The sequence below is a fragment of the Rhynchophorus ferrugineus genome, unplaced genomic scaffold, assembly GCF_030347505.1.
Source record: "Rhynchophorus ferrugineus isolate W39M unplaced genomic scaffold, kcgeb_rfMv2 rfM2, whole genome shotgun sequence".
Classification (NCBI taxonomy): domain Eukaryota; kingdom Metazoa; phylum Arthropoda; class Insecta; order Coleoptera; family Curculionidae; genus Rhynchophorus; species Rhynchophorus ferrugineus.
This window is the reverse complement of record NW_027472581.1, coordinates 74,396,539-74,664,004: the sequence shown is the minus strand read 5'-3', so window position 1 is coordinate 74,664,004 and position 267,466 is coordinate 74,396,539. Positions and strand designations below refer to the sequence as shown.

At 30.8% G+C, this 267,466-nt stretch overlaps 2 protein-coding genes across 5 annotated transcripts; both read left to right on the top strand.

The window, feature by feature from the left end:
• Positions 1-62,873: 62,873 nt before the first annotated feature.
• On the top strand, positions 62,874-257,609 carry LOC143190406 (uncharacterized). 3 transcript variants are annotated; one of them, XM_076394666.1, is made up of 7 exons: positions 62,874-63,024; positions 146,351-146,416; positions 208,879-208,984; positions 243,172-243,215; positions 252,237-252,353; positions 254,058-254,245; positions 256,319-257,609. In XM_076394666.1, exons 5-7 carry the CDS (start codon positions 252,240-252,242, stop codon positions 257,208-257,210), a joined length of 1,194 nt encoding a protein of 397 aa, XP_076250781.1. In that variant the 5' UTR covers positions 62,874-63,024; positions 146,351-146,416; positions 208,879-208,984; positions 243,172-243,215; positions 252,237-252,239; the 3' UTR covers positions 257,211-257,609. The 3 variants fall into 3 exon arrangements, with proteins under 3 accessions (XP_076250781.1, XP_076250779.1, XP_076250780.1); XM_076394664.1 differs by lacking the exon at positions 243,172-243,215; XM_076394665.1 differs by lacking the exons at positions 62,874-63,024; positions 243,172-243,215 and adding an exon at positions 132,890-133,043.
• On the top strand, positions 95,310-97,277 carry LOC143190389 (uncharacterized). Of its 2 annotated transcripts, XM_076394629.1 has the most exons (4): positions 95,310-95,776; positions 95,837-95,955; positions 96,240-96,734; positions 96,837-97,277. In XM_076394629.1, the coding sequence occupies exons 1-3, from the start codon at positions 95,455-95,457 to the stop codon at positions 96,630-96,632; spliced, it is 834 nt and encodes a 277-aa protein (XP_076250744.1). In that variant the 5' UTR covers positions 95,310-95,454; the 3' UTR covers positions 96,633-96,734; positions 96,837-97,277. The 2 variants fall into 2 exon arrangements, with proteins under 2 accessions (XP_076250744.1, XP_076250743.1); XM_076394628.1 differs by lacking the exon at positions 96,837-97,277 and having other exon boundaries at positions 95,310-95,955; positions 96,240-96,768.
• Positions 257,610-267,466: the final 9,857 nt, after the last annotated feature.

Sequence of the window (267,466 nt, the reverse complement as noted above, 5' to 3'; positions counted from 1 at the left end):
TATTTCTCTATGCTTCTAATTAAGTCAAAAGTAGGATATTCCTTATAATTACGAAATATTCCCATGCTTATGCAAAATTAATATACATATTTTGCACTAATATACTTGAACCTGATGCAAAATGTATTGTGTAATTCTGGATAATTATAATTTTCTAAATTACTAGTTCTATTTTTTGTCTATTTATACGGATTTTGAATCTATTTGTAAAAAAATATTATCTATATCAAAATCGAATCTAAAATAAACACATTACCATTACAATTCCGATGACGATATCTGATAGTATGTTTCATTAGAGTTATATTGTTTGGTTTGGTTTGTGTCACTATTGTGTGTCGCATCGGTGTTTTCTCTATGTAATGGTACATATACATAAACTTGTTGTTGTTAACGTAGTTACTTTAGTTAACTAGGGACACAACAAAGAACATATTGCACTAATTTGGAGATTCGGAGAATACATTAATCGACTGATTCTGTGATAATAAAACAATGAAAATAAATAAATTATTAAGATGACCTAAAGTTAGAAAATAAAAAATTTGCAAATCTTTTGTGAATGAATTAATTATCCAAGACAAATTTATTAAAAATAATATTAGTGTAATAATATAAAGTATTAAATGTAGATATTTTCAATTTCAAGTCCTACTAAATATATCAAAGTTAAGTATTAGAGGCTTATATGCCGCAAATATTTTGAAAATTTCAGTGTAGCACAATAAAAAATTACAAATGTGATCAAGAATAACCGTTGGTTTATTAACAAACTTTCTAATATTAGTTATTTCAATAAGGTATCGCCATGTTGACTAATGATGGACAATATTTTGTTTAACAGATATTGTACGAAAATTACAGTAATGTTAATTCAAATTTTTTGATGGATGTAATACAAGTTCAATTGAATTTGAGTATTATGGAGCTGCCGCTGTATAAATCTTTGAACCTATAGGACAAATATTCAATAATTTGAATTATTTAAACCTAACCTTAAAAATGCAGTTATTGTGTAACTTCAATTAATATAACATATCAATGTTTAAGAGTATATGTTTTGGCTGTATACCATGTAACAATAAATAAAATAATATTACCTACAAATTTAAAACAAAACTTTTAACTATACAAATATATTTTTGCCCATCCGTGTACAAATATTTACGATTATCTTAATTACGAACTATTTGAATTAAACAAATGCATTTGCGTTAATAAAATTACGTCAATTACATTATATCCAATGCTAATACAGTTTGAATAAATATAAATATAATATTATGCTTAGAGTAATATTAATATAACGTTTTAAAACATATGAATATTTTATCATATTTTAATAATTTAATTCATTGCATATAACTATAATATTTTAAATAAATAATATAAAGTAATTGATATGAAAATAATCCAGTTTAAATATTATTTGTAGATCATATAGGACAGAAAATATATTAAATAAAAACTAGGGATTGATATGGTTTATTTTTGACATAAAAATGTACAGGTTTTTATCAAGTTAAAACTAGAATGATTTACAACCAAAGCAGTAATAAATCACTTTAATACTAACTTAAATTATTGTCTAATTCAACCAGCATATCAGCCTACAGGTAAAACAAATCTTACTCAACAGTAATAAAGATTTCAGAAGCACATTATAATAGCTTTTTAATTGACAGCGGTATGTTATAGAGGGGAAAGTTGTTTCATTGTAACCAAGTGTAAGTGTTACCAATACCAATACTTTCTTCTCTCCCAATATTTTGTCTCATTTTCGAACTAAAAGCCGTCTGGATGTTAGCTTGATGTATTTATATTTTATGCTTCCTGTTCCGTATTATAAAATATATATATTTCCATATTCATAGTACATATCATATTCCTCTTTTTTAGGTCTGTTTCTTAAATATTTAGTATTCTATATAAGTGCAACTTGTGTTTCTAACTTAAGTTATTAATTAATAATAATCAAAAGAGTTTCCATTATTTTCTATATACTTCTTTTTCCTAAATTTCTTGTAATATGTCCATACCGTGTTGAAAGAAGGATGTTCGTTTGATTGATTTGACCAATCGTTGATCTATTTTCCCACTTCTTCAGTATTTGGAAAATATGTGCCTACCAAGGAGATGTATCAAAATGAAAAGTGATGATTCGGAGGCGTTATGTGTGGTGAGAATGCTGAATGTGGCAGAAATGGCAACAGGTGGCCGAGCACTGCAGTGATTTTGCGTCTACTACTCGCTGTAGGGCTTTAGTATGACATACTGCCTTTGAGATTGTGGTAGTAGATCCTCTTTTTAGCGCCAGTCACAATACGTCACAGAAAATTATTCATTTTTGTGAAAATGTATACACTATAGGTTTCAGTAATCAAAATACTTGTAAGGGGCTAATATCCAATAATATATATAATCGGTAATATAAACCTAATCGGTCTATAAAATTCGATTTGTGTTAGTACTGGTCGACACCGTTGTCATATGTTTACAAAATTATTCAAAATATTAATAATAATAAACAGAGGCTATAAATCGGTAAACGTTTTTTGGTGCTTGTTTTGATAAATTTCTAACTGTTTAATTAATGTAAAGATTGAGAGCGAGTGAATGGAAGCAGCGAGACAATACAAAGAATGTGTCAAATCAAGATCACGTTGTTGTTAGCTCTGCCAGAGATCAAATTTATGGAATGTATTATAATGAGTATTTTTTCTATATATATACACTGTGCGTGAAATAAAACAGTGAACTCACGACATCTGAATTGATGACGTCAAAACGTCGCAGTATCTCATCAACTCTTATTTTTAGTTCATTTTGGCTTCAACATACAACAACAAAGATACTACCATCCAATATGATGTACTTTAAAATTATAGTACATTTATTGCATACATTATTATCGAATGACTTTAAACTGCAATTAATTATACAGTTACTCATGGAACTCTTCCATACCACCTATGGGATAAAGGTCTAGGCGCGTTTTCTTAAGTAAGTATGTTTTAAGAATAATATAGGTTTTATAACTTATAATGGTTTTTAATAATTCATTGCAGATATGTTATAGTTCATGATGAAAACAGGCATGGAGTTGAGTTAGTGTTTTGTCCCTCATTAAATATAAATTATATGTTTTTCTGAGTAATTTACTTTTTTTAGTCATATTCCTGATAGAATATACACTGTACAAATAAGCATTGCACGTAATAACATATTCTTGGATAAACTCCATTAGACAGACAGAAAAATAAATTCGTAAATGTTGGAATCGATAAATTAGAAATTACCAATTTCGTAATTAACATGAATAGTTATTTAGGTGAAAAAGACAGTAAGAAACTTTTTTGCTAATGACCTGTATTGGCTGTTTTATTGGAAATACTATAATTTACAATACAACAAAATAACACAAAGGTTTCTGAGTGAGTCTAATGACGCTTTTAAATGAATAAAGGTACAGAACTTATCGATTATTTTTTTTTAGTCCGGTAAGAATTATTTCCATTTGCGTAGGTAGCATTTACAAACCTCTCAAAAAGCATTTTATTTTTTTTATTGGTATATTATATTATTTTAAATAAATGAAATTATTTCAGAAATACATAAATATGTTATATATCTCGTTGATCCAGTTAATACTCAACTAGTTCATACTATTGCTGACCGAACATCAAAGTTTATAGTATTTACTATAATGTTAAATTTCTATAAATATCATCCGTTATTGGTCTATTGACTACAAATAATTGCATATATAATATTTATGATACGAAATGCTATTAATATTCAAAATAATGGATCATCAAGTTTTGTTGTTATACCTTCTTCCTCACGACCGTAAAATAAACCATAAAAGTTCCCTAGATTTCGAATAAAAATATATGACGTATGAGCTCGATATCTGATGTATAAATAGCAATTTTACAGGGATTAGTTCTTATTAATATTAATGTTTCTCAAGCTAAAAAAAATTAATGAACAATCTGTGGAATTTAAAAAAAATATTACCATTCTTTAATATATTAAACTACCCGTATTAAATTATTTGGACTAATAGAGGTAGCTGAGATATAATGGAACAATGCCAAAAGAATCATAAATTTATTTTATATAATTTTTCTATTTATATAAAATTTTGTGAAGTTTTTTTACATATCTCATGTTCTCATATCTCATGTTTGTATCTAAATTGAATCCAAACTAATCTGAAACTTTATTAAATATTTTGTTCATAAAAATTTATGAGCAATTTCAGGTTCTAATGTGGTAATTTCTAGTTAATTTCAAGCCGCTCGACTAAACTGATTTAAAGAAACCTGTCAAATGAAGCTTAAATTGAACGCCTCTAGCCCCTTCTACCTAAGTAAATTAGCATCAGTCTTAAAAAAATAGGGTTGAATTACGAAAGTGAAATGTACAATATCTCAGATGTTACTTTCATAAGAAAAATAATTAATTGAAATGGTTGATTCTAAGCAATCCACGCCTCTAGCCCCTTATACCTAAGTAAATTAGCATCAGTCTTAAAAAATTAGGATTGAATTAGTAAAGTGAAATGTACAATATCTCAGATGTTACTTTCATAAGAAAAATAATTAATTGAAATGGTTGATTCTAAGCAATCCACGCCTCTAGCCCCTTCTACCTAAGTGAATTAGTATCAGTCTTAAAAAAATAGGGTTGAATTACGAAAGTGAAATGTACAATATCTCAGATGTTACTTTCATAAGAAAAATAATTAATTGAAATGGTTGATTCTAAGCAATCCACGCCTCTAGCCCCTTATACCTAAGTAAATTAGCATCAGTCTTAAAAAAATAGGGTTGAATTACGAAAGTGAAATGTACAATATCTCAGATGTTACTTTCATAAGAAAAATAATTAATTGAAATGGTTGATTCTAAGCAATCCACGCCTCTAGCCCCTTCTACCTAAGTAAATTAGCATCAGTCTTAAAAAAATAGGGTTGAATTACGAAAGTGAAATATACAATATCTCAGATGGTACTTTCATAAGAAAAATAATTAATTGAAATGGTTGATTCTAAGCAATCCACGCCTCTAGCCCCTTATACCTAAGTAAATTAGCATCAGTCTTAAAAAAAATAGGGTTGAATTACGAAAGTGAAATGTACAATATCTCAGATGTTACTTTCATAAGAAAAATAATTAATTGAAATGGTTGATTCTAAGCAATCCACGCCTCTAGCCCCTTCTACCTAAGTAAATTAGCATCAGTCTTAAAAAAATAGGGTTGTATTACGAAAGTGAAATGTACAATATCTCAGATGGTACTTTCATAAGAAAAATAATTAATTGAAATGGTTGATTCTAAGCAATCCACGCCTCTAGCCCCTTCTACCTAAGTAAATTAGCATCAGTCTTAAAAAAATAGGGTTGAATTACGAAAGTGAAATGTACAATATCTCAGATGTTACTTTCATAAGAAAAATAATTAATTGAAATGGTTGATTCTAAGCAATCCACGCCTCTAGCCCCTTATACCTATGTAAATTAGCATCAGTCTTAAAAAAAAATTAGGGTTAAATTGGTAAAGTGAAATGTATAATATCTCTGATGTTACTTTAATAAGAAAAATAATTAATTGATATAATTGATTCTAAGAAATCCACGCCTCTAGCCCCCGTATTCCTACCTAATCTAGTTTCAGCCTTAAAAAAAATAGGATTGAATTAGTAAAGTGAAATGTATAATATCTTAGAGGTTACTTTCATAAGAAAAATAATAAATTGAAATGGTTGATTCTAAGCAATCCACGCCTCTAGCTTCTTTATACTTATAACTTAAAACTAGCATCAAAATAACTTTAAACTAGCATCAGTATTAAAAAAATTAGGGTTGAATAAGTAAAGTGAAATGTATAATATATCAGATGTTACTTAAGGTTTTACGGGAGACAGTATCCATGGTAATGAAAGAATACATAAAACATGGAAAACTTTATAGACCAAATAGAATAATGGGCGAAACCCAAAACTAAATGACAGAGACCGACGAATATTAAAAAGGATTGTGGCCAGAGGACATAAAACTACCGCGGCAAATGTGATACTCACTTGAGTAATACTTCGACAAAAACAACATGATGGAAGCTCCAGAAGCTACGGAGAAACTATTTATAATGAAAGCCATCGCCAAGCTGCTACATTATTTCATGATCGAGTTTATGTATGGCATGGTGATCCCCAAACGAAGCTTGTGATCTGGACTGCCTGCTTCCTTCAATCGAGCACAGGGGAGAATTCGTTATCATTAGAGCGGTAATATCGTGATATTCAGAAGGTCCGCTCATCAATGATAGACATCATACTACGATGATAAATCGCTCATGCACACAGGCAAAAAGGTTCATTCTTGACTTGAGGGGCATCATAATATCTTGGTTCTGGCTGGTACAATTACCTGGTAACATAATTGAGTCGCTATAAGGAGTTTCAAGCAGGTAGTGAGAAGTAGATTTCCATCATTAACATAATTTAATTAATTGGCGGTTATTTTGATACAAGAATGAACACTAGTCTGTCGACAATTACTCGAATAACCACATATCTTGTATATGACAGCTGTTCATATTAGTTTGTGCATTTCCTGTATCTCTTCGATAATAAATGCTCAATTTTTTATTTCAAAAATTGAGATATAAGTATACTGTATCGTTCGCGTTTTTGGATGGGCCCCGTATAGCACGAAATTTAGAAAATATCTAGAATGTAATCAAAAATTCGTGTTATCAGATCGACCGAGGTGAATCGCAAAGGAGTAATCGAGAAGAACACGGCTTGAGGAGAGCAATTGCGAAAATTGACAAACGGCTGAAAAAAAAAGGATTAATAAAAACATATATTAGTTATGATATAATAGAAATTAGTCTTAGAAAACTCTCGGTAGAGATAATCCCTTTTTATTCCAGTAAGTAGACTAAAACATCGTTCGTCAACAGGATTTTCATAGGTTTATTGTAGGACATTTGGTAGTAGGCCATTTTATGATAGGATATCATTTTATAATGAGAGATTATTTTGTGAAGCGAGAATATTATTTTATATGAGGATATCTTGGTCAGAATAATTATAATCTAGGACATTATATTGTTGTTTTGCGGTCTATTTGTATCGGCCTGAGCGTTCACTTTTGAGTGATCCCGTATGGAATGAGTACGTCTGGAATCCGCTTCATGGTTTGAGATATCGGAGAGAGCCAAGAACCACGTGGCGCCCATTGCAAATTCCCTAAGGAATCGTTAAATCGGTTCGACCCACATTCTAGAATGTCCCGACGAGGAATGCCATTCGCATGGCTTCCTTATCCTGTATTGAGATTTGAAATTGAAGAAGAAAAAGTTGTGCTAATAACAATAAGAAATATTGCTAATAACACTTTTTCTTATTACTATAACCACAATAATTAAACAATAAATGAGTTCTGAACCTAAATGTATTATGTTATCTTGGTCTGATCATTTCAGCTTTAGTTTTTGATATTCTACATTTTCAGTTCTTGGTTTAATTTTGAAATATGTTCGAACAAACACACAATTTAGGATCATATCATTTCATTGAATAATAACAGTCAGAGTTTAAATATTGCTTGAAAATGTTGTTTCAAACGCATATGTAAATAATTTCCATTTGATTTAAAATAAAGAACTTATTTACTGCACATCACAAAACCTGATAATATTATTTTCTATTTTCTAAGATTTTATTTATTTTATTATATTGATTTGCTTACCTCAAAATAGCAGTAATCGATAGCATGAAGCAATATATTAAAATTATTTAAATTTTACTGGAACATTTACAAGGGCCTTTCTAATAAAACAGCCAATGCGTCTCATATTGCTCATAATGTTCTCTCATCGAATTTTATTGACAAATTTTGTATGTAAAAACGTAAAATTCTGGGATTGATCTATAAAATTCGATTTGTGTTGGTACTGGTCGACACAGTTGTTATTTGTCTTCCCGATGCCATTAAAGAGTCGGGAAACGATTGCGCCTATAATCAGTTACTTCGAACAAGAAACAAGTAATGCAACCTCCCCTCCTCCTAAATTCCGTTAGAGAGGTAATTATTGATGATATTATATAATATAAGTCCCTACAACTTTATTGAAATTGTTTTTTAGCGCCATGCACCTTACAGGGTTTAAATAGTGTAAAGAAAACCCTCGGCGAGGTTTAATGGAATTTCCAGACATTATCTTAAAAAAAATTCAATTAAAGACTAAATAATATAAGAGACTTGAATATTTCAAAATGGTTCATTGTGACACTCTTGGCAAGACAGTAACAAAAAAAGAGTAATGAGAGTGGAAACAACTAAAGCTATGCACATAATTAATTGAATATAGCCGTAGAAAATGGTATTGCAGGGCGTGAAACATTTGTGTGCACAGATATGTTTGTAATTGTTCAAAATTAAACATAGGCATTACATTCGAACGTATGAGGAGAGAACGAATGCTGCTTTGTAGATATGGTAAATACATTAAACAGATTTCAGTAATTAATTTTATCAAGAATCATGTATACAGATAGTAGCAGAATAAATAAAAGTACAATGATACCAAGCTGACTTGCCAAGTAAACACACCATAGAAGGAAACAATAACTAAACGTAAAAAGTAAATATGCTCTTGAATGAAAGTAAAAGAAATACGTTTCTCAAATACACAATTGTTAATTAGATAGATTAGGCTCCTCCAACTATTATACCTGTGTTCTTAATTGTAGTTTTAAGTCCTTCGATAATATATATATTAAATGTACTATAATGTTAAAATAAATTATATTTCATAAGATTTTTTTTCAATTATTTTATTTAGATTAGAATTTTCTTGTATATGCACGTATGCAATATTCTTAAAAGCAATAGTGATTAAGAGATTTTAAATCTTACCTATAAACTATTTTGATTGTATAATTAACTGTAGTTTTTAGATATATAATAATGAAATAAAATATATAATATATATGTATATATATATATATATATATATATAATAAGTTATATTTGATAACATTTTTGTTTAATTATTTTATTTATATTGGAATTTTTTTGTATGTCAAAGCCAAACTGAACTAAAACTCAGAGATGATGCGGCAACATTGTAATGTTTCGACGTCAATACAAACAAATATCCACGACGCATTACAAAAAACCTTTGTATAGACTGTACTTTTTTCCACATCAATATTATTTAGCACAATTATTTCAGAGAAAACTGTAAGTCTGGGAAGTATCCTTAAAAAACTTAGGCAGTTCTTTGAGGCATGTAAGTTATACCAACATACACTGTTAGGAAATATAGGATTTATGTGGTGTAAATATAACTCATTAATGAAACTATATCTGTACATGTGCCGTTCACCTATGAACAGACCGTACAAGCACCAATAACTAATAAATTGCTATTTTATAAGCAAATATTGAAACCTATATGGACATACGGATTTCAATTACGAGGATGTTCTGTAAAAGGTAACATAAATAAAATACAAATTTTTCAGAACAAAGTCCTGAGAGGTATTGTGGGTGCACCCAAATACTATAGGACTGATTACCTACATTGAGACCTTCAAATAGCCACAGTCAATCAATAAATCAAGAGAATTGCAAGGGGGTATGAGGAAAGACCCCATTCTCATGAGAATATTGAAATATTGCAGCTTTTGGATACCACCAGAACAGGACACAGACTCAAAAGTATCAAACCATCCGATCTTGTATAGCGTTGTGTAGCGAGGTGCATAGAATAAAAAATACAGCAGTGATGTGTATAAACATTATTTCACCAGAGACTGAGATAAGGCCGATGGATCCTCCTTGTTATATACCTAGGTTTAAGTTATCATAAAGACAAATTGTAGGTTAGACCGAAACGACTAGTAACAATATATTAATTAATTAATAAAAAAAAATATAACTCACTAAGAGGTCGTAATATATTTACATGTCCAGATGAGACATGGATATTTAAAACTGGAACATTGGATCGCTCTTGGTAAAACGTTAATAGAGGGCGTAGAGACAAAAAAAGTTGATTAAAAATTGTTAAAGGATGAATGACATTGTTTTTTTTTAGTTATAGTGTATTTTTTAGTAATTCATAGCAGATATAATATTGTTATTGCTGAAAACAGGCATGACTTTGTTCCTAGAACTGAGTTAGTGTTTTGTCACTCGTAAAATGTAAATTAAGTTTTTGTGTTTTATGTTATTAATTTTTTTTCAGAAATATTAGTTACAATGACCTTCGCGTTAGATATACTTCATCAGTCAGACAGAAAAAGAAATTGACAGATGGTGTTATTGTTGATAAATTCAAAATTAATAATTCGGTAACTGACTCGAACAGTGATTCTGATAGTGAAAGAGCACATAAGCTAATAATACGTTTTACTATTACTGTAATAAAACGATTCAACAATAAAAGTTGTCTGAACCTAAAATGTTCTGTTCTCATGATCTCATGTTTTCAGCTTTAGTTTTAGATTCTTTTACGTTTTCAGTTTTCGAAAATTTGTTTAATGAACAAATGTACAATTTAAGATGTAAATATTTTTAAAAGAAGAATAATAACAAACTAAATGTTGCTTTAAATGCATATGTAAATACAACTTTCCTTATAATTTAAACGTTATTTACTGTATATCGTAAAAACTAATATTTTTTTCTCTGTCGTATTATCTCGATTTGCTTAACTCAAAAATAACAACAATCGATGATATGAAGGAATATATATTGGAATAACTACCAGAACGTTTATTGTATACTAAACTTTTATTTATATCGATTAAATATTCCGAACTTGCTTCAATTGAGTATAGAAAATATGCGAAAACACACGCAATATGAATTTTCCTTCGAAATACAAAAAGTGATCTCGATGACGGAAACTGTTCAGTGTTGCGCAAACAAGTGCACATGTAGCGCATTTAAACTACAAACGTATACGAACGATGGTAACGGCAATCAGCAAAACCGAGGCTTGTCGTGACGAAATGAACTTTTCTATTTACATTGACATTACAAAATACCATCCCCTATTGACTTTCCAGCCAATATTTTGTCTTCGGGCTTGTTGTTTACCGAATGGTTTTACTGTGTAGCGACCGTCAGATGTTTCGAATTTTCCCGCAATTATCAGCAGCCCACAGATCTACTCGAGGCGTTGCACATACCTGAAGTTAGCACCCACGGTGAGGTGGCAACAAGTGGTACTGACAGAGGGTACGACGTGGCAACCTCGGGTGGTGAAGCTAGGGGATGACGCGACGCCTCGATGTTTTTTTCCGTTCCCGACTCTGAGAGTGATCAGACGTGCCACTGTTCTTACATCTGAAGGTAACTCTGCCACGTGCATTTCTTTATTTTTATATTCATATAGTTTGATCTTGTTTAGTGTATAATATCTGGTTTAGTGTTTAATATCGGGTTTAATGTTTAATATCGGCTCGTCAAAAATTAATATTTCTTCCGCATATAATTATAATCCCTTTGTACTAAAATAAATCATCGAAGATATTGTCTTTATCTAACCGCACCTGTACCCTAAATTGGTGACCCCGACGTGCGACATCGTGTTATATTCCACATTTCGTATTTTTTTTCTGGTTTATTTTCGATTCTTGAAGGTTTAGTTATTTTTTTTGGTTTGCGACGCCATTTTGTTGTTTGTTTATTCGTTGTAAAGCATCATGTCGGCTTCAAACGTCAGATTGCCTGCGTTCAATCCGAACGATCCAGAGATGTGGTTCCTGCAGGTCGAGTGGACCTTGAAACACGCAGGGATAACCACGAGTGCCGAAAAGTTTGAGATCGTAGGGGCAGCACTGGACCCCATCTATACTCAGGAGGTGCGCGGCCTCTTATTTAATCCCCCACCGGAAGCTGAAGATCCATTCAGCAAATTAAAAGAGGCGCTTCGAGAATGCTTAGGGTTGTCAATCCAGAACCGGACACGGCAACTCCTCGAACGGGAAGAAATCGGTGACCGCACCCCGTCCCAGTTTCTCCGTCGGTTACAGTCATTAGCAGGGGACGCAGCGGGCCAGGATATCATTAAAGTAATATGGATGAGCCAACTAGACCCCATTACCCGAGCTAGTATCGCGACGGTACACCATATAAACACGACTCCCGGACCTTCAGTAGCTGCGAAACCACGACGCCTGGCTCCAGACCGACTAAGAGACGCCAAGAGGGAATTCGAGACCATGTTGAAACTAGGATTATGCCGCCCGTCACAGAGTAGCTGGTCTTCTCCGTTACACATGGTCCCCAAAAAAGGCGACGAATGGCGTCCTTGCGGCGATTACAGAGCGCTCAACGCACGCACCATCCCAGACCGATACCCTGTTAAGCACATTGAAGACTTTACACAGACACTCCACGGGAAAAAGGTATTTTCAACCATCGACCTAGTCAGAGCATACCATCAAATACCCGTGGCGCCCGAAGATGTCCCGAAAACCGCCATTACAACTCCTTTCGGGTTGTATGAATTTACCGTCATGGGTTTCGGTCTTCGAAATGCAGCACAGACCTTTCAACGGTTCATCGACGAGGTACTTTTGGGACTTGATTTTTGCTATGCCTACATCGACGACATCCTGGTGGCATCAACAACAGAGGAGGAACATCGGCAACATCTTCAAACTCTGTTCGAGCGTCTGCAGCAATATGGCATGGTGATCAATCCCAGTAAATGCTGTTTTGGACTAGCCGAAGTTCACTTCCTCGGATATCGGGTCTCAGAAAAAGGGACCGAGCCGCTCCCAGACAAGGTGGTTGCTATACGGGAGTTTGGACGGCCAGAAACGGCTAGAGGGTTAAGACAATTTCTGGGTATGATTAATTTTTATCGGAGATTTATACCCAGAGCAGCCAGAACCCAAGCACCGCTCAACGAACTCCTGAAGAACAACATCAAAGGAAAGACACCGATTAAGTGGGATGATGCAACAGAAAAAGCATTCGAGGAATGCAAAGATCAGCTTTCCCGAGCAACCTTACTGGCACATCCAGAACCAGGGGCAGAAATATCACTGGTATGCGACGCTTCAGACTACTGCATTGGAGCCGCCCTACAACAACGCGCAGGAGACCATTGGAAACCGCTTGGTTTCTTTTCAAGAAAACTTAACCAAGCGGAGTGTAAATACAGTGCGTACGATCGTGAATTACTAGCGATCTACAGTGCTGTGCAGCGGTTTCGTCATATGATAGAGGGACGCCACTTCACGATACTAACGGACCACAAACCGCTGACATTCGCATTCCGTCAGAAGACCGACAAATGTTCTCCGCGCCAGTTCCGGCATCTCGATTTCATTAGTCAGTTCACCACAGACATTCAACATATCTCCGGGCAGGATAATATCGTAGCTGACGCACTTTCCCGCATCGATGAGATTACATCACCAACAGTCAATTTCGAGGCCTTAGCAGCATCCCAGGAACGAGACGAGGAGTTACGGAGTTATTTGGAAAATGATAACACGGGCTTGGACATGCGAAGAGTTCTCATCCCCGGCTCAACTACAGCGGTATACTGCGATGTCAAGACACCAACCGCTAGACCATTTCTAACAAAAGCTTTCCGCAGGGCAGCCTTCAGCGCAATTCATGGGCTGTCACATCCTGGAGTCAGAGCATCAGTACGGCTAATGAAGGAACGGTTCGTATGGCCATCCATCGATAATGATTGTCGCACCTGGGCCCGCGCTTGTATCCAGTGCCAGCAAGCTAAGATCACCAGACACGTCTCTTCTGCGATCGGCACCTTTCAAATGCCATCTCGCCGATTCGAACATGTCCACATAGATTTGGTGGTAATGCCGTATTCCCAAGGTTACAGGTATTGCCTGACGTGCGTCGACCGTTTCTCTCGGTGGCCGGAGGCGATTCCCCTACCAGACCAGGAAGCAGAGACCGTAGCAAGGGCCTTCTACAGCAACTGGGTCGCGCGGTTCGGTGTTCCACTTCGGATTACTACAGAGCAGGGCAGACAATTCGAATCTCGACTCTTCCGTTGCCTTAATCATCTCATGGGAACTATGCACCTGCGGACAACGGCCTACCACCCAGCTGCCAACGGTATGGTCGAACGCCTACACCGTCAATTAAAATCCGCGATCAAGTGCCTCCAACCTGACCGCTGGACGGAAGCCCTCCCAACCGCCTTGCTGGGCATTCGTTCTTCGTGGAAGGAGGATCTGCAATCCACTACAGCAGAGATGGTTTACGGCGAACCATTACGGCTGCCAGGCGAATTCCTGGTAACCAACACTAAGGAGGTAGACAACTCCGTCGAGTTCGTGCGCAATTTACGAAGGCAATTCGAGTTGTTGCGACCAGTGGAAGGAACAAGACACGGCGACAACAAGATTTTCGTCTTCAAAGACCTTGCCACAGCTACGCACGTCTTCGTACGTCACGACAGCCCCAAAACGCCACTGCAAATGCCCTACGATGGACCGTACGAAGTAATTTCTCGCAGTGAAAAAGTCTTCATACTTTTAATGCGAGGAAAACAAGTCCCGGTGTCGATCGATAGATTGAAACCAGCATACTGTATCAACGACAACCTCAGACCACGAGAAAGCGATCTAGATGATGACGGAATAGTGATCGTGGCGACGCAACAAAATCCAGACCCCCATTCCCCTCCACAACTGAGACGATCAGCAAGACGGGTTCGATTTCCCGATCGATATCAGGCGGGGTATCCATAATCAACCCAGGTAGAAATGTCTAATGGTACAGTTTATGGGTGTAGGGTCCTTTTGTCTAGATAATAGTTTTTTTTGTTGTTTGTTTGTTTTTTATTAATCACAAATTAGGATTACGCAATTAGAATTATCGCTAGGATGTCATTCTTTTAATATTACTTTTGTATTAGGTGACATATATCGCTCATCCGGTAGATATAGATAGATGTAAGTTAGATGTTGTTTTATTTGTATCGAGATTTTTATTAGGTTAATACAGTATTACGTAGGTAATATATGTAAGGTATTAGGGTACGTTTGTAGGTAATTGTATATTTGTATTCGTATATGTAATCTGTATAGTCATTGTCGGTAAAATTCTGGTGGGGGAGTACTGTAGCGACCGTCAGATGTTTCGAATTTTCCCGCAATTATCAGCAGCCCACAGATCTACTCGAGGCGTTGCACATACCTGAAGTTAGCACCCACGGTGAGGTGGCAACAAGTGGTACTGACAGAGGGTACGACGTGGCAACCTCGGGTGGTGAAGCTAGGGGATGACGCGACGCCTCGATGTTTTTTTCCGTTCCCGACTCTGAGAGTGATCAGACGTGCCACTGTTCTTACATCTGAAGGTAACTCTGCCACGTGCATTTCTTTATTTTTATATTCATATAGTTTGATCTTGTTTAGTGTATAATATCTGGTTTAGTGTTTAATATCTGGTTTAATGTTTAATATCGGCTCGTCAAAAATTAATATTTCTTCCGCATATAATTATAATCCCTTTGTACTAAAATAAATCATCGAAGATATTGTCTTTATCTAACCGCACCTGTACCCTAAAACTGTAATGAAAAAAAATGGATGAATTTTGGTTCATATGCGGAATAAAAGGAATAAATAGGAAGCAAGTTTTATTTGACGATATTAGACAACAGCGAAAATTTATTTTAGACTTACTTTTATATTTGCTCATTAGCAAAATTATTCATTTATTTTATGACAATATATATATATATATATATATATATATATATATATATATATATATATATATATATATATATATATATATATATATTCTATATAGTCTATGGTCTATATGCATGTGTATATAGTCTATATTTATTATACTACATTATTTCAAAATAGTAATTAACATACATTATATTAAAATACTATAAAACACTTGTGGGGTAATATTCTATTCCATACCTTTTTACAGATCGTATCTATATATATATATATATATATATATATATATATATATATATATATATATATATATATATATATATATATATATATATATATATTATACATAGTCTATAGCCGATTTCAGTCTTTATCTCCCAATACTAGTAATTATGCATCAATATACATACCTTAATATCATAACAATATAAATGCATAATTGCTAGTTTCATTTGACTGATTTTTTACGTTCTGGTTCTGTCATCCTAGTCGCGACCTTGCAAGAATATGCCGAACTTAGGCTTATATATATAGATTTATATGTAATATATATAGTTTTATGATTTTTTTGGTGATTTGCTTGTAAATAAGAATAGATTGTATATTAATATAGCAGCATTTTGGAACCATATTTTTCAAGATTATTAATGTAATAGGGTAAAAATATTAAAATTGTGAATGATAAATAGTAAAATATTTTTGCCTGTTTTTATGGAAATAATAGGTAATCGATTACTTTCTCGATTTTTGTTAAAAAATATTTCCGTTCAATTATAAAAAAATCACTCACTTTATTTAGTATAGCTCCAGTAGTTATTTTGCCATCATCTTTAATTATGACATGAATTAGTAGTTTTCTTTGATTGGGTAAATGTTTAATTTTCATTTAGTATTTATAGTTATTGTGCATCTTTAGTTCTTAGGTTTTGTTTAATTTCTATTGTTTTGTCTATATTAATTATATTATATTATTTCAAAATAGCAATTAACATTTTAAAATACTATAAAACTTTTGTGGGGTATTATTCTATTCCATTTTACAGATCTTAAAATAATAATTACTATTTTCAGTCGCTAGTTTTTTGACTACCGACTGTTTCGACTGTTTTCAGTCGGTAGTTCCCAACACCAATTATGCTAATTACACCTTTTATATCATTACTAATTACCTCTCGTCTGTAAATGCTGCTAATTTGGTCAATTTGCTTCAGGAATACCGTATTGCATTAAACTTTGATATCAGTGAGCTGTTATTATAGAACAATTTCACAATCATTATTATCGTGGAAATATAGAATACTAAGAGACAATTTTCGTTTCTGATCTGCCTTTTAAATATATTAACTAATTCTTTTAAAAATAGTATGTTCTTAAAAATATTAGAAATTAAATTACTATGCAGAAATTGTTAAAAACCGAATCGATATTGCTTACCTAAAACAAAATCAAAATTACTCTGTTCGTGACGAAAAAAGAAATAAAATTATGCATCATTTTATCAAGCCATTGAAAATCACGTCTGTATAAATATTTTTCTGATTACAAGAAAGCTTTGTATTCCATTGGAATTCTTATTTTATTTGATTCGGTGCCTTGGGAATACGAGAAAAACAGAGCTAAGCCAAAATATACTCGAAAAGGCGGCGTCCTTATTGAAATCTAATGATATTTTTCCTTTTATATTGAAATATAAGTCTGATTTAATAATATAGGTGCCAATATATTTATTGAAATTTTATAAATATGGCTGACGACTTTAAGGAACAGCACAATGTTATTCATTCGGTATACGTAAGATGTTTTATTACGGATCTCGAGAGATGTATCTGCAATTTAAAAACATTTTCTTGAAAGTAATAATAATTTTTAAAATTAAAAACAGTTTTTTGTTTAAGAGATATTACAATTTTTTTAAGCGAAATTTGATCTCGAAATAGATCTAGTCTATTCAAAGTTTCTTTAGTAATGCGTCATGGATAATTGTGACGTCGAAACATCGCAATGTTGTCGCATCAACTATGAGTTTTAGTTCAGTTTGGCTTTGACATACAAAAAAATTCTAATATAAATAAAATAATTGAACAAAAATGTTATCAAATACAATTTATTTTAACATTATAGTATATCTAAAAACTACAATTAATTATACAAACACAAAAGTTTATAGTAAGAGTTAAAACCTTTTATCACTATTGCTTTCAAGAATATTGCATACGCCTGACAGCTGGTTACCGTCCACTTGTCAGATGTAATATATCATATTACTTTGCTTGAAAATGCTGAAAACAGTAGATATTCAGAGACGCAAATTGATTGCGGCTTTAATAAGTTATTTCGAAAAGCAACGAGATCATGGGGGCCGCCTTTTGCCCGTAAATTCGGTTAGAGAGGTAACTATTGGTGATATTAAATAATATAAATCCCCACAGTTTTATTGAAAATGTTTTTAGCGGGTTGTTGCCGTACTAAATATTAGTGTGGATCCTGTGAATAACATCGCTTTCAAAGTGAAGAATAATATGTTAGATTCACCCAAGAAAACCCGTCTACATACAAAGTGTGTAACGAATCTTGACCATTTTGATATTGGCTCTATTCGAGACCAAGTATACGAAATGTATAAGAACAGTAAATAAACAAACTATTTTATCGATATAAACATAGTTTAATAAAATTATTTTAGAGAAAATTGTCTGTCTGGAAAGTATACGTGAAAGAATTAGGGATGTGCAGCTTTTTGGGGGATGTAAGACATCCTTTCATAAACTCTTACAGGACATAGGGTTTAAATGGTGTAAAGATAACCCTCGGAAAGGTTTAGTAGAACTTCCAGACATTACCTTTAAAAGAAATCAGTTTTTGAAGGCATAAAATAGGACCAAGGAATATAAACTATTTGAATATATATACCTTGATGAAACCTAAATATTTCAAAATGGTTCATTGTGGCACTCTTGGCAAGGCAGTAAAAAAAAGCGTAAAGACAATAAAAATTTGTGGAAAAAAATAAAGTTACAATAGCATTTGATTAGGTTTTGTTGGTCATTATATTCATTAATAGTTAATTGCAGATATATTGCTGGTCGAAAAGGATATTCCGTCAAAAACTGTTTGGATATGTGGAAGGAAGCATTGTCAACCATAATAACTTCGGTTTGGATGAACTCGATAAGACGTACAGAGGAAGTAATTGATAAATTAACAATTTAGTGATTGAATTGGACAGTGAGTGGGAACTATATGTCTGCAATGAATTATTAATAAATATTATGACTAAGAAAACCTAATTGATAGTAATATTGTCATGAGCGAACCAATGTACCATTCTAAAAATATCACTATGGCTACATTTGCTGGTGATACTGCAATAATTGCTGTAATATAAATAAATAATATAAATAAGTATACCCCGACATGGAGAATAAAAATCAACGAAAGCAAATTCAATTCACCTACAACCAAACTAGTTATATGCCAATAAATATGAATAACACTATTAGAAAAGAAAATAATTGAAATATTAGAATACAAAATTATGTATTGGTTAATGGAAGAAAATATAAATTATCCGAACATAATAATTTGCTAATATACAAGTACAATGTACAAATACTAAATTCTACTAACCTATTAAGCTGCTAATACAAAATATGGCATACCTATGCAATTATGTTATAGGGATGTTCTGCAAGAAGTAATATTACCACAATACAAGTACTTCGGAACAAAGTAATGAGAGGAATTGAAGTTTCATCCAGATTCTACAGAAAAAATTACTTACACCTAGACTTTCGGATTCCAACTGTTATCGAGAAAATTAAGAAATTCGAAAGAAGACTTGAGGAAAGGCTGAACTCCCGTGTTAATAGCGAAGTGCTGTAATTCTTGGATAATCCTAAACAAGGTCGGCGACTCGAGAGAATCAGTGTGTGACTTTTAGTAGATGTATAGTGTGGAAGTGTACTAAATGATAAAAAAAAGTGTTACTTTTATGTTATTTTATTAGAGATTAATTAAGTGCCAATGAGATATTCACCTAATTTTAATTTCCTGCAGAAACAAATTGTAAGTTTGTTGTTCTTACGATGCATAATAGTGTTTCAGTTTATTATAGTTAATGTAGCTACATCTATGAATAAACTCGGAACTGTAAAAGCAAACATATTCTTTAATGAAATATAAGCCAATATATTACATTATAATGAGCATACTTATCCATATGGTTTCCTTTGTCAGTGATATTTCATTCTTTTACACGCACTTAAAAGCGTTAGAATAGACAAATCTGATATATACTCGAAACTGAGTTTTCTATATCTAGTTATGAATTATTCAGAAGACGCCGAGAACAAAGCGCCTATAAAAAGAGCTAAAAGAAAATTTTATCAACCTTTCCATGTTATTTCACCCTGACTAGATTATGTTTTATGGAATTTAGCGATAGATTTCTCTTTTTTTCTTTCCTGCAATTACAATTTCTCAGGCTTTGATATGGTATTCCTCTATATATTTTTAGCGTTAATAATTAAAACTATATTATTCGATTATGTTTAATTATTCACGCTCCAGTATTTTTGGTGGACACAGTCAATACGATTTTAAATTTCACTTTATATTTGCCGGTTGTTTCGTACGTCATTCAATACTAATACTCGATAACAATTGAAATGAATATATTGAAATTTATTGGTTTGGTTAGTATATAAATAGTATTAATGATAATGTAATTAATATACAAGTATAATGTTTAATATTTTAATATTATAATACATTTAAAATAGATTAATATTGTAGTGTTAGCATATAGTTGTAATTATATATTATTTTTAATTATAACAGGTGGGGCTAAAGTCCCGCTACCATTTTGATTGCGCGCCATCTTGTTTATGTGACGTTTAGCTCAGTTATGTGACGTTAAGCCCCGTTTCGCTTTAACCACCAATATACGCCACAAGAACGAGCAGAAAGTGTGACAATATTTATTGAAAATAATCCTTCCATTATTTCCACTCAGCGGGTCAAAAATATCATAATAGTCCAGTGCGTCACAAAACTGTGTGGCTCTGGTGCGCGATAGCGTTGCAGAGTCGCCAGAAACATCAATTCGGAGACGTGGTTCATAGTTACATATTTCTGTACGCAGTTTCAGGCGAGTTTTGAAAACTGATTTGAAAATGGTCCCGTTCAAAAACCAATTAGTCCAAAAATTGCAAATTGCTACCGAGAGATCCTGATCAACAAACTGAGTACAGTAATGCAATCATAAGGCTCTCTGGTGAAATTGAATATTTTACGTCTAAATTGATAATGAGCGATGAAGCGCATTTTCTTCTCAGTGGCCAAGTCAATAAACAGAACAGTCGGTATTTGGGGAACACAGAATCATAAATTAATTCATGAAACATCATTGCATCCACTAAAAACAATTGTATGGCGTGGTATTCATGCTGGGAACATCATTGGTCCTTATTTTTTGAAAATTATCAAGATGTTGCAGTTCCTATTATTGCTGAACGAAAAAAAAACATGATTCGAAATTTTCTTGTGCCTGAAATGGATGAGCAAGTACTAGAGAACAGGTGGTTTCAGCAAGATGGGCCACATCACACAGCTCGTTCAATAATACAATTAGAAAACAACGTTCTCCCATAAAAACTAATTTCACGAAGTTGCGATTTAGTATGGCCTGCCAGATCTCCAGATTTAACAGCACCAGAGATTTTCTTATGGGATTTTTTAAATCACAAGTTTATGTGAATGAGCCCAAACGATTAAATGTCTTAAAGACAATGTTGATACAGATGTTGCAAGATATCATGAAAAATGCCTCAAAAAGAGTCTAAAGCTACATAGTGAACCGCGGTCAATATTTAGCCGATATAATTTTTCAATTATAACGGAAAAAAATGTAAAGACAAAATAAACGTTTTATGAGAACCAAACCTAATTAACTATTCTTTGAGCAAAGTTATAGGCAATCAAAATGGTAGCGGGACTTTTGGCACACCTGTCATTCAAATTTAAAATAGACTAATAATTTAGTGTTAGGATATAGTTGTAATTATATATCATTTAAAATTATTTTTAAAATATTATAATTATATATTTTGTTATATAATTATTTATTTATTCCTCTTAAAACCGATTATATTCATAATGTAAATTGAGCTTATGTCTTAAGAGTAGTCACCCAACTATTTTAAAAATAGTCAATATTGTTGTCTAACACATACTAACAGAGATATAGCTACAAGAAATCAAAATTTAACTATTTTCCTATTAACTATTTCCATTAAATCATTTTCAACAAATTTTTCCCATCTTTCTATATATACAAAATATGTAATATATAGAAATTAAGCTTAAGAAATTAAAATTAAGCTTGTTTATTCTTTCGCTAGGTTCTGAGAAGTTGAAAGTGCTGGATAAGTTACCGGATTGCTTGAGAAATACTGTTTCTTCTGGACAATTTTGGTAATTAGATGCTTGTAGTATTTACTAGAGTTTAAATATTCTTTCTAGCATTTATTAGAATGTTGTTTTTTCAAGGAATCTTTATATCAGAAGTTGTATTACCAAATTAAAATTAAAATATAAATACAAGTTTAATATTGACATCAGTACAAATCGTTTGGTCTTCAAGTTAAGGATCTGTAAAATTAACATGTAAATAAAAACAAGTTTTTTTTTAATCCAGTTAATGGATACAGTCTCAAAAATGATCTAAAATACATAACATGTAATTAATTACAGCATTTTTCAAAATATTCAATTCAGGTGGATAGGAATCTGGCGTTTCGACGTCAGCGACAGACGATACCGAATTCATTCAAACCCAAATTCATACTAGAATCATGTAATTAACATTTCCTTAACACTTAATATAATAATACATCTTTAACATTTTATCTCAGTTTCCAAAATGTTGTTGGGCTTTGGTAGCAGATTTCTTCTAATCAAACAACAAAAGTAATAAATCTCGAAAATTCAATATCTTTATCTATATCTATATTGATTTTTCCATATTAACGTCTCTCTATACTGAATAACTCGACAATATTAAAAATAAATTGCTATTTTATGAAGATATATATCAAAAGCACATAATTTAATAGTTAGGATAGATTGATAGATACAAATTGATAGGTAACAGTTGATTACATTGATACTTCGCATTTTGATCAATAGATATCGCTCAATAAAATACATGCAAGCACCTGAACCAATGACTTGATTTAAAATTAGATTAGATGAGATGAGCTTTTAAGATAATAATAAATACACATTTAAAATACTAATGTAGTGATATAATAATACATGTAATATTTAAGAATATTGTTAACACACCTTTATACAGGATTTACAAAGATACTGAAACAACCGCCCTATTAGCATGTAAATATTGTATGCCACTTTAGCCAATGGGTTACGTAACACTAAGTCCCAAGAAATGTCTAGAAGCTAGCTATTATGTAGTGTTGAATTAGTTAAACAATAATAATTTTTTACGGTATATCTACAGGTATTGTTATACCGATTAGTTAAATTATAACAATGCAAAAGTTTCCATTCTTTCATGGCTTTTCTCTCAATAACTGCGTGATTTAGAGGAGCCAAGATATACTATTAAGTATAGAATCAGCTAGTTCTCCACGTAAAAATAATGGTTCTTTATAAAAGATGTACACTTTAATGATTAATTGTGAAAATCGGGTAAATTTGAAAAACAAGTTATTGGATAGGCGTCTGGGATCGCAATAATAGAATTTCCTTGAGGAATCTGGGATAATGGTATATTATTAAGAAGTTGAAAAGACGCTGATCCTTTATTAATGGGCTTAACTTCGAGAATATTGGCATAATGAAGATGATATATGTCATGTCATCGGTTATACTGTAGAGCTTATAACGTAATAATTAAAAATTGATAGTGTCTGTTGTAATAATATAATTAATTAAAACTTATTATATATTTGTATATTTATTAAAACCAAATAATTTCTGCAATTTTGCAAATTAGATAATATTCATATGAATCCAAAAACTCTCCAATCTCAAATTGTGTTTTTATGTCTATAGAAAAAGTGAATACACAGTAGAATAAAATAATATACCGAAAACCTCAGACGGATTTATATTTAACGCTTTATGAGAATATTTAAAATATAATATTTAAATATGAAAATTTTGTATACAAGACAGAAAAAATGCATGTGATGCGGATGAAATGAGAGACGCTAAATTCTGAACATTCCATAGACTCTTGTTTTGATAGTTTTCATTATGTACAAAATTATCTCGATCCTTTATGTCACACTCAAATGTCTTTTTATTAGCTTTTTATAGCGTTGGGAACAACCGACTGAAAACAGCCGAAACAGGTGATAGTCACAAAAGAGTCGAAACAGTCGATAGTCAAAAAACTAGCGATTGAAAATAGTAATTACTATTTTAAGTTTTGAATGCACGGTTCGTCTGTCTTTCTTTCAATTCGTGATGTCAGACGAATATGTACGAACTTTCCTGTATAAACTGAGAGAGAGGAAAGGACGGAGATAATTGCTTGGAGCTAATTTTATTTGTGCTCATATTTTCGAACGGTAGTATAAGCGAGACGGAGATGTATATATTCCTTCACTACTAATTTTAATAAAGTAAAGGAAAAAAACAATTACTGAATACTAATAACATTCAGTTAATAATTTCATTTTTGAGTAAGTAGAATTAATTTTATATTTGAACGTTCTCTGGATCTGTAAAAAGGAATTGAATTTTTCTATGAAATGTAATAATACCCCACAAATGTTTTAAGGTATTTAAATATGTTAGTTGCTATTTTTATATAATATACTATAATAAATATAGACAATACAATAGAACTTAAACAAAACCTAAAAACTAAAATCAAAAAAACAAAAAACGAGAGAGCAATCGAAATATTACCTATTATTGCCATAAAAACAATCAAAAGTATTTTATTAATTATCATTCACATTTTTAATCATTTACCCTATTACATTAACAATCTTGATAAATATCGTTCCAAAATGGTGCCATATTAATATACAATATATGGTTATTTACAAACTATCAAAAATATCATAAAACTATATATATAACATATAAATCTATATAAGCGTAAATTGGGTACATTAGTAGAGCCAGAGCGTTAAAAATCAGTCGAACGAAACTAGTAGAACCAAAAATAGTAACTAAAAGTACACGACTGAAACAGTCGGTAGTAAAAAGTAGTCATTTACTTAACAGTCGATAGTTATTTTCAGTCGATAGTTCCCAACGCTAGCTTTTTAGCTTATTTTGACATATTCGACATATTTACAATCGATCATCATCAATATCACGGCATCAACATTTTTGTTCTACTATTGTCAAAGAATTGACGCAGGGCGTACTTAAGAAGTATTAATAACAATTGTCACTGTAATACACTTTAATTAAACTAAGTAAACTAAACGTACTATTTATATTTTTAAATTATTAAAACATAAGATATAAATATATTTTATAGAATATGCAAATACTAACATTAAAAGTCAAATAAAATTAAATCCCATCATTATTCTCAAACAATTTTGTGCATCAAATATTATCACTAAAACAAGATCTTCATTTGAAATTCATGGAACATTGTTATTAAGAATAGGTTGTTGAATGAAATTTCAGATACACAAAGGCCGAAATTGTAATTGTTTGTTGGTTTTCGTCAGAAATATTAGCAAAGAGTTTGACTGTTGAATTAAAGAGCAAACCGAAACTCTATTCCCTATATGGATTTATGCATCAAGGATCAAATGTAAAAATGCAAACGTCATAATTTGCGTGGATTAATCTTTTTACGATGACATGGACAGAATTCCATTGTAATTTATTTACTATTCTGATTAAATAACATCCCCGCATATTTATTTAAAGTTTTTTTATATAGTTTTCTTGTATATTTGTTACATAGATTAGTGCTTCCTCTTAAATACTACTATTAAATTTTACCACGAAGTATTTTTACTGTTTTACTACTTTTGTAGTCAATCATACTTTATATCTTCTAACTACATACAGGAATATGTTTGAACATGTTTGTGAGAATCGTTTCTGTTAATGCTATTAATGCCCTATGTAATAAAATAACATGCAATAAATCTAACAGCCGACTTGGTGGCATAGTGATTAAGGCGACAGGATGGTCCTCCTACTGTTGCGATAGTCACGAGTTCGAATCCTGCTGTGGCATGGATGTAATTTATTTTTGTTATAATTTTTGCAAATATGATATGATAATAATAATATGATATGATAATTGCAAATGTCTTTATGGGCAACAATAGAAAATCCGATAAGAAATAAACATCTCAGTCACGCCAGTAACCAGGTTGGATAAGACTGGATGTCTTCTGGGATGGTCGGTAGGCTTAGTGTCGAGGACCGTGGTTCGGTGTCCGATTAGACAATACTTTCAATCCAAATGAATCCTCCTTGGTAAAAAAGAAGATTTTAAAATATAACAAAAATAACATAACATTGTGTTTCCAAACTTGACATAGATCATAAAACAATTTTGGCCCACATACATAATATTTGCCATCAAAAGAAACTCTACACTTCGATTCTATGTGATTGAACAATTATTTTGCAATATGAAAATAAAGATAATAATGCGAAATGCGAAAGATTCACAAGCGATTTCAAAGCACGGATTGAGGCCAAAGAAGGTGATGTGTTTGTTGGGATTTTCAAAGAAATTATTCATCACCAGTTGGTTGAAACTGTCTAAACCATTAAATCTCTATAGTCAATAATTAATGCTGTTGAAGAGGCGATTCAGAAATGACCAAAATTGATTAATAGGAAGAAAAGTCGTTATCACATCAACGTCTTTAGCGACTTTGTTAAAGCGGAAGGTATGTTTTCGAACAAAATAGTCTTGATTCAAATATTTACATGAAAAATATATAATAGATAAGTATTTGCGATAATAAATTCTATATAATAAAGTTAGATTTTAGTTGTCTTTCGTTGCTTTTGTGTCGTAGATTTTGTCAACAAGTCCAAGTTTTTGGACCACTGTTAGATCTACACGAAGTATAACAATGTCAGCCATTGGGTCGTGTTTTTTCGAAAATTATATTGATCAAGTCATCATCGTCAACGGCGAGCACTACAACCAATCTATTTTAGATTAAACTGAATGGTATGGCCCTGGACGATGTGGAGGCGGGACTATGCCACTAGGTGCTACACAGCAAATGGAACGAGAGACATTCTACACTCTGAAATTATTACACTCTTCATTTTTTAACATTTCAGAAAATTTTTACCGTATAGGCACTAAAAATATTCTTGACATACACTAACTATAAACTGTGATTATGAGTAATCGTAATTGTTTGTTGGTGTTCGTCAGAAATATTAGCAGTGAGTTTAATTGTTGAATTAAACAGCAAACCGAAACTCTATTCCCTAAACGATTTTATGCATCAAGGATTAAATATAAAAATGCATAACGGCGTAACTTGCATGGATTAACCTTTTTAGGATGATGTAAATAGAATTCCATTATAATTTATTTACTATTCTGATTAAAAAACATCCCCGCCATATTTATTTAAAGTTTTTTATATTGTTTTCTTGTATATTTGTTACATAGATTAGTGCTTGCTCTTAAATACTACTATTAAATTTTACAACCAAATATTTTTATTAATTTATTAGTTAATAAACTATATTTTGTCATACTTTATATCTCCTTACTACAAACAACAACCGAAAAAATACAGGAACATGTTTGAACATAGTTGGAAGAATCGTTTCTGTTAATACTATTAATGCCCTGTGTCATAAATTAACATGAAATAAAGCAAAGATCCGACTTTGTGGCGCATTTTTAAAGGCGACAGGGCGGTCTTCCTACTGTTGCGAGAGTCGGGGTTTCGAATCTCCCTAAAATGTAAATTCTATATAATAAAGTTAGACTCCAGCTGTCTCTTGTTGCTTTTGTTTAAGTCCAAGTTTTTGGACCACTGTTGGATCCACACGAAGTATAACAATGTTTTTTCGAGCCATTTTTCGAAAATTATATTGACCAAGTCATCATCGTTAACGGCGAGCACTACAACCAATCTAATCCAACCAATATTTGAGATTAAACTGAGCGATATGGCCCTAGACGGTGTTGAGGCAGGGCTATGTCACTAGGTGATACGCAGTAAACGGAACTATAGACATCCTGCACTCTGAAATTATTCTACTCTGATAAAAAAATTATATACTAAAGTAACAGCACGGCATTTGATTTTGTAACGTTTCAGAATAATACTCAACTGGTATTGCTAACGATTACTTGATATTTTTTAGTTAAAAATTTCTACCGTTTAGGGACTAAAAATATTTGTAATATACACTAGATATAAACTATTTAATTTTTTTTATATAAAACTGGTATCATCATTTATTTATAGCCGCGGGTTCGAATCCTGCTGGAGCATGGTCGTAAATTTATGCTTGTGATCGTTTAAAAATTTATGATTGTTCTAGACAAGAGTGTAAAATCCGACAAGGAAAATGATCCCAGTCACGCCAGTAACCAGGCTGGGTAAGACCGGGTGTCTTCTGGGATGATTTCTAAAGTTGGTCACTCGCCAGTCGGTGGGCTTAATGCTGGGGACCGTGGTTCGGATCCCACGTTAAACTTCAGATACAGTCCAGATAATAGCACATTCTTTAAGTTATCAAGTGTCAATGTTTTATGACCGTTGGACTACTTATTTCGCAGCTTAGCACTTGTTGCCATTATAAAGTGTTTCGCAATCACAGCTCTTCCATGAATATTATCTTTCTGGAGTTTAGTGTTAGCTCCGTATGGCCTTTATCGATACAATGTTTTTCAAGTGAGTATTGAGTTCTACTGTGACTTTTTCCACAGTAGCTGTATGTTGTATATTGTTCGTGGGTCTTGGATTTCGATGATGTTTTACCATTTTTTGTGTGTGCTGTCATTACCGTGGATACAGTTGCTCATGAAACGTTAAACAAATCAACAGGTTTCGTCACAGATGCTCTTTCTAAGCGAGCACCAACGATTTTCCTTCTTTCGATAACTAAGAGATTATACATTTCACCGATCGCTTTTTTAAACATCCCAGAACAAAGCGTATAAAACACCAACATAACACAGGACTTGGCATGTCAACTGACCAATATGTATGTGTCGCCCTATATACATCGAAACAATGTTACCAACAGGCATCAGGTTGTGCTATATTGCATGGTGTTCATACTTGTTTGACTATTCCCTGTATAAATATATTATTTAATGTGAATATTAAATTGTATGTACTTCTTCACTAAATTTAAAGTCTATATGTAACTCATACTACGAATTTCAGACATTTTTGATATCATCAATAAAGTCCTGTATATTCACAAAATTATATATTAAACATTTATTATTGAAATCATGTCGTATGTGATTGATATATCTGGATCGAAGACAATAATAATAATTATATTCAATATATTTTCTGTCTAAGAAACATATAAACAAATATGGAGATGTATCTGGAAAGCTTGTTAAAATTCATTACCTTCCATTGTCAAAGAATGGCCAACTTTATGATAATAGATTATCGAACTAATTACTTAACCGTAAATTTAATTCAAACGTTCCAAACTTGAAATGTAATGCGAAATAATTCATAGTTAGGGATGACAGGCAAATAGATACTTAATTAAGAATCGTCCTATCGATCCATTTGGATAATAAATGGGATTATAAAAGGATACTTATCCCCAAACATCTAACTAATAATAATTCATAGTTTGGGATGTAAATTAATATTCATCTGATTTTTATTCATTTAGTTGTTCCATAAAACAAAATATTGTAGTCTTTCACGACAGTAGTTTAAAGGTTTTTGACTACAACATAGAGACATTAAACAGTCATGATTATATAAGTTTTCTCTTATTAACTTGGGATTTATTGTGAAAACATGGGAAGCTCACTTAGACTCCTTTTTAAGGATATATAAAGCAGTTGACTAATATACTAAGGCGTTGACTAAAATGGAATATATATATATATATATATATATATATATATATATATATATATATATATATATATATATATATATATATAGATATAGATAGATAGATACGATTCATAACTTATAATAGCACTTAGAGCAGCACTTCGAATCGTCCTGCCTGGGACTCCCACTCTAGCCCGATCGACAGTATATATTGTGAAGCTCTTGCCTCAAGGCGTGAAATGCTTTTAATAAAATACGCAAGAACATTAATATTCCAGGCAGTGTTAACTCAGTACAGGTTTTTTGCAGACATACCAATTCAATTCAATTCTCAATTTCTTCATGGACCAGCACAAAAGTTCATGTCATATATTTCATGCAGTGTGTGATCGCCCAGCAATTCCAGCTGTCTACATACTTTCGATAGATTACCTACCTGGCAACTATTAACTGTAACTGTCTATCTCTCCATGAGAAGAGAAGAGAAGAGAAGAAAAATTATCCATTCCTAAGAGAAATTATAGCTTGCAAAGTACAGGCTCCCTGCCGACTTGGTGGCGCAGTGAAATCCTGCTGGGGCATAGTCGTAAATTTATGATTGTGATTGTTTAAAATTTGTGAATGTTCTAGGCAAGAGTGTAAAATCCGACAAGGAAAATGATCCCAGTCACGCCAGTAAACAGGCTGCGTAAGACCGGATGTCTTCTGGGATGATTTCTAAAGTTGGTCACTCGCCAGTCGGTAGGCTTAATGCTGAGGACGTTGGACGTGGTTCGGAGCCCACGATATACTTTAGGCCTAGTCCAGATGAACCCATAGTTGGTAAAAGGAGACTTATAGAAATATATTTAAAAAAAAGTACAAGCTGATGATTAGCTGAAATGATTAGGTGGGCGCTGCTTTTAAAACAGCTGTAGCGACCTTGAGGTATGTCGAATTTTACATCGTGGAATGACTGTCTACAAAATACCCAGAAATATAATCCCAGATGTTGAACACGGGTAGGGCGCCAGTAGCGTCCACTAGGAACTAGGACACGATAACGAATAGCTGGCAAAGAAACGTTTATCTGGGAGATTATTGAATGGTACTTTGGACCATTTAGTAACCGACCATCGTTTGATTTAGACTTGCAACCATCGATTGCCCAAGCCTCGACAACGGTTAAACCCAGCGCCAATCCTTTTTATCACTAGTATTTTCCACATTTTATTTTATATCGTCTATAAATAACGGTCACATAATGTAAACACCACTGTTTCATTTCGTTTTACCTCCATTCACCGAGCCATACAACGTACCCTAAACAGCGTTATCGGAAAACAACTTGAAGCTTCTTTCTTCATCAGGCACTTTAACAGCTAAATAATTAACTATCTATAAAGCTCTAAAGTTTGTACAGAATATAGCAATAAATCTTGTTGAGCTCCCTGGAAAGCTTTAATTGTGTACAATCCCATTACCTATTTGGATTACTCATCCGCGAATTAACTGCACATTTTAAAAGCAGTGATAAAATAGTAATCTATGGCTTCTGTCTCATACTGGAATCGAGGACAATGAGTGGGCAGATTATCCGGCGGGGAAGAGAGAGGGATACTTATCGGAAAACTTCCTTTGCTGAACTACCTTTTCTACTCTTTAGTCAACTGGATCAGCTAATGGAGGACAATAAACTATGGAAGGTAGAGAGAGAGTTCTACCAGGGCATTAATACTACCAACATTAGTAGATGAACTCATTAATTTCTCCTGAAGAGGGAGCCTTCACCGTCATGCAATGGGTGCGGAACGTCTTCGACCGTTTTTTTTTGTTGCATGTTATTGTCATTTCATATGTATATGTATTATTTTTACTTATATATACTTCATATTTAAAATTTTCTTTTGTCCTTTTTATTCTATGTCTTGTTTTTCATCACATATATTTTATTTGAATTCTATACTATTTTATAAAACTGGGAATAGATTCGAAGTATTTGGAGCTAAGAATTTCGTTCATATTAAAATATAATTGAATTAGCAGTATTGTCTCTACAGCCTTTCCAAGAAGTCTCCACTTCATTCCCTTAAAATAAAATAGAGACTAAGTTTTTTGTTTGTTGTCAGCGCTACACATAACTAGTATATCTGATTGAATTCCGGTGTGATTATAAGATTTTGATTTGATTCATACAATTAACGGTAACCAGATCACTTATCAAGAAAATAAGAAGCAAGATGGAGGTTGGTATTGGTTGACATCCGCAAATATTTAAGCCGGTGCTTCATAAGTTTTTGACGAAAATATAGCAAATCAAGCTATAGCTAATAAAAGAGGATTGAAGATGTTCAAAAGCTAGCTAGCCCTAGCTAAGAACTATTAGAATTAATAAATATCTATGCTTTGCAAAATTCTCCTAGTTCATGGATTCCTTGTACAAGCATCGCAGTTCAATATGCAAAGCTACCATGAGCGGACTGAAGTTGCTATGAATTAACGTAGTCTGCTGAAATTTGCAGTAGCTCATTGCTCAATCGTACACTATTTGAATTTGTGGGCACTAAAATTTGAAAAACAATTCCAAATTTCATACATAATGATGCATAACGATGTTTTTATTTTTCGTTTCACTGATAACAATCTCAACAATCGTTCATCAATTCTTGAGCGAGTCATCTTAATTTCCACATAGTTTAGAGTGAATTATTAGCAATCTTAGCATTCATTTAATAATGTAATATTATATGTTCTATTAACCCACTTCGTTAGAAAATGTTCTATGCATATCCCAAGGTACACAGAAACAATAAGATGTTTTTACTTTTAGTTAACTATGTCAATTATGCGCTCACTATAATAAATACGAAATATCGTGATACCAGATCAGAATTTTTCCATAATTATTTTTTCGTTTCAATATCTGGAGTGATCGCTCCAATTGGTCATATAATTACATATCAACTGTTACAATTTTGATAAATAATAACTAATGTCTCTGTCACAAAAGGAATTCTGAATGTATATAGACGTCTTCATTAAGATATGTATTTCTTTCCACTAAGAGATCCATATTATACATGGCTCAAAATATATATTACTTGCATTGTGTTTTCTAAGCCTCAAACGTAAATACACAAACTTAAAGTTAAATAAAAATTCTTTATAAAAAGTTTATAATACGTTCAAAATATTTCAAAGCTATGTTATAGTCAATTACTACTTTTTACAAAAATAGATCATTTTAAAATACAGAACGTTCGTAATATTAGATTGCAAAATTAATGATGGAACTGTAAATTGAACGCTATAGAAGTAAATTATAGTTAGAAGTGTCAAGGAACTAGATACTTAATTAAAGTTCCTAACACTAACCCATTTTCGTTAAATAAATGGACCTATAAAACCATACTTATTCATGATCATTCGTTATAATAACGTTGCGCAATACCACATACACCACAATATGTTTTAGGATGAGATATTTTTTATTCATGGTTAACAGTTAGAATTTAGAATTCTAAAGCATATTTCAAAAGAATATTTTTGCAAGAATGGTTATAACGAACGAACGAATTATAACGAAAGAATATAATAACCTTATAATAAAACTTAATGAAGTATGACTTTTAAAAATTCAGAAAGAAAAATACCTTTTAAAACTTATTTCAAGTACCCCTCTGAGGATATATTGGCTGACTAATGATACGTAAATAGATTTTATCAATAAAATTGTCAAATATCTACTTTCTTTTTCATCAATTAGTTAGATAGTTTATACTTCTCCAGTTTGGGGGGTAACTGATACAAATTTGATTGAACAATCCAATTTTAACAAGTTTTTATAGCCTGGTATGTGTGTGTTTTAATAAACAGAAGTTTTAAACATTTCGAGCATTACTTACGTACAGGGGATGTACGAACACAAATGATGTAAGATGTTAAAGCATGTCTAAACACAAATTTTGTACATATTAAGTACTTGATGAAGTATTGCAGTTATACGTCCTTGTACATATGTAAGAATATTGTTAAAATTAAACAAAAAATTACAAATTGTGCATTTTATTTATCCAAATATTACAAGGTAATTTGATAGAATATACAGATCTGCCAAAAGTTTAAAAAAATCAGTCATCTATCATTAAATGGACTTAAACCTTCTCTGTTGTAGTTACAATCAGCTATATAAATTAATATTTTGGTAGCGCTGTCAAATACATTTACACCTGCATCATTTTTTATTATTTTCAGTAGGTTTTCCCATCGATACAATTTTGATTTCTTTTAGCAAATATAGTGACTTGTTAATAATACCTTTCTCATCGTTCCCAACTGGCGACTATGCTGTTATTGGGTATTCCAGATATGTTGACGATGATGCTATAGTGATAGTATTTTTACCTAATATTCTGTGTGTGGAATGATCACTTACTTTAATTATATAAAAGTTCTAACATTCTATATTATTTCGGTTACAAATGTGTAATTATACTGTACAGTCACTATCGACGAATCGATTATGGGCAAATTTAGGTTATTTGCATTGATAAATCCCAGATCAATTTTTTCGTTTATCTTTTCCTTCCGTTGTTAGTACGACACCAAAAAAACCACGCTAAACATTTCAAACGCTCAATTGCTGAAAGGGTGGTTAGGAAACAGTAAGCGACGTCAATGGAAAATTTTGAAATATTTTGCTATTAATTCGGGTAAAATCTTAGTAATTTCACTTTTCATTTTGGAATAAATGTATTTTTAAAATCTCTATAGTATATTATCATTACGAATCAATATTTTTGTGATTTATTTTTTAACTTATTGTTAATCATCAACATCTAGCTGTCTGGAATTTCTTTGATTTTGAGCTGGGTTTTAGTCCAATAAGTCTTACAAAAAAATATTTTTGAACTCATTTGGACCTCTAGGTCAACTGATACAATCATTGAAAGTAATATCAAAATCATCATTAGCTCCTTGAAAACAAAACCAACAATTCCTAATATTGTTTGACGGGTTTCATCAGTATATTTATTCAAACCAAACAACAAAGTTAATTAATGCGAAATAAATATCATATATATTAACTAAATAATTGGGTAATAACAAATACAAAACTCTTCTTTTATATAGAGACATGCCAGAACCTTCATTGAGTTGCAGAAAACTATCTGCATTTATTCATCCGATAACTTACTTTCGTTTAAATCCAACGAAAGCAACTTCTCCTACCAGTCCATAGAAGTCCAAATCCCAGAGTTAAATCTAACGAGGAAAATACAATTTTCTTTTGAATTTATGGTATATGATTAGAATGCATATAATAGAAGAAATAGTTCCCAAGAGAAGAGTGCCAAGTTTGTATAAAGTATTTTGTAAATTTTGATTGAAAATACTAAATATTTATAATTGAAAATAAAATTATAAATTTGTTAATTTATTTTTGTGCTTGTTCTTTATTAAACGTACGAGCATAAAATTTAGCAGGAGAAAACAATTTTCACTCAGGCCAGTAACCAAGGTAAAACATGTTTTGTGAAATTTTGGTTACTGGTCAGCCGATAGGTAGAATTATTGTCGCAGACTGTTGTTTGATGCCTGCGCTCAGCACTAGTTCCATTTCAATAAACTGTCGGTTGAAAGGACACTGAAATATAATTTAGATGTTAAAAACTAAATCTATGTTAATATTTCCCTAGCTTTATTATATTTTCATAACAAAAAAACTTTTATAAAGAACTATAATTTTTTTTCAGTGAAAAACGTGCACTAATATGATTAGAAATATTAGTCAGAAACTATCTGAAAGATATATTAAAATGGAAGCAAAATCTATACGACTAATAGAAAATATAAAGTGGAAAACTTTTATTACGGTAGTGGTCTAGAAAAATTCTAAAATATAATGAAAAAGTTTGCATGTAGTGAAGCTGCATAAGATTTTAGTTCCCTGCGGATAGGGAAATGGTTTCTTCCCTAAAATATTTTCATAAACTTTTGTTAGTTAAAAGTACGATAATATTTTAAGATACATTATGCACAAGAGATACAACAAAGTTGAAACAGTTTAACAATAAAAACGAAAACATTTTCTGATGATTTATGTACTAGACTCTATTAAATTGAAACAAGTAATTTAATTATATAAATTTTAGCTGTTATATTAATCTTTCCTGTGGTTTCTTTCGAAACAAAGACTTAATTCAATCGTAATTATAAATACAGGCTATTAGTATCATTAATATATTGAATATAGTAAATCTTTTGAAGATACTTTTCAAAGACGCATTGTGGTGTAGGTTCCAATTTCCTATTTTTAAACTTTAACACTAGATAAGAGTCTACGTAATCAATTGCATGTTTTCCACTAATTTTGAAACCTCGATGTTAACAGTGTTTTGTTGGTTCGTAATATTTTTGAAACCAAGGAAAACATGCTCTTCATACTTCATGAATATGATCCCAGATACAAACGGAACTTAATGACAAAGCTTATATAGTTACAGAACTGCCAGATGCCATATAATCTAAGTTCCGTCATGCCTTGTAACAATGGACTTTATACAAAAACGTCTTCTAATCGATGCAATAGAAACTGACATTGATGGGTTTTATGGAAACCACAAAGACAATTTTTTTACTGAATAATTTTTTAAATTAGTTTATCAATGGAAGTTCTTTTACTAGGTCTCTCTGGAAATATTTTTGTTTGCTTACACACATTAATTTTTTTTTAATTAAAATTTTTAATAACGAATTTCTTTTAATTGCATGAATAAATTTACTTTATGAAGTATCAAAACTGCACACATATATGACATACATAAAAACAATTTATTCAACAATTTTTCTTCAGCTATAATATTTTTTCTGCGTCGTTCTATTTGGTCCAGATATCAAATTAATAAAATTTCTTAAAGCTCAAATTGGACTACTTAATATTTATATTATGAATCTTAAAATATATCTTCGAATCTCGTGGGCAAAAAGTACCGATGATACTTGTCGAAATTCAAGCAAGAGTGATATAAGACGCAAACAAATATAAGAAATTTTCATGGGCTATTCAATTTTTGATATCTCATAATTTATTAATATGTTCTCTTCTATAGTATCATTATTTATAGAATTAATTTTCAACTATTTATAATTTATTAACTTGTTATTACTTATTTCCCCTTCAATTGTTATATTAGCAGAATTTTCTTTTTGAGGAATATTTTTAAATTTTAATAATTTAATAGCCTGATCATAACAGGCAAATTTCAGAATGGTTGAAAATAGAAGATGACTGTTGACACTATATGCTGAGTTATATCTTAATATTATTTTGTTACTGCAGTATTCGAACAAAGAATTCTTCTGTAGAGTTTTCCTCTTATAGACCGCAATAGCTTTTTTAACAATATATATGTAACAAGCAAATAAATTATTATGTTTATTTATTAAACTAGATGATCTATTGAAAATCTTATTATCTACATATATCAGCCAATTTTTTTCGGAAAATAACAATAGCCACTTGTGTAGCCACCAGATGTTTGCCAGGTCAGGTGACGATATCATGGCTGTTAGACAGCATGCTATCCAATGCCATTTCAAACATTTTAACTAAATCGTTGATTTAATAAAGAAATGGTTGTATTTCTTGGAGAACAGTTCGCTTGACTTTTGGATTGCGAGTACCACGTCTATCCAGATTTTCGCATCCCGATTGTCTGTAAAATCAATTTGTAAGAATGTTCGACCTGCATATCTTGGTGGCAGTTTCTTAAGATTTTGCTAACTTATTTCTGATACAAATTTTACCATCAAAATTGTAATTGATTTGTTGGCACCATCATCTTAATGCGGATCCAAGTGGAATACTTCCTGGGTTTCTAGGTTACAGGAGCACTGTTGTTGTAATTGATGTGCACGAATTCGTTGTAGTCACTTCGTTTCCAGCAGTTCTCGAAAGCAGTTTTGACATACCTATACAACTATTATCATTTTCTGTCTCTAGCTAGTCATTAGTGCAGTTAGGACATGAGGTAACTCGTCGCACATTTGCTACACATAAGGAAAGAAATTTCTCGCGCATTAGATTTTTGAATAGATGATAACAAATGTGAAAACATTTACAAAGTATGCTTTACCAAAAACAATCATTACATATCCCAGCTCTATTCTGCGCAACTGTTTACTCGATCGCAATGCATCATTATTTGATGTTCGATTTTTAGTTACCGAATGGGAGTGATCGATAAATCATAGTATATATAGCATTAATACATTATATATTCTAATTGTGGTTTGATAAAAATGGTCGCTAGTTTTACTCAATATTTTTGAAAATCCGTTCATATATATTTAATGATGATGGTGTTGAGAGTGACACTTGTGACACCTTCCCTGAATGTCTATTAATACTTGAAAACTAAAGTTAGCCAAATCGATCCAGTTATTCTAGAGGAACAGGAAATAGTCACTGAGGGCCAGATCTGGAGAATACGGTGGATGAGGAAGCAATTCGAAGCACAATTCATGGATTTTTGCCATCGTTTTCACTGACTTGTGACACGGTGCATTGTCTTGGTGAAGGAGCACTTTCTTTTTCCTCAAATGAGGTCATTTTTCGGCGATTTCGTCTTTCAAACGGTCAAGTAACTCTATGTAACAGTCGCTGTTGATGGTCCTCCCTTTTTCAAGGTAGTCAATGAAAATTATTCCATGCGCATCCCAAAATACAGACGCCATAACCTTGCGAGCCGACTGTTGCGTTTTCCCACGCTTTGGAGTGGGTTCATCGTATACAGTCCACTCGGATGACTGTCGATTGGACTTCGGAGTGAAATGATGGAACAATGTTTCATCCGTTGTCACATATCAACGCAAAAACTCGAGTTTATCACGCTTTATCATTTTCAAACACTGCTTTGAATCATCAACTCGTCGTTTTTTTTGGTCAAAAGTGAATTCGCGCAGCAACCAGTTTGCATAGAGCTTTTTCATATCTTAATATTCCTGAATGATATGATGTATAGGTTCAGTTGATATCTTTAGAGTCCCTGCCATTTCATTTAATTTCAATTTACGATCATTCAAAATAATTTTGTGCATTTTGTTAATGTTTTCGTCGGTAACAACCTCTTTTGGGTGTCCACTGCGTTCACCGTCTTTGGTGATAATTTCACCTCGACGAAACTTAGGATACCAATTCTTGATGGTTGACTTTCCTGGGACAGTGTCCAGAAGCTCGGCATTAATCCAAGTTTTTGCTTCAACTGTATTTTATCCCTTCAAAAAGCAATATTTTTTTCGCAACACGCGAAATTCCTTTTATCCATTTTTTCACATTAACAAAAGTTGCTTCAGTCAAAATGCTATAATTCACAAACTAATAATCCGATAGCTATCACATTTATACACGCATCTTTTGAGGATTAGAGCTAACCAAAAAACTTATGGATTTAATTCTAGTACCGCTATCCAGGTGTCAGGCCGCGGACTGTTCAATGGACCTGTTAACTTTCGCTGTCGTACACAGAATTTACGAAACGTTCATTAGTAATGGTTTAGCAGTTTAGGAGAGCGTTGAAGGCAAACATTTATTTATATATATATATATATATATATATATATTAAGTTCATATTCGGTTATTTAATTACCAACATTATCAAAAATAATTTAATAAACTTGTTTAACATAATTGTCTTTATATTTTTCTACATAAGGGTTCGTGTATCAAAACAGTTGAAACAATTTAACTCTAGCGCAAATATACGCCCTGTTTATGGTCTGATATAGATAAGAAAACCTTAATTAACATTTTCAAGAACATACTGCGGAAACATTAACCTCCCCGCATTTTAGGCCAACTAACAAGCCTTTGGTGAGGCAAACTGCTTTCTGGCATAATAAGACCAGATCACGTAGGGTGTAGGTAAGTCAATTTTCCAGCCGCCCCATTTCGGTTTTCATTGAGTGAAAGGGGATTTTCTGGGGTCGTAGCTATTCTATACTTAACACTGTTCGTTCTTATATGTTCGAAATTATTTGATATTACAGCTATAAAAGAGTTTTTTAGCGATGACTCTTATTTGAGAAAATCTTTAAAAATAATTATAAAGCATAAGCTATTGATGAATGAATGCATAGAATATATTGTATTGTAATAACAGAGTGGAAAGATTGTAAAAAATTATTAGTTTTTAGTGTCCTTATCTGCATTATGGTAAAGATTTTTAGAAATCAGTTGGAGCTATCTGACATAATTTTTAATATATGTATTTTATATTTTGAAGGTAATTCTTATGGTTATTTCTTAACATTTTGGAACAGAAAGTATTATTATTATTTTTTGTTTATTTTTGATCTTTGCGACCATCATCATTTAGTTGTTGCGTAAGATATCTTACGGCAATAATCCAAGAAAAATCTAAGAGCTGTCATGTGACGTAATCTTTATGTCTCTGGGTATGCTGAATGTGAAAATAGCATTCTTTTTGTCACATGATGACGCCTTTCCTGATAATTTGTTTAACTATGTTAAAAAAATTATGGCCTCAAAAGAGAAGGTAATTGACTTGAAAAATATAATTTTATTTATAAACCATTAAAGATTCATATATTTTTAACATAATTTACGTTCAGTAGCAGACTCTAAAATCTTTTCTTTTTCCAAATGAAGCTCCCTTTTATACATTTTCGCCTATGAGAAAAATCAGGACCGTCCATTTACCTTGGTATCTTTTTTCCAAACTGTTTAATGTCCTAATAATACAGTTACGCTTGTCCGTCACTCACATCTCCCAAATTTTCCAGAAAGTAGTCGAGGTAGGAATGTATCTTAGACTCATTAGGCAACCTAATGTTCTAAATGCTTTTAACATTCTTTTGACTAGTTGTTCATAGTTAGGGTCTTTATGATTTCCTTAAGCAATTCAACCTTCTTTTTGAAGAGAAGCCTTGGTTCACCTTTGCTTTATAGAGTCCTGGAAACTTTGAAACTATGTATTTGAAGCAATGTCCATCTTGGTGAAGCGATTTTACAAATTGCTTTGTCAACCACAAGTTTATATGTGGCTGTTGTAATAGGACTTTATGTAGATGTACTAATGTTTTTTAGCGTACGATCTTTGCACTAACTTTAAGCTCATCGTCCAACTGTTTTTTGGTTCAGTGATTTGCTTGGTCTCTGGTACCCATAGACATAAAAAGTAAGGAAATTTGGTTAACCCAACTTGTTGCTCGAGCAACATGCGCGCAATTTTAGTAGCACACCTGCTAACCATGGTATTCATATATTAATTTATGAAGGGCCAATTCCAGATTCTTGTAGGTTTCCTTGATGTTCGCGGAATGATCTGGAGGAATGGTAACATAAAAAGTGCAGTTGTAGAACAATTTTAACACTTCTTTTTGATGAACTGTATTAATAAAATTCTAACGTCCCGGAACTTTTTTCGTATTATTTCCATTTTCAGCATACGTAAATAGAAAGAAAAGTTGAAATATTCAATAATTTTGGTTGCGGACCTATGTGATGGGAGAGACAATTCCATAAGTACCTTTATTAATGATATATGTTAGAATATTAAAGAATTAAGTACAAAATACTATCAGCATTACTCCTGATAAAACAATTGATAGGTGGGGGATCACATTGTTAAATTGTTATCAAATTCATGTCAATGAAAACAAATTTTAATAAAATTTCAACATTTGTATACAAATTGAAACGTATTCCTCAGTACAATTATATATGTTATAGTAACTACTCTAATGTTAACTATTAATATATAAATAGGTATTTGCATGTATCTTTTAAGTAAAATATATTTGTGAAAATGCAAAATATCTATATAAATATTTTGGCTTCAACTGTTTAAAAATAATTTTTTTAATATTGACCAAAAAATTTGCAGATAATGAATCACAAGATTGGACGAAGATATAATAAGAATTCTCGAAAAAGTTCCAGGCAGCTTAGCAGCTGATGAATCAACTTTTTTAAACGTTTAAAATGCGATGATATGTTTCCCATCGAAGGGGCGAAATGCCAGAAAATGGGAAAGAGTTATAGAAAATGATGAATATATTTTTACTAATATGTATTTTTTATATATATTCTTGTTTTTACCAAAGCGGGTTTATCTGGAGGGGACCTACAGTTTAACGTGGGCTTCGAACCACGGTCCTCGGTATTAAGCCTACCGACTGGAAAGTGACCAACTTGGAGATAATCCCAGAAGACATCCAGTCTTACCCAGCCTGGTTACTGAAGTGACCAGAATCATTTTCCATGGCGGATTTTGCACTCTTGCCTAAGGAGGACAATCACAAATGCTAAATAATCACAAATTTATGACCATGCCCCAGCAGGACTCGAACGCGCGACTGTCGCAGCAGCAGCAGGACCGTCCTGTCGCTTTAGTATGTATTTTAGCAATTTTCTCCATAAACGTCATTTTTAAGTGAAAAAAAGTATATAACTCAATTGATGACACATGTAAATTCTTTTAACAAAATTTTGGATTGATTAAGCGCCTATATATTATTGTAATATTTAAGTTTGTAAATAAAATAAAATTATAATTTGCTGGTTTTATTTTATCAAGAGCATTTTTAATATATTATTTTGATAAAGTTATTTCAAATGTCCGAATAAGTCTAACTGTTAATTATATAATAATTCTTTTACATAACCCTGATACGTCCGATTGCTAATAATAATTAAGCAAATTTAACTGAAAATTAGAGATCATTGAACAGATCCTACAGAATTGCTTAATTTGGATTTATTTATTCGGGATCCAATGAACTGTTACGTGGCCTGGGAAAGTGGGTCACGTAGAATGCAGACAATTTAATTTACAATGCGTACTTTTTAGCATTTCCTGGCTGAATGAACCGAACTTTTTCAGGCTCGGCGTGTCCCTGGAGACAACGGTTGTACACCATATTCTCCCAAGAATTCAGCACTCTTAATTCGATATCCGCTATAAGAAAATAATGGATTCAGGGCTTGCATTCTACAATAATACTTTTTGTGTTTAAATTGGCTTTAAGTTGATTCAATTTATGATAATTAATCAGTTCGCGGAAACAGTATTTTTAAATTACCGAAATAAAATTAATAGATATGTTAGTACTACTGGATAAAAATAAGTAATATAAATTGATATAAATAAAAAAAATAATCTGCAGAATTTTTAATTAAAGTACAGTTTGATAAGTAAGGCAAGCAAATTACATGTGGTAGTAATATAATATTCAACTTCTTTACCTAATCTGTATCTTTATTTGTATCTGTATCTTTTAGTTTTTAAATGATTTTACAAGGCTCCATTATCTCTTTCAAGCTTAGTTAATTAGAGATTCAATTAACTCTTTTACGCCAGCAAGACATAAAATTTTAATCATCATTTTCAAAATTTAACGAGCATTTTCGTTATCAAAAAGTAGTTTGTCCTCTCTAGGAGTATTTCCGTTGTTTATTTTTTTGCTGACACCTGCGTATCGATTATATGCCCAATTATGGTTTCATTTAGTTATTTAGAATAGTACGTTGTAGATACTCTTCTGATAATATCAATGATAGAGAATCATGTAACCAATATGAATCAATCATTCAGACACATATGTTAGCATCATGTATTTGGAATAATTGTAATATAATTAAAAAATCCTTTCCACTCAAAGATCACCTCTGTAGAATCCTTGAACACATATTCCTCAAATCCTGGTTTCTTGCAATTTACACCTTAATCTCCCTCTTTCAGTGCATGTTTCTTCATTGCCGTTCCCATTTACCCACCACGTAGACTTTTTTGCTCTCTTTTATAGCATAGACTTCTTAGTCTTATCACTGGACCAACAAAATATTTTTGACAAAATGAATAGAAATATGATCATCAATATTCATGCATTCTGATGTCAACAACCTTCCTACATTAAACAAGCCGATAACAAAACACATCATTTACGTTCATTCATCTCTTTAAATGGTGTCCGTCAAGGTTTGGTCCTTAATACTACTCTGTTCATAACAGTCGTAAATATAATTCTAAAGAAATTTTACTACTCTATCAAATATCCTGAAACTACTAGGAAAAACTCTATGGAAGCTTCGGCCATCTCTTATCGTGGCCCTCTACTATATACTGGATACAGTATATTGTGCTCTAAATCCTTATTTCTTCATTTCTGTCGATCTATTGGCTTATGGATTGAAACTAATCAACAAAAACCTAACTACTGGAGATCCATTGCAACCCGCGGGCTATAGAACTCCCTAAAACCAAAAAATTACATTTTCCACTCCTTGTCCACAATTGTTAGTAATATCAAAGATCCAACCTACAATCTTGTTGAATGCCTAACCATACTTCTCAGGAACTAAAAAGGGATAACAGCTCGTATCAAATTAAAAACTCTTCTATTTTTTTGAGCAAGATAGGCACTAACCTCAAGAATCCACTATCCATAATAAGTTTTTGCTGGTTTTAACGTATTCTACCTTTGTATTAAGATCGCCATTAATGAGACATTGGAAATAATCAAAAACCCATAAAAAATGCAAAGCAAACTCAGGTTTACAGTATGTAGTATTGGCGGGGTACTAGCGAAGTTAAAGGTAACCTGTAAACGTGGGAGAAGTAGACATAGGAGAAACAGCGAGAAGATAATTGGATTTAGTCTTGGATATAACATCTTAAATATGTGTATGCATCAATTACTCTGGCCATTCGAATCATTACATACTAATTACCGAATTCCCAAGAACTTTTTGTATGCTTTTTTGGAGATCTATCAATGAGACGCTTTCGTTCTCCAAATCGCTATTTCAAAATTTGTCTGGAAACATGGAATGAGTATAGTAAAATTCCTATTAGGCTTGTGGGATGTAATTTACAAACTGAGTTCGCTAGATCTACTTTTATTTCCCACTCTACTACTCATTCTACTTTTATTTATTTTGTTTTTAATTTAATCAGGGTAGAACTTGAAAAGTAACTATTATTACTCTTCTTCTGGTACTTTTATACGTTTTTTAGTAACAGATATCTTATATTGGTTTCTCTCTTATATCTGTAATGTTTAACTGCTGATATCGGAGAATTGGGCATAAAGATTTCTGATTTCCCATCAACTATCTCAGAGACCACTGAAGAAAACATGTAGCCTTATTGAGTCTAGTTACCGGCCTGACTGACATCGTTATTCCCCGTTACACATATTAATTAAAAACAATCAAGCCCTGAATAGTATTCAAACTCGAGCCTGTCGCAGCATGAATACAATTTAATAAATTATCTGTGTTTGAAAACATACCTGGTTAATTTTTCTTTATTTAAAATCAATTTGCACACATATCACAATTAGTTAATAACTAGAAGAGTCTAGTAAGTTTTTCTTCAAGTTGCTCTTAAAGATCTAAAGAAATCTAAAATTTCAGACCAAAATTTAATGAATATTTGATAGATTTATATTTTTAAAAAATTATCTGGAAAAATAACATTGCCCGAGGCCCGAACCGTTGCCGCCGATCGCTAACTGTGGTAAGATTTAGTGAAGCATGTTCGAAGTTCCACAGTACCTATAGCGGCATATAGGTTGATAATGATGATGATGTACCTATAGCGGCATATAGGTTGATAATGATGATGATGATGTATACTAAAAATAGCATATTATAAAATGAATTCCATCCAATTTTATTGATCATCGGAAATATTAGTTCTTGTTGAATCATCCTCGTAAAATATATATAAATTGTATGAAATCAATATTAAAATATCCATTCAAGCCATATTAAATTAAAGAAAATATATCTTATATATTTATAAGGAAAAGTCGAGCATCTAATACCATTTTGAAAAACTAACGTTTTTTTAGCTGAAGGGATGAATCCGAAAAACCATTCGGAAAAAGTGACATGCCAAACTTTCTACGTAAAATTACATTTTTTATATAATTCCGAAAGACCATTACCTGGTAACAACCTGTCAAAACGTGAAATGGATAAGACTATTATCAACTTTTTCTCTCCGCTATAATACATAATTTGTCCGCCAAGATGCCATGTAGGTTTTCTTATCTTTTCGTTCTGTTGACGAAAAAAGCCACGACGGATAGAACTGTCTAAATCCACAGATTATACGTAGATATGAAAACCTTTATTTTGTTAGATTTAATCTAATATGTTCGCCATAGTTACGTAACATGTAGGTGTGCAATCTCATTAACTCTTTTATTTATCATATGGCTTTTATTAGTCGTTGTAATTGAATAACTACGACATTAAGTAGAGATATGCGACAAAACCATCTATTAAAACCCGAAATGACTTTTTCCCCAATAAAACCATAATAGCGCTCTTGTGGATATAAGTATAAATTTGCTTGTTTGCTCAGTGGAAAGCTGAAGAAGTAGACCTGTTTCAAAATATTGAAAATAGCGACACACATATGTTATCTCAGGATAGCATCAACTGTACATAAGACTGAATGTCAAGTTCGATACTTGTATTCCACATTATGTATCAGAATATCAGACACAATTTCCGATTGCGAATCGTTACTGAATGACTATAGATTATGAAAAGTGTTCAAGATGTCATTATCAAAACTCAGAGAAGCTTTACAGACTGTTAGAGCCAGCGTTGGTGCTAAAAATTGTGAAAGTGTTTGATAGGATTAGGAAGCAATAGAATTTAATAAGCTGTTTGAATCTAGCCAAACCATTAATTCGATTTTCTACAATTAATAGCTAATGCGATTGAAGCAGACAATTACAGACCAAAAAAACAGAACTATTTAATTGGAAAGGCATCCATATTTCCTCACGATAACGTTAAACGTCTCACATCTTTAATAATTATGAAAGAATTGAAAGAGATCTTAATCTTACCATTACTGCACTATATAAATTATACTACAATTCGTTCCATTCTCTTGAAAAATCTATTGATGGTGTAAAGTTCACTTAAAAAAGTAAGTATGAAAATCTTTTAGTTCTAGTTTTCGCCCAAAATCTCAGATCTACGGCGACGAAATTGTGGTTTCACTAAAGTAATGGCATAATATCATCTATCAAAACGGTATATTAACGGTACAATATAGTACTCATTGATTGGTTGTTTGTTGTTAACTCATTGTTTATTGTATTGGATGGGCAATTTTTTGTTACCAATTTGTTAATCGGAAAACCATTTATTTATTTATTCTTTATGTGACCTACGATAGAGTGACCTACTTAAAGCAAACTGTAGTTCTCTACAAACTTATAGAAATATAAAAACCAGAACAGAATACCATGTATTAGCTATTGCCAAATTAATCCATTTTATGGTCTCTAGTGTAATGCAAGAACTGCTTCAACTTGCTTAAATTTATTCATCCGGTATTTCGGCCTTTTGTTGAGATATTTGGACATAGCAATTTATATGTCATGCCATCATAGCGAATATGCTCAAAACGCGGTACATAATAAATATGCCTTCTAGGCCGTTACCCGGCCTTAACTTAGTTTATGTCAAGAGGAACTTCATTAAAAATAATTTCTTATTTCTTTCTCAACTGTTACAGTTTTTACAGAAAAGTTTCTCTGTACTATCGCTTGTGCTTCAATATTATGTATATATAGATAACATGGCCATAACATTTGACTACAAAAATAGTTTATCGACTAACTGATATTTAATCGACTAATAATTGTTGAGTTTTCTTTTCTTTCTTTCATCAATTTTATCATATATTGAACTAATGGAAACAGTTAATGGTTACCATTAGCTCATTCTATAGCCATATATTTTAAATTATCCTGTCTTGTTGTATAGAAAATAACTACTTATGCTGACCCTCATAAGAATGCTATGTTGCCTCCTTTTACAACATGACATTGTAGTAATTTAACTGATTCATTCACTATTAAAATTACACCTTCAAATTTTGTATAGGACGTTCAGACTGTGTTTGATGTTTCAGAAAGATTTTAGTTTTATGCTGAACATAGCATGCATCGTCGATTAGAGGATCTCAAAACGAATAAACCACCATGTAAGTATCTATTATAGTTGGTAAAAACAATAGTTATGTAATGACACCTTTGCTATTACATAGACTATGAACAAGCATATTTATTTTGGGGGTTTTGAGCTCTTATATTCTATTCTAACATACTTACATTTCTCCAGAATCATTAAATGAATTATTCTGTCAAATTATAGCAAATCTATTCTGTCCTGAGGGTTAATGCTGTTCTTACCTTCTCTTAGGTTAAATTGTCGATGTGGAAATATAGAGTAAATATGTTTCTTTTTTAATTTAGTAAGCTCTCAAACATAATATGTATTGTAATTTTCCTGTCCAAGTTTTTTTTTTGAAAGAACTTTTTCCGTCTTATTGAGGCAACATTTCAATTTCACATTTTCTCGCGTAAATATGATTTCAGAATATAACAGGTCAATTGAAAAGTTTCCGGCCTACAGTAGTAAAACACATTATTCATTAACATAATTCATTTCAAGGGTGGTACACTGATTATAGCGACCCTCCTACTTCTCGATAACATTTTTGTAGTACGATTTGTCCTTTGCTTCAAAATATGCCTCAGTTTCGGCGATCACCTCCTCATTCGACAAAAATTTCTTCCCAGCGAGCATTCTTTTGAGATCTGAGAACAGGAAATAGTTACAAATATTCGTGAATGATATGATGTACACGTTCAGTTGATATCTTTAGAGTGTCTGTTATTTAATTCAATTTCAATTTACGCCCATTCAACATCATTTTGTGGATTTTATTAATATTTTCGTCGGTAACAAACTTTTTTGAGCCTCCTCTGCGTTCACCGTCATCGGTGCTCATTTCACCACATCTAAACTTAGCATACTAATCCTTGATGGTTGATTTTCCTAGGGAAGTATCCGGGAACTCGGCATTAAGCTGAGTTTTGCCCTTCAAAAAGCAATATTTTATCAACACGCGAAATTCATTTTTACTCATTTTTTTCACAATTGCAAAAGTTGCACACGCCAAATTTATACTAGCATCTTTTAAGGGTTAGGGTTAATTAAAAACTATATGGATTTAATTCTAGTAGCGCCATCTATGTGTCAGACCGGGGACTTTTCAATTAACCTGTTATAATGTATTCAACTTCATCCTTTAAAAATATGTTTGCAATTGTTTCAACTCAGATATTTTCGCTAAAATAGACAATTTTCTTAAAATCTAAACATTTACCAATCAAATGTAAACAAATACCGATAACTGCAATGCTACTTTTGACTGATGATACTTCCGTCTCTAGTAATCTAGTTGTAAAATATATTAGTTAAAAATTATTTGATTTTCAAGGATAGATATCATTTAATACGAGACACATATGTCAGCGATTTTTTCAATCGAATTTATTCAATGTCGTAGGAACACTTTTTATGGACGTCTCTCGGTATAACACGCAGCCCCACAAAAGTTGTTTTATGGCTTCAATCGGCCCAAAGCGTATACTCCTGGGCCACAAATTTAATTTGAGGGACAAAAAGAAATCACACGGGATGATTACGGTAGTTGTTTAATACCTAATACCCTAAACCTTACCTCCGAATTATTGCGGCAGTTGATCGATGGAATTTGTAACGTTTTCAGCTTTAAATTTTAACGCAATTTTATTGTTTTACGCAATGATATATCAATTGCGTGGAATCCACGAATTACTGTTCAATAAATCTGGCAATTTATTGGGGATTATGTACTCAAAAACCTTTCAGCATGGCTAGTAATACTGCTTATTGATTTTTATTATTGCTAGTTAATTTGTCTTAAAATATAGAAAAATATCCTCATGTTCTAAATATTCAACACAATTTAACAAAAGTGGGATATTTTAAAATCTCTAATTACATTTTTATTATATATATTTTAAAGTCTCCTTTCACCAATTATGGGTTTATCTGGACTAGGCTTAAAGTTTAACGTGGGCTCCGAACCATGATCCTCAGCATTAAGCCTACTGACTGGCGAGCGACCAACTTTAGAAATCATCCCAGAAGTTATCCGGTATTACCCAGCCTGGTTACTGGCGTGACTGGGATCATTTTCCTTGTAGGATTTTACACTCTTGCCTAGAACATTCACAAATTTTAAACAATCACAAACATAAATTTACGACCATGCTCCAGCGCGAACCCGCGGCTATCGCAACAGTAGGAAAACCGTCCCATCGGACTTTACAACTGCGCCACCAAGCCGACTAAAATCTCTAATATTTATCTTATAACAGATTGTTAACGATTTTAGTGAAGTGGAATACACTCAGAAGGTGCTGTCGGTAAGTTTATTAGGGTTAGTCATACTGATACATTTCAATTAACAGATCTATTAACAGGTTAATATTTTTGTTGCATTCAAAAAAATCGAATACAAAAAATAATATAACTTATATTTGTATTACCAACATTTCTGATCTTATAATATTGGAATTTTGATTCGTCACATATTTCGAAAACTGCTCTGCTCTTACTAAATTGTATATTATTACAATGTGAGAAAATTTATGGTTTATGAAACATGTTTTAAATGAAACATACGGTATTTGTGTTCGCTTTTTGTAATGACTGATCTATATGTTAAATGGATAAAACCCTTCAGCGTGACTAATAATACCGCTTATAGATGTTTATTATTTCTAATAGAACAGAATAGAAAGTTTCTCATGTTCTAAATATTCAACAAAATTCAAAAAGACAGGTCAACTCACTAAAATTTGATCCCGTTACGACGATTCTGTAGGGTATGGTTGAAGACTAGTCCTTTTATTGCAGACTAATCACTTTATTAAATAATCGTCTTAACTATATTTTTGTCTTTTTCTAAGATGGCAAGCAAAATGAGAATGGTCTTTGGCTGATATTGCTTTTTGTTCGGAGTCAAAAATGTATGAGTGATAAAGATCCTGAATAAGAACCGTATCATATGTCGATAAAAACGATTCTCGAATGTTTGGCTGTTTGCAGTGACTGAATATGTTCCTAAATGAAGTCTCTTGATTGATACCATTTGAAATTGATTGCAAATAATTTAAATTCATATTTTTTGCAGCACATTGTTATTGGTTTAAGAATGTATTGCAGGAATAGATCTAGAGGTTTTTTTCATTAATTATCTTTTGTAAATTATGTGTTAACCCATGTCCTTGGTTACTTACTCTAAGTTGTCAACATATCCCCATAAACATAATTGAACAGTGACATATAGCTGCCTGTTTACTAATAAAGGTATCCGATGCGACTGATAACGGCGCTATTATTAAGAGCTATTATAAACATGGTGTTATCATGTATTATTACGGATTTCGTTTAGACCGACGCTGACTTTCTTCTTGAAAAAAACAGTAGTCAATGATGTTATAATTCCAAAACATTTATGGAGTGTAGGAGTTCTGAGTGTAATTTTGAAACGTCATTCAGAGAAATTGGAGTAATGTAATCCATTCAAGATATCACTGATCGTCATTAGAGACTATTCCATTTTTCAGGCAGTATTTGTGCCAAATGCAACACCAAATTCCCTTCGCTTATACTTTTTCCTGAATGTATAGAATGTGTGTTCTGTGCAGATATATTGTACTATAGTTAAAAGTATATATTTATATAAAGTTATCTTAGTCTTAGTAAAGTAGTTTAGTTAAAGTATAAAGTTATTTTGAAGCAAATACAAAATATTAAAAATAAGTCTGACTACTACTGACTACTTTTTAACTTACAGTGGACACTCGATAACGTAGAAATGCAATAGTAAAACATTACGGTAACGTATGAAAATGTATGATAACGTATGTAACAATTACAGAAATATTGTTAAATATATTTATAAAATTCTTATATTTATTTTTCTTGCTTTATGACGGTATTTTGTGTCTTTCCGGCAGAACATTTTATTTCCTCTGACTGGCCTCTAGCTTACTTGGGAAAGGAAATAACCTTATAGCTGGACTATTGGTGCCAAGAAAAGGTGATTGTCAGATACCGCATAGTTTCAAAGTGACACACACAAAACACACATACACTTAAATGGGGCGAACCAAGAGTAAGCAAGGCAATAGCGTGCACAGTCTACTCCTCCCACTCCTCTGCATAAACAATATAATTTCCAATTCCCCAGAAAGCGACTCTGTGTAAAATGTTAGTCCGTCCAATCTGCCTCTTCGGAGCACAAGTGTTGTACAGGTACGTCTCTGAGGGACAACTTGAACTAGTCCAAGTGTTCCATTCCAAGAAAACTCCGCACGTTATTCAATGCCCCATGGTTTATGAGGAACGTTAACACTCACCTCGAATCAGACATCTGGTTTGTGAAGAGTTTCACGAACACGCTCAGTGTCAGGTTCTCCATAGGCACTTAGAATACGACAACACCTAGTTATCAGTCAAATTTGTAAACAAAAAATCGATCCTATTTTATAGTGTTGCATTGTATTGCAACTGTAAATAAGTTTAATATAAGTAATTAAGAAATATTTTCCTTTTATTTAAAGAAAGATAACCAATACCTAGGAACTAATTGATGTCAGCTTCGTGAATCACTGACATCTCTAAGAACAACTTATTTTTGAGCTAATTGAAGCAGTGCTCCTGAAATTATATATAAATTAAACAAGTAATTTAACAATTATAACTATTATATTTTATTGTTAGCATTAAATAAAATATTTAATAATTTTAATTTGTCCAGTTATTATTTGTAGAAAATTCTACAAATTCATCGTACATAAACGTTACTGGTTAGATGGACAACTGGGGTCTAAAAACGGGATTTAAACTTGTAAATATAAGAGCAAAAAGTTAGAGTAATCAAAACAGTAAATTAACCCCAACTTGTGTCCCGATCTGCATAAAACGGCAGAGCAAATGGGAAAGTCCGAAACTGCCACTGGCTCGTGATTAATTATACACCGAAGCAGAAATATTTATCCCTCCTTTCCAGCTCACGACTGCAGCCATACTGATATCTAGGCTGATCTGTAGGTAAACACTTTCGAAATTAGTTTAATTAGTATTTTTATACTATTCTTAACTACAAACTACCGCGTAAAAATATTATTTTTTAACAGACTTCGAAAAAGGAGGGAGTTCTATGTTCGGCTGTATATATGTATGTATCTATGTTCGTATGTATATATATATGTAGGTTCGCCGATTTTTCCGACAATTATGGACCGATTTTCAGAATTCTTCTTTTATTCGAAATAGTACACTTACGCAGTGGTCCCATTGGAATCAAATCAGCATCTATTGGGGGGAAGGGGGCGGTAATCTAGGGAAACGTGGATCTAGGATTACCAACAAAACAAATCTAAATTAATATAAATGTTTATATTAAGTTTGATTATTTTTTAATTTTTAATCAGTTCCTTAATTATTTTTTGAAGTCGTTTTTTTTTATTAAAAATATTTTATTATTTAAAAAGATTTCTTAATATTTTTGGAATTATTGGTTGATATGTTTTTTAACCTATCTTTGATTGTTCCTCATCAGAGAAATTTAATAGAAGGCGACATGATGCTCCTCCTACTTTTGCGAGAGCCGCAAGCGTAAATTCTGCTACGGCATGGTTGTAAATGTATGTTTGTGATTGTTTATAATTGCCTTCGTCCAACAGGCAAGAGTGTAAAATTCGACAAGGAAAATCATCCCAGTCACGCCAGTAACCAGGACCGGATGTCCTCTGGGATGTTTTCCAAGTTTGTTACTTGCCAGTTGTCTACTTAATACCGAGGACCATGGTTCGGATCTTAGGGATACACAGTAAGCAGAAGGTAATTTAGGTTTAGCACATGCGCATTTTCATATATTTCAATTAAATGTCCGAGTGAACAAGCGCTTTTCTGGCAAGCGCATATACTTTGTTTTGTAACTGATGTTGAACATTTCAATCTAATATATTTTACTTTGTATATCGTTCCGCACGGAGAACTTTTAGTCCCATGAAATTAAAAAACAATAATCCAACATAAATTGTTTAGAGACTAGCAAAGATGGTAATATGAAAATTATCAATATAATGTCCAATGTTAATCATGTTATGTTAAATGTTATCAATCAAGTCCATGCACCATATTTACAAAGACATCGTATAGAAAAATATTTACAGAAAGTCCATGAACTATTTGTATATGTCATTCATGTATCTTATTTAGCTTTCTTCAACTTTTGCTAAACAAATTCCAGCAGCACTTTACCTATAAAAGAAAAATTAAATCGCTACAAATATATATAAAAATATATCATGATTAAAGTAAATGTCTAAGCTTTATCAGTTACTGATATATTTGCTACCACTTTTGTTGGAGAAACCCCTGTAATGAATTGACTACTAAACTATCTAGCTTTTGGCTGGCGTATTGTATATTTACTAACCTGAAATGAATGAATGGTTAATTACAACAAAATGTGAATAAAAGTTATAATTAACTTTAATATTTCCTCTAGAACAATTGCATATTATTTCTTTCGTTCCCTTTTTTAACACAAAGTTTTTATTTGAACAAAAAGAACAAATTTCTTTCTTGGCTTCTCGTTATAGTTTTGAAATCTGTAGCTAACATATATTGGGGCAAAATGTGGGAACATTGGCATGATGACTTCTATCTGATATCCTTGAAAATGCTTTGTTACAAATTTGGTAGTTAATATTCCCTCTATAAACAAAATTGATGCTCCTTGGATATTTTAACTTTATAAAATTTAAACTTACGTTCTGTACTTACCGTTGTTCTTCCATATTTTAAAAGCAATATGTTACAGCACTAAGAATAACACAACAATTAAATTATTATTGTTAGAAATTTGTTAATGCATTAAAAAATCTAAATATTCTAGATTATCTGTTTTCAATCGATCAACATAAAGTTTAAGTAGAAAAAGACAGAGCGCAATATAACTGACAATACGCATGCACCAGTTGCAACATTCCCTTCCGTTTATCGTATTCTCGAAGCTTACGTTAAGCAGTATAAACCCTAATTGTTAAGAAGGAGACTCTAAAATATAACAAAAGAAATAACAGTGGTAATTTAATATAATTTTTCAACTAACGCATAGCTATATATTTATTTAGTAATTTCTCAGAAACGAATGGGAAATCTCCTAAAAGAGAAACGAATAAGCAGAATTATAGCTGCTAAAGGAACGTCTAATTTCTCTTCACTTGAACGGATTGATTCCAGTGACCTCCTAGTTTATTATCCTCATTATTGTAGTGTATTGTAGTGGTTGCCGCAGGTATTGCTCTTATTTGTGCAGTATAAAAAGAACCAAAAGTCAAAGGGAGATTTAAAACTAGCAAATAGGATTAATTAGTAGTTATTAGATTTTAGAGGTATTTATCTTCATGAAAAATAATTTTATTTCTCTCTAAACAACCAGGTCTTAGCTAAAATCTAATTAGTATCTTGTATCTTGGCTAAAAATAATTTAATTTTACAAAATAATCCAAATAATTAATAAAATTAAGTTCAAAATAATTAGGTGGCAATAATAAATTGTGTTTATTATCTTATCAACATGAACACGTTTAGGAGTTGAAGAAGTGAGCCACCCTTACTATAACGGTAAACGCAAGTCATTATAACGATGATACCATCTATAAAATCATGTAAATCTTTTTTAATTCATAATAACGCGGCATCCATTATGCACCCACATTGCTGTATCTTTGAAATTCCCAATTTATATATAGCTTCAGCCATGAATTTTATTATGAAAGATAAGCTAATAAAATACTGCCATATTTTTAGTTTCACTCTTAACGAACTGGTCAATCTCCGGAAAATTATTAAACAACCTAGTGGTTCAATATTGGATGCATCCTCATGTAGTTCTAATTATAAATCCAAACTCTCTGAATATGACTCGTAGATTTTAGTGCTTTCTCCTGGAAATTTATTTTGTTCTATTATTCATAATGATGAATCCAATTTGAGAATATCACATAAATGCATGAATGATTTTTTTTTAGAAAGTTATAAATCAGTCAAGTTATGAAATGTTTACTTCCGCCGCATCAAATATGAATTTTAGTTCAGTTTGCCTTTCGCCTACTACAAAATTCGATTTTAAGTAAAATAATTGAACGAAAAAGTTATCAAAAATAGTTTATTTTAACATAATACATCTAAAAACTTTAGGTAATTATACAACCACAATAGTTTATAGGTTATAAACTCTTATCATTTTGCTTTCAAGAATTTTACATACTTCTGACAACCGGACGACTTTAACAGGCTCAATTGTTTACGTGTTCGAACTAATCAGACAGCATCGTCTTTTTAACTAGAATAAAATATAAGGATTATATTTTAATAAATAAAGAAAATACTGTCTGATTCTAAAAATAATTTACAAACTGCGACAAGCAATACATTAAAAATCTTGACGACGTATGTACTAAAAAACTTTGGATTTATAGTGGATAATTTATTCGAATATATTAAGACATATAAATAACAGTAAAACAATATTAGTTTATTTATATATATTCGTAAGGAAATAAAATATTCATATAAAATGAATCTAAATAAAATATTCAGAAGGGTAGCAACTCTGTGACATCAAAGGTTTCGCAAAAAAAGATCTTTCCAAGAATAAAAAACAGTAACATCTGATTCCTTGCGATTTCGGTATTTGATAAACAAACATACACGGAAAGGTTACCGGATATATATAACAATAGAGCTAAGACTAAGAATGTCAAACGTTACCGTAAGCAAATTGTGTTTCTTTACATAACAAACTAACCATTGCGATGCTATAACGAATATCAATATTTATTTTATATAATCAATATTTATTTTCTGCAAATATATATAATTGGGCCTATTAATAGATATTAATTAACAAATTTATTTATAGAGCATAGATCTCTAAGTTTATTCTGTTGTAACGAATATAATTATGGTATAATAATCGGTGTAATTTCATGGATTTTGAAATTTAATGCATTGAGCCACTTTATTACTCTTTTATGATTTTATAATAAAATAAATATTAATAAAAATGTTTATGGATATAAAGTAGTATCTTATGATATAAATAATATTGTAGAATTATTTTAAAGCCTTAAAGAGAAAAGAACTCTTGAAATGAAAAGATCCGAAAATCATCTTTGAGATACTCAAAGAAATGAATAATAATTTCAATTAGATTGTAATATACAGAAATCGTGTTCAAGTATAATAACGAATATATAATGTACATAAAAGAGTATAATCGTAGTCACAGTTCGTACAGGAACCAAAGTCGTCCAAAATCAGTATCAATAAGATATAATATGAACATATAGCCCTTTATATTATTTTGAGAATGTAAACTATGTAAAATTGGAAGAATTGATTGAAGCAATGATTATAGTAGTGATGGTTTTTCAATAAAATTTTCTTTAAATATTTGTTCAAAGTAGATGGTCAATTTTTTTGATATATAAATTATATACTTTTTCTCTGTCTCGTTAAAAAAATTATTTTATATTATTACAAAATTTAATTATAAACCAGTTACTTCTTTTTCTCCTTTTAAGTTCACAATGACAGCAAATATTTTAGAATATCGGATTTATAGCCTGTTGAAAGTTATTTTATACATACGTCATCTACATTTGTGACGTCAAAACGTCGCAATTTTGCTGCATCAACTCTTAGTTTTAATTCAGTTTGGATTTGACATACAACAAAATTCCAATCTAAATAAAATAATTGAACAAAAATGTTATCAAATGTAATTTATTTTAACATTATAGTGCATCTAAAAACTATAGTTAATTATACAACCGCAATAGTTTATAGGTTAGAGTTATAACCTCTTATCACTATTGCTTTCAAAAATTTCGCATATGTCTGACAACCGGACGACTTTGACATCCTCATTTGTTTACTTGTTCGAACTAATCAGACAGCATTGTGTCTCTTTTTAACTAGAATAAAATGAGAAAGTCTGATATTGTTTGTCTATGAATATCTTAATATTGTCTGATTTTAAAACGAATTTACAAATTGCGGCGACAATACATTAAACATCTTGATGACGTACGTACAAAAAAAATTTGAATAAAATATGCATTTAATACCCAAATATAAAATATAAAATATTTCATAACCAATTAAAATTTTTCCAAAATTAAATGTATATAATGTATATATCATTATTCACATATAAATAATTAATATATAATATTAAATATGTTTTCGTGCAGCAGAACAATTGTAAAACAATATTGTATATATATTCGTAGGGAAATGAAATATTCATATTAAATGAATCTAAATAAAATATTCAGAAGTGTAGCAACTCTGTGACATCAAAGGTTTCGCAAAAAAAGATTTTGCTATTTCGGTATTTGATAAACAAATATACATGGAAATGTTAATTAGAAATAATAATCCTGTGTTCTCCAATTCCGATAAAAGTGATTCATGTGCCAAACCTATCCATGAGTCATGCTTCGTACAAGTCTGATTTACCTCTAAATGATATTCATTTAGAACTCATATCAAGAATAAATTTCATGGCCAAGGTTTTTTGATGTCTGAAGAAGCCTTTGATATATTCAAAAACCATGTATTGGAGATACCGCAATCAGAGTGGAAAACGAACTAAAAAAGATTAGTTCAACTGCATGCAAAAACGTAATAATGATCATTGAGTATACATAGAAAAACAATTAAAGAAACCTATAATATATATAGCAGCTCTCGTACTATAGTAGGTGCAAAAAAAGTTTCATAATGATTATATCTATTTACATTTAGTTCTAAAAAAATATAGGTAATCTATTATAACACGTATTATATGAAGTATAGTAATTTCAGGAATAATATAAGTAGTAGTTTTTGATTATGAATAAAATTCCAAATAATATCATATAGTGACAATAACTTTTACTAACGACTAAAGTTGAGAATAAAAACCCAGCAGTAAAATTACGAAAACTGAGAGATATAAAATGTAGTAAAATTTGTGTTAAATCTAAATGTTAACAAGCTACATTAAGAGAATTATAAAATACTGAGTTAACATTAAATTTACTATGATATAACAGTAACAGATTTTCTAAATAGGGACTCATAAAAACGATAATTCGAGAAAGAAAAAGAACTCGTAGAAAGAACAAGACACAACGGAATATCATAAAAAATAAATGTAAATTTCCTTCTAACCGGTATTTCAGAAGTAGTAATGTTCGATTATGGAATAAAATAAAATTCAACGAATGGATATAATTTCATTTGTAATCCAATAAAATATAAAATACAACCTACTTTAACAGCCATAACTAGTGAAATTTAACTGGTATTTGATGACGATAGTTCAAGAATATCGGGCATGATGTAAAAGAAAACTACCGTAAACTCACAAAAGTTTGTAAAATTAACAGTTAGCGAAGTTAAAATACAACAACCAATTTGCCAACAACCAATCTCGGTACTATATTACCCGAATTTACTTCTAATTTGGCTTTTGTTGCTATCGAAAAATATTTAAGGAAATATACGTATATATATATATATATATATATATATATATATATATATATATATATATATATATATATATATATATATATATATATATATATATATATATATATATATATATATATGCTGGCCAATTTCATCTTCTAAACATTCTCATATCATTAAAAATTAAAAACATGTACATATATCGATGGTCTATGCTGATTCTTTACATCCGTTATAATGTCAGTAATCTTCAAAAGACTGTCCATTACTTCAAATTGAATTTTTGTGAAAGTAACATTATATGTTTATATATGTTATTGTTATTTATAAATGTTGGTTGTTATTCATTTCGTGAATTATTGAAATAATGTATTTGTAATAATAATACTATAAAATTGACCTTTACAGCAATAAAAGTAGAATTAATACATTTAAATTTAATCTTATAGTCTTGTAACTAATTTTCATCGTTTGGATTAGAATTTTAATGAAGAAATGATTATATTGTTTCGACAAATGTAACTCGATATTATTCAGGAATATCCATAGTAAGAAGAATTATCATTTATAATATATATTTAGTAGATAGATTTCTACTAAAAATGAAGTTGTGCAATAGAAGAATAAACTATATATCAAATATTAATATTTTATATAATATAATATATAACAATTAAAAGTTGTATGACTGTCACTGTGGGAACACGAACAACAATGCTTTTAAAAAATAAAATATTCCAGCAGCTTTTAAAACACCCACTTTCACTCATTCTTAACACTGTACTTTAATCCATTGCCATAAAGTCGTTGTTTAGACTTTTTTATTCTACGTTTTTGAAAAGAATGGCAATAAAAAGTTTTTTGTAGCAATATAAATCTTACTTACGGAAAAATAGCCGATGCAAATTAATATATATTCTTTAATAAAAATTTGTTCTCAATGAGGATATTTATTACGTTTGTTTAAGAAGAATGCTTAATAAAATTCATATAATTTGCTTGGATAAAAGTGTATACATAATGGTTTCTATACTAAATTATTATTATAAGTTATTGTTAATATATATCATCACTATCGTCTCTTGTGTTGAGGTGTTTGGAGTTTTTTAAATATTTATTTCCTCCGTTATAACTCTTCTATTCTCGATATTAAATGGTTCAAAGGTGTTATAGAAGAAATTATGTGTTTTCGTTGTCATCAACGGCTTTCCAATGCTACGCCTTTCAAATACTTATTATTCTATTAGTTTGGAAAGGAATTTTGTATCAATAACAAATTAGTCATAACAATAAAAATACTACTTTGCTAAAGCAAAACTTTTCCAAAATTCTATCTAGATTCCTCCTTTCCATATTCCACTTTCTATATGTTTTGTGCAGAGTTTCTAGATATTCCTTACTTGTCCGAGAGAGCACCTAGAAATATTTATTTATTACTTCTCCTCAACGGTTATATCTAAAATGACCATTATATATCAGATGATGAGGTGAATAGACCATCAATTCGAGACATGGACTAAATAATTTTTCTTATAAGAGTGTTCAACTACTAATAATAATAATGAAATCATATGTGTCTTTATTTATTCTGTTTATGAATAAAAATGCATGTAATGTTATAAACTTTTCTTATAATATTTTTTTATAAAATCGTATATTAAAATCAAGGATTTAAATTAATTAAACACTTATTTCACAATTTTAACACTTATAGCCAAAATAATGCATTTAGTGCTAAAGACACAGACAATTGTTACAGCTTGTATTATAATTTATTATAATTAATTTATAATTTAATTGGTTATCTATAAATTGAAACAGATGTAAAAGTTGAAATATTTATAGGTTACACTTCTTTAGAGTGTTATATTTATAGACCTTTTATCATCATTTATATAAATAAAATGTCTAGCAATAATTTATTTTTGTAAATAAATAGTAATCACAATAATAATAAGATATCATAAAAATACTTATAAGTAGAACAATATTATTATATATTATTATAAATTAATTGAGCTAATTTGTAACCTTTCTTTTAAAAAAATAGCTTGTTTAAAATGACATAAAAAATATAAAAAATATCTTTCATCCCTAGTTATTGCCTTTTAACATCTTTCGGGCAAGAGATAAAACTCGTCTCGGAAGAACTTTTTATCTTAAGATGAAATCCATGTAAAACCAATTTTTTAGAATCTTCATTTAATTGTTGACCAAACAGTCCATTGATCGTAACAAATTGTAGTCCGACCTTTCACTCAAATATTTTCAGAATTATTTATAGATTTTGTAACACGTGTACGAGTGTAATGGTGAAAAATTATTGTATTTAGCCTTTGAAGTGATTCAAATTCTGGTTGAATAATTCTAAATAAATTAATTACAGTTGACATTAATAACATAATAATTTTGTACTATATAATTTTACAGTTATTTGGCTTTGTTTTTTTCTAGTAGATCACATTAGTTTGATGACAGCAAAGTTACAGATTTGAAATGAAACTGATGTTTATGATCCACGAGTTATATACTGGAAATTGTTATTACGCTCCATCACTACTGGTGATCTTTTTTGTCGTGATTTTCATTTTTGTATATAATTCTCAAGACTTTTAGGTGTTTGTGCATATATGGGGTTTCACTAAAATATCAAACCTACTAATACCAGGCTGTCAAAACAAAGTTCTTCTATTAATAATAATTGTTATCGCTAAGATTTCGCTTTAATATAGGTATTTGTGCCTCTAGGTATTTGTGCATATACGGGGTTTCACTAAAACATCAAACCTGCTAATCCCAGGTTGTCAAAAGAATGTTCTTCTATTAATAATTATTGCTATCGCTAAGTAAGTTGGCCTCGAAATAAAATGGAGTTATCCAAGATTTCGCCTTAAAACAAGAGAGAAGGTGACTAAATCACAGCAAAGTAGTACGAATACAGTTACCGGACAATGTACAGGAAATCAGAAGTTTGAAACAAACCAGGCAACACGAATTAGCATAATGTATGTCTGAATTAGCTTAAGTGATCAAATTTTATTTAATTTATAATTTAGAATTTAGAACATATATACTGACGCATTTATTCCACAGGTATCTCACTTGTGTATTGATACAAGTACAATAGAACAGTAGTAATATATCAATTTATAAATTAAGATTGGACCAAGCATATAGAAGATGTAATAAAGAAATGGGCATAGTAGTGTTTTCATGGAGCAATTTCTGCAATTTCTCATTACTAAACTTACAAAAGCTATTGTTATTCATATTTTAATTTAATATGACTGATAAAATTACTAATATTGACAATAAAAAATACAATAGTTTGTATTATATAAATTATGAACTAAAGATAGATTTCAAACAGGTGTTCAATATACAATTCAAAAAAATATTTCTCACCTTATTTCGGCTTTATTTTATATAGCGGTCACCAAATAACACTAACGATTTGAACAGCTCCAACTAAAAGATTTATAAATTACACTATATATATAAAAATAGCAGTTACCCCCTTACCGAATTCCGGACTAAGGCAGCGCGCGCGCGCAGAATTCCCCAACGTGATCCCCAACGTAGGTCGCCCCCGCCAGTATTTGGCGGGAACTCGTTGGTTAGTCTGTCCGTGTTACGTACAACTAGCATCCCTTACGTACAACTTCGACGCGTTAAAACATTTCATTAATTTTCAATAATCGATCGCAGTGGCTCTATGTGTTATGTGCGAATAATTTAGTGGAATTTAATGAACAATGGAATAGCGGTAAGTAATTTTCCTTTGCTGTGTCAATCAATATTAATTTATAAGGAATATAACTCTATTGGTAGGTCTATCACAACGGCCACCTAGTTTCAAATTATACAGTACATCTCCAGAATAATAATTTATAACAAAGTTTATACATGTTATAGTTGATATTTCTTTAATGTTTAAAAAGTCGAAAATGTAAAGGCATATCACTGGATAATATTATTTAATAGGTTGTAATTAGTTACTGCCATTTTTTCAGTTCAGTAACAACACTTAATTAAGAAATCTTTTAAGCAATTGTTAATTTATGATTTTAAATAATTAAAAGGTTATTTCCGAGACATGCAATCATGCTATTAATCAGTTAATACAATGGTAATTTATATCTTTATTGCTATCTTATAATAGAAATGCAAGTAAATAATTAACGGAAATCGAGAAAAGTTGAAGAAGTTCAATCGAATAAAATAGGACTTAAATATTATTCCGCTTGGTTACAAGTTATTGTTAATTATAGGATAAAGATAATTAACACTTGAACTTAAAAAATATATGACAGTTTGATTGATAGATATAGTATATTAAACGTCTAATAAAGCCTCTAATTAGAAGTTAATTAATTATATTTTAAGATTGATTAATGCTACTAAAAATTACTAACTAGGTTATTTATTTGGAAAATATTATATATTTTTTCAACATACCGCGATCTGGTATAATTTTTTTTTATTTAATCCTTATTATTGAATATTTGAGCCCATAATCTTACTCTAGCCAGTATTTAAGGTAGATTTACTCTAGTCAGTATTTAATATTTTTAGTAGACAGACCATGAGACACTGATCGAGGAAAATTATAATCAGAAAGGGAAGCGTCTGGTGAATACGACGGGTTGATCATTTCAACATTTCAAAGTAAATTTTTCTTACACAAATATGAAACCAAGTGTTATAGTATGGGAAAAATACTTTGTTGCGTTTTCTTGATGTATTGTTCCACAACTAAAGTTGCAACCATTACCAGCGTACAATAATTGCTTCTATTGCATTCATATTTATTCCAGTACGTTCACACTTGATATCATTAAAGTATAAATGTCACAAAATAGTGCTTTTTAACTTAACTCAATAGAAAATAGATAGTCTACTGCTGTTGCTATAGTAGCGTATTCAAATCTTTCTTTGGGATGAACGTACCCTTATGGTTGTGTATAAAGAAAACTGAAGAATAAAAAACATGATTGATAATAATTCAGAAAACAGGTACTCTGTGCAACTATTCAAATATAGAAGTTTCCTCTGCAATATTTTAGAAAATCAAGATAGAAACGAACTAGTTTATATAATATTTAATTAAAATATGGCTGAGTAAAAAGTATGTTCCGCTTTTCTTCCTACTAAGGCTTAAAATCGCTTATATCCAGTGGTACTATTCAGTGAAGCTATATGATATGCTGTTTGTCATATCTAGTCTATAGAAAATTATAGGGATATAGATAACATTAAATCATTAATAGTTAAAAGAAAATCTATAGCTTTTTGAGAAAGGAGACTTTTCAGAAGATCAATGTTGTCATATTTTTCCTATTTAATTACGAAAAAAAAAAAACAGACAGCAGAAGCTCATCAAAAATGATGTAATGTTTATTGCTATGAGTGGTTGGAGGTGCTCGATCCCAACGAAACCATTAATATGACTCAAATCGGTCACTATCAAAAAGTAACGGCTCCGATGCCGCAGATAATTAAAAAAAATTACAAGAGTTGGTAAATAGGAAAGTGTTATCTTCGTTTAAGACAATAGCAGACCACATTTACCTTATGCACATACTGTGAGACAGCAAAAAATTTAAACAGATTGGCTGAGATGTTTTAATGCATCCACCGTATACCCCGGACCTTTCCTCTAGCAACTATAATTTGTTCTTTGCCTTGTTGTTACTAAACAAGGCACATACATCTTTAATTAATAGCATCTATATGAATAAATTGACTTTGAAAAGAGTGAGAAAAAAGCAAAATTTTAATAATTTAATTCAATTTAATTTAATTATAGATTAATAAAAAAATGGATTTCTTAATTTTGGCTATTACAGGCGAACTTAATATTGATTTTGCTAACATATATATAACTAAATATATCCTGATTCATTAATTCTTAGAGTGAGTTATTAAATTTGTTCTATCCTTATTTAGATCTATATATCGTGAAAAATTTAACATTTATTTACAATTGTACTTTATATTAACGCGATCAAAATGGAATTATTGAAGTATGTAATGGAAATACATTAATTCTATATATGGTTTTATGTTTTTGTTAGATATATTTATTCATTCAAATAAGACAATTGAAATTTTATCAGTCAATTATTTATCATTATTAATTATTTATTAATTATTTAATGTTGTTTTGCCTGCATGTTAAAAATCCGTTGTATAAATTATTTATTTTTATCGAGTTTTCGTAAACGCCTTACAGCAAATTATACATGTTGTTATCATTCATAAACAATTTCCGATTATAATATAGAATATGTAAAATTTTAAATACAATATTAGAAGTTTACTTTATATAAAAATAAAATTATATAACTAGTGAGCGAATGAATTCCACGTTAACTTGCATTACCCTAAGCAAATTGTAGCAGGATGAAAAGTAATATGGTAAATAATCTGCTTAAGGAAAACTTCAAACTTCACGTTCAGGCAGAATTGAACCACCAGATGCAGATCATGACTTTGTTTAAGCCGTGCTTGACACCAAAGCTGAATGTTAACAGCTTTGGTTTCGATATATTGGGATGTTCAATATCTAGTATATATTTTGACGTCATAAAAACAGACTTTCCATCACAATATATTAGACAACCAATGATCTTTTCAACTATGTCAATTCTTCAATGTTTTAAATTCGTTCCTACTTGAATCAAACGAGAATGTTTTGAGGTAGCTGTTTGGGCGATGTCTGGCTGAGCTACAGACCCTTGAGCATTTGCTTTGAGTATTGATCCAGTAGATCGAACAACCTGGCACCTTCATATTTTTGAAGCGCGTTTGGTCACAAAGGTCAAACGAAATTACCACATTGAATAGGTTTATGCTAATAATTACACGTTTCATTAGACGTAAGTTCAGTATCAATAAAACTACAAAATGATTCCAGGCTATAGAGACAATTTTTCCCTATGTCCATTTATTGTATACTGTTCAGAAGCCTTACCTCCATCTTTCCAGAACCACAAATGTTAGGCAAATAGATTAACTGAAAATACACTTTGAAAATCTGTAAAAGCTAGGTTCCATGAGTAATATTATTTCATACATTATATTGCACTGGTTCTTTTCTATGCAAATGGTAGTACATAGCTTAGAATTTGCGCGCTTTTACATACCTTAAGTTCTCGAATAACAAAAAGCATTATAAAAATACTGGCGAATTTCTAAGTAATAGATTATATATAATGTGAAAACAATAAGGTAACATTTTATAACTCATTCATCTCGGAGAATTATTTTAAGGATATTTATATTAATTTACATGAGTTCAGTTTATTGAAGGTTACTGCGAGTACTTTTTTAATAATAATAATCTCTTCGATAATCTTAGTTATTCAGTACATTTTTCATTTCATACGGACCAAATGAAGTTCAAGTTTTGTAATCTAATGATAATTTAGTTAATATACTCACAACTTAAAGTATTTAATAACAAATACGCTTAGTAGTTACAGTAATATTTAACATAATTAGTACCATTAATATTTTAAAACTATATCGCAAAACTCAGATTTATCCAGTTTTCTGTCCATTCCAATGTATCCAATTCTTTTGATCCATCCCGTATTAGTAATAGAGAACTGCTTCTTTAGAAGCAAGCGGGAATCTGTGGCTACCCAATCAATAAGAGACCTCAAAAGTAATACCAAAAAGGTAAAAAATCGTCTATTTCAGTTGTACAATGGCAATAAGGAACGAGAAAAAAACTTTACCCTTACTATAAAGAAGTTTATTGACTACTTATTGCATTGGGTTTTATATACATATATAATAGTATATATAACAGTACGAATGATAGTCTATATAACAATCTTTTTTACAAATAACTTACATAACGAAAAGAAAAACGAAATTAATTTTAAATGAAAATATTTATTTAAGAATTATTATTATTCACATGAGGTTATACAACAATCACTTGTTTAATCAGACAATCCCTACAGTTTCGCTAAACTGAAATAAGTATAACTTGACCTTTTTGTCCTATCCATATTACAGACTTAGAAAAAGGCAAGACCTTCAGACCATCCGTTAGTAATATTAGTTAAATAACCCGCAGAAAAACAATAGTAATTGAACGTCGTTAAATAAATGTACATGTACTGACAATATTAAATGTGTATAGATATTGGTTAGGTATTATTATTGGAAATAATACATTATATATGATGATATATAATGAGATTATATATGAGAATATATCAACGTGTAAACAGCAGTCTTATTTTTCTAAATATGTTTAATTACATTCTTTGTTTTAAAATAGCATCAACATTTATATAAAAATTGTATTTGGTTTGATATATATATATATATATATATATATATATATATATATATATATATATATATATATATATATATATAATATGTTCACTACCATACGTTTATAAAATATTATATTTGTAAATTATTTTATTGCATATAATGGGACTTTCCATCAAAAGACAAAATCCATATATGAAACAATGTTCTATAATAAAATTAGAATTATCGGGAAAACAATTTTCGAGTTTCAACACAATTGAATTCGTACTTTCTTGTCTAAACAGATAATATGTAAACGTATCACGTCCTGCATAGCTTGGACATTTTCTTCAGTAACAGTGTGAACATTTATTCCAGTGTAACTGCTCTGGATATAGCACGTAAAAGCACACGTCTTAAATGTAAGTACAAAATAAAGCTGTTAATAAAAGTAAAGCAATACAGCACATTAGTTAACTGTATTTAGGTACCTATTTTGTTGGTAACAATTGAAAAGAATTTTAAGGTCTTCCATTTGGTTTTTTACATAGAACAATATTCTTGTTTTTCCTATTGTGTTTTCAACCAAGGCCAGCAATATAATTTTGTTTATGCTTTTCTTTGGCGAAATAAAATCCTTTCAGAATAACCTACATTTCATCAAATTTAATTTGCTCTCAGTTTACTGTTTTTATTTAAATCTTTTAACTCCAGCAGTTATATTAAATATTATTTTATACTAAATTTAGATATAATTTAAATTGTAACTCAAATTATTTATAGATATAAATAATAATACAAATAATTAATATATTAAGGAGAAATGTCAAAACCACCATCGAATTTAACAATTTAACAACTCACATTTTCACTTATGGATATGGCTGACAAAAATACATGCAAGTATCTAATAAAGACGGAAGTTAACGAAGGAAACATTCATATTAACAAAGAGCAAATATTTACTTTAGAAACTGAGAGGAAATTAAACAAACAAGTATACAAAGAATACAAATTTAAATCAGAACAACAGGACATTTCATTATAATTCTTTAAACAATATTTTAATTATTCAAAAATGTACAAAGAATTTCAGAATCACATACAATAAAAAGAACGAAAACAAAAGCTTTGAAAAGTTTAATCAAACCCCCATTGTTCTTACCGTAACACCTGGGTGCAATTAAAATATTAGACAATGCTGGAAACATGGTTTTGTCATTGTTGTTGATTGTCAAATGGAATTGGAGAATTAGTTTATTTTTAATCAGAAATATCAATAACTGCGAGTAAATATGTTGACTTATTAACGTATCTACTGAAAAGTTCGGTCTTCAGAGAGGTTAATTGAACATAATTGTTGAGTATTAAGGAAAGAAAACAATGTCGTAAGCAAAATACAACTTATTTTTTCTCTTTTTGCATAAATTAATGCACAAAGGCGAGTTAATTTACGATTAATACGATTAATATTATAACAAGTGTATAAGAGAAAAGAACTTGAAAATTTTATCTCAGTGAATATTTTGAGATAATTCGTAAACATTTTTGTGCGATGATTCTTTAGAACCTTCCTCGTGGGTTATCAAAAGAGAGCCTCATCCTTGATCCAGTGAGAAGCGTCAGGGACATCAAAAACACCTGTTGTGCCACAAAATATTGACAAAATCTCAAAAACATGCTCCTGTCAATTGGTGCAAATGAATGGTCAAGAAATACAATCGCAGTGTACTGTGTATAACATTTACACAATCTTGGATATATCGATATGAGCCCCTCAAAGATAACTAAAATCCACCGTCTGAGTCTTATAATAGATTCCAAATCCGACAAAATATATTCGTGTGCTATTTTCCACTTCCAACAAATGTTCGCCTATATTTTCGGAATAATTGGATATGTGGTAATTGTGCCGTGCCACTAGATAAGTGTAAAATGGTACGCCACCATTGTTTTACCAAAAGTGTTTTGTGAAATACACATAAAGAAGCGACAGCACATCGACTAAAACAATCGACTATTTAACTAACCAAAAAATCGAATCCATGGGTCAACCTGCGTACAGCCTTGATATAACCACAATTGATCTTTCACTGCCTAAAGAAACTGTTAAAGCATTCAAAAACCATGTTTCAGTTTAGCTTGGTAGCGCCTGCAAAATTGTATTGGTCATCATGGAGAATTCTTGTAAGAATAATAAAGCAATTTTTGATCAAATATTACCATATTTTTATTATGAGGCTCAAAATATAAATATCAACCCTCGTAGTATATTTTTTAAAAGCTTTAAATACTTTTGAGAGGCATCTAATTTATCAACATATTTCTCTACATTAGAGGTTAAATTACACATGTTTTTAGCTTACATGGTTATATACATTTATTAGCTGAAATTTGTTGAAATAATATGTTGTTAAAATATTTTGGCTAAAATTAATAGCGACATCAATATTTTAATTTTGGCATACATAGTCAATAGTATAGAATAAATTATGGCTACCAGTTCTAGTTTTTTAGCGTTGCCCAGGGTACACCCCACGGAAGTGAACTAAATTTGCATCCCACATTGATCTGAGTTTTCCAAGTTTCTTGTGTAGAACTGCAGAGAAATTAAGCTGAGATTGTTATAAAAGCTGCAATAATTTTATTTTTCAGTATAATCTTTATAGACTTTAATATACGTCTTCCAAGCATTCTTCAATGTACATACAACATATAAAGACACATATTATTCAAGTAAATCATAAATGGTTCCGAATATCTATGGTACTTAAAATTCCATTTGCATTTTTCATTTTTGGATCGTTTTTATTTAAAAAGATTTCCATGGTAATGTGAAATTAAATAGGCGTTATGGTCCCTTCTTTCTATTTGTGGTATTTTTCGTCTATCCATCTATATCGGAGGATGTGTAGTTGCTAAAACACTACAAGAGATGAGAAATAGAATACCTCAGGTTAAACCTCAAAGAACAATGAGTGAAAAGAAACAAGCAAAAAAATATAACAACGTTAATGGTGAAATGACTTATGCCCAAAGTATCAGTCAATTGTTACTTAAACTAATAGGAAAGCTGGACAAACAAGAAAAAATGATCAAATATTTTTCTGAAAGGATTGAAAAACTAGAAATGAAAAACATTAGGCCTGTGGCATTTGGAATGCTAATGGAATCCAGCAACGCTACCCTACAAGTATTCCTAGATAGGCAAAAATAGATATTTGCCTAATATCAGAAATCTATTTAACAAAAGAATCCTTTATAAAATTTAGAAGATATACATTTTATCATACCATACATCCAGCTAACTCCGCAAGAGGAGAAAGTGCAATAATAATAAAAAAGAACATTTCCCACCCTCAAGAACCCGGGCTTAGTACAGCAGAAAATCAGGTAGCAGCAGTAACTATTAAATCAGTCAGATACAAGGTTACAATAGCCGCAATTTATTGTCCTCCAAGATACAATCAAAAAAAGGAAAATTATTTGAATGTCCTAAGCAGCCTGGGAGAAAAATTTTGTAATTGGAGGTGATTTTAATGCAAGAAATACTAGATGGGGATCCAGAATGACAACAACTAAAGGCAACGAACTGTATAAAGCAGCTGCTGAACTAAGATGTAGTTACATGTCAACTGGAAAACCAACTTATTGGCCGACTGATCAAGAGAAAACCCCATATCTGTTAGATTTCTTCATAGTAAGAAACATAACATCCAACTATGTAAAGGTCGAAGAAAATTTTGAGCTAAGTTCAGATCAGACGCCAGTGATTGTGACGTTGAGCGAAAATATAATAAGACAAGAAAGAAATCCAACGTTAACAAACAAGAGAACAGTCTGAGAAGGATTGGCTGAAGAAATGAACAAACGAATTCGACTAAATGTACTCCTCAAGACAACTGAACAATTAAATTTTGAAGCAGATAAATTCGTAGTTGATATTCAACAAGCTGCTTGGAATAATACTCCAGAAATTAACAGTACAACTAAAGGAATTAATTATCCAAAAGAAGTGAAGGAAATGGTAGCTGAAAAACGTAAATTACGAAAATAGTGGCAACAAAACAGAACACCTGAAAATAAAAATAGTTTAAACAATATAACCCTAAGACTGAAAAGGGAAATACTGCAAATTAAAAACAAAACCATAAATGACTATCTGAGAAATTTAACAGATGATAAAGAAACTGATTACTCACTCTGGAAAGCCACAAAATATCTGAAGCGCTCATGTCTAACATAGTTTACCTATAAGAGACCTATGTGGGAATTGGGCAGGTGACAATGTGTCTGCAAACAGTAACATAAATCAAATACAAATTTTTCAGAACAAAGTCCTGAGAGGTAATTTGGGCGCACCCAAATACTATAGGACTGATTACCTACATCGAGACCTTCAGATACCCATAGTAAGTCAAGAAATCAAGAGAATTGCAAGGGGGCATGAGGAAAGACTCCATTCTCACACGAATATTGAAACATTACAACTATTGGATACCACCAGAACAGGACACAGACTCAAAAGAATCAAACCATCTGATCTTGTGTAGTATTGTGTAGTGAGGTGCATATATTAAAAAATTCAGCAGTGACATGTATAAACATTATTTCACCAGAGACTGAGATAGGGCCGATGGATCCTCCTAGTTATATAACTAGATTTAAGTTATTATAAAGACAAATTGTAGGTTAGACGGTAACTACTAGTAACAATATATTAATGAAATAATAAAATAAAATAATAATAAAAGAATGAATCAGATAATATTTTTCTCCTCATTTTATTCTACTTAAAATAAGACACAATGCTGTCTGATAACTTCGATTATGTAACCGAAGCAGTCCGTCAAAGTCTTCTAGTTGTTAAACGTATGCATAATTCTTCCAAACAATAGTGATAGGAGGTTATAAACCGGCAAACATTGGTTTAACGCGTTGCTTATTTTAATAAATTTCAAATCGCTGCTTAATATTACTCTGATTGAAAATGCCGAAGCCAGACAGAACAGATTGCGTCTATAATCAGATACTTCGGACAGGAACGAGAATATGGAGGCTCCTTCTTATTTTTATTGAAAATATTTTATGTGTACGTGTTGTAACTGCACTGAATACTAGTTTTTACTTACTGAATATTATTATTAGAGAAAAAACGGTCCTCATACGAAGCGGGTCACGAAACAAGATCAGCTTGTTGTTAGCTCTATCAGGGATCAAATATATGAAACGCACAAAAACACTGAGTGTGACTAGTTTATTCAATATTAACATAATTTAATAAAATTATGCCACAGGACACCGTGTGGACAGTATCCATAGATTGCTTAGAGCTGCGTGATATGGTCTTTGAGGCATGAGGCTTGTACACTGTTAGGTAATATAGGATATAAATGGTATAAAGATAACCCACGAAGAGGACTAATTGAACTTTCAGAAAATGCTTTTAAAATAATACAATTTTAAAAGCATATAATTAAATCAAGGACTACTTATTATTTCGATTTGTGTATTTAGATGAGGCTTGAATATTTCATAATAGGATATTGGGTCACTCATGGCAAGTTAATAATAAAAACACTGTTAAGACAACTAAAGTTGATAGAAAAAGGTAAACGTTGGAATAAAAGTTGATTAGGCTTTATTAGTCATAACAAATATTGTTCTGGAAACTGCAATGTTTAATACACCTTCGGTTTGGATGAACTCATACAGATTGAAGAAGATATTGACAAAACTAAAACTTGACTAACTGTTTTGTAGGTATGGTGAATACATTAGGGAGAATTCAGTAATTACTTTTATTAAGTGTCGTGGACACAGGTTATAACAGAAAAAACAAAAATAACTTGACAAGGAAATACACCATTGAAAGAAACAAGAAGTTAACATAAAAAGGTAGATATGCTCTCTAATGAAAGTAATATACATTACTTGTATATACAATTGTTAATTAGGCGGATTAGGCCTCCAATGGATACCACTATATAAAAAACACGCCTAGAACTCTACCTCATGAGCGGTAAGAAAAATAATTCAATGTAAATATAATAAAGCAACTCTAAAGTTAGTTTATAAGTATAAACCATTGTGCATGTATAGTTAACTGTAGTTTAAATCATTCGATTATATATGCATTGGATGTACCATAAGGCTAAAATATATTATATTTTATAACACTTTTGTTACATAATTTTATTAAACTAGAATTTTGTTATATGTCAAGGGCAAAATGAGCCAAAACTCAGAATTGCTACAACATTGCGTATATTGCATATTTTGTCGTTATAAATTGAGATGACGTATGTTCACAACTTACTTGGATAGACCATGGCGTGTTTGCCTTGTGCGTATTGCATGCTTACAACAGTCGAAGGTAGCAGAAGTGAGTGCATAAATTTGTTTCTTGGTGTATTTCTGATTTTGGCTATACTCTAGCGAGCCTTATTAACCTTAGTGGCAGGAACTGACAGAAGGAGCCAATTTCCCTTTGTCTGTCATTGTTATTGACCACTGTTGTCTAAGATTGTTATAAGTCCTCATGGTTATTCCATCATTGTTATTGAATTCTATTTTATAAAATTATAGTAAACCTTCGTGATTATTTTATCATCGTTATAGGCCACTATTTTCTAAGATTGTTATTCTGTCATTGTTACTGTTTATTATAGGCATTTCCTGTTACTTTATCAATACATTTACAATTATTTATTGATACTATTAGTTATCAATACTATGATCTATCAGTGCTATTAAATACTCGTACTATTAGTTGCCACTAATATTAACTGGCAGTACCGTCACATTTCATTATTACCTGATATCTGAAGTATCTGTCGTGATAATTACCAATTGTTGTCATATTTTATATGCGTTTTTAATTTCACCCATGTCAGTTTGTTTTCAGAACTTTATATGGCTTATAGATATAGAATGAAATGATACTGAAGGGACATTTCTGTTGGGAATTATGACATATGAAAATGGTAACCTATTATACTAACTTTATATTCAGGCACTACAAGTCGTATCCTATTTTTTGTGGTCATCGCTTATCTCGCTTGTAGTTCTTGTATACTATATATGTAGATAAAGTAACACCTCCATGTATTTTTAAAGCACGTACACGTGTTTGGTTCGCAAAACTGTCGGCGCCTCTGACGTCAGAGAGCCGACCTCAACGCGAAATATATATGTCCTTTTGTGTCTTTGCTTTGGCGGCGTTTTTCACCAACAATTTAAGCCGTAACTTTTTACTATACTGTCATATTCAGTCCCGGCCTTTCCAACACGATTCTATTATTCTAATTCAGTCGTATTTCTGTTTCAACACTTTATGCGGTAATATTTCACCCCGGTTATTATTTAATGTTGTTGATAAAATAAATATTCAAAACCAGATGCAAGCGAAACTAATGTGATGATTTAATTCTTGTAAAATATAGTTATAATATGTGAATTACTTTTTGCGGGGGTAAATCTATAATTCCTTATAATATTGATGTTAAACGATTTTTTTTAAAAATATTTTAAAGTCTCCTTTTACCAACTATGGGTTTATCTGAACTGGACCTAAAGTTTAACGTGGCCTCCTAACCATGGTCCTCAGCATTAAGCCTACCGACTGGCGAGTGACCAACATTAGAAATCATCCCAGAAGACATCCTGTCTTATCCAGGCTGATTACTGGTGCGACTGGGATAATTTTTCTTGTCGGATTTTACACCCTTGCCTAGAACATTCACAAATTTTAAACAATCACAAACATAAATTTACGACCATGCCCCAGCAGGATTCGAACTCGCGGCTATCGCAACAGTAGGAGGACTGTCCCATCGCCTTTACCACTATGCCACCAAGCCGGCTAAATGAATATTTTTATTCCAATAAGTTCTTAATTTGTCTATCTAAAGTATGGATGCTAAAGAACCAAATTCGCTCTGGAAAGCCACCAGAAATGATAAAGAAATTAGACACGTAGCAAAAACAAAAATTGCAAGCAAAACTAATGTCTGATGTATTTCTTGGAAAATATAATTATAATCTGTGGATTACTTTTTACAGTATTAAACCTGCAATTGCTTAGAATATTGATGTTAAACAATTTTTTTTTTCAAAAAGTAAGAACTTTTGCGGGAAGAAGCCGGTTTGCACTTTGTCATCTTAAGTATGGACGATAAAGAAACGACTTCGCCCTGGAAAGCATCCAAAACATAAAGTGTGAAAAAAAATGCAGAAAAATTTGACAGTCATTTACAAATATCTTTAAATTAAACAAAAATCAATGTGAATATAATTTATCGACGAATGGGTGCGATTTCGATAATTTAACTAGTCACATCTGAAACGCCACCCAATTTATACAGATCGTTATAAACCCAAAGGAAACATCGGATAAGTTATATAAAATCTGCCAAGCCAGAAATGTATAAGTCATCAACGTGATTATTGCAGTATTCAAAGTTAAATATATCTTATGTTATTATTGCAAAACCTGGAAATCCACTAATTTGAAGTAAAATCCTGTCGACCAATTAGACTGATCGCGATAGTAGCATATTTGAAAAAATCTAATATTGAATTAAACAAATATGATCAAGTGTTCACGCGCATATAATTCATTTAAGATTTGATTGAACCAGAGATTATTGATAAAGCCCACGAATACTAAAATGTAACACAGCCATATATTTAGACGCAACCGATGCCCTTGAAAAAGTTTGGCATTAGAAACACCTCCAAAACTTGAGATTTGGAATGAGCACGTCAATTTAAATGAAAATATATTACTTAGGAGTAGGAAATTACAACAACCTGCTTTAACAAATTTTAAAATATGTACTTACCTAGAAATCTAGTTCTGCTAATAATTGTTATAACAAGCTACTGTCATAGCCTTAGGGTAATGTTCCATGTCAAATTTTGGAATGCGTGTAGTGGCAATAATTTATATTTTAAGCTTTCGTTTAGCTTAAAATTCGAATAGCTCGGCAGTATTGTTAGCCTTTCCATCATCTTATCACTTAAAATACAATTGCAAAATAAAGTAAATAGAGTGTTTCCATTTTTATAAATATCAAAACCTAATTACCTACACTGAAATATTGGTATACCATATGTCATACAAAAAAGGCAGACTCCCATATTAACCCCATTTATCCCATTTATCCCATTTATCCCATATACCGTACTTCAACTCTTCGATAAAGTTGAAGAAGGACGCAAACTCAAGAAAATGAAGCCATTAGAACCAAAATAAAACAACTATACTGGTTCGAAGTCGGAAGATACTCTCAACTTGATCTAAAATCAAAGAGAAGATTGGTTTTATAATTGTCTTATAAAATCAACATAAGACAATTATAAAGCCAATTTGGACCTATGGGGTGCAAATATGGGGTTGCACTAAAAATTCAATACAACTAGTCATCCAAGGCTGTCAAAACAATGTTCTTCGATACGTAACCAACGAAGAACTGCACGATGACCTGGACATCAAATGGATATGCGAAGTTATCCAATATTTCGCCTTCGAATATGAAAGAAGATTTCTAAATCATACTAACGTGGAAGCAATACAACTGCTGGACAGTGCGCAGGCAAACCAAACCATATGAACTTATAAAAAGTGTATTCCTTTAGTGTAGACTATAGGTATAAGATTTTATAATTGAGGAATACATTTCTCGCACTCGTCTTGCTTGAATTAATCCAAGTAGAAATGAAACGTAGTAATAAATTAATTTATAACTAAGGTTGTATTGAGCGTATCTAATAAAGATGCTATATAAAAAAATTAGTAGGTGAATATTATTATTATAGAAGCTGATTTCTCTTAGACAAATATCATAACACATAAGTTTTAAGCCAAATAGTATCTACATAATGATAAATAAACAAAATGTTATTAGGAATGGAAATGGAAAATACAATGTTAGTTAAATTGTTGCTGATGAGATGAAACTCAAAAATCTAAAAGATCAAAAATTCTATGTTCAACAATCGTCCATTAATCGTAAAAAAATGTTAGATATACGACAGCTTTTCATTTCTATAATATTCAACATACTTCTATTTTTAGACCTCTTAAAATATTTGGAAGCAAAATGATTCCAGATAAAAGAATGGTGATATGGCTGATCAAGTCGCTGTATGTAAAAAACAGCTAAAAACAGCTTTTCTTTTATAAATTAAATACATATTATCTATTTTAGCCGGCTTGGTAGCCGCAGTGATGATGAAGCGACAGGATGGTCCTACTGCTACAATAGTCTCAGATTCGAAAATTACAGCAAATAGATGCATTTTATGTTTATGATTATAATTGTAAATACTTCTAGGGAACAATGTAAAATTTAACGGTTAGTAGGGTACACTAGGTACACTAGGTCTAGTCGATGTAAATTCTAATTGGTAAACAGATACTCATACGATCGCAAGTAATTAAAATTTTAGTAGGGTATATTTTTTTTCAAACATTTGTTTTATAATGTGAAATAAACTCTAACATTTTCTGATTTAATAAAAATTATATTTATTATTTATTAATATATTGCTATTTGTTATTAATTTAATATTGAATAAAAACACATTTCCTCGGTAGAGGAACTGTGGGAATTATTGGAACTTTTATACCGAGAGTAAAAAGTTATAAAAGATACTTTGCAGATAGTTCGAAATGGACGTAGTTAGTTAAGCTCGTGTTAACTAACTGCTATAACTCTTTAAAAGCATTTCTCGAAATACTGTGGTAAAAACCTTTGCAGTTAAGTACTTAAGAGGCCTGATTTCCAGTAATATATATAGATATATAAAACTCGTTCAGTTTCTTTTATATCCTACGTTACAGTTCTGCTTTCAACCACTGAAACTATTTTCTAATATTAAACTTTTTTAATAATAATAAAATATATTTTCAAAATCAACAGATATATTTTCAAACATGCAGTTAAATATTAATGTTTTTTTTTTGACAGTATTATTTTTTAAGTCCTATTTTTGGATATAATTATGCTTGATTATAATTGTTTGTGACTGAACGTAGTACGTCTGGTTAAATATAAGTGTACTATATTAATTTGGAATAATATGAATGAATTGATTGCAGAAAGCGATGGATCGAAAGCAATATGAAAAAATATATATTGAAAAGAAATTTGCATAGAAGTTAAAATAAAAGTTCAACTCTTTGCCAAGAATTAGGAATTAAAACTGTATGAGTGTATCTGCTGAAGTTCAATTAAATTCAATTCTTGTTCTACTTTTGTTAAAAATCAAATGTCTCATATGCTGATCTGAAACACAATCTGATGGCCCATATATAGTAATAATACGCTTGGGAAAAAAGCAGATATGAAGGATAAATGAATATATAAAATTAAATTTTTCATTTAACACTTAAGTATACAACTGTCTGCTGTTTTTCTGCTTACTATTTTCCAATATGAGCTTTCCATTTTTGTTATCATCCACTGTTGGGCTAAAGTATTTTTAGCATTAAAAATTCATACTTTTTGGATGTTTCAATAACATAATAAAAACAACCAAGATAATCAACCAAGAGATTGCCCTGAAAAGGATTCTAACTCTTAATTTTAGATTCTTCTTCAATTGTTATAACGGCCCTTCTTAACGTTATCTAAATTTTAATTTTTTAAAAGACTATATAGGAGCACTAAACATACGATCGAAGTATGAGGGCGTTACGTATTGGCCCCCCTTTATAATTATTATAAAATAGAGCTGACTTACCCTGTATAATAATATTTTCGATTATATATTAAATTTAGTGCTTAAATCAGATGACAATTTTTGTTAACTTTAGTTTGTTTCTATATTTTTAAATAAAAAAAAATATTTATATCGTCAAACCTAGTAATACATATATGTCAATTAAAATCAGAATATTTGTCACTACAACGGTAAAATAAAATGAATTGTATCGAATATTTAATTTTTTAAATTTTTTTACTGACTTCATCAATCTGAATATATTTTATAGCATACAAAAATTTACTGAATATAAATTTAATTTTATTCAACATATGCAATATATAATAATTTAATATTGTATATTATACACTCATAATACATAAAATATGTCACCGTTCAATATTACACTAGCTATATTTATCAAATACACCATTTTATTATGAATGTGTTCTATGCTAATTAAGTTTTTATTATAATAAATGCATCTGAAAACACGAGGAGGTTTTATGTTCGACTACACTAAAAACTAAAAATTAAAAAATAATCAAACTTACATTTTTAACACAAAAAAAAGTTTTAAAATAAAATATGTAGATAATAATCCTTTTAATAACTTAATAAAAATAAACGTAAACCTTATTTAATCTATATACCAAACGTATTTTATATTCTACTATAACATATAAACTAAGAAATGTATGTAAAAAAAATAATTTTTTTTCGTTAATTTTCATATAGAAGAGACACCTTAAACTATTAATTTTTTTTTAAAATTGTTTCAGATTGTGTCTTCCCGACATGTATGAAAATTTACAAGGCGCGGCAGCCGATATTTTTAGTGCTTGATTTAAAAAACTTTTGAAAATTCGTTTATAAACTATTAGATACATGTATAATATGTTTCCAAAATATAAATTTATTTTTAATTGGCTGGAAAATCATAAAAGTAACCCGAAATGCGTCGTTCTACACGTATTTCTCCGTTTAAAGGGACCCAAAACGTGATTTTCACTCAAAATACGCACCAAACAGTTAATTTTTGCTGATCTGTTGTAGATGCTTGCTAGATTGAACGTCTCTTTGACATAAAGATTATGTTCACCGGATGGATTGTCTCGAATTAGGTTAGTAAACGTATAAGAGCTAACTTAGAAGTGCCACCGAATATGTCGTAAAATATTTGCAAAATTTGTATTAACGAAGATTGATTTTAGGAATAAATTTTTATTTATTATAGTACTGCCCAATAATATGATTGTTCGGCATCAAATACTGAATAACAAATTAATAGATTACCTATCTCTACCCCATGCTTCCCTATTGAGAGAATACTATACTTTTTATATTTAACTTTTATTTACAAAGGCATTTTTCAATTTTCTATTTATATGGTGCAAATTAAACGATTCTCTAATACTGATTATTAGTACAATGTTCGGTTCATTTCATTTAGATTTTAGTTGTGCCGCTATAATTTGATATCGGACTATAGAGTTTAATTAATATTTTCGTATCAGCTCAAAATAGTAACTAATCAAACATACACATTTTTTGTTCTCTTGTTTTAGTGTAATGAGTTTTATATTATGGATGGGTAATTCATATATTCCAAGGAATTAATAAAGTTAGAAATCATTTGTTTTGTGATGCTCATATACCTATATTTATTGTATCGCACCATGGTACATACATCTTATTTCCTCAAACATTAATTACAGTTAAACTAAGAAATTAATTCTTGAGACTAAATATACAACAATTAGTGTAGATATTTTCAGGATAATTAGGTTGTGACGCTAATTTGTAATTTTTTAATAAACAAATAGATTATTTAATATTAAGGTGAAAAAAAATATTATAAAAAATATTCCCCATTGGGTTGACCCATTCTATACTTTTTGGCGAGTCGTTGATCTTCATAAGAACTTACTTGGCAAGTTGACAGACCATGCACCATTATCGAGATAAATAAGTGGCAATCGATGGACCCATTGTCGTGTTCAAACATTATTTTGTTGCATCTACTAAAATCAGTAATTTTTCTTTCAATTCTCAGTCCAAGCGATCCCCAGTTGTGGCTTCGTTTGGATATAGCAGAACATAGGAAATCTGTGATTCGTATAATGTCACTTAAGATACGAATCACCTAACATAAGCTATACATTTTTAAGTTAGAATTATTGTAATAGCTAAATTTTTCATTACTGGTGATGATATAAATATCTTTCTTTCTTGCCAATGAAGCAGTAGATCATGAATGAAAAAACGGTTTGCAATGTTCCTGGGTTTGAATTCATAAAGTATTGACATAAGGTATTTATTGAGCAATTATTTATCACTGAATCCTGTTAGCTGATCAGATGATTCCTTCGATTGTTTACTTTAAAAAAATATATTACCTATTTACACTTTGCTCAACTAGTGCATAAGTTTTAAAGCAATAGTAATAGTTCAAATACTTGACAACAGACATGCGGGAGGAAAAAGAAACATCAACTGGATATCGATTTATGATAATGATAACGATTAAATACAAATTATTGTTGATTACTTTATAAGTTAATAACATATCGGAATATAAATTAATTACAAATCATGATATTATGTTGTATTAAATCGCATCCAGTACATTTGTAACTAACTTAAGAAGGTGTCATTTCGTCGCACTGTGAACAAAAATTGTTTTCACTACCTTACCGGAATTTTTTTTAATTCAACTTAAAGAAAATAGCAGCTTAAAATTCTCGAATAGTGGTTGAGGTTTACGACAACCATGTTCCATCGATTTCAGCAGGTGAATACCGGTTTCAGCTTTTTAAAATTTGTATTTTTTATACCACAGATAAGACAAAGAGCGTTTTGGATAGGCAAAAAAAATATGACGCGGATTTGAAAACATTACTTGATGAAACCATCAATGGGAAAGCTATCGACTCTAATTAATGTATTACAAAGCAAAGACACAATAATGTTATTCTTCAGCATGACAATTCGTAGATAGTTTCAAAAAATTCTAGGTCTGCCTAAAAGATGAGAAAAAGTAGCGGCTACCAATGGAGAATACTTTGAATAAAGTATATTGTACCGATTTTCCACAATAAAGCTTCAGATTAACAAAACCCTTTAAAACAAATGTATAGCCCTATATTCAAATAAATACATATTGACAATCACCAAAAAGCAGAGGCATTTGCTGAATATCTAGTAAAAACTATCAAACCAAACGAAACTAATATTGAATGTAATTTGCCGGACAGAGAACACCGAAAATTCGATGATTGAATTAGTCATGCCGAAAGAGTTAACCATAGTTATTAAAACTGACATTAAACCCAAGAAATTACCAGGCTACGATTTAATAACAGGAGAATTACTGCAAAACTACCAAGAAAGGGAATTATAAAACTCACCAACTTGATCAATACAGCATTTAGATTAGAACATGTCCCAGAACAAGTCATCAAACGAAATATAAGCCTATAGACCTATATCACTGCTGCCAGTAATCTCTAAGGTTTTTAAAAAACTCCTGTTGAAAAGAATAAAACCGATCAGAGAGGGTAAAAACCTAATACCAACACGTCAGTTTGGGTTTATTAAACAGCACTCAACAATTGACCAGGTCCACAGAAAAACAGATGTTATTGAAAAAGCCTACGAAAGTAAAAAAGTATGCTCAGCTATATTTTTAGATGTAGCACAAGCCTTCGATAAGCTTTGGCATGAAGGCTTTATTCATAAATTACAGAGAATGCTACCAAAACAACACATCGAACTATTAAAATCATACATTACAACCAGAATGTTTAGAGTCAAACAAGAAGAAGCTTACTCTACAATAAAACAAGCTAAAGCAAGTGTACCACAAGGAAGTGTACTGGGACGAATGCTTTATCTACTCTACACTTGTGATATAACAAAAATAGAAAATATTACGATGGCTACATTTGCTGATGATACTGCGTTTATAGCTGTCGGAGACAATAGTGAAGAAGCATCATGAAAATTACAATAGGCAAGTGACAATATAAATAATTCTACACAAGCTTGAAAAATAAGAATTAATGAAAGTAAATCTGTACATATGCGGTTCACCTACAAACAGACCGTAAAGCACCAATAATTTTAAATAACACTATCATTCCATACAGCAACAATTCTAAATATCTTGGAATGAATCTCGATGTAAAACTTCTCTGGAAGGAATATATAAAGAAAAAAAAACTGGAATTGAAATATAGGAAAATGTACTGGCTAATTGGAAGAAAATCACAATTATCAGTGCATAATAAATTGCTATTTTATAAGCAAATACTAAAATCTAAATGGACACACTGAGTTCAATTATGGGGATGTTCTGCAAAGAGTAACATAAATAAAATACAATTTTTTCAGAACAAAGTCCTGAGAGGTATTGTGGCTGAACCCAAATACTCTAGGACTGATTATCTACATCGGGACCTTCAGATACCCACAGTCAGTTAAGAAATCAAAATAATTGCAAGGGGGCATGTGGAAAGACCCCATTCTCATACGATTATTCAAATATTGTCACTATTGGATACCACCAGAACAGGACACATACTCAAAAGAATCAAACCATCTGATCTTGTGTAGTGTTGTGCAGTAAGGGGCATTTATTAAAAAATTCAGCAGTGACACGTATAAACATTATTTCACCAGAGACTGAGTTAGGGCCGATGGGTCCTCCTAGTTATATACCTAGATTTAAGTTATCCTAAAGACAAATTGTAGGTTAGACGGAAACGACTAGTAACAATATATTAATTAAATAATTTTTAAAAAATTAATCAAAATAACGCTTAAAACGTCCTCTGGTTTTAGTTACGTTTTATGGCAATTTTATAATGAAAAGAAAATATTGATCAACGTACCCCTAATGCAGAATTAGTATATAACTATGGATTAAATAGGACTATAGAAGAATGCCGATCCAAAATTTTTCCAATCTATTTAATTGGTGAAACCTATATCTACAACCACATCGAACAGATAACTTAAGGACCGTTCTCACAAAATCATATCCAATTAGTCCAGTTCTTCAAGAATGCTTCCAAAATTCATGTTCCAAAGTTCCTCTTTGATTAGGAAAGGACAGCCACGTCATTACAATTAAAACAGACAATGTTCCATATGGAGAGCACTTTTATATTTGGCAAAATTACCAGGAAAGTTAGTGCAACGAACTTCTACGAATACCTATTGCTGATCCATGCCAATCAAGATAATAACATTGACAATAACAAATTGAGAACTGCATACATTTTCCTGGTGCTATCATCAGTCTGGTAGTCAGCATCATTTGCAAGAATATATTCAAGGCGTCACGACTTTTATGCTTGCATACCGTGAACCATATTTATTCATCACATCTAGGTGTAAAGCAAACTGGGATGAAATCAAAAATTTGGGGGCAATAAGATTAAACATCAACGAATCGACATGATATCACTGCACGCAAATAAAAATAAAAATGGTTGATAAACTTGATTATTTGAAATCACTCGGTATCAAAAATAGGACGTTTTAATAGGACAAGAACTGTATGATATGGTGAATCTCATATTTGAAGCATGAAGATTAACACTGGACTGGATTGGATTGGCGATGCATTCAAAATATAACACCTACATTTAATTTACTTTCCTCATACATTTATATCTATAGACAAATATAGAACTACACAGATATTTTTAGACTTTCTTTTTCTCTTATTAAATTATACGCTAACTTCCAGAGACGACAATGTCGATGAGAGTGACAAATCGATTTTCCATTGCGATAATATCGGTCGTATTTCTGGTATTCATTATTCAACGAAAGTCAAAAGTTTGTCTTTATCATTCACAATGTCCCATTTAGTCCTACATTGACGTAACTTGTGAGAAAATTTAATTTGACGGCATTTATTTATTTCGTTTGAGATAATAAATATTAGTACCTAAGCAAACAAAGTTTTCATTTTATATCTAAATAATCATGCATATTATAAACATTTTTATGATTCTTTGCTTTACTTCTTTACCACGTGAAGAACTCTACAGCTCTAGTATACATCAATGTTTTCAAATGATGTATAATAAAAATGATACTGTGCAAATGATACAATCTGTCTTGACTAATTTAATGGTTTATACTTATTTCAATACAATTTAGTAACATGAAATTCCACTTTCAAGCGTTATCTTCGTTTTTGTTTCTTTTAAATGAATAAATTTTTTTTGTTAAATAATGTTCATAATGTTCTTTTGTATATAATTATACTATTAATCCCTCATTGTATCGTCTTGATATTCAAAATACTGCCTAATACAAGCTTGTATTGATACGATTTTAATAATTAATAATGTTATAATTTAAGTTTTTGTAGTTACAGGAAATTAAGTTCCTTTCAATTACATTCATCTCTATGAATCAGTAAAATTTTGCTTTGCTATAACTGTTATTCAAATAATTGTGTTTTATTTTCTGAGAATACCGCATAAATAAAGAATTTAAAGTTTTATTATTACTGTTCCCGTCATTTCCCAACTTTTTTGTTATGGTTTTTTAATTATAATTACTTATCAACTGTTATATAGTTAAAACGTTTCCAAACTTAATATAATAATTACAATACTTTCCTAAATATTACTAATTCTCTTTATTTCAACATTTTCTCTAGTTCTAACCGACGAAAGGCTAAATCCTGATATTCATAGTTGCATGTTATATATGTCTCAATAATTTTAAAAACTACTGTTTATATTCAAAATACATAGCTTTGGCATGAAATTGAATTCTCTATAAATGCAGAACCAATCTTTTATTTTAATAATATTCCTGTCTCTCAGAAAAGTGTTAATTAATCCAGGTTTATATGTGTATATTCTAAAATCATTATGATTGCAATGATATTAATATAATGTTTTGGATCCATTATAATTAAAAGTACATGCCTAGTATTCTAGCCGTCCCATTTTTCAAATTATATTTCAATAAACTTTTATCTTGTTTTTGAATCTATTTTATATATAACGAATTATTAACTAACTCTTAGTGAAGAGATCTTTTCATATTCGAAGTCACTATAAAATTTCTAATCTCGTAACACCTTCTATATAATGACAATTAAAAAAAAAACGGAACACTGATAATTGATACAATACAAAAGTGATTGTAACTACAATACAAAAAAAAAATTATATACATTTACTGATGGATGATATTCTTAAAATTTTAGCATCTCTGTGAAACAAAAAGGCGTATCTGGTATTGTGTCAAATTCCTCCCTATTACTGTATAGTCAATGAAATCTGATTGTTATGGGATATGACAAAGAACTACCGCAGTAGAGATGCAAGCCAAGAAACATATATAGGCAAGAACTGTTTGGATATGGGGAAAGCAATACACTTTCTACAATAACACCCTTCGATTTAGATAAACTCCATTAGACTCACAGAAGAAGGCATTGATAAATGGTGAATTGTGGCTCAGAATATGACATTAAATCAATAAAACCTTTTCGAGGTGTGATTGTGATTCGATTATAACAATGTACAGTGATGAGACTGGAAACAATTAAAGGTGAACTGGGTGAACTGGTGAAAGGTGAATATGTGAACATTTGGTTAAATTGTACGGAGAGAAAATGGATATTAACTCTTTTGCACATATGACAAATGCGTTGGAGAGAACACATTGATTAAATATAATTTTATCAAGAAAAATGTACACCGGTAGTAATAGAAGAAACTAAATAGAATACAGTGATATCAGAATTATTTGTGAAGAAAACACAGCAACAAAGGAAACAAGGTTAATATAAATAAATCAAATCAATAAAACAAAAGGTAAATATGTTCTGTAATAAAAATAAAATAAATTACTTGGATGTACGATTATTAGTTAGGTGGACCAACCGTCAGGGGATACCATAGGTGGTTTAGAAGAGAGTTTAGTTAAAAGAGATGTTAATAGAATATAATAGAAGAATTACTAGCTCCAACTGAATGCCGTTTAGTTGTAGAATAGCAGGCGACATATCAGCGACTATAGAGTTATCATTAATGAATATCGGTGAAGAATACTATAGCATCATATTGAACGCTATATCTCTTTTTATATATTTTTTGACTAATTGATTCCACAGTTAATCAGAATCATAATCATCTTAAAATATCTGAAGAAGGTTAATTATTCTTGCTGTGTGCTCATTTTTTTGAAGCATCATTTCTATAACTTCTCCAATAGTTTTTTCAATATTGGAAAAATTATTGCCCCTTTCAATGTTGACGGTATGCTCTCTGATAACAAAGTTTACATCAGTAAAGGTGAAGCTTTTGAAATAATGTTTCTCCACTAACCGTTGTAATTTCTGTTGTTACTTAGTCAATTACAGTGGTCTTGCCATAAGTTAATAATTCTATTGTTGTTCATAATTCAACCACTAATTGCTTCATATGGCGAAACGAAGAAGGAATATCAGTTATGGGAGGAATGACAAAACACTGTGATGGGTCTTGATTGTAGTGAATTTGATTGAACCTCATCGTGCGACTTCAACAAGTCTTCAAATACCGAGAAACAATATAATCATAATAAACATTTATTGTCCATTATCGACAATAAAATGGATCGAAGAAAACTTTGAGCGAGAATAAATTCTAGTTTAGCCACTAACTATAATGCATTTATAATATTACAAAAACATTCGGTTTATATTGTTTGTAACAAAGTTTCCACTACCCTTTAATGATCAATTTGCATATAAATTACTTATAAAATCACGAGCTAATCTAAAGTAACACTATACATATTAAATATTCCCTCAATAGCAAAGTTTTGTCTTTGGCATATTTATTTGCCGGCAAACTCAAACTCTAATTAAACTTATTAAAAACCACGCTAAATAATACCTAAAGCTACGGTTTCGTAGTCACTTTATCATTAAAGCTTTGGTAATTATTATTTAAATGAGCTTTTTTAAATCGAATTGCTTATTTTCAGGTTTTTACTTGATGTATTTCATTAATGGATACAGTTTGTATTGTGTTATACTTTTGTTAAGAATTTTCACAATAGAAAAAATAAATTAATAGTCTCAAGCTGTTCTTTTACCGTTCTCAACTCATTTAAATATAATTCACTAGAACTAGATATTACTGTTATAAACTTGAAGCATGCCTGAAAGCTGTCGAATTTTTTTCTGCTTATGTAAACTCTGCTTCTGTTAATATGTTTTTAATGAGGTTTAGTTAACGCAGTAATCAAGGTGCCAGGATGGCCCCTCTGCTGTTGCGATAGTCGTGAATTCGAATCTTGCTCGAGCATGATTTTAAATTTATGGTGATGATTATTTATAATTGCAATTCTCGATTATGCAAAATCTGACAATCATTTTGTTGGCCATTTGACAATCGTTAGCCTATACAGAGGACTAAGGTTCGGTGCCCACGTTGAGCATTAGGTCGAGTTCAGATAAAAACTAGTTAATAAAAAGGAGACTGTAAAATAAAAAACCATGTTGGTACTTGAAATGGAGAGATTTCTCCTAATATAATAATTATTTCTCCTAATAATATCCCTTGATCTGAATTATTTTACAGCCAGATGTTTTGATAACAAATTCCTCTATACAGTGAAAATAGAACGTGGTGATTATTTTAATGATTATCTGATTTGTTTCAAGATTTGCCATATCTCACTCCTTGGGTAAATTGAATTTCTCTTTATTAAGGTAATATTACTATACCGGCAACAAGATTGCAGACTTAGTAGCCTCTAGGATTAGATTTCATACTTCTCTGGATATTTCCTTAGTATTTTAAAATTTCGTCATTAAATGTATTAAACTACAACTTGATTTGAGTTCGTAAACAAATTATTTACTGTGAGGGAGAATTTTTCAGTTATTCCTTAATTCATTCCTTGAGATTAAATTTAAATAGCACCACTTGTTTGTAAACAAAAGTTAGTTTCATGAAATAATAGTTCTAAAATAGAGAAAACTATTAACTATTAATTTTTAAAAAAATTTTTGCGAGTAAATTGTTTTAGCTTATATTTTCTGAATATTTTATTTCGTGTTTTATAGCCAGAAATATCTTATCCCATGTATTGTTATAGTATCTCGTTTATATGTTTCTTTTATTGGCGAAATTGCGGTAAATATATCTTGCTTTCAATCATATTTTAGTGATGATATAATGAATACCTGAGATTTTTGACAGTTTTATTTTTAATAGCATTTTTGTCTTATTATGAACACCTTAATTATTTTGGTATCATCTTCATATATATTTTCATAATTTGTTGTCATTTAATTGTATTATACATTTATTGCTTTGTTCACAATACCTGTGTTCTATCTACTAACAGATATTTACCAATTAATGATTATTAAAAAAATATTCGGTCGCTTGATGGTTTAAGACTACCATAATTTCAATATATTTTAGTCAGCCTTACCATTTATTTCAACAAGTAATGTGATAATTTGCGAGAGGATAGTTTTTGCTCTAAAAAGTCGTGGCATGTTTGGAAATAAACTTTAAGGGAATTAACTCGAGATAATATCTTCGAAATTAATTTTGTAGTAGCGGTAATACGGTTTTTGGTTATATTCGGTCCTAAACTTGTTTGCCGCATATTATGTTGCTCAATTACAATGTTATAACAGTAAGATTTATATTAGGTACGTGAAAACGTAATAAATCTTTTTTAAGTTGTCTTTGATTGAAGTGAATATATATTATTTGTTTTATTATAATTAATAAAATAGTTGTTGATTTTATCACGTTGCTTGTTTACAGCAAGAACATCTGTAACATAATGTTAAATAAATTCTAGAAAATGAGTCCCTTGTTGGACATGGGGATTAAAAGATGATTAAAATTCATGCAATTAACTCAAAATTTTCAGAAAGCTCTGTTATTATATAATAATAATCAACTAAATATTTCCAAGCTCAAACTTTCCACCTCTATTTCTACTTAAAAATTCGAAAGTTTTTTAAGGTCGTTTTCGGACATTTCTATATGTGATTTTTAGTTCTTCATATTATCTAACATTTTGATAAATAAGTTCAAGTTCAAGTTCAAATTCAATTATCAGAAAAGGTAAAATGTCTTAAAACTAATGTTTTTATTCCTAATACCTCAAGCTTAGAGATGTCACACTGTAACAGTGTCCAAGTCTCGAAGATATACAGAAGGATTGGTAAGATAACCGTTGATAAGAGAGAAAGATGCTTCTTTCATAATTTAAGGTTTGGTTAGGATAGCAAAATTAGTGCACAGTTCACGAGAAAATTTAGAAAAGAAGAATAATATAATCTGTCGAATGAAAGGCGAACTAATTCCTCGCAGATTCCTAAGACGAAATCGACCTTCTGGATGAAAGATAAACTTGATCTTTTACTAAAAGTCCTCTTTAGTAATTCACATAAAGAACTAGTAACAAAAACATTAAGCTATTTCGATATTATTACATTCCATATAAAATAAACAATACTTTTTAAGAGAAGAATATAGTTTAAATTAATTTAGTATCCAAAGTAGTCTAATTGAAACCCTATATGGCTGAAATATCTAAGAAGCACTTTCGTCAAGTCGCACTTTAATGTTTTTACAATTTGCTTAAATATGTTCACTTTGAGTAATTAGTCATCATCATCAACATCTGTCAAATATAGCCTTTTTTAAAAATATTTCATTAATATATTGTTACTAGTCGTTTCCGTCTAAGTTATAATTTCATTTTATAATAACTTAAACCTAAGTATATCATAGATATATCATAGGACGACCTACTGGCCCTATGTTAGTCTCTGGTGAAATAATATTTATACATGTTACTGCTGATTTTTTCATATGTGCATCTCACTACACAACACTACACAAGATCAGATGGTTTGATTCTTTTGAGTCTGTGTCCTGTTCTGGTGGTATCCAATAGTTGTAATGTTTCAATATTCGTGTGAGAATGAAGTCTTTCCTCATGCCCCCTTGCAATTCTCTTGATTTCTTAACTGTCTGTGGGTCTCTCAAGGTCTCGATGTAGGTAATCGGTCCTATAGTATTTGGGTGCACCCACAATACCTCTCAGGACTTTGTTCTGAAAAAATTGTATTTTATTTATGTTACTCTTTGCAGAACATCTCCATAATTGAACTCCGTATGTCCATATAGGTTTTAGTAATTGCTTATATAATAGCAATATATTATGTACTGATAATTGTGATTTTCTTCCATTTAGCCAGTACATTTTCCTATATTTCAATTCCAGTCCTTTTCTTTTCTTCTTTATATGTTCCTTCCAGAGAAGTTTTGCATCGAGATTCATTCCGGGATATTTAGCGTTGTTGCTATATGGAATGATAGTATTATTTAATGTTATGGGTGCTTGTGCTATCTGTTTATAGGTGAACTGCACATGTACAGATTTACGTTCACTAGTTCTTATTTTCCAAGCTTGTGTCCAATTATTTATATTGTTACGTGCTTGTTGTATTTTTTGTAAGGCTTCTTCACTATTGTATCCGACAGTTATAATCGCAGTATAATCTGCAAATGTAGCCATCGGAATGTTTTCCTTTTATGGTATATCACAAGTGTAGAGTAGATAAGGCACTGGTCCCAGGACACTTCCTTGTGGTACACCTCCTTTAGCTTCTTTTATTGTAGAGTAAGCTTCTTCTTATTTGACTCTAAACATTCTGGTTGTAATGTATGATTTTAATAGTTTGGTGTAATGTTTTGGTAGCATTTTCTGTAGTTTATGAATAAGGCCTTCATGCCAAACTTTATCGAAAGTTTGTGCTACATCTAAAAATATAGCTGAGCAGACTATTTACTTTCGTAGGCTTTTTCAATAACATCTGTTATTCTGTGGACCTGGTTAATTGTTGAGTGCTTGTTAATAAACCCAAAACTGGTGTGTTGGTATTAGTTTATTTTCTCTCTATGATCGGTTTTATTCTTTTCAACAGGACTTTTTCAAAAACCTTAAATATTATTGACAGCAGTGATATAGGTCTATAGACTTTTATTTTGTTTGCTGACTTCCCATGTTTTGGGATCATTATAATTTCTACCAGCTTCCGAATCTCTGGGACATGTTCCAATCTAAATGCTGTATTGATATAGTTGGTGAGTTTATAATTCCCTTTCTTGGTCTCTTGTCTTAATAACTTGTCTATGACCGGAAAATTATGTTCAATATTAGTTTCGTTTGGTTTGAAAGTTTTTTCTAGATATTCAGCAAATGCTTCTGCTTTTTGGTGATTGTCACGGTCACAATTTCCACATAAGTATAGGTGGACTGTGTAGACATGAGCGCTTTAGATATTTTGTGGCTTTTCAGAGTGAGTAATCAGTTTCTCTATCATCTGTTAAATTTCTCACATAGTCATTTATGCTTTTGTTTCTAATTTTCAGTATTTCTCTTTTCAGTCTTTGGGTTATATTGTTTAAACTATTTTTATTTTCAGGTGTTCTATTTTGTTGCCATTTTTTTGTAATTTACGTTTTTCAGCTACTATTGCCTTCACCTCTTTTGGATAATTAATTGCTTTAATTGTACTCTTAATTTCTGGAGTATCATTTCAAGGAGCTTGTTGAATATCTACTACGAATTTTTCTGCTTCAAAATTTAATTGAATTGAATTCGTTTGTTCAATTCTTCAGCAAATCTTTCCCAGTGTCTTGTTTGTTAACGTTGGGTTTCTTTCTTTTCTTATTATATTTTCGCTCAACGTTAGAATCACTGGCGTATGATCTGAACTAAGCTTAAAATTTTCTTCGACTTTTATATAGTTTAATGTTATATAAATATAGCATGATCAGTTCTTTAAAAATATCCAGTATCGATAAATTTAGTGACTTTGCTCCTATGTTCTAACAATTCAATTATTCTGCTTTAAAAAGACAAATATACAAACATTGAAATTTATTTATAGGTTTAAGATTTAGCTTCGAAAATCGACAATAGCCATTAATTTTTAATGCTTAATGGATTTTCTTGATCAGGATATATCGAATTAGCCAACCTCATTGGCTTGATATATTATTAATCAAACTCACTAACGCCGTGCAGTGCTGTCAGAAAAAGTAGAACAATTACAAAAAATCTATTTTAGTTAATAGTATCGTTGTTACTATGTCATAACAGACTATCAGTTTGGAAATCTATTGAATAATTTTTTTCGTCAAATTAAATTACTGTTTTATTTTATTAGATTCATCAATAAGGCTCTGAATTGATGGAGCGAATCTTATATGATCATCATCATCGCATCGATATTTCCATAACTATGTTAATATTGTAACACAGTAATATAGCATTTGAGTCATATGACTGAATGTAAATAAGTAACAACAGCTGATCATACTGCTTTATCGATTGGGCCACGAGTTAACAATATTGCCTTATGAAGGAGCTTTCTAAAAATAAATATGCAGAAATTCGTTTACGGCACAAATTTCTGTCCTACGCTCCACTACTCTATTTCCACAACCAAACTGTCCATGTTTAAAAAAATTCTTTATTGAACAAGAGTTTCTGATAGTAACTTTTATATTTTGTCTTCAAACAAAAAATTATAATAGATTAGAAACGTTTTTTACCATTTAGTATAGTACTATTTAGTAGTTTAGTATAGTTCTTTCCTTTATATTTGGCAACACTGCAGGGTACTACAATCTAAGTATTTGAAAAAAAGCTTTGAAAGTAGGAAGTCACGGGACGATAAAGAAAAAAATATTATGGCTTAAAATTTCTTTCATAAAACAAGATATCAAGAAGCTTATATACCACTGTATAAGGAGTTATCATGAAGATAGTATTTTCCATAAAACTATCGATGTAATTATTATCTTACAAATGAATTTTAGGTACTTAATTACCTTAGCAAGAACAGTTACGGACAAAAAATTTATTTGAGTCTGTCTATATAAGTTTTTTTTATTAAGAAAGTTATAAGACTCAATATCGAAGCAAGTACAATTAGCCAATATGAATCCCAGAATAATATTCTACAATTGAATTTTGACAAGGTAATATAGAATTATATATTGAAGTCATTTCAATCGTCCAGTTTACAGACATTGCAGAAGTGCATAAAAATATTGCATACCATTAATCCTGAAAAGGTAGCTATTCAGGAAAGGATTGTACTTCCTATAGCTGTATGATTTGTTGATAAGGAAGAGTAATCGGTGAAAATATAAAAGAAGAAAAAAGACCTAAGGAGAAATAAAAATGTATATATACTAAAAAAAACACAAAATATTAACATCATTGGGTTTTTAGGTACTTCAGTCCTTGATTTCATTAAGTATGGTGGTGGTTTTTAGTGAAGCCCTTTTACTATAAAATATGTTAACCATGCCCTTATTTGGGAAAATGTTCTATTGCAACTTTTATTGTATTGTAATTAATTATAAATTAGTGTGAGACGTATAAAGCACTGTATCTACAAGGAAGTTGTTATAATACTGTATTTATATATAACATATTTGGAGTATTGTATATTCAAATAGGTGGTAATTTAGTAAATGGTTTATGGCATAGTTAAGGTTCATTGTTTTATATCCTTTAATTTATAATTTAAAATTAATATTAAATTTTAAAATCTTATATATAAAAATGAATCGCAAAATATGTTCCTAAGCGCATAACTCAACAACGCCTGGACCAATTTGGCCAAATCTTTTTTTAAAATGTTCGTTGAAGTTCAGGGATGGTTTTTACGGCGAGAAAAATTAGAATTATTGCTGGAAAAACCCTAAAAATAGCCCTTTTTGTTTGAATTTGTTTCGTGTATCAGTTGACAATTCATCTGTCATCTGTCAAAAGTCATCTGTAACAGACAACTTTTTTTTTTTAAATTTGATATGACTTGAACTCAAATCCTTTTAATCCGTACGAATTGTTTTATTTATTTAAAATTTTTTATTTGTTTAAAATTTAATTCAAATTTTAAATAAATAAAACAATTCGTACGGCTTAAAAGGATTTGAGTTCAAGTCATATCAAATTTAAAAAAAAAAGTTGTCTGTTACAGATGACTTTTGACAGATGACAGATGAATTGTCAAGTGATACACGAAACAAATTCGTATATCGTGTTTTGTGCAGAGTGTTTAGTTAGTTAGTGTTTGTTTAGTTCGTGATTAGTGAAAAAATAATTTATATTTGATATGCCTCCTATAAGACGAAGCAATTTAGGTAGAAGAACCAGAAATGCTATAAACCAAGCTAATTACCGATCTAATCGTACTGCACAAGAACGTGACGACGGAAATGAACGTGAAAGAATTCGGATATCACAAACGCGTGAAGCGCGAGCGCGACATTCAACTAATAATCGCGCAAGTTTGAATCCAGCTGCTTTCAGTTACGATGTGTCAATTGACTACAGTAACTACCAATGTGTTGTTATTGGTTCTATGAACTTGGTTTGCTCACACTGTAAGGCATTAAAATACAAAAACGAAGCCAATGGATTGTGTTGCGCAAATGGTAAAGTGAAATTGATACAATTGGATCCACCACCAGAACCATTGTACTCATTGGTTTCAGGAATAGGAACAGATTCTATACACTTTTTGACACATATTCAACAATATAACAATTGCTTTCAAATGACTTCATTTGGGGCAACAAATGCAGTTCGGGAAAATTTTATGCCAACTTTCAAGGTATGTATTATAGCAGTTACTCATAATTATTTTAGCGAACAAAATTTTCTGTCACCAAAGTTAAGATGTGTTACTAATCTTCAATTTCTTAATCATTACGAAATATATCACTTAGTCATCATATTATATGGTGATTCAGTTTCAGTGACACTTTTATTATATTTTATATTTGATAGATATTAGTTAAAACTAAATATATACTTTTTAAGATCAAATATTATTTAAGTTTGATCATTGACAATCCATTAATTTATACCACACTATAATATTTTTTTTATTTACAGATACAAGGGCAAATATATCACAGAGCAGGTTCACTGTTACCAGTGTCAGATAGCGACAACAAATTCCTGCAAATTTATTTTATGGGCAATTCACCACAAGAAATTGATCTGCGTTGTGCACATAACAATTTAGTAAAAAGGTCTATTGTAGAACAATTACAAACTTTATTTCATCAACACAATCAATTGATTATATTGTTTAAAACTGCCCTGGATCTGATGCCATCCGATAATCACAAAATTGTAATCAGAGCTGATAAAACACCTGCAGGTCAACATACAAGACGTTTTAATGCACCAACTATTGATGAAGTTGCTATCGTTGTAGTTGGAGAAAACTTGGAATCCCGTGATATTTTTTACATCGTCGGAATTTTCAATTACAACCTATAAAGGAAACACACCGCTCATATGATGCACTGCAATATCCCATTATATTTTGGCAAGGTGAAGATGGCTACGATTTATCAATAAAAATGATAAATCCCATTACAGGTAACTAAAATATTAGTTTAGCTATGGCGATAATATCTCAGTCACTATATTATGTATTTTAATTTTATATTTGAATGTTATTAAAACAAAATCTGTTTACAGGTTCTGAAACCAACAAAAAAGTCAGTTCAATGAACTATTATTCATACCGCCTAATGATTCGGGAAAATGCAGATAATCACATATTGAAATGTCGGCGATTATATCACAAATATGTTGATGACATGTATGTTAAAATTGAAACGGAGAGATTAACATTCATCAGGTTGAATCAAACCAAACTCCGATCTGAAGAGTATATTCACCTTCGAGATGCGATTAATACTGATGGAAATGCACAGAATGTCGGTCGGATGACTATTCTTCCAGCAACATACATCGGAAGCCCTCGGCATATGCACGAATATGCTCAAGATGCCATGTCGTATGTTCGTCATTATGGTACAGCAGATTTGTTCATCACATTTACATGCAATCCGCAATGGATACAAATTAAGCAGGAGTTATTACCTGGGAAATCATCCATTGATCGTCATGATATTACAGCCAGAGTCTTTAGACAAAAGTTGAAATCTTTAATGAATTTCATCGTAAAACATAATGTGTTTGGTGAGACACGCTGCTGGATGTATTCTGTGGAGTGGCAGAAACGAGGATTGCCACATGCACACATTTTGGTTTGGTTGGTTGAAAAGATAAGGCCAAATGAAGTTGATGCAGTGATATCAGCTGAAATCCCTAATGTACAAGTAGATCCTGGATTGCATGAGGTAGTTCACCGTGTATGATGGATGGTAAATGTTCAAAACGATATCCACGGACATTAATATCGGAAACATTACTGGTAATGACGGTTATCCATTGTATCGTCGCAGATCGACAGCAGACAATGGAAAATCAACAATTGTCAAATTAAATTAACAAGATATTGAAATAGATAATCGTTGGATTGTTCCATATTCACCCATTTTATCAAAGACATTCAAAGCACACATCAACGTTGAATCTTGCCATTCAGTGAAATCGATTAAATACATTTGCAAATATGTAACCAAAGGGAGTGATATGGCTGTGATTGGAATTGGTGCAGAGAATTCTAATGATGAAGTTACCCAATACCAAATGGGCCGCTATGTCAGTAGTAATGAAGCAGTTTGGCGAATATTTTCTTTTCCTATTCATGAGAGACACCCTTCTGTTGTTCACTTAGCTGTGCATTTAGAAAATGGACAAAGAGTGTATTTTACAGCACAGAACGCAGTACAAAGAGCTGCTCAGCCACCATCTACTACATTAACCAGTTTTTTTGAGACATGCCAAAACGATGATTTCGCACAAACATTGCTATATTCTGAAATGCCAAAATATTATACCTGGAATCAATCCTCAAGGAGATTTATACGACGGAAACAAGGAAAACCAGTTCCAGGATATACAGATGTATATTCCACCGATGCGATTGGCCGGATTTATTCAGTACATCCAAGCAATGATGAATGTTTTTATTTACGACTGCTATTAGTCAATGTACGTGGCCCAACATCATTCCAACAGTTACGAACTGTTGATGGTGAATTGTGTGGATCCTACAGAGAAGCCTGTCAACGTTTGCAATTGCTTGAAAATGACGCTCATTGGGATCAAACTCTCAATGATGCTGTAATATCATCACACACTCATCAAATACGAACATTGTTTTCTATAATCATATCTACATGCTTCCCATCAAACCCAATTGATTTGTGGATGAAGTACAAATATTATATGTGTGATGATATTTTGTATCAAATACGGAATAGAATGGGAAATCCAAATATACAAATCAGTGAAGAAATTTACAATGAAGCATTGATTTCAATTGAGGACATGTGCTTGATAATGTCAAACAAACTATTAATTCAATTAGGCCTGACCGCGCCCAATCGTCCAATGCATGACGCTTTTAACCAAGAGTTGCATCGAGAAAGACTGTATGATCTCAACGCTTTGAAAGAATAAATTCAAACAAATCTTCCACTGTTAAATGAACAACAGAAGTATGTATTTGAAACTCTTATGAAAGTAACAAATGATGAAACTGGAGGGATTTATTTCTTAGATGCACCTGGTGGTACAGGAAAAACTTTTTTTATTTCATTAATATTAGCAACAATTCGCTCACAAAATAAAATTGCACTTGCACTCGCTTCGTCGGGAATCGCAGCAACTTTGCTTGAAGGTGGTCGAACAGCCCATTCAGCACTAAAATTGCCATTAAATATGCAAAGCAATGAAACTCCAACCTGCAACGTTTCGAAGAACTCTGCAATGGCAAAGGTTTTGCAGCAATGTAAATTGATTGTTTGGGATGAATGCACGATGGCACATAAAAAATCTTTGGAGGCTTTAGACAGAACCTTAAAAGATCTACGTAGCAATAATAACCGATTTGGTGGTGCAATGATTTTATTAGCAGGAGATTTTCGTCAAACATTGCCAGTGATTCCACGATCAACGCCAGCTGATGAACTCAATGCATGTCTAAAGTCCTCCAATTTGTGGAAACATGTTAAAGTACTTCATTTAAGCAAGAATATGCGTGTCGAGTTGCAAAATGACCAATCTGGAAACATATTCTCTAAACAACTCATTGACATTGGTAATGGCAAATTTCCTATAGACATGTTGACGGCTTGCTTTTGCTATGACTATAAACAAGTCCCAGGGGCAATCATTAAGTGTTTGTGGTATTAATCTAGAAAACCCATGTTTCTCACATGGTCAATTGTATGTTGCCTGTTCCCGTGTTGGAAAACCATCAGATTTGTTTATCTATGCGCCAGGTAATCAAACAAAAAACATCGTATACCACAAAGCAATATAATGATAATAATAATAATAATTATGATTCACATGATTAACAATAAAGCGATTACTTACTTTTCAATCCTTATATATGTTTTATTTAATTATTTTTTATTCACAACGCCCTATCACCAGGGTGATGGTTCTGTTCAGGAGAATTTTTTAAAATACGTAGGCACAAAAACTGCCACATTACAAATCTTTTTGACAGGACGAAGTCTGTCGGGTCAGCTAGTATATAAATAAAAATATAAAGTATACATCAATATAATACAAAAATTTAGTATTATGTTTTATTTTTCTTTTCACCTCCGCTAACAGGTTTCGTAAATCAATGTCATGTTCTTACTATTTAAGGTCATTCTTATATATATGTTAATATAAAACTTATGAACATTACCCTTTATTTTAATAACTAATGCGGAATATATTTTGCGCTTGAAGAGTAACACTATGCCGATATCAGAAGTTTGGCTATAGATAAGACACAGATCTACTTGCGATGTCACAAGCAATACTGAAAATATTCAAATATTTCTAACAATGGGGACGCGCAGTTTAGTCAATCTAATATTCAAAATAGAGTTATAAAATACGCTCATTTCCACAAATTTTCTGTCAAATAATTAACCTTTTTAACACAAACATGAATAGCAAACGCAATACAAATAGAATGCTCTAGCCTATTTCTAACTATCTAGCCATTTCCAATTCTCCCTCTCCACCACTTTCACCGGATATTAACACGACTCATTTTATTACAATAATATTAGGAGAAGAATTACAACTCTTAGTTCCTCTGGGCATATTATGACCTTATATTTAATTATCTTGTAGGCTAGGTAGCTCTTTCTATACACAATATGAGGTTTTTCCACTGAAATATTCTAACCAAATCCCTTAGATTATTGCAATTTTATGCAGTTGTAAACATCCTGTATATCTCATGTTAACATAATATGAATTGGTTAAGCCTTTTCGATAACGTGTTTAGTGCTTTCTAAATTACAAATATACTGAAAGCTCTACTAGCAATTTCATGGCCACTTTGTACTCCCTCATTCCTTGAATTCAATAAGAATCTGCCAGGGTGGATTTTTCTATTACTTATCTAATTTAAAACACATACTACGAAGGTGGTTCAAATATGATGAAGAAAAACGCTGTAGATGACGCACATGTATGTTTTGAAAGACGTGGTTGAGTATGTGATAGCTGGGTGCCTTACGAACAGTGTGGCATAGTTCTCGTCGGAAGTGTATGTTTCACGCGCGTGTTACGACCATGGGTGAACGTATTGACATTCGTTTTTTAGTGTGGGAAATATTTGTCTCGATCATATTTGAAACACCCTCGTATTTAATACTATACTAAGCCCATTCACTCATTTTCAGACGACAGTTATTACCTAGTTTCTAATATAGATCCACCAATGGTCAATCAAATTATATTAATACTAAAACTACTGGCCTTACTGAATAAAAGTATACAAAAATTAATATATGGTAAGATACACCTTGCTTAGTCCTAGCGTATTTATCGTTTAATTAAGCTTGATTAGTTCAATTGCATCTATATTATTATAACAAGTTTTGTCAGTCACGAAATGAAGATAAGTCAAACTAAAAAATTACAATCACCATATCATTACTGACATTAAATTCATAATAAAATATATAGTAATAACAAAAAACACTAAAAGAAAAATATTCAGATCTAATAAGTATATCAAAAACATTTTTCCAATTTTGGTGCTTTTATGTTGAAGCATTCGCTCAGCCAAGGGCGGAATTTTTTACAAATTATGTTTTCAAGGGCCACGGTATACTACACAATGGTTCTAACTAAATAGGGGTCCTTCTAATTTGAATACATTAGTATAAAAATTTCATGGAAACAGCGTTAAAATTACTCGGAAATATTTTCAGTTCTCGTTAGACATATTCTGTTATACTGTGTCATGCGAGCCCAATTTTAGGGGTAGTATCTTGTTATATTAACTATTATATCGATATTATATCAATAATGTATTATTAACGATCACTTTCGACAAGAAACAAAGTAATAAAATATATGTTATATCGTTGTATAAATATCGGAATGTTATAGAAAACTATATATTTTTAACTATACAATTTTTAAAATAAATATTTTTAAAATGTTGTAGTAAAGGCTTGCATGAAAAATATGTATATTATATAACGTCTTAAATAATACGATAAAAAATGCAATTTGGGATGTTTCATGCTTTTTAAAGAAAATTTCATCCCCTAAGTACAATTCACTAACACTGTAGAACTAATGAGATTTCTGGACGAAAAACTGAAGTAATAAAATTCACAATTTTAATTTGAAACCAGCTTAACACCATTAAGAAACTTGGAGAGTGACCTGAAAAAATGGTAGTTAGAGGAGAAAGACACGAGTTTTCATTTGATAAAAACCATGAGGCAATTGAATTTTGAGGCTCTTTGAATTTTAAAAGCCACTAAAGATATCTAGGTCTGGTGTTATCGCTACTTTTTACTTTTCCTATTGGTCAATTCTAGCCATTTCTTAATTGTCTGGTTCAATTGTATTAGTTTTCGGTTCTAGAGGGTCGAGTTAATTATTTAAGCAGCTCATTACCAATAATTATTTTCCAGTCCCATCAAAAACTTTAATCGATTGGAGAAACTCGATTTAATTGGCCAATTCAATTTTTGATTGTTTTTACATGTGGGATTGAAGTGTCAATTTTCTTGTGGTATTTAGTATTTCACATCTATAGAGACTTTGCTAATAGAAATGTGTCCTATTGCCTCGATTTTATTGACATTAACCAAGGCACCTTTGCTCACCTTTATTATCGATATTTTCAGAACAAGGACAAACAAACCAATTCGGACGCTAGTTTACTTAACATTGATGATCAATAGTTCGATAAGCCTGCGCTGGATCGCATCGTGTTCTGCATCGCAAAAATCTAAATTGTATCTGTAACAGATCAATTGAAAAATCCCCGGCCCGATACACAGATGGCGCTACTAGAATTAAATCCATTTATTTTTTAGTTAGCCCTAACCCTCAAAGATGCGATGTAATTAGTCTTCGAATTGCTTCCTCATCTACCGTATTTTCCAGATCAGGCCCCCAGCGACTATTTCCTGTTCTCAGATCTCAAAATAATGCTCGCTGGGAAAGCATTTTCGACGAATGAAGAGGTAATCGACCAAAATGAGGCCTATTTTGAAGCAAAGGGCAAATCATATTACAAAAATAGTATCAAAAATTTGGAGGATCGCTATAATCAGTGTATCACCCTTGAAGGGAATTATGTTTTATAAAAAAAATAATTTTTCCAAAAAAATGTGTTTTACTATGGTAGGCCGCCGGTGACTTTTCAATTGACCTGTTATTAATTTTTTATTTTGAAAATGGAATATTGTAAGCATGTTATAATGATAATCTGTCCATTTTTTGTCGAAGTATATATTTTTACATTATATTTTACCTGTTAAGATAAGAATCTTTAATTACATATGTAATTACTATATTTATATATAAATTGTGAAAAGTGTAGTGCTAAATTATTTTTTCAAACATTAATTCACAGCAATTGCAGTCTGCCTTTGGTGTCCTTACACCTTAAAGTGCAAGTCTTGTATCAGGAATTCTAGGACTCAGGTATTTTTCAACGCATGAATGTCTAGACATTATTTTGTTTTATTAAAAGTCGAACTCCAACAGAAAAAAAATTATTTAACAGCACTAATGTATAACAATATGTGGACAAGACAAGGGACTTGAACTTTCTTCTTATGGCATCACAAATTCGACTCTTTTTCTCGACTGTCGTTATTTCCAAGACGCTACGTTCTGGCGCGCCACTAGCCTCTAGAAGTTAGTCAATACAGCTTAAAGGTTTTTATTAGCTAAAATTTCTGAACACCATTTCTTTTAACTTAAACTATGATATATTTGCCTCAACTCTACTTAACCAGCTTAAGGAAAGCTTTGAGTAACTGTGCAACAATTGTCAATCTAAAGACAATCTGTTTCTTTTCCTGATGATGAACTAAATTGATTCTGGTATATTTAAAAAATGATATTTGTGTTATTTTTGGAATCCTACCGACTGCGCCAGTTATAAAACGTGTATTGAACTTAGCGAGCGACTTATTGAACCGAAAGTATAAAATACGCTAACGGTTCAATCCTCATGTTACCAAATACCAAGCCGATTTCTTAGCCTTACAGCCTGAATAATATTATAGTTGCAAGTAGGAAAGGTTTAAGTACTGTTCTGAACTGTCAACATCCCCACAGTTGTGATCCGTCTCCTTGTCACTGTTATGAAACTTATATCAATAGAACAACTCCTATTTAATTTTCTATTATGTTACACATCTGCAATGTCAAAAAAATATAGTCTGTAATATATTCGCTTTCATTTTAACCACACACACTTGATTGGATAAGGACCGCCCTTCTGTTGCTACCAATTAAAATAAAAAAGCCATTTTTTTTTCGATAAAAGGGTTCGTCCCATAACAGTATGGGTTTCTTAATATGCAAGAAAATTTTTAGAAAATCTATTGATCCGATCATCCAAATTAACGCCAGTTACCAGGCTAAATAAACTGAATGTTTTTTGTTAGTGGCAAGTATAATGATTTAGGGCTTACATTAAGTGCCAGGTGTAATCTACATAAACCCAAGTTTAACAAGAAGATCTCAAAATACAATTTTCAATAAATATTTGTTATTGTCATTTTTAAGTTGTTAAACAGGCACTCGAAGAAAATAGATACTGCCCTGCAATATTCCTGGATGTCTCACAAACTTTTAACCGGGTAAGACATTTGGGATTAATCTACAGAATGAGCAAATTGCCACCACGGAATTACTGTCGACTGCTGGAATCATATTTTTTCGAAAAAAAATTTAGAGTCTCGCAAGACGGGGAATTGTCAACACTGAAACCTATTTCGGCTGGGGTTCTATAATCTGCTCTATACACGTTTGCTGACGACACAGTCTAAAGTCTGTCTAAGGCTATAGAAAAAGTACAAGTATCGACCAACAAGATCAACAAATGTTAGTTTTTCGTTGCGGCGAATTGACAAAAACTATATTATATCAAATGAGGGATGCCCGTTTCCTTAATTAGAATCAGCTAAATCGGAATATATATCGATGGTAGGTTAAATTGGAAACATCATGTGAGAGAAAAAGCAAAGCAAATTAAAGTGAAATCCAAGCAACTGTACTGATTAATTGGAAGATTGACTTGACTTGACCTAAACTCAAGGAGATTGGTTTATTAGTCAATTTTAAAGCCTATTCGGATCTATGGGGTGCAAATATGGTGTTTCACTAAAACATCAAATCAACTAGTAATCCAACGCACCCAAAACAAAGCTCTACGATTAATTACCAATGCGTATAGCTACGTAACCAACTAAGAGCTGCACCATGATCAGGAAATCAAATGAATACACGAAGTGATCCAAGATTTCGCATTAAGACACGAAATAAGGTTGCTAGATCACAGCAACGTAGAAGCAACAGAGCTGCTGGACAACATGCAAGAAACCAGAATATTGAAGCGAACCAAATCACATCGACTGGTTTAGTGTATAAATGTATCTTTAACTTTAGATTGAGTAGATTAATTTTATGCTAATTGGGGAAATATATACTGATGTATTAATCCCGTACACTCCTTGCTTGTATATTAATAGATAGAACAGAACTGTAGTAATACATATATTTGGGAATTAAGGTTGTACTAAACATATGGAATGTAAGATATAATTAATAAAAAAAAATTTAAACACTAAATAACATTCTAGGCGCTCTTAAGTAATGTGTAATACGTAAGATTAAAATGGATTCACTTAAATATTGATATAATTGTGGAAGACGAATCAACAATAATGGACGAACATATTCAGCAATCAGCAATGAGATTTAAGTATAAAATTCAGTTACAGATAAATATATTAAAAGCGCGTCAGTAAATTAAAAAATAAAGGAATATAATCAATGTACTGCTAATAATTTTGTATATTAAGAAAATTGCATTCGTATCAGATAAAACGAGATGTTAAGTTGATCAAGTATTCCAAGGTCCAAGTATTCACACAACACTTTTAAAAATAATTTCTTATAGAAATATATAAAAAATATATAAAGATTTTCAAAATATATTTCCCCATCAAGTATGGATCTATTGAACGATCTATTTTACCAATATATTTGTTATTTCACGTTTGGTGAATAAGTAACATAATACATGTTTTATAACATTTTAACGTTACGTATCCCGTTACCAGACATGATATTTTTGAAATAGGCATGTCACTCAATATTTCATGCAACCAACAAAATGGCAATATCGTGACTTATCGCAGTGGATTTTAATAGGCAGCTCTATTGGTCTATCCGTATAGAACATTTGCAATTATATAACTTAATATTAAGAACTTCATTACTTTGTCAACGTTCTGTAATAGTCTGGTAATTATAGTTAATATTCAAGAAGATAATTTAAATAATTTTAGATAATATTTAATTAATTTATTTATTTTTAATGCTTTTCAATGAAATACTGGAATTACTTATTTATTAAAAATACACATTTTGAATAAAGATTTATTAAACGAAAACTCCCCATTATCATTTGTTTATCAAGATTTTTAAAATGCATTTTAGGGTCTACTCTTTACCAAACATGGTTTATTCGGCCCTACTATTGGACGTGGACTCCAAAGCACTGTCCACGTCATTAAGTTATTATTAAGCTCCTAGTTAATAGGATATATTTTCATTATTCATTTCATCAACTTATTCCATAAAACAGCCATTCATAATCAGTCTAGTTACTGTTATACTATTTCTTCACGGGCGAATAATCACGTTCGTTATCAAATCCGCTTATCAAGAATTAGTATATCGCTTTCAGTAGGCTCAATTTTTTAAACTTAAACTCAAATATATTTTTCGGTTTAACTTTAGGAAATATGTCTGATGAATGAGGATCGATGATGATTTTATTAATTTTTGACTTTTAGTTTAGTTACAAATTCTAGGCATTTTCTTTTTAAATTAGAAACCTAAAATAATTTATTTAAAATATATCGTTTATTTGTATCAGCCGTGAATTTATATGTAAAGTGATGAAAATGCAGCTTGTTTTAGATCATAAATGTGCCATTAAAGAACCTCTAATCTGCAGACTAAAAAGCGAAATTAATGGTCCTAAGAAGATTGGCAATTATTACTTATCACTAATGTACATTTATTGATACTCAAATGCATCCACACCATATAACATTTAGCAAAAATTAATCTAAGGCTTTTTGTTCTTAGATATATTTCAGAAATGTCTAAAAATCGTTTAGTTCATAAAAAATTTAATAAAGCTTATTGACAATAGCGGTATGATATCATTACGAAAAACAATATAACACAACATTCTTGAGCTTCAGTGTATTCTTGAAGCGCTACAGTGTTACATAAAACCGAACAAAATGATTGGTAAAAATATGTTTTATATTGTAAATTCTTAAACAAATGATTACTACTGTGCTATTGACTAAGGCTTCTGAAATATTTTATAAAACAATGAGATTAGTTTTATACACTATTATTCTTCTGCATGCAAATTACATTATACATTTATTTTACACAATTACACAATACACAATACATTTATTTTATGCTAATATTTCTTTACATTAAAATATTTATTGAATTTGATTTACCGATTGGTCTTCTATAAACCTTCTTAAATTCTATTTTAATCTCATTAACCGATTTAAAATGATGTACTCGAAGTTGTTCTCGATATTAGGTAAAAACCAGAAGTCCGGCGGAATCAATTCAGGCAAATAGGGCGATTATGGAATAATGATGTATTAATAAATTATAATTTTTAATCTAATATAATAATTTTATAATAATTTTTATATCAAATAATTTCAAAGAACCATTATCTTAATAAAAAGGAAGAATAAATAGCATCACACAAAACAATCAAATTCATAATGAACGACAATATTTTTTGTTTTAATATTTTTTGATCACGATAGTATTACAGTAATTGAAATTAATCATCAATTCAAATGATATAAATTAAAATCCAGTATTAGATGAATATAAGGTCACTCTCCAATTCGAGTATTTTATATTTTATTTCAAGAGTCAAATTAGCGTATTCTCTAACATCTGCTCGTCTAAAGCTTCAATTTTCATCACTCTTTATATCCTTGTGCATTGAATTGTATATTATCAGTATGGACATTGGTAAACCTACAGTAATAAAGAAGTAATAAGAACTCTTCAATGTCTTATATTCCCCTTCATTCATTTTCTACTGAAGGATTCTTACATTTTACATTTTATATTTTTATAAATCAAATTTAAAATATATTCACAGTTCACTTGTCCACTTTCAAATAAAAAACTTAAGTAAAGAATAAAACATACTTAGAAAACGAAAAAGTGGTTTATTAAGCGATTTGTTTATAATTCCTTCTTGTGTGTAACACTGTGGCACCTCGTAGAAAAGTGGAAAAGCGTTCAATATTTGATGCAATAGAAAATGCTGCAATAGCGTGACTGTAAACGTATTGTAGTAAGATTTTATGTGCACTTATGTCCATGTTTTTCGTGCTGAACCTTATTGGGCTCTAGCGACTATCCAAGTTAATGCAGATAGAATTAAATATGAGCCCCCAAAGTCACATAGTCTGTTTACTATCTATCCCAACCATTCAATTTTATTTTTTTTAATAATACCACAGAAACTATATAACAATACTGTTCCCTTTTTTAATTGCAGCTAGTAACAATTATTTTAATGATATCGTTTGACATTTACATGATAAAAGTGAACATATAGTAAAATTAACTACAATAGTAAAATACAACAAAGGCTCAGGAAATAAATTGATATAATTCAACAACACGAGTGTATTATGTCTTGCAATGAAAATTGTTTAATATACTTGTGTAAAATATATTGAAGTAACTTTTGAAAATAATATATATATATATATATATATATATATATATATATATATATATATATATATATATATATATATGTATATATATATATATGTATATATATATATATATATATATATATATATATATATATATATATATATATATATATATATATATATTTCCATGATGTTTTGTTGTTTTCGCTTGTCACTTGTTTGCTTCTTCTTGAGTTTCGTTTTTTAATTTAAAATTTTTGTATTTAAGAATTTAACTCATTCAGTTAACTTTGTCCAATTAAATGGAGTATATTTTTGTGTAAATATTTTAATAGAAAAGTGACATGGGTTGAAGGCATGGGTTCAATAATGTTTTGTTGTAACCTGCATAATTGTCTTTCATTGAAGCCTACTACCACTAAAACACTAAAAAATTACCTACTTCATACATTTGATATACCACAATTTATATATTTACTACTACATTAGGTCATGACACTGTCATTCTTGCTGTCGGAGACAATAGCAAAGAAACCACACGAAAGTTTCAACAGTCAAGTAACAACAGAAGTAATTGAACGTATAATCAGACCGCACAGGCTTCAATAGCAATAAATTATACTATCGTTCCATATAGCAACAACGCTAAATATCTAGTAAATGAAAGAAGTGGAGTTAAAATATGGAAAAGTGTATTAGTTAATTGGAAGAAAATCACAATTATCAACACATAAAAACTAATATAAATACAATACATGTTTTCCAGAAAGAAAATCCTGAGAAGTACTGTATTTTAGGCAGACCGAGACCTTCACATCAACTGTCACACAGGAAATCAAGAGAACTGCAAGGAGTCATAAGGACACACTCCATTTTCATATTAATATCGAAGTAATAAATAATACTCTTGGCTAAGACTAGAATAGAACACAAGCTCAAAAGAATTGAACCATTTGATCTTGTGTAGTATAGTGAAGTGCGCTTAATAGACAAACATCAGTATTAATACTTAAACATTATAACACTAAAGACTAAAATAAGGCCAATGGATCCTCCTAGAGATATAGTTAGTAGGCAATGAACATAATAAATATATTTAAATAAAATCCTTCATCTGAGATACGGGTCTACTCTTTTCTATGAAGAACCGTTTTTATTACAAAATCCACTATATATATATATATATATATATATATATATATATATATATATATATATATATATATATATATATATATATATAATATCATACGTTGTTTAATTCAACAATAGATGGGCGCTATTATTGCTATCAAATTTCTAAAAAAAAATTGAACACGTTTGACATGTCATATAGATCTGTCAACTGCTTCAGTATATTTTGATATATTCATAGCTGTTCAAAAATAGCATGTCAAAAAAAGCAAAAATGCAGTATGTAGTTTTGCGTGTTCTTTCCTAAAGAGTTTTAGCAAGAAGTCTATGCATATTCTTAGGTCCTTTGACATACGACAAAAGTTAGGTTTCAAAAGTTGTAGAAAAAAATAATAAAAGAATAAACTTATATTTTAACTGTTTTATCAGGTTTTTGGAATAAGGTTTCATAATGTCTAATAACATTTCCAATTAACAGACTATTAAGTTAAAGTCATCATACAGCCTATAGATCAGACTCAATTCCCAATGGTTTGCGTGAAATATATTTAGAACCTAGAGTTAGAGACATAGTTGCATTCTTATTATAGTTATGGAAGAGGAATAATAAAGAGCATTAAAAGTTAATTAGAAAAATAAGGTACAATTGTAAAATGTTTTAAAAATTGCTGGTAATGTTAAAAAAGTTATCGATTAAAATATGTAACAGTAATATAAATAATTCCAATTAATATTTCTCTAAATCAACAATGACAGATAGATTATAAACTACAACAGAAAAGGTTTATTATGTTTCTTGATTAATTATCAGAACTAGTTAATTTTATTTATATTATTTGCTATACTAAAAAGCCTATATATAGGCTTTTGTATAAAACAGCCGCCATTTAAGGGGTTTTTTCTTTGCGATTTAATATTGAAGTAAGTTGGTAATTAATAATTAATGAACATAAAAAATTAAAATATCATTTTATTTTGCAATATTTACTATTTTTTTTCATTAGTTCATTGATTAGTTTATTATATCATAGATTACTGTTTCGCTGATTTTATTGCGCTAATATTCTACTATGAATGAGATTGTAATAGCACTTCGACATTTAATCGTATTTTTCAAGATAAGTTTTAGCAAACTTTATTAAAGATAGTTTTCGATATCAAACGAAATACAATATTATTTGTGATAGCAATTTACAATATACCTTTTTAGGAACAGATAATTACTTTTAATATTTCATGCAACTATTGACTATAGCGTGATTAGATGAGAAGAGAAAGCTTTCGTGCTCTGCTCTACCTCTGTCTTTCGTGCTAAGCCCTATTGAGCTTTTATAATTAGATAAGTTGTTTTAAAGAACTCTCTGCGGTTACATAGTCGTTTGCTATTTTACGACCGTTTAAATTTTAATTTTATATATAGTCTGTAAAATTTTATGACAGATAAAATCTTCACCAAAATCGTTAAAACTTTAAGACCAATTATATTTAGATCATTAGATTGGGGAAATTATGTAAAATACTAACGATTATATATGTAATAAGCTTTATATGCCATGTAAGTGCATTTTTTAAAAATCAATTTTATTCACTACGATCACAGTTTAAACGCTCATTAAATAATGTTTGTCTTTGCTCTCAAAATAGGTTACAGTTCTTATTGTGTCACCTGAATTGTCACCTGACTGAGTTGAATTAAAGCTATTCCTGAAAAAAAACTATAGACACTAGAGGTCGAACATGGAATTGTATGGAAATAAAAACATTCATGTTATAGGGAAACATAATTTGTCATAATTTGTTTCTAATATGCATATTAATTGGCTATTTTAAAGTTGAAAATTCTTAATCTATATACCAACTCCAGGATACGTTCCTATATTTTCTTTTTGCTCCATTTTGTTATTTTTCCGTTTCTCTAAAACTCAATTTTTGAACTTCAATGGACAAAAATTAAATATTATCGCCATATTTTAACCATATCTATACCGCGACAATTTATATCCTAATATCCATTCATTACTATACAATGGGAAGTAATTTTAAGTAACCAGCGAGTTATAAAACATGAAAGGGTTTCAAACACAAAAACTATTATTTTACTTAAAAACTACTTTATTTTATGGGAGATAAAAGGCGTCTTATTGAACGGCGATACCAAATTATATTGAGTTTTTTTATGTATTAGAAAACTAACCAAACCTTTCTCACCTGTTATACCATCCAGTCAATAAAAAAACACATAATCCCTGTGCATGGCCGCGATAGCTATTGAGGTAATAGTTTCGTAATATAATACCTCCCTCCTAAAGAAACACTCCAAGATATGTACGTGGTCGTTCTCGCGTCTCGACGGCTTATAGTTGTTAATATTTATTTTTGTGTATCATCTGTATCTTCGACCGCCAGTTTGCCTTGGTTGATTTTCTAAATGACATTGTTTTTACCCAAATATCCATGATATCCCTGTAAACTAACATAATCTGCCTTTGCTGGCCATACACCCTAAATTGCAAGCTTCTGTCCAAATTATAGCATATTATGTTAGTTCACAGTAAACATTCAAGACCCCTGTGGTTGCCTTACACCCTGAACTGAGAAGGTCGTACCGTAGTGAACTCCATCTAACTACCACAACTACAGAACGATTGCCAATTAAAAAAATCGTCTTCTTTCTTGATAATTAATTTAATTACGTATAACTGAATGAATTCAAAAGAGAACAGCCTTATGATCTTGGAATTCTACGGATTTCATGAACTTTAAAAGGAATTCAAACAGAAAAGATTTTTTTCACTGAAAAAACTAAATTATTTTATGAAAAGATAAGGCATTTCAGCGTGAACGGACGTGGTATATAAGCAAAACTGTGTCCCGCAGAATTTTTAGCTCCACTAGTACAATGACTAAAAAGTGATTTAGTGAGAATTTGCGCGGGTTGATATTACTTTGGAAGTTCGTGTAGCAACACTGGAGACTTCAGACCAACAGAAAAAGGTTTGAGCACTTGCGTACTATTTAATATATGCTAACATTATAGTTTTACCTAGTACGTTTTGATCCAATAAGAAATTAAATAAAAAAGAAAAACCTGCGGAAAGTACCTGTCTACGAAAATTGAATTGAAAACGATGAAATATACAAGAGAGTAGAACAAGAATCAAGCGAATGTTAGAAGAGACTATTCACAATATTATAATTTACAATGTGTATGATAATAACGAACTCTACAGGATAAGCAAATGGTACTCATTGTTTCAATATATAGAAATGGAATATAAAAGAGATTGCAATAGTTACGGAGGGACAATTCTCTTGCGTACAGCTGCGAAAATATAGGAAGAAATAATAGGAAATCAGTAATAGTGTGTAGTACGTATTAATTAAAAAGCCACACAGCCAGCAGGATTAAGAAGTTATATTATTTACATTAATTCCATTATTATCTAATAATTAACTCTCGCCGAGATAAACTACACCACAACATTAAAAATGGCGTTAGACAAGCTCTCATGTTACAGATATTATCACTTTTAATAAGGATTTATTCACAGGTAACTCGACCCACCTACGCGTTAGTTGAATGGCTTAAAGGATTAGAGCGATTGGATAACTTCTCGATTGTAATCTTAGCGTTCTTTTTATAAATTATAAAGGCACGAAAGAATTTTGTAGTGAAAAAAATTGATTTACAGATTTCTGAAGCAAACAAAAAAAAAGGAAATTACAATATATTTTTTAATAAATAAAATAAAATGGGATCTTAAATTATTTATGTTATTTAATTTACTGATTTAATTATTCACTGATTCAATATTAACAGGATTAGTAGCAATATTTAATATAGTTTTACATGATACATATGTTCCATTTCGCTTGTGAAATTTAGGTATGAGCATTTTTTAAATTACTGAATGCAAAGGATGTTATAATGTGTTTCTACATAAATAATTTCTGAAATATTTCTACAGAATAAATTTAGTTTAGTTTTTTTTCTTTGTTGATAGAAGCTCTCCAAAAACTTTGCTATGTTAGAATATTCTGCTTAAATATATAAGTTAAGGGGAAAATTAATTATGAATTTTATCAATTTTTAGTTTTTCATAACATTAAAATCGCATTTCTCTAGTAATAATTACTTAGTGAAGCAATACTACAGCTAGTTTCGAAGTTAACAGATCACCGGAGATTCTAGATATAATAATAGCGTAGTAGCTAAAGTTTTTTGAAAATAGAGATATTAAAAGCTAATTTTTGTAATATTTTAATCTCTTACTTCCGAAAAGGAAAAAGAAACTGCACATACTCATCAAAAATATGTACTGTTTATGATGAATGCGTAAGTGAACGTATCAGTTTGGATTTTTCATATATATGAATGTTGGAGTAAATCTCGCCTTCTTAGAACATATAAAAAGACTGGATGCCACAAGAAGTTTAATATTTTGGCTCCACATAAACTTAAAATGAAAAAAATGATTGGCTGATTTTCCATTTATGAATTGTTACAACATTTTTCGAACGAATGGTTTCGGGTGGTGAAGATATGAGGTGATGGTAGAGGATCAGCGAAATTCAAACGGTTACCAAAGTTGGTATTGACGCTAATGAATCTTGAATCCATCAACAACATCTATTTAAGCAATCGATAATGGGAATGGCCAGAACTGATCCACAGGAAAGCAGTGACTTCTATTTCAACAACGTGATGCAACCCAAAAACTACAAATACCTTCTTTATATGAACAAATTTTCTTTGGCAGTCATGAAAAATATCTTCCCCTAACCTAATCTCGTATAAGGTATATGACTTTAGATAATATCATCTGGAGATTTAAACTGTATATACACTAAGGTGTGCTGCATTAACCGAAGAATTCCTAGTCTGATTGAACCAAGTCTGATCAATTTGCAAGGTGCGAAAGGAATTCAATTCCCGTTCATTGCCGTCCCAAATTTAAATCAGAAGATCGTCCGAGGTATCTTAACAACCTGAAGTTTAATTTTATCATGCAGAAGAAGTTTCCCGCAACCACTATTGTAAAAAAGTACCCCTTCATACTAAATCATATAGACACGAAATATTTCCTTATATATATCCTACTTTGTCATCGAAGTACTGGGTTGCATGCGATCTAATATTCTAGTTAAAATATTATCTTTGTCACCTGATACAATTTTCTACGAAAATCTCTTGTTCGCTACCGGGTAATCAGTAAATGTTACATATACATAAGTTAGCCCACATTATGCTCGGTCGCTGATGTTTTGTAGTTGGTACAAATGTTTGGAAATAGATTCTTGAATGACTTAGTTCTCATCCAAGAAAACTTATAATTTTACAAATGTGTTCATGGTGCTCCCGATACCTTAGCGAATTCTAATAACAACTTCGAAAATCTATGCGTCGATAAGATACAGTACATATAACGCTAAGAGTTGATTTAAGTGCTATAGGAGCATAATTCCTTGTTGAAATTTATATATAATGCACTGAGGAATGCACAGTTTTTTCAGTTGCCGTGGAAAACTACTATTCTTAAAGGATATGAAACTCACTTAGATCAGTGAAACAAAAAAGTCAATTACCGAATAGTAATATACCAACAGTCATTGAGTCATTGTCTTTTCCTTATTATATTCATAATGAAGACGATAAAACCATATTGGCCTGGATTGTGTTTGATTCCAATATCTTTGACAGTATTTGCCCCCTGGAAAGCATTTTTTCCTGCACTGTCTCAATGACAATGATATTATGAATGTAATCATATAGCTTCTGCTGGTAAAAATTGAAAAAAATTTTTTTATTGGTTTAATTAAGATATTAATGAAAGTTATAATCATAAGTCGTATTATATTAGATGTTTACATGCATTTTAATCAGCGAGATCTATTTATGACAGTGTGAATAATCAGGGTAAAAACTAATACTGAATATCCCTATATAAAATAACAGTTCTATTTAGTATTATTAAGTATAGGGCTAGTCATGAAATGCTCAAAACTGCAATTTCGACATTTATTACTTTTATTGTTTCATGATGACTGCTGTCAAAGCCTATCAAATACTATAAATTTATGATGATGCTGCTCCATCATATCCTGAATGTCTTTTTAATTTTAACCCTTTTAAAGTGGTGATTTTGATGTCATTGGCAAGGAATGGCTTGGACGATCGAAAAACATGGCAGCCATACAAAAATAGAATGAATTAATTATTATGTAAAAGTTTTCGTTTGCGTATTATGACTGGTGATGGAACTAGTTTTTATGGACATTCCAAAAACAAAAATCTAAGTATGGGCTGCAAAATTTTAAAAATGCCTTTACAAAAATACAAACAGACTCCTCGGATTTCTACGAGAGATTTATTTTCTCCATAGAATCTAGCTTATGCTAAGTTGAGAGTTACTGATCAAATAACTATCACCACTTCGCTGTGGGTGCTAATGTCTGCTGTCTGGATGGAGCCTTTACTTCGTTATGGTTGTGTCTGTAGTCCTATGTTTGTATTTTTTTTTTAAATTGTATATACACTATTTATTCTTTTAACCCCTCTGTTTGCGTTATTAATTTTATTTATTTATTAATTTATTATTTTATAAATACATTTTATGTCTGTCCCCGTCCCCGTTCCCTTTCGATCAACATCGTACAACTGTATAGTCGCGAAACAATCCGTCAAAGTCACAAAAAAAAAATGGGTTACTCCAGGTGAACTACCCACATTGACACTGAAGTGAAGAATTCGTGACCTTAAGATCTTGTGGTGCATATGGGGTGCTAATTAGCTGTTAGAAGAGATAAATAGTAGCTAAAACTGAATGAGGCTGCTCCTGTAGATTTTTGTTGATATTAATTGAACAAATTAAAATACGTATTGTCGTAAAAAAAACTGACAATAACAAACAACAATCACAAAGCCATTATGTAGCATGACAACGCTGGGCCACACGTTGCAAGGGTTGTGATCGATACACTGTTGCAGATCTGATAGGAAGTTCTGATACACCCAGCATACTCACTATATATAGCGCAATCTGATTGCGACTAGTTCAAATCGATGCAGCAAGACATCAGATATGGTGCAGATTATCCGATCCCTAATAAACCAACGTAGTTCTTTCGAAACGGTTTCGCTATTTTGTCAAAAGGATAAAGATTTTTTAAAATTATGGAAAATATATTTATTAAAATATATTGTTACATATTTTGTCATTAAATTACCCTTTAGGGATGTGCATGATATATGTGCAAAATAACACATGGACTGAAAAGTCCTGGGCCTAGCATATAGTACTAACCTTCAAAAGAGAGATGTTAAAATTTTATAATATTTTAATCATAAGTTTGAGAGTTATTGTGCTAAGACTGATACAACTTCGGTTATTTTCAAAGCAATGGATCAAAAACAATTTCGTGTTTTAATTTAGTACTGCTTCTTAATGACATGGTATATTTTACCATTCAAGCGAAGCAACGACTTGAAAACTGTTATAAGGACTTCGTTCCATCAGAAGCAACTATAAAACTTTGATTTGCTGACTTCAACCGTGGTCGTAGAGACGTCGATGATACAGAACGCAGTGGACGTCCAAATTAGGAAGTAATATCAGAAAACATTAAATAAAAGCCAAAAAATAATTTTGAATGATCGAAAAAAAGCAATGATAAAGTAAAGATATCAGAGGAACGTGTTTGTTTCATATTGCATAAGAATTTGACTAAGAGAGAGCTCTGTTCAAAGTGGGTGCCGCGCATGCTCACTGTTGATCAAAAACAAGAACGTGTTGATGGTTCTGAGTAGTGCTTGGCCATGTTTAAACGTAAAAAACCAAAATCTCTGCGTCGGTATGTGAGAATGGATTATATATGGATCTATTACTTCACTCTGGGATCAAAACGATCGTCAACTGGTGACTTTTTTATTTTTAGGTAAGAGATAAATCGTTGTACAAAAGTGGTATTGAAATGTTAGAGCAGCGTTGGAATGATTGTGTGGCTCTTGGACGTTGACAAATAAAGCGAATTTCTAAAAAAAACGCGTTTTCTTTCTTACGCCCAGGACTTTTTATCCCGCCCATGTGTAACATACAAGCACCAAATAACAAAATGCCAAGTGATAAAATATAGTAAAATAATTGAAAGATCAAATGGATTAAGGATCTAGACCTGAGTTTGGGTATCAGAATATGTGCGGTGTATATTTTTGTAATTACCTATTTATCTTGTTTATGTATTTATATTCATATATAAAAACGATCATATTCCGAATATTTTGGATGGTTGTTTACGTACTTAACCATTGATTAGTCTATACATTTTACAAAGAAATAGTTTAAATTAAAAAATTTACAAATCGAGTTGGCGGAGCGTCAAAACCTAGTAAGAAATTTGAATTTACTCAATTGGTATATATATGGTATATCGCCGTTACAATGAATATAAGTTTAGACATTATACATATATAAGCTATAGAGAATAACTACATAATTTACTAATAAAAACTGGTGTATTCGATGTTCAATATTTTCTTTGTACAGATAATATTGGCAAAGGATTATTTTTTTATTTCAGCCAAGAGGGTGTCTCAATTGCTTTCATTTGAATTACAAATGGCTGCAACCAACTTCAGTTATTCATTTTAAAAGATTTGGATTCGAGCCAATTGAAAAACTTTTGCGCCTTTATTAAATTTCAAAATAAAAAAAAACGAAATATATCATTAAACTTCAAGAGAGGCCACGTCTCGAATATAGTCAATTGGTTCTTCCATCTTATTTTACTCGAACTTATTTATCCCAAGCGACGACAAAATAAGAATACTAATGTTATATACCGGTTGCTGGCATCGCTATTATAAAAGAAATTGTATATGTATTATGCATTTTAATGAATACGCTAGTTTTACTCAGCTATGAAATTAATGTAATGCAAATTTTTGTGTGTTTTGAAATTAATATGGGTAATATAATTTATCTAAACAATATGACACTGTTGGTGGTATGAGGACATTTTTAAAACTAGCCTTGTTACTTCAGTAACAGTGTTTCTTGCTTATATTTGAAATCAGAGAACCCACTCTGAGGAGGAATGGGATATTTGACCATTTAACAAACATGTTCGGAATACTACCATAAATGAAATGTTTAATTAATTCATAGCAACTTTAATAGTAATTCATAGGTTGTTAAATATGATATTAGCAAGAAATCATTAAATAATATCTTAATAATATTACTTAAACTACAATAACTAACTTCATAATTACAAACCAGAGATTTTCATGTTACAATCTGTTACCTTTTGTACTAGATCAAAAAGTTTGATCCTCTTGACTCATCTTGCCGGCTCTATGCCAATAAGAAGCTCGATTACCTTGAAATCGGATAACGGTGTTCATTTCCAAGTTTTTATTGAGACATCATGGTTTATGAAGTACAATAGAGCGTTAAACCCAATTTTTGTATGTCGTTTGTCTACATGGATTTAATAATTTGTTTGTGGAAAAGTACCTTGTTATATTGTAGGTTGGCAGAATACAATCTCTTCGAAGCAATTAACACTTTTATATTTTTCTTACTGTTATATCCCTTTCATCTGGTTCCTTCTTGGTATGAGCTTTCCAGTGTAATCATACCAACATATATTTTTTTTATAACATCTTTATTAGATACGCTTAGTACAATCTTAATTATTATTATTATTACAATTAATTTATTACTACTTTTCCTATGTGCTTGGATTAATTAACAAGCAAGACGAGTACGAGAAAATACATCAGTATGTATTCCTCAATTATAAAATTATAATTATTTATTAATTATTAACTTATAGCTATAGTTTACACTAATAATACACACTAAATGTTCACACAAGTTCGTATGGTTTTGTTCGTTTCAATCTCCTGACATCCTGTGCGCTGTCCAGCAGTTGTATTGCTTCCACGTTAGAATGATTTAGTAATCTTCTTTCGTGTTTCAAGGCGAAATCCTGCACAACTTCGCAAATCCATTTGATTTCCAGGTCATCGTCCAGTTCTTCATTGGTTACATAGCGATAGGCATTGGTAATCAATCGAAGGATCTTGTTTTGACAGCGCTGTATGACTAACTGATTTGAAATTTTAGTGCAAACGCATATTTGCACCCCATAGGTCCAAATTGGCTTTATAATTGTATTATAGATAATATAATTGTATTATATATCAACCTCTTTGATTATACCAACATATATGTATTGTGTATATGTTTCTGTATCAGTATACGAAACTTACTTATACTAACAGACACATGTTGAGTTTTTTTATTAGTGGAAACTATCTGGACAGAATTATTTTCATTCAGTTTGATTTGTCACTTCTTAGTCATGTTAATTGTCTTACGGACCATTCCAAATTTATTCTTGCTTCTAAATTCAACAAGCCTTTTACATCTCAGCTTAATGTAAATAAATCAATCTTTAAGGAACTCCTAAAGTATTTTACACAAATCTTCATCTAGCAATTTCTCCAATAATTCGTCAGATAACTTTGCGGTATTCCTGGTGGCATTGTGTAAGTGAAGAAAACTACTTTCAATGTTAGTACAGCTACTTGAAGTAGTGAAGTAAAATTCTTCGCCAAAATGCTTAAATTGGCAAACAGTTGAACATAACAGCCTTTTTTCGCTATAAATTGTTGAAGGGAACAACAGTTTACAGTACCACCTATACCGTTATCTGTTAAAGGCTAAGATTGAATTTATATATGAATTAATTACTAATACTATTAACGATTAATGAACTAATTAATACATAAATCGTTTGGATATTTAACTGTGTACAAGTAGTAGCAGACTTCTCAAACATCCCATTTCGAATAATTTTAACTCCAAATAAGAATTAAGACAACGTATATATGCAGTAGAAGTTATACTCCTAATATCTTAATTAAGTGGACTTGAAAGTCCAAGTAGTAAAAGAGTAAAATAATTAGATATCATTTTAATCAACACAATTTAAAAATAACTTATTAAGAAAGAAAATCTAGTGGGTGTCAAGATAACTTGATCCTAAGGGAAAGAGTTTAAAAACATCAGTTTGGTGTATAGCAATAATTTTATATGAATAAAAACTATGCCTTATTCAGAGTTTTCTACTTAAATTGGCGTTCTCAAGGAACAAAATTGCTTCAACTCTATGATGGATAACTATTACTCGTGGCTCTTCATATTTAAGTTAATTGTAATTCCCTTAATGTCAGGTATGTATTATTCACTCAAATATTTCGATATTATTTATAATGTACTAGAACATATTCGCAATGTTCCTCGATAATTTTTTCTTAAATTACTGTATCATTAAACGTAAGCCTTGATTATGCACCTTAGATGTTTATCGTATTGTTTATTTATGTTGTGTATAGTTTATATGTACATTATAAAATAAGTTATTAACAACTAGTGTTAGTTATTAATAACATTAGCAAAATATATGTTCAATGTTACTTTGTCTTGTTAAATAAAATGTTATTTACTGCTGATTATTACTGAAACTGTTGTTAAAATTATGGTTAAATACCACGCTATAAAATCCACTCTGAAGATTAACATGTGCAATTTTTTGTATCTATAAAAAAATACTAAGTTGCTGAACTACGACTATAATGTCAATGGTTTATATAAAAATGAATAATCTATTCAATTGAAATAATTCTAAGAAAATTAATTACAGGGAATCAAAATGGATAAGATTAAAGAATATAATTTGAAGGAGATTATAGTAAAAATATGGTGAGTGATTTCGAACGACTGCAAAGCCCGGATTACTGTCAAATAATATGCTGCTTATGATCAGGCTTTTGGGATTACAATAGAAATTATCTATTATATGATGTTGTAATCCGATTAAAACATTTTATATAGTTCTTAAAACAGAATAAAAATATATTATTTACAAACTATATCTACGTTTTAATATCGAGTTTATATGCCTTTTCAGTCTGTATGAATCCCAATTGATACTACTGTAGCTTTGTCATCTGCAACTCATTAACATCACACATATTTAATTGTTAATAATTATAATATTAAAGAATCTACCATCAAAGAATGCTTGACTGTCAAAGAACAAGACGGAAAACTTGAAGGTAATGATTTACAAGACCCATTGGACGAAAAACAAAAGCTTCTAGCTCTAAAGCAACAGAGAGACAGCTTATCAGTTGATGAATTAAGTGTTTCCAAACGTATCCCAAGGGCTCTAGAAAAAGTATATATGATAGTCAATAAGATCTACAAATGGATTAGAATCTTCACATATCAACTTGACAAACGTTGCAACGAAATGACAAACACCTAATTATATCACTTAGCAAATGTCCGATTTCTCAAGCAAAATCAGCGAAACACCAGCATCGGTCTCGATGGTCAATTAAAATGGAAACGTTAAGAAAAAAATACGCTAGACGAAAAGCAGACTGGATCAGACACAAAATAAAAGAACTGTGCTGGTTAGTCGGAAAATACTCCCAACATGACTTAAAAACAAAGAGATTGGTTTATGAGTCATCACGTATTTGTGACTGGTGATAATGATAGATTTACTATGATAATCCAAAGTGTAAAAAGTCATAGGTTACTTCAGAAGAACCATACACATCGATACTGAACCGGAATATAAATGGCAATAATTTCTCAATGTGCGTATGGTAGAATCAGCAATTTGTAATATCTTACAAGCTGCTAAAACCGAGTACCAAGACTGTCTCATTACAGATATTTCTATCCACCACTAAACTAAACTCAACCCCTCTAGAGAGCAACACAGGAGCTCTTGTCATATGTCTTCTCCATGCTTATCGCTGGTTTTTCCACCGATATACACCTCTGAGGATAAATTGCCACCATGGCGACTCTCGCAGGTAGCTGTCCATCTCTCCACGAGGAATCTACCAAGGGATAATTCTGATTATAGCAATATCAGTAGTCATAATCTTGGACGGGTCCAAGAGCAATGACTACGTGGAGGCAGTATTTACATGGGTGATGTCGGAAGGACACTTCGGGCTCCCCGTTTCGTCAAGTGTATTGATGACAGAACTATTTCCCATGTATAAGGCCCTGATCTCAGTACAAGATTTTCAAGACAAATGATTAGTTGTCGTCTCCGATTCAATAAGTTCCTTAAAGTGCATCCAGCCATATCTACCTCTACACCCGCTAGGAGTGCTTATCCGTGAAGTAACAAGCTGTGGGGGTGAAACAAGACTATTATCAGTAACATCAGTAAGCGCAACTTACTGCAAACTGACCCATGAGCTTCTCTTTGAGGAAAGAAGTCCACCACTATACATCGAATGTGGTTTCTCACTGTCTATCAAACATATATTAATCGAATGTCGAAGATACAACTCATAAAGACGGTTAGCCAACATGAGAAAGACGATGGACCAGTGTCTTAGGCTGGAGAACTTGGACAAGCTGATTAATTTTCTAACCGTAACAGGAGTACTACCTAGAAATATAATAGGGTGCATCTATGTAATATAATGCATGTTCGTAACATTTTTGTTCTTGTATCCTTATCACCGGCATGGTAGCATTCATATATTCATGCATCTGTATTACATATTTTAGTTATCATCTTGCAATATGTGCTCTTTATCCTACACATTTAACTATAGTTTTTATCTTCCGACCACGTATTTATATTTTTCTTTGCATTCTATTTTTGTAATAACATTGTTTACCTTAACTGATGTAAATGGGCTGTATATTGTATACCTGTATAGAGACCCTAAATAATCCAGGAGGCTGATGGGTCTATAATATATAAATAAATAAATAAACAAATAAATAAGTAAAACTGAATAAAACTGTTACTGTAGATGTCTATCAATATCAACTGAATAAATTGAATATCTTGTTTCACAAAAAGATCAGCCATATCAGCAGTATAACAGACGCAAACTCATCCTCTTGAATGATACCGCTTGCTGGCAGAGATAAAATGCATCGGTGATTGGATCACTGCTAAAAACATCATTCTTTTGGTATGGTATTACAGAGTTGCCACAAAGATAGGAAAAAATGCAAAATGATTGAGTTGATGAACAGCGGTCAATAGTAACATTACTCGAGCTTTACTACGACTTGTTACTAACATAGTAACATACTCACTATATCTATTTATGTTATCTTTTTGGTGACGCAATTGAAAATAAAGGAAAACTAATAGAACAATTTTGTATTAACCGCAGCTAGATCTCTGCTATCAGCATCAGTTTTTAAACTGCTTCCTACATATATATTTTGATCAATTTTGCCCATCCAAATACCTTTAGTTTATGGTTAACTTGACATCAACCGCATAAGTATTATTTACTTGTTCTATAAAACGTATCACTTTTTTCTCCAACGGGTCAAGAGTAGTATAAGTTCCTTTTTCAATTTTGCTAGAAAATATATAAAATGCGAATATATAAAAATCGAGATCCAAATTGTCTCGGAGACAGATAGAGAGGAAGATTAATTTTCTTCGCAGACTCTAATGAGGACACGTGTAAAAATATATGAACAATCCAGACCAGGGTCTTCTGAAAGCCATCTTAAAAATAATTTTAAAAACTGCTTATCAAAGGATATTTTAAACACTGCCACTGAAGTGTCCTTCTAGCACTTTATAGGTCAGTAGCAAATTTGCTGACTCAGTAGTAAGACTTGAATATACATTACTCGAGGATTGAGACGATTCTTCAATAAAACCCTGAATAAGTTGAAAATAATCTAACATATTCTTATCAAGCAATAGGCTATTTACTGATAAGTTAAAATTATAATGACTGAAAATATCGAAAAAGTAGAACGTCATATCGTTATATTTGTAATCTATCCTATTGTTTCATACTTGATTAAAAGAATACACCAAGAAACGCATATAAAACGCATATTTTGACATTCATAGATTTATTTGAATTTAAGCCATTTCGACTGAGACCATTCTCGTACCTGCTATATACTGCTCAAAACCCAATAAAAAGGAAACAATCTCGTCGATTAAAATGGAAAAGGTTATAAATAAATTGTGTTAAACAAAAGCACAGTAGATCAGACATAAAATTAAAGAACTGTGCTGGTTAGTCGGATTTATGAATTATGAAAGAAGCCTGATTTATGGTTTTGATATCGATAGAGTTTTATTAAACCATAAAACCAATGATGATAAAACAATTCAGCTAAATAAATTCTTCGATTAATTATGAATGTTTATCGCTACGTAATCAACGAACTACGAAGAGCTTTCGGCCTAAAGCATGAAATAACTAAATTTACTAAATCTTTTTACTAAATCACAGCAAAGTAGAAGCAATACAGCTACTGGACAACACGCAGGAAATCAGAAAATTGAAGCGATCTCATCCACATTAACTTGTATAGTATATAAGGTTCAATATTAGCGTTCGCTTAAGTAGTCTAATTTAACGTTAATTTGAGAAATGTATACTTTTATTTATTATGTATACACAACTGACTTGCTTGTTTATTGAGACAAGTACAATAGAAAAATAGCAATACATTGATCTCGTAAATTATGATTGTTCTAAGCATATCTGATGTAAGATGTAATTTTAAAAAATATTCTTTTAGATTAGAATACTATTTTGAGGACGTTTCTTTAATAAACCTGCCAATAAATGTAGCGCTATCTTATTACACGATAGTCCATCCATATATAAATAGAAATGTCAAAAATGGTAAATATCGATAAGGGCAAAGCATCCTTCGTAAAATTTTTACTCTACCGTATTTTTTGATAATTGGTTAAAATATATTCTTAGTTTTGGTATAAACCAAGAGACGCCAATGAACTAATTTTTGCTATTCATGCCTGCTCTAATTGTTTGTATTTATTATAATATAATACTCAAACCGATAATATTTAATAGCTTAACAAAAGAGACATAAACATATCAAATATATTTCACAGTATATTTCTATATCTATAATTTTTAGCAAATTTATATGTAAAATTAAACCAGAAAGTTCTCAGAAAAATCTAAAAATAAATGTCCTTGCTGCAAAAAAGGAATTGTTATATTAAACGACAAAATGACCTTCGCATTTTACAATATTACTGAAATTTCTTAATTTTAAAGTTCTGATATCCCAGCCCTAACTTAATTGTCAAATTACAGCTAATGTGTCCTTCATATCTACGACTTTGGGTTACGATGAAAATGCCAACTTCGTTATAATTGGTTTTTGTTTCATTAGGCAGGCTTTTCCTTTATATATATATATATATATATATATATATATATATATATATATATATATATATATACTAGATAGTACTCCATTTAGTATTTTTTTATTGATTCAATGTATCCAGACGGTAATATTGGAGTACTCAAAAACACATTTTCAACATTCATTATTTGTTACAGGCAATAAATTACAAGATTATTGGACAAAAATCCAGTTCAAACCTAAGTTAGTCTTACTGACTTAAAAAAGTCAATAGATTAGTCAATAGGCAAAAAGTCATAGATTGTTCAAGGAAAGTTATTCGACACTGAAGAGAAATGTTCATTGCTATAAAGTCTTGTTCTCTACATGGTGGGGTCAAGGGGTAATGCATTACCTAGGTTGCTAAACCCGAATGAAACTGTGAATGTCTACCGACGTCAATTGAACAAATTTGGTGACATCCTGTCGCTATAAAGACCATCAATGACAAGTAACAGACGCAGATATCCTCTTGCATGATAACTCACGATCACAAGTTGCGAAGAATGCTCTATTGGAAGTGGAATGGCAGGTTATTTAATCAGCTGGTGAGAGTGTTTTCACGTACCAAAGGAGAACTTCACACTGAGTGTATTTGTCAAGCTTTTCACGAATAGGATGCCTCATTTGAGATAGGTGTTCGCGTTTCTCATAAACAATGGGGTATTAAAGAACGCGCGGATTTTGGATTGGAAAAGCTGAAGTTTTGCAAATTGTACCGCAGGTGTTCTCAAAAAGGCAGACTCAAAAAAGACAGCTTTCTGTGGGATTGGGAGTTTGCTTTTTTTGCAGAGTAGTGGATATAAAAGGTTATACACACGATTATCTTTGCAGACCAAGGTATATGGCTTTCTGGAGCCAGGATATAGCTATTTTCCAATTTGAAGGCGGTACTCGTGGAAATATAAACTCCTACAATAGAACAGAATGGCCTGAATTTTAGTTGGACTATCGACTGCATAAAACCATGTGAACCGTGTGGAACTCCTGAGGAAATTTTTTTTCCGTGAAGAAATTACATCATAAATTACATTTTATTTGAAAAGACTTAACTTCCCAACATGAGTGAAGTAGTGACACTAGGTCCTCGGTAAATCTAGTGTTTTGACTTTGAAAATTGGACCATCGTGTCATACTTAATCGACAACTTTGAAAACATCTAAAAGGGCGGCGGATTTTGGTTGCGACGCGAGCAGCTTGATGTAAATTATGTGGTTTGCATCTATGAAACTATTAAAAGGGAATGGTGCGAGAGCTGATCAGACTGATGGACCTGTAATCAGATAGATTCCATTTGGTTTTATTCCTTCGGATAATTCAACGTGCACATGTTTCCATTCTTTAGGGAAATGTTTGCCCAGAGATGAGAAAATAGGCTTAGTGCTGAGTAGCATATTTATATTATTGAGACTTAATAAAAGTCCTAAAATTGTGCAATGGTATCATACACTTGGTGTGAACATTTTTACCATGCATTAATATAATTATTTTCAAGCATATTATAGGTGACTACATTAATTGGATCGATTCAATCCCGAAAAACTCTGTTGGTAAAAAAGAAAACTCTGAAATATAATTTTCAAATTATATTTAAATTATAAATCTATTAATTGGGTACCGAAAATTATAAATCGTGAAAGGAATAATTAGATAAAAATGTCCCCTTACTTCGTTGCACGATTAATTCTTAGACAATATCGATTGAGGTCTCCTTGGGATAAATTGATTAGTATTTTTATAAAAATTTACGTTATGTGTATCGTGGTGCCGTTCCCGAAGTTTCAGGGATAATTTTGATTACAAGAACGACGCGAAAAAAGGAATACAAAACAATTTAACGAAGCGGAAACCGTTTATTTTCAGCGGAAATGGCTTTTTCGTTGTAACCGAATGCCTTCAGAATAATGTAAGTGATTATAAATTGGACATAGCGCTAAATATGCTAATGGTTATTAAATATAATACATTTCTACATATATGTTCCACATAATTATATAAAATCCCGCCGTATTACGAAACATGTATGAAGCAATATCCGGGGAAATAATATTCTCGGTAAAAAATAATATATCATAGACGCATGACAAAATACAATATTCTTCAATATTTATTTATAGTTGCGTTGTTTTATCCTCAGAGCCATCATAATGGCTAACATAATATTCACAGAATCAATTAAAAACTCTTGAGATCGGTAAGGAATAAATAGGGTTAAAGAAAATTGTTCAAAGAATTATAGAACATTAGCAAGGGATGGTACTGTAGCGACCGCTACAACCCTTTAGGCCACCACGTATTCACCTACACCAAGTTCAAAGGTTGGCAACGCTGGTGGATTGGCACCATGCGGTTCCCGGCTATAAAAAACCAGCAAGACAACATCTCGCTCTTTTTTCTTTTCTCTATCCCCTTGTAACAGTACCACTTCCACAGCGCTACCGTACTTCCTTTACCTTAACCTAATATCCTGTCCATTATCCCCTCGACCACATGTATCATTTTAAATCGAAATAAACAAATATTTCTACAACCAGTGTTTTCAGTTCTCATGCAAATTCCTTCCACAAAATACTAGTGAGTGTTCGGACAACCAATCGCATCGACAGCCACACATTCGGACCGACCGACCAAACGAACATTCCTACAGTACCAACATCAATTGAAGTACATACCAACATCAATTGAAGTATATATATATATATATATATATATATATATATATATATATATATATATATATATATATATAATCAACTAATTATTGCCTCAATTGGCCACTAAAAAAGACAAATATAAGAAATAAATATAAAATAACCATATACGAAATTGAAACTAAGTTGTATTCTTAGGACAATCACAAATATAAACATATGACCATAATGAACCTATGATTATCGCAACAACAGAAGAGTCGTCCTGTCGCCTTTACCACTGTCCCAGTCAAGCCAGAAAATTTAAGAACGTGTTTTGTATTTGGATGTTGATAGACAAAATTACTCACCCGCCATAGATTATTATCTCCCATCTATTTTTCACTTGACCCATATGCCTAAATAGAACGACAATGTGTTATTTGTATTGTATTTAGGTTCAGTTTCCATAATATATAATATGCACGTTAAATTAGCCATCTGTTCGGTACGTTCGTTTCTCTGTTACATATTATCTCATAGTATGGAGGAACTCACATCAATATTACAATCATTTCACAGTTACGTAGTGCAGCTCCATTTTCTCTAATAACGAAACCTAAAAGCCAATGAATATTGAACGAGTCCATAATCGATCTTTAGGACTTTACATGAATTTTGATGTTCTGTGAATTATAAGTAGTTCTGTAGTCAAATATTTTGAAATGAGCTTGCAGTGTTTTCTTCCGAGATAGTAGTAGAAGGCCGGTCCTAGATGGTTTTTTATTTTATAAACATGGTTGTGAATGAAAATCTTGAGATAAGCGATGTCAGATTTTATAAAATAGGATTTCCAGGCAGGGGTTTTTAGATGATAAAACAACCAGGAGGAAATTCCAAGGAAAGTCGTCCGCTGATGCTGTACAGCTCATATTGGAAAAAACTTGTTGAATGAAACCTCATTAAATTTTCATATGTTCCTCTAGTAGAATTTTTTATCTAAATGTTATAGGTGTTATTTGCAACTGATATAACCGTTTGATCAAAGATCTCTTTTCGATATTCTAAGTAATTAACGCTATTAGTCACGTCCTATGTTAGGTCTTCTTTCTTTAGAATATTTTGTGTGTGTTGCTGTCGCTCTGTTCCGAATATTATTTATTACACGGGAGACCATCTAAATATTTTAGACCCATTGTGTACATCCGTTAATGGATTTGTTGAAGAGTCAACATGTAATAGATTCTTGGAAGATGGTTCTATGACACGCTCTCAGAGTGGGAATATTGACTCAGGGAGGTAGGCGGTTTACCAGCCAGTTAGAATCACATGAATATTCACAATGAAAGCCTACATTCACATTTTAGCCATTGAAGATGTAGTTGAATAAGTGCTTTTTCAATAGCCGTATTATGCAAGTATTTTGATGCAAGTCTCATTAAAATTAACTTGTGACTAACCAAGCCACTTGTACATCCCTGGTGTTATTAAAAACATATCTAGAAGGGAACTTCTCTGATATGCATAGGAGAATTATCGCCTTTATCTTATTATACTAACACATTAAAGCTATATACACTAATATATTGGATATATAACAGTAATATTTATTATTTTATATAATAATAATTAATTCTAGTATTAATCATTATAAATCTAATAATAAATAGAAACTAGATTAGCCGAAAAAACAAATATACTGGAATTTACATTTTCATGCATACATTTTTATTTTCATGTTTCATGATGCATCGTGTATATTCTGTAGTTCTCACTTTATAACAAAATATTCGGAACTAAATTGAATATTTAAAACTAGTGTTACCATATACAGTAAAAGTTTCTTTATTCCCGGGATATACTTTTTATAAAAATAATAATAATATAGAAACTAGGTCACCATTTTTAAAGCTGTGTATAAGATAGCGTCAATAAAGAGCTTTCCCTGCATAATAAGTTTATGTAAAATTTTTCTGTTTTATTTCTCAATTAGCTATAGAATTGTGAGTTAAATATTAAATATATGACTTATAAAGAATTAACATAATCTGTTTCTGCTAGTTTCATGTATATACCATGATCTTAATATGATGAATTGCTATTGTGGCGACCGCCACGACTCTTTAGGCCACCACGAATTTATTAACAAGTACAAAGGTTGGCAACGCCGGTGGATTGGATCATGCAGTTCCAGGCTATAAAAGACCATCACGACGACGTCTCGCTCTCTTTCTTTTTTCTCCGCTACTTTGTAACAGTACCACTTTCACAGCGCTACCGTACTTCCTCTACCTAACTTAATATCCTTTCAATTCTCCCGTCGACCACATGTATAATTTAATATTAAAAATAAACAGTATTTCTTCAACCAGTGTTTTCAGTTCTCGTGAAAATTCCTTCCAAAAATAGTAGTGAGTGTTCTGACAAATTATCGCAGCGGTAGCCACACATTTCGACCGACTGACAGACCCGACGAACATTCCTACACTATGATTAAAATGGAAAGCTAATGTGTAAATTCGGTACTTTATCTCCGAAGTGCATTAGTAACATGGAAAAAGATCGCTTCTAAAGTCGGATGATGATATTTTTGATCTATTACATACCATCTTATCATCATAACCATTGCATCGTTGGATGTAAACGCTAGTCTTTATCTATCTGTTCATATATAGCTCAAAAAAAGCTTGTAAAAATCAATTCACTGAATGAGTTCTTTCATGAGCTTTATTTATCAGATTCAAATTCCATCTTTAATTTTTGCAAAATTTATTTCGACACTCGCGTTAAGACCAACATAACAGGAGAGGAGAGAGGAGAGAGGATCATCTAAAAATAACGAAATTTGAGATAACTGGAGGATAAAATTAATATTTGAGCAGGAATACGATATAATAAGAATATTACCATACTTGTCATTTCAAAAATACTTTAAAACATTTTTAAAAAGCCGAGGACGAAGATTATCAATTTGTCCTTTAGTAATACTTATTCAATGAAACCATACTATAGCAAGTCATTCGTTTACTCAACAAAAAGTTATTACGCTACAGAATTGACGATTTCAGTACGTCAGTACATCATGTTTCGCAAACGTGTCAAAATTGGTTTGTCCATTTTCTTTCCGGATATTTCGATATTGAATATGAAACTCTCCCTATTACCAAATGAAGCTCCTTACTTAACAATGAAAATACTAACAGTGAAATATTTTATTCTTTAATTAGTTTGAAATTTCATTCACTTTTCGTATGATAGACATGTTCAAACTATCTGCGTCTCTGAATTTACTCCTCACAAATACGATCTTGGAGATTTAAAAAAATTTAAACATCTAAAAGGCTTCAGCACACAGATGATAGAATGTAAATGTTCAAACTTCCGAGTCATACAGAGGGCTGTAATATTTCCTCTCATTTACACTCATCATGTAGCTGAGAAGCAGAAGATCCTGCACCTTGACCGATTCGTCTTATTACTTCAGCAGTAGCAAGTATCTGAACTTGTTCTAACTAGATCCTGTTGAGATGTGCTAGCAAACGACCTTGAATCTGTCGACAAAAGCTAGAGAAGCAGAATTTAACAAAAAAAGACCAGAAGATCTCGATACACAAAACGTTGTCTTTCATTACGACAATGCTAGATTTTAGACATGTTAAGCGAGTTGAAAAAATCGGGAGAGACTAGCTAGGATGTTTTGATGATGAGATCCTTCTTCCGGTCTTTACAAAATTATCTAAATTTTGTAAAGTCTGGTTTCAAAAGAGACTAGTGAAAATCACTTGGGGTATTTTTTCATCGAGTACACTCAGAAGTTTTACAATATAATTGCTCTATCATTTTCTCAGCAGAAATGATAAAATGTCAACATTGACTGATGTTTCAAATAAGTTTTAAAAAACGAAATTACCTTTATATGACTTTATGTTAATATAATAGAAAACGATGTAACTATATATATATATATATATATATATATATATATATATATATATATATATATATATATATATATATATATAGTATTTTTTCATCGAGTACACTCAACCAATAGTTTTAAAAACTCTTTTGTATAAGAGTTTCCAGACACTCCTACCTTATTGTAATTTTCCAACATTTTTAGATTAAGGCTCGATGAATTGCAGGATAATGGAAATAGAGGTCTACCCTTTCAATGCCGCTGAATAGCAAAGCGCAAACGCATGGATATTTTCTTGTAAAGTTCACAGCTAGCTTTTCTCAGTGCTTCACCGGACGTCGTGCGAGTTCGAGATGATAACACGCTCTTAGTTGATATTACGCGTTTTCGATAAGAGATCTGGATCTATACGGTACCAAACTCGTTGTAAATACATTATTGTTCACGACTGTGCTAGTAGCAGTTTCTATTATTTAATCAATAGGACATCGATGCTTAGATTTTATAGTTATCTACAGGTTAGTAATAATATATATTTTTAATACACATGCACATTCGTGAAAATCTAATTAGATTATAGTTTCTTATCACATATATATGTAATATATTTTCTTTTGAGTAGGGTGTGCATCATTAACAACATACTGTTTATATAAAAATAAAGTTAAACCATATTTCTCGTTAAAGCAACTTTTACCTATAAGACATATAACCAAAAACTAAAAAGCACACAGTAGAGTACTCTGAATAAAATTAACTAAACTTAATGATTAAGGGTGTTAAATAATGCAATTTTCTGGTAAAGCGTAAAGACAAATAGCTTTCAAAAACTATATACCTTACTGGATTTGTTAATATTGATCTATAATATTAATTTCTGAAGGACAATTAATCCATGAGTAATTATTTTTAACGGCGGTCTGATAAAGAGAGTATCTGAAACACAGGTCTGAAAGAGAGTATTATTATAAGTTGTGAGATATTATCGCTGACAATCGCTTATATCTCTATTCTTTATTGCTTATATAAAATTAGTTAATCAACATTTACTAGTGTATAATTTTTTCCTTTTCTGTTTAACTTTATATTATTTTTAATCAGAACCAATACAACATTCATCACCAACTTTTCATCATCCAATTCGTTTCCTTTATAACTAAAAATTAATGAACTGACGGTAATAAAAATATTTCACCACTGAATATTCAAGTTATAAAATATCTGTGTAAGTTATGTGATCAAAAAATAAATCGCAGACAGGTTATTTATTTTTCCAAATTTATTTCGAGCTTCTCGAAGTAATTTTACTAAGTGACTTAAGTGATTCAACTGACAATAATTATGTATTAATTGGACAAAGGGTTAATATGGACAGTGAAGCTATGTATTACTACTTAATAGAGATTTTTTCATTAATATATGTTACTAGCCGTTCCCGACGAACCTAAAATCTTTATAAGAACTTAAACATCCGGTATATCTATAGAAACGATTAATTGTTTAGTGTATGTGCCCTACCAAAGTTGCAATACTTCAATATAAACATGAAAGTGGAGTCTCCCGTCATGTCTCTTTACGATTCACTAAGTGAGTAGCCTAAGTGAGTCAAAATAGTCTCGGTGTAGGTAATTATTCCTATAGTATATGATTATTTATGTTACTTTTTGCGAGAGATGTCCCCATAGCAGGCTTCCAGATCAGTTTTAAAATTTGCCTCCAGAAAAGAAACTTATTTTCTTCCCATTAACTAAGACATTTTTTCTTTATATTAAAATTAATTTTTTTTTTTTTAGTATAAAGCGTTGTTAGTTATGTATGTTAGATTAAAGATAGTTGCGTTGTTGCTATATGAATTAGTATTATTTATTGTTATTGTTCTATGTAGTTTAATTACATGGAAACTCAATATAAACTGATTTGCTTTCTTTAAAATTTATTCTTCATATCTGAATCCAGTTATTTATATTGTTACTTGCGTTTTTTTGTGGTTTTAGCAAATTTTGTTGTAAAATAAGCTCCGTTTGGTTTATTTCTAAACATTCTGACTAATATATAAGAGTTTAGCAGTTCAGCATGTTGATTTGGTAAGCCAAAGTTTGTCGAGAACTTAGGCTATACCTAATAATATAGCTCGGTAGACTTTTTTATCTTCGTAAACTTTGAGTGTTTATAAAACTAACATTTCTTCTTCCTGTAATTGTTTATAATCTTTTTAACGCGAGCTTTTGACATACTTTATTTATTACCAGTAACAGTGAACTAAATATGTAGATCAATACTTCATTTGATGGTGATCCTTGTATTGGAATCATAATAATTTCAAACATGCTGCAGACATTTGGAATACGTAAATATGCTTCTCTTAAGCAAATCTTACAGCACTTGTCTTCATAATTATAGGCCGATACTTTCCTTGGGTTTTAGTCAGTCATCAAATTTTTGTACTCGTTCAACAAATAATTATATTAAAATTCCCTTTATTTTGATTTGGGTTTGAAATATGACTGCTATTTCAGGGCGATTTAATCGGACACTCTTAATAGATAATACATTGAATGTTCTTCCTACCCGGAAGTTGCATAAGGTACCTATTAGCTTATGACATCATCTTATTCATATATCGGTATTTAACCGTCAATGACACATGGATCTACTAATAAACGTGTAAATTATGAGTACTGTTGGTTAAGTATGCAATTATCATAAGACAATGCAATTTAAGGGGTCAAAAGCAATCGTTGAATAAAAAAAGCATCGAAAATTTTTAAAAAATATCATAATTGAAAGTATGTTCCTTAATTAAATGGGGACTTATTGAGAGAAAACATTTTCTGTTTTAATCTGTATAGTAACAATAAATAATATGCAGCAATATATTTTGTTTGAATGTATTTTATAACAAATTAGAATAAACATTATTATGATATCAAAAAAATATTTTCTTAAATATTCATATAAAACCTATATGGCTGCTTAAAATAATCAAATACCATTAAAAACTCGGTTTTTATGTGAATATATTCCATATCCATTTTAAAATTTGTGACAAATACTATCGACAAACAGGATTATGGAACAACCAGGCGAAAAAAATCGACGATGACAAAAAACTCAAGCAAGACAAAATCGTCGTGGTGTTCCTTGTTTCAACTATCATTGCCAGGAAATACCTGAAAATAAACACTGGATAGCCACACGCTTCCACACAGAATAATTGTGGAATTCAAATGCTATTGGATTACAAAAACGACTTATTGGATATGAACTGTTGAAATTTGATCACTTTGATCACTTCATTTGATCAAAATATAACTAGATATAAAACCTTAAATGTACAACAAAAACTGATACTCCCTTCATATTTATCATTTATAAATCAATACATTAATTACATACGATTCAGTATCTATATGTGAATCTAATTTAAACCCGAATAGTAAAAAAATTAAAACACCAGTAATCAATTTATAACTTGGTCATGGAACAAAAACAACGTTAGTAAAAAGCTAAAGCACAGTCGAAATTCAACGAATAAATATTGATAGTTATTGCCATACTGTAATATAAATATTTTAATTTTGCAAACAAAATCGTTTTATTTGTATGAAACAACAAAAGAACAAATCAAATATATTTTTATGTAATTTTATATATCGTATTAGGCACTTGCATGTATTCTGATAGTTTTTTCACGTTAAGAATTAATTTGTTGACAATAATTAATACAATGCATATTAATACATATATTTTCCATTATTTTCTACAACTTTTGTGTCAAAAGCAGCGTTCTTTCATAGATGATTTTCATTATATTGGCATCGATTCATTTTTGTTCTTCTTAAGTATTTTGAAAGTATTGCATCAACCAAACCATTATGCGTCCATTTAAAAATGTGATAATTAAGAGTGTATCCCTCACAATTGTTGTAATGTGTGTCTAAGTCATGTCATTCAAATGGACGACTTTGCATAGTTAATCATTATTGATGGCCTTTTGCAACAGCATGTCGTTCAATTTTATTTAGTTGGCATCGGTAGACAATTGGAGTAACAGTTTCGTTCGATGTTAGTAGTTTGTAAAACATTATACCTAAGTGTTCACCATATGTACGCAAGACTTGATGGCTACGAATATTACACTTTGATATTGATGTGGATGACTCTTCTGGGCTGACCTATGACTTTTAGATTTAGGGTTGTGACAGTATATTCACTTTTCATCGCCAGTAACAATATACTATAGAAAACTCACAAGTAACAAAACTCTATCATTCGGTGGCGAAATGGTAATTCAAGTGGTACCCATTTTCCCTCTTTTTCTCTAAAATCCAAGAGGTTGACTTGACTAATACCCATGTACTAAAAACTATCCGAATTTTATTTAAGATCTCTCTGAGAGTTCTTTTACTTAATTATGTTTCCTATAATTGAAAACGGTCAGCTCGAAGTGGTAATTTGAGTTTCGAACAGAGAATGAATAGAGAAATCGACCATATAGGTAGCCATATAAGGTGAATATTGTGGTTTAGCGAAAATAACCTTTTTGTATGTTGCGCTGTCGAGACTTGTAAAATCTAAGAGTTATCTTTTTACATTTCTGGCATCTTGCGACCAACTTGTTCAAATAATAGATCTTGTTTACATCAGACTTCTTATCAAGGTTTTCCTCGCTGGTGGTATCATCAACGAGGAAAACTATTATTAACTGAGTATCCAACAGAGGATGAAACTATCTGAAAATAATGTAGAACCATAAAAATGTATACAACACTTAAGAGTAGTATTATTTTCAATTAAAATGGCTTTACGCGGTTAAATACTTCATTAGAGACTTATCCAGTTTCAATTAGATTTCTGAATTGCTAATTTAACAAATTAGGTAAATAATATTGTAACACTATCTATTAAAATGATATAGTGTTAATATATCAGACACCCTTAGGGCCTAATAATACGGCTGAAACTTTATTCAATGGATAGTTTAATAATACTAACTTTGTATTTCATCCATTTCTATATGCTAAGATGTTCGCCTTTTTCACATTTCCACCTATTGCAAAATCTTACTACCAGAACATACCTTTCATATCGAGCTCCCTCCGACTAAACCAATATTGAAATCGTTTTAATATTCGACTGAAACCATCAATTCTAAAAGTGTATTTGTTTCAATACTTTGTAAAATACAGCACTTCCCAGTAATATTATAAAATGAGATTAATATTGCTCAATAAATTAAGATTAATAGTAATATTAATTTATGTACTTTCTATAATCAAGCCATATTATAGGTAAAACAACATCAAATATATTTTCTCTGAGTTTAATTTAAATTAATGTTTGGGAAATTATTAACTATTAATATGTAATAATTATTAAAAAGTAGTAATAATAAAATTATAACGGGATATCTAAAATAACCTAAGACTTCTAGATATACGAGAAAACTACCTCTACGAATAACAAAAAATTGCCTAAATACACAAAGTATCCCTTAGAACATTCTATATTTTAATTTGAATTGCGCTGAAATGGTTAATGTGAGACAGTAGTTAGGGATTTTGGTCGACGTGCCTCACGTACTAGGTTGCAATTTTATACTGAGATCAATATTCATTGTCCAAGAAACTCGGGCGAATCAAAAAAAAATTGATTAGTTCACTAAAGCGAGTTATATATTAAACAAACCAATGTCGGGATTTGTGTCTGCTATTTTGAAGAAAGTGGAGATCCAACACATACTATATGCAAATATTCAGCCTTTTTATGAATTCCTTCACTCCATCATGACAAAAAATTACGTTGAACTCTATAAAATTTAATTAGCTCAAGATTCATAGTAACTTGTTTATAGAATTCGTCCTCAGACAAGATTGTCTATCGTCTCGCCAGAGCTATACACCACACGACACAATCAACCGTTTGACATCCGCAGAAAACTTCTTCGGTCGCCCTACTACTCGAACACAAAAATAAAGAAATGAGACATCGTTTGCCTAAATGAAATCCGATTTTATTTGAAAGTGAAAAATCATAAATTATCTGGATGGAGCTTTAAACAAATTGATAAGCTTTATCGTGTGTGACATCGACATTCCAGTGACGAATTTAAACTTAATGTTCCTTTACAAACGTATATAGAGTATTAAAAGATGCACGACACTTTGAAAGAGGGCAAATAGTTGCTGCTCGATTACACGGACTGTCTGTCACGAAAACAGGTGAATAAGTTAACGCTTCAAGATCGACAATATCCACGGTAATCACAGCATACACGAAACATAGTAAAACATCGCCGACGAAGACATATACTGGAGAGGCCAACTTTGATTGACAAAGGTACTAACCCATAAAATTGACAGCAGAAGTCGTCGATCACTAGAGTTGTTCCCTACGAAAGGACAGGTTTATGCATGGGTAAACCCAGAAGAAGACTACGATCTGAACTCCGTACATTCTACAGCCAGTTTTGGGAACAAATATGGTGGTATTGAACTACTCCTCATCACAAACGTGTCATATTCGAATATGATAAAACGCCCATAGACACAAACCAAATGGTTCAGTGTTGATTTGAGGAGCATCAAAATATCACAGCACAATTGCCAGACCTCAACATAATTTAACCATTAAGGGGACTTTTAGGGCAAAGAGTGAGGTGTAGAATTGAATGAAACAATATTTCGTTGGAAATTATTCAGACTCTATAATTTATTTCGACAAGAATTGTTAGTAATGACATGTTTTTAATGAAAATGGTGGCTCAACACCGTATTAATAAGTAAATATTGTTTATATGTCAGTATATTTCTTTACATATATCTTTCGAAAACAAATTTTGTTTACATAATGGTAGCTAGATTTTATGTTAGTATTTATGTTATTCTCCATTGTTTTTCGATATTTTTACAAAATCTTATTTTTAAAATTTAAATTTTGCTGGCCAATAAAACGTCATATCGTGTAATATATGTAGTATTTACCGAGTAAACTTTTGAGAACGTTAAGTTTAAGGATGAATCAAATTGCCTAGGTACCTATACTAGAAATTTAAATGACGCAATCAATTTCATAAGTGTACCATCCCTCCTAGTCCTTTTGCACAATGATTAGAATTGTATCATTGCTAACAATAATTATTAAGAATAAATTATGCTAATTAAATATTGGCAGGTTTTTATATAAAACAGGGAAAGATCACGAGTTCCAGAGTAAATTATAATTACAGACGTTCATGTGGTACTCTTTACTTGATAATGAAAATGATGCAACAAAACTTCAGCAGAGCTTAGCTTATATGTACTAGATCAATGCTAAAGTAGTTCAGGATGAGAGTTGATTTAGTTAAACAAAAAGTTTATTATGTATTTTCGGTAAAGTATTAATTTATAGCAATTTAAAAAAGTACAGAAATCTGTAAAAAGTTAATTTTTAATTCCACTTTTGGCGATGGAGGACAACAAATAATTATTGTGTATCAAGAGTTTATCAAATGTTACCTCTGATCGCAAAGGTTCGAATTTCGTGAATATCCCTTAAAAAGTGTTGTTTCTCTGATAAAAATGGGTAAAGACGAAGAACACAAAGTGTAGGTTTTATGAATTAGCATTTGAAGATTATCTTGATTTGGTAGTCAATGGTTTCAATATTATTTCGTTAATACGGAATTTTCATTTCAATAGTTTTAACTGCTTGTACATTTTTAGTTTTTAGCAGTAAGCACAATGGTGTCGATCCTATGTTCTTCAAAGTGCAACGGAAAGTCTTTACCGAAAATATTTTATTTCGCAATAAACCGACTTTATTAAATAACTGGTATTAATAAATTATTATTATAAGTACTCGAAATATTTGAATTAATCCTCTTAATTATCCTCGTTTAATAAACTTACTATTAGTTGTATGTCTTAATTTTTACAGAATTTTAGTGAACATGAATATCACAAAAGAAATACATCAGACATTTACCGTTGGATATGTTGTCCAGTGTCTTGTGTTACTTCCTCTATATCATTATCTCTCCCATGTCGCTGATACGAAGCCATTTCAAAAAAATATGTATAGCTTTGAGACGATACAACCACTACAGACCGCGAAAATATTTTTATTTTGAATTTAGTTTTCTTAACATATATTAGACGCTGAATATTCATCATATATCATCATTTATATTCTGATGGTTATTTAACTTTAAATAGACACTTATTGGGATTGTATTTCCATGAGTTCCTATAACTTGTTACCATTCTTTTGGAAACATGGCACTAACGTATCAAACTACAGATGATGGTTAGCAGCTATTTAATCATAAATAAATTTAAAACTCTGTGCCGGCAAGCCAATTGGTAACCAAAAGGGGCTATATCTGGTAAGTACTATGGGTGCAGAATAGCACAGTATATTTTTTACAACTGTCGCAACGTGTGGCCGAATGTTTTCATACAAGAGAATGACTTTGAGCCTATGACTTATTATAGCGTTTTTTTGCCACAATGTGTTCCCCAATTAATTGAATGGGCATCGGTAAATATCTGAAGTAATAGTTACATTCAGTTGTATTAGTTTGTAAAACATTACACCTTTCTAAATGATGCCATTTTACAACGAGACTTAGCATGAGTCCTCCGCTTTAACATCGATATGGTTACTTCTAAATTCGACTAATCCGATTTTTTACCCTTAGGATTATAGTAAAATGACCGCTTTTCATTACCAATCACAAAAATACCTTTTTTCCCTGATTATAATGAATGAATATGATTATGAATCACAATTTTATTCAATTGATATGCCGTTTGTGAGTCGTTTTCCATCCTTTTGAATACATCACATCAAAGCCTGTGGAAACTGCTAAATATTCAACTACCTACTAATAATTTACCAAAAATCTATAATAGGAGTTTAACAGACCAGCATCACCACAAGTTTATAAAGGAGATGACTTTCGCCAGTAGAGATATTCAAATCAAACAATAAAAGCAATATATGTCAAAATGCAATTTTGAGCGTTCAATAATTAGGGTATATATAGTTAATTGTAACTAAACAAAACTGTTATTTTATCTAGAAAAATGTCAAAACTCTCGAATTTAACAGTTGCCGGACATGATCAGTTGTTTACATTATTTCCAATTTTCCAATAGATATGTCTGGTCAAAATACATGCAAGCATCTAATAATACATAGTAATACATAATACATAATAATTAATTATATAATAGTAATTAATGATATCATATTTGACATCAACAATATTGTATATTTTTAAATAATCCATTTTCCTTCTAAGTTACTCTTCATTAGTTATCATACTGTAATTTAGATCGATGATCATTTAAGATCAATTCCGTCACTACATACTTCGCTACTTCGCTTTTGGGTAAGACACTGAAGAGGAATTGATACTGAAGGTACTAAGATACTGAAGGAGGTGGTAACTAGGGCTCCAACTTATATGGTGGAGGCAAACATGTATATGGGCTAGTTGTGGCGTGATAGAAGATATCGTGTTTAGAGTTCCAATTATTTTAAAATAACTTGTTAAAATTGTCTTAGATATTGACAATAAAGACTTAAATTAATAATTTTACCAGATTTGAGCAGTTCATGATGACCACTTTCTTTCCAGTCCCTGGAACCACCTAGGGAAAGTGGTGGTCAAGATAGTACAACAAACACCTTCTTTGACATCAATTAAAAGCTACTTGTTAAGCTATTTCAGACTCTGTTCACGACTTTTTTCACACATTATGGCCTGCCTTCTCACATCCTACGCGATCCACCTTTAACCGTCTGTAAACTAATTTCTTTTTAGCAGCGTTGTACAACAATACCAAGAAATTTAGTCTTATTTAAATGGTTCAAAAATATTTCATGGTCGACATTATCGAAGTTGCACGGTCCACTTCGATACTTTAAGATTTTTATTTATCGACTTTTTCAGCGATTGGCGGTATTGGCATTCATTTAAGCATCCATCAACATAAACACTACATAATTTTTTATGAGCCTATACTGAATATTTTTCTTTTTGGAAATAATGAAAGCAAAATATGACGAAATTAATCTTCTGGAAATAGTATTTTGAAAACGTAACTGACCTTTCATTAGGAAACAACGTTTAAAGCTATTGTATTTCAAATGCTCTAGAGCTAAAAGTTTCATTGAATAAGTATTTCTAGAGATATTCCACTATTACTATTCCACTATTAGAAGAAAATCCAAAATTACTTTTCCTTGCCCTAACATATTGAGCTAAAAGATTGTAACTAAAATTCTAAGAGATATTTCCTGAGGATCATTACCATACTAGATTTATTTACCTTTTATATACCTTTTCATATAAAATAAGTAATTGCATATATCCATGCCTGAAGAGGGATTCAAACATTCGAATACTGAACTGCAAATTTTCCTCAACATTATATCCGCCATACTATATACTTTATATACTACATATATACCAAAAGCCCGTAGTTTAAATCAAAAGCCTAAAGTTTAAATCAGATGGTGTTAAAAAATACTGTGTGCCCTGTCACTATTGAGTATTAGCTATCTGTCTTACACGTCATCCGCAAGCGATATGGCGTTCCGTCGATCGATGACCAACTTAATAAGATTCACCTTCATTTATTTCGCCAGGTTTGGAAGTAGAACGTTAATGGCTAAGAGCATATCCAAGACAACCTTGGATGTATTATATTCAGTATCATCACCGCTACCAATTAACCATCAGAGAATGTAGAGTGTCCGATAAGCAAAGGCCGTTATAAATAATTACAAATTACGAGTTATTTGAAGTTATTCCCGTTAAAAGAGGTTATTCAGTAATATGACGGTTTATTTGCGAAAATATTTTAATTTGATATACATTCTAAAACATTAATAAATGCCATATATATATAATTAAATAATTTTGATATCAAAATACATTGATTCAATGAAAAAACATTGAAACCGTTTAGATTCCGATATGTTTCACTAGTTAATTCTACAAATGTTAAATGAATGAATTTACTCTTCCATATAAATTTAAACAAAATTCTAAAAAAAAAAACTTAGATTAACATGCTCATACACAATATAATGCAATAATATTTTTTAAATTAAACTATATGAAAGATTATGAATATATTACTTAAATACCGCTAACTGGAAAACTGAAAATAAAACTAACTGGAACTGGGCATCCTAGAATATTTTTCTATTCATTTGTTGCTTTGTTGAACTTTATATCAATGACCATTAAGCAGTTTTGTTTTAAAATCATAATTCCGTCGCTGCAGATTCTCCAATATTTCTTTTTTGTCCGAGAGACTGAAACGAAACTCGTAGAAAGTGAAACAAATGGTAGCTAGTTGGGGCTTCCGTCTATATGATGGGTGTGTATATGGGGACGCATACAAACATATATGAAATCTAGTTTAGGCATCATGGAAGACAACGCCTGTCTTGTTCACCAGTTTGTTAAAATATGTTGATACAATCGCCTTAACTGTTGATAGTAAAGAGTCAAATGGTCGATAATGGTTTCGCTATATTCGAAAAATTCATGAAAAAAATGCAGATGGTGATTAAGAAAGTGCAACAAGCATCATCTTTGGTATCAGTGTGAGCTTCGCAACTGCTTGTTAAGCTTGTCCAGACCGTGGTATAGATTGTTTCTTGATTATTTTTAACTTGATATACATTCTAAAAACATTAATAAATTCTATGAATAGTAACAGTTTTAATATCAAAATACATTGATTCAAAAAAAAAACGTTCAGATTTCGACATTTTTCACTGGTTAATTCTATAAATATAAAATGAATGAATTTACTATCGCATATAAATTTAAACCAATTTCTAAAGAAACTTAGGTTAATATGTTCGTACACAATATTATGCGATAATATATCTTTAATTAAAATAAATGGAAAAATTATGAATATAAGTTTTAAATAAATATAAAACTGACTGGAACTGGGCATCCTTGAATATTTTTCTTCTCTAGATTATTTTGCTAAAAATTTTATAAAAGGAAATTATGGGAAAATAATCATTGGAGATCACCTGAATTATGTATCACACTCCGATGTTGGGTTCGATTTTTAGAAGCTCTAATTAAATTTGTATACCTAAATCCAGAAATCAGTAGTAGAACTCTCAGGGAAGCACAGGTTCGGAAAAGGAAACGTAATTTTACTTTTTAATTGCCAGGGATATAAGCGATTTCTTTTTTTCGGAAAGTTAATTTACTCATGTAAAAGACTAATCAATGATGATTGAATGACTGATATTCGTAGCTTACTTGGTGTTATGGGCGGCTAATATGAGATTGCACTATGTAATAAAACCAAATTATCAATTAATTATCAATGTTTATCCTTCTACTGTTGCGATAGTCGCTGGTTCAAATCCTGCTGGGGCATGGTCGTAAATTTATGTTTGTGATTGTTTAATATTTGTGATTCTAACCATTCCAGTCACGCTAGTAACCAAGCTGGGTAAGACCGGACATCTTCTGGGATATTCTCCAAATTGGCCACTCGCCATTCGGCAGGCTCAATGCCGAGGACTGTGGTTCGGAGCCCACGTAACAGTAGGACCAGTCCAGATAAACCGTCGTGGAAAAAACGAGACTTTAAAATATAAAAATGGTTACTAGCATATCACATTCTGAAAAATACATTCAGTGGCATTCTGCAAACCGATATATTGAATTTTATGTAACACGGAGGTCTACAATTATTTAGTAACAGCAAGTCTAATAGAGTAAGTTATGGTATAGTATGTGTGGAAAACTCTATTAGTATATGGCTAAGAACTAAGCTAATGTAACCTGCTTTTAAAAATGTTACTCTGGAAGTTTCTATCCAAAGCACAATAAACTAGGTTAGTTCACAGCAACCTCAGCCACCATTGGTGACGTACGTTACATACTGAACTACAATACCTCTGCCACGAATTCACGAACTCGCAATCCAACGTAAAGAGTAGATATAGATCTATGATCGTCTGAATGTGAGATATAATGAATTAATAAGTATTTAGAGTTAAAGGGTTGATTTATGTTAAACTATAACTGAACCTACAGTATTATGCCTACAATCGTTCCACATTTCTCTGTTAAATTAAAATAACTCTTTAAACTCATTTGTTAAGTTTTTGTTTTAAACCCTATATATGTTGTTTTAGAACTTGTGTATATCTAAATTAAATAGTGTAGAAGGGATTATAAGTCAACGCAATATTATTAAGATTTCTTTTATGAAAAACCTCTTTTGTCCTGATTGGATAATAGTTATTTGATCGACTAGTTTAGTTTAACTAACGTGTAACAAAATATGTTTTTTGCATATATATATATATATATATATATATATATATATATATATATATATATATATATATATATATATATATACTATTCTGTAAATAAACCAAATGTTTATTAAAAAAATAACTCTTTAAAGTCATTTGTTAAGTTTTTGTTTTAAACCCTATATTTGTTGTTTTAGAACTTGTGTATATCTAAATTAAATAGTGTAGAAGGGTTTATAAGTCAACGCAATATCGCGCATTTAGGATTTCTTTTATGAACAACCTCATTTATCCTGAATGGATATTAATCATTTGTTCGACTAGTTTAGTTTAACTAACGTGTAACAAAATACGTTAAAGTCATTTGTTAAGTTTTTGTTTTAAACCCTAACTATTCTGTAAATAAACCAAATGTTTATTAAAATCTAAACATGCGAATATAATACATTAATTCTGTAACTGATATAACAAAGTATAATCATATAAACTGATCAAATGTATTTACTGTGTTTTATTACAGGTTCCATCCTATATGTAGCAGCATGGTTTGATGGTAAACTATCCGCTTATAATGCACTTGCTTACTGTAAGTATTATAAACGTAAAATAATAGTAATTATTATTTGTATTAACAGTCGCCCGTCAACCGTAACTGAGCTGTTTTCGAATAATATTCTATGTTATATTTAAAAGAGAGAAGAATTGTAAAAAAATATTTTGATAACATGCTTCAGAATTATTTCTTTTTTCGATTAGTATTCCTGGCGTTCATATACGTTGCTTAATTTATATTGATAGGAGTTCTTGTAATTACTTTTTAATAGGGCCTAGAGCTTTTTATTAATGATCACTAGATATAAACTATAAGTTTCAATTGTTTGGTATATGAAATGGGGAAAGATTTTAATTTTATTATTCCTATAGCTTTTTTTAATTTGTGAATGCATCAGCTAAATGAGTGTGTCTTATATGAGGATTGTTATTTATAGTTTAAGCCTTTGCAAAACTCAGTCTGATGTTTCCGGTTGGAAGTTCTATAACATCTTAATATTTATAACAGTGACTTAAAAATTTTATCTTACTAAAAAAAAGAGTTAATATCGTAGTATCGAGTAAAATAGGTCGTTATTTCTTATTGTTATTTTTAAGGTTGTTTGATATGGGGTATCAAGATAGAAGTGCATCGATCAACTTACTTGACAATAAGTCTTTAGGTGAACATTTAGTTGTGCAAAAGATTTGTTGAATCCCGCATATTTTGACAAGCAATAAAAATTGATGAAAGGAAATCATTACAAAATGCAGTAATGGTTTATCAATGATTGTGTGTGACATCTATACAGATGACGAACCTAGGATCTATGCATATGAGTCTCAAATAACAATCACAAACGTTTTTCTAACGGGTCTGTTGATTGTATATAGTAGAGATACAGAGTGGACAAGACTCAGAGTTTTACTAATATTGGCTCAAGTGAACGCAAATTGGATTGACCATCGGAATAATTCGAAATACAATAAAGCATACATTCATTAATAAATTATCGTATTTTCATTATTAGGATCATAATATAAATATCAGCCCCCATAAAAGTTTTCTTGTTATCTTTGATTAAAATCTTGGACATTGTCTAATGGTTTGAAGTCGTATGATGTCTCAGTTATACTTTCTACCTTCATATTATTGTGAATGAACCAAAATACACTGACGGGTCCTCACTTATCATATAACTTCATTGAACAGGATCATCGTTTTTCTTTTCATAGCCGTTACGAAATTTTCATTTCAGAATATTTCTTATCAAATTTACCGAATTTTTTTTATGTATTATTTAATTTTATCATTCCGAATGAAGATTTAGGTATTTCCTTCAAATCTTTTGACAAATTTTACTTTATGTTTTAACTTTTCTGTATTTTAATAATTTTACTAAATGAAATACTTCTGTATTAGAACATAGGATGTATGAACAAAACACCATCCTGGAAGGAGATTATCGTATTCGCAAAATGAAAGATCATAGTCGCTGCTTCTATGAGCTACGCATGATTAGATCCAAAACAATGTCCATTAATTTAGCGATCATCAATGTTCACTTCAATGTTATATGATCATCAATGTTACACGGTTGACTCACAATGTCTCTGCCATTTTGTGACTTTTTGAGTCCTCGTTGCATTTTATAAGATATAGATATAATATAAGTGACTTTTATCTAATATAAGAGTAAATAAAAATATTATTATATATTATTTCCCATACATATAGGAAAAACCTTTTATGTTTTTCATCTATGCATCATATGATATATATTTCATGTTAATGCTATTACAGACAAACGTATTATAATACTTCATTTAATATATTCCGCATACGTCATCCGCTTAACATATACGCAAAATACATTTGGAAGTAAAATTATGTTCCGAAACCAAATTAAATGCTTTTGAGATGTAATGCGATGTAATTAAATAATCAATATGATTCGGAAACTATTATTTTCACACACAAAATAGGGATCTACGAAGCATGTGCTCTTATTTGTTTTGCTATTTGTCGTAAATTTATTTTAACCCTTACTATACTTTTATTTATTATTCTCCTCTTAAGTCAGATACATTTTGATATTATTCAGGTATTAACAGACACTTACTGTATAAATTATCACAATACCACTGGGTTATTAATTATTAACATAATTAAAATTCAATTATACCAAACTTATAAATCCCCACTTATATTATAGAAGGTTTTGTCTTAATTTCTTGCAATTATTTTTAATTATCATTTGTTTGGCAATCTAATGGCGATGTTTCAACACAATCAACGTACACCAGTAGTGACTAAAATTGACATACAAATGAATATGTTGTTTACTTATCCTTAATAGTAAAGGAGAATATGTTTTTCCACAAACTGGGTTTCAAATCCGAACAATTTTCATGTTAACACAAGAGGACGATCCAGCTACTGCTCGGCGAGTCGAGGGTTCAAATCCTGCCAGGAAATGGATGTAATATTTCGGACAGTAATCATAATTGTTAACTTTAAATAGCGAAATTCTCTCAAATAAACCCTAACTCTTAAAAATGTGACTGTATATATAACTAAAAAAATTATTTATACTAGATAAACTTATATGCTTATAAACACTTATAACTTAATAACTTAACTATCTATGTTATAAACTTAACATCCTAGTCTAACAAATAATGAAAATGCTTGGTAATGTTCAATATTGTTTAATTATATATCATTATTAAAAAAGTTATAAATTATTAACGAACAAACGTCACATTATAATTTCCGGATCCCGTAGTAGTCAAAATGTTGTTTGTGTAATTTCATATATTCTATTTGCAATTGTTCTATTTTTTTAAGTTATCCTAGTAAATATTATGTTTCAAATTATTATTACTTAGTTAGCTACTTAAAAAAGCAGAAAATTTAAGTTTCTTATATTATTTTTAAGGGAAGATGTAGCATATTTTTTCAAATTCAATTTTGCACAATAATTTATTCCCAAATGACTTTTCATGTAGCCCCAAAGAAAAGATCCTTCCAGGTTTAAATAGTATAATTTTGGTAGCTAGGTTCTAAAAAATCAATCTTTTTAAATACATTAATTGTTTGTTTCTCGTTAAGGAAACAGAAATATATCTAAAATAAATCTAGTTGTAACTACCAGTGATAAAATCCTAATTCACTTACCAAAAGTATGCCTAATGTACGTAAACACATTTAAATATAATCCGAAAAGCTACCATTAAGCAAAACAGACAGTTCCCTTTGTTTCTCTATCCTCTGAAATAAAAAGTCAATTTTTGGACCCAAATGGTAGATAGGTGAAAAATTAGCTTTAATCATCTTTGCTTCTTTCAAATTGCATCTTTCTAGTAATACTTATTCAATGAATCCATATCAGCATATCCATCATCATCATCATCAATCCATAACCTGCGCCCGGTAAGAGCGTTTATTTTTCAATCAATACTCTGCTGTTGGTGCAACAGGACTTCGAACATTCTTCATTAAATCTCATAACAGTTGACGCGATTGGCAGCAACTATTCTGGCCAAAGACAATGGTAGTCTCCGGCTAGATAGTTTTCAATGATCTTGATCGATGTCTTTCTCCGAGCTTTCGAGAAGTCTGTGAGGAATTCGTTTCATATTTTTTCGACAAATATGTTCTTTTGGGATATGACCTTTGGAATCCACATCTCCGAATTTGTTGTTTAATATTTTCAACGCGATCTCGACGCGAGACAAACATGTAGAATTTGACTTGACCATCGATTTTGAAAAAATTCAAACTTACGTATATCAGATTGTAACAGTGTCCAAGAATCCCTTGGAGCCTTACAAAGGGGCTGGCAAAAGTAGTGTTCTACAAAGGCCGATTTTAGTCTTGATTGTAATCGTTCATTTTCTACATCTTAGAGAAGCAAACTCTCAGCGTGGTAGTAAATGAACCATTAATTTACATAAACTATAAATAAGCAATATATTTGCAACTTGAAGGATACGATAAAACTGTAGCCTAGTGCATATCAGATGCTATATTACCCTAACAATTTTCAGTAATTTACAAAATAAGAAGCAAAACAGACAAGCATTGGCCATTTTATAATTTGAATATTATATTCCGGGAAAGAGTCTTTAAAGAGCTTCACCGTATGAACAGTAGCATTGTCTTGCCGAAAAATATAATTCTCATCAGAAATTTGTATATACATTTTTAGGGTAAATTTTATATGGCTCGGTGAATGGAGGTAAAACGAAATGAAACTTTGGTGTTTACATTATGTGGCTATATAAAAAATGTGAAAATACAATTAGATAAAACGGTGTTACCTGGAGACGAGGCTTGGGCAGTCGATGGTGGCACGTCTAAACCAAACGATGGTCGAGTACTGAATGAATGGAAATACCCTTCAATAACATCTCAGATAAACCTCTCGGGGTTGCCAGCTAATCGTTATCGGGTTCTAGTTGGAGCTGCTGACTCCCCACCCGTGTTCAACATCTGGGATTATATTTCTAGGTATTTTGTAGACCATCATTCCGATGATGTAACTCTATGTTCCACGATGTAACTTAATGTGGAGCTACTCTGTGACTAATCCGTAGTCACATACTTTACGATAATTCAGAAAAAACCAATAACGACGGTATCCGACAAAAGCTGCCCAAAGCCGTTCAAAGAATGTTCAAAAGAGGTTGAGTTCAAAAGAATGTGAAAGAAATAAAATTTGGATAAAAATTTAAAAAAAGTGAATTGGAAATAATGAAATGAAATTGAAGCTTCATTGTTCCAGCGCTAAAATAAAATTTAATGAGGAACAAATGTTTGAATGAATATAGTGTTGAAGGAATAACGGTAAAATCGAAAATGAATTGAATTAAAAATATTAAAAATATTGAAACAAAAAATATAACGGCCACGTAAAATACACCATGTTGCACGTACCCTCCATTTACGAGTCCAAACCCAATTTTACGAAAGATCACGTCGGGGTCACCACTTTAGGGTAAAATGATATGGCTCGGTGAATGAAGGTAAAACGAAATGAAACAGTGGTGTTTACATTATGTGACCGTTATTTATTGGCTATATGAAAATGTGAAAAATACAATTAGACAAAACGGATGGCAGCGGTGTTACCTGGAGACAAGGCTTGAGCAGTCGATGGTGGCACGTCTAAAGCAAACGATGGCCGAGTACTGAATGAATGGAAATCCCTTCAATAACATCCCAGCTATTCGTTATCGGATTCTAGTTGGCGCTGCTGGCACCCTGCCCGTGTTCAACATCTGGAATTATATTTCTGAGTATTTTGTAGGCCGTTATTCCACTATGTAAAATTCGACATGCCTCAAGGTCGCTACACCTTTTTCCAGAAATGTTTTGTATATCTGTATATGCTACAAAATATATAGTAATCCAATACATTGACTCCTCCTTCTAACAAACCTTTGCGATTTAAAACAATCTGATCTAAAAGAATCTGCGAATCTAAAAGCCAAACATTTATTTTGATTAAAAGTTGAAATGAAATATCTGCGGTGTGCTTAAGATTTGTCGCGGAGCGTTTATTAATCAATACAATTTATTTTACCCTATAGGAAGTAGAAACTATCTTACTTTTTCCTTTTACTAAATCACTTTTCCGAAAAAGCAACATGGGACAAAAAGTTAATGGTATTATCCGCAACAGTAATTTAAATTGACCAAAAATTTACCAGAAGAGATAGAACAAAAATATAATCTACTTCGACATTCGGTAAGTATCAGCAATATGCTAATTTGAATGATATTAGGATAAACAGAAACGTGCAACCACTAAGTAATGGCCCTTCAGGTCTTGGTCCGTTAGTGACCAACATTTATTGTAGAACAAGTTTTACATAATTTTATAATTATTTGGATTAGAAATAACCAGATTTTGTAACAACTATGTATAAACTTAAATAAACACAAGCAATTACTTTACTTTTGCGTGAAACCTACCTTACATCTAACACCAATAAAAATATTTTACTGCAAAGTTGTAACGACTGAATAATAAATAATGTTTTAAAAGGATGAAACCAAGAATGCTTTTAAATCGATTTCTAGATATTTCGACGTTACCATTGTACGGGCAGTCGAAAGCATACAAGCGGTCTTTGAAAAAATTGAAAAAATATTTATTTTGTTCGATTTACTTTAAAAAATCGATATCTCATAATGCGTTCTTTCTATTTACATTTCTTTCCAATGTTTGTTTTATTGGATCTGTCCTGTTTAAAAGTTTTTTTTCAGGTTGTTTTGTGAATGAAAAGTTTCCGGAGATCTCGAGCAAAGTTTGATTTGAAAATCAGTAAAAGTTTTACAGTTCTACATGTGCTTTTGTATGTATTTGCGTCCTCTTATATATATCAATTTGAAGTAAGCGATAAAGGTATTTACCTTTGATAATATTATTATATTTTTGTATATTATTTGGACATTGGACTGAATAGATATTAGCCAAAAACATAATATTTTGCCGAGTTAATGGTACAATAATCAAGGTATGGGGTTAGTAATTCTTACTGTTATGATCACTAATATACTCCAGTTCAAATCCCGTTCAGTTCATGGGCGTTTTTAATTTATTTTTATGATTATTTGAGATTGTCCGTAACTTATGCACTATTAACAAGACAATAAAAATAATATAACATTTTTACTAACATGGAAATTCGTAAATATTGAGAGTTTTCTCATCGGATTTTACGCTAGAGAAACCTTCATTCTTCATTGTAGAATTAGTTTCCACTACTTCCACACTAACATGCAAAACACTACCATTAAATGAATGGATTTGTAAATGAAAAATTTTTTTGGAAAATAGGCCACCCACTTTTAGCAGAACACTATAGATAATTGATAAATTATAAAAAATTTCATATTACAGAATATCAACTTTTTGAAGATACTGGTTTGTGTAGCATATAGCAAAATTCATGCATTCCAGTCGATACAAACATCTCCACTAACTAGACTACACGGCGAATGGCAATAAAACCATTAAGGCATGGTAAGACCGCTGAAGTCGACGGTACAGCAGAAATAATGCAGAAAGGAAACATTATTGCAGTGGCTTTAATATCTGAAATTGATGATAGAACAATATGTCCTTGAGCGAGAGAGTCACTTTAAAATAAAGCAATAATTGTTACAATATTTAAATAAGGCGATAGTAAACATTGTAGAAACACTTATGGTAGTCAACCAAATGAAACTTCGAAAAGCTCTCAAACAAATAAGCCGATAAGAGCAGATAGGATTTAAAAAATCACGATTGTACAACATATTTGCGTTTCGCCAATGTATGAAAGAACATATTAGAGTGTGCCTGCACTGCATTGCAGCATCCAGCTTGTGAACCAAAAAGGAAAAGAACCAAAGTCAACACAAGTAATGGATCACCTGCTATTACAAATCTCAACGGGAACCAAGTACAGTAAGGGCAGGAGTTCAAGTACTTAAAATCAGTAATATAGGAGAAAAAAGTACCATTTACAGCCTGGCATCTGGGATCATGAGTTCGGCGTTCCGTTTCGTATCCTCATTAATTTCCATTTCAGAGAAATATTCGGAATCGCGGATTACATTGGTTTGGATTGGTGGGTTGAATGAAAGGTGAACGAACTTGTGAACTTGCAGACTTCTGCGTCAAATCGACCTTTTGAATAAAGCGATCAACATCGAGAGATAAAAAAAATCACAATACTAACTATGGTGGAAAATGAATAAATACGAATAGGGCGAAGATAATCTGCAGATTTTTGATCATATCAAGTAGAATAGAGAAAACAAACGTCGGGAATCAGAGGAAGTACATCGAGATTTTAACCTGAAGTCGCCTTTTGATACGATTGTATCTCCCTAGAAATCTCGATAAATCAGATTGCAGAAAACGGTGGCTAATCTAACCTTGTGTTTAGCTACAGAGAATTTACGGGAAGAAAATCAGGGTTAAAATGCGATGTTAAAAATTGACCGAAATTTACAGTTATCAGTCTGTAAAAAACGTAGCTCCATCAAAGCTGCCATCCTATCATCATCATTAAAAAAACGGTTGAAAACAGAATCTTCTATAAAATCAGGTACTATAAAGTGGGTAATATCTTTCGTATTACATTTTAGCTGTAAATTTTTATCAGCATATTTAGAAATCACCATTATATAAACACGTCATATCACCCTAAGATAGATGCTCACCAACAATCTCTTTATAAAATTCTCATCATTTGTACTACTTAATTTTGATAATTTAATATACTTTAGTTAATTCATACTGCAATTTTAATTTAAGCTATTTCATAAATAAATGTTTTAAAACTAAATACATCTTTGCGGATTAAAATACACAATAAAGTGAGAAAATAGACTTTATACACATTTCACACTCATTTTAACTCAGCCATTAGCGCTTAAACATCACTCCCCACTCATGCTATTCAACTGGACTAGAAATTGCACGCCTTTATACGACCTTGAAATTATGTAAAATCACCGAATAGTGACTATTTCAATAAGGTCTAATTTTTTGAGATGTGACATTACAACTAAAATAAGAAGATGATACAAAAATATTAGGGATAGAAAACAATGCAATACAATGTATTCTGCCTCTTCGTTGTGTAAATTGGTCCACAAAGGCGAGTTTATTTATTTAAACAATTAACCAAATATTTAACAGAAATATAAAAAAATACGAAGAAAAATATGATTAAAGGAAAAGTTTACAATTACATATATATATATATATATATATATATATATATATATATATATATATATATATATATATATATATATATATATATATATATATATATATATATATGGTGAAAAAGAAGTATGAAATGAGTTGGATTCAGTTACTAAATCACATGCCTGCCTTTGGGTCATAATCTATACTATTATTTTTCAGATAGCCATGTGTTTACTATTTCATTTGGTGCTTATCATTGACTTGACCTCGCCAAACATTCGATACAATGGTATATATGTATGTCGTCTCAAGTCATAAGTCTTTTCCCAAAAACAAATTATACTAAAAATATTTAAATGGCGTAACAAATTATAATTAAAATAACTAACATACTCACAAGAAATAGTACAAAACCTAATATATAATTCTAATATTATAGAATCGCAATACAAACTATTCTCCTCTGTAACAGGGACCAGCACTTCTTTTGATGAAAATTCCCACGAAAGATTTTTTGGCGTAAGATATATTGATGAACAATGATTGTCGTTCGCCAGTATCCGGGTTCCGGTACATTTTCACAAATGTTTGAATGGATTTGGTTTCTTTTAATAAAATAAAATTCAACTTATCAATTACAAAATCAGTATATCTATCCATGAAGTAACGAAACGAGCCTAAAACATTACTCACCCTACTACCGTTCAGTATAAGCGAAAACTAAATTGGCCTTAATGAAATATTTCAATTATACATAACTGATAACATCAACGAAAATAATATTATAAGAAGATAAAGTAAAGGAAAAGCGAAAATTAATTACGTTTCTAATTTGAAATAATTTAATTAGTCAAAATAATTAGATTTGTTAAACATTATTCGTAACATACTTTATATAAAACAAAATTCATCCTAATTATTATTTATGTTAATATAAAAATGTAAATTTGTTTCGTAGTAGTGACTATTGTTCATGTTTACAATACAATAATCGGTTAATTTTAAAAGCTGTATACTGTATTTTATCGTATACTATATTATGCTACAGGTTGCACAAAAAATAATAATCATAATTGCAAACGATATAGGCCCCGACAATGTACTGATTTAATGGCGAACGTGACATTTGACAGTGTGCATAAACAATTTGAAGGACTTTAATTTCCTCTCGCAGATTTTTCCCCAAATTACCAAGATCGTAAGAGTTGACACCACTGCAACTCTTCTGATGCGTTTTTTTGTTTGAGGTCACATCCATGCCCGCACAACCGACTAATTCCTTTAAAATTAGCAAACCTCTCTTATTATACAAAATGTTGTAAGTTGCCACGGCTTTTTTTTCCATTCGGCAACATCTTGTCACCCATAATTCAACTAATTTTTCACTATGATTAAACTTTTCCTTAATATTGTTCTCATCCACGTCTACAGATATAGGTATGGTTTTTCTGATTTCTAATATACACGGAGCATGCATCATGACATATGGATCTTTTTTACTCTGTCAATATTGTCACTTACTTTCATATGTGATTATTGTTACTCTTTTGTATTTAGGTATATCATTAGCATAAAGTAAGTACAACATTGGTCTAAAGACACTACCTCGTAGTACATCAGAGATGTAGGATTTGACCATCTTGCTTATTTGACCAGGTAACTTATTTGCTAACATGTAGTCAGGACTCTCGCGTCATGCTTTATCAAAGAGACTACGTCAGAAATATCACTGAAGAAGTTTACGTACGTACGTATTACATTTCTAATACGATGTACCTGATAAATTGTCAAGTGTTTATTTATAAATCCAAATTAATGAACCTCTTCAGTTGCTTACTCTTCAACAACTGTTTGATTTGAGATGAATTTCGGAACAATTTGAATTTGATCTACTTAATTTGTATTAGTTAAGGTGTCATCCATCTAAAAACTCAGTACACATTTCCACCATTATCATATTTTGTTCATCCGTTCTCCATTTTCATTAAGAAACGGCAAGACTTAGTATTTTGGTCAATATAACTTTTAACAGCCATTGAAGAAGATTAATCAATATCTTGATCATGTGTTAAGCTTTTTAGAAATTGCTGTTTCTTGCTATACGCTATTTTTTCGCGTTTTACATTTTATTGCTACTAGTTGCTTAATTTATCTTGAATTGTTTATACCTCGTGTTTTGTCTTTTTGGTGCATATAGTTGTACTTTTATATTTTTCTCTAGTATTGTTCAATGCTGCTTTTCATAAAATAGCTACAAACAATAAAACAGCTATAAACTGCTGGAGGCTTGGCTATATGGAATACTCACCTGCCGTTTTGGCCTCAGCTAATATTGAACTCTCTTACAAGTATCTACTAGCTCATAAAGAACATTTCTACTGCAATCATTTTAATTTTTCAGCATAAACTTGTTTTGCAAAACGAATCTCCATAAACTAACACTGTGGTAAATAACGGTAAACATCAAGTTTATATAAATTATAAAGGAATATCTTTGAGCTCAAAGTTCAACAACTTTATTTAACCTTTTTATAATTAATGAATAACCAGATTACAGATACTTCCTAAAACTTTACAGGGATATAGTAGTTGCTTTTAGTTATAAACTGGTGTACTGCTTCTTGGGTATATGGAATACACACCTGCCGTTTTGGCCTCAGCTAATATTGAACTCTCCTACAAGTATCTACTAGCTCATAAAGAACATTTCTACTGTAATCATTTTAATTTTTCAGTATATACTTGTTTTGCAAAACGAATCTCCATAAACTAACACTGTGGTAAATAACGGTAAACATCAAGTTTATATAAATTATAAAGGAATATCTTTGAGCTCAAAGTTCAACAACTTTATTAAACCTTTTTATAATTAATGAATAACCAGATTACAGATACTTCCTAAAACTTTACAGGGATATAGTAGTTGTTTTTTGCTATAAACTGGTGTACTGCTTCTTGGGTATATGGAATACGCACCTACCGTTTTGGCCGCAGCTAATATTGAACTCTCCTACAAGTATCTACTAGCTCATAAAGAACATTTCTACTGCAATCATTTTAATTTTTCAGCATATACTTGTTTTGCAAAACGAATCTCCATAAACTAACACTGTAGTAAATAACGGTAAACATCAAGTTTATATAAATTATAAAGGAATATCTTTGAGCTCAAAGTTCAACAGCTTTATTTAACCTTTTCATAATTAATGAATAACCAGATTACAGATACTTCCTAAAACTTTATAGAGATATAGTAGTTGCTTTTTGCTATAAACTGGTGTACTGCTTCTTGGGTATATGGAATACGCACCTACCATTTTAGCCTCAGCTATTATTGAACTCTCCTACAAGTATCTACTAGCTCATAAAGAACATTTCTATTGCAATCATTTTAATTTTTCAGCATAAACTTGTCTTGCAAGATGAATCTCCATAGCCTAACAGTGTTGTAGATAACGGTAAACATCAAGTTTATATAAATTATAAGGGAGTATCTATTGAGGTCAAAGATCAACAACTTTATTAGACCTTTTTACAATTAATGAATAACAAAATTAAAACCGTAGCTTTTAGAATTAAATATGTTTATATATTGTTATAAAAATAAATTAAATTTTCTACATTATTTTTTAGGAACGTTTGTGCAACAAAGCTCCGGAATTATTTAATTAAATAAAAATATATAATTATCTTAATAATGCCGGCATTTGTTGAAAGATAAATATAATTTTATAGCTCAGTGCCTACCCTTTGTTTAACTTTCCGCGTCATAATGAAGAGTTTAGCTTAATTAAATACAAAACAGTCGTTTTTGTTTTATGTTGAGCTGTCTTGAAAAGCTTACTCCATTATTTCCGAATGTCTGAAGAACTGCCTTGAGAAGGGAAGTCAGAAGAGAAAAACTGTGTAGTACTTAATTGTTACATTATGTTGGTATATCCACATCGTTTGAGACGGGTTATCTTTTTAAGGGGTTTCTTTAATCATACGGTATTTAAGAAATTCTTTAATACATAATTTCATATTAGAAATATTCAAATTTCTACTTAAATTATCTTATACTTTTTTAAAATTTAATCTATTACCTGGTCTACATGAAAAATATTTTTAATTTTTCTTGTAAATTATCCATTATTTTAAGGAGAAAATTGGGTTTGTATTGTTCTATCCTATTGTATTAATGTTAAATTTGGGATTAAAATATTTTTTGTAAAGTAGACTTTTATTGATTTTAGTTACGTTAAACTCTTGGACTTTTTAAAAACTGGACCTACAGGCTCCAAACTACTGGCGAGTGACCATCTTTAGAAATCATCCCAGAAGACATCCAGTCTTACCCAGACTGGTTACTGGCGTGACTGGAATCATTTTCCTTCTCGGAATTTACACTCTTGCCTAGAATAATGACAAATATTAAACAATCAAAAACATAAATTTATGGCCATACCCCAACAGGATGGGAACCCGCGACTATCGCAACAGAAAGAGGATCGTCCTGTCGCCTTTACCACTACGCCACTAAGCCGGCTAAAATATTTTTAGTTTGTATAAAATTAATTATCTCAACTTATTTCAATTTTTTTAACATTCATCATAAAATTATGATTCAATAAGTTTGAGAAACTAAATCGAATAAATTTCTAAACAACGAATAAAAATTGCGTTTGGAACAAGGTGATTTTAATACAAGAACAATTAGAAGTAAGATAGAGCTAAATTTGACGAATTAGCGAGACATTGAAGTAACTCAATAAATAATTTTTGCCCATAAAATTCTCTTTTTCACATCCTTTATTATCCGACTTTTGGAAGTTACTTTGGAACGAAACGGTCGTGTTCATTAAAAGCTGTTCCTGTACTAATTATAGTTGTTTAAATCAATTTTTAAATATTGAGCTCAAATAACAGGGATATTTCTTACGTTTTCAGGTAGCTTTTCCATCTTCAAATATGCTTATTGCGTTTTTTGCTATATCAATACCTGTTAGTAATTTTATTTGTCGCAACAAATGGTTTGGTATCTACACTCAGGCGCAATGGCATAATTTAGCCGGACATTTCAATCTATGTTTTACGGTCTCTCCATGGATTCTCAACAATAGTACCTAAAAGCTTGGGTATATTTCTTCTTGTTTTTGCTTCAAATTATGTTGATATGCACTTGATAAAATGAAACTACGATTTGTACATTAAGTGGTGAAATTTAATTTCTTCGTGTGTAATATTATTCTAGAAAAATTGTGCTTCCACCTGAACAAATCACAATTCTAGCTTATCTGTCGTTCTAGGATTGATCGTATCTGACTGTTTCTTTTTATTGACTTTAATTTCAATTACCTTGTCTAAAAAAACACGACTAATTTGAAAGAAAGATATGGAAGAAATAAAGAATTCAATTCCCCTTGTACGGCTTCTAAAGCTCCATTAATTAATATGAATATCTTCTTTAAAAATACTTCTTTTGATTCAGTTATTTAATAGTGAATATCATGAATCCTCCGATTTTCCAATTAAAGTTTATAAATCATACCAAATGCGTTTACACTAACATATGTAATATCCAAATGATTTAGGGTTTATTTCAGCTTTTTTAAGATCGCATGATCGCCTATAAAAGCTATTCCCCAAGTTTTATCATAATAGCTGTAATAAAAATTCTAGATTGTATAATATAAAAAAACCTATAGAATTATTTTAACCCGTTAATATTACTTGAACTATATTTCATTTAAGTTATTGATAAATGTATATTTAAATGGACCTGTTTAACGTCTTATTTAGCAACTTATGTTAAATTAGGAGCTGTTTACAAAGGTTTTACATAAAATTACAGAATTACCCCAAAAATTCTTTTGTATATATATATCTAAACCCTAATCTAATAATTTTTGAGGACATCAACTCATAGAATATAGAAATATTATCATGCAATGCATCTCATTTATATTTAATTTTTTTATTATTTAATTAATACATTGTTACTAATTGTTTCCGTCTAACCTACAATTTGTCTTTATGCTAACTTAAGGTCTCGATGTAGGTAATCAGTCCTATAGTATTTGGGTACACGCACAATACCTCTCAGGACTTTGTTCTGAAAAATGTGTATTTTATTAATGTTATTCTTTGCAGAACATCCCCATAATTGAACTGCGTATGTCCATATAGGTTTCAATATTTGCTTATATAATAGCAATTTATTATGTACTGACAATTGTGATTTTCTTCCAATTAGCCAGTACATTTTCCTATATTTCAATTCCAGTTCTTTTCTTGTCTTCTTTATATGTTCCTTCCAGCGAAGTTTTGCATCGAGATTCATTCCGAGATATTTAGCGTTGTTGCTATATGAAATGATAGTATTATTTAATGTTATGGATGCTTGTACGGTCTGTTTATAGGTGAACTGCACATGTACAGATTTACTTTCAATAATTCTTATTTTTCAAGCTTGTTTCCAATTATTTATACTGTCACTTGCCTGTTGTAATTTTCGTGAGGCTTCTTCACTATTCTTTCCGACAGCTATAATCGCAGTATCATCAGCAAATGTAGCCATCGTGATATTGTCCATTTGTGATATACCAAAAATGTAAAGTAGATAAAGCATTGGTCTCAGTACACTTCCTTGTGGTACACCTGCTTTTGCTCCTTTTATTGTAGAGTAAGCTTCCTCTTGCTTCCTTCTAAAGATTCTGGTCGTAATGTATGATTTTAATAGTTCGGTGTGTTGTTTTGGTAGTATTTTCTGTAGTTTATGAACAAGGCCTTCATGCCAAACCTTATCGAAGGCTTGTGCTACATTTAAGAATATAACTGAGCATACTTTTTGACTTTCGTAGGCTTTTTCAATAACATCTGTTATTCTGTGGACCTGGTCAATTGTTGAGTGTTTGTTAATAAACCCAAACTGGTGTTTTGGTATTAGGTTTTTCTCTCTATGATCGGTTTTATTTTTTTCAACAGGAATTTTTCAAAAACCTTAGATATTACTGGCAGCAGTGATATAGGTCTATAGGATTTTATTTCGTTTGGTGACTTCCGAGGTTTTGGGATCATTATAATTTCCGCCATCTTCCAAATGTCTGGGACATGTTTTAATCTAAATGCTGTATTGATCAAGTTGGTGAGTTTTTTAATTCCCTTTTTTGGTAGTTTTTGCAGTAATTATCCTGTTATTAAATCATAGCCTGATGATTTCCTGAGATCAATGTCAGATTTAATAACTTTGGTTAACTCTTTGGGCGTGACTAATTCTATCATCCAATTTTCAGCTTCAATGTCCGGCAAATTATGTTCAATATTAGTTTCGTTATATAAGTTTTTTCTAGATTTTTTTTTAGATATTCAGCAAGTGCTTTTGCTTTTTGGCGATTGTCACGTGCCCAATTCCCACATAGGTCTCTTATAGGTGGACTGTGTAGACATGAGCGCTTCAGATATTTTGTGGCTTTCCAGAGTGAGTAATTAATTTCCTTATAATCTGTTAAATTTCTGAGATAGTCATTTATGGTTTTGTTTTTTATTTCCAGTATTTCTATTTTCAGTCTTTGGGTTATATTGTTTAAACTATTTTTATTTTCAGGTGTTCTGTTTTGTTGCCATTTTTTTCGTAATTTACGTTTTTCAGATACCATTTCCTTCACTTCTTTTGGATAATTAATTCCTTTAGTTTTACTCTTAATTTCAGGAGTATTATTCCAAGCACCTTGTTGAATATCTATTACGAATTTTTCTGCTTCAAGATTTAATTGTTCAGTTGTCTTGAGGAGTACATTTAGATGAATTCGCTTGTTCAATTCTTCAGCAAATCCTTCCCAGTCTGTTCTCTTGTTTGTTAACGTTGGATTTCTTTCTTTCCTTATTATATTTTCGCTCAACGTCACAATCACTGACTTTTATATAGTTGGATGTTATGTTTCTTACTATGAAGAAATCTAACAGGTCTGGGGTTTTCTCTTGATCAGTCGGCCAATAAGTTGGTTTTCCAGTTGACATGTAACTACATCTTAGTTCAGTAACTGCTTTATGCAGTTCATTGCCTTTACTTGTTGTCATTCTGGATCCCCATATTGCCCATCCCCATCTTCCTTTTTTGATTGTATCTTGGAGAACAATAAATTGCGGCTATTGTAACCTTCTATCTGCTTGATATAATAGTTACTGCTGTTACCTGATTTTCTGCTGTACTGAGCCCGGATTCTTGATGGTGGGAAATGTTCTTTTTTATTACTATTGCACTTCCTCCTCTTGCGGTGTTAGCTGGATGTATGGTATGATATAATGCATATCCTCTAAATTTTGTAAAGGATACTTTTGTTAAATGGGTTTCAGATATTAGGCAAATATCTATTTTTTGCATATCTAGGAATACTTGTAGGGTAGCGTGATGTTGCTGGATTCCATTAGCATTCCAAATTGCTCTTCGAATATCTTTATTTGCCATTTCGGGTTTTAGTGGTCACAGGCCTAATGCTTTTCATTTATATTTAAAGACGCAACAAATGGTGATAAGCCGGGACACGAGCCTAATGTATAATTTTGATATTAAAACCTTTTCGGAATATTATTGCAATTTTTTTGTTTCCTAATTATTTTTCTGTATTATGGTTGTTGGTGATATTGCTATTTCATCAGGATTATAAGAAGGTAATCAGCATTACTGTAACAGCAGCGATACAACATTATTATTTTTCTTCAAATGCCAGTTATTTTCTAAAGCTTTATCAATACATAATATTTACTATTAGCTATAAACTCTCCTACAAGGATCTTCTAGATCATAAAGAACATGTCTATTAAAATCGTTTTAATTTTTTAGCTAAAATTTGGTTTGCGAGTCTCCATGGCCTAACAGTGTGGTAGATGTTGATATTGATAAACATCATGTTTATATACATTATAAATAAATATCTATTGAGGTCAATGTTCAGCAACTAACAACTTCTTTAGACCTTTTTACAGTTAATGAACATCTAAATGATTGAGGGTATAGTTCAGCTTTATTAAGATAGAATGATCGTCTATGAAAGCTATTCTCCAAGTTCTTATCATAATAGTTGTAATAAAAATGGGTATAATAAAAAATTATTTTATAATTAAAAAAACTCATAGGGTTGCTTTGCTCGTTTACTCCTTGAACTACATTTCGTTTAAGTTATTGATAAATGTACATTTAAATAAGACTGTGTTTAAATATTTGATCAATGAACATCACATCATTAACTAAGTACATTCAATTTCGAACTATAACCTCCTCATAATATATTAATATAAAACTAGTCATTCATGAATAATAAACGTTATAATTACCATAAACGCTGTTACAAAATCAATACGGTATATTGTGATACTAACTTGGAATATATGGTATAAATATTTAAGCGGTATTGATATATGAGGTTCCCCCGTAATAAGCTGTTAATTACCCCTTAAAATATCAACCATAATACTCATACAAAACCGTTACTGCTGCATCGTAAGGTTCGCATTTTTTTTTAATTCGATTCAGCAATGAAATTGAAATAATGACTTTAACTTTTTTATTAATTGTTTTGATTAAAATTATTAACCTTAATAAAATATAGCTACTAGCATGTACAGGGCTTTAAATGCTTATAGGTACACCTGTTTTGCTATAGTCTTAGATAATGGTCTTTCAAATTCAGATCAGTAGTAATATATTTATTTTTCATCAATTATCACATTTTAAGAAATTATTTCATTTTGGTTGAATAGCTCCTAATATCACATTAAATAATCCACGCCCTGCTGCTTTGGATTTTACCTCCGTTAAGGATTTCAAATCATTGTTGAGTTTGAACAGTAGTTTTCCAAAAAAAAACAATATTTAATTAATTATTATAAATAGGTTTATAATAATTAAGCTATCTGCATCTGGTAGTGGTAACAGCAGCCCTAGTGTATGATAAATTAGTCCTTGCATCTGTAATTATTTATTGAATTATTACTAATTGATTTTGTTAACTTATTTTTAATACAAACTCGAATATTAACAAAAAAACTTGTATAGAATAATGCCCTTTAAAAGGGCTTGAAATTGTCCTATACAATATAAGTCGGGCCAAATGACATTTTACATTTGGCAATTTTATTTTTTCAGTGGGACAACATAACCCAGTAGATTCGCAGCAGTATTTTAATGCCTTATAATATTAACAATACTGACTGTTTCATTGTATCGTACTTGCCATTGCTGTATATGATATACTGTATAATATCGTGATGCCCATCAGTTCACTTCCACATATTATTTTTCACTTGATTTTAACGTTATCGAACCTATCAAAAAAATACCCACTCTTTTATATAAATCGTGATAATATCATTGGTAATATCATATAAACCTACTGTGGACTTCCACAAATATTTCGAAACCAAAATTATCCAAACCATTCAAGACATTCTTTTTAGCGAGACGAAAACTATAACAATTAAACATGACGGGGAGAAACAGAAATATGTATAAATGAACAAATAATAATATAAATAATATAGTACAAACGGTGGGTCAAAAAATATATAAATAAATACATTAAAATATACGGGTGGATGGACTAATATACAAGACGGGAAACTAGGTTAGAATACTAACAATTATACGAATGGTTGAGTATGTATTAGGTCAGCTAGATATAAAAAACAGCGCTGGATATTCGATGAATGTTTAGAAATAGAAGAAGAAATAGAAGGAGAGCAAACTTGACAAATACTCCAAAGAAAGAGATGTTAAAGCTAGAAAGAGGAATTGGAATTGTGCAGCCGCCGAATTAGAAGTTGCTGCATCCAAACGTGAATATTAAGGATATTGAGCGCTAGGAGTAAATTTAACAATGATGGAATTCAGATACAAAAAGAGAATATAAACTTAGTTAAGTTCCATGATAAACATCTCTAACAATAGAGAGTTTTCTTCATGCAGCTCTACAGTCGTGAACTACCACATAATTTTACAACTGGCATTCCTGAAACTTGATTTTCTCATTTTCTAACGAATTTACAACGGATGGTAAAATTTTTAGAACCGACCAGGCGAAATCTGGCTCCCACTTTGGCAAACTTAGAAATCTGAACATGTTTCCTTAAAAAATCCGTCTTCTAGCGTGAAATGATTTGTCAAATTCAATTGATATCCACGCCAAATCCGATATGACGAACCAATCTGATATCTATACATTGTTTTTCGATATGGTAATGGGTGCACTTATACGAAAAGTAACGAAAAACGACATGAGCTGAAAATGGTTAACAATAATTTACTGATAGTTACTATACTATCTTTTCTATCCTATACATCTAACATCTTTCTATCTTTTCTATACAAATCTTGAGCTCTCAAGTATTCTTCATAATACTGTTCGTAATACGGAGCCATGTGATTTGAAATTAATTTGTTTAAAAGTTGAATCGGTCAAGCCGCAGGAGCTCTCGAAGATGGTGCTTGTAGAATAGTGGAACCCGTCTCACTCAAATCCTCTCAATCCTTGCATATGGCTCCGAGATTTAGACACACAGTCTGACATTTGTAAGCCTAATTTATATCAAATGCATTGTGTAGAGTAACGATATGAAAATTGTGATATGAAAATTGGTGCAAATAAATGTGCTTAATAAACAAACTCAAAAAAGTAGATTGGACATATTTGTAGCATGAAAAGTGAGCGAATTCTTCACAGGCCTTCTTCCTATCAGTAAATTGGTATTTTAATGTACAGAAAATGGACGAATATAGATTAAGCTTAAAGAAACCGACCTGAAAATCGGAAACGGCCGACGCGAAATAGGTCTTATCTGAGACCAGGACAGTTGCAACCGATCGACAACTGTCACGAGATGTAGTGAAGAATATTCGAAGCTTTGCGTCACTAATAGCACTAATATTTAATATAGAGAACCTGCTATGGATTAATTATGATGTATTAGATAAAACAAAATAGCAAATTGGTGCACGGAGGTAGAGAACAAAACTCACAAACGACAAGTGGGTCCGAAACCATCAAGTGGACCATTCTGACACAATTTAGCATCACAGAGTAAGAACAGAGGGATAGGTTGGGGAGATAGAAGAAAAAGTAAACCTTGATCTTATATAGTTTGTTCAAGCTGCTTTCCAGAACCAAACGATGCGTCCAAACAATGAGCGTTTGGACGCATCGTTGATCGCACCCAAGAATGCAGATATGCAAAAGGCAGCATTAGCTGAATGGTCCAAATAATAAAGAAAAGGTCCGGTAAAAAGTTAAAAACTAAGAGGTATTTATATTTTTGCTCTAGGAAATATTTAAGAATGCTGCCAGAATCAGTGAGGAAAACTGAAATGAGCTTGGCAGTCAATGTTGAGATTTGTTCTGGATTCCTTAATGGGAAAGTTTGATCACTTATTGCCAAAGCATCGCCAAACCCTCGTCCAAATCAAATCATGTCAGTTTTTTTTTTTGAGAATCGGCAGCGTGGTTATGGTAGCAGCAGGGGTTTCTTTAAGACGAATGTCTTGCCTCTAGTTATGAAACGCGTTCAGTAATGCAGGTATGTTGGACCGATAGTCCTATTTAGTATTTTACTTATCCCTTGTTGTCTTCTATATTGCTAGTATTATTTTTTATTTTGGATATCCCTTGTGATGAGAGGAATCATTTAGAATGCAGCTGTAGTATTTGATACACGGGTTCTTGAAAGATGCGTAGCCATATAAGCCATATATGAGTTAGTCAGAGCGAACATTCGTGCCCGAAATTCCAGGCCTTTTAGTATAGTAGAGAAGGTGGAAAGTATCCGAGAACTAGTAGTAGCATACTTTTAATATTTGGGTTAATATTATTAATGATAGTAGTAACATAACTCCGTCTCTGATTTGAGTAATTCTACGCTTTATTTCCACTACACAAGTTTGTTAAGTTTTCCATGATATTCTCGTCTGTACACAATGATAGTTCACGGTGTCTAATCATTTCACAATAGTAATGCAGAATTTAGTGCGATTTTAGGATAACGGGATAACCAGAAAGAGAATAAAGAATTTAAGTTTTGTTAATTCTTCATCGCTATTAGTGCCGAATGGCCTATCACCCAGTTTCAGACACCCAGCTGTCAAATTTAAGAAACTATAGATACAACATACTATACTAATCATGCTAATAACTAGGTATCATAGGTAAAATATTGATATCGTAGACAGAGATATTTGAATATATAACGTTCTTTTGATGTAACATACGTCCATCTGCATTTTTAATACTCTATGTTCTATTTTAATATTGTTATTTATACCTGTTTTTTTCTTGTTATGCATCTTATATTTTGAAGTAACTAAAAAACAGGACAATAATCTCAGAGAAACACTAGCGAGTTGTTAGAAATACAAATATTAGCAGTTTTCTTGCTTTGGATAAATCTAAATTTCATTATGTATGTTCAGAATACCAGAATAGCATTACCAGTAAGCTGACAGTGTATATTTGATCATGGTTATTTTTGCGATATGCCAAAAATTTTAAAATACAAACCGTATTGTTACTTTTGTTACCTTGTTCACAATACTAGTATTACCAGTGGATAAATATTTAGTTAAACTGCATTTTAACGTACTGAATAGCATCAGAACATGGGCTCAACGATCCAGCATATTAGATTAGAAACTGAAAACGAAGTCTGAAAAGAAAAAGAAAAACGAAGACACAATTTGTAGTTTTCACAAGAGCGACTTTCTTGCGAGGTACCACGGATCTGAGTATAATCATATCCGGATATATTATATAATATACGAATCCTGACAGACAATATAAATATGTTACATTCATGACAGAGAATACGGCAATAGTTCTAATACTATTATAAAGTGAGAGGTACTCGATAGAGTTAGTAGGGACGGATCTACTCATTCACGCATTATTTCAGTTCAATCCGAATACTAGCCACCACTGACTGTTACAGCTAAAAATCTAAAATGTATGCTTGGCGCTCAGTCCAAATTCCAAATAACGACATTTCAACAGAAGAAAGAACTCGGGCCCCGGTGGCGTCACTCACCGTACTTGGATAAACCAAGCCCCGTGCGGAAGAAGTAAAGTAAAGTTCTATTGATATTAGTCACGCCAACCGCTTGGATTTTTTACTGACTGGACCTACAGCTTAACGTGGGTTCCGAACCACGGTCCTCTGCATTAAGTCTACCGGCTGGCGAGTGACTAACTTTAGAAATGATCCCAGAAGATATCTGGTCTTACCCAACCATGTTACTGAGGTGAATGGGATCATTTTCCTTGTCGAGTTTTAGACTCTTGCCTAAGACAATCACAAATATTAAACAATCCGAAACATAAATGTTAGGACCATGCCCCAGGATCGCAGGATTTTAACCCGCGACTATCGCAATAGTAGGAGCCCGGATCAAGAAATCCCGGAAGAGATTTCTCATTTCTAATAGCTAAAAGCTGAATCCTCAAAAAAGAAAATTCCCCATGACAAAAAATATTAGAAAACAATAGGTGTAATCTCTAAATAGATAATTTAAAAATAAATTTAAGAAATCTGTAAGTAAAGTATAATTATGTAAAAATTATGAAACAAATAAGTACGGAAACTTACCAACCTAATATAATATAATCACATATAACTTACAATGACAATCTAACGTGTAAAAATCGGTATTATTTGTATATATGTTTCTTCTTTTATGTGAATAACAAAATTCAACCTGTTTGAAAGTCGATTTTCACCAACTGAGTTATTGAACAGGGAATCTTATTTCATTGGGATCTAATGGAATTTGAATGTTCTAGCGAAATTAAAGTCATGTGTGTGTTACGATAAATCTACCTTTTGTGCGAAACAAATTGTTTCATTCTTCGCGTAGAATATTTTAACGTTCCAATATATCAAGAATATACTTCAATCTTAGTGCTGACAGAAATTTTAGTAAAATATGCGAACAGTAAATATGTTATTATGTATTACTATATAGAACTAAAATGTTCTAATTCTGATATTCCTTAATATTTTTGGTGTAAATGTTGGCCAAAAAATAATACTACATTTAAAATACAATTACTACGCCTAAATCTGGATTAAAATCATCAGGAATGACTGAAGCAAGGATGATAATAAGAAGAAAGCGGCAGTAGCGAATACAAATTAATATTTACAATATTTTAATAAAGAAATGGAGGAACTTATACTTCTCTCCGTAGACTAATAATGCTTATAACACTAAACAATAGTAAATACAATAAAATGTAATACAAATAAATCACAAAGTTGATTTAAATGTGAGCTGACAATAGATAAAACTCAAGCATTTTCAAAAATAGAAGCCCAATGATTGCAAAAAAGACTGTGATAGTGCCAGTAGTAACAAAGTAATAGAAGCAGTTGAAGGAATCTTAATTAGACGCTAGAGTAACTTGGATATAATTGGCCTGCAAGACGTAACAATATCCAAATTATAGAGAACGGGACTTCTTGGAATTCCTTACATAGTGTTAAATACGGAGCTATTTCTAGATACTTGATTAGAACCAAATACCCAACTGTATACAAAGCATAAAGTGCTTAAACAAAATTAAATAATAACTATTTTTTGCGATCATTATAAGATTATCTAAACATGGCATAGTATGTCATACTACCCAATAATAAGGATGACTTATTTTGAAAAATTGGTCTACAATATTCCAATATATTAATTATTTCTATAGGGTAGTTGAAAATTAAGGTTTTTTGATTACGTCATATGACATAGATTTCACGTCTACATAATACAAAGAAAACTAAAAATATAACATTTGAAGACAACGGAAAATTGTATAGACGCGGGTAAAATTTTTGAAAATTAAAATGGTTGTCTCATAAAATAAAAATATTATTTTCTTTATATAAACGTACGTAAATGACGTGTGTTTTTTTGGTGCCAATTATTAGCCTCTCTTAATAACCAAAATTAGCCTTCTATAGATATACAGTAGTAGTAATATATAGTTCAATGATGATGCATTGATATTTGACCAGGCAACAAAAATTTTTTAATTTAATAGTAATCTGAATTATCATAAAGCAATATTTTATCAACACGCGAAATTCCTTTTTATCCATTTTTTTACAATAAGAAAAGTGGCTTCACTCAAAATGCTGTAATTTAGAAACTAATGATCCAACAGCTGTCAAATTTATACAGGCTTCTTTTGAGGATTATGGCTAACTAAAATAATATATGGATTTAATTCTAGTAGCGCCATCTCTTGGCCGGGGACTTTTCAACTGACCTGTTATATATACAGGATTAATGCAATATATATATATATATATATATATATATATATATATATATATATATATATATACTGCAATATTACATATATGAAATGCTGCTTGGCTTATATGTGTTACAGTTCCAACGCAGAATCCAAAAATAAAAACAACTGAAAACGAATAGCAGAAAACTAGATATTAGCCAGGAAATTCAAACATCATACGGTTAGAAATATGGCAATGTTAGATGACCTTAGAACTATTAAACTTTATTTTATCTTTATTAAATTTAACATTTGTGGTTACAAAATGTTCGTTATTAAACAAGCGAAGCCATTTTTTCAAAAGATAACACAAAATAAAAGTATTACAATTTATTATTTAAAAAGGTCAGGCTGTAAACAATGCTGATGTGAAATAAAATAAGGGTTGCCGTCGTAAGGTGCGGACACCTTGTTAAATTAACGGAATCCCAACGTCAGACCATATATAAGGTTAAGTGGCGGGCTAAATATGAGGGAGCGTTGCCGAAAACTGCTGAAGCATCCTACATATACCCAAATTTCTTTTAATAGATTAAAAGACTATTTGCCATCACTGTTTGTTCATACTTCACAACCTATCTCTTCTAGTGCCTCCAATGTATTCAGTAAGCTTTATTGTTGCTTGCTATATAATTTTAAATAATATATGCTTTTTAATATATGTCATAATATATATATATATATATATATATATATATATATATATATATATACATATATATATATATATAGATATATATATATATATATATATATATATATATATACATATATATATATATATAGATATATATATATATATATATATATATATATATATATGTATTTCATAGACTTAATATTAATGATTAATTAAATTTATTTTATTCAATATATTTTTTAAATTAAATTTAGGTTAATTGTAATTCATATTAACAAGGAAATTTAAATAATTCTCTCACTGTAGAATTTTCTAGTAGAACACTAGAGATTTTTAAAATGAAAAACTGAATCAATGATGATTTCCACAAGCTTCTTCTGAAGCCAGTTTTACATCACTCAAGAATGTTTAAAGTAATCTAAAATCCACTGATTTCCAATTTTTGGAACAAAAAAACGATTGCGTTATGGCAAAACAAAAAATCCATCATTATAAAGCTAAAGCAAGTGCTTTCTAGATCTTTTAGAGTTTGTTTTACAGAACTATCACTAAGAGAGTATTGTAAAGATTGGGAAAAATAATAATAGGATGGGAGAAGGTTTTAGTTCTTCCTTGGATATATATATATATATATATATATATATATATATATATATATATGATGTTCCCATTATAATTAATTTAAGATATTCTCCAATCACCTGAAATGTGTAACTTTCGAACACAAACGAATAAATTAAATTTCTCGTAATAAAGCAAGTTGCATACGGTGAAAATTTCTGGCCGTAGAATTGAAACATTTTCATTGCTAAAATCGAATAATCAAATATTGAGTTAATTTAAACATTGCATCTACTATTCTCGTTCTCAGAATCCAATGATAAACTTTGTTTTAACATACAAATATCCATTTAAATTGGAGTTAAAATGAAAAGGTCCTGGTCAATCAACATTAGGCTGCCTTACTTTGGAACATTTCCAGGAAATTGTGTTATTATAATTAAGTATATATATGTAAGATTTATTCTACCGTATGTTCCTTAAAATTATAGTTCAAATATTATTTAAGTAAAATGACAGTAATTATATTAACTGTTTCTATATATTGTATTATAATATGTTTTACTTTTATTGAATATCAAAATATTTCCACATTTTTACTACAAATTTTTCTCATTTTTTTTTTGGAAAAATGGCTATAAATATTGGTTTGGCATTTATTCATCGACCCATTTTCGTGCCCTTCAGCATATCCAAAAAGTGTTAATCTGAACAAGCGGTAATCAGAAGCCGATATATCTGGTTGGAATGATGACTACATAAAACCTGTAAGCTGCAACAATGCATTATTCAGAAATTTTGCAACGTTTAACCGAGCGTTGTCATTGCAAGATTCAAGATATAGACAATACGTCATTCAATCTGTTCAATTAACGTGGGTTCATATCCGCACTAACAATTCCATTCAGTTTTATCAGCTCGTAATACACTCCACCTTGCTGATACCACCATGTGCACAGCAAGAATTTAGGTCCATGAATATTCCGCTTCGGTTTCGATACGGATAACTTTTCTGGGCTAACCCATGAATTTTTGTACTTGAGACTGTCGTAGCTACTTTTCATTACCAGTCACACATTTGCGTGGCTACCCATTTTTCCTCTGTTTTTTGGATCTTTCCCAACGCAAGCAAATATCTGCTGCCAAGCTGCCCTGAAAATCCTTTGAGGGTTTGCGTCTGGATTTCGTCCAACAAGCCTATCCACACCATCCTTTGATACTGACACAATCATTTTTAAATCGTAGGTTAAAGCAAAGTCAACAACTGTAGTAACTGAAAGCGTTTGGTAATAAATTTGATGAAACAAAAAAATACGTAATTATCCTCTGTATATAATCTAAATAAAAAAATAATATAATAAACAGAAAATTGTTATTTTATGTAGGGCAACATCAAAACCAACTTCACCAATCCATTCAAGCACTTAATAAATATACATTTTTCTAAGTATTAATGTGAAGCCATTTAAAATATTTACGCCGAAACATATTAAAATGTAATTAATAATTAGATTTTGTCAAACTGTCACTGTTAAACTATAAAACCCGCCAGGTTTAAATACTCCAAGAAGCATATTTTTGGAGAATATTAATAGGTTTAAATAATTTTTTAATTCTTCAAGATAATTTTGTGTTATCATAGCTGCGGAAAAGAGAAATAATCTTGATACAGTTTACCAACCTGGTCAATAGAAAGTGCTTGAAGACAAACAGGCTACAACTGAAGTAAATTTCATGCAATTAGTTTTCTTGAAATGAACGATGGAACAAAGGCAAAAAATACGTTAGTATAGAATTCAATCCCGGGATCCTGAATCCCGTCGTATTTCTGGGCCAAAAAGTTGTTAAATTTAATCTCGAAGACGAATTCCAACAAAGTACCTAGTTTGAATGAAATTCACAAACATGTATTTACGCCTCCTACAAGTTGCTGCTGAAATTGACCTTTTCCCATTTTTATAAATAATAAGTAAAATTGGAGGCTACAAACAAAAAAATATATCCGTTCATTTAAATTATATCTGGTCACAATAATTTGGCCATTTTAATATATTTATAATATTAATTTGATCTCTAAATAACTCTAATAAATCAGATTTTTGGTAGCTTTAACTTAACATTTTCAATATTAAGCACAACGAATAAGAGTAGGTTTAGTTTAATATTGGATATTTTAATATTGTGCCATTTTGCTGTTTACAGCTTGCCTTTTCTAACCATACTTTAACAATAATTTGGTCATTTTAATATATTGATAATATTAATTTGATCTCTACATTACAGTAACATTTATTTAGGAATTTTAACGGTAAGTTGAATAATTTTTCTTCCTGAAAGTTTGAAACGTTATGTTATACAGAGAATCTGATTGCTTATTTTAAGGGATTTGAGTGTGAAATCCTGAGATCAGAAAAATTAACTGGGATCGGATCCTTTAGTTTATAGATGGGTAAATTTATTCTGATCGGCAATATAAACTTTGGCAAAAATGCGAGGAACCAATGTAAATAACTACTAAATTTTACGGTTTTTTACATTTCTCGACACAAAGTAATAGTTTTGTATTCTAGTTCAGGGAGGACCAAAAAAGATAAATTAGTCTGACTTACTGAAAATGTCACATGTGAGTATTATGAGTTGCCAAAATGAACTAAAGCTGTTATCCCAGATATCTCTCAAGGTTAATTGAATACATTGAAGTTATATTGTTGCCAAAAAGTCTAGCAATAGGTACCGAGTAATAGATGTAAAGCCATTTTCTTGCAGAACAAGCAGCTCGAATGATAAATTCCGCCTCACTCAGTGTATTCACCAGACACAGTGCCTTCTAACTGCTTCTTCGAAATCGATACACAACGACTTGACTTGACGCAATTTAGAAGGTGCCTGAACAGGTGCGAAAATGTAACGATCTTTCGACACAGTATAGTCATGTTGTCAAAGAGGAAGCATTTTTAGAAAGCCATGGGAAACGTTTTGATTAAAATTTTCCCCAATAAATGCCTTTTAAAAGTATAAAATTGTTAGAATCATGGCAATAACTGCTATCTCACCTCTCTTATTTATCTATTTTTATTGTCTTATTCCATCTTCTCTCATGAACAATACTGGTTAAGTCTAAAAATCATATAATTATTGTTCTTTATTATTATATAAGTGACTCATATTGTGATTCTAAAGTTATTTATCATACAAAACAATAACCTTATAACAATATGGAATATACAAGAGAAGTGACAATATCAGCAAATATAAAAATACGTGCAGTTCGTTGACAAATACTCGGTTTTATGCGATAATAAATGGCGATGTTAATAATGGAGATTGAAATCGAATATCGGTGAAGATGTGAATCCCGAATATAGGTGATCGTTATTACAAGAAGGTATAAGGATAGGAATAAAAATAAAAAGGAAAAGGCAAAGGAAATTGGAAACTGATAACTTAAGCCGGATATGGTACATACAAAAAAGTTGATATTAAGTATTATATTAAAAGCATTTCAATATGAGCTTGGGGATCTACATCCTAAAAATATAAAAGCCATGAAATAAACAAGAAATAATATGACGTAAAATTTCCCGTAAGAAAACATTTAAAAATTTCACTTACTAAGATATATAAAATACCACTAGAATTTTTTTTGTAGATATTAAATAATTTATCATAAAATATTATTAAATATACTTAATAATTCATAATTCTGGGGCTATTATGAAAAGAACGATGCATTATTTTTATTAAAATTAATTTTTACAAATTTTATGATGACTTAGACCAGTAATGGGCCTGCTCCTGTAGTTTACATTTACTGTCGGTTACCCAAAATTCAACTATTTAGTTTTAATAGAATTATATTTGCGATTTATTGAAGTCTCTGGATTTTATTTTTTGATAAAACATTTGCAAAACGTTAATATTTTTCGCCTAGAATGTTTGCTCTTTAATATATTGTATTACGTTTGTTCTGAGTTTTTCAAAAACTATTTAATTTTCTATTTCCTTAAAGTTGAAAGAGTAAAGCTAGTAAAGTTTGGACTAAGTCAACTTGGCGACGAATGGACACGAAACATTTTTCTCCCAGATAAGATACTACCAGAATAGGTTATAATCCATATTTATATATAATAGAATAAATGAGAGAATGGCTGAATTATAAAAAAAAACAATTAATAGATCTTGTTATGTCCCTGTTTTAGTGGTAGACCATCACACGTAAATTATTACTATTTTTGCTTGACTCAAAATTCTTCGAACTCTTTCATCCAGGCTTTCTATAATAAATTTACATATAGTGTTAATCTGTCAATACAAGAAAGTATTATTCCATTTTCTTGTTTTTACAAATTTTTGCAGATTTAAATATACCTTTTTCTTCTACCTGGATTATCTATTTGCCACTACGTACAAAATATACTGCTATATTTATATATAGGATCGCGTTCTTTCATAAGAGAAACTAAATTCATCGACACCCACAATCCCCATCGTTACGAACATCATATTCGATTTTCGATCTCTTCTTATATCCCAGATTACTTTCGCCGCCCTTATGAAATTATATAGAAGTTTCTTTTAATTATCTACTGATATTATCCGACAAATAACATTTTGTTGAAGGTTTGTATTTTACAAAACATGAGATTTAACTTTTCAACAACAGATTTTTGCTATGAGTTTTTCTGTATTTTTTTGATGATAATTATATTCTTTTATAAGACAATTTCTTTCTCACGAGTATTTATATCGAGAAAACTCAAAGGGATATAACAATAATGGTGCTTTAGTTACAGTAATATTTTATGATATATACAAAACTTAAATATATTGTAATTTATTTCTAGACACAAATTTTGTTTATATCTACGATGCAATCAGAGTAGAAACATAAATACCGATGCCAATTATATAAGTATAAATTGAAATATTACCAATAACATTCGCGTTTCTCCCAAACTGAATTTAAATGTTATAATTAGCAATTTAATTTATTGCTAACTGATTATAGTCTCCAAAGAATAAAAAGTATAGGTAATAACGAAAAATTTATAAATATACGGGATTGGTTCAATAGATCCTTAAAAACCTAACAATTTGCTCTCATAATATCGAAAATGTTTTGTTTTTAGCCAGGCCCATAACTAACTAGATAACTATCACAATCTCAGCTATATCGATCTCATGATTTTAATTTATTGTTGACTAAACCTTTAGAATATTTTGTTTTTTTAGCAAAATGTAAACATACCAAATTTTGGAATTGTTAATAAATATGTTATTTAAAAAATTACATCTAAGTTATCTTCTTAAGATATTCTTGCCATCTCTTTCTAATAATTCATTGAACGATTCTCGCATTTTGTATTTAGACCAGATATCTTCTGGGGAGGTTTCTAAGTTAGTTAGTTTAGAAACATGCAAAGTTGAGTAGAAGCTCTAGTTGATTAAAAAGAGAATTTCAAAATGTAAGAACAAAAAATATAATTTTTCCATTTCCACCTTTTAGATATATTAAATAACCCATAAAAGACAACTAAGTTATCTCTAAAAAAATGTTCTAGATGTCTTTTGTCCATTTTTGGTTTCTAGATTTTCCCTTCTGTTTTAGTTTTCTTGGTTTTCTGGTCTTCTAAATATTTACTACGTATTTGGTTTATCTTGGCCGTTTGCTCTATTTCCTTTTATGTTCTTTCGGTGCTAGGATGCTCTAGAAACACTTTTAATTTCCTTTGTTTTTCATTTTTGCGCTTTCGTTTTCCCTTGTTTAAATATCTTCAACTTTTTGGTATTTCTTTCTGTTGTTCATTATCTTCTCCATTCATTTCTTTTTTTGTTCTTCTCGCTATTTTTAGGTTAACTAGTTTATATAATTTTCTCTCGATGTTCTCTTGTAATTCCTAATAGAAAATATATAGTTTTATATGATTTTAATATATGGTTAGCTTTTCGATTTCTAGCTATTATAGGCCAAATATTATCAGATTTTTCTTCTCCCCTTTAGTACTTGTAATCTTTTATCCGTTATTTTCCACATTCTTCATAATTTTTCATTTTATCTTCTCTAATTCGTTGTATCAGATACGAAATAACATCTATTTTTTGTTCATGTATAATAGCTTATCAATTACCCCTTTAATCTTATATTTTTACTAGGGTACTGTTTTCTAATTAGGCTGTTGATTGCTTAATCCTACTTTAGTTTTTATTATATAACAGGAGCACCAACAACACTACCTTTTTAGAATGCTTCTCTTAATTCTCTACTTAGTTTAGCTTTATTTATTAGCTTTGTTTATAAATTTATCGTATTTGTATAGAGTACGTTTTTTGACCTCTTTGAACTAAATATTTCTTAAATACAACTTGATAACTTAACATCAGCTATTTAAATAACAGCGAAATTATCTATGAAAACAAATATAATAATGTTTTACATGAATAATCGAATTATATAAATTGTCATTATAAGTTATTTAATACTCTATTAGCCAAACAATAATGATATATGACTTAAACTTAGTTTTCGATTATGTTTATTGTAAATCTAGAACATTATCTATCTATTATATATCTAGAATTTTAGTAACTGCTCTACAATATTTTACGATAGTTTCTCTTTCACTAATGTTTAAAATAATTTCAATTCAATAATAGACAAACTGTTGAACCACAATTTCGATTCAATAAATGACTCAATTTAGCTACGATTGATTCCAATACGATATTTCGCTATAACATATAATTACCTAATATTTTAAACTAAAATTCCTTGTACAACTTAAAATGACCCAATGAATTTATATATTACTTACTATCTATCTTAACTATTTATTACTAACTAGTTTGAAAGTTTATACTTCTTAACAATAATATTGACAAATATTGTAGAAGGGCTTTGGAAGGAGTATAAAGACAAATGCATATATTGCATACAAAATAGAAAAAATATAACCAAGGGCTAATAACTTTAGATCCTACCGTTGATATATTATAGGCACTGCTATGAAATATTGATTTTGTGGATATTAAATATTTTATTGAAACTTCATTGCACCCATAATTTTTACATAAAATTTTACTATAACATAAATAATAACATGGACCAGATAATTGATTTTTCAAACGTAAGGCTTTTGTATATTAAAAAAATATATAACAAACGACTTCGGATATCGTAGGTGTTTCCCCCATACCTATGTATAAAATAAACCCGTTAGATATAAAATCTAAGCCCCGAAGGGAATCAAATATTTGAATATTTATGTTAAAATAAAATTAATACGACTATGCAAAGAGTATTTTATATATAAGCGCCTGAATAATTTAATACTACATATTTTACTTTAAATATATTGTATATAAAGTCTATAGGCAAAATTATGTTTAATATTCAACTTAAATTCCTTTATAATAATATATAATTAATATAACCATCACGCAATGATATACATGTTGTTATAATATAAGAAATACTCTCTTACATATATATTAGTAAGGCTTTCACAGCCGGTAATATATTATCCAAAAACCATAAATAATTTTATGATCCTTATGGAGTGATAAATGTCTAATATTAGCAGAACGAATATTATATAAACGAAGATGAATTGGAACATATTATTCTTAATATTCAGTATAGCGCTACATATGAGATAAATATATATATGAAAAATTAAACGGTGAGCATGATTTTTAACGATGATATCGATATCAATTACTAGGTGGAATAAGACAAAATGTTAATAATGGTGTTATTCCGAATGTTGGACTTCAATTATAAACAATATTTCAAGACAGGCTTCCAGTACAGAATGCAGTATACAGTAGCATATTTTCAACTGAAAAACATGAAATGTGCACTGTTATTAACATATATTATTGATACCAAATGCTATATAAAAAAACTTTCAATATGTATTCAAAATCAAGACCTCTATAACTGCATAGTCATCCTAATCCCCGGATATGACGCATCTCACAAAATGATAAATATTTAATATTGTACTTAATTTTTAAAAAAATCTCGTTAGTTTTTGAAACTGATTTTATATCAAGGTATTATTTATTTGTACGTATTCAGTGCTGAACTTTGGGTCATTTTATCACTTCATGAAATCAAATGTAATGCGCAGACCTGACAATACAGTAAATAAATAAAAGGGCGTCTAGTAAGTAATAGTGCATTTTTACTTCAACAATTCATCATTATATATTGTTAGTGTTAGCTATTAACTTATTTATAACGATTAGCTGTCATAATGTTATCCCCTTGGAATATATTTGATACATTACAGTCACAATGTAATATAACAATTTCTTTTTGTCGGATAATTTGCTATTCATATTTTTCTGTACTGAATCAGGTTTTAGATAATAATATATCACAATCTTTCACATCTCAAGTACTTTCACTGACCCTATTTATAAGTTTATTTACAATACTGATAACCATTATCACTGAATAATGCTGATTAGCCGATAAATCTCCTTTTCACTCCAAACTGAAGAAATTGAAGACGTTTTCTGTCACCTGTAATTTTCTGTTCTCCCATTCTTACTTGAAATTATATTTGAGCTTGTATACATTTTACATCTTCCTAGTTACATCCTATTCTCATGCCTCATTGAAAGAGAGTATTTAAAAAAAATTCTAGTCAAGAGCAAAATTCTAATTCTAGAGACAACTTAAATCTCAGTTTCAAATCGACTTAGTTGGTTAATGGAATCTAATTTTATAAAGGTCATCTTTAAATAAATAATATTTGTATAAATAAATTTTACAAAACATGAGATTTATCTTTTCAACAACAGATTTTTGCGATGGGTTTTCTGTATTTTTTTGATGATAATTATATTCTTCGGTAAGACAGTTCCTTTCTCACGAGTATTTAGGTCTAGAAAAGGTGGTGCTCAAACAATAAGTGGTGCTTAATTCTTAACCACTTAAGATATAATATAAAAACAATTACGTCAAATCTTTAACTACATTAATATTTTATGATATATACAAAACTTAAGTGTAATTTATTTGTAGAAATAAATTTTGTTTATATCCAGGATGCAATCAGAGTAGAAAACATAAATAGCGATGCAAATTATACAAATATAATTTGAAATATTGCCAATAAAATTCGCGTTTCTTCTAAATTGAATTGAAATGTTATAATTGGCAATTTAATTTATTACTAACTGATTATAGGGTCCAAATAATTAAAAGTAAAGGTAATAATGAAAAATTAGTATAGAGAAATAGAGAAGAGCAAAATTCTAGAGACAAGTAAACGCTCATTCTCAAATCGCCTTAGTTGGTTTATGGAAACTAATTTTATAAAGGTCATCTTTAAATAAATAATATTTGAGTTTAATATTCGGAGTACTATTGTTCCTACTATTAACACGCCCTTTTGCCTTATTGCTAAATATCTATATAGTAATCATAAGAAATCTTCTCATGATCCCACTCTTCCTTCCCACTCTATCTTTATAATTTTCCCTATAAGAGATCTTTCATTCTGGTTTAAAAGTGTCGTTGGTGTGATAATCTTAAAAATGGCGCTACTTGGTGTTCTTAGTCTGACTATATACTAATATACTTTGCAATAAGCACGTCTAAATATGGTGACAAATGAACTATACTTCAGTCCGCTTTTTCTCTCTTCTCTATCTAATCTTCACTACTTCACTATTTTCCATATTTGTCCCTCCAAATCTACATCATCTCTTCTTGTTAAATCACTATAAAATCCTTGTATATCTGCATTTACTTTTTAGGAACTATATTTGATATAGTATTCTTCAATGCTGCTTTGACTTACATCAAATATATGGAAGCCGTAGCCGCCCCACTAAAATTCCAATTTATTTCAGGAAAAACAACCTTTCCCTTAATTTTTTAGCCAAATATAATTTTTCCATAATTCTTATATTTCTCATCTTCACGGAGCTCATATAATCAATCTCAGTGCACACCTTTTCATCATTCCTATGGGTCCGGAGCCCCCTTACTAGCAGCGGCCTTCAACATCTCTAAATCCTACCAATTCTTCCTGGCAACATCTGGACATAGGTCAAATTATCGGTCATCAATACATATATACTCTAAAGGAAAATATTCTATTCTTAGAACCAAATTCCATAAGCTCCTTACCAAATGCCAATGGCGTCTCTCAAATCCTTGGGTCTTAATCTTCGAAATCTTCATAGAAAACAGTCTAGGTTCCTTTACTTAGCCTTCTATACACAAATCCCCTAATTATCACAACTAATATGATATACAATTTCAAAACTCTTGGTTGTGATCCGGAATATCCATTTGAGCCATTATCTTGATTGCGTCCTATATACCTAGATGATGCGAGAGTATGTGAGATATATTATTTTTAAAAGAACAACAAAATTAATCACATCGTAAAAAATGCTATGCCAGACATTTCACTTGAATTGGAAGAGAAATACAAAAAAATGAGCACATAATATTCGCACTTTAGTATAATAATTAAATTAAAAACTGTTATTTAAATGTTTTCTAAAAATGTTAACCATATTGCGTACGAAATGTGAATGATAAAAAAAAATGCAAAAATATATATGATTTGGAAAATGGTTTTTATAAATCGTTTATAAATTGTTTTATAAATATTTTTATTGGCCTATGTAATGAATAGACATATTTTGTAATGAATAAAACATACAGTTCAGTCAATAATTAACACAATAGTGTACTAGCAAATAACACAGAGAGTGACAAATTACAAATAAATGAATCTATAATATTAGTACTATAAATTTTAAAAATAGTTATAGCATACTACATACATGCATTTAGCATATACTACATATTATATAATCAGTATACTATTAGTTTTTCACAGATTTTATATAAACTTTTAAATTTTTAAATATATCAAAAGCCGTAGTTAAATTACACCAGAATGCTTGAAATTTTAAATATTTTGGTGTTATATTCCCGTGTTTATTTCATATTTCACTATTAAAATTTTCAACGATATTTTTTTGTTGGAATTATAAACAGAATATTTATGTTTAGATAATTCATAATATGATCAATCTTTTAATTCAACAAAATTACCAATGTATAATTCAATTATTACTCATACCATATTCGTGGTAAATCCCTCAACAATAATTCTCAATACAAGAATTATAAAAAATAACCATTTGTTCCTAAAATAGTTCTTTAATAATTCCATTTGTGCAAATATATTTACAATATATACAAAATGTTTCTCACTAAATAAAATTATTTTTAAAATGGTTTCCCTGTTATTAAACTATATTATGCTATTCTCCACTCAATGATTCGGAAAATTACTTTGTCACGATTAGTTTTAAAGTTTCCGTTTCTTGCCAGATAAGTTGGCGTTTATTCTCCAAGGATTCTAGTTTCAAGGAATTCTTTGAAACAAAACATATAAGGGTTAAATAAAAGCCAAAAAGCTAGAAGTAATCACGGTAATAAAATATAACAATGTTATATACAATGTTATAAATATGAAAATAAATTACATCTACTCTTAGACATAACGAGTATATTATTTTATTTTATTTTAACTCTTAAATAACGACCTATTTATAATTGAATATATTTTATTCAATCTCAAATGAGAGACGAATCCCACGGAACCAAGTAGATTTCGGACGAAGCAAGATCTGGTTGGTATTTCGTTTTATTAGAATTTTCATATTTGAGGTGCACACGCAAACACAAAATTTTAGGCCTAAAATTCACTCCTTCGTATAAGCTTTAACCATGACAAATTTCATTCCTCCATTTTCCTCAAAAAGGGAACCAAAGCCGATTAATATATAGAAGAAGATATTTGTCAAATTTGTCATGTTTTTGTTGAATATGTTTTTATATATTTTTAAAATCATCTATAAGACCGACACAAAAAATTAATATATCACTGTTGGATATATATTATTCAAGATAATATTCAGTATTTGTAAAAAATTTGATATAAAGTAGAGTTGGGAACTATCGACTTAAATTGACTATAGACTGTTTAGTAATTGACTGCTTTTTACTATCGACTTTTTCAGTCGCTCTTTTTGGTTCAACTGATTTTGTTACTATTTATTATCTACTGTTTCAGTCGTGTATTTTTCAGTCGTGTTGTGCCTCTGTCGTCCTAATATCTCGATTACTCTCTCGACTTTAGTTAAAAAATATTTCCGTTCAATAATAAATAAAGCATTTACTTTATTTAAAAAAGCTCTAGTTTTTAGGATTAGTTTTCTTCTATGATTAGGTATATCTTTAATTATTATTTAGCATTTATGGTTATTGTACATCTTTAGCTTTTAGTTTTTGTTTAAGTTCTAATGTATTGTCTAGATTTATTATGGTATATTATTTAAAAATAAAAATGAACATATAAAACTACGATAAGATATTTGTAGGGTATTATTCTATTCCATAGAAAAATTTCATTCCTCTCTACCGATCCACAGAGCATTCAAATATAAAAGTTATTCTACTTCCTTTAAAATGAAATTATTAATTGCATCTTAATAGCATTCATTTATTTTTTTTTCTTTTTAAAGTTAGTACGTGAAGGAATATGTACATCTCTGTCTCGCTTATGCTATCATTTTAAAATATAAGCACATATAAAATTAACTGCTCCAAGCAATTATCTCCGTCCTTTCATCTCTCACATTTTCTATTGGGAAGGATTTTAATATTATTTAAATAGTAATTACTATTTTATTTTGACTATCGACTCTTTCGACTATTTTTAGTCAATAGTTCCCAATGCTAATATAAAGTTTAACTATCCACATATAAAATATGGTTAGGTTAACTAGCACCGAATATCATATTATTTTAAAATCAATGACAAGTTATCGAATTCTAAAATAGGACCTTTACTTAAAGAACAAGGGTCTGCCGATTATTCTATCCAAATTTCTCGATCCTCGGAATTTATCGAGACAAATTTAATGACTGTCAGATGTTTGCTACTTCCAATTTCCTTTCAATTCTAGATTCCTAAATGCTCGCTAAAATATAATTACACAACCATCAGTCTCGATTTTCTTAGACAGGCCCTTTGCCTCCCTCAGACGTCCGATCATGATGCATCTGGGAAACACGATTAAAATAGGGTTCGTGGTAATTATTATTGATAGATACTATAGCGATCGTTTTCTGCCACTGTGATGTTTTCGAGGATTATCCGAGGCCTCCGAAGGAAATATTGTGTTAGGCGCAGTATAGATTTATAAAGTAATTTTATTTGAAATTATCTATAGATTCTACTCAGAAAATAATAATACTTTATCAAATCTGCAGGTTACTTATTTTTTATCACTTTGCATTATTAAGTGGTATTTAGTTCTAAAACAGTTGTAATACCAGATCATCCAAGAACATATTACTTCAAGTAAAAAACCATAGTATTATATAATGACTAGCAGACCCGACAGATGCCCGGTCAAAACAGACGACAGTAAAAGACCTCACCATCCGTGTCTCTACAAGTTTCTATTGGCTATATGTACATGCCCCCTTGTTCTAATTTAACCTGACAGTTTTCACAACTCGCGTCCTTTTCTACCACGGCTTCCGTACCATAGTCTTAGTTGTGGTTAAATCTCATTTTTAGGTTAATTTTGTATTTACATTTTGTTGAGGTAATATAATTATTTCTTAGGAAAAATTAGCAGCAGATAATGCGAAAATAAGTGTATAAGATATGAATTATTAGTAAAATATCATTTTATAACACTATAATTTTGTAGATTGTTATGGAACAAAGGATATGTTAAATAATATGGAAACAGAACTTATTTGAAGATTATTGTAAAGGTATCTTCTGAAATCCGAGAAAAATGTTATTATTGAAAAATTTAAATCTGGTTACCACATACCCCACAAATGAAAAGGGTAAATATTATTAAAGTTGATCTATCCTATTTAATAAAAAAACACAACATCAATTCAGTTAGAAGTCTATTGAAATGATCGCCGTTGATTTATAAATAAAAGAATGAAATGCAAATGGGAAAAATTTCGCATTCTTTAATAAACGAGAAGGTAATATTAATATACATTTGTCTTATAATTGTGCTTTATGTGAGTATAGTTTTTGTTATGGGTGAAATGCATAGTATTCTAAAAAAAGAAGATTTTACTGTCGGTTTTATGAATAGAATAACAGAAGAAAACTTGAAATACATAGGTATATCTGTAGCTGTCCAGAGTATACGATAAAGAATACTCTGTGCAAGCATGTGCATTTGTTATATATGTATGAGGAGAAAATTGGCACTAATTATTTTGCAGATAATGTAGCAAGTGATCTAGGAGAGCTGTCAGTGATTAAATCGCAGGACAAAGAAGAAACTAGAAGAATCTTGTAAGAAAAATGGGAGAAGCGGAAGAACAGTTTTCAGTATAATTAACACTTTGAAATCAATCGATCAACAATCATAAGGCCAAATGCTTAAGAACATAGAGGTTATGCTTCAGATATTTCAACAAAAAAGTGACTTAAAAGGAAAACGAAAGATGGAAACAGCAATACTTTCCAGCACCCAAACGTATAAATGTTATACTAAAAGTGCAATGTATTATTACATTGTTTTTCTTACTTTTAACAGTAAATATCAATGAATACTTAGAAAAGGTGGATTTGGCCTACAGAGAGTACCACGGCAAAATAAAAAAGCACCTAGAATTCTACCTCGTAGGTGGTGTGGAGAAGAGTTAAATCTAAATATAATAAAGAAGTATGCAAACGAATAACCTGTTGTCTTTTTTGTTATAGTTCCTTTAATATATACTCTTCTTGTAATATTTCGTCATTATTTATCTGCTTCGAGGGGTTATATAAACCGAAATAAATAATAAATTACAAAGCTTCAAGTACTCTGTGATCAATTTATTCCAACCACTTTCTATTAAATATACCTTATACTTATTTACACTATGCTGAAAATTCATGATCCTTCGTTAGCTTTTAGCTTCGTTATATCTTTTTTCTTTTTTTGAAATATCTGTAAAATCAAGAAGATATAAGTATAATAACAAATAAACAGAAAATGTAAACAAACATGATCATATTTCATTGTTACCTTTACCCTTCAAATAAGTTCTGTTGCCATATTATTTAACATATCCTTTATTCCATAACAATCTACAGAATTATAGTGTAATAAAATGATAATATTTTACTAATAATTCATACCTTATACACTTATTTTCGCATTATCAGCCGCTAGTTTTGCTATGAAATAATTATATTACCTCAACAAAGTACGGAAGGCGTAATAGAAAAGGGCGCGAGTTGTGAATCAGGTTAGATTAGAACAAGTGCGCATGTGCAGTACTAGCCAATATAAACTTGTATAGACATGGATGGCGAGGTCTTTTACTGTCGTCTTTTTAAAACGTCAATTTTGATACCGAGTGATGTATGGAGTGAGACAAAATTGCCGCTACTATTATGTGACGTTTAACTCAGTTTCGCTTTTACTATTGTCTTGTGTAGACGTTTATTACGGAACAAGAACGAGCAGAAATAGTGATAATATTTATTAAAAATAATCTTTCCATTATTGGTACTCAGTGGAAATCGCGTCAAAAAGACTATAATCGCCCAGTGCCTCACAAAACCACAATTTATCGCTTTCATGCGAATTTTTGGCATTACGGTACGACAGCAGACAGGCTTCGTTCTGGAAGACAACGGACGTCTCGTAATGCTGAAAATGTGGCTCTGGTGCGCAATAGTGTTGCATAGTCTCCAGAAGGACTCGGAGACGTGGTTCCCAGTTAGAATGCAGTTTAAGGTTTTCCGATGAAATTGAACATTGTTCGTCTAAAATGATAATGAGTGGCCATTCTCGTGGTCACGTCAATAAACAAAACAGTCGGTTTTAGGGAACACAAAATCCTCAATTAATTCATGAAACATCATTGCATCTACTAAAAACAACTGTCTGGTGAGGTATTCATGCCGGAAACAACATTGGTCCCCATTGTTTTGAAAATGACCAAGATGTTACTGTTACTGCTGAACGGTACCACGACACTATTCGAAATTGTCTTGTGCCTGAATTGTCTTATTCAGAAAGATGGGGCCACAATACACCCGGCTAGTTCAACAATTTAATTATTGAATGACGTTTTTCCACGAAGACTAATTTCTCAAAGTGGCGATATAGCATGGTCAATCAGATCTCCGGATTTAAAAGCTTCAGTCTTTTTTTATGGGTTTTTTTAAAATCGAAAGCTTATTTGAATAAGGCCCAAACGATTCAACATCTTAAAGAAAAAATTCGTCATAAAATTGCAAAAATTCAGTCTCAGATGTTGCAGGATGTCATGAAAAATGCCTTAAAAGGAGCCGAAAGTTTCATATCGAATCGCGAACACCATTTAGCCTATATAATTTTTCAATCATGAACATACGTGCACAGTGGTATCGTGAAGATGCATTGATATCGTGTGATGATAATATCAGGTGAATGTAAAATATATAGGCCACAAAAGATAACTTCGCTTGATTAAACATAATATATATCAATCACTAACTTTCAATTTTCGCACACATATTAATAATGACTTGATGAAATAGCTGGCGGCATCGGAGAATATTATCTTAAATGAAACAGATTATCAGTATACGTAGAAGTTTATCGCAACTTTCTTATTAATTTCTGCGCCTGAATAATATAGATACCAATAAAATAGTTTGGTGTCTTCTTCATTTAGAATGTTTGGGGGACGTAGTCATGGATATATTTTACTTAGTTCTTATTTATTTATTTAATAATTTTAATCATTTATTTATTTTATTAATTTTAAGACTATCGTCTCCGTATTGAATCGAATTAGAAAAAAAATTACACTGTATAGAATAGATTGTTCAGCAGACCTCAACGCATTTTTCACCATACATGAACCACTTCAAAAGTAATCTTGGTCTGCTACTTTCATATTGTTATTATTATATAATTTTTTGTTATGTTATATTACATCATATAATTTTAAATATTATTTGTTCGGATTAGTATGTAATTTTTAATAATACAAAAATCATTCGAAACAATGTAATCTGGGAATAAAATATTATTTTTATATAATTCCTTAATAAAATGTTTCATAATATCAACAGGAATTATTAATAGAAAAATCGATATTTTACGAATAGCATACATATATCTTTGAACACATTCAGGTTATTCTTTCTTCAGTATGTAGTATAATGTGATTTATTGGTATTTCTGCCTAACAAATAATTTGAATTTTAGCTCTCACATTGAAATTATCAACTTTTCAATATTATTTCTAATTTATTAAAAAGTACATTTATATATGTCATGGTATGTCCGTCGCATCATACTTTCTATTCTGGTAGGTAATTCTAGTGTGGCAGAAAGTTCCTTTTTCTTTAATATTGGACAAGTTCCACAAACCAAAACCAAAATATATTTCTTCAGAAAATAAAAGTTGCATCATCTATTATAAATCCTTCCGAGTGAATCAAATCAATCATAATAAATTTTCTTAAACCGACAAAAAGCGTTGAAATCAATCGAATTTTTGTTCAGATATTTCTTTTTAGTGATAAAATTCGATAGTTTAGCGTATATAATAAATAATTTGTTCACCAATCCTATTGAATTTATGGGTTGTGAATAGTAGTTAAGCTTAATTCTAACTGTATTGGCGATTACAACGTTGCTAAATACTAAGACAGTTATCATAGTGAATGAATTATTACTGAATTAGGAAACGTACAGACAAACTTCAATAAAACTTAATACTTATACCAGGTAAAATATAGAAATATACAAATTATACATCATGTATCTAATAATACTATAAAATATACGTAAAAACAAATATATATACACTAAAAATTTTAAAAAAATAATCCGCATTACATTCTCGGTTATAGTTACGCTTCCAAAAAGAAATCAAAGGGTCTTTCAACAAACTGAGTGGATAATATTGAATGGCTTCTATCACTAAAAAGGCTACGGGCGGACAAATGGAGGGAATATACAAAGATAATGGATATGCTGTAGCTTCCATAGTTTACGTGGAATGCTATACTTCTTCATAAAGTACAGAATATGTAGTTCTATCCACTTTGTATTACAATATTAATTTTGTTTTATTTTCTGTGTATCTTTGTTATCAACACGAACAATATGGTACTGGTTATTTTCAAGATTCAACGAAGGATGTGTTTGCATTATCAGAGTCTCGTTTCCATTAGGATAGGATTGAACATGCATATCTTTTGTACTTCTTTTCGTAAAATAAAATAGTTTTAAAATAAAATAAAAGTTTTGTTTTATACCCTATACTCTTTTGAATCCATTCACTTAAATGGAATCAGTTTATTTATCAAGAAAATACACAACTTATCAAAAATAGATGACAGGTTGACGTAGCACTGGCAGTCGTTTCTCTCTTATTCAAAACATAAGCATCACAGTTCAAGGGCAAGTAATGCGGATCAAAGGTGTTCAAAGTCAAAGTTCAAAGTAATAAATTATTATGATTAGGAAGCATTCATGCGTTGATAAATATTAAAGCCAGATTGCCGTAGTTCATTTGCTCAGCCTCTATGGCGTCTATTGCTAGCTATAGTCTATAAGCTTAGGAATCCGCGTAAAATATACCGCAAAAATTGAGATAAACATATTGCTGTTCAGAAGACAATCAACCGGCGGACGAAAATAAGGCGATATTCAAAATTAATTTAATTACAATAGTAAGCTGTACATCTTTAGGTCGTTTCTTCAAGAGGAAGTTGTTATATAGGGTGATTAATACGTAAATTTAAATTTACTATTAATCACCCTATATAATAACTTTCACAATTTTTTGTTTATAAACCGTAAACTTATTTATATATTCAACACTCTCACTCTACTAGCATTAAGTACATAGATTCAGGTTAGTTTCTAATAAAATTAGAGCAATAATTATCAATAACATAGCTATTGCTTTTGTCGTTGCCATAAAATTAAAAATAAGTTATCACGAATCTTCTGACTGATCCAATAATAGTAAGAAAACTAATTTATATCTGGAATTCACGATTTCTTTAAACGTTCTAGTATGTTATATTTCTAGTTTCTACAACATTTCCAAATTAATATCGGGCCTTTGTTCGGATTTCTACGACTGAACAAGTTCATACTAATTTCCTTTTCTTTGTGGGGTTATGCGGTATCGATTATTTGCAGGTTGAAAAAAGATTTGTGTAAAAGGTCTTTACCGAGATATTTACGAACAGCCGCATGGGGGACAATTACCTGTCTTCTATATAACTTGATCAATGAATTCAGTCGGCTAAAAGCCGACAGAACGTAAATCGTTCTGTGTAATTGGACGAGGATTAAAACAGTACATTCCGCATTTTATTGGAATTATTTGTTCAGGCCAAATACTTTATAATTCTGTTTGGGATGATGAGATTATTGATTCTCTTATGGACGTTATTATTAGTATTATAAATTGATCTTACATTAATAACAAAATTATATTTGAATTGTTGACATGGTATTGTTCTCTCGTTTATAAATAAAATCTAATCTTCTTGCGCTATTTATTCAATATTTTCTGAATTTTATTTCAGAACTGTTTGAAATGTTGAAATTAATATATTTTTTAATTTTCTGCATCATCATCATCATCAGCAATACACGGTCGACGCTTGAGAAGAGCGTCTACATTCTAGTAGAAAAGATCGATTTCATTTTTCATTCGACAGACATATCTAAACTATTATAATCTGCTTCTCCGAATTTGATTCTCCATTGTGCGCTGATCTTCGCGTCCTAAACCAATAACTTAATTTCTAATATGATATCGGAGTAAAACATGTAGAATAAAGCAAATTCATCGCTTTTGAAAGACCTACAAGCTTACATATATCAGACCGTAACAGTGTCCAAGTTTTGGAGTCATATCTAAGTCAGTTTAAGAGGTCGATTTTAATCTTGATTGTAATATTTTCTCTCTTTCACATGTACTATCTTTGAGAAGGTAAAGCTACTACTATCATTGATTCTACATCTCTTGTACCTGAACTAGCTTGACCACAATGAGACTTAACAATAACAGGCTAATCGGCTGTTATCAATACTTTAGTGTTTGTTTCATTAATTTGCAAGACAAACAGCTTAACAGTGTGGACTATATTTTGAAAAATGCTATAACTATTATAAAGAATATGTATTAGCGAATATAGGCGCTATGATAAATGAACAGGAGATTGATCAAAGAGTTTGTAGCAACATATCGAACGCCATATCTGGTTTTAATTTTTTTTTTTTTCGTTTAACTGCATCCATTATTATATTGAAAAGCAGTGAAGAGACAATATCTATAATAATAACATGTGATCAAAAGAACATAAACATAATAAAATTCGTATAAAAAATTACGCAAGCGACAAGGTTATATTGAAAAACAGTCTTTCTAACAAATGCAAAATATTTTTACACAGCGGTTTACATGCGATTCGATTACCAGATATATTTACACTTTATCGAATAAGCATAATAATGCAAAATATTAATATATTGTTCGTATAATTTCAAAAGCAACTCAATATCATGAAATGTATTTTTTATATATACAAAATAAGTTATTGTTGAAAATATTTAATATGAATAAATGTAAAATACAATAATATATTTGTTACAATACATATGTAAACTAAAAATTTATTTTCCAGAAAAAATTAATTATGTTATTATTTTATTCTTCATAAGAAAATGCAATAAAACTGCGAAAACTGAACATTTGAAAGTGTTTTTCTATAACCATATTTGTTTCGGAAATATAGAACATATTTTATCTATATGTCCACTTTATAAGTTATCCGTTGTACGATTCAGTGCACTGAAGCAATTAGGTAATAATTTGCACTCGGCTAATTTCGAAAGACCATTTTCCAACTTATATTTTATAGTTTGCAGAATGCGGACTGATAAGTACTAGATTTCAATATCTTGGAAATTCTCTCGGAATTATATTTTCCACTTGATCAGTTCAAAAACAATAATCACATACAAGGTTGCAAAAAAGTACAAACAGACATTAAAAAGTTAGTTGTATCAACAACTTTATAATATTGTGTAAATAGTGTATAAATATTGTATAAATTCTCCTGTAATTATTACATAATCTTGCATTATTTGTGACTATACGTGACTATTTGTAACATTATTGTTTCATATGCAATTTTTTAAATAAATAGGAAAAAATAAAAATAATTGTGTTAATAGTTAAAATACATTATGTACTTTGACAAGAAGAGAGAGGCAGATATAATTGACATTATATGTAAGATAAAATTGTGAAAAGATACCGAAAGGATGAGTAGTAATACATTAGAAATAAGGTATGATTAAAAACCAGTCATATTATTGAGGATACATCTCCGGCATACATACCCCAACATCTCCGGGTTTGGCGTATGCGCACTCTCCTGCACAGATAAGAATAAACTATATAAAACTATATTGTCTTCCTTCTCTAATGGCGGTCCACTCTTTCGGTCGAGATCAAAACAACAAACAAATCTAGAATATTTTGATTTTGTGTTACATTAATAATTCTATACTAATAATAATTAAATTGTTGTTATTAAAAAGTTATTCTTGGTGATCTAACGTGCATTGGTTTTAAAATTTGAAAGAATAAGGGTAAGTGCAGAATGTTAAATTTTTAAAAGTTATAAAATCCATACAGCATCAATTTTATTTAGAGTGGGAATTTTAGCTGCCAAATTTATAACACATAATTTTCAACGACATGGAATAGGTATCGACATATGCCAAAATTTAACAACATAACAAGAATAGAGAAGAAAATGATTCTTGTTGTGTAGGAAGTAGTCAAGTCATTAATGAAGTTTGTCCATCAAGTATAGTAGCAAAAACTGTAGTAACAAGTAATAATTAGACATTTATTGCATTAAAACACTATCATCATCTAGCCTCTAAATGTGATATATATCATCTAAACTGAAACAGAATAAACAGATTAAAAGTTATCACTTCCGGCTTTTAGTCAATCGCGTTTTTGCTTTTCGGCATTATTAGATAGTTGTATTATAATGTCATCACTGACCTCTTTACCTGTTCATCTATTTTTTGCCTAATCAATGTTTTGAGGGTATACATAATACGAACACCATGTAATAAAGTACATCTTGTTACATATTGGCGATACTGCTTCCGTATTATATGCCTAAGTCTAATAGGTTTCAAGGTATTATACCGTTATAAAGTAACATATGTGATCTCTCAGACGTTGTTTAATACTTACGAGTAACAGTGTCTCCAGTATTGACAGTATACACATTAACTGTAAAACATCAACGGCGAATAAAAATAATAAGCGAAAGCCAAAGGCAACTAACAAATATTCCAACGTATTATGGTCAGACCACATGAAACTACAGCGGCAAAAAAGTTAGTGGAACTCGATACTCACTATCAGTAATACTGTCTCGACAAAAACAGTACGGCCGGAGCTCTACAAAGCTAACTTTTATGAAAAGGCTGCGATTACGAAGTTCTTTATAACGGAAACCAACGCTAAGCTGCGAAAAAGTTGTGCAACGACCAAAAAACTTGGACACTTGATTATTTGAAGAAAAACAAACGGACGGGTTTACTTGTGGAAAACCTCAAAATAACAATCAAACATGGTACTTATGATTATTCCGTTATAATTTAGAGAATAATATTAAAGTAGTATTCAAATTACTGCCCTGATTACTGCGAACGAATATCTCTAAATCCTCTATGATCTATGATACCAACATCACCATATTCAAAAAAGATAATACGTCGATTCATACAGCCAAAAACGTTGATATTTTATTTGAGCGGCATCAGCTCTCAACATAACTGAATCCTTATGGGAACTTCTAAAGCCTAGAACGAGGAGAACAGTCCCATCTCCAAGATCATTCAAGCAATTGGTGTTTGTTTCGATGCAAGAGTGGAACAACATTCCATTGGAAAGTATTCAAACACTTTGCGAATCTACACAGGCTATTAATAAATACATATTATGTATATTTTCATCATTCATCCATTTGTATTTACTCAAATAATTAGCAATATAGGTTAACTAAACTGCATATATATTATACCATGTAATCGCCATTGGTTCGACGAATTTTGCACATTATTATTTGTACAAAGGTTTATTTGAGCTTAAAACTGTAGCTAATGAATAATAATTTCATTCTTTTGTCTTAAAAATTTACTTAAATTGTACTTCTCAAAATAGTATAATTTAGGATAGCATCTGATGAAAGCATGTCTGTTGCTTCAAGGTGACGATCTTGTGTAACAAGCCTAGTAGCCTGGTAAGAGTCCAAATGGCCAAGAGTCCAGAGTCCTTTGTGACCGCTTCAATAAACAGAACGCTACCTAGATGATGATTTTAGTTCGCATTCAACTCCCTTATGTGCACTTTAAAGGCAATATATCACTAATGTACAAAAAAAAATTATACGCATTTAAAAATAAGAGGGATTTATTTTTTCAAAATCACTATATAACTCCGGATCTTATATAAGCAACGGTGTATATTGTACCTGAATAAATTTTTAATAAATAAATTCTGCATTCTTTATAATAATGTATATATAAGAAAAATAAGAAAATTCAAAATTATGTTCCCTATCATACTTTCTTTCTTAATATTTCTAATGCGTAGGGAATTTTTTGCATATAAAAATATACTATCTTTATTACATTTACTCAATTTAATCATATTAAGGAACAATTTACAATGTAACATATTTCTTTACTTTTTTAATCATTTCCACTGGGCCAACGGTTGAAAAAACGCAGTCACATCAGTCACATTCCTCAAAACTAACTAAACGTAAATATTGCTCTATAGTGTAATATGAAATATAACACGTCTGGAAAAGTATATTGCCTTTCTTGATGTAGCTATTTGGGCAAAAATTTCCGCCTATCTCAACGAAGGTCCTCAAAGTATGGTTCACGTCCCTCAAGGGGTAGGTTATTTATTTTGCCAAAAGAAAGTCTCTTTAATATTAAACCAGATTATTTTGCTACGTTATGTCGCATTTTTGTTAGCTTAAATAATAATGTTTACATAGTTTCATTTATCATATATTATAGAATTATAGATAATAGGTATATTTTGAAACATTAAACATATATATAATTATTCCTAAATAAAACTGCATTACTGCCTTAAAGCTAAGTTATTATTTAAAACCAAGAATTCGATTAAGAATTATTTGAACAATTATTTTGATTTATTTTTTGGTGATAAAACAATAACTAAGCTAGAGAATATCTGAATATTACGAGAATACATATACATAACGAAAATAAACATTAAAAACAATAAGAGTGCAATACACTAATATATTAATATGTAACAGGTCAATTGAAAAGTCCCCGGCCTGACCTATAGATGGCGCTACTAGAATTAAATCTATATATTTTTTAGTTATCCCCAACCTCCAAAAGTTGCGTGTAATTATATAGTATAAATTTGACAGCTGTCGAATCATTGGTTTGTGAATTATAGCATTTTGAGTGAAGCAACTTTTGTTATTGTGAAAAAAATGGATAATAAGGAATTTTGCCTGTTGATAAAATATTGATTTTTGAAGGGAAAAAATACAGTTGAAGAAAAAGTTTGGCTTGATGCCGAGTTTCCGGACTGCCCCAGGAAAATTAACCATCAAGGATTGGTATGCTAATTTTAGACGTGGTGAAATGAGCACTGAAGACGGTGAACACAGTGGACGCCAAAATGAGGTTGTTACCAACGAAAATATTTAAAAAATCCACAAAATGATCTTCAATGACCGTCAATTGAAATTGAATAGCAGACACTGGAGTATTTGGGTATGAGAAAGCTTTGTACAAAGTGGGTGCCACGCGAGCTCACTTTTGACCAAAAACAACGGCGAGTCAATGTTTCGGAGCAGCGTTTGAAGATGATCAAGCGTAATAAACCCTAGTTTTTGCGTCGATATGTGACAATAGATAAAACATGGCTCTATCATTTCACTCCGAAGTCCAATCGACAGTCATCCGAGTGGACTACACACGATGAGCCCGCTCCAAAGCGTGGGAAAACGCAACAGTGGGCTGGCAAGTTTATGGCGTCTGTATTCTAGGACGCACATGGAATAATTTTCATTGACTACCTTAAAAAACGAAGGACCATGAACAGCGACTATTACACAGCGTTATTGGACCGTCTGAAGGATGAAATCGTCGAAAAACGGACGTACTTGAAGAAGAAGAAAGTGCTGCTTCACCAAGACAATGGAAAAAATCCATGAATTGGGCTTTAAATTGCTTCCTTATCCACCGTATTCTCCAGATCTGGCTACCAGCGATTATTTCCTGTTCTCAGATCTCAGAGCAATGCTCGTTGGGAAGATATTTTCTTTGCAGGGGGAAATGATCGCCGAATCATAGAACTCAAAACTGGATAGAATCAATGAAAGCATTTTCGCATTATTACAGATGATAAAAGATCTTTCAACCTCGTTATTACGATGATTGAATGCTTGGTCAAATTATAATTGTATTAATTGGGAATTCGGTCAGACTTACTAGACATCATTATCATAGAAAAATATTTCTTATAATACATTAGAACTCATTTGTTAAAAATTACCTACTGAGTTAAATAAAAGTAGTACTATTTTATCAAGCCATATTATTTTATGAAATCAGGGAAGATTATTTTTACGCCATGTTAAATAAAAAACTTGTTTTCCTTTCTTTTGCCGCTTCTTTGGTCATAGCGAACTGCGCTTGTAGCCCTCTAATTTCTTTATTGTTGCTAATTAACTTTGCGCCCTGGTTGCTCAGAGCTGACGATTTCAACTATACTTTCTTGCGAATTAATGAAAACCTTTACACTACATAATTTATTTGCACTAATTACAATTTAAATGAACCAAGGCTATCTTTCATATGTGGCTTCTTATCTAGACTTCTCGACACTGATCTCAGGAATTATCACGAATTATGAGTTTAGCGAACTTGAACACCTCGGTTCGAACTATTGAAGGAGGCATGTATGTCACGCCTACTCTGAGAGAATACTATATTTACCGATCATCTTCTCTTATAACCAATGGTCAATTATAAAGTCCATATCCCAAATAAGACAAAGGCTAGGTAGCGGTCACAAAACATGATGTAATATGGATCGATTATATGCCGGAGAAACCAAAATACCACCATAAAGCTAGAAAAATACAGATATTATGAAAGCGCTACTTTGAGATATTACTATTGAAATTTTACAAATATACGAGGGTGGTTCAAATATGATGGAGACAAAAGCTGTCGATGGCGAGCATGTATGTTATGAAGGTCGTGGCTTGAGTGTGTGATAGCATGTCGCATAGTTCTCGTCGGAAATGCATGTTTCACACGCGTGCTGCGACTGTGAGTGAACGTCAAGTGCCTGCCGCCGTAGGGCAACGTATTATCATTCATTTTTTAGTGTGGTTAGGCGTTAAAAAGACGGAATTTTTTTTGCGTTTGCGCGAAACCGTCGAGAATAAGCCGCATGATCGTCGACCGCGAACCGGCATCATACCAGACAATATTCACCTCGTAGAACAAATCATTTTGGAGGACCATAGGATGAACGTTCAACACATTTCGGCTGAACTCGGCATCAGTGCTGGTAGTGTAGAGTCTATCATCCACGAACACCTTCAATATTGAAAATAACGGCACGATGGGTTCCTAAACTGTTGAACGTCGAGCAACAATTTACGCGGTTTAAAGTTTGTCGCCGCTTGATGACGCAGTACGATGCGGAGGGGGGCGGTTTTTAACGCGAACCTTCACTACAGACGAGACATGGGTACACCATTACACTCCCGAAAGCAAGATGTCGTCTAAAGAGTGGAGGAAGAAGGAGGAAGGGGCGCCTGTCAAGGGGTCGCGAAGACAACCAAGTCCGCGGGTAAGGATCTGTGTACGGTGTTCTGGAACCGGCGGGGCGTACTGTACGTCGATTTCGAGCGCACATTCTAAAAACACATGTGAAACCTGGTTATCGCTCGAAACAGAGGAGCATTCCAGCACGAAGTGCGATTCTTCTCCATGATAACGCGCGCCCTCATACCACGCGTCTCACGCTCGATACAATATCGAAATTAGGGTGAGAGGTACTGGAATACCCCCGTACAGTCCGGATTTATCATCCTGCGACTATCACATGTTTGGACCACTAAAAGAAGCCCTCAGAAGTCAAATATTCAACACCGACGACTAGGTGGAGGAGTTCGTGCGCACATGGTTGACCGAGTTGCCCAAGGAATTCTTCAATACCGAAGTTTGAATGTTTGAATCACCCTCGTAATTAAAACTTTCAGGCATATCTTCGGCATCTTTTACACGCCATAAATTTGGAAGAAATTTAGAGTTATTTAAGATATATTGATTAATAAACTGATTTTTATATGTGATGTAATTCATTAATATTAATTCTATAACTTGCGGACAGAGTTTGAGGCTGCGATATTCTTTCGCGCAAAATAATACAAATATTTAATTCTTCTAAGTATTAATTCCGAAGAAAGAGCTATTATTTGCGAGAAGAACGTTGTCCTGAAGGAACTCAGATAATAATTAGCCAGAATCAGATTACTTTTGCAAGCCAAACGTCTCTAAACAATTCTTTGTCGGCACCAGATAAGACAACGAAATTGAAATTCTGTTAGTTACGAGTTTCTCCAAAGATCCGAGGGCTTTTTCCTAATTAAAGATGCTTTTATATAATTAGGCTTTTTCGCTAACAAGAAGATTATTTTTAATTTGCGGTTATTGACACTCATATCTATAATAATTGAAATAATTAATTTTTCGAATGATATTGGAGTCGAAATAAATTAAATAAGAAATGCAAAAAATAACATCTCTTTACAATTTTTTCTCCTAATACTAGTATTGCTGACGGTCTGTCATAGATTCTTTGACTTTAATGACTGTAAACATGATTGGACATGATATGAAGTTCTACTCTAATCATAATAGAAATGAGAGATAATAATCTGTAAGTTCGTATAAACCTTTATCTTAACATTCTAAAAATTAAGATAAATTATTTATATTTCTCTCAAAAGATCTCGCGGACTGAACAAGCACAAATTCTTTAGTAGCTTGTAATTTATTCTGATAAAAAATAAAATTTGTTGAACCTAAAGTATGAACGATACTGACGTTCGGTCTTATACTAATATATCAAGTTTTTGTATTTATTTTGCAATACCGTATCGAAAGAACGATGTTGGTTTGGTAGAATTTCGCAACCGTATGCTCAGCCATGCCGCGCCGATCTTGTACACCTAAATTAGTGTTAATTAGAAAGCCCTATATCTGGTTACGAAACCGCGATATTGAAACGGTTCAAAATGGACTTTTCTGTTCTTTCATTTGGTAGACATGTTCGATCCATTTGGTTCATTCCTATTGTAGGTAAACCCCTGAAAAAATAGTTGATTCAAGGGTTCTGTCTGGAGTTTGAGCTGGATTTTGCTCCAATAAGTATTTCAACTAATTTTCTTCGACACACAAAAGGAACAAATATCGAATATGCTAATTTCATTAACGTTGCTTCATTAGAGTATGTAAACCTTGAATGTATATAACCTAACAACATTGAATGTAAGGCCCTTATTTTATGAAAAGAAATGTCAAAACTTCCAAATTTAACAGTTAGGTTAGGTTTCTAATAGTTGTTTATATTGATACTTCGAGTGGTCACCAACAGATATCGCTGGTCAAAACACATGAAAGTTCAAAATATATTTAATCAACTTCCCATTATAACAAAAATTAACGCCTTTAAATACAATAAATTCCGTTCAATTTTTAATAATATATTTTCTGGCCTATACTGAAAATTAAACAGTATAGAAACTAGAAACCAAAATTTAATTTAATTATTAATTTTCTCTTCTCTGACACTTTTTAGAATACAGTCTGAGTACAAATAAATAGCTAAAAGCGTAAAATATTCACAATATTGAAACAGTACATACATACAAGGCATACTTTATCGTAATAAACAGAACTCGCTGCTTAGAGAATCAGGTTACGTGAAATTATTTATAAGATAACAGTGTGTCTTAGCTATATCCACTACTCAGCCCTAACTGTATTTATCTAGGCAACAATCTTTGTTATCCAGCTTTATCCTGCGAGAATTTCGAGATGGTTTAACTTTCTCACCAGTGTTCTAGCGCAATGTTCCAGGAATTTGACTCCGATAATTGATTTATTTATTTATATGCCTCAGACTAGATAATTTTCATTTATACCAATTAGATTTCACATGCATAAGTTTGCTTGTATTCTATTGTAATGTGATATTAATTATGCGATTTATATTTAATGTAATATTATGTGTAATGTAATAATAATGTAAGAAGTTTTTAATAAAAATAATTATTCCACAATTACATGTTTTCTAATTCTGCATTAATATAACATTTATAATATATTAAATAAATATTTCAAGAAAAAACATACAATTTTAGACCCTCTTAATCAGCGCGCATTTACGTTATCGAGACTGCTATATAACATAATTAGATATATTTGTATACAAAATAAAAGTACTTTATCATATAAGAATGCTTTCAAGATTATGGTTCACTTAACAGTATTAATGATGACATTTTTAAATTCAATTTAAAATATGTAACTGGTGTATTTATTAAAAAAAAGTTTCTTGTTCTGCTCCTCACAATCTTTAGCATATTGAGTATATGAAATATAAATGTAACTTTAAAGGAACAAACATAATGCTTTCGGTTTTGTTATCATATTATTCATTTAAATAATGTGTGTACTTAATTATATGAGACACATTATGGTAAGCAGCTGCAGTCCATTCAGTTTTTTTTGCGTATTTTATGCTTTTGGCTAATGTTACTCCATTATACTATTTAGGTTTAATACTCCTAGTATTAGGCATGCTCTAGATATTTAGTTCTCTTGAGTCTTTTACAAACCGCAGAATGAAAATTGAAATATACTTTTAACACACTCCTAGTTTTTCTTAAGTATCTTCATTTGAACAAAGTAAATGAAAATCATCAAACTATTGTTAATTGAGGCACCTAAAAATAATTATATCTGCTTTATCCTTTATATTTAGAAATCTTGTTGAGAATTGTACAGTAATTTATTTCTAAAGAACTACATGCAATATAGTACATCTTGTTACATCGTGGCGAGACATATGTAGCATTTAGTTTACATGCCTCGGTCTTGTTGGTTATATTTCAGTATAGTCCGCGACGATTAAAACAGGCGATCAGTGAAATGTACGATCTCTCAAACATCGATAGAGGACAAATCTTTGGTGCTGAGTGAGCAGGAGCATCTCTGACGAAAACAGGCAATTACAACATACACGAAACTTAGTACAACCTCATCGGCTAAACTAATGAAAACTCATGGACATTAAAAAGGTTTGTGGTCAGGCAATATAAAACTACCACAACAAAGGTGACTGCAGATTCCAACTCTCATTTGAGTAATACTTTTTCAACAAAACCGGTAACATGGCGCTCCGCAAAGCTAACATTCATAGAAGGGCTGCGATTTCAACATGTTTTATAACGGAAGCTAAAAAATGGTGCAACGTTCATAAAGCCTAGATATTTGATAATTGCTAGAATGTGGTATAATCCGATGAATCATCATTTACATTATTCCTGCAGAAAGTAGGATTTATTTATTAAAAAGCCCAAAAACCTAATAAGATTTCTGTTATGATTTGAGCGGCAATATCGTGGTATTCAGCTGGTCTTCTCATTCCCATCATTGACCGAATTACTACAAATGAATATGTCAGTGATGAAGTTCTTACTAGTACTAGCATATTACTGCTAAACACTTCCTACTATATTTAAAGAAGATCATAGGTCGGTGTACGCAATTAAAAAGGTTGAGTCTCAGTATATTTCCATCTCCAATATCTTTGAAGCAATAATGTGGCGATGGTGTTGACAGAAGAATGTACGAGTACGTTGGAAGCTATTCAGACACTCTACGAACTCTACTCTAAAAGTAAATGGTGATACAAATCTTATTAATAAATAAATATTGTTTTAATGTCAGATGTTCATGTTATGTTATTGTTCATGAATATTTATCCTGTATATCATTTTGATTACGTTAATATAGATTATTTGAATTGGGAAGAGTCGACGTCACTGATATTTATAATCATCAGGGCACGTTGTGATTTTTGAGATTAAGAAACGCGAACAAATCTGAGAAAACGTCAAAAAAACAAAACAAAATTTATATTCGTTCAGAGCTGGCCGTTCGCAGTTTAGTACCGGAATTAAACACAACTATTAGAGTTTGGTAAAATATCAGCGAATAAAAGACGTCAAATAAAGGCAAAATTAACTGATAAGATTCGTTCGCTCACTGGATTTCAGAGTGTTAGAAAAAAAGACAATTTTGGTTAAAAAATAATATCTATTTATATATCTATTCATATCGACGAACATAATTACTATGCAAAGTCAAAACAGGTAAAACCACAAAAAGGATAATTGCTAGCGTCGGTCCGATTTTTTTCGAAAACAACATTTTTACTTTTAATGTTTATCATCATAGATAAATCTAATCATCAATAAATCTAAATTTAGTTATATATGGATTTTGAAGTATAATGTATTAGGATAGATTGATGTTTAGGCTCAAGGCTTCAGTGTGATAAATTGTATAAAATAGTACATCTAAATTTATTATTTTAAATTCGAATAATTTAAATTGAGCACTTCTCTTAAAAATATAAAAATATCTTATAGCCGTTACTCTTGATTCCCAACCGAATTATGGAATAATGATTGAAAAAAGTGATTACAAGATAAAACCAGATCTAATGAGAACACTAGTAGATAAAGTAGTCATAAGAGTTATGTTGCTATTATTTAATGAACATTTTTAGTGAGTTCAGCCATCCATATATAGGATAACTATCAATTTTTTAGAAACTGTTATAAAATTTAATAGAATTTATTTTAATTAAATTTAAATTAAGTTTAGTTACATATAGCATATAAACATTATTTTAATATAAAAACCGAATGTTCGATGAATATCAATTCTAGTTTATAGACCATATATTCACAAAGAAATACCGTTATTTAATTAAAAGTTTGCTCATATCGAACTGATATTACCTCGACATGCGTTCTATATAATTTTATAATCTCTTGAATATTAAATTTGGCAGACTTTAAACTGAAAACTGAAAAGCTGGCATGCAACAGAACAGAACCAAAACTTAATATTTACAAACCAGAACTCCTGATAGTCTATAACCAATTACACGAGTACATCAAAATAAAAAAAGCTTAGAAATGCATCAGATCACTTTATTTATTATACTTTAATTAAAATGTTGAGCAGCGAAATATTTGGTGCTAACTGTTTGGTATGTGAATATTTGTTTAGTCAATGTATATATGAACATTTATCATATTTTATCAGTAGTTCTTCATCATTAATGTAAGTATCTATCCAGGTCTCTAACCTAATTAAGATTTGAGAAAGTGTAAATGACCTGTCATGATATGACTGTGTAATATAGTAAATCTAAAATAATCAAAAATTATAATATGACAATTAATAAAATCAAATCAGTGTTATTATCTATCAAGCCGGCTTGGTTGGCACAGTGGTAAAGGCGATAGGACGGTCCTCATGCTGCTGCGATAGTCACGTGTTCGAATCTCGCTGGGGCATGGAAATTAATTTATGTTTGTCATTGTTTAATACTTGTGATTGTCCTTTGACAAGAGTGAAAAATCCTACAAGGAAAATGATTAGAGTCTCGCCAGTAACGGCTGGATAAGACCGGATGTCTTCTGCGATGATTTCTAAGTTGGTCACTCGCCAGTCGGTAGGCTAAATGACGAAGACCGTGATTCGGAGCCCAGTTTAAACAGTAGCTTCAATCCACATAAACCCTAGTTAGTCAAAAGGTTACTTTAAAATATAAAAAAATGTCAATCAAGCCCTGAAATCAAACAATATAGGATTCAACTCCACAAGGTTATGATTATATTCTAGCTATATCCTGTGTTGAGTAATTTTGACGTTTTGTCAGTATGAATATACGTCATCTTGGATTTATCAGATCAACTATATCCGTCATGCTAATTACAGTTTTGAACAAATATACTGAACTTATTTTCTTGTGGAGAATATGTAACTGTTTTGATACTAATCGAAATACAATTAAAATGTATAATAATTTCTGTAGAACATATTTGACAAGGAGTAATTTGGAAGCTGTCTTTATGATAAATGTATCCCATCATATTGAAACTTTATACGAATTGAGCTACTACAATTTATGGAGACATCCTTTGGAAATGCGAGTATTATTTTCTGTTCTTAAATAAAAATTATTTTATTTCGGTATTCGGTGACATAGCAAGCAGTGATTAATAAACTCAAGTGTACTCAAGCTGGGCCCTTTATATTTTCTAGAAAAGCAACATATTCCTTCCGTTTATTTGTACCTATGAAAATTGATCTGCTCAAACCATAAACATAAGCTAATTTCTTTAGTTACTGTCTCCAAGATTCACCATTCCATTTCTGTTCTATAGTGCGCTGCTTCATGGTTTCCAATGTTCTGTAATTTAAGACATTCTGGATAGTTAATTGTTTGGGTTTTTAACTCGCGATTTCAGTGCACAAAATATCAAACATCGTTCTTAACTATTTATGGACAATTTACTATTTTTAATTGTACACATTATGCTAGATGACTATTTTCTATTTTGTACTTGTTTCTTTTACTCATTTCTTAATACTCTATTAACCTAACTTCTTATTATATATGTTAAACGTTACAACTAATATATCGAATTATAACGAAGGCATCTTGAACTTGGTACCTTGAAACCATAGAAAAAAGAAATATTGCTCATCGACGTATAAACCACAAATTATAGAATAGAAGCGTCTTTAAATATAAAAGACGCCATAGTAATGGTACCACGTAGACTAGATCTCTCTGTATATGTACTTCCTATATAAACCTAAAAAACCTAGTATCCTAACTGACAATTGTGCTTTCATCGAACTAAAAAGTATGAGAAAGTAATCTTCCAATGATTCTTGGTCGGCTCGGTGATTTTTAAATTTAGATGGTGTTGAGAGTAATGATGATTTGGGAATTGGGTGGACTGGTCTATTCCGTTATGCTAGATGACAAAGGTGTGATCGATATGTCTAAACCAGACAGAAGGTAAGGAAAAATGTTTCAATTATGTGTTGTCTATGACAGGATTTAAAGGCGAATCCATCGCAACTTCAGATGTTTTTTTCACGGAGACAGCGTATTTTAACAAATGGATTTTAGATTTCATTAAGTCGATATCAAAATAACTATATATTTAAATAACTATCAGGACCCATTAATCCTTAGCTGTATTTCTCTCTGAAATAATTGGGAAAATTTAAACGTTCCCCAGGTACAATCGTTGTAAACATGTAGTAATTCATTACATTAAAGTATTAAAGTTTTAAAAATACTTTTATTCAATTGTTTTCCAAATGTGAATGTATTTATGAATCAATTTTGTAACGGCATTTTACGTTAGCTACAAATTCCAGAAAAATATATATCCGTAATAGCGGAAAATAACGTTCAATAATAATTTCCTACCTGGTATTTAGAAGGATATTAATTTTTATTCGAACAATGTGTCAAACAAACCAATTTATATCGGCTTAACGAGAACAACAGCTGAAATGAGCTGTGGAAACAATTTTCGCAATTCGAATCGCACGGGAAAAATAAAAAGAAATTCCCCTACCTTGGATAAATCGCCACAATAGAAAAGTGTAAAAAATTTACACAATACTTGCACTTTGGCACATTGATAGAATATTGATTTGCCACGTGTTGAAATTTCGAACTAAGATACGCGTGATTGTGTTAGATTAAGCATTTATTTTCGCCAATTTTTTATACTGGAGACCACTAAAATTTCTTCTATTATATGAAAACACATATATTATCATGTTCTCTTCTTTATCGATATAATTATTCATGTTTAACGCCCTTCTTTATTTGGCTTTACTGCTCCTTAACCATATATTTATGATTTTTTAATCCTTATCAATTTTATCGCATCTCCTTAAGAGCCACTTAAGGACATGCTTCACGCTCCTCATGTAGTATTATGGTTTGCTTATTGTTCTCTACACACCAAAAAATTATGATTATCATCATCGTTACATATAGCCCCTTATATAATAGTAGGCAGTAAGTATAGTTACCAAATATCACCTAAGTAGTACATTGAATATCAATACATACACCATCCTATAATATATTACTCTAATATTTTCTAGTTTATTTTTCAATTAAGTCTCATTTATTATTCATTTTGTCTTCATACATCTTTTATCATTCGTGCTATAAAGGTTGTGTAAATATATGATTTTGTATAATACTACCTTAAAAATAAATCATATATTAGCAATAATAATGTGGCTTTGTTAGTGTGAGTGACTCTGCAACCTGTGAGACTAATAGTAAAAACATGAGCATGGCTCAAATAGTTACGACTGATAAGCCATTAAAGGCTTTTAGTTTAATATCTCTTTAACTCTGCTGTGACTGCTTTGAGGTATAAATGTACTATTTCCTGTTGAAAATCATATACTTAATATGAAAAAATGCCATCCATAATAATGCCATGATATGATGCAAATCATATATGTGAAAATGAGAAAATCAAATAAAAAAAAGACCTAATAGACCTGCTATCGCTTCCAGTCTGTAGATCCCAATGCCCACACTCTCGCAGGCACTCTCCGAATAAATTTCAGTATAACAGGGGACAGTTGACAAATCAAATAGAGTGAGACTAAATATGCTCTTCAGTCGAAATAAATAAGAATATTTTCTTGATCTGATTTATACTAAAGTACGTCTGGTTCTTGGAAAAAGCAGCATCTTATAATATATTATTAATAAACAAATACCGATTATTCAGCAGCAAAATATGATGAGACCTCAGTCAAAGATACTGCCAAAACTTATAAAATACCACATATTTTCCACAGCCACTACAATATAAAATATGGTTAGGAAATGATAACCTGAAATTTCAAATAATTAACTTTATAAAGCATATATAACAAATATTGTTATACTATTAAACTGATTTTAGTCATTCATTTTTAGGTTAGCATGAAGATAAACCCAAATCAGTACTAAACTAAAATGAGACTGCAAATCAAGAGGGCATTGAACAATTAGCTATATCGGTCATATGTGTAAATTAATTCAGGTAAGTAAATGTGAATTATTAGCGAAATTATAGATGCATAATAACTTTAAGTGATAAAAATATTACTACAATTTTATTGAAACAATTTAATATGGCACTTTCCTATTGTCTAAAGTGTTTAAATGTTTATGTAGCAAATCAGTCAATAGGTGTCCAGTCTGGCATATAAATTATACCGCTGTTGATATTCTTATGTAATTCGTAACCTTCTAATTGTCAAACGATATCTATATACAAATTACAGTTTTAATGATATATAAACTATAATGTAGTGAATGAACACGAATTATCTTTGTTAATTACAGATTGCTTTTCAATAGACAAAAATGAATGTTGAAGTCAAACGGTGACTTGATAAACACAGGAATATTCGCGACAGTTTCTGCGCAAGCTGCACGCGATATTTTTTTACGAGAGTGGGGCCTATATGGTATTTTTAAGTTAATATTACTTTTACGTTATTCTTTAATTTGTTTATTGGGATAATATAATTATTTAATTACAGTTATATTTAATGATACAATATATACAATTTTAGTTTCTGAGAAAGAAGCAGATGGAAATACATTTGTTATTAAAAAACTATTCATTTTTTATAATAATCAATAAATTTTAGAAAACAGCAATATTTAATAAAATGTGTTATATAAGGCAGTGGTTTTTTTAGTAGGTAGCTTCTTCCACTAAAAATTCTAAATTAAATTTAAGTTATTATTAGTTATTAGATAACTTAAATATGCTTTATATAATTCTATTGTTTCTTACTTATGTTATCTCTTTTTATGTTATTTTATTATTACAATACATTTTGTTATATTATCTATTATTTTATTTCACACCATTTTTATTCACCGTCTTACTTTTACACTATGTTAAAAATTCATAACATTTCATTCAGACATGTACCATTTGATAATATTTTCAATTATTTGCGAAATCAGAATACTATATTTAAGTATAGGTTTAAACAACTTTCCAAGTAACAACTTTCCATTATTACTTTTAGTATAATCTTCAAACAAAATATTCCTTTATTTGATAGCAATCAACAAATTGATGTTACAAAATTATAATATCTTATGTCACCAATAATTCATAACTTACACACATATTTTCATACAGGGTTGCAGGTTAAATTAAATATAATTCAATAGTCCTCACTTTCAGTCAATTAGGTTAAATCTTGTCTCGCAGATAGGCAATTAACCATAAAAAATTAAAACACACTGAAGTTTATCCTATATATTCAGGAGCTCTATAAGGCAGTATACTGTGCCCGATATTGTAGCTCCTATCTACGGAATACAATAACTAGCACAGTGCCAACATACTGCAGATAATCCAACAGTCTTAGCATCACACTCAATAAATTAAATCTATGGGAGAAAGTATGGCGAATCAAAGCAAATGAAGACATCTCCCCATGCAACGTTTATCTGCTGTGGAAGAATATGCCGACCAGTGAATGTCCTAGATCCCATGCGCCTGGACAGATGCCTAATTAGGAAGAGAAGGTTAGCCATATGGATTCTAACTATAAGGTACTGCTAGAAATCTAATCTAGCCGTTATTCAACGGTTTCAAAATAAAATGCTGCGTATAATTGTATATACTCCATACTATATCTTTGATGAAGTGGCACAGTGCAATTATGTCTTTAGAACCCACAAGGATTCAATGTATTAAGTACTTGGAACTTGGAAGAACTGATCAGCTAAAAAAAAAGATATCGCATAATCTTAGTGAAATTTGTAAAATGTTAAATGCCATCCGATTTGTTTATGCTGTAAAATAAGACTTAGAATAAGCTATAGAATAACTTAATGAGATGATTTTCTACATATCGTGAATACATTATTTGTCATAAGAAATACTTGTTTCCCACTGGACAAAATATTGAACTATGGAGGTTAATAACTTTAAAAAGCATATTTTCATAAGAACTGCTGCTAACTCGCTCTATTAAATAATATAATAAATCAATTAACTAATTGAAGAATAGTTTAAACGTAAAACTAGTCTAAAACATATCAACTAACCATTACTATAATAAACAAAATCGCGTGGGGCGAAGGCACTACCCACTGAAACCACAGGAATACCGAAAAATTAAACATGCGCAAAGAGAAAATTCCCTAGTTCGCTAATTTCGCTGTGCATGTGATACTTATGACATCCATGCTCCATCATTTTCAATATGTGAATACTGGTTCCGACGTTTTAAAAGTTGCGAGTTTGACACCCAAGACAAAGAGCGTTCTGGACAGCCAAACATGTGCCGACATGTTATCAGCCGAGCACTGATAAAAAAAGGGTCAGAATACAAGCAAAGACACCAACGAAGAATATCTTCAGCATACACTCGCCGTATTTTCTAGACCTTGCTCCTTCTGATTTCTATTGTAATCTGTCCAAGCTAATCTTTTTATGAAGATACCAAATAATGGGTTGCTTCGTGGTTAACGTCAAGAGATACATAGTTTTTCTCGAGATAGAATCCGTAAATTGCATGAAAGATGGGAAAAAGTAGCGGCTATCCATAGAGAATATATTTAATGAAATACATTGTCCCTATTTTTAACAATAAAGGTTGAAATTCAAAAAAAAAGGTAATTTAAAGTCAATTTATAGACTTAATTACGTTAATCTGGAAACTTATTGAATATTGTGGCGCAAATTCATTAATGCATCCTACAAAAGTGCAACGACACTTTTAGTGATAACCTGATAATCTCTCATTAACAGAGTTTCGAAATATCCTGTTATAAAGCAAATCTGGAAGGACCTGAAATTTTGTTGACAGGTTTTACATTGAAACTTTATAATTGCCGGAATCTCTAATGACTTTAACATTAATATAAATTAGTTTCTCAATATTATAAGCAATTTATATGTAAATAGACCATCAAAGCCAATATGATGGCTTATTTAAAGCATAAAATAAGGAACTAGGATTTAGATATAGGAAGCGTGTAGTAATTTATACAGTTATCAGTTTCGTCTAATTATTGAGTTGTATAGAGTTTTAATTTTTTTATTTTGTTCTATTTTTTATTTATTTAATTAATGTCATATCGACGTGTTGGGGTTATTAGTTACTGCACCCACTTGTACGTTATATATTTGTATTATCATACATATTAATTTTATATTCCATCATATTTACGATTATTGAGAAAATTGCTTAGAAAAATCAGGTGGGAGTGTAGGCAGGTTATGCCACGTATATTTTTCCATGTATTTCCACATGGGGGCATAGTTACATGAAAATGCAGATTTCTTTTGGAAACTCTCTTCAACCTCTTGTAGGTGATCCAGTAATTTGTTTTACAACAGATTCGAGAGGTCGTTATGGATTTTTACAGAGGTCGGATTGATAATTATTGGAAATTTACATATCAAAGCTTGATATAAAACATGTTTAATTTTGGCATGTCTTGATGTATGTATATCCTTGCTGCCTATGGTCATTTGATATATCCCAGCATACCATAAAGCTTAGCCTGTTTTGCAGGTCTCCTAGTTATGAAATTTCTTTACACCAACAAATATTGAACACGCGCTGACACGTGATTACGATCAATTATATAGGCACACTTGTCCTAGCGCTTGGCCCAAATCATTATGATTCTGAAATCAGGAAAAAAGTCAGAATACATTTCCTCGTAAAAACCTATAAGCCTGTTATTTTTAATATCCAAGGTTTTTGAGAGAAAAATATTGCTCGGCTGCAGTCCTCAATATATCGGAATCATTTGATAAGGTACGGCACACCGAACTTCAAGTTAAACTGAATTATCTTCTGCCCCATCCGCATATTCAACTACTAAAATCATATCTCACAGGGAGACATTTTATTGTGAAACAGGGTGATAAATACGTTGAACTACACCTAATATATTCAGGTGTTCCGCAGGGCAGTGTTCTGGGTCCATTGTTATATCTCCTGTATACAACTGTTGTACCGACCTCAAACACCACTATTGTGACAACATATGCTGACGATAGGGCAATTTTATAACTTCACAAGTATATAATATCAACTATAAGGAACCTCCAACTTTATCTCAACAAAATTCATTTGTGATTGAAAACATGGCGTATCAAGGCGAATGAGACAAAAACTACTCCAAATTAAGTTCAGGTTATTTCTTATAGGCATTACATATTCAAAATAAAATCGATATTACTTCCTTGCTAACTAAAATAGTAATATTCTGCTAAAAGCAATATACCATATTATGAATTATTACAGTTTGTAGGCAGTTTATGAAATAGGTATGATGGTCAATATATATCATGGAATATCCTAGCTAAACCACGAATTAAAATTATTTCGAACTGACTACGACCCCTAATATTTTGGGTTAAATTTAGTGTGCGTCATTCGGTAAAAGCCGATCCTTTTTAATAAAGGATTATTGAGGATTACGGCAAAGTCCACGCATAAGATTTAAAAAAAACTTTGTTAGGAATACTTATCTCTCTGTAAATTTAATTTATATATTTTTTCCAAGTATATAATTCATATATATGTTAGAAATAAAAAAACCAAATTTTTCTAAATAAAAAGCCTTTATTCGATACAAATACTGCTTGAATTGTCCGACGGGTAAGACAGAGCAATGTGTTTGAATCAAAGAAGATTATTCTGGAACCATTCCGTGGTTCTGGCCTAGCCCATTTACTTTGACCTAGTATCTGGTTGTTGTACAGGGCTCTATCCTGAATTTAAATGCTCACATATATATGTTTACCCAATAAATGATTTTTTTAATAGCACATGTAACATTTATTCAATGACGTTTGACATATAAGAGCGTTGGAAACTATCGAGTGGAAACGACTATCAACTGTTTTGTAATTGGCTACTTTGAATTCGTTTATTTGTTATTTCCAGTCATGACCGTTTGACTAGTTTACAAAAAATAAATAGATCTGTGTTCTGAATCTGTTCTTTTTTTATGACTCGCTATGTTTTGTGGAGTAATTTTATATTGACTGGTTTTTAACATTCTGGCTTGTTAACATTAGTTCGTCCTAGCAGTGATCTAGTTGATATAATATGCCGAATTTATACTTATAACGTATATTCTCATATATGTTGTTATATGTAAATATAAGGTTATATATATATATATATATATATATATATATATATTGCAATATGATTGTAAATATTAATGAACAACAATATAACAGCATTTAGGAACTCCATATTTCAACATTATTATGATATTATGTTATATGTAATAGGGTAAAAAGAATTAAACTTTTATTAATAAATAGTGAAGTATTTTTCACTGTATTTATGTTATTTTTCCAACTAGTATGCAATACTCTTCTTGATTGAGTTTTTCGAATTTCAAAGACTTTTGATGCTTGTTCAAACATTTTGAATGTTAAAACATCTTTTATTGAAGTTTTATAAAATTATTATTATTTTCAATTTTATTATATTATCAAAATACTATTATATTTGCGGTCCTTACTCCAATCTTTTAGAAATCCACTTATTTAGAGTTCCTTGTAAATAAAAATCAACGTTCACATAATTTACATTATTCAATATAAATCGAGCAAGTATCTCATTTATTTTTTCCTAAAATTAGTATCAGGAGAAATTCGTGGTCTCTGTTTAAAAATATTGATAAACGCACATTTGAGTGAACTAGAAATAAATCATTCCCTTTTATTATATTATATCATTGTTACCTTCGAAGAATTAAAATACGATAAAATGGGTTTGAGACCATTATTCTATCCTTTTTTGTAAATTCAAAGTGTCACTAAAGCATTAAATAAAATAATTTTACACAGCCACTTGCCAGTATTAATTATTTAGAGATAATTAATATTTTCATTAGATTACCTGTTTTGGGATTATCCATTGTTTTCAGTCGATAGTTCCTGACACTAGTAACAGTCCATTTACATTTTAGTTATAAAAGTACCATCACTTCTCTGCACAGTCAAAGGTCGTTGTGCTTTGAGACTGGACATTTTGGAAAGTCGTTTTGTCATATTTTGTATTTTTATTTTCGAGCAAATTATAAATTTGTATTATAAATATTATGTAATAATGATTGGGTAAAAATGGATTTGCTTCTCAACCTCGTCCTGATCGGAAAATTACAGAAAATGTCAATGAAATTCCTAAAATCAAAAAGTAAAATAAAATTCTACAGAACTAATTATTGATCTTAAACTATCGTGAACCTTTAATTTAATACCAGATAACAAAAAATAATCTTCAGCAAGATAGTTCGATACTTGTGTTTCACATCAATCAACTTCAATGTATGAGTTATTAATGAAGTACAACGAAATCATGTCATAAACACTCAGTACTTTATTAAATTCACTCAATCATTTTCATTACAAGGATATTTTTCTAGCAATTTGACCATCGGTAAAATTTATACAAATTTTCAATTCCTTATTATTTAGACAAAGCATGTTTAAGCAATAAGGAGTTCAGTTTACAAAACGAAAAGTTTATCCGGAGATCAATCCCCTAGGCGCACGAGACTCCTAGCCCCCACCTATTATAATCCTCAAGTTGTAGTAGTGTGGATACTTTATCATTTTCTTATTTATTTTGTAAAGCCCCTTTTTCAAAGTAAAAGGTGGGTGAGAGTGGAGAAATATTGAGAGGAGAATATTTATCACATTTCAGACATATATTTGTATATCTACACAAAATCTCATCTAAAGTTTTGCTTTTTTGCTAAATATTTTCTTGTTCGCAATATTACTTTTTCATTCATTTATATCGAAAATTAATTATTTTTATACTTAAATATAATACAGGTTATCTCACTTTAAGGTTACTATGTATTATATATTAGAAACAGATTATATTTGTATAACTTACTGAGAGATCGCAACAAACCTGAGAAATTACCGAAATATCCATATTTTTTGCCGATATTCTTTTGGCAAATATTTTTCGATAATTTTCAATCAGTATCAATAGTTGTAAAAGGGAGTATCGAACTTTTGAGTTGCTAAGTAAAAATTGATATTAAGAGTGTTCTTTTTTTGTTCTAAATTGATTGGAACATTTGCCAAATCACCTAGACTAGGTAGCGGACCCCAGGGCCTGAAACATTCCCAATTTTCAATCATTGTTGCTATAGTCCTATTTTCCCTCATATAGGCTATCCATTGTAATACTTAACTAAAGAACAACATAATTTATTGAGTAGATATTTAACACTAAAAAGAGCAAAATTAAATATTTTTTTGTTAAAAATATTTTATGATTAATATATATTTTTCTCCCTAAATACTTTTTTCAAACTCATTTGTGTCTCAATTTTGTTGGCCAGCAAGAACTGACGTCAGAGGTTACTCCTGTGAAACTGTAATTAGATCGCGTAAGAGAACAGCAGGTCAATTGAAAAGTCCCCGGCCTACCATAATAAAACACATATTTTTGCCAAAATTATTTTTTCTTTATTCAACATAATTTCTTTCACGGGTGATACATTGATTATAGCGACCCTCCAACTTTTCGATACCATTTTTGTAGTACGATTTGCCCTTTGCTTCAAAATAGGCCTCAGTTTCGGCGATCACCTCTTCATTCAACAAAAATATCTTCCCAGTGGGCATTCTTTTGAGATCTGAGAACATAAAATAATCGCTGGGAGCCAGATCTGGAGAATATGATGGATATGGATATGATTTGCATTGTCTTGGTGAAGCAGCACTTCCTTTTTCCACAAATGCGGCCGTTTTTCGCAATTTCGTCCTTCAAACGGTCCAATAACGCTATGTAATAGTCGTTGTTGATGGTCCTTCCTTTTTCAAGGTAGTCAATGAGAATTATTCTATGCGTATTCCAAAATACAGACGCCATAAACTTGCCAGCCGACTGTTGGCTTTTCCCACGCTTTGGAGCGTGTTCATCGTGTGCAATCCACTCGGATGACTGTCGATTGGAATTAGGAGTGAAATGATAGAGCCATGTTTCGTTCATTGTCACATATCGATTCAAAAACTCGGGTTTATTGCGGTTGATCATCTTCAAACACTGCTCCGAATCATTAACTCATCGTTCAGTTGATATATTTAGAGTGTCTGCTATTTCATTCAACTTCAATTTGCGGTTATTCAAAATCATTTTGTGGATTTTTTAAATATTTTCGTCGGTAACAACCTCTTTTGGGCGTCTTCGGTGATCATTTCACCACGTCTAAACTTAGCATACCAATCTTTGATGGTTGATTTTCCTGGGGCAGTGTCTGGAAACTCGACATCAAGCCAAGTTTTTGCTTCAACTGTATTTTTTCACTACAAAAAACAATATTTTATCAATAGGCGAAATTCCTTTTTATCCATTTTTTTCACAGTAACAAAAGTTATTTCACTCAAAACACTATAATTCACAAACTAATGAAGTATCCAATTTATACACGCATCTTTTGAGGTTTATGGCTAACTAAAAAACATATGGATTTAATTCCAGTAGCGCCATCTATGTGTCAGGCCGGGGACTTTTCAATTGACCTGTTACATTGGAAAAATTCCCAAATTGTACATTTAATAATTTACAAAATTTGTTGTTTAAAAAATGTTTTTTCAATGCACTAATATTTATACTTCATTTTTGAGACTCTTAACATTTACGGCAATAGGGAAGAAAAAGTTCTTGTATGAGGCGTAACCGTAAAAATAAGTTGATTACGTTAATGATACTGTAGGTGATCTTTCTTAATTATACGACAATCAAAAAGTTCTCGCCTCCGTGTGCTTCGGTTGCTCTAACTTCCGAAAGTCCTTAAACTTTCTTCTAAGTAGCAAATCGCGATCGAAACCAGCTGTTTAGTGTAATAATACTGAATCACGTACGGCCCGGGTAACTTGAATTTCGAAAGGTATAGCTTGTTTTATCAGGCGGTCAACGGTTAAAGAAGTTTATTTGCCAACGATCCCATTTTCGACGAATAAGATGAGTGCGGTTGTTTCTATAGATCGACACGTTTATATGTTGTTTTCATACGACTCTCAATATTGAGAAGAATAACAAGTTTGGCTTTTTGTTCAAACGTATCAGCTTATAAAATATATTGTTTAAGAAATGCCAAATATATATATGAGAACAAATATTGATAATATATACGTCCTTATTCTATTATATTCTGCCTATATCCGCTTAGCTTTCAACATTTCTGTATTTTTTCATTACTAAAACACTTTTGTCCTTAATATAGACCCGTTTGAATTTCACCATTCAAACTTTCGTTAATCTAATTCTTGCAATAGGCTAAATGACAATAATAAAAATATATCTATTCTATATTTTTTATTCTATAACAAACCAAACCAAATGCAGGATTACCAAGATCTTACTAGAGATAAAAACACAAAATTTCAAAATTCGCCATACTAATTCAGACACTAATCAAAAGCGCTACGAAATATTGACGTGATTCCGTTTCCTATCCATCATTTTCGCATTCCAACGTTTGAGCTGTTTAGCGCGTTTCGATTTTATTTGGGTTATTTATCCTACAACTCTCAGTTAAATTGGTTTTATGCTAGCAACGGAAATCGATTCGATCGACAGAAGATATACATTGATTAGTGACTACTGTGTGACTGTAACTGAAGTAATAATTTTAAGAAGAGTAATACAATTTTTATAAAATTTAAGTGAGTGAGTACTCCAGACACACTGACCATGAACATTGACAAGAAAATTAAAAAATGCATGTAATAACTCTAAAGGGTCAGTTGGGGACTATGAGAACAGTATTATAGAAATCAATTGGCCTATATTTGCTATACAAATCAAAATTGTATTGATGGCAAACCTACTGAAAATTTGATGATAATTCCAAGATACTGATACAAATTTTGAGAGGGCTACCAAAATATTCAGATCATAACTGCAACTATTTGGTGATAACTATAATATAAAAAAGGTTTAAATTAATACACTTGATAATGCATGTTTGATTTTCTTGAACTCATGAACTCTCAGCTTTGTGGAACAAAAGTGTGTATCTAGTACAGTATCAAATTACCTTGTAGTATTTGGGTAAATAAAATGAAGTTAATTTTAATAATAGCGTCACAAACTTTTAACTGCAATACTTCACAGGTATTCTACAAAATATGTGTTTAGACAGGCTTTAAAATATTAGGTTCTCTCATATATTTTTAAACTAGATCTCTGCTTAGCTTCTTTTACAATAATTAACTTTAGTGGCAACATTTGGGTCCATACATTTTCTAGATGTATGTATTGTTTGAAATGTTTAAAACTTTTGTTTGGCTTAACACGCACATACCAGGCTGTAAAACCTTGATAAAAATACATTTTTCAATCAAAAAACTTGACACCAACTAAGGCTACAGACCATTCGTTGTGGAAAGCAACAAAATAGCTTAGGAGATCCCAGCAGCATAACCGACCTATTAAAACAAACGAAAATAATTGGGCTAGAAGCAGTAAAGAGAAGGCCGACATTTTCTCAAAACACTTAAAAAATGTTTTTAAACCTTTCCTGTCTCAGCTACATAAAGATGAGGAAAATAAAATTACTAGTTTTCTAGATTCGCCATTTCAAATGGACTTGCCGCACGAGAAATTAAAGGTCAAAAAAGTTAAACAAACAATAATGAGAGAGATCAATATTATAAAAGCTCCTGGTTGTGACTTAATTACTTAAGAAAAGGTTATAAAACTATTAACATTTATATTTAATGCTATGCTATGAATTAATTACTTCCCTAGTATCTGGAAAGTAGCTAAAATATTAATGATTCTTAAACCAGGAAAAATACCAGAAAATGTGACCTCCTACCGACCTATAAGTTTATTACCGATAATCTCGAAAGTTTTAGAGAAATTATACATAAAGAAGCTAAACTATATATAATAGGAAAAAGAAAAATTAATCCAGAACATTAGTTTGGCTTTCGCAATAAGCATGGGACTATAGAACAAGTGCATAGACTTGTAAACAAAGTAAACATTGACCTAAATGCCAAAAGATATTGTTCGGTCGCTTTTCTAGAAATATCTCAGGCTTTTAACAAAGTATGGCATACGAGCTTGCAGGCTAAACTAAAGAAACTTCTCCGTCATCCGAACTATCAGTTTCTAAAGTCGTATCTCACTGATAGACATTTTATTGTAAATCAAGGCGATGAACATACCGAATTAAATCCAATATATTCAGGAGTTCCGCAGGTAGTGTACTGGGTGCAGTACTGTATCTTCTGTATATGGCCGATTTGCCCACCACAAAAATAACTACTGTGGCAACATACACAGACGACACAGTAATCTTAGCATCCCATGAAGATTCAGTAACAGCATCAACAAACCTACAAACCCACGCAAATACAATTATGGTTTAAAACATGGTGCATTAAAGCCAATGAAACCAAATCCACGCATTTAACGTTTACCCTGCGTAGAAGAACATGTCCACCAGTGTATATCAATCATCATCAACTCCCCCAAGCAGAGCATGTTAAATATCTTGGTATGCACTTAGATCGACGCCTAACCTGGAAGAAGCACATACTCTCTAAACGGAAACAACTTGGACTTTAATTGTATCAAATGTATTGGCTCATCGGGCGTAAATCCAAGTTATCATTAGATAACAACTTATTGCTATATCTGTATCTATACTCAAGCTTATTTACCGCTAGCAAAGCTAATATATCCATTATTCAACGGTTCCAAAATAAAGTGTTGCGTGCCATTGTTGATGCTCCGTACTATATTTCAAATAAAGTGAAACAACGCGATATTCCTCTATAACCTATAACGAGTATTCAACGTGTTTGTGTGGAGTACTTCGAAAAAGAGTGTCGGTGCATCCCAATGTACTCGCTAATCAGTTAAATATCCGACGTGATAGTGACGTGCGTAGACTAAAACGTTTGACACCACCTGATCTGATTACTGGACATATGTAGACTTTAGGATAAGCTTTAGAATAAGACTAATTAATTAAGATAATATTTTATACAGAAGATTGGTTAATGAAGTTATTTTCTACATGCCATGTATATATAATATATACATAAGAAATATTTATTGCCAATAGGGCAGATTGTGGAATCACGAAGAGTAATTAAAAAAAATTCAATCAAATATATATGATACCCTTAATCTGGTGAAGTATAGCCCATCAACTTATTTGTTGTACAATAAACCAGATAATTGATATTTGCTTTTTCTAATCTAACCATGATGAGATTTGATTGACATATGTTGAAGGCTTGAAGTTAATTAATAATTTTCAATGTATTTTGATGATATGTGATCATTCAGTAGTGAGGAGCAATGAGCAGCGAACATACAATGAGTTCTTTAAATATAATAAAAGGTACTTGAAATATTAAATACTTAAGTATGATCTTATTCGTCTGGGCAAATTACCGATATTCAAACAATATTGGCTGGTTCCTGCGTTGCAAAATTCTTATGTCTTGTCTAATTTAAAAAATTATTACTAATGCACAAATTGTTTCAACATTCAGCTTATTTAGAAGATTTAGCTCCTTATGATGTATGACTCAAAAATATAAAAATATTTTTAAGAAAAATATTAAACCGACTTCAAAAAATAAATAAGGAACTCACTAAAAAGTGAATAAAAATTAAACATAGATTTTAACACAAAAAAAAACTTATTAAAATAAGATATGTACATAATAATCGTTGTAATACCAAATAAAAACAAACGAAAACGTTATTTAACCTATCCACTCCTATCCATACTCGTATTTTTTATTCTACTATATACACACAATTTATCTTAATACCTACCTTAGCCTATTTATTTATTTACAATATTATTTTAATTACTACCAAATAATAATTTTGACGTCAGTGCCGAGCCCAAACAATAGAATAATAATATTATTTTGTGACATATACACAAAATTAAAGTACTAACAGAACAAATCTAATTTGTTACTGTTTTCATCTCGTAAATTTATTGAATATCCTAGTACTATATATTCACTAAAAATAATTCTAATTGTTTTGAAGAAATTTTTACTAAGAAAAAATAATCAATAAGGAGTTTATAGGTTATAGTTTTTAGTTTATAATCAATAAGAAAAAAATATTTTCCCTATTCTCGTTTTCCCCTAACAAAAAGCAAATGTTATGAAAGAATATACTATTTTATTTTATGATGAATAACTTTCTTATTACGTTATACCTAAAAAAATTAAACTGTTCTCCTATTAAGCTGGTATTCCTTGATCAAATTATTCGCTCTATAGTCAAATGCCGAACAATATATCTTATCAGGATTAATCACCTATTGTGTGCAGTGGTTTTAGCCTCGATGGTTAAACATAGATCAAATGTCAGGTTTGTGACCGCAAAACACCCACCTAATAATCCTATGGCTTGTCGTTCCTATATGTAGCGTTGTCTCTAGTTAGGATTGATAAATACGCATCCCTTTTTCAGCAATTATCATCAGTAACTGGTTAACTTCGCATTCTCGTTAAAATAAGGTATTCGCCCCATATGTATATCACCGAATTTACTGTGAGGTCTAATTTGAAAATTAAATAATAATTAAAGGTCTTGATAAATTTTGATGTTTATGCTTATGTTATTTGATATGGGCATCTAAATTTTCTACAATTACACGCGTATGCTTTGCAATTGTACAATTATTTAAATTAATTTATTTTAAATATCATAGTTTATGGTTTTTATGACAAATACTAGCTGTAATCTTTGAAATAAAATCATTTGATAATATTGGAGTCTTTTTGGATACAGAATATTACTTATTATTCCGTCTAGTGTCAACCTTTCACAAAATACAGGAAAACAACCCGCAGTTGTTTATATAAAAGCATAGATGTTCGAAATTTAGCCTCCATCTCTGTTTGTTCCTACACTTTAGGATGGATAATACAATTAAGAGTTGTTTTGGAATCTGCAAGCATTTTATGTTAACTCCTCTAGCATGTTTATCGGAATTATTGGAATACGTGGCAACTCTCCATTTTTTCCCTTCAATTATCTTTATCAAATAACCAAAATAACCCCAAGTTATACTATCTTTCTCACAGAAAGTCTGGAAATGTTTCTTTCGAAATGACAGAAAATCAATTGAATTCAAAAATTACTTGGGATAATTTGAACACTCATTTGCCTTTATTTCAGATGGACTTAATGGGTTTACTTACGCCGATCAGCATCGCGGAATTTAAGAGGTATTGATTCAGCGGTGTCGAATTATATTTTGCTTACCATCCGATTAATTTTGACGTTCAGCGATGCAAGGACTTGATTGTGGATCTGACTTCTCCTTCATACATCAATTCAGCTACAACTCCAATGGGCAAAATGCGAAAAGTGATTGAGCAGCGGGTATAAATCTACTAACAACATTCAAAAGACAGATGCAACCTTCATACGTAAACGCCATAGAGGGACGATGTTTTTCAATGACAAGTTTTTCATGCAACTTTGCAATAATGACGCACCACAGGGTTTAGCAACTCCATCAGCAATGACATTGAAATGATCAAGGTCAGTGGAAAAACATTGTTAGATTATATATGTCTTGAAACAATCGAGGCTGCTTAGACAAGATTTCCGCGATACGCCAGCTGATGGAAGAAAGTGATAGATGTGAAAAGCGCGCGGTTATCGTATTTATTGATTTTCACTCTGTTTTCGATGGTATGTACTGGTCTTCACCGTGGGTAGTTTTGAAAGCTGAACATACTGCTCATGTAGTAGTGGATGAAATTATTTGTTTGAAGTTTTTAAGCAGACATAGCATTCAATATGGCGCTACAAAATATTTGGCCGCTTTAATATTCGCTGATGATAGAGCTATATTCGCTTTTGCGGATGATAAAACTTCTACCATTTTTCATAATATAATTTACGTCCCAGAACCACATGGCTTGACAGTTAATAAAGAAAAGACCAAAGTCCTGACAAGTAACATATCGTCTATTATTATAAATCTGAGCGGGATCCAGTTCAAGGAAATGCAGCAGTTCAGCTAGTTGGAATTAGTGAAAGAGGAGAAAAAAATGGCATATACTGCTTTTAGTTCTCTAAATGGTACATGTAGAAGGGAAGGAGTGTTACATTATGACTAAAATCTCCATCTTTCGAATGTTTACCTTGCCAATTCTTCTGTAAGACTCCCAGATTTAGACTCATAGTCTGACATATGCAAACTGGAAGTCTTTGAGATGAGATGCTTCAGACAAAATCTGCATGCTTCTCTCCGCGATCATAATAGAATAATTGGTCATCCGTTTAAGATGTACCAATCAGCTCCCAGTTCGCAATAGTTTAGGCCTGTCTGTCGAATAAAATGTGAAATAATTCCTCATTGAACTCTGTGGCGAAATCGACCCTTTGGGTGGAAAAAAGCGAAAAGCTCCAAAAATTGGAATCAGATCATCCAAAATCGAATTTGTTCTAGAGAAAATATTCCGAAATCCTGCTACACCAATAGCCACGTAATGGTTGAGAAGTAGACACTCTACTCGGCATAACACCGGCTATGGATTGATGATGAAGATGATGATTGAAGCCGAGCATTGTTATGCGCCTGTTAATCGGCATTGTTGATAATTTTTTTAACAATACATCATTATATTCATTCAATCAACGTTGCTAGACGTTTGCAGTAACAGTTTTATACGGTTTTAACAGCTCGTAGTAAACTACATCCTCCGATCTTATATATACACAGCAAGATATTATTGCCATGAATATTCCGATTCATTATAAATAAATAGCTCTCTTGGACTAACCCATGACTTTTTTGGCTTGAAATTATCAGCATACAGTAATCTTCACCAGTTACACTCACATTTTTCTGTTATAGCTATGGTAGAACTGCTTCTGTTAAAAAAATCAGGCAATACGAATATGTTTATACACTATATTTTTGATATTATTTTCAGGGTACTGGCAAGTATATAAATGTAAACATATTCTTCACATAGCTATTTTCAAAATTAGTTTAGTCATATTAACATTTTATATATAACATTTATAACATTTTACCTATAATTCATATTTTACACGCGTTTTGACTACTGCTAATTTTCTTTGATAAGTAATTAATAATTATATAAATTAATCCAAGAATAATGTAAACAGAAAATTAACAAAAAATATACCACCTAACCACTACTACGCATGAGTGCTAGTTCCTGAAATTGTTGATAGGAATACAGGAAATTTGGAAATATTTGAAAATGCGCTAGAGTAAGGCATTGGTAAAGTTTACTGCAATTATCATAATAAATCCGATACGCCGTAAAAAAAACCTGATTTCATTGAAACGGTTCGAAATCATATTTTCGGTCAATTGATGTGGTATACTTTTGCCCTTTTGACAACCTATCAGTTGAAATAACCGTTACACCATTACACTCAACATACTACTAATTCACAGCATAGTGTAACTATTTCTTCAAGTCCATGGTCTACGATTTCTGTATATGTTATAATATCTGATGTGAAAACTAAGTGAATACATTTTTGTGGGAACAGTTCAATTAAAAATACCCATCAAAATAAATATTTTACTGCATCGATATTACACTGACTTTATTTGACGCTGATTTTATTGAGAGAAAAGGCAATAGATAACTGGGGCCCCGGGGTCGTCACACCCGCACTACAATTGCAGATCGTAAATCAAAAGTTTACTTATTGCAATCGCAATCCCTTGGGGGAATATAAATTTAGCGATGAAATATAAATTTTAAACATGAACTATCTGAAAATTTTCCTGAAATTAAATTCTCAAAAAACATTTCTAATATATTAACTGATGAATATGTAAATGCTATCCATATCGATTATGATAAAACATAGCAATTATAGGGACCTAGATCTTTTAACATATATCCTTTATGACTTTACATCTAGTGTGTGAAATTGTGGTGTCATAAGATAAAAGGAAATTTAAAAGTGAAATATAAATGAACAGACTCAGATAAAATAAAGCATTCAGAAACATGTAAAAAGTTCATAGTGCAACTGATGCTGCAGATGAAATAGAAGAGCTCTATCCAAGGTTTAAAGGACAGAATCAAAAACCAAATCACAGACGAAAGGAGTTATATAGCTAAGATACTTACCAATTATCTTCGAATACCTGAAAATAATAATAGTATTCTAAATAAAATGTGCAATTTGAGGTATTCCTAAACGCACAACTTAAAACAGAACCATATTTCTTTATATAATAGGGCATAAAACATCCTAATAACAAGACTAGAGGCAGTACCGTAGTTCCAATAAAGGATACGGTAAACCATTGCAGTATATATTAACAGTAATTAAAATAAGGCGAACAGAACAAAAATACTAATTGGGGCAATTTCCTGCATATCAAAACAAAAAAGACAAATATATAGACTGGACTAGAAAACATACAAAAACCCTGATTGAATAGGTTCAATATAAAGTTCAATACAAAATTAACAGAAAAAAACACAGTGCCACAGCAACGTAGCAACTGGAAGAAGAAAATGGAAATTTCACGAGACACACATAACTAAAAGTGTAAACTACTCAGCAATGATACGGGAAGTAGCCAAATAAAAAGAGAAAAGCCAAAAGAAGGTGGCAACAAATTATGCACCTTACAAACAAGAACATACTAAACAATCAGATGTTTTTGTGTATTACTTTGGTGTTGTATTTTAGTGTGGTTTTTTGAACATAATGTTACAGAATTATAATATTTTACTTTTTGATTTATGCCTTTTTGATATTGTCTGCTGCTAATTTTTTTGTCACTCTAGTTTAGAATAAATGCGTATGAGCAGTTGTGACCAAACTGCCAATTTTACTGTCGTCTTCTACACTGTATCTAAACCAATTAGCCCAGAAAACCTCTTTTAAAAAAGAATTACAATTTAACTACATATACTTTACTCAAGTATGCCTACTGCTTCTTTATAACAAACATCGTAAAGATTTCTACATTCCACTGTATTCCATATGAGAAGTACTGACTGCTAGATGGTGTCACTTGATTCTAGTTCTGAAAATAACTGTATAGTATTTACATTCTTTAAAAATCAGATTTGAAGTGAATTGTTTTGAAGAAAATGATTTCCTTTTGTGGTATTCGCAAAAATGGTGCATCCAATTGACGTAAAGTTTATAGGGTAAGTAGGTTTTTTCATTTACTTTATTATTTAAAAATCTATTGTGGGGTATTAGATAGAGTTAAAACCTATTGAAGTTAGATTTTTTATAAATATACCACACAAATTTATTTTCTAGCGTTTTCTACTGAGCGCCAATGTTTGCTGTACGTTTAAACGTACTGTAGAGTTAGGTACTTATAAAATAGAAAACTATTGTAGGTACCTATATTTTGGAATTATTTCTCAATTATGTCATTATTACTTTATTCTAGTGGTTTAACCCTCACTGAGCTGTTGTCAGAAGTAGAAGAAAATATCCATAAAAAATATCTATAACAGCCCTAGTAATAATCATGACATTTTTATTCTACCTCCAACCAACGCAAACGAAGACCTCCAGGTTCGGGAGATGAGCGAGACGTTGTCATTAGTAAATTACCTGCCTCCCAGTTATTAGCGAAGAAAACCAACAAAGTAATTAAAGACCTAGGGAACAATGGGAAGATGATGTTTGCTGGCCGCTACTGCAACATATAATACCTAAGCAAAAAAAATTATAAAGTCGTACCAGTGGCTAAAAAAAATCTACACACTGAAAATATTTCTTTACCCTTGTTGCATCTTTTTTTTCTGAAGCAAACGAAAGTTCACTAATGGCTGTTCATTAAATGCTATTGATGACAAATTTATATCAATGTTGGTCCACTATATTAACCAATTTGCTACTAAAAGAAACAAAAATGCTGATATAAGTACTGAGTAAATAAAATGTTTTTTTGGGTGTCTTAGTAGTTAGTAGATATTAAACAGTGACTATAAGCAGAGATCAATTTGAATATATAACAATACTTCTCTGGATAAAAATGATCGCTTTGCTATATTTAGACCTTTATTCAATAAGTCTCTTACTTTAACAGACAACCGGGTAAACAATTTATAAAAGGGACACTTGTTCACTATGGGTATAAACCCTGGGAGGATACCAAATATTATATACTCTGGTTTGAGCCATATGAAGGAACAAAATCTACCATACTTCAAAATATTTTTTTAGATATTATTAAGCATTTCGTAATATTTATACAATATATTTTTTCTATAAAAACAAATACTTTTTTACGTTTCATAACCGTTTTTTTTTTTAATTATTTAGTAGACTAAAATGCCTACTGTACGTTTAAAAGAACACTCATTTTTGGCTAGAGATATTTTTTTAATTATCCTTAGTGTAAAAACTATGTGATTTCCTCAAATATTTAAAAATTTCTTGCAAAAAATCAGGTCTGGCATATCTGGGTTAAAATGACATTTAAGTAGGCTTCTATAAATCAAACCTTTCTATAAAAATTAAAATATGATGTATTGTTATTAAATGCGAATAACAAAAAAATGCGCCATTGATGGATTATATGACCCGAACCTAATCAAAAATTACAAATGGTTGAAAGTTCGTTTTCTATTCAACTTCAGTGATTGATTTCATTGAACACGTCTTGGCTATACCGTATCATAAAAAGATACCCTCAGCGATTCTAAGGCTTGTGATTATATTAATAATGTGGGCATAAAAAAGACTTCATCTTTCATTTTTGCTACAACTTTCGACGGGAAAAAATCCATTATTTCCCCGCCGTTTTGATGTTACAATAATAATATTACAATGAAACTTTGCTGAAAAGTTTCTTTCAATAATTTTTTAAGAGGGCCCGTTGTATTTTTTGGAAGTCTATGGATGAACATTATGGTAAAAGAGAAATTAATAACGTAAAAGTTCAAAAGGATATTCCGGCCTGTTATATTGACCAAATTCTAATATGTTTTCCAGGATCGATTTTAAATTCGGACACATCATTTATTACAATGAAATAAATAAGGTTTTGTACTTGGAAAAGTTATATTTTTCTTATGTTACAACCCTTATCACTTTTGCCATTAAGCTTATGTTATGAATATATATTGTTGGATGGAAATACGGTAATATTTCTAGTTATATTTTAAAATTGCCTGTACATATTTCTGTTACTGTTAATATATTATTATGAAATATTATGTATACAATTTTTCACATATAAGGTAGGGTCATTTAATATATTGAAATAAACAAAAAGTCAAACGGTAGTGAATCGGCGATAAATCTAACTAGAACAAAGCTGATTAATTCAACGCTTTCATAAATTTTTTATTAAGCGAACTGTTTTAGATCACATTGGATGGCTTTCACCAGCGGCTGTCTATTCAGCTAATGTTCTTTTATATGCAGATGTGTAATAATAGATCCAGATTTCATCAATTGTCACATACCAAAGTGAGAATGGTCTAGTCTCAGCAAACAAAAATAATAGTGAGCATGCTCAAATCTTCATGTAACCACCTTTGTTACCTTCTGATGTATTTAGGTCAGTCTCTGTCCCAAACCAATTCACCTAATGATTTTAAGAACTATTTTATGAACTTTTTTCTAAATTAAAAGCCAATTAACTGATTTAAAGCCAACCACGTTTCCACAGCATAATATCTGAAATGTCTACAGTTTGGTCAGTAATGTAAATAAGCCATGAATGATTTCTCCATCAAAAATATTTAACCCAAACACTTTTCATTAACTATATGTTTTGGAGGTAGCAAAAAATATTTAGCTAATATAATTACAACTTAAAAATCATATTAGTTTGTCGATAACATGCCATATACATATCAAGTTATAGTCTTTTCGATATAACAGTCAGGTCATCCAAATTTATCAAAGATCAAAACGTCACAATGTTGTCGCATCCACTTTGAGTTTTAGTTCATTGGCTTTGACATATAGCAAAATTCTAATCGAAATATAGTACATCTAATGCATATATTATTTCATTGCTATTCAAAGTAACTAATTAGAGACTGCTTTTAATATGTTTCTGACTAATCAAATGGCATCAGCATTTTCAAACAGAGTATTAATTAGCAGCAATTTGAAATTCATCAAAACAGACAAAGTACCAAAACAACGTTTGTCGGTTTATAACCTGTAATTTGACTTGACTCATATCTACATTCATCACCATTTCTAGAACATCAATGATACTTAGTAATAGTTCAGGAAATAAATACTTTTAAAAAGTTAATATTTTCAAAACTATATCCGTCTTTTACATTATATTATTTTGAGATGCTAATTATTTATTTTTCATTTCTTTTTTTTTCCGAGTTTCCATAAGGAAACCTATCTCAACCTATAAAGGACTAATCCTCCTCTAAGCAGATGCCACCAGCATCTCTTAGTCCTAATCATTCTCCTTCCAAATGTCCCACTATTGACATTTACGAATTACCAATAGATAAGTTACTTACACATCTACTCCAAGAAGAATTATTGTTGTTCTTTCATTAAAGTTGAATTCCACAAGTTCCTCAGCAACTATCCTGATCACGACCCTATTTTGATGGCACTTCAATGCATCAAAAACAATCATAAACAATGGTTAATCCTTTTTTTTTATAACATCTTTATTAGATACGCTTAGTACAATCTTAATTATTATTATTACAATTAATTTATTACTACTTTTCCTATGTGCTTGGATTAATTAACAAGCAAGACGAGTACGAGAAAATACATCAGTATGTATTCCTCAATTATAAAATTATAATTATTTATTAATTATTAACTTATAGGTATAGTTTACACTAATAATACACACTAAATGTTCACACAAGTTCGTATGGTTTTGTTCGTTTCAATCTCCTGACATCCTGTGCGCTGTCCAGCAGTTGTATTGCTTCCACGTTAGAATGATTTAGTAATCTTCTTTCGTGTTTCAAGGCGAAATCCTGCACAACTTCGCAAATCCATTTGATTTCCAGGTCATCGTGCAGTTCTTCATTGGTTACATAGCGATAGGCATTGGTAATCAATCGAAGAATCTTGTTTTGACAACGCTATATGACTAACTGATTTGCATTTTTAGTGCAACCCCATATTTGCACCCCATAGGTCCAAATTGGCTTTATAATTGTATTATAGATCAACCTCTTTGATTTTAGATCAAGTTGAGAGTATCTTCCGACTAACCAGTATAGTTGTTTTATTTTGGTTCTAAGGTGTTTTGCTTTTTGTCTAACGTGATGCTTCCAATTTAATCTACTGTCATGATGGATTCCAAGGTATTTTGCTGATTCTGCTTGAGGAATCGGGCATCCATTGAGTGATATAATTAAGTTTTTATTATTTCTCCTTAATGCAAAATTAACGTGGACCGATTTGGAGCCATTAAGTTGAATTTTCCAATCTTTTGTCCATTTGTAGATTTTTTTGACTGCCACTTGAACTTTTTCTATTGCCCTAGGCAGAGATATATCTTTTGCCATAATAACTGTGTCATCAGCAAAGGTTCCAAGAAGTGTTTCTTTTGTTGTTGGAATGTCAGCAGTGTAGAGCAGATACAGGAGAGGTCCTAAGACGCTACCTTGTGGAACTCCAGCCGAGATATTTTTAAATGTCGAGAACGCCAGAACAGTTCTTTCAATAATCCAGGTGAAATGTCATCTATACCAGGTGCCTTTTTAGGATTGAGGTTATCAATTTCAGTGGCAAGTTCCAGTGGAGAAATTAAATTTAGATCTACATCGAGTTGATAAATAGGTGATGTATCCATAGTGGATTCTATATCATTAGGCCGAAAAATGTTACCTAAGTATTGTGCGAGCAATTCAGCTTTTTCATTGTCGCGTCGAACCCATTCATTTCGATCATTTTTAATTGGCGGTACTCGAATAATTGGTCTTTTAAATCTTCGAGTTGCTTTCCATAGCGAATAATCTTTGTCTGCTTGTGGGCTTAATTCACTTAAATACTTTTGAAAGCAATTCTGTTTATATTCTTTGATCTTTTGATTCGTCTGATTACTAATTCTATTAAACGTAGTTTTGTCAGCAGCATTTCTGGTCCTGTGCCATACTCTTCTAGCTTTTCGCCTTTCTTTTATAATTTCTCTAATTTCGAGGGGGTAAAGTACTTCATATTCTGATTTCTCTCTTGCTATTGCGGTAGCAATGGTTAATCCTAACGAACATATTAAATTCTACACCGTGTTTCCTCAAATGTAAACACTCAAGGAAAAATCAATTATATCGAAAATATTTTTAGACTGTACACAGTACCAATGTTGCGTTAATATTGAATGTGTGAAATGTATCTTATATAATAAACGATAAATAGTACTAAAACATAAATATATACTACGTGTGTACTTTATTTCTGATCTTAGGGACCATTTAGCCCAGCTGAAATTTGTGATGACTGAAATTTGCCTTATAGTTTAATTTTCACTTATTCTAACTATTTGAAATAGCAGGTACCTATAAACTTATCACCATTATATAGCAAATAAACAACATATCTATATACCTACGATCAGAATACAGATGATAAACTAAATACGAAACATTTTAAGTGTAAAATACAGCTGAAGAATCTATTCATATACAGGAGTTTATTATAGTTATTAATATCAATATTTTATACAATTGTTGCAATAAAAAACCGACATCCCATAATCTTATGAAAATTACAATGATATTGATTATTATACTTTTGATATTACTTATTTAATAAATATGGCCTTTAATTTACTTAAATTTTGTTCAATTAAATTTACATTGTTAGAATTATTTTACTTTTTTATTCATTTGTATTTTAGAGTGCATAATTGATTATCAAAATTTAAAAAATTATGAAATTGATTTTATTATAATGACTTATAAATTGCCGTAAATTTAATTTCATTTGTTGATTAATCTGTTCTATTTGCTGAAGGGATTGAAAATTTCACCATATTATTCTGATTCTTTTTATTGGTTCTAATACATACTATATTTTTTATGAGTATTATAAAACTTTATCATATTTTTATTGTCGTATTACAAAGTAATTTCGCTTTAATATTTTCATCATACTTTAAGGCAAAAATATTTTAAAATATATTTTTTATAAGGATATGATATTATTGATCCATTAAATGATTTGATTCAGTGGATTTAAAATGTAATTCTATACTTCTTTGTAACCTAGTACAAACTACCTATAACTGTAAATTACAACATTTAAAGGTTTATGAAGTTTTGTTTACGACCCACAAAAAAGATATATATAAAGGATTCGTTCATTTCAAAATTTATTTCTTACCATAGAAGTTTTACAGCGAAGAACACCCGAACTCCATTTGGCCAAGTAGTAAAGAACCAATGTTTTACGTTTGTTGATATTCCTCACTAGCATATCTGACTTCTGATATTTGTCCTAGGACAAAATTTTATTTTAATAAGTGCACAGGTTTTGCGATATTGTATGCCTGCAAAATATAACTTTTCTGTAATTTATCTAAAATATTATTTACTATTATGATTAATAATTATATTTTTAATTAAAATTTAAATATTTTATGTATCATATTTCTAAGAATTATTTAACTAGTAATCATTCATAATGACTACACAGATCAATAACATGTTTTAAAATTATTTTTACCTAATTTTCAAAGAATTTAACTATAACCTATGTATTTTTTCTTCTGTAGACTGAATCAATATTTTTGTATCCCCACAATTCTCTCGATTATACATCTCATGAAATAGTTTTGAGCAATAATATTAGATTATTAAAATACTAATATAAGGATACTTATTTATTGTGGTTTCTCTCCCTTGATCGCATATATTTTTGTTATTTTCTGTGTAGTGATCAGCAGTAATTACCAATCACGTTAACATTTCATTCGTCTCGGTATCTTTAACCGCAGCACCCAAATTTTCAAAAAAAATGCTAATGTAGGAATTGGAAACGATTTCGTTTTTTGAAGATTTTGTTTTTTTGTCTATAATATTAGCTTGAATAAAATGTTCCTTCTCATTTTACAAGTTAAGTTGTCCTAGTTAAAAACAGAGACAAAATTCGAAAATCGCTTTATGTTGGGACTGGTCGACCCTGTTAGCCTGTATTAGACATGTTATGTCCACAAAATTCTCCATAACCTTAGTTATAACAATGAATGGTTACATATCAGCAATCGTTGTAAACCAAAATTATAATTTAATACGTGCTGACGTCATAAATTTTGAAATCGTACATAGGTGTTTTATTGGATAGACTATACCATCCTCTTTTTCAATTTATAAATATAAGACACAACACTCAAATCCTTCTTTCACTTTAACTGTTTAGTTGAAGTGATAAATGATGAAAAATTACATTTTTTACACCAAAATTTTAGAAATCATTTAGAACAAATTTATTTGTAGTTGCAGCAGAATAATGTTTTTATTGCCAACTAAGTTTTAGGTAAAATGTTCTTTTTGTCAGATGTTAAATATTTCCTTACGGGCCAATGTGTTGTCACAAATTTGCCATGCTTTATTGTCAAACTAAGTAATTGAAAAAAAAACACATCTCTAATTTGTCAGAAGTACAGACCTCAAAACTTTAATATTGTTGATAACATTATAACACTAGAATATACTGCGAAGTTAATAATATTTAAACGATTAAATTGTTTCAAACAACTTTTGTAACTTTTTATTTTATTTTTTTCTATAGAAATATTATATCCATCATAAGATATCTAATCTATAGAGAAATAAATATTCCCAGTAGAGTAATTTATACTATACAGTAACTGTAAGAACGATATTCGTTTTGACTTTTATAGTGTATGTTATACCGGTTAATAGTTACTTAACGGACGTTGATCCCTCTGGAATGCCTACAAGAGCTTATAAATTTAAAAATTTCGCTTATAAAAACATAGTCAGAAAATCCTCATACATGAAATCGCCTATCCTGTCATTATCAACAATCAGCAGGATATCTTCTGAGATATCTCAACATTATCTATAATCAAATAAAAAATATTTTTCTTTTACTAAATAAGACTCAAATATAACAAGTTAATAGAAAAGTTCCCAGCCTACCATAATTAAACATATTTTTTTGGCAAAATTAGTTTTTTTATTCACCATAATTACCTGAGGGTGATAAGGGTGATAGACCGATTATAGCGACCTTCCAACTTTTCGATACCATTCTTGTAGTACGATTTGTCCTTTGCTTTAAAATAGGCCTCAGTTTCGGCGATAACCTCTTCATTAGACGAAAATGTTTTCCCAGCGAGCATACTTTTGAGATCTGAGAACATGTAATATACTCTGGGGGCAGATCCGGAGAATACGGTGGATGAGGAAGCAATTTGATGCCCAATTCATGGATTTTTGACACGGTGCATTGTCTTGGTGAAGCAGCAATTTCTTTTTCTCCAAATGCGGCGTTTTTCGGCGATTTCGTCCCTCAAACCGCCCAATAACCATATGTAATAGTCGTTGTTGAGGATCCTTCCTTTTTGAAGGTAGTCAATGAAAATTAGTCCATGCGCATCCCAAAGTACAGACGTCATTACCTTGCCAGCCGACTGTTGCGTATTCCCACGATTTGGAGCGGGTTCATCGTGTTCAGTCCACTCGGATGACTATCGATTGGACTGAAATGATGGAGCCATGTTTCATGCATTGTCACATATCGACGCAAAAACTCGGGTTTATTATGCTTGATCATCTTCAAACACTGCTCCAAATCATCAAGTCGTCGTTGTTTTTGGTCAAAAGTGAGCTCGCGCGGCACCCACTTTGCACAGAGTTTTCTCATGACCAAATATTCGTGAATGATATGATGTACACGTTCAGTTGTTATCTTTAGAGTGTCTGCTATTTCATTCAGTTTCAATTTACGGTCATTCAAAATTATTTTGTGTAGTTTTTTCATGTTTTCGTCTGTAACAACCTCTTTTGGGCGTCCACTGCGTTCAAAGTCTTCGGTGTTAATTTCATAACGTCTAAACTTAGTATACCGCATATACCACATATGGAAAATCAATATTTAATTTTATAATTGTAATGACATTCCTTTAATATGCATTTCCAAATTGTAAAAAATAAATTACCTAATTATGTTCCTTATTGTTTTAATATACTCTATATGTTTATATGTTTGTCTCTATGTGTTTATTATGTTCGTAACATAAAAGTAAGGAATTATGTACATTTATATTTGATGTTCTGAAGTTTTTACAGTTCTAAAAATAATCTTCCTTATGCTACTTTGTTATAATGTTCAGTGGCGTAGTAATTTACACTTCTTAATACAATTTGTATATGTACAAATTGTTGATTATGAAAGTTAATGGAATTTTAATTTAATTAAATGCGATTTAGATAATTTTAGCCTGTGTTATCGACCACGGGGCGATAACTAGTATAACAGAAATACTTGAAGTAATTTTTTTCAACGAGTAAGAAGCATGAATTATGCTGTCATGATCTTATTACTTAAATTAATTTTAAAAGAACTGTAACTGATTTTCAAACATTTACTGTTTGTTTTACTGAACATTAAAAAAATTACGGCAATATACTCGTATTTCCCTATAGAATAAAAATTTAATTAAACATTAATGATACTCAAATTATTTTCATGTATATCCCATGGGGATATGTAAATTTAACTACGGACTCGTAAAAATATATATAAAACAATATCGATAAAATATTTCTTCCTATAACACATTTTACGGTCATGACTATATATATTTTTCTTTTTATACTGCCATATAGTCAGTATAATATAGCCGATATGCATTACAGCGGTAAATATACGGCTTTATTGTAGGTTTTGATTTTTGTTTATATTATTGAACGATACTGTCACCCAAATAGTTGCATTATTATTAAAATGACATTGCTCTAATAATTCTGGACTATAAAAGTCACTGACTATTACATTGAGAGTAAATCCTAATGGCGATTTACATAATATCCTATCGATTGCGAAGTAATCCATTAAATCTACATATATAAAAATAAAGATTTTTTAGTTTATATTTTACATTCTGAAAGTGGAAATAATAAAAAAGTAATTGAATATGTGTCATATTTTGAAGGGGAGTTAATAAAATCCAATAGAAAATTTACTGATATTCGGCATGCTCTGCAATGTACGTAAAATAAAAAGTATTTGGTTGTAAAATATATCTATTAAAGTGCTTCATAATACAAAAAAATTGCCATAAATAAATAAACAGCGCCTTTTCCCAACGTACGAGCAAGACATACATATTTGTAAACGACACACTAATTAGTGTGCAAGTTTCGAAATACTTTTGATTACAGCTTGATATTTGTTTGAGAATGTGCTTAAAATTAATTTAAACAATATTTATATAACTCTCTAACAAATCCTATACTATCCACGAAGATACATATGGAAAAGAAATAATTACAATTACTGTCTGTGATTGATAAATGAAAACATTCTGCTTACACCGCAATCTCAAATAATATTTATAAAAAGCCATATCCCTCACATGGACAACTATATGTGTTAAAACGTTAGTTAGCATCTAACAGCAATATGTACTACATTTAACGCAGAATCCAATATTAAACAGTTAATTTAATTGAACGAACTAGTAGCAAATTAAAGAAATTTAAAGATAAAAATTATTTAAATTGTCCTGTCAATTCATTAATCGAAAAACGAATCTCAAAGAACTTACAAGAACTTGAAAATGCAATATTCAATAGTATAGATGCTGAAATATATTAAACAACTGATTATAGCGACCCTCCAACTTTTCGATACCATTTTTGTAGTGCGATTTGTCCTTTGCTTCAAAATAGGCCTCAGTTTTTTTTTCCCAGCGGTCATTCTTTTGAGATCTGAGAACAGGAAATGGTCGCTGGGGGCTAGATCTGGAGAATACGGTGGATGAGGAAGCAACTCGAAGCCAAATTCATGGATTTTTTCCATCGTTTTCACTGATCTATGACGTGGTGTATTGTCTTCGTGCAGCAGCATTTTCTTTTTCTTCAAATGCGGCCGTTTTTCGGCGATTTCGTGGTTAACAGGTCAATTGAAAAGTCTCCGGCCTACCATAGTAGAACCTTTGCCTTTAAAAATTACCCTTTGCCTCAAAATAGGCTTCAGTTTCGGAGATCACCTCTTCATTCGACGAAAATGTCTTCCCAGTGAGCATTATTTTGAGATCTGAGAACAGAAAATAGTCGCTCGGGGGCAGATCTGGAGAATACGGTGGATGAAAAAACATTTCGAAGCGCAACTGTTAAGTGACCAACATCGGTGCCAGTGTATACACATTTGTCGATGGAATAGAGTATCGTCAACATGAAAAAAGGCATTGCCAAATACATGACCTTATAAACTATCGAAAAAGTACTTATCGATTATACACTCATTTTATGCAGCCTTTGAAGCTGAACATGTTTTCTTAAATATTACTAAATTTCATCGTTCGTCTGAGTGCTAAAATATGTATCAAATTCACTTGAACTCCGAGCCGGTATTCACCAAGGAGATGTCTCTCCATTCTTTTTAGACATAGTTGTGGATGCACTTATACAAATATATTTAAAAGGAGACATAGCCTTCAATACGATGTTACAAACTTTTTTATTCATTTAATGCTCGCTGAGAGACTATTCTAAATTAGTTGATTTTGAGGCTTCGAGAATTCTTTCCGGTATAGTTCGCATTGCAAAGCCATGTAGCTTAGGAATTGATGAAGAAAAGCCTAAAATATTGACTATCTGCTATTGTTAATCTCAATGCAGTCCAGTTAAAGCTAATTCATAAATTTAGGTACTTGATAGCAATAAGCAATGGCGAATGTAGCATCGTAGCATCTATTGCTGAACTAATATGCCGAATGATCCAACTTACAAAGAGCTCAGCCTCTAAGATAATGCTAGTAGAAGAGAAAAAATGGTACAAAATTAAAATTTGGCCCTTTTGAACGTTTTATTTTGCTAACCATTTTTTATGATTTTTTGATAACCAAATAAGATGCTTAAGATAAATTTTAAATATTTCTCTTCGGGATTAAATATAAAATAGTATTAGATATAAACTTACGTTATTAATATGCGACAATCAGTGTAAAGTTCAGGAAGAAATTCAGCGACACAGTTCGCAACGGATTGGACAACTATATCGAAAGCTGAACGAATTATGAACGATTGTTATAGGTCTATGAAATACATGGATTTAATATTGAAACAATGGCGAAATTTTGTTGAAGGTATTTGCACAGTGTTGAAGGACAGCAGCGTACTGGTTGTAAAAAATGTAAATAACCAACATGCTAAAAATAATCCATTAAATTTGCAATGCCCGCGAAATTTCAAAATTATCCTGTTCAGTAATAAACATTGTCATAATCAACTTTGGGAACTATCGACTGAAAACAGTCGAAACAGTCGATAGTAAAATTGTAATTACAAATTCACGATTCAACTGTTTTTTTTTTAATTCGTGATGTCTGACGAACATGTATAAATCCTTTCCTATATAAATTGGGAGAGAGGGAAGGATGGAGATAATTGCTTGGAGCAGTTAATTTTATATATGCTTATATTGTCCTATGGTAGTATAAGCGAGATGGAGATATACATATTCCTTCAAGTACTAACTTAAAAAAGAAAAATAAAAATTAATTAAATAATTAATTAATTAAATTATATAAAATTAAATAAAACTTAAAAACAAAAGATGTACAATAACCATAAATACTAAATTAAAATTAATCATATACCTAATCTAAGAAAAAAAAACTAATCCTAATAAGCTTTTTAAATAAAGTAAATGCTTTATTTATTATTGAACTGAAATATTTTTTAACAAAAATCGAGAGAGTAATCGAAATATTACCTATTGTTGCCATGAAAATAGTCAAAATATTTTATTACTTATCATTCACAATTTGAATCTTTTTACCCTATTACATTAACAATCTTGAAAAATATCGTTCCAAAATGTTGCTATATTAATGTAGAATATATTGCTATTTACAAACAAACTATCAAAAAAATCATAAAACTATATATATTACATATAAATCTATGTAACCATAAAATGGGTACATCTTTGTCAAGGTCGCTGCTAGGACGACAGAGCCAGAATGTTAAAAATCAGTCGAATCAAACTAGTCGAACCAAAAATAGTAACTACAAATACACGATTGAAACAGTCGATAGTAAATAATAATGAAATCAGTCGGACCGAAAATAGCGACTGAAATCAGTCGACTGAAACAGTCACTAGTATAAACTAGTAAAATCAATAGAACCAAAAATAGTGACTGAATCAGTCGATAGTAAAAAGTCATCAATTCAGTTACTTACAAAACAGTCAATAGTTAATTTCAGTCGAAAGTTCCCAACGCTAGTCATAATCCTATAAAATTTAATTTCAACACATAATCTGAGCAAACAATTGAAAAAAATAATAATTAAGACAAACAAATAGAAATAATAACAGAAAAACGTTTGCTTTATTAATCGGTCCATTCGCGTTTCTCGCTCATTGTAATTCCATTGATATTATTAACATAATGGCAAGTTTTGAAAGCCTTAAAAAGGTCCATTATGATCCGATATGCCCGAGACGTCGATATCAATCATCAAGCTTGAATAGAAATCAGCGAAGCACCTTTGCGAAGTTTGATTAATGCTTTAAAAAGTTCATAAATCAGGTATTGTTTTTATGAAGTTGAGTAGCACTTGCAACATCATTTTGTTTTCCTGCAAAAAAATTATAAAGCACATGTTGCATGTAAGAAGATAGGATTAGAATTTATACGTTTATTAATTTTAAGAGAAAGTCTAGTAAATTAATTTAGTCCTCAGCTTTTTTATATTGTTTATTTGTATAATAATTAAAATTAATGGGCTTTACAACATACAATTATTGAGAAAAGAAATAATCATAGTATAACAGTATTTACAATTTGTTTTAAATATGTTTATAGTAATGTGAATTCTCAATTCACGACCTGGATAATGATTTAAAAGCATTCAATTAGATCTTTTTAGTAAAGTTACCGAAATATGACTAATTATGATATATGACCTCCAACTTACAAAATATTTAAACCGTTTTTTTGTAAAAGACGTTTTGCTTCTTGTTCATTTTTCTATAGCGTGTAGTCCCGGTTGTAAAGAAAAAAATATAGTATTTTTAATATACCTATGAGGTGTCATGAGTAAAATGTTAACGGTTTCCTTTATATTAAAATGGGATTAGATCAACACTATAGTCCATACGTTCATTCCAACAAATCAAGAATTTTTTTCGTTAAAATAAACCAACATGCAAGTAAAATTTTGTTTCATACCCCTACATGTTTCTTAGCTGACGCAGACGGTAAGATACAGGTAATAAAACTGTTCTTCTAAAATCCTATATTATTAAAGTCAACCAACCGGAATTAACTTATTCAAATAGTTAAGTTTATTAATAAATTAATAAAGGGTGACGTTGAACTAGCAATGGTTTCGCAGCTAGTTCAAAAATTCCTCGATATAATTTAATAGAGTTCAGACAACTACCCTAACTCAGGCTAAACGGTCACCAAATGTAGATCGAAGATACTGAAAGCAATCTAACAATGAACTAGGAAAATCCGAGCTTTAAAAAGCAACCCTTTGCGAATTTCTAGTAGAATCATCGCAGTTCAGAGTGTAAGGTCATTTAAAATGGACAGCTGCTTCTGTGAACTAACCTATTCTACTAAAATTTGGTCAGAAGCAAAGGCACCAAAGAGGGATTGCAGTAGTTCGGTTTCTCAGTCGCCGACTATTGGAATTTAGAAGACACCGTTCCAAACAGAATATATCATAGAAATTTAAATACAGTTGGGACAATATAGATTACCAAAGGCAAGTTCTTGGAGAAATATATTATTTATACTCATTATTATTTCTACAACAACTGAAAGATATGCAGACGAGAAAACTAGCACGTCCCTTAGTTAATTTGTTCAAAAATGGTATATAATTGTTCCAAAAGATAGTGTGTTTAACTTGACTGAGAGATGTTGTAAATAATTTTTTGATTTAAACTCTACACCTTTCATAACTTATATAAAAGTAGGTATAATACTGATTTCACTTTCAAGGGCCTTATCTTCAATTTAGGCTTATCATGACAGCAGATTCTTTCACCATATTAAATAACTTAGCCTCTTCACGGCAGTAATATTTACAAAGATAACAATAATTAAAACGAAGCAGCTCCTATTATACATGTTTTCCATGCAACTGTTACGGGCTTGATTACAAACATTGTGTACTCGAAGACCAACAGGGTTTATATTAGGTTATGTTTATGTTAAAACTGAATGGTGGTTATGAGCGAAACGTCTAGGCACAGGAAATTTAGCCTATTTTCGAAAATATTTAAATCCTCAATGTCGTGTTGTATCGCCGTTCAACAAGTCGCTTCATCTTTCCATGAAATACAATAGTATTTTTAAGTTAGTTAATAGTGTTTCTGATTTAAATATTTTTACATTTCATAACTGATATTGCCGATACGATTTCTGAGAGATCAAAAGACTCAAAAACTGTTCTCTTTTGAATTCATTAAACTAAATCGTAGCAAAATAATTATTAAGAAACGAAGACAGGTTGATGATGGATTGACAATCTTTTCGTAGTCACTCGGAGCACTCCTAAGTAGATTGAAGGAATTCAAAAACTTAAGCCATAAACTACATTATGAATTATAAAATGAATTTAGTTTTTAGCTATATAATAAATATATCTAATAATTTAAAAATTATCATTAAGAGACCTAGAATTTATTAGGTATTAGATATTAAAATAACAAGTGTCAACATATCCTATATCCTTGTTCATTATTGTTGACATACAGTAAAATTAACAATACTATTTATCTTAGGGTATTGAAGAAACTAAAATGAAAATTTTAATCGCCTTCTCAACTATAGATACATTCTTAGGATGCTCATTTGGATATACTACAATGCACTTTATTAAGAAACCTAAATATCTTCTACGTTAAACTATTAGGCATATGTCTCAAAGCCCCTTTAAATGTATGAATTAAAATAATTTTAAAAAAGTTTAATTAATGTGCTTTTCTAATATGAATATGTGTGTTCTAATATGTTGTTTTCCTTTGTTTACAGTGACAAGATTCATGCAATTCGGAGTTACTTCCTAGAAATTATAGGTAAATAATACTTTTATATCAACAAATTATAATTTTTCTGCTTCTAGATAAGTTAATATATTATTTACTTATATAGATTAGGAAATTAGGAAATTATTTGTTTTTATGAACACGAATATTGTCACTCCTTTTGATAAAAATTATAGTAAACTAATAAAAATGGTTTTCCTTTGGTTTAATATATTGTTAGATAGTAACTTCAAATGATCAGAACAGATTCAAAGACAAGTCATTACCGGTTTTGTCGGAAAAATTTAGGTAATTTTCACGAAAATGGCAAAAAATTCAAATAATTGGCATCTTTCAAGCATTTTATGGGTGCCATCCCAAAACCATTTATCGAGCCATTTTCTAACTTCTTCAAAATTGGCGAAGTGCTGCTCTGCAAGCGTTGATGTTTGTTGGTCCCATTGATGCGAAAAATTGATAGTTGGATGAAGCAAGATCTGAAGAGTATGGCGAATGCCATAATATATCAAGTACTTTCGGCGTCTCCTTGGCTGGTTCTAGTTCATGAGACGGCGTATTATCGTAATTTAAAACCTTTCTTATGGTACATTCTGAACATATTTTGATCAACTCACGGTTCAAATTAAGGATTTGATGACGGTAGCGATCACTATTAACTGTTTCAACTGTTCCTAATACACCACGCCACTCTGGTCTAACCAAATACCGAGTATTGTCTGCGACCAAAACGATTTGGCCCTGAAGACGACCGGCCGGCTTCACCATGATTTCTTGCGATGGATTCTCAAAATAAATCCGCTTTTCAACACCAATTACATATTATATGCAGAAATTACTTCTGATCATACGTTTGAAACAGCATTTCTCAGACGACTTTTCGATTTACCATTTGCCTGTCATTCAATTGATGTGGAAGCTATCTTCCCATCTTTGGAATTTCCAGTTGCTCGTAATAAGTCACTAATGATTTATTGGGTCACATTTAACACTTTTGCCAATTGTGTTTGAGTTGGGTCATCCAACTACCCTTGCAATCGAACGATCGATCGTCGAACGTTTTCGGTCTACCAGAACGTTCGCTGCCTTGCACATCGGAGTCACCACTTTTAAATTTTCAAAATCATTCCTCTCATATTTTAAAGTTAAAGCACAATCACCGTAAGTTTCTACCAGCGAACCATGACTTTCAAGGGCTTTCTCCATTTAATTAAATAAGAAAGGTTTAGGGTTTCGGTGAAAGGAGGTAAAACGAAATGAAACAGTGGTGTTTACATTATGCGACCATTACTTATTGAAGTAATCTAAAAATGAGAAAATAAAAGTGATAAAAGAATGGTAAAGAGGCAGTGGTGTTACCTGGCGACGAGGCTTGGGCAGTCGATGGTTGCACGTCTAAACCAAACGATGGTCGGTTAATGAATGATTGAAAGTACCCTACAATAACCTCCCTCATAAACGTCTCGAGGTTGCCAGCTATTTCTTATCGTGTTCCAGTTGGCGCTGCTGGCACCCTGCCTGTGTCCAATATCTGAGATTAGATTTCTGGATATTTTGTAGGCCGTTATTCCACAATGTAAAATTCGACATGCCTCAAGGTCACTACAAAGGTAATAACGTAGTATATACGTGCCGTATATACATGTTTTCAAGTATGAAACTTAACATTTACAAAGGGTTATAAATCTATGATGGTGTTACTTTCATAAAATATAACATGTATAGCTTTGAAGCTTGACGTTAATAGAATAAAATAACATATGTGTCAAATCATAATATTGTATACATAGGTCTATTGACATGTGTTAGAAATTTCTGGTACCCCTGGTATAAGGCACCATTATAATAGTCAATAGGGTACAATCATATCTTCAGCTGCTTTATTTATATATATTTATACCAGTTTTTTTGTTATATTAAATCTTTTAAAAACCCATGATATTTAATTACTTTTTAATAATACCCTTCAATAATACATTATAAGAACCTTTTACCGTATTAAGTCATTTTTGTCACGATTTTATTATTTCTTAGTTTTTATTAGTCCTTAATTAGCCTAAAGATTCTTAGTAACTATTAAATTAAGGTAACCAAAACAATTTATAAAATAAAAAACTCATATAAAAACGTATTATTAATTTATGTTTACTAATAAAACATATCTACGTAATTAGGTTTTCTCATAATATCACAAGAATTTTCAAATTAAACAAAACCACTGTTGATATACTTAACCGCCGCTTCTAAAATGGAAAAATAGCAATGAAAAAATATGAAATTTGTTATCAAAATATGTACCTTAACAGTACATGCTATTAATAATAATTTGATTAATATTAATAGGATATACATAATTTAAATGTCGTAAATGTGTCTAAAATAGTAAATAACAAAAGCACAATTTAACCAATACAAAATTAATTCACTTAAAATACGCTTATCGATTGCTAACCTTCTCCTAAAATTTTTAAATCCAGTAGACGAATACTTAGTAGCCATGACATGGTTGTAAATCTATATTTGTAATTGACCATAAGGAAGAATTTAAAATCAGTCCAAAAGGTTGGGCAATACTGGATGATTTCTGGGATGATGTCTAAGTTGATCACTTGCGATTCGGTAGGCTTAATGCAGATCGTAATTCGAAGCCCACCTTAATCTGTCCAAGTACAAGTCATCCAAGAGGTTTCCATCATGTCATGAGTGCATTAAGTTGACCAAATTGAACGAATACTTATTGTTCGTATATTATGTACGCTGCTCTTTATGTATCAAGAAATACATGCTTATACCTAATCTTCTATTTATAAAATATTGTAATTGTTCTTAAAATAAAAGTTATAAAATATATTTTTCCAGCCATAACATCAATTAACCTAGAAACACACCTAAATCAAATACAAATGTGGCTGTAAAGATGGCATGTAAAAGCCATCGAAACAAAATCCAGTCATATATCTTTTACGCTCCGTAGTAGAATATGTCCACCAGTCTACATCAATAATTGTCAACTCCAGTAAGCAGAGGATGCTCATAGGAAAAAGTTAATACTCGCCAAACGAAAACAACTTGGACCTAAAGTCTACCAAAAGTAGTGGCTTATCGGGCGCAAATCCAAGTTATCTTTATATAACAAGATATTATTGTATAAACCTATACTTCAGCCTATTCGATCATATGGAATCCTAATATGGGGAACCGCTAGCAAGTTTAATAAATCCATCATACAACGGTTCCAAAATAAAGTGCCATTGTCGATGCTCCGTACTATGTTTCAAACGAAGTGATAACGAGTGTAATTCGACGTATTTGTATCGAGTATTTGGAATGAGTGTGAGTGAATCGCAATGTACTCGATAATCAGTTAAATATGCGAGATGGCAGTGAAGTTGGTAGACTAAAACTTCTAACACCATCCGATCTGATTATTAGACATATATAGACATTTCTGGGCATATTATCACTACTAAGAATAATATAAAAATATATTGTTACTAGCGGACTCGACAGACATTGTCTTGGCTTAAAATAAGCTTTTCTTTTGGATGAATTAATTTATTTCGATAATTAAATATATCATATAAGATTATTATAATTCTAAATTCTCAGCTACACTTATTAGTGAATATACTGAAAATATGTATTAACTACCAACCCCTCACGTATATAGCTACTAGGTGAGATAGGGTGCAAATCACAAGTCAGTGATTCTTAGCCCATCTCAAGCAATTTTCCGACTTTATTTCTGTTTCATAGGATAAAAGTCTCTTGCCTTTAAAATATCTGTCTCCATCGGAACAAAATCACGTTCTCTGAATTCATCATTTGGGATCGCCAAGAAATTACACTAATAATAATCACTTTAGGCTGCATTCAATGAATCTGTGATCATATAACTCTTAGTTTTTTCATCAGGAATTATCCTTCATCATTCCGCAACTGTTCAACTATCCGATATAGCTCCATCGAACATTGACTACTCTATAAGAAACCACTTATATAACGTGTTGAGTCAACTGAAGAAATATAAAACTGTACTACCGTATAAAGATTGGCTAAATATTTCCACTTCCTATTGAAACGCTATTTCATATACTTTATATAGTATATCTTGAACACAAATAGTTTCAATGATTTTATATTTAAGCTCGATATTTAATTTAATTTTTAAAATTAAATCTTAAAAGCAGTCAAGATATCTTTAAAACTATACATAACATGGTCTCGTTCCTTTTGCAACAAAGGGGTTAAATTAAATCTTACGAATTTATAATAAAAACAAATACTAAATACTTCAGAAAAGGAAATTTTTCTAAACTATTTTAACTTTATTTTTCAATCTAAATTAAAGGCAAATATATGCAATAATTGAATCTTGCAACTATTTCATTTGCAATATTCTTAATTAAATAATTTTCTGAGGTATGGAAAAAATATTCAGTCGTCTTAATTAACTTATCTGAGTAGTATTTTTTAACTATATTAACTCTAGAGATATCTTGAACGAAAACAATTCTTTCTTCTTCAAATTAAGTTTGTTTTTTTACGAAGTTCCACTAATAATCCACAAATAATAATAAGAGTTTATTATTTTATCAGTCTTTTTCAAGTGTACTCATAGTGATTAAATGAGTTCAAAATTCTGTGAAAAAATGTTTATACCTCAAATTTTCCAACTGAATTTTAAAAACAATAGGACATCAAAATTGTCACAATGTTTTTGCTATTGATGAATAAATGGCGCTACATTCTTGCTGATCGGCCTCTATTTTTGATTCTTTAATATCGCTCTGCATGCTACATTTCCTATTACATTTCCTAAGGTGAACTATTCAAATTCTTCATTTATTTTATATTATTCAAAAGGAAATCTGCTATTTCATTCACAATCATACTCTAATATATTTCACTATATTTTAATATTTTATGGATATGCAAATTGTTTTTGATATTATATTATTTTCACACCCATTTTATAGAATGATAACTAATTAACTTAGCATTGTTGGTAGTAATAACTAAAGATAAAGTCTTTCGTTTAAAAATGTTTCTTAATTTTATGAAAATTTCTATATTTTTCGTATATAACAATTTCATATTGTAAAGTAATGGTTGATGCACTGTTGCTAATTACGGTTTCAGTACTCAAAAGTAGATAATATTTATTAATATTAGTTTTGAAAATGTAAAAAATAATTTTCTGTAGACCTATGTTATTATTGATTTAAAAAACAAATTTCAAAAAATATGTCTAAAATAATTTCAGCAAAATTGAGGAAAATTAATAAATATTACAACCCTGGTAATATAGTTAACTAGATTAAATTATATCTTGTGGAGAGAATCTACTCAATGTACAAATATGTTTTGCTTTATTACTCTACCCAACAAAATGTATATTAAATAAAAAAAACTAAGTCTATTTAATTATTTAAACACTTTTACTGCTTAAATAATCTAATAAAAAACATGTCTATTATCCATACATTAATTGGCTTAGTGAAAATGTTGGATAAAATCTTAATATGCCCTACAAACAAGTAAATTCCAATAAAACGAAACACGTCCAAATCAAGCAACCAGGAATAGCCGTCAGATCGGTTACACAAAAAATATAAAAAATTATTTTAAACTCTATTTTCATTTGGATCTGGCCGACTCGCTGCCAACTTCAACTCTTATCCAGTAGATTACTCGTGGCTTCTGTTGCACATAAAGTTGCACACGCTGTACCGCAAAACGCCGGCAGAGCTATTTTAAACCAGAAAACAAATCCTTAAATTGTCGGCTTGGTGGTGCAGTGGTAAAGGCGATAGGATGGTCCTCCTCCTACTGTTGCAATGGCCGCGGGTTCGAATGCTGCTGGGGCATGGTCGTAAATTTATGTGATTGTTTAAAATTTGTGATTGTTCTAGGCAAAAATGTAAAATCCGACAAGGAAAATGATCCCAGTCACGCCAGTAACCAGGCTGGGTAAGACCGGATGTCTTCTGGGATAATTTCTAAAGTTGGTCACTCGTACAAATGTACTCAATGCTGAGGACCGTGGTTCGGAGCCAACGTTAAACTTTAGGTCCAGTCCAGATAACCCACAGTTGGTAAAAGGAGACTTTAAAATATATTAAAAAAATCCTTGAACAAATATTTTAAACGATATTAAAAGGGAAAGTAAAAAGTATGTTAAAACACTCTTAAAGGAAATTATTTAATTTTAAGCAGAGCTGATTTTTTGTTACCTTCGGTTATCCCCGTATAGTTAGAACTACGAGTATTAAAGAGTTAGGTAGAACGATTAAGAATAGTGCCATCAAGTTACATTTTACATCTTTTTGTAGAGAAAATAAATTAATGTGTCCGCTATATCGTAAATATTAATCAGCCTGGTATATTCATAGTTTTTCAATATATATTTTAGGTGAGAAATATGATTTAAAAGTAAATATTACATCAATACATAAGTAAACTAATGAAAATATGCAGCAGCTAAAATTAAACAAATTGCATAATTCATAGATGGAAAATATATTACAAGTAGAAGAAATTACGAATTTTTAACAGTAACTTATGATGGATTAGTGGATTATTGAAACTTAATGGAAATAATATTGTATTAAATGCAATTTAAAAAGTTAATGACTGTGATTTCTTGATATAGATAGAAAATATTGTCAAAAAAACTTTTAGTAACCTAAAATAACATTTTTTAATAATAATTTTTATTCTATTTTGTGTGAAACATGATAAATCATAGTCTATAAACGATTACTAGTACATACAGATACATTTCAAAACTTTATATATTAAAGACTTTTTATTCCGTTAATTTTTATTGTATTAATATTTTATTTTATTTATAAATTTCTAATGCCTCATTGAAATTAAATTTTTTTTAAAAAAATATGTTTTGAAATAATAGTATTTTACATCAAATATAATGTGTGCTATCTATTAGAGTAATAATGTTATTTATTTTTGTAATTTGTCTCTAAAATGGAACATACAAAATGTCGATCTAATTAACTTGTTTATTTTAACTGACTCTGATACCATATCAAACTTTAGGTGCCGATTCAGTGTTAGCGGTAGTCAGGAGTCATTGCGCCATGGCGAAATTTTCGTGATCTAAATGACTAATACCAAAAGGGATCGTGTTTGCTGCATATTGATGATGATTAAGGATGGAGACAGGCTTTAGCTTGGATTTCCAGTCTTTGTACGGTTCACCTTCTGCACCATATAAAGAGGGTTATTGCTTATTCCGTTCGAGTTAAAGGCCTTAATGAAGCCTCGATCCCATGTAAGGGCGGTCTGATGTATGATAATGCCGAGCTGCTTTGTATGTTGCCACACATCCAGTGTCTAATTTGATCCTTCATCGGAATATATTAGCTGTTTAGGCTTTAAACAAGGAACTTTTTAACGCGAAACTTTCGGCTTATCATATATTTGAAGATTGGTGACGTTTTTTTTACTATAAAAACACGGAGAGTATTATTGAGTTCTGAAAGTAGTAATACTTTAATTTACTTCCTCTTAGTGTATTAATCATACTTAACTAACTTAGCTTAGTTAACTAATTAATACCTATTATTAAATGCCTAATACCAAATTTACTTTTGAAATTTAAATTAAAGTTTGTTAGTAAGTGCGTTTGGTTTCCTTTTGTTTTATAGGAAAGACACAGTTCCACACTCATTACTATTTTATTTTAATGGCCTATGAACAGATTTTTTGACATTAATAGTATTTTAACATTATTTTATCAGCATTTTTTTATATTAATAATGGTATAGAATATAGAATATTTTTTATTAAGTACACCTTACATTAGATATGCTTAGTACAATTTTAATTAATTTTATTACTACTGTTCTGTTGTACTGTTCTGTAAGTAACCCGAGTTTGGGATTAATACATCAACCTGTATTACCCAAATTAAAGTAAAACTAAACTACTTAAGCTAATGTTACGAGTAACACTTATACGCTATACATGTTGGTGTGGTTCAGTTAGCTTCAACCTGATTTCCTGTAGTATTGTCAAGTAGCTTTATTAGTTGCCGCGACTGTGACAAAATTTTGGATCACTTCGTAAATCTATATGGTTTCGAAGTCATCGTGAAGTTTTTTTTTTGGTCTGAAACCAGGAAGGGGAATCCTGTTACGGATACCTGGTTGGGAAGACCCGCAAGAATAAGCGAGTTGGACTGGTCATGTGGAGACTGCCTCTGGGCTACCCACTAAACCCCACTCTATCAGCTAATCCAATGACCCTAATTGGTACTTCTTACTGTTAGTAAGGAGGGTGCCCGTAACCGGTAACACCGTTAAGAGGCACAAGGGCCAGGCAAGGACATCAAGGTTATCACACCACGCAGCTGGCGGTACATGAGTTAGTCGCTCGCCGGAGAAGGTCGAGACAATTTGGAGTTACAGCACGACGGGGTAGTGTTGATTGTGATAGAATAAGGCCACGAAAAGCCGAATGAATTATTGGCCTAAAATATCGGCCAGCTCAGTAATACATCTATTATATCTAATATATCTACGAAGAGTGGATAAATATCTCGAGTAGAGCTCGGATATAAAATAGTGAACTTGGCGGACGTCTATTTCTCTATAAATTTGATTGTTCCTGACGAACCAGGGGGCATTGACATAAACGCAACCCTTAATATACATTAGGAAACCTTTATATTTTCTCTTCCGGTCTATTCCAGTAATATATAAGCCAATTACATAAACCATTTATTTCATATCATAAAATGTAACACTATCAAATTCGCAAACAATGGCCGCTAAGCTTTTAAAATATTTTTAGAAAATTTTTGTTAAAAAGATTGCCCACCATTTCTTACGATGCTATAAACTATGGTTCTATAAAATTGCTCGAATATAATAATACTGATATATAGAATAAAATATGAAGAATAAACTATAATAATTTATATGATTATGAATAAGTTGGTTAATTTCATATTGTTCTAATGTTTAACGTTTGACTACCCAAAACGTTTCTAATCCAATATTAGAATAAATCGTTTTTTTGTTTCAGATAATGGCTAAGCAGGGTATCACAATACTAATCTTACTAGGATATATACGAGTGGCAATTTTCACAACATCTTTACCTACATGTCCCAGTGAGTGCCTTTGTCTCTCCCAAACACAGGTACATATTGATACGTTTAATAATCTAATATTTAACAAATTAAGTAAGACTAATTTTAATTTTAATATTTAATATCTTAATAATATAAAAGGAAAAGGAAATTTCGGGTTTTCCTTTACAAATGACTTCAAAGTCACATATTTCTAGTAATATTTATTCAATGAACCTATACTATAGCGTGTTTTAGAGAAAACAGGTCCTAGAATATTCTAAGTATAGAGGAAATGAAAACCGTTTATTCAGTTGAAAATTACTAAGCTTTGATTATGGAGATTCTAATAACAGCTAATGAGGTTGACACAAGAAATTTAAAAAATGCCCGAAAGGCATTGTCTCTACCGCAATACTAGACCACACATACCTTTAGTCAGTAGGATAAAAATTATATATAGTCCGGGTCATGCCCCAACGGACATTTGAATATTGTCCAAATCTACAGACTGTAGTTCCAAGCCAGGCAACAAATAAATATTGTTTTATTGATATTGATTCATGTCTCTTTTAGAGCTGATTATTGCATATTTCCAAATGGTCGATTTCGCTACAAAAGTACCTATGTGGAGTTTGAAGACGAAACATTGTAATTTGCATCTCTGGATTCGTCCTTAAACTGTATACTGATTAACTTTAATCTTGGTAACTATAAATCTAAAATATAGAAAACACAATGTATTTACATTGCGGCTTATACTAAATACAATGAGTTTGCTAGTAGATTCGGAGATTGTTCCTTCAAATCTTGTCTGAATACCCGAATTCAGAGATGGTTTATACGGATGGATCTATGTCCAGTATAGGAGTAGGCGTTACAATAAACTATAGATCCAAAAATAAACTCTATAGTCTGCTTTCTTTTCCCACTATACCTATTGCTCATAATATTACTTAACAACCATGGTAGACCATAGCTTATATGCCCTGATTTACGAAACTCGCTTCAAGCTGTCCATGATATATTTTCCTCACATCCGTGGTGGTGCAGATCCTCGAATTATACGTTCTGATTATATCTCGACAAAACAACATCATATATGCCCAGCCACAAGGGCATACCTGGGAACGAATTTGATGATGACCTCGCCAAAGGCGCTATTAATTGCGAGTTGTCAACAAATTGTAAATATTTTATATTTTAAGGATCTTTACCTATTTATTGATGATAGGGTAGATAGAGTAGTGTAGCTTGAATGAGACTTGCTGGAAGTGGAAAACAAGTTTTGACTTATTAAAAAGGACTTCTTTTCCCCTTCTACCTCTTTAGGGCATAGAGATTTGCAAGTAAAATTAAACATGCTACAGATCCTCAAAGAAATCGGCCTGTATTTCAAATGTATCCTTTTATTCATTTTTTTGCTATTGTATGCATTATTAGTAAGTTTTGTTTAATAGAACGTAAGAGCATTCTATGATGTTCAACAATAATTTTATTTGAACAAAAAGAGTAAAACGCACAAATGGTATTTTATTCAATATATTGAAAGATTATAAAAACATTTTGAGATTTGTTAAGGATTCAATAAAACGACAAAAATAAAAAAGATAATCTTGATGAAGAAACTTTCCTATAAATGTATTTAAATATGCGATATAATTAATATTTAATAATATTTTTGAGTTATTGAATTAAATTTAAATTTTTTATATTAATCTAATATTATTTCTTAAATTAGATTTTGGAATGCTTATCAAAAATATTCATTTTAGGTCCTTTGCAACTCGGGAGGCTTGGTCGAGATACCACTGAAAAAATTCCCACCGACAGTTGAACATCTGTCATTGACCAGAAACAGTTTTTCGCTAATAAAGAGTGACACATTCTCAGGTTTACGCCAGCTAAGAAAATTGTCTCTGGACGGGAATAACATATCACTTATAAAGCCATTTGCCTTCAGGTAAGATTTGTTATTAACCTTAGCATTTTTTAAAATCCTTAAACATTGATTAGCAAAATGTTCTTTTGAATGTTTCTAAATTATACTAGGTGACAAAAATTAGAGAATTGAAACATAACTGAAATATGTTTAGGAAAACATAATTAACCTCTTAAAATTAAATCTGTTTTAGACATAAATGATAGTATGTGTATTAGTATACTTTAAAATACTATAGTGCACGATATACTACTACTATTTGCCACTATATAGTGCTACTATGTTTTAAAAAATAGATACGTGTGCGTATCAGCTTCAAAGCACTTCTGATGAATTAAGGCAATATATATAAATAAAGAACGATGTTTGTCTTTTCCCTTTTTAATATTTGTTTAGTGCCATCAATTTAATACGATATATTAGATTTCTGTCTTTTTATTTCATTTTCTTATACTAAAAGCAAACTATGAATCTTTCTCTATTAAAATTCAGTTTTCCTGTATCATCCAAAATTATATAGCGTTATTATTTTTATTATTCTATCTGGAAGATCATTATGTAGTGTAGAATAAAAAGGCTTTAAATTTACATTTTTAAAGACGTGTGATAAAATAAAACAGATAGTTCAAAGATTTAATAACAGTATAATAGAAGAATTTTCTGAGGCATGAGATTATCGCCTTGTCTCGTTTATTCCTATAGGAACATCTGGAATTGAAAGTATAGAGTCAAGTTGAAATTTCTCAATTCCTCATGTCCCGTTAGTATTGAATGTACTGATGATGAGCACTTTAAATGATTTATCAAATAAATTATATGAAGGATCTATATTACTGAATCCAGGAGATCTAATAGATTCAAAAAAAATTCAAAATTCTTGATTAAGTAGTCTTAAGCTAGTATATTTATACGGATAATTACATAGTTTGTTTTCTTCAATACAATGAGGGGGTGTTCAAGGTAGTTATTAAATTTTAATTGATGGCACTTGTGTTGAGTATTCTTATTTGGGCAATAAACACTATTTAAGTCCTTAATTACTTTATGTCAAAATACCTAGTGTATTGAACTTAGGTTAATCCTCTCTTAAAAGGTTTCAGTAGCTAGTATTTCAGTGGTTGTTGAACTATCATATAATTGATCCAAATGTATATCGCCGTTTGCATAGCTTCTTTCATCGGAAGGCGATTAATTTCTAAAATTAATAATTAAATATTTGATATTTTATACGATTATTAATATGAATTAACTTATCCCAACTTATAACAAAATATGCTGTAACGATCATAAATGTATTTAATCCAATCAGTTTCGAATTTTTAACATTATCAACCATTTTTTAAACGCACCCAAATACTTCAAAATAAAACGATTCTGCATTTCTTTACTACTGTGCATCCGGATACACAATACTTCCTTGATCGAGAATTCATTTTACTTATTGTATTATCGACCTAAAATATATGACACCCAACGTAAATAAACAATAATCGCACCATAGAGACAAAGTGTGCCAAATCAGATCCCGTCGCGGCTCTTAGCATACAGATTAAAGCAAGTAATAAGTTCAAAGTAGCGACATCTAAACGTCGCGAAGCATTTCCCCAAAATTTCCTATAAATATCCTAAATTTCTCTGTGTCAAAAATTGCCTATAAGTTAAATCTCTATTTTCTCTGTGAATATAACGCGTATAGATTCGAAGCTTGATGCCAGTAGAAAAATGTGTTAAATCACAACGTTGCATACTTAAGCCTAGCGAGTTAAAGAAACTGATAATGACTTTCCGGTTCATCTGGTAAATTATTGAAATAATACATAAAACACCATGAATGTCACTTGACAAAGAACAGCGTTACGTATCATTGAAGAATTTAATCACAGATCGGTAGCATTGTGCAATGGTGTTAACAATGACACGTATGTCAAGCTTCATGAAGAGTAAAAATTGTTAAAATATTACTATAGTAGTAGCGAGTAGTTCTCACGAATATTTGTTATTCTTAAATATCCCATATAGAATAAATGTTTAGTCATTACCTTTAGAGTAAATGATAATATTTGTAACTAATGCATTATTTAATTATTTTTCCAGAGGCCTGCCAAAACTGCGAGATCTTTCAATCCAACACACCCCGCTGAAAACGGTTTCCCCCTTTGCGTTTGCCGGCCTCCAGAACATCAGCACCATTTACTTGAGCTACAACAAAATCAAATCCGTCGAGGGATACGCATTCGCTGGAACCACGAACTTAAAACTGTTGGTGCTGTCCCACAATCCGTTAATTGTTCTCGAAAGTAACGCTTTTACCGGAATCACGGAAGTGGAAAGAATAGCGTTACCATCGGGTATTAAAGTGCTCGAACCCGATTGTTTTAACGGGTTGGATACATTGGGTCACATGCAATTGGCTTTCATGGATTTACGAAGCTTGAAAAGAGGTATATTCCGGGGTTTTACCAACGTGAAGTATCTATCGATCCAGGAGTCTGACTTGGGTGTCATTGAAGGTGATGCGTTTGATGATATGACTTATGTGCGATCTTTAAATTTTCTCAATAACAAAATCGATAGTATTCAGTGGCTGAATTGGACGTGGGAGCAACATATTGGCCACGTGCGATTCCAGGGGAATCATATATTGGAAATCCCCAAACCAGAGACTCTATTAATCGAAGTGGAAAAATTAACCGTCGTATCCAATCATTTTCCGTGTGACTGTCACTTACACTCGCTGCTAGCAGGCCCCCTAGCCAACGGTAGCATAGTAAACTTCATTTCGAAAAACTACTGTATATCTCCATTGGAAGTAAATGGAATGTACATGAACAACATCGACATTGAATCCATAGCACGCTGCGAGGAGGTCACCAAAGAAAATCTAGAAGCGTCACCAAGCAGTAGTAACTCAGCTCAGAAACTAGAAAATCTTTGTAGCTATCTAAATATTTTACTCTATCTGCTCAAATTGTTTCGGATCACATAAAATCTGCCCACGTGTTGTTGTGTAAATACGAACCAATCTCATACAACTTTAACAAAATTGTGATATTATCTTTTATATATATGTATATATACATACATATATAATACCTAGTTACTAATATAATGGTGTTAAGTTTGAATAAAGTGAATCATTATATTCTGTTTGCGATGTACATTAAGCAAAATAAAATGTTATGTGATAATATATGTAAATAGAGGCATTTTAAGGTAAACACCCTGTACATGTGTATAGTAAGTGTAAAATTTATTATGTAGATCTGTTATTATTTAGCTTTTAATCCTAATAATGAGACAGAAGACACTTTCAATTGTTTCTAAGTTGATTTTCTTTGTTTTCGACTCACTGCCAAATGTACTTAACAATTATATCAGAATATTATGTGGTTGTTTCTTTTATCCCCATATAAATACCAATTGTAATTAATCAAGCACCTGTGTAGTAATTCAAAATGTATACATTAATATTTTAATTGGTTAATTATTTTATACAATAAAACAGAAAAATCAAAAATTCGAATAAGAAAAAATGTTATAACATCTTAATGCACATTAATATTATTGTTTGAAAAATATTACTATTCATTTACAAACTTATAAAATATTTGATTAATTACTCTTTTGATAAACCTATTGGATTTAATTTAATTTTTAATAATGTGTTTAGAAATTTTATTTTTAGTAACTATTTTACATGGGAAATAAAATAGCCAGTGTAGTAAAATTTAAGATTTCTTAAAATAAGAAGTTGCATTATAAAAAATAATAAGACATATGTATCTATAATACATAATTAATTTTTAATGATATTAATTTTGTTGGGATATATTTTAAAAATTCGTTTCCATTATATTAGATTCCATTTTTTACTTACTACAAATAAACTATTCTACGACTACAGATATATTTTTTATTTTTATAATATGCTTTTAACCTTTATGCTTAGTGTTAAATATACTGTTATAACGTTTTTCAAAATAACCTGTAAAGAGTAAAACACTTGCACACAAAACAGGTCGGTCAACTAAAACTCCTTATTCACTAACAGTCAACTATTTTCTAAAATATGGAAGAAACTAGTCAGGAAAAACAGGACATGAAAATTCTAAAAGATGTATTAATGATCGAAAAAATATTACTATCAATTTTAAGAGTTATAACATACTTGTAAGTAAATACTACGTTGAAGAACACGTTGAAATTAATTAATTTTTAATAATGTGTCTTGCAGTTTTATTCTAGTACTTATTTTTCTAATACTTTATTGTATTGTATTTTATTTGGCTGTAAAAATGCAAATAAAATTGTCCAGTATAATAAATTAGCAAAACAATTCTTAGTAGAAGAAATAATTTGAAATAATTTATTGAGAAGTATCTTTGTAATGAATTATGTATATATATATATATATAGATATATATATATATATATATATATATATATATATATATAAATATATCAAATTATATATATATATATATATATATATATATATATATATATATATATATATATATATATATATATATATATATATATATATATAAAATTATATATATACATATATAATTTTAATAATATTAATTTTACTGAAATATATTTCGGAAATATTTTTCTTTTATACCAGATTCCAGTTTTTGGTTAAGATCTAAAAACCATTTTACATTATATTTACCTACTTATTGTTATAACATACTTTTAATCTTTATAAACAGTGCCAAATATATTTTGTATACCATTGCTATTATTCATGGTAACTTGTAAACACTTTTTTTAATATTTTTTTCTGATGCTGAAAAATTATCCATAACATAATAAAACGGTCAATTATATTTTCTCAAAATTAACCTTGAACTCTTAATCGCGTCTTTTTTCAGTTACCAGCGTGTCATGCCGCATTATCGTCTATTCTATGTTTTTCAATCCCCTAGAGTGTTTATAAAAGGTTCTCTTTGCTCCACCATATGTACAAATCTTCCTCTACTCTGGTGTTTTTTCCTTACAGTTTCTCTTACTATGGTCATATATTCAAGAATTTCTGAAATCGTTTTCCTTTCTTTATTCCATATTTTTGAGAAAGAAAAATAATTAAAACCAATTACTACTAAGATATTAATGAATTCAATTAATTGAATAACCAAGAATAATCTAATACTAACATCCCACAATAAAGCGATTAAATATTATTTCTTAATAAAACTATTTATCTGCAGATATACTTTATTCGTATTTTAAGGTCTTCCCCGTTTAAATCTACTCAGTTATTACAAGTGTTTTGGAAAATGTATATCGATTATCCCGAAATTTAAATATTAGTCATCATCAAGTTAGCAATTTTATCTTCAGATATGTCTACTAGGTTAAAGTTGTTATTCGATATGTCCGCAATATCTTGAACAATAGTAAAAGCACATGTATGTTGATTTATACGATTCCATGAAAAGCCTAAGAGCAAAAAGAACAGATTATATAAAAGGATTAACAGGATTCGGTGAGATAAGAGTTAATTTGCATTTAAATTTTAGGAAGCGAAATAACCATTTTTAGTTATAAGAGACAATTATTAATTTGATACTACAAACCAAGGTTATATAACTTTCCTTTACAGTGATTGCATTGTTGGCAAATAACAATCTCTCATGAGGTTGGAATATCAGCAATAACAGACTCCATCAGTATTCTGGTGCTGACGATGATTATAATTAAACTCTTATATATCCACAAATAAAATATTGTCATACACTTGACTCAATAACACTAGTCCTTGATATGGATGAGGGAACAATGGGATTTGTGGCAGATGGAACATATTTAGAAAGAGCTTTCACTCGACTTGAAGGAAAATACTGTTTTCTGTTATAAACACAACTCGCAGATTAAGTCGTTGTTAACTACAATGCAGTATTTAGGATGTTTAAGGTGTAAGTATTATATTAAAAATTAAATAATCAAAAAATCCATATATATTCTAGACTATATTAGTCAACAAGTTATCTGCCAAATGTTTTTAATCATTTTCACGACAACCTCCAAGACTCAACAGTTTTTGTCGACTTATTATAAGGAGCCATATAGAGAAAGACAAATTTCAAGACACCGTATAGACGTTTCATATTTCATGCACACTTAATTGTCAACAATAATTTTTAAAATTATTTTATGTTCAAACAATTGGGTAATAACTTTTAAAATAAAATCACATGGCTCCATTTTTTCGTGTTTTATTTAGTAGTGTTTAGTGCACAAAGAAATAGATATACTCGTATACAAAATCGTTTCCTACTCAAGGAGATATTCAACGATTTATTTACTCACATACACGAACGTAAACCATTCTATTATAAATAAAATAAAAATGTATTTTTCAAATATTTTAACTAGCCCTTAAACTTTGAATTCCATGGTTCGTGGACCACGCCTTGTTTTTCAAGTAGAAGGTTTCAATACTAGGGCCAGATTTGTCTAATCATCCACTACCGAAGCTAAGTCAAAAGCTTGGGTTAAGGCCAAATTAATGTTGCCATAAGAAATTAGAATCTCTTACTTTTTAAAGATTGTATTTGGAAATTAAATGTATACTTATACAATATTATTTATAAGGAATCCATTCCCAAAATGTATACTTTAATAATTAACAAAGATTTTTCCACAAATGATCTGTTGTTATTCAATTAATTAATTCACAATAATAGCTGAAATGCGTATCAAAATTGCATTGTAATAATAAAAAGGAAAATATATCAAGCAATTCAATTTAAGAAAGGATTACGGTATCTTAATACAATCCAACTGAGTTATTAAACAAACATTATCGAGGTAGTATGTAGAATATTTAAAAAATTAAGTTCGAGATCGAAACATTTCTTGAAATATTTTAGTTATAATGTGTATTTTATTATAGACATCAGTGCATGATTTATAACAACAAAGATAGTTTGTCCTGTAAACTTGAATTATTTATTTAAGGTGTATCTGTTTTCCATGTATCTGAGGTGCATATATTTGTTATAATGTCTATTTTATTATAGTCATCACTGCATAATTTATAATAACAAAGATAGTGTCTTCTATAATCTTGTATTATTTATCTAAGGTGCATATGTTTTCTAATATAAACCCTAATGTTAGTAGGTACTAACCAGTAGAACGGAAGCATATGTCAATATAAGTCATATTATAGGCAATCTGTAAGGTAAATATATCACCGTAACATTTATATATGCTAATAATAGGAAAATGTAATTGTGTTTAACTATAGATATATTTAATAGTATCAGTGTTAAATATGTAAGATACTTGAATAAATCGTTTTCAGATTGTTTTTGGATATTTCAGCAAAAACCTGAGAACAAGTTGCACAATACATATATTCTTGGAGATTTTTTCTAGACCCGTGTATGCACCTAAATTTTTAATTTATTTAGACTTTTCAATTAGTACATCGACGTTTGGTAGTCTATGACGCTCATTTGCTTTCACGATGCCTCTTCTCGCGACGAATACTGTACTATAATACGAAATTTCCTAATGGATACTTTTGTATATTCCCCTGAGCCTTTGGATAGGACCATAATCGAATGGGAAGATAATATATACTGTGTTATGTTGTGCCGATGGAAAAGTAAAATTGTTCATTCATTTCCGGAATGTGATATGATTCTAACTATTTCTTGACCAACATTCAAAAATGTGATATTTGTTTCCAAATAACAGCATTTGGCGTAACGCACATTGTAAAAGACAATTTCATGTCCACTTTCAAGGTATTATACCATTAAAGTTTTTTGGTGATATTCAAATTTGGATCACAAATAACTTAACAAAATCTGAAATAGTTGCCAATATGGACAAATTTATTATTTGCTAAAAGCGCTGTTACCACTATCAGATGCAGATCATCAAATCTTACATATTCAAAGGTTAACGGAGTCACCAAGTCATATATTTTATTTAGCAATATTTTACATAGCAATAACTTTACATTTCCGTGAATTTTAAATCTTTCTTCTGGCATAAATCAATAAATTACAGTTCAGCATATATTTCAAATAAGAAATTTAACTGTCATTCATATATCACAAGATAATTGATAGTAATAATAAATAATTCAACATTTCAGATGCATTTAAAAGAAATAAATCTGAATATAGTTAATAAATCAATTTGGAATTTTTTTTCTAAGAGACAAACGGTAATATACGTATTTATGGTATGGACAATAAGAACAAGTTTAGATGTTACTGCTATCATATTTTGCGATAAATCTAAAATAAATGTTTTTCTGCCATCATTATGTGTGCAATTTAGTGTAAGTATGTGTTTATAATATGTTGCTTAATATTCTTTTCTAAAGTGAAATATATAGGGCGTACATATACAATTTGTGGGTTTTCTCTGTAACATTGGAAATTTATTCAGAGAGATTAATACACTGTGTTTATGGTCTTTCATTAAGTACGAATCTTTTCAGGTGTCATACAAATTCCGAATTGAAAAATTATCGTCCTTTGAAGCAACAAAAGAATCGACCCAATTTTTAACTTATTTTTTTTATTTTTTTATTACTTCGGCTTAAATTCTCGACAAAGTATCACTTTGAATTTACAGCGACCCTATATCTGACAATTTGGATCGATCCATACTTTCTATTCAATGTCTTTCGTGTAACAGTTTTCGCCTTCCACTACTCTGTTTCGCCTCAACGCCAAATTCATTATTCTTTGGGGCTTTGAAACCACTGGCTTCAAAAACCAATTGATGTTTCATCTGCAGATTCCTCCGAACTAAAAGAGTAAAATAAAAGTTTCACACAAATAACTTATAACGAAAACATATCTTAAAACTGTATATACCAACAAAATAAACTTGGAGTTTTAACGATTTGGTATCAACATAATTTAACCGATAAAATTGAATAACTATAATTTGTGGGAACTTTCTTTTGTTTAAGAAATATGGATAGTATAGATCAAAGCAGCAGACTAAAGAGTGTAACGTAATAAGACAGACCTCACACACTGACCAAGATCTGCCCAAGTCAACAGATTTAACTCTCTTCTGATTTCTGATAGTTGTTCTCATTTAAAACCTTTTTTTAAGTCCTTGTAAATATATTGATCGTGTCACCATATGGGTCCTAATAAATAGTAATCAGAAAGCGCGATGTCCGATTAATAAGTTGGGTGCAAAAAAGCTTCAAACTGGACTAGTATTACTGTATCTTCTACAACACTTACAGCATATGGTAGAGCGCTCTCTTCAACCACTTGTGGCCGCATGGCAACCAGAAGAAGCCGTAATGTTAAAGCAGTTCAAATTGGCATGGGAAAAAGTCTCGCAATGTCCAATATCCAGATGATGTTATACTAGTAATTGATTAATCTAAATTTGCATTATGGAAAAATGTAAAGAAGATATTTTGAAACAGATGTTACCACCCAGATGCGTCACGTGACATCATGGCATCATGTTACCAACCCGAAGTCACATTTCTATTGACCAACATAATTGAAATAAAAAACTAAATTTAATATCTCAAATCAAATCTATTAAATAAAATGTAATAACAAAATAAAAACATAAATATTAAATACAACCAAATGGTTTAAATTTTTATGTGTTAAAGTAACTACGGCGTTATTGAAATGACAGAATGTGAATATAGATATAAAATAACACAGATAATTAATTCAGATAATTAGGGTTTCCCAGATAAATAATTTAAAATTCCTGAAAGCGAGACGATGTTCTTTTTTGCTTTCTCCCACTTTCACCCACTTACACATACAATATGAACGAAAATGCAATATGACGAACTAATTTTGACTGAACTAACTGTCACGAAAACGTAGAAAAATGCTGAAAGCACCGTTCTTCATGCAGGTATACATAAATAGTACACAGAAAATAGCGTAATAGAAATTAAATCAACCAATAAAATTCCTTCTCGGATTCAAACAAACCCATGAAGTCCATCCAAAAGACGATTAGAGTCATATCTAGATATTGGAAGTCCTATTTTCATCAGCAATAAAAGTGACTTGTCAAAATATATGCAAGCCCCTAATATTTATAGACAATTTTCATCAGAAGACAAATAATAGCACCACTAGAAGCGTGTTTTGACAGCAATTTCAAATGATACCTTCACGGACGACATATTAGAAGAAAGTGTATTAAATTACAAGAACATTATATTAAGTAGTTATATGTATTGGTAACGTAATTCAAAACTAGTTGTGACAGTGACCGATAGCATTAAGCTTCCATTATATAAGACATAATGACTCTGATCATGAAAGATATTTTTTGGACGAAGATCATTTTAAAACAACAGGGGTCCCGGATAAGTAAAGATATTTCTGGAATTTGGAGTTACACAAGGCAGAATATTTCTATAAAAAAACTGGCTAATGAGAATTGCGAACAATTACTCAGGAACAATAGATCTGTGGATCATTAGCTATTCAATGTATAAGCTCTGTAGTCACGTTCAAATAATATGTTGCTATATTAAAACTATACAGAAGAAGCAGAATTATCGGGTTAACAAACAATACTAGCATGCAAAATGAAATATTGTATTGTATATGGAATAAACTGTAGGCCAAGTTCAAATAAAAAATAAATAATATTATTCTGATGATGTTAATATGATCTGTATCGAATACAAATAATTAATATATTTCATTTGTAGTTATTCATTATATTAATTGATATACTTATATGTCGATCAATGTATCTAAACTTTTTCGTCATGTTGAAAAGTGAATTTCCATCTCAATACAACCAAGTGATTTACAACAAAATGACCGAATTTTGGTTCCATTTTTGCCTATGGATTGTGGTTATATTTGGTTTCCTAGGAAATTATATATGGCATGTTGAAGGTAATTTTTATATTTATATAAAAATTTTGAAAAAATGTTGCATATTTGATATAAAGAATGCATAATTTAATCATAAGCATAATTATAGTACTATGGTTTCATGATAACCACAAAGTGTGCTTAAAAATTGGTATAAAAATAGCAGGGCAATCAAAAATACTGATTGATAAGTTTTTTGTAGGCGATTAAAAGAATAATAACTGATTTTGTACGGGTTTTGTTATAAAAATGTCAGAAATTCGCAGTCTCGCTGATACAAATATTGATAATCGTAGAATACACGATATTATTCGCATAGTAGAAGTAAAAATATTTTTAAAATGACTAAAAGATCAACAAATGAAGGATCATCTGTTACTGTAAATTTTAGCAGCATCCAATTAGACCAAGTCCAAGGGTTCAAGTACTTGGGGTCACTGTTACAGATAAATAAAGTAGTTTCCACGGCAAAAGTAATTGCCGAATCAGCCAAACTATATGAATCTTATGACCCATTTATTCTGCATTTCCTTAACATGAGGCATGTAGAACAGAGCAAATATAATTGCACAGATACTTTAAGATAGTTTTAGTGGTCTAATATACTAACCGATTTGGAGGTTAAACAACACGAATAAAAAGATGAGTAGCAATATTGAATACAAAGAGAGAAGGTGCGAAAGGGACTGTAAACTTTCGTTCTTACGAAACAAGTACTCAAAGTAATGAGAATACAGACGGTACCTAGAACTGGACGGTACAATGAGAGTTCAACTTGATTGCTGGAAAAAAATGGAAACCGTGAATTATGTAAATTCAGTTTTTTGTTACATTATTGGAGAACTAACATTTAATGGAATTACTTTAGTATAAAAATAGCTAACCAGTTATCTTACTTTCATTTTTATTAAAGAAAGTAATTGGAAGATAAAGAACGACCAGTGGCTTTTAACCCTGCCTATGCCTATCGTTAGTATAAGATGAATGTTATTTTTGCTTGACTCCGGCATAATGACTGCAAGCAAGATTATCAATGAAAAAGAAACAGCGAAAAACCTGAATCATCCTGATTTTGGAGTATAAAATGATCAACTGATCAATAATGACATTAAATTGAATGAACATTCAAGATCTTCATTCGTTACAAAAAAGTTATAAATAGAACGAAGGGTTAAGATTAGTATTCTATGAAATGATCTCAACATGTCTTAGAAGAGAAAAGCTAAAAGATTAGCTCTCCAATGTCAAAAAACTAGCGACTGAAAATAGTAAATACTATTTTCAGTCAAATGCAAGGTTCGACTGTTTTTATTAATTCGTGATGTCAGATGAAGATGTACGAACGTACGAAAATAGCGACTGAAAACAGTCGACTGAAACAGTTACTATTGAAACAGTCGATAGTAAAAACTAGTGAATTACTAAATAGTCCTGATAGTCGATTTCAGTCGATAGTTCCCAACACTAGTTAACACCCTTTCGATGCGGAATCCATCTTCTTCTGTTTCCCTTTTTGAAATCGTATTGCTAATTTGTAGATGCACACGTCTGAGGTTATTTAAATCATTATCTAAGAGTCCATCCAGTTAACCATCGTCCTTTCGTTTAGCTAAAATGTCCAAGAAACACAAATTAGGTGTTTGGACGTTGTTAATTGAGATGAAGCAGGAACTGAGTGAGTTTATTCCTTCAATGAATCCAAATTACAAAGGCACCGTTCCTATATATAATCCCATTGGATCCCATCCCATCCCCCGTCATAAGTTAGACCAATGTTGTAAACAAAAATTGCAAAAAAAATTAGACGAAGGAAGATGAAATATTTACAGATTTTTTCAGTCTATATATGCTGGGCGGTGAAGAGTCACGAGGAGTTAGCGTTTTTATTAATTTTTGTTAAAAAAATGTCGTTATAATAAAAATGTCAAATATATAAAATGGAGCTTAAAAGGAATATGCAATATTTTTATTCAGCAGGAAATCTATGTATCTCATTATACACTTAACTATTTATTTATATATATTTTTTTAATTTTCTTCATTATTTTAGGTAAACTCGACCAAACACCTCTTCAATATTTAATACATATAAATGTGCCTTCGATGTATGCATTAATTCAAATGATAGAGATGTGTTCTTTTCAAATAACAATTATGTTGGCCACACACGAAGCCAAATTAATAATTGAGATAGCTTACATATTCATCAAGGTGGTAAGTTCCCAAAAGTGATCCAAAGTAGTTCCAAGTTAATAGTTATTTCTAATATTTTTGTTTTAGGTAAAAAACTTTAAAATCTCTATAAGTAAAAATAAAATTTTGAATTTAGATGTGGCATACATAGAAAAACAAAATTGGGATTACTACCAAA

Excerpts from the sequence above, each read along its gene's own strand:
- LOC143190389 (XM_076394628.1), top strand. The coding sequence starts at position 95,455 with ATGCCTCCTATAAGACGAAGCAATTTAGGTAGAAGAACCAGAAATGCT. Across the intron at positions 95,956-96,239 it reads ATTTTATGCCAACTTTCAAG|ATACAAGGGCAAATATATCA; the intron begins GTATGTATTATA and ends TTTTATTTACAG.
- LOC143190406 (XM_076394664.1), top strand. Across the intron at positions 252,354-254,057 it reads TTTGTCTCTCCCAAACACAG|GTCCTTTGCAACTCGGGAGG; the intron begins GTACATATTGAT and ends TATTCATTTTAG. Across the intron at positions 254,246-256,318 it reads ATAAAGCCATTTGCCTTCAG|AGGCCTGCCAAAACTGCGAG; the intron begins GTAAGATTTGTT and ends TTATTTTTCCAG.